We start from the raw sequence: 283,786 nt of genomic DNA, 5'->3' as shown, positions 1-283,786 counted from the left end.
GGACAGAAGACCAGTACAGGTGGGCAGCTTGTAGAAACTTGTATGATGAATATTGGCTGCAGATGTTGTCATAATGATCAATTGTGACATGTTTTGGCATAGGTTTTAGACATGATGATGGCTGGGTAACTGAATTAACATGCATTATGCTGGTTTGTGTTAGTGTGGGAACATCAGGCCAGAGTGGGTCCGATGATGGTCTTGCCAGCCAAGCAGAAGAGCCGGCCCATACCTGCAGAGGAGCGTTCTTCCATTCTTTATAAAATCAGCAGATCTACAATGTATGGCAGCCAGTGGAGGGGTGGAATAAACAGAGTTGGTAGGTCAATACCGGTATTGAATTATTCTTTGTTCATTTGAAGCCTTTAACAATCTCTAAATTAAAATTGCCCATGATGAAATCTTAATGTTGAATTGTTTTTCTGTCAAAGATCAGAGGAAAGGAATGCTTCCTGATTCATCATCGACCCAAAACCAGGTGGACGTTCTGACTTTAGCTTCTGAGCAGAATAAGGATGAAGACAAAAGTGGAACAGACAAAGGTTAAATGTGAAAAGTCTTAACCCTTTTTTAAATGGCGCTCTGGAATGCACCTTTTACAGTAACACATTTATTCTGCGACTACAGATGAAGATGCTGAGGAAGTTCCTGAACTTCTCGAAAAAACCTCTCCTGAGGCCCACCTGCAGTCGAAGGCAGCGGTGCTGAACAGTACCAACACAGCAGCGCTCGATGAAGTCCTCCCAACTGCTGCGGTTACTGTGGCTGTGCCCCTGCTGTCCAACACCACTGCAAAAGAATCTGACCTTTCTGAAACAATGGACCCAAGAGATAATAAATGATTCAAACTTTAATTTGTTTGCTTTTTAATGTTAAAATACACAAGGAAAACTGATGACCTGCTCACAGCTAAAAACAATTAAATGCAAACAATGGTTTCTTAATTAGCCAAAGTGTTCCATATAACGGTAAACATTTAGGGGGGACCCAAAATTGCAATTTGACATCCATGTTCCATGTCTTTTCTTGTGCTTGTCTGCTGCTAAAAATGGTACTACAACATGGCATTTATTTTCTGGGGTGTCATTTAATATAATGACCTGGGCCCAGGAGTTCAAAATGTTTAATCCCTATCTGATCAGATTTGGATTTTGGGTAGTTCAAAAACAGGATTAGGATCACTTTGATATCCGATCAGGAAATCCAATCCAAGCTTTAATCTGGATCAAATCTTCAAAATGGGTAGTTCAAACCGACAACTCAGGATTGGATTGTTCACACTTCCTGGGGGCTTGGGGGAGAGCATGGGTGAGAGTGTCACTACCCGATCCGCATCCCTACCCGATCCGCACTGCGCATCTGCGAGATGGTCCGCCATATTGGACAACTCCATACGGCAACTCCAATAAGACATTTGACGTCTAGACGGCTGCCCGATTTGCATCGTGCATGCGCGAGTCATAAGCGTCTCGAATATCTATACAAAAATATTTTGTTTTATTTGAAATAAAATGAACGACATTCACAGTTAATGTAATTATATATAAATTATGAATGCCATACATATTGCATACATTCAGTCAATATTTCTTCAGTATGATGGCTGTCTAACAAGCTACATCCATTTCTCACTTATTCTGACAATGTACTTAACCCAATAAAAGGAGTTGTTAAATAATAGTGAAGTCACGTTATAACAACTCATCTCTCTCGTTCCGATTAATATTGTTGGGGTTTTTTTGTTTTCTGCTTTGCCAAACGCCACTGTGTCAAGTGTCCTATTTGAGTTGCCGTATGTATGACAACTCCGTACGGCAACCCAATAAGGACACTTGACACAGTGGCATTTGGCAAAGCACAAAAAGAAAAACCAAAAAAAACGAGAGATCAGTTATTACAACGTGACTGACAGAATGAAAACTTGACTTGAGAGTTTGACTGTGTGACTCTGAAGTCTATGTTTTGTAATGCAAACAGAAATAATGTCTATGTATACTTTGTACCTGATGACATTCTTAATCCTATAATTATGAGGTTTACACATTCTACAAATGTGCTCTGTATTTCTAACTAGTTCTTGCTACCTTGGTCTAGAAAAATAATATACTGGACTCGTTAAAAATACTGGAAGACAAGATTTACTTTTAGGAAGGATTGCTTATCGTGTTACAATAGTTGTAGTTGTAGATTGTACATTGTGATACACCACAAAGGGAAGGGGTTTTTGTCTGTGTTTAGGGTTCCTGCAGTTTTTGAACGGAAAGTAATTAATCAAGCAAAATTAAAGGATAACAAACTCCAGTTATATAATTCCATATTAATAAATAATATTACATGCAAATGAAATTTCCTATAGGATGCTGAACTCTCTCCCACCTCTCCCCTCTGCCCCCATTGGACCTGGATCTTAACAACCCCCCCCCCCCACACACACACACACACGCACACACACACACACACACACACACACACACACACACACACACACACACACACAATATATTTATTGTTGTGCCTTTTTTATTTGCTCGTATTATAATGGGATATGGTTTAATTTAGTAAATGGTTGTGTGTTGTGTGTGAAAAATGTTTATCTCTAAAAAGTGTGTTGGTGTATGATCACATTTGTAGCCTATATGAAAATTCCTGAAGTTAATAAAAACATTCTCAGTGTTCAAGTCAATAACTGAAAAGGGTGACGATATCATAAGCATCCAACAGTGAATATAAATATAAAATCTAAGTCTTAATGATTGTCAGTAGAGACTGGATGGCAGAAGGTGCTATATATATATATATACAATTCCAAAGCTGGTAAAGACCTTTCAAATTTAGCAATAATAGTCATATAAGAAAAGGACTGACAGTGATTTGTTATTGAATCAACTTTTAATGGAAAATGTTTTATGTAATTTTATTTCATTTGAAATAAAATGAAAGACATTAGTAATGCCGTACATTTTTGCATACATTCACAGTAAATATTTATTCAGTATGATAGCTGTCTAATTAAATCCATTTCTCACTTATTCTGATAATGTACTTAACCCCAAATAAAATAACCCAATAAAAAGAGTTGTTAAATAATAGTGAAGTCATCTCTCTCGCTTTTTTGAGTTTTCTTTTTGTGCTTTGCCAAACGACATGTGTCCTATTTGGGTCGCCGTCCGGAGTGACCCTCTCGCACATGCGCACTGCAGATCGGGCAGGGCTGCAGATCGGGTAGTGACACTCTCCCCTCACACTGAAGTGAGCACTGCTGAGGGTGAGTTGTATTAGGAATTGTGTTGCAGTTTATTACAATGTTGTGTGGTAAACCGGCTATTTAATTTGATGAAAGTGATGTATGTTGTTCAGTGTCAATTTGAGTACATTATTAACCAGTTTTTCCTTAAGTTTCCACCATAAGAAATAGCATTTTGGGTGATATTTATGGTGTGGTTTTGGCGCGACATGTACGCGGTCTGCGCCATTTTGTTTGTTTACTTGGGTTCCGGTCGAATAGTCCAAAAATCAGCTCCTATCGTCTATCCCAGGGGCATTCAACTAAAATTCAACGAGGTCCAGTTAGAGAAAATCTCCCCATGCAAAGGTCCGGAACATCAAAATGTTTAACTTGCTTTATGAATTAGTGTGTAGCCTGTAGCTTTATCAACGTCTGCATGTAATCAACAACTGACTGCCAATCAAATAAAGAAAGTACAATTCAAAAACAACAATATTTATTGTCAATTAACATTGAACTATCCAGATATACAGTAAATACTGTGGATATGTATAATATTCCTCTCTGGCTGCATTTAAAATAGAGAAAATAAATAGAATAGCTTTTGAAAATATGTGCATCTTAAAAGTGCTTATATTTAGATAAATAAAATAAAGTGTAGCAGCAGCTTGAGTTTCCCTTTTTTCTTTGTTAACCGTTTCACATCATGACTTAAGAGTTTCAGATGATTATAGAAGAATATCAGCCTTTACACATCATAACAATTTAACAGTTTTAAAGTTTCTCTTTCTGACCCTCTTAGATTGCAGTCCCTCAATCACTTTTTTTTTAATTCAGTGCGAGAATTGAGCTCGAGCTTGTCCTGCCAGGAGTTTGTAAACCTGGGCTGAAATTGTTTCAGGGCCATTCTCATACACATGCAGGTGCTCATTGGTTAGCCTGCCCTTTTAATTTTTATCCTGGTCGACTGATCATATTGGACTTTGAGACTGCTTAATTTTTGTGACCTCAGTTCTGACTTGAGAGGGAATGTTTGGTCAAACACTTTGTGTTTTGTCTCATAGTGGCATTTTGGCACTTTTAATGAGCGCCCGGTCTCTGAACAAATGAGACACACTGGTTCTGTGCTCCCAGTGGGCAGGATGAACATGAAGGAGTCTGTCCACTCAGGGTTAAAAGCTCTGTTCTCACTGTCCACTTTCCTCTTCTTGGAGAGCGCCATGTGTAGGGATGGGTATCGTTAGGATTTTATCGGTACCGGTACTGCTTATCTATCGATATTTTTCGATACTCTTATCGATACTTTTCCATAATTTGGTGCTCAAAATTATAGACATGAATACAAGATGTGAAGATTAAACAGTAATTGTATTGTAATTTTCTTGCAGAAATAACTGTATAACTTATACATTAGCTTCTCAGAAGCAGACACAAATAAATAAAATAACTTAAAGGGGCCTGGCTCGCCCTATCATGCTTTTTGGGTTTTCCCTCAGACAAAGGATGAAAAGAGGCATTTTTTTAAACATTTTTTAACATCTGTAAATCATTTACATCTTCATCCAGACATTTCAAACTGACAACCTAGCTCGACAAAAGATCCTTAAAACATTGTCCTACAGTGACATCATGCAAAACTGTGATATGAAGAAATTGGTCAAAAGGCTAAGATGGCAAAAAGATAAAGGCGAGTACGTATATTATTCTGGATTGTACTTTTAAATCATCACAAAATAAATGATGTGCTGAACTGAAACATGTCAAAATGTGTCTGAAGGTTTAAACATAGAACAACGTATTTGAGCTTAAAATATGTCAATTCCTAGTAAACGACCAACAATTGCTGAACCATACATTGAAACGTTGACCTTTAACAACATTTAAATGCAGTTTTCCAATTCACAATGACATCTGTAAGTTTAACTGGTTTATAAAGCATTCAATGAAAGGCCAAATTATTATAGGTGTAGGAGCTCACATTAATAGACTGTCAGTGTTAATAAACTAAAAAAAGACAAGGCGATGTGCCTGCAAGACTGCACTCAGGTAAATAAAACATATTACCCGTGCGCAGCAGCTAACCTGCCTGCGAGCCTTCACTCAGGTCACATTTACACACGGCGCGGCTGAAGCCCGCTAGCACTATTGGCACTAGCAGTATCGCTAGCACCGTTTTAGATTCAATGAGTGTCTCGTTTGCAAATGCTTCATTAAGTTGGTTGTGTTACCCCCTTTACAAGCAACTAATTGAGTACATAGATTGCACCTTGCACTATCGCCACTACATTTTTTTGTAAGTGCACACAGACCTTCGATCGCTTCGCTCTGTCCGCCATGCCTGCGGGAGTCTCACAACAATAATAAGAGCGCTGTTGAGAGAGATGACGAGTGGCATTTACAGTGGCCAATCAGAGGGGTCTCAAACCGGATACATTACACGGGATGAGGGTTCCCAACCAACCAGAATGGTTTAAAGTTAAACTAAGGAAGTAGACGTAACACATATACCGATAGCAGCACCGTTTGTCCAGCGGCTTAATGGTATACCGATACCGTCCAATCAGGTAGCGGTATTGACTTAGTACCGGTTCTCGCTACCCATCCCTAGCCATGTGTAATTATTTTGTCTCTCCCTGTCTGCCGCTAACACCCCTGTTCACTCTCCTCTCCGTCTTCTCTCCCTGTATCGCTAATTATTCTCTTCACTCACTTTCCTCTCCGCTTCTCTCTGCCGCGCTCTCATCTCTTCTGTGTTTCTCTCCCTGTATCGCTCACTCGTCTCTTTCGCCCCCTGTCGGTGGCGGTTAAAATAGAATCGCCCCGTCAAAATTGAAATCCCCTATTAATGTGTTGATTATAGGTCCGGGTCCGTATAGGTCGGCGCTTGGTTCCGGACCCCGTCCCCTGATCTATCTCTGTGTTTTAAGTAATACGATCATGAAAACTCTGTTGCTGTGTGATAAAACAGATTTTAAGGCAGTCAGGATTATATATTTAAAATATTGTACCAAATTTAAATAAGGGTGTGTGAATGTAAAACAGGCCTGCTCATCCTACAGAGAATAATTGCCTGAATCGGATGCACTTCACAGCCCCAGTGTGGCTAAAACATTATTGCAGGCTTAAATATCATACTTAAGTTCTACATCTGCAATACCTTGTCGATTAAAATATTTGCTGTCTTAACAGTCAAATAAGTACACTGTCAGGTAGGTGTTAAGGGTAAATGTGTATGGCTGGTGAGCATGAAATAGTCATTTGCAACAACAAAAGGGACACAAACCAACTTAATTAATATCTTAAAAGTAATAACATGACAAAAAAATAAATGTCTTTGTTTAATTTGTTGCAAAAACAATGTCATTTCCTACTGCTTACTTAAAAAAAAGTAATATTGTATAAGAAAAACCCATAGAACATAGAAACATAGAATTATGGAAAATAAAAGTAACTTTACACATATAAAACGAACCAAAATGCATACTACATTTGAATTAATAATGTTGGACACTAATGCTTCTTTGTCACCAACAGACTCACCAAAAGAATGTTACATGATCTTCTACAATGAGTGCCCTAGTTTTGTGGTAAGAGTGTTCTTTGGTATAGTGTGCATGTCAATGATTCAATACACAAATTATGATCTAACAATCTTAAACCTTCTTTCACTGTCTTTAGAAACAGCCCAAACATGGAAGGCAGTTCTTCAGAGATTGGTGAGTGTTAAATGTTGTATATTATTAGAGTTAAGCAAAATGGAGTCCTTGATATTGGTAACGAGTGTAGACGTGAAGTCTTTCATCCAGTAAGTCTAATACAATTATGAAACGGTGACTTTTCAAGGAGTAATAAGTCCAAGAACTGTCAATTAATGGTCATTCAAAAACATTTACACCTGCTATTAGGTCATTCCAGAATTTGAGGAACATTCAGACATCAAAACTTTTAAATAAATAAACCTTTTCTTTTATAATTTTCTGTTATGGTTTTAAGGAAAACAGGTAGTAAACTTTTTCTATTACGTTTTATTAGTTTCTTTTCAGAAGCGCTCAATGGTGGGCTAGAACTGTAGAAATACATTTTTAGAAAGTGATATTAACCTTTTTTTTAAATCTTATTTGAATTCAAACACAGTTGTGTTCATTTTGTGATAATTGTTAAGAAACATTGTTAGTTGTTGCAACCTAAATATGCTTAGGCTACCTGGTAGCAATACCAAAAAGGCAATTCATATTTTGGGAAAATACAGTAATAGATTTAAAACATGTAGATTATGATAAATTATGCATAAACATTGAATTTAACTGAAGATAATACATTTAACCGCAGCAAATGCAACCCTGTAAGTTTAGTGCAACCATATTACTCCTATGATAGTAACAGGGTTGCAAATCAATACTTGTTAGCATTTACAATACAACTTAAAGAGCAACTTGCAGATTTCTTTTTATTACTAGATTTATAAAAAAAACAACCTTGCATGAATATTACAATTGTTTTACGAGACATAAGGGCAGGAATTCAGAGGGAAAGGAACCGTTTTGAGCTCTGCTACTAAAAACTGCTTCTTCTTTTTTTAACGTAAAACGCGTCATATTATGTCACATGGGGGAGCAACTTTCTCGGACTCCTTCTCTGTCCAATCCGCGGTAGCAGTTTGTAGTTGGTTTGAGCGGTTGTGATTTAGTGAGCTGGTAGTTTTTCGGTAATTTTACATTGCATTTCACCATTTTTAATCATGGTGAGCTGGAGTTTGTGCAGGTTGTGCAACTCCAGCCTGTCAGGACATGGAGTCCACAGTTTCCCTAACAGTGAAAAGGACCGGAGCTAGCTTTCGTTCCTGGGTGCGTTGTGCGAGGTGCATCCACCTCCCTGCAGTACATACTCTCCACAGCTGAGGCCTATCAAACAAAACATTTATCAGGAAACCGTATTACATCTTTCTCCCCCCCCCCTTGCTGCTCTCTCTCTCCCCCATTCGTTCCTCTCTCTCTCCCCCACTGCGTTCCTCTCTCTCCCGGAGGGAGCTGTGGTGGGAGGAGAATCAGTGGAGAACAGGGCAGCTGTCTTGGTGAGTGACCGGCGTTAGCTACAGTTAATGTTAACGTCAGTCACATCACATCACTGTTGATACTGATCCATAACAGAAACGAATGCGCAGTATCAACAGTCCGGCCAGTAACGTTACTATATTATCAATACTACTTTAGTTATAGACTGATATATGATTGCTAACTTTACAATGTTGTGGTGTGACTGACGTTAGCTAACATTAACTGTAGCTAACGCCGGTCACTCACCAAGACAGCTGCCCTGTTCTCCACTGATTCTCCTCACACCACAGCTCCATTTCTCGCCGATGGCGGTTATTTCTTCTAATCCTTGGCTGCTCCTGGTCTCTTGGACGCCTAGCAGGCTCATAATTGTATGGTTGTGGTCCGTCATATGCATTCGAATATACATGTTCAACCTCTTCTGCGTCAAAACTAACATTGTAATCCATGTTTATTAATACGTTAGAACGGCCGCTCTCCCCCATGTGACGTCACATGCGGGAGATCACATGGGGAGGCTTTTTTTATGCGGAACTAAAAATGTCTTACAAAAACGACGCCAGATGTCACTGTAGTGTATATTTATGTATATCTTTTTGAAAATCTAGTGTATACATAATTTTCCTACACATTTATTCACTGGTGTCTTTAACCTGGAAGTTGCGCTTTAATACATCAGAATCCCGAAGACGTGTCACTCTATAAAAAACCGCTTATGTGCACGGCCCCTCAAGTAGCTACTATAAGCCATGGAAATAAGCAGTTCTTCTTTTCAGTCTTTATTGGTACGCCAAACTGGCTGAATATATTAAACTGCTTTTTTTATGACACTATAAATGTACAATTTCTTTTACAGGATGGCGCAATCTGTCCTGTGAAAAATGGACAGAATCTCATGTGAACTCCTGGTTGAAATGCATTGGAATAAAAGAAAATTACATAATTAAAATGCAAGAGGAGGAGGTCACAGGACCAGTCCTCACAACTCTACAGAGGGAGTTCCTCAGCACCACATTTGGAATGAAAAGTGGCCAAATTGAACTCCTACTGAACAAACGAGATGAACTTTTAAAATCTAAACCAAACAAATTCAAGAAAGGAACAGATTTAGGTGAAAAGGAGAGAGACATTGGAAAAGGAAAGCTAGTCAACCCTGGACAAGAACCAAACCCCCATTCACAAAAACATTGTGAAGGAGCAGAAGGGGACAGTAGCCCTACGGAGCTGGATGATAACTTAACTTCTACAGAAGTATCATTCTGTGACTTTCGTAACTTTGAGAAGAAGGACAAAAACTGCAGATATATCAAACACAGTGTGCTACCTCCAGAAACAGGAATTGAAAGCATGATTGATCCATGTCATGAATATAAGTCCCTGGAGGTTGCACACAAATTAGACTCAAAAAGACTACAATCAAAGGTAGCAAGTGAGGTGTTAAGATTTGCATGTGCGTGCATGAATATGCGAAGCAATGGGACCATTCATTTTGGGATTATGGATAAAATAAGAGGTAAACATAGGCATGGTGAAATCATTGGGGTTCCTGTCGGGAGTCGAGAGGATTTTGTTGATGCACTAGACTACATTGAAAGATGCTTTAGAGGGTCAGATCAACAATGTGACGCCAGGAATTGCATAAGGAACCCCCAATTCATTGAGGTCCTTGACAAGGAAACTAGTGAGAAAACATGGGTCATTGAGTATGATGTTGTCCCAAAGGCAAGCATTGTGAAAGACAAGCTTTTCTATGTTGGTGTCCCAAAATTCAACAAGAAGGACAACAAAATCAAACTTGAAGAGAAAGTTCCTTATCAGAGAGTCGGAGCTAACACACCACGCATACCAGATGATGACCTTGTTCTTTTCATTCAAAGACTCAGGGAGAAAGACCAAGAGAGAGAAGAGGCAGAATCTTCAAGCAATCAAACAACTGTTGAACGTGAAGAAGGTCAAGAGAGGAAACTCTCCATCCTCTTAACATGTGGGAACACTCATATGGACGACTCCATGTTCTACATCATAGTGACCAACAAATGTCACACCGAGCATCTCAGCCACATTAGCTTCTTGCTAAACATGAATATCTTCTGTGTGTTTGATTTTGACCCTGATTCCAAAGAATCTGGTCTTTGTGGAAAATACAAGGAGCAGAAGGCTGTAAACCTCCACTTTCTTGATAACTACGCAAATAATGATCGATTAAAACCTTCAGACTTCGTGGATTCGTTGCAGCTTTTTGAGAGACCAAGCTGGATTTTTTGCAATGGAAGAAACAACTTTCCCAAAGGAGAGAAACCCTGTGATGAAAAGACGTGGATCAAAACAAGAAAGAAGAAACTGATAACGGCAGTATCTCTCATCTGCAATGACATCCTTCCCAGGCAGTCATTTGTAGTCCTCTTCCTGCTCATGTCTCATATTGAGCAGCCACTTGTTGAGACTTTCCATCAATTCTTTGCAGACATGAATGGAAAGGATAATTTGACAGTAATATCTGAGTCAAAGAAAAACTACGAAAAATGGGCAAGTCTTGCCCAGGTGTCTTGTGACATGTCTTCACTTAAAGAAATCAGCATTGTTGAAATGCCACTGAGTCATGTGGACGCCACAGTTCAAAGCATTCAGCTCTCAAAGAATCAACCCACCAGAACATTACCTGTCTTTAACGGAGCACTTTGCTTCTTAAAGTCAGTTGAAGAGGCTATGTTAGATTCTTTGGAAATCATCAGTGTTGACCAGTGTGAGCATACAAATGTGGATATCATGAGTGAGGAAGAAATCCAACAGATTGAGAGAAACTTCTATCATGGTGGAAAGATAAAGTGGATCAATTTCTGGCTGTCTGACAAACAAAAGTGTGGAAATATCATAAAGAGGGATGCCTATAATGAAACAAGCACAATACTGGAAAAGATTAAACAGCGTCCCAAGGCCATACGTCCCATTGAGAGTGTGAACATATATCATCAACCTGGCAGTGGTGGAAGTACAGTGGCAAGACAGATCCTCTGGAGTTGGAGAAAGAAAGTGCGATGTGCAGTGGTTAAACAGAGTAAGGAAATCACAACTGTGTGTGAACATGCAGTGAGACTGAGAGAACATGACGAGAGAGACAAAGACAACTGTTTGCCAGTGCTCTTGCTCTTGGAGGACCGCAATGCAGATTACATAAATGATCTCAGGCGGGAACTTGGAAATGTCGTTGCAACCCAAAAAAGAAATCCTTCTGTGTTGTGCTTTATCCTCCTTATTTGCAACAGGTCAAACAAACCAGAAAAAATGTGCAGAGAATCATCATCACAAACAGTGGCAGTCAGACATCAGCTTACAAATGCAGAGAAGCCTTTGTTCTCAAAAAAACTTGAGGAACTCAAGCTGACGTTTGAAGCAAACTTCATCCTCACATTTGTGCTGTGGAACGAAGGGTTCAATAAAAGTTACATTGAAGATTTTGTGAAAAACCTTCTACTTAAAATTGATCATTCATCACTCACCACTCGCCTCATCAGATTTGTGGCTCTCTTGAACTACTATGTTGAAGACTCTTACCTGTCTGTATCACACTGCGAGGCATCTCTTGGCATAGCTACCCATGTGGAGAGAGCTCAGTATCATGCCTTTGTGGATCAGCTCAGTGATGAAGCTCGGATCATTTTCATCCACCTTAATGATTCATCAACACACATCTCATCAATAAGGATTATTCATCGAAAGTTGGCGGAGGAACTTCTGACTCAGCTGTCTGCAATTTTTCCTCAGAGTGATATTGCCATGGATCTCATCACTGACAAAGTACTTATCAATCATAGGTTTGCCAGAGACGAGTTGCTGAAGTTCATCAGAGATCTTTTCATCAAACGCAGTAAAAAGAGCAGAGGTGATTCTGTAGACACAGCTTTTTCACCCCTTATTGAGCATATCGGCACCGAAAAAGGTGATGTACAGAAAGCTGTTGATCTCATGAACGCTGCTTACCTAGCTTTGGGTAAAGATCCATACGTTGCACAACAGCTTGCCCGGCTGCTTTACACAAAGTTCAGATTTGAAGAGGCCCTTGAATGGGCAGAGGAAGCAAAATCTCTTCTTCCACTTGATCCATTTGTCCTTGATACTTTAGGGCAAGTTTACAAGAGGTGGTTTTACCACTTGTTTGACACCAGGACACCATCCCCTGAAAGCGACATTAAAATCATAAGCACTGCCCTCAAAGGAATCTCTGCCTTCCGGGCCTCCGAGAAATCCTTAACGAAAGAGGCTGTCAACCGTTCGTACTACGGGGAAGTAGATGTTGGCTGCAGGCTGCTAAAATTCCTGTCGGAAGTCAATGTTTTTTCAAACAATACTGGAAAATCAGAGTTGATGCAGTACTTGCTAACAGACTACATACCACAAGATGTAAAAAAACCCTGGCAGGGATTTCATCATCAGTTGAAAGGATTACAAAAGAGCTTATGCAACGCACTTGAGTGCATTTCAGAAGACCTCAGCTACTTTCAAACCGACATTAGCGAAGAGGATGAAGAGCTTGATGCGAGGGATCCAGAACAAGTGTACAGTCCAAAAAAATGGCTGAGAAGGAAGAGTGCTGTATATGCTGAATTCTTTTGCATTATGGCAGATGAGAGTGACCAAGAAGCTGAAAGCGACAGTACTGACATTGCCAGTCAAGCTGAAGGGCTTACTACATTCAAAAGACAGATTAGGATCTACAAGCTTGGTGGAGGAAATTTTACATCCATCCTCTCATTTCTTTTTGACAAGCACCCACAGAGGGCAGGAAAAAAACTTGAGACAATTATTGAAATGTACCCAGAAAACCTGAAAAGTTATAGCTTGGAATCAACAGAACTTGCAAACTATATTGTTTGCCAGATAGCTCTTAACTGTACTCTACCTGGGTCCTCAAAGCTCCTGTCCCTTGACAGACTTCAAAATCTCAGCAAGAGATTTATTACCAAGGGGAAAAACATGTCAGGTCCAAGTGCCCTCTTCCTTCTCTCCCTTCTGTTTTGGCCTGAATCTGGCAATGAACTCAGTTCTGCTGATGCTCAGCTCCTTTCATCATCCATTGATGCACTGCAGAGACTCTTTGAGCAAAAAAGCATTAATACTCGTCGGAGGAATCTGTTGACCCACTTCTATCTGGCAAAGCCAAAAGGTCTTAACAAGTTTGTACACAAAACGGCTATCGAAGCACTGGTCAAAGGCAATCTAAGTGAACGAAACCTGAAATGGCTTGGAGGAGAAGTGTGGAAAAACGAGGAAGTTATGAAGCTACTGCAACGTGTTGAAGGATGGACAGAAAGTGGAAGCTTGTTTGTGAAAGGTGGAACCAGAGACGGCAAGATCAGGGTCCATCCTCGACATTCTGCTTCATTGCCAAATGGAAATGAACAAGTTACCTTCTACTTGGGCTTTTCATTCGATGGAGTCGTTGCCAGTGACATCCAAGTAATGGAATAATGCTCACAATGTTAATCTGTAAATATTGGTCCAGTCTCGTGACACATTGTTTTGTGGGGGAAACTTCTGAAGCAATTGGAAACAGGACTCAGAGAGACACGAGGAGAGCTGGAGCTTTGATGGCAAACACTGACGGTTTATTTGGAGCTTCGGCCGGAGAATTCACAAGACATGTCATGAGCCACGGGTTGACCACAGGGTAGAGATGCCAAATCAATGCTGAAGAACCCTCCTGTAGCTCGAGGTTTTAACTAGTTCAGAGTGTAATAATCAACATTCTTCAATAGATTGACAAAACAGCTGAGGACCCTGAATCACATTTGTTGTCGCTTATGGCTCGGGTCATCTACACCCCGAGAAGGATGTGTTCCAGGTGTCCCACAACAATAACTATCTCTGACCAAGTGTTGCCTGGTCATAAACTGGTAACAACAAAATGCTAGGGCAGCCCCTCCTTAACCTTGACAGGGGGCTGCCTGTCAAGTGACAGGCACAAGGGGCAGGACAGGGCAACCACCTTAACCTTGGAGATAGTCTGTCCAAGGTTGGGCATCTGCGTCAGAGTGCGAAGCAGGACATGCAGGGCAAATTATTCCTCGACACTCTGGGGTATGATTCTCAAGAATAAGAAACTAGTTCTGAATACAGCTGTCAAAGGAGAAATGAAAATATAAAATATTTTTCTCTTTCAAATACGGAAAACAAGAGAAAGGTTGAGTCTTAAACTGATTTAAGTAGTATTTAGGGGATTTTTATATATATTTTTTCCATTTCATTATTTTGAACATTATTATGTTTTGATTTTAATACTTTTTTGTTTTTTAATGATCTAAAAAGAGCAAATTAATTGTGCCATAAAGTCTGCCTTGTGTCTTTGTACAATAAAAAGCAGACAATACCTTGCAAATGTGAGATTTTAAGATGAAGGCAATACAGTGGTACATAAGATGTAAACATATGTCATACTCAGAATGTATCAAGCATTTTTGTTTTCTAATACATTTTTGTATTTGAGCACTTGCCCTTAATGTATTGTCTTTCTGTTCATTATGTAATTTCATCTTGAAATGTAAAAGTGCTTTTTACTTTTTTATGTCATGTTAAAACATGAAAACACAGCCTTCTTATGTTCTCTGCATCTAATAATGGAAGGATACAAGTTAAAAAGCAAATAAGAGATCAATGGGATGTATGATACATATTTTCTTGACATGCCTGAAGATGTGTAACACGAACCAAACCATAGCCTTTACACGTTGTTCTGCAAGTTGCTGGACACTGAGATCCAACAAATGATTGTACTGTAAAGTCTGCCTTGTGTCTTTGTACAATAAAAAGTAGACAATCCCACGAGGAGATGGCTTGCAAATGTGAGATTTTAAGATGAAGGCAATACAGTTGTACATAACATGTAAACATATTTCATACTCAGAATTTATCAAGCATTTTTGTTTTCTAGTATTTTTTTATTTGAGCACTTGCCCTTAATGTATTGTCTTTCTGTTCATTATGTAATAATGATAGGATAATGTATGATACATATTTTCTTGACATACCTGAAAATGTGTAACACGAACCAAACTATAGCCTTTACTCGTTGTTCTGCAAGTTGCTGGACACGCCATTATGAATGAGAAGACTTCTTCAAGGCTGAAAAAGGGCTACAATATGATTTATTTAACTTTTCACTGAAAATAACTTTTTTGTTTTTGCATTGACAATTGATAGATTGTTAATACTGTATGCACATACCTATCGGCAATGTTTCATATGCAATAATGCTTCCTGTGTCACGGCTAGGGTCTGATTGTCAAAATGTGACTTCAGACAGCTATTGAGCTCATCAGTTACTGCATGATACAAGAAATAAAGTTGTTGATGATGAAAACATGATACTTCAGTCTTGATTTAAATTCTACTTCATCTATAGTTTTACAAACATTTCCTCGTTGAATCAATACTCTTATGATCAAAAGATTAAATGCTTTACTTGAGAAATATACATTCACTAATATGCACCTTTTATATTATTGCAAAAGTGATCTCTATCTCAGTCAAAATTCATAAAAATGCACTAAATTAACAAAGGTAATTTACAGGAAGTTCCTATCAAGGAGTCCCATTAAGTGTTTTCACATACATAAAATAATATTAATAATAAAGGGGAGACATTAGAAAGACACATAGTTATGAAACTGTTTATTTCAAGAACAATTACTATTCAGACATTGGTGCAAATATAACCATCATATTCAGTTGTGTTTTTTTAAAGAGCATCCTAAAACAAATATTGCTGGGGAAGCTTCAGTTTTTGATTTAAAGAAAAACATCTGCTGCACTACTATTAACAATGTATTCAATATTTCCTTAAGAGTTTTTCATTGAGTAATGTTCAGAAGTAACTGGATTAGTATAAGGTTGTTTGTCCAGACATTTTGGACTGGGGTGTCATATATTTACTAATAGCATTTATTTACCATTTCTGTCTTCATGAATCACAAAAATAAAAAATCCTAATAAATCTTAAAACATAAATCATCCATTCCTAAAAAACAAACTACCTCAAAAGTAGGATACAGAAGAAAAAAACAATGCACATTGAAAAATAGTCACAGTATAAAGAAACAGCAACATTCAAATGAATAAATCTGTGGGAACAAAATACTGTATTGAAATTGTACAAAACTTCAAATCTACAATACAAGAGCAAACACAAACAAAGTTCCCACCTGAGTGGGCAGATAGCCACTTCATGTAAACAACACTATAAGCATATTAAACAGTGATGCATCCATACTTACCAGGGAAGACTCTATTGCTCATGTAGAGCATTTCATCCTTAATTGGTGGTTATACCCATCAAGCCTTATATGGAAATGGTAATCATATTAATCCCAAACTAGAACAAAATAAATATGTTTGACACTCAAGTATCAACTTGACATTCCTGCCCCGAGTTGTTTCTCGAGATCATAATGAATCTTTGGCTGTCATCATGTCAAATACTTTAGAATTGTTGTGGGCTCATTTATACTGTATGTGTACAAAACTCAGGTCGATGGAAGTTAAAATGACATCAGTGGTACTTACAGCTTTAACTAACCTGGTACTAGTAGGGTTCTCCTTCATGTAAGTGGTTAAATTCAAATGATCAAGTGAGGACAGCTGATGAAACAAACAGGATTAAGTGGAAAAGCCATTTTACAAACATATTTTCATCATAAACCTCCCAACACACATTCATTTATATATAGCTGTATGTGATTAGACATTTGACCAAGCCATACTTACTTTCTGACTGTAGGGCTTTAGCTTTTAAAAAAGAAAACTGTTTTAATTGAATAACTCCACACTTTCAGTATGAAGTTATTAAATGAAAACCAAGCTTCCTGATGCTCCCACCAATCAAGAAGGGAGAATACACATTCAATGACACATACTGTACAATCTATATTAGTATTCACATAAACTGACATGCCTGAATAAAATGATGCCTCAATGCAAAAACACAAACAAGGGCCTTCACCAAACTTGCTGCAAGTTTGGGGACCTTGAGATCCAACAGCGTTTAAGCTGTGAGGGCCCCTGGCAATGAATGAGAAGACAGAAAATGGTGGGACTTGCCTCCGGCTGAAACAGGGCTACACTGAGACTCGGCCTCAGCCCCATGGCATCACTACAGGGAGAAGAGAAATCTGGGTTTAAGCACCGCTGTGACCCGGAGGTTATGCAGCTGTCAAATGCACTTGGCACGTACAGACTACCAATCATTTATTTATTATCTTTTGAACGGTAAATACTCAATTCCAAAGTGAAACATTTACTTGCATTTTTCAAATAAAAGCAGAGATGTACATTTCAGTTGATTCAGCTTAAAGACAACACTGACGTTTATAACTGGAGTACAAACCTGCTGTGACGTCTCATCCCACTAACGTACCGCAAAGAAGAGTCTTTCATTTTTGCCACATTTTATTACAATCAATTTTACAACAATGCATATACCACTTCATTAAGTACTCCAACTATTTAAGGTTATGGGAAAGGAGTATCTTCTCCATTAAAACTATAAACATAACACAGATTGAATGCATGAACAGTTAATTGAAGCCCTCACCAAACAAAGTTGGGGACACTGAGTCCAACAGCACTACGTGCTGTGAAGGCCTCACTGTTAGCTCAGAACAGAAATGTATTTACATACAACTTGCCTTGATAAAGGGTGCGCACTGCCCATGTAACTCCAGCGCCTTCACAACAACACTACGAACCATATCACTACACTTCTACACACCTGAATGAAACATGAGAAGGAAAAGAAGCCACAGAACAGAGATGGTTTCAAACAACACTTCATAGTCTTGTTTAGGTACAATGTAAATATTTCCCATGCGCTCTGTGATGCTGTTCATCTAACTATCTAACTATTTTGTTTGTTGTGTATTCAGTGTCTCTTCCTCATAGCTCAGTAGTAGAATAAACAGTACGTGGTGGTAATATAATACCAATACTGGTTTCTACTAGCAGTTGAGGACATTAGAAAAGGGTTGAGTGTCCAAACCTATTGAAGAGAGGATGGCAGGCTTCAGTAGCGGGCTCCAGGAGACATGACAGGGGGCCTCAGACCCATGGGCCGGAGAGGGACTCCCTGGTACCCGGGGGGTCCCACACGAGGGGCCTGTCCGTATGGAGGCATCCCCCCTGGCATGTAGCCTGGCATCCCCTGGGGCGGACACCCGTACTGTCCTGGGGAAATTAATTAAAAAATCATGTGTTTTACCTTATAACAAGAGTCCATAATGCTGTAATTATGTCTGATTCAGGTCATACGGAACGACAAGAAATGTTTTTATATTTTAAATATAATATAACCAAAGTATTGGACAAATAAAAACGTTGACTTTGTAAAAGGTGCTATAAGAAAAAGGGGATCACCAAAGTCATCAGGATTTATCTTCTGGGGACCGTGACAAACCATCCAATAATAGAGACATTGCCATCCCTACAGATATGCCTCATTCACACATTTCGTTCAATATTGCTTGGTAAGTTATAGCATCAGGAACAGTTTAAAGGTAAAGATTCTCTAGAGGCATTCTCATCCTGAAGTACAGCGTTGTATCCCACAACAGCTAAGAATAAACAGCTGTGGTTAACACACCAACAACATGCTAATAACTAATAAAAGGAAGTCAGTAGCCTACCAGGTATGGGATGCCTCATGCCGGGCTGCTGAGCCATCATGCCCCCCGCTGAGGGGGCAGCAGCGGGGGTCTGGCTTGGACGGGAAATACTGTGCTGGTACCTCGGCAACTGAGCCCGCAACTCCTCCTAGCAGACACACAGAGCAAAAGAGAACAAGTTATTAGAGACTGAATCTCTGAAGATCAGCCAGGAGAAATAAACGAGGAAAGACTTTGGCTGTTTGAAAGACTTTCTCCTCAAAATGTCTACTTACTTTGGAAAAATAAACGTATCAATGTCAAGGCTAAAATAAATGAACCGTTCCTTAAAGAATGACTGTATGTGTTGATGTGTTAAAATAACAAAATGGCAACAAAAAGGTGGAGTACTCACCAGTGAGACGTCCTCATCAGGGTGGATCAACTTACTGGTTGCACTGGAGGGGGTGAGGGTGGCAGGCTTACTGGTCACAGTGGAGGGGGGTTTGGAGAGCGTGCTGCTGCCGGGGCTGAGCGCGGCTACGGGGGTCTGAGTGTAGGCCGGGAAGGTGGGCTTCGAGGGGTCAGAGGAGGAGGAGGGAGGGTGGGGTGACCCTGACTGCTGACTCTGAGGGAGGAGAAGAAAAGACATTAGAGAAGCTGGAAAGCATTTCATTTTCATAAAGAGATAAACTGTAGGTATACGTTGTGGTTATTCCCATTAATGAGGGTGTATGTACTGTCAAGACCTTCTCTTTATGAAAAGGGTCTAGAAATAAGTTCAGATTTTTTGCTACTTTGATTGGCCTGGTTTAAACTTTGGTTCAGCAAGAAGGGAAGAAAAGACAGTCAAGGTGGTTTTTGCACTTTCGTTTTTCTAATACGAGCATAATTGACACAAAATATTGATTTCAAATTGTTTTAGATTAATAAAATGTTGATATAATTGCATCCATAGCAATGGTCTGCTATTAAGAAGCAGAATGCAGTAGTTGACCAATCAGAATCAAGTATTTAAGATGTATGCCTGTCATATATTGCCATAAAGTGGCCAAGAAGAACATTTTGATTTTGACAACTGGACATTACAAAGATTGTGTTTTGAGAGATTTAAGTGGGTAAATCAAACCTAAACCCATTTAAGTCTCAAGAAGAACACAGATTATCAGGCTTTGATTGTGCAAATGTATATTTTCACTTCATAATGGCATGTTAACACAAGTTTATAATTTGGGTCTAAGTAATCTCTATAGAACTGATGTAATACAAATGTTGGAGTAACCCTTTAAAGTATGACTAAGTTACATCTATTTTGTAGCCTACAAGAAAACAAATCCAAAAGAGCCCGCTGTGCCCTAAAGCAGTTCAGAATAAAGAAGCTTCATTTACAAATCTGCATGACTCTCGATTGTCTCATGTTGTTACGGTGCTTAATCTAACCTAGATGTATTCGATTATGCAGATTTGTAGCAAAACAAAACGCAAACAATGGCATTTTGCTAGACATTACACAAAGTATTTTCTAGCCCCATAATTGGTTAGAATTGATCATTTCTTGCAATAACAGCTCTGGCAAATAAAACTGAATGAATTCCCAGGTACACCACAGCAGGCAAACTATTCAAAGCGATGTGCATGCCAGGTGTAAAGCTGCAGGGTGTCACAGTGGAGCAGGCAGACAGCTGCACACTTGGGACAGAGCTTTAGGGGAGGCAGACTGAGAATCTGCACTGGTACTTGCAACGTGACTGACCATCTGCAGTACAGGAGAGAGTCGAGATAACACAGACACTCAAATCCAGCAACAGACACTTTTTTTTTTCACTACTATGGACAGTCTTGCACTAATGTACATTCTCAAAGATATTGAAGTGACTGTTATTTTTGGATATGTTTATTGTTGTGCTTTTATTTAGGTCTTAATGTGTGCATATATATATATATAAATGTGTCTTTAATTGTGTGCATATATAGGTATATATTTGCATACATATTTTTATATATATTTGTTTTTGTAAATGGTGTCATGAAGGTCTTACCTGTCTAGCAATGGGGAAAAGAGGCTTTGAGAGACCAGGCTGGGCGGGGGGGGCAGCAGGAACAGCAGGTAGAGTCAGGACGTTTGCAGCAGGGGGAACCTGAGACATGTGTGGGATGCCAGGGTGGTGGCCCACAGGAGGCATGCCTGACAACAGCAAAACACATTCATAGCATGAGGGAACAAGTGTCAATATTATTTACTTGTACTATTTTATCTGTTTTATTGTGTTGCACTGTTGGAGGAGCCTGTGACCTAAGATTTTCGTTGTCATAACTACACTGTAGCACACATAACAATAAAAGCCTTGAAACTTGAAACAAGTGATGCCTCATTACAGCAGTGTCACAATATACATTTACAAACTTTCATTGGAAGAATAGACATTTCAAATTAATTCAGCATAATTAAAAAAAGAATAGACATTTCAAATTAATTCAGCATAATTAATTAATAATGCATCATAATAATGATGATAGATAACATGATAACAGAAGAAATGTTTACAATGTTTTTTCAAGGTAAATAACGTTCCTAAAAGACAGATTATTAGTTTATTTACCATCCTAATAGTTGAGGCTCTAAATAGGGTATTAAGTATTAAATAATGATTTTCTTATAGTATCTTTATATGCTTATATTTTATTTTGTATTTATTATAGTGGTAAAACATGTTTATATTAAAGTGTTATCTTCTTTATTTCACATTTGACTTATTCAACATTTTAAAACTAATTTAAATGACAAAAAAATCACACATTATGGCAATGTTGTGGAGGTTAGTATTCTCTAACGACATAAGCAGACGAGGCATTACCTGGTGGCACCCCGGCCATCATTGGTGGCATCCCAGCACCTGGAGGCATCATTGGTATCATGCTAAACACACGAGGAAACATGTCCATGTTTAAAATAGCAAGATATCATGAGGATGGGATTAAATAGGAATGACAGTTATTATTAAAAATCCCAAAATGTCACCCTGGAGGCATTCCTGGCATTACGGGGGGCATTCCGTGCATCATTGGTGGCACACCTGGCATCATCGGGGGAATTCCTTAAACAAAAAGATTATGTGAAACTCAAATCACAAGTTATTTATGTGGATTATAAATGGAATGATGCTTCTGTTTTCATTAATATTCCTATTTTAACATCATAATTATTGTTTTTATTTCATTTTATCAAGTGCCATTTACAATCAGTCATCTATTTAGTGACAAAACACATGTTCATAGATATCGCCATCTTACTTTGTAAACAGCACCAATACAGTGTTGTTTAGGCTCTTACCGGAGTAGCTCCCTGGTGGTATCCCTGGAGCTCCAGAGCCAGGGGGCATGCCGGGCTGCGTCATGGGGGGGATGTACGCGGCCTGCGGCTGTCCCGCAGCGAGCGGCTGAAAGGAGGGTCCTGGTTCGTCATCTTCATCGTACTCATCAGAGTCATCCTGGTTCTGCTTTTTCTTTGGAGTCTCTGAACAGTAGGCAAGGGCACAAACAAAACATCTCTACAATACACCGTAATATGTCTCTGCTACTGGACATCTATATTTTTGTTCCCGCAGTATTTTGGTCTTTTATAGAACATTTTGATTTGTCTAGAACAATATATAATATGTATTATTTGTGATTTTCCTACGATACTGTAATGATTGGCTGTGAATAAAAAAATATGAAGGACAGACCATCTATTTCTATTTTTTTTTTTTTTTGAGAAAAGGGCAGGAAATATAAGATTATTTGTTTCTCCCTGCTCCTTTTCGGGTATGGTGTGTTTACAGAGACATGTTTTGTAAAGAGTTGTTATAAATTGAGTTTGTGCATAACATGAACGGAAACAGATACAAATTAAATTAAAAAATATTTGCTGTTCATTTTTTATTTTATTATGTTAAACGTCATTCCACCTTTTAAATATTGTAATATTTTAATGCCTGAAAACACTGCTGCTCTAACAAACATAATTTCCTAACTTGGGATCAATAAAACTATCTATCTAAGAAGACGGTACATTTGTGTATTTGTAATCACTTACCTTGGTTCTTTTGTTCCAGGACTCTTCTTCTCTCTTCAATGTCTTTTTCAGGAATACCCTCCATGCCGTATATTTCCAGCTCAATATCTGTTCTTCCCGGTATTGCATTAGGGACTCCATCAATGGTCTCTTTATGCACCTATGATACAAGTGATACAGTGAGTGAAGTGTATAAACAAAATACTTTTTTGATTTTACAGAGATGGTTTCTATTATACATTTCCTCACCTGCATACAGTGGATTGCAAGCCCAGGGCCAGTGTATAGCTTTTTGTGACATATGTGACATTTGAAGTGTTTAGCCTTCTGATGCTGAATGAGAATCTTTTCATCATCAAAATCTCTGTTACAGTACCTGTCATTAACATTTAGGAAACCCCTTCAAATCATTGTAATGCTATTTTACACCATAAAGACGTTTGATGCATTTGTTTACTCAAACCCCTAAGCAGACACAAATCACAGTGTATCAAAATAAGACATCTCCTCACATTATATCCTGTGATATTTCATTAAACTAAAGCAACACGGACAACACGTAAACATATGGATGCATAATGTTAGTCAGCTAACCATTCTGCTAACGCTACACAAGTGTTGTTGTGATTACAGTGACGTTAGATGAGTAACATTACATGATAATAAGGATATCTCTCTCAAACAGATGCAGGTCTTGATAAGAGCAGGATAACGTAGGAACACTACATTTAAGCATTGGAAAAGGATACCAGCACCAAGGCTTCATTTGCTTTTTCTTCTTCCTTCCCATGGTTTCTGTACTGTCGGTTCACTGTCCGTAAAATAAAGCAGCTGACGGTAACACACAAACACACAAACACACGCCTACCAAATGTCAACAGGAAGTTCAAATATGGCGACGTGTCTTCAGCTGTGGTCTACACAGCGAGCTCTGTTGGTACAAACATGTTATTTGTTTAATAACTAATTAAAATAAGTTATTCTAGAAATACAATTTACATATGTAAACACTATTTAATGTACATCCACATCTCCGCGTTCAATTTAATATTGAAAATAGAGTATATATTCTCAATGGATATAGAGTACATTCACAGAGCAGAGTTTTACCAATGTTGTTTTTGTTATTTCCATTACTGTAAGTGTAGGCTATTCTTATTTAATTTGTAATTTGTACTTTTATCATTTTATTTGTATTCTACGAGGGGCTCCGTAGTATTCTTATTATACCTATGTATGTGTACTATCTGGGTTTCTCTCTTATTCTGTTGCTGCTATAACACCTGACTTTTCCCTTCGGGGATCACTAAAGGTCCATCTTATCTTATCTTAATTCATACCTAGAAGCGGGTTTCTAGATGTCTTTCATTGACAATTGTTTACTTCTCCAACACATTTCGGACAGTTGAGTCTAATTTTTAAAGAAAATAATAATTCCTTCTCTTTCCATTTTTGAAGATGGAACCTATCCTTGAATCCAGATGAGTTGGCCACACAATACATTCTATAATTGTACATGCAACATATTTTATTCACAAACAGAACGTTTTGTTCCCATTTCAACAAGTTAAACCACTGTTATAAAACCGACATCATTAACAACATCATTTAAAAATGAACAGACGTTTATTTTGTAAATCCAGAGATGAAACAGGAACAGAGAAACATTTTTTAAATTCCAGTCGGACCTTATTGAGAACGTACCCAGATGACGCATGCGCACAAGCCACATTAACGATAACACAACAACCTTTAACACAGCTGTTTCATATGCGCTGTTACTATTTTTAATACAATTGTCCCGCAACCATAATACTCGTCTACACACACATTGAATACTAGAAACACGTGCTTGTTTTCTGCAGTTTTATCCGGCTGATCGTTATCTCCCTGCAGCAGAGGGATCATGTTTACCTCCCAAACCTCGTCCTTCCAGGATTCAATTGACGTGGAAGAGAGGGATGACTTTGACAGCGAAGAAATTACTGGATACATCCAGAAAACTCAGCTGAACAGCTACTACACCATCTATCTCTATCAAGGCACAAGGTAAATGTCCGGGCTATTCCTCACATTTCATGACAGCTGTTATCATTTTCTCTCCCTTAACTTTTGCGAATCTGCAGGAATCTTTACGTCTGTAATTTAACGCGTAATCCAATATCAAAGGAACAATGATATCGTGTACAAAAAAATCATATTATTGATTAATTTATATTGTTGGATTGTTATTATTGTGCTCAGCAGTGGTTGAATAAAGTGCCACACTGTAAACATTTCAAGTAAAAGTACTGCATTGAGAATGGCATTATCTAAGTACGATTAGGAAAATGTACTTAAAGTATTGGAGTAAAAGTCCTCATTGCAGAAAAAACTAATTATTTTTCAAATATTTTAAGGCAAAAGAAGCAAGTCTTCACATTTCTGAAGATGGAACTGGGAAATATTTTTAAGTATAATGTTGGATGGTTTAATCTATACCAAATTATCATATTATAAAAGCTTTTCCTAAATATTTTGTGTCAAAATCTGAATTTATAAAGTCACTAGTGAAAACATCTGTAAAATAATGTAGTTTATTTGTAGCCTTTATTTAACCAGGTGAAATCCCATTGAGATCAACGATCTCTTTTTCAAGGGAGACCTGCAGTACAAAATTGGCTTTCAAAATATAGGAGGTTAGAAGTATTAAGTAGTACAAAATACAAGTACCTCTATGTATCTAAGTATAGTACTTGAGTAAATGTACCTAGTTACTTTTCTCCACTGGTGCTCAGTAACTACCTTAATTTTAATATTTTGAATCCTACAAGAATCATTTAATTACTGTCCTTTTTTCCCTGAATACAACCAGCTCCCTGGTGTGTATTGAGTGTGACTGTCTGTATCACTGTTTATCATACAGTCAATGTACTTCCTCTAAAGCACTCTTATGTTTCTGTTGTCCTTTGTTACTGAAACTGCTGACACTGACACTCACAGGTCAAACCAGATGTGTGCGTTAAACACTAACAGGGTGATGAGTAAACTGTCAATTGTCTTAGATCTGAAGCTGCTGCGGAAAATGCGGCATGGAACCAGAGACGAGCAGACTCCACAACCAGTCTAGATGACTTTAGGTAACAAAGGAGACACCCACCCATCTTCTCGTTGCTTTCAGTGGTCGTTTCTCTCTTTGACCTTCACTGTTGTGCATTGGTGTATCCACGGGACATCCAATCAACATGGAGTCAATGCTGCTTTCATTCGTGACTTTGTTCTGAATGGTCATTGCTATGTTGCTGAGTTACATATCTTAACTTCAATGTGTCAAGTGGAGTGTGCAAAATGTGAATGACTTTCATTTAAATAATGGTACAATGTCCACGGCACAGTTCTAGCCATGTGACTCAGTTGTGTGTTGTGTTGGTTTGTGTGGCTATTGCTCATCAGCTTTCTCCATCCGTCGTCCATTTGACTTGAGTGGCTTCCAAATTCCTCATTACCTTCCTCTTGTTGCTCGTGTCCATGCTGACTCTCTGTCCCGCCTACAGCCTTACACTGATTGACAGCAGCCTGCCATCAGAGGCGGAGCCTGAGCTGCGGACTTACATTTCAAGGAGGCTGAGCAAAGGGGCCCTGCTGGGAGGCATGGGCAACATCGCCACTGTGGACCTCAGGTAACGATAAACATGTTTCAACACAACTGTTTTGCTTCGGTAATGCTACAACAAAAATAAAAAGATCATGTTCACTCTTCTTTGAATGTTTCTTGGATGCATCACGTTCTATAACATTATATTATACATAGCCATTGTGGAAGAAGCCTGTTTGATACTGTCGTGGCTTCCTTTCTTGTTTTTGTATTAAAAGACTTAAACAGACATTTGTAGCTAGTTTTCTTTCCTTTAAATTACTTACAGTTGAAGAGTTGCTTGGCCTCCGATGTTTTGGATGATATTATGCGATGTGTTTGCTCAAAATAAAATAACAAACTTTTACGCGCGCAACAAAGAAAAGAGGCCTTTACAATATTAAAAAAAAAAAATGGGCAAAACTCAAATAAAATAACAAACAACTTAAGTATTTTTTCTTTTTTGATAATACTTATACAACTTCATAACTTAAAGGGTAGTTGGACGGTTAAAAACTGTTCCTCGAGGCGTCTTTCTAGCAGGTTGCCCGTCACTTTAGCGCAGGCGCTTCGGGAATTGTAGTCTTTTATAGTGTGTTGACTACAGACGTCACAATTAGGTGGCCTTTCTTATAAAAAGACAATAGTGGCTCTAACAGATACCATCACATAAATAAAATACATTCACTTGGAAATGAAGGTTCAGAGGTGTACAGAATATGTTGGTTAACAGAAATGTGTTGATTCTTTACCCTCCCCCAGTATCCCAGAGCAGGCGGTGGGCTGCTACTGCTGCCTCGTGGAGCAGGAGAGGTCTCCGGAACAGCCCGATGCGGATGGAAACGGATATATCATCTGCTTTATGGGCGGCTCCGAAAAATGGCTGAATTTATATCCTTTGCAAACAGTCATCATGAAATCAACCTTAATCATCAGCATCCTCCGGCTTGAATAATCTTTGTGCTTTCCTGCATTGTTGTATTTCTTCCACATTGTTGTAACTTTTTACAGAGAAACTACCAATAGTTGCTCTTCCTTAACCCAATACACATTTAGATTAGAGCTTGATAAATACGTCCAAGGCCTGCATAGCAGCCTGCAAACCCCAGAGGTATGAGGATATGATGACAGCGTAAGGAAGTCATATATTTGCCGGTACATTATTAATGACTTATCGCTACGTGTTTATGTCTGTGTCAGCTGCTGAACCTTGAGTCGGAGGTGCGCCCCTATCTGAGCCGGTGGTACGAGGAGTCTGTGATGCACATCCATCGGGTGGTGCAGCTCGTTCAGAACAACATCAGCTTCCTGCTGCATGCTGTGAGTCATTTTTACCTCTAGAGAACGTCCAATAGAGTGAGCCGTTTCTCTCTTTTAATGAAACAATTGAATGTCTACAAACTTAACAATGAGGTCTGATGAGTACTGGTCTAACCATAGCAGACGGGGTCTAAGCCTCAGTAAAAAGCACCACATTTATCTGGATACATAGAGGAACAAGTAAGAGTGTGTAGTGTGTTACCGGGCAAATGTTCCTTGAAATACATATTTACTATAGACTGTGTAAATATAAAGGTATTTATCCGTTTCATAAAAAAATACCGGTTGATTTATTTCACTATTCAAATCCTGCATGTTTGCATATATTATGCAAACATGTTTTATTATATATCCTTATTCTATTATCATCTATATTGTTAATACTCTATTTAGCTTTATTTACATAATACTGTTGATCATTATAAATTAAGGTTTAACAATTTTTTAAGTTTCGGAAATCGCTTGTAATTCAAATCAAATCAAGTTTTATTTATAAAGCACATTTAAAAGCGATTTTTGGTGGAGCCAAAGTGCTGTGCATGTAATAAAAACACATTACTACAATCACAATAAAAGACAATCAATTACAACAGATATAAAAAACACAGGGAAAAGTCAGGAGTCGTGCTCCGCTCTGACTAGAAGGCCAGGGAGAAGAAGTGTGTCTTAAGAGTAGATTTAAAAACCCCAGGGTCTGGGCCGACCTCACATGGAGGGGCAGAGTGTTCCAGAGCCTAGGGCCAGCTGCTGCGAAGGCTCGGTGCGCTCGGGTTTTAAGCCTGGTCTTGGGCACTACCAGCAGCAGCTGGTCAGCAGACCTTAAGGCTCTGGCTGGGGTGTAGCACTGGAGGAGTTCAGCTATATAGGCCGGAGCCAGCCCAAGTGTAAGGCACTTGTAGGTGCATTTGCTTTGATCGGTGCTATATGAATCAAATATGATTGATTGTTTAAAGACGTACATTTCCTTTACAACAATTCTCTCACTCATTATTGTTCTGTTTACAGGCTCTGAGTCACACACTTGTGGAGGTCAATAATTCAGATGAGAGGACAAAGACTGATGTGTCCAGGTGAGTTAGGCTACAGTTCTTGTATCACATATATAAGTGATTAATGTATGCGAAAAATCAGCAGGCCTTTTGTTGATTTCCATGTCGTACAGATGAATAGCCGTCTATATCCATGTCTGTTACAAATCTGCTGCATTCTGCACCAGGTTCATCAAAGCAGCCAGTTTGCAGGGTCTGTCTCAACAAGACACCACAACAGCTTCTCTGTGTAAGGCTATCTCAGAGGACACACAATCTGACCTGATCATCGACTGCTCCACCAGCCCCCCCACTCTCTCTAACGCTGGTAAGTCATGACACAAACCTCGTGAGGAAACAATTATTGTTTTATCTTTGTACTGTCTAAGAGTTGTATTCTATGTTTTCTCCCCCAGTGAGCAATCGTTTCTGTGACGACTGGAGTCAGGCATTTCTAAACGCTGCAGAGCGTTGTAATCCTTTCCTGCTCAGACAGATTCTGGAGAACTTCAAACTCAAGGTGAGAAAACATTCAAAAAGACAGACTTTAAGAGTGTGTTTTGCTTCTGGATCCTGGTTTCAGTTTCCTAAAACTCATTACCCTAGCATCAAGTTCTCATGTGAACACATTTTGTATTTTGTGTATACATTTTGGGACTAAAGCTCTTTTAAAATACTGATGGAACTGTCTTTTGTTGATATAAAAAATAGAAAGTTCGGATGATAATAAGTAAAGTGTAAAATGCTTCTCTATGCTTCAAGTTATTTTTATTTATTTTGTATTACAAATGTGTCAATAAAATAAAAATAAAATCTCCCATGTCAACAAGATTGAGAAACAGCTCTCAGTTCCTCTCGGCAGATACTTAGTTTAATATCTCAGTTACATGACTGCCAGTTTTTCATCCAGATTGCTTCCCTTTTCATTCAACTTGTTTCCTCCTCTCTATTAACCACAACTCTCACATCGCAGGCCATCCAGGACATGAACAGCCTGAAGCGTTTAGTGCGACAGGCAGAGATGAGTCACTACGCCCTGTTTCGTAGCTGCCGGTTCCTACAGGGCTGCGGAAATGGGGATGTGTTGCTGCAGAACGCCAGGGCGGAGCACAGCGACATGCCTGAAGCCTGCAGCATCATCACCGTCCTGGAGGAGTTCCTCAGGGATCAATCCCAGGCCCACGCATGATTACATCACTACATTTAACTTCAAGTGGTTGGGCCGGTTGCTGGCGAGACAGTCTGTACAATAACCTGTTCAGTTCTAAACCGAGAACTACATCAAATGTCAAACATCGGTTTGCTAGGTAAATATGTTCCACAGCTAGAAAAGTAGTGGTGAGATCCATAACATGTACTGTAAAACACTGACAAGCGACACCCTTCTTCCCTCTTTCTTTGGGGCTAATTATGGTTTATCGAGTGTGTAACTTTGGTGCAAAAGAGGTTCATTCATGGAGATGATAGTACAAAATAAATGACAATGACCTCAGGGTGCAGCGAAGTTTAGTTTTAAGCGTAGAGTGACACTTTCCCAATCTTTATCCTTTTGCAATTATTAGTGTGTGTAACAATACTTTGAACCAAATATTAATACTACTCGGTTTTGCTAACTGACAATGATCACAACACAACTGATCCAAACTAAAGCTTCTACTTATTCAAGTGGAATTATATATATGTATTACTTGAATGTCCAAATATAATTTTGTATTTTTGTTAATTGTACCTTTGGAGAAGAAACACATTAAGAATGCACAAATCACTTTTATGCATTGCTTGTTACAAAGGCTTTATTTGTGCTTACATTCAAACCTAATACCTGCACTACAATATTGTTCTTGTTGGATAAGTACTGCTATTGTATGTGTATGTGTGTCTATCAAGTGATATTAGATGTTTAATCATATGCTGAGAAAATAAGTGTTGTTGATACAGTGTACATTTTCACTTTCTTTTGAGATAAATCTTAACGTTTGTGTAAGTTATATTGGAGAAGCCAGCAAGAGTAAGCCAGATTTAAAACAATTATCATTATGAATATAAACATATCTTAATGAATATAAATAGCAATCATGGCTAATGTTAGTCCTCACAGCTGTCAAGCTTATTACCTTACCTTTCATTATTATAGTCCTGCCACAGATAGCAGATATTTCTTCTTTTTTTGTCAGAGCAGTAGATTTATAACAAAGATAATAAATGTTTCCTAAAACATTACCCACTGTAGCTGTTATGGTATTCACCAGCTGTAGAATTAATGAGATTAAACTGGCACTATGTGAGCAGTCAATCACTTCATTTCAAAGCTTCTCCAATATTACCCTCAAACAAATTAAAATGTAGAATAAAAGAAGATAACACAATTGCTTGCAGTAGATGTTGGCATGTTTAAGTTGTATTGTTCACTTCCTCATGTACCTCCAACATGTGTTTTTTTGTATATTGCATTAAACCCATAAAGGGGTTTTGGAACCATTCCCATTCAAACCAGTCCAAAGTGTGTAAAACAGCAATACAGCTGGTGGTGTATACTTTAAAACTGTGAAAGTGGTATAAATGAGTAACTTCACTATTGTGAACCATGGTGGGACTGGCCCACCGTGTGTGTTGACATGTCTGTACAGTGTGTTAATTATAGTTATAGATGATCTGTGTCTTGTATAGAAAGAGATGAAATAAATACCACAGCTGAACCCGACTTGTGGTTGTGCATTTTGTCTAGCAACCAAAAGTGTAACTAAGGTGACAAACATGTTGCATAGATACAGTGTGTGTGTGTGTGTGTGTGTGTGTGTGTGTGTGTGTGTGTGTGTGTGTGTGTGTGTGTGTGTGTGTGTGTGTGTGTGTGTGTGTGTGTGTGTGTGTTGTGTAAATGCATCGCTACAGATATTAGGCAGCTTGGTATTCTGTGTCTGGTCCACAGGTTTGGAGAGAGTGCTCCAGACTATCGTGTCCTCCAGCTGGATCTCATATCCTCCAGTAGTCTCCGTCCTCCGGCTGCACCTCTGCAACTACTAAAAAAAAAACTGAACTTTGAAACAGAGAGGACATTTTTGTTGCACCTGTTGTTCTGTTACATACATATTTATGTGTATATTTTGGAAGCTGGTTTATTTTTATATAATAATAATAATAATAATAATATAATAATAATACACTTTATTTGTATAGCACCTTTCATGCACAAAGCAGCCCAAAGTGCTTTACAGAAAACACAACAACAATATTAAAATAATATTAAAATGAATACAGAACAAGATAAAACATCTACTAAATAAAACAATACTAATAAAACAATTTTAAAAAGAAAATTAAAAATGTAAAATAAAAGCAAAACAGAAAAAGAACACAGTAAAACATGGACAATGATACTAGTGACAATTGAAAGTTAACCCAAATTAAAAGCCATATTATAAAGATATATATGATACGTGAGAGAACAAAACATGCTGATTTACCTAAAGTGTGATCAGGCCTCTTCCTCAACAGAGAGCTGGGTACGTCATAGATGCTCTCTGCAGGGTCTGAAATGGATGGGGGGAAACACCAACACACAAAAATATATAATTAAGGTGTATCTTAGCACCACTGGGGGGAAGAAACAGACATTGAAAAAGAAATGTACTCACTCGGATTTTCAGCAGCCCTCCTGTAAGATATAGGACAGTCATACACACCCTCTTCCATCGCGTTCGCACACGGTCCTAGGAAGACACATGATAGGGTCTGTCGTTTAAACATCAGCATACTGTATATCATTTTATAATAAATAAAGTATAAGAACCTACTTTGTCTAAGCGGTAAAATGTCATAGTCTCCTTCTTGTCTTCCCTCTGTGTGGCTCACCCCACTGGGCCATACTGAACTGGTAACTGAAAACAGACACGAGGAGTTAGAATCACATGGTTGAAAGCAAAACTCATTTGGAAGCGACAGTAGGCACCTTTTTATTTAATGTAATTTGACAAAAAAATCCATTATAACCTGTCAGCATGTTGTAATGTTTAAAAAAAATGTTTTCAGGCTATAGAAAGTCTAGCCTTTTATAGGAATCTGAGGCCAATCACAGGCCATTTCAGAGGGAGGGCATTGTTATTGGCTGTTCTCCAAATACCAAAGGCAGCTTAATTTGCAGGACAAGTTTCTATTCCTTGCAACATTGGCAACAACTTCCTACACTGCAAAACAACCAAAAAAGGGAAGGTAGGCTTAAAAATGTGTCTGACAATATAAGAAATATATAAGAGGAGAGCAAATGTTGCAACAAGAGCAAGGTTTTTTCTCCATATCTGAAATGCTTTTCCAAAAGTGTAGCTAGCTAGGGCCTTTACAGGCCTACATGTCTACAGAGAAAACATGATGGTAATTCCCATAGAGTTGCGGCTACATAACATCCTCAGGATGAATGACGGGGATGAAAATAAATGACTAGCAATCTTCAAGGGTATTGTGCTAAGCCTGTACTCCTCTGGTGGGAGGGGTCAAGGACAGAGGATGAAGCTGCAGGATGAAGGCTGTAATTCAAATACCTGACCTGGGATACATTACATTGCATTTAGCTGAAGCTTTTATCCAAAGTGACTTACAATAAGTGCATTCGATACCACTTGTTAAAAGGTTATTATGGAATTCATGCCAAGTGAAGCAAAGAAAAGCCTGGCTTTAAGACTAGAACTGATAAAGGACATCTTGGAAGGTGCAAATTAAAGTTAACCATTGTGTTGCTGGTAGCCACAGGCTGGATGTGTGTTTTGTTGCGTGGCCTCCTCATGGTCCGGCTCCTCTGATGGGCAGATGGGGGGGGCGATGCTCCAGATGTCATGGTGGATGTGGCCCATCGGGGGGGGGGCAGAGAAGGGCCGAGCAGGCAGTGACTCCATCACACTGTCAAAGTTTGAGTTGATAGGTGCGCTGGTGTTTAATCTTTCTCGCTGCTCACACACTTCCAGGCTGAGGAGAGGTGAGAAGGCCAGTAGTTGGAACATTTATTACTTTGGTTCAAATGTAGAAATGACTTCTGACTTACTTTGTGCCTATGGAGAGACCAGAGGTAGAAAGATGCATGGCCTGCCAGAGGCATCTCACCCACTCCGTTCTGAGGGCTGCTGTCTCTGCTGCCTACACACACACACACACACACACACACACACACACACACACACACACACACACACACACACACACACACACACACACACACACACACACACACACACACACACACACACACACACACACACACACACACACACACACACACACCAGTGACACCACACGCACACGCACACACACACACACACACACACACACACACACACACACACACACACACACACACACACACACACACACGCACACACACACGCACACACACACACACACACACACACCAGTGACACCACACGCACACGCACACACACACACACACACACACACACACACACACACACACACACACACACACACACACACACACACACACACACACACACACACACACACACACACACACACACACACATCCTGAAACATCCTACCACTTCTGGTCTGCAAATTTATGAGATTGTGTTCAAACCACAGTGGTGACTCACCAACACTTTCCTCTTTCCATTGGTCATGATGATCTCAAAAACGAAGCGATTACCGGCAACTCTCGGGACTTCTCGCACCGACTGCACCTGACAGAGATGTGGACAGAGAGAGACTTAGGCAATAATATTATAAGTAACATTTTTCTCAAGTTAAAAAAAAACCTTAAATATTAGCAGCAACATCTACTCAAAGCACTAAAACTGTTTTTGGAATAATATACATTTTTGGATTATTATTAAGTACCTAACGACTAAAGTTGTCAAGTATATCAAATGGATCTATAGCATAAAGTAGCTTTAAATTATACGACTCAAATTCAAGTAACTTAAATTGTTCAGTACTTGACTAAACACATTTAGTTAGAGATTAAAATGGTTACTTAAGTTATAATCGTATAATATTATTACAGTGGTAAGATGAAGAAGACTTACTGTGTAAATGTAGTAATAGCCTCTCAAATGGGACTGTGAAGAGAGCAATACAAAACAACATTTAAAACAGGGTGCTCGTTTACAGAAAAGATAGAAAAACTACTGGCGCTGTAACTATCCTTCACTTGACTATGTTTTGGCATCATGAATAGAAGGTGCTCATCAGGAAATGTATAAGAAATGTAATAGTGTGAATATTATTCACCAGTGTGATATTTACAGCAGGTAAATGTGTACTTACAGCGCTGCCATTCTTCTGTGTATAGAAGAATAGGGTTGTGTTTTGTAGCCTGAACCAATATGTCACCCATCTTAGTTTCTAGAGAAAAAAGTGAATCTGGAGCAATTTTTTACACCTTTAAAATAAACATAGAATCATATTTAATTACAAGATAGTTTCCAACTTACCATAGTATCTTTTCTTTTCTGCAGGAAGCCTTCTAACAATAATTTAGTCTGATCTACTGACATGTTAACCCTCGGTAGATTGACTTTAAACTACTTTAGCCAGGGAAATGACTGTCTACCTGCGTGTGTGTGGTGTGTGTGACTTCCTCCTCAAGCATGCTGAGAGCAGTATTGTTCACAGCGCCATCCCATACCCACTTCTCTATTCTGCTTCATAAAAGTCATATCAGTCTCCAAAAAAAAGCTGATCTGATTCATTTCACAAATCTAGTTTGGAAATGACCACTTATTCTCTCAGGAAGAACACACAAGCACAACATGGCTTCAGATGGGTGTAAATGTCATTTATTACAGATATTTAAAACCAATTTTTGTCGTCCTCATTGCTCTTAAATGTTGCTGTCATTTAACCCTTACAACACATGGCTGGGCCAGATCATACCATTTTTTATTGTAAATGCTGGAAAAGAGAAGAATGAGAATGAACACTTTTTAATAGTTTAAAGGTGGGAGAGGTGCACTGAATGGCTGTTGTTAATGGCATAATCTGTTGATATATGGTGCTTCTAACTTCATAAAAATATACCATGAGGGACGAAACTCTATTTGAAAACCAGAAAAATAAAATCAGAAAAAAACAATACGTAAGGACTGCTTTGATAAAACTAAATACAAAAATACAAGGAAAATGTAAATCCTTCTGTTTCATGCGGTGCACTCAAAACAGACAAGAAAAACAAAGAAACAGGTTAATAAATAAACACACAAAATAAACAAGTGCATGCCAATCATGACCTCTCTAGTGTTAGATGCATCGCTAACACCTGTAGGAGCTTGTTGTGCGGTCTATGGGTCCAATTCTAAAAGTCCTACATGCATAAAATGCGGCATATACACTATATTTATTAACAGGTTCAAGTCCCTTTGTGGTGTTTCTGTATATGGCTGCCTCTCTCTGGTCTCCAACCATCTAACTAATGAATAATACTGACCTGAGAAATAAAAAGAGGACTGGATCAGCTGAAAACATCCAGTGTTTAGTAGTCGGACTATACTAGACAACATGTCAGCATTTACAGATTGAATGATTTCAAAAGTACGCCTGCTCCTTTTCCCACAACTTTAAACAGAAAAACTACACCACACTTCATTTTTTTTTATGCATATAAAATGTAACTAGGATTTTTCTCATTTGTTTCTTGCTTGTGTTGCATTGTGGGAAGGGGATGAGGCGGAGTTGAGGGTGGGTTAGTCAGCCAGTGTTTTTGAGTCTTTCAGGTAGGAGGGGAGGGGGCAGAGTCACCAGAAGGGGCCGGGGGGGGGGGAGGAAGTGTCACGCTGTCCCATCACCGCTGTTTGAGCAGTGCTCTGTACATGGCGAAGCCCAGCACCGCGAACACCGTGGCCCCCACGCTCGCTCTCAGCCAGAAGGTGGAGTTCTTCAGATCGGCCTGAGCCATGTGCCTGAGAGAGAGAGAGAGAGAGGGACAGGTCATGTGAGGGGGGGAAGCAACAAGGAAAAGGGGGAGCAGCATCTAAAACAGGGGTGTCCAAACTACGTCCATTTTGAATTGGCCCTCAGCTAATTCAAAACGTATACTGAAACATGGCCCACAAATGAACTTGTCATATATTGTACTTCTTTAATACAAATGTAAAAATATATTACAGCCCACTTTTCATATAAATTCGGTCAATTAGAGTTGGAAGAAATGTCACGCAAATCGTAGTTGATTTAAAAAAAAGCCCAATAACTTAATACATAACCAACTTGAAATCTACCCTTCATATTTCCTCTTCTTATAAGCAATCTGAAGCTTCTGTTTTAAGGAATGAGCTGCCAACACAATACATGAAACCCTATGGAGAGCTGTGATGTAGGCTGTTGTGTTTCTTAAAACATTTTCTAGTATCAAGAATAGTTTACCTACATTTGATTGATTTTCCTGACTTATAACTTACCTTATGAGGCCATAAACTTCTAGTGAGTGGCCCAGCCCTTCGTATATTTTTCTGTATGTGGCCCTCAGTGAAAAAGGTTTGGACACCCCTGATCTAAAACAATACGACGCCATTGTTAAAACAGCAGAGGGAAGAGTTGCCAACTGACTAGAGAAAGTCATGTGCCCTCCTCCCGTCTCTACAGTGGGGATTTTCTTAAATCAGGTAAATGAGGAATATCAGCGCCATGTGATACCAGCTTGAAACAGGAACACATGCTTTCTCTTGACAGTTGGTTTAGTTTTAGGGAAGAAGACAAAGGAAAGGTGTTGCTCTATGAGAAGCAGCAACTCTGATTCACACTAAGGAAGAAAACCAGAAAATAATATATATCACTGAACACCAGCTGATCTGGCAGGAAACACAAGCACTGGAGAACTAGAGTATGCAAGATAAAGAGCAAGCACTACTATGAGGCAACGGAGACAGCAACAAAGTACCACTGGTCTACAGCTACTGCAAACTCAGGAGATAAACCAGCAGAAAACATGTCACCTGTGCTCCCTCTGTTGTGAAGGGACAAAAACTTCAACTTAGCCCAGCCTTAAACCTTAAAGGGATGGTTGGACATTCAGAAAATAATTCTTCTGGCACAGAGTTGGATAATAGTTTACCTCTAATATCTATGAAACCCCAGAGACGCAAGTCAGATCTAAACTTATGTCTGTTCTTTGTTTACAACAGGATTTATACAATTTTTGCCACGGTCATTTTACGAATAAAAAATTGTTTCGGGAGGTAAAACAAAAAGGTTTGGGCAGATTCATTTGTCAGGATCATTCTTCTGTGTTTGTTGTTGTAATGCTCATGTCGGCCACAAGAGGCTGAACCACTTTGTGAAACAGGAAGGCTTTAAGTCCTATTTGGAGAATTAGGTTTAAATGTCACAACTCTGAATATCCAAACTTTTATTTTCTTACTTGTCTCCCAGGGCTTCAGTGCGTATCTTCCAGTAAAATATGATTTGTGCTAAGCTAACAGCTTAGCCTGTTAACATATGCCTGTTAGCTTAGCATAGCCTCCAGGAAATGAGTAGACTAACCAGCCGCTGAAGTCGCTTCATATTCAACGCACAGAAATGAAAGTGATATTGATCCTCACTGGAACTGTTCCTCTGAAGTCAATAAGATCATTCCCAAGATGTAAAACTATTCATATAAAGACTCCAGTATGTCTCTTTTTGCTACAGGACATGAACATTGGCAATAATGTTAAAATAGTGACCTTGTTGATAAATAGTGAAAAGTTAAACCTATCCAGGGCATACTCCCCAGTCCGGTATACAAATCTAACTCTGTGGAAGTGTATTCTGCTTTTACCTTTCTGGGGATTTAGTTGTTCAGCAGAGGCCTCCATAAAGATGGACCCTCCATGTTGGAGAGGGCTGAAACCTGCTGCACCTGAATTAAACCCTCCTGAGAGCAGGAAGCCCCCGAAGCCTCCACCCAGCCCGGCAGCCACCCACACACACAAAGTCACACCATGGCCGGGGTCGTGCGCACACACACGCTCAAACGCAGTGGGTAGAGTGGGGCGACCATTCAAAAATAATATTGACTTGGGCTGAAACTAACAAATATTTCATTAGCAATAATAACGCCGTTTACTTTTGTGATCAATTCATTATTCATTTAGTCTATAAAATGTAATAAATTGTGTTAAAAATACAGCTTAAATTCACATGGAAACTGGAACCAGAGAACCCATTGCGTCTAAAATACTAAAAACCATTGTCGATTATTTTCTAACATTTAATGATTAAATTAGCTTGAATAGACACAATACTGCCATGTGATACTTGATGTGTAATTATCCTATTATAAGTAAGCCGAACAATTTATTGTTATTATTATTATTAAAATATTATTTACATTTTCTGTATTGTTAAAATAGAGAACAAATCAAATTAAAACATCTAAAGTGATATCCGATCCATATCACCCCGCCCTACCCCGCCTGAAAATAAAAGGAACTGCGATCCCTGCCCACAAGCTCAACTATGATATAGCACTTTCAATATGTCACCGCGGCGCACACCACACACATAAAAGGCACAAAAAAGCTACCAACACATCACATTTATAAAATGTACACACCACATGGCGGCCATTAATCTAATTGTCATCGGGTAGGATAAATAACATTTAAAAAGTAATTTAATGTCTTTTAAATAAAGAACATGTGGATTGGTGTTTTTTCTGACTCTTTTGCTCGCCCCTAAATATTTTACAAACACTGTATGCCACTTTAGCAAAGCAAAATTAAGTTGTATTTTAAATACAAAATGACCTTTCTAAAGCTGCCTGACATTGCTTTTGCTGTTTCTGAGACCTTAGAAATTATTTAAAAAAAAAAAATCAAGATTACAATGTCAGGATATGTAAAATCAAAGCATAATTTATCCCGGTCGACCGATGCACTTTTTAGAAAACACCTCAGGCATTCAATGTGCTAGTGGCACTGTGCACTGCCAGGCCCATTAAGTGTCATGCTATTAATAGTGTAACAACCCCCAGAGGTTAAAAAGACAAAGGTTAGTGCTGGGTGCAACGTTACAGTATGCAGCTCCATGAACGCCCAAACACAAGCTCTGCATTCTATGCCATAATTGGCTGGAAAAACGACAGATTCCCCCAAAAATCTGCAAACACACAACACACCTCTGCCGTAAACAAACATACAAACTCTGCAGTGTCCCCCACTCCCCCCCCCCCCTTTCTTATAGTAAACACCAAGCTCTCTCTGATGTAGAGATTGATAGATGTGAGACATATTGCCAAGGACCGAGGCATGCCTTTGGTTATCCACAGAGGTAGAGAGCAGGTGAGCCATGCAACTTAGCAGCAGACTGATTAGCACAGGGTGAACACATGCAAGAGGAAGAGGAAGAAGGGCAGCCAAAAACATGTTTGTGAACTCCTATAGAGGGGAAGGACGAACACACAGACAGAAGATACAAGACAGGAGAAAACAGGATGAAATGACACGGTGGTGATTGGTACAACAGAACCTATTTAAACATCAAAGGAACACATTTAGATTTTAAACAATGAGTCTGTTACATTTTGAAGTCTAAACCCACAGGAAACCAGTACAGCTGTTTATATTTGAAGTATAGGTCCAATTGATATTGTGCTTTTTAAAATAAAATGTCTCCTGTTGGAGTAGACTTCAGTGTTAATGATGGAAATATAGACAAAGGGAGACTGAATACATACTAGGTAACGAATCAAGCACTCAATGGTTAATGATAAGGGTTGGTGCCAAAGAGAAATGAATACACAGGAAGAACTGCATGTGATTGAAAATGAACCACATATAATCATGCAGACATCAATGAGGTTTTTAGTTTGAATGAAGCACAAAGCAAAGTGAATGGCTGGTTTTTCTTCATCCTTTGTGCAAAGAATATGCTTGTTAGTCAAGATTCACAGTTTGCATATCCACTGCAGGAGGAAGTAGTAAAACCATTAAAGAAATGTGGTTTCATATATCAGTTTTTAACCCTTCAATGTTAAGAGTTGATATTTTGTAGGAATGATTGGCTGAACAACATAGATATATGATGTATTGCAGTTGTTTGTAGCATTATATATCCAGAGATATGAAAACATTGAAATGGTTTATTCCTCTGAATGACATAAAAAAGATTTTATCTGTAAAATGTATTAGTGTCATGTATGTGGGTTAGTAAGAGGGGTAGAGCATGCACTGCGCTTCATGCATTTTCCACACGGATTCCAACACACGTCACCTCCCTGGCTAGCAGCCCGTGTGTTAGCCGGCACAGCGCAGTCACACTTCGCTTTGTCAAACTGTACAGAGGGGGGGGGCGCTGGCTGGAGCTGCAGCAGAGACCAAAACATGACCATCGGCTTTTAAGAACATGACCAAGAAGTAAATAAAAAAACGTAGCTCACTTTTGATTTGTCTGAAAAGCATCTAATATACAACTCCTGTAGGAAGAGGAGTCCTACTTGATTTAGAAGGTTGAACACATATACAACTTTTTTAATTGATATTAAATTAATGAATCAATAAATTGATTAAAAACTTTGTTCACATTTATTTTGCTCATCAGTTTGTAAAAAGAGCCAACTAATGCAAACAAGCAGCAGCTTTTTGGCAGCCCAGCGTGAAGCAACAGGAGTATTTCCCAAAAAGAAATCCCCAGAGTATCAACATATTCACAAAAGGAAAGGAAGAGTACACTATTTATCCAAACCACATGTTTTTGGTATCAGTAACATCACATTCAATCCCATTTAATGTTCCCTTGTCCCTGAAGTGGATATGCAGTGTAAACCTGACCACAGAGGATCTGTCCCCATCACCATGTTAGAGAGCTTGGGTGGAAAAGGAGCCTCCCTGTGATGGACCCGGGGGGTCAGACTCGAGGGTGGGGCACACAGAGAGGAGGAAGGAGGCTATGCTAGAACACACAAGCTTAACCCGTGTATGAACCTGTTGAAAACGACCCTGCACAGCTGGGCCTTTATACTGCGCAGCAGCTCCAACTTGAGGAGGTTCTGACACAGGCAATAGGAGCACCTGTTGCAGGCACACATGCAGCGCAGACGGGCGTGGCTGTGGAGAGACACACAAAGATGCGTGTATTCACCACAACAGAAAGACAACACATACACAGAGGAGGGGGAGGCCAAGGTAGATGACCACTAGTATATAACCACTTAACTAAATAAAGAACCAGAGTTAAGAGAATACTTACTTCTGGGCTGCAGCCTGCACTGCTGCCATTTAACTTCTATTGCTCAACTCATAGACAGTAGACAGACGTATTGACAGGAAAACATTTATAATGAACTTGCCATGTCTAAACTTAAAGGAGAATAAACTCAAGAGACACAAGGAGAGGATATCCACAAAGAAAGGAAGGGAACATGGTCCCATCACTTCATAAACAGTTGGTAGGAGGAATATTATGATTCTAGTTAGAAGTGGTAATTATACATGCTTTTTTAAAGTGGCAAACCATTGAATCATTGCATACAATACAATGAAATGTAATATATACTATTTAGTAAGCACCTTAGCCTGAGCTGGGTTGACATTTTAAGTAGTTTCTGAACAATCTGTTCACTGTCTGACCCAGAATTTACCCTCCATCATTAGATCGCATTACTACTCAAACTCATGGCCTAGAACAGTGGTTCTCGTGCTTTCATTCAAGTGTAGACAATAGGATTAATGGCTTGATCAAATGAGATTAAGTAGCCAGGTCTCATTATGTTCCAATTATCTCCTCTGAAATCTCTTCTGATCAGGAAGCTTTAAAGTTTAGATACTGGTTCTGTAAAGTCTGTAAAGGATTGACCTCAAAGAGTCTCAGGCAGGGACTTATAGGCCTTCACACACACATGCAGCCATCTCACGAGGCAGCATGAGAGACCCAGAATATGCATCTAATTTGTGTTTAGCAACTTTACACTTAACACAGCAAATACATGTCAACTTTCAATAATATTCCCATGATGTAACCTTTGAATATCTCAGGCACTTTCTGATCCAAACAAGCAGGAGAGAGGTCAAAGTGGACAGGCACACAGAGGAAAAGTAATAGCCATGGTGGATAAGGCTTAAATAGTTAAGTGAGATCACAAAGGGTTTAATACTCACGGATACATGGCCATGGTGGTGAGTCTGGTGTAGATGTCTTTGCTGGGGGCCTCGATGGTGCTGCATGTGAACGGCTGGGGGGGGTGGAGCTTGTGCTTGCGGCAGAACTCGTGCGGGGAGAGGCTGTAGTGCTGCCGTACTTCGTGCAGGTCAGACTTGGCGGCGAGCATCACGCAGGGCGTCTTGCTATCTATGAAGTATTGCTGCCAAACAGAATAGTTCAATGTTACTCGCTGGACCGTGTGCAGCCGGCCTTTACGAGCCTTAGTGCATCATTTCGTCTTCTAGAACAGTGGTTCTCAACTGGTCAGGCCTCGGGACCCACTTTTTACTTGGTCAATAAATCGCGACCCACCATTTTGAACCACTCAAATTTATTCAACAAAAAATCGTGCAGTAATATATATATATATATATATTTGCTTTTCATTAAAGTGAAGTACAGTGCATATATCCCGTATATCCCTTCACAGAACCCAAGTATGCTTTTAAAAAGGTTTAATGAGATGATGGAATCAAAGCTGAACTGTATAACAATAGGCAGACATGCTGAAAACACCAGAAGGGGGGTACTATTATATAAAAACGCATTCTGGTACACTGAGAAGAAAATAAATACATCTATTACTACCCAACATATTAATAATATGTTCTGCCATTGTTTGTTTTTCACGGACCTTAAAAATAAAAGTTTGAAAAACAAACAAAAAAAACTTCAAATTTTTTCTTTATTTTTTTCTTCACTCACACATCCGCGACCCACCAGAAAGTGGGTCGTGACCCACCAGGTGAGAAACCACTGTTCTAGAACATACCTTGTACACTTTGGCGCAGTATTCAAAAGAGCCTGGGTTGTTGACGTCATACACCAGGCAGACTACATCACAAGCAAGGTCCGCCTCTGACAGGAAGTCGAAGTCTGGCATCACCTCATGGAGCTAGTAGAGCAGACAGAGAGAGAGACTGAGTGTGCAGGTAGAGGTATTAACGCACAGTCAGGTGCGATACAGATTATATCACAGTAATCCAAACAACAGATGATGAGGCGGTAGTTCTTACCAGCAGGTATTTTTCCTGACAATAAACGTAGGTCCTGCTGATGGCGTAGAAGGATTTGTGGTCTTCTCTAATCCGCCTCTGTGTCTGTGGTGGGGAACAAACACATTAATAGCAGGAACCCATCAACACTGCTCATAAGAGGGTTCCCTGCGATCTGGCCCGTTTGCTCCAACTCTGATTTGAAAACTTAAAATGTACCATAATAATATTTTAGCATTCTCTTAATTTTGTATAATAAATCAATTCTACCCGTTTTGGAATGTTCTATGAATTATGTAATATGAGTAAATAATACTGTAACATTGGCTCACATTTCACTTTACTGGCACTTTGCCTCAACACAGACTCTATGCATTACATTAATGCACACCAATATTTTTTATTACTGACCATTTTTATTCCTTTGCAATATAAATACTGTTATATTTCATTATATTTTTTATTATTTTTATTATTTTTCTAGTTCTCTACCTGTGTTTTTAATTCTTGTTTTAATTCTATGTACCGAAACCAAGTCAAATTCCTCGTACGTGTAAACCTACCTGGTAATAAATCTGTTTCTGATTCTGATTAACAATTTATCTTCTTTCATCTTCGACAAGCTTGACCAAGTTTCATATATTGCACATTGTTTGTTTTACCGAGGACGGACAGGATTACACTCCGTGTGCTTCCAGTAAGACACACTGGGAAAAATATCCCTTTAAAAAAAAAAAAGAGTTTGAAATAATGTGAAGCTGTGATTTCCCCTCACCTGCAGGTTCTTGCCCAGGAACGCTTGCAGGAAGCCGCTCTTCCCGCTGCCTCGGGCGCCCAAGACGTTGCACCGGAAGACGCTGCGCTGAGTCTGTTTCTTCTGCAGATCGATGCGCTTGTTACGTGTCACTGAAAGAACAGGGAATGCACATTTTTCACAAGTGAGAACATGCATGATCAGTGGCAACATACATTCAAAGTAATGCTTTTATTTTTTAGGCATAAACGCAAACATATCTGTTACCTGTAATGGCAGCAGCTTGGGACTCCTGTTCATAGATGATAGAGTAGCCAAGGTACCCTAAGTACTCCAAACTACGCTGTACATCGAGATATGTTGTCAAGCTAACACAGAAACACAAAGAGCATGATGAGTCTGAAGGCATGAGAGATTTATACATTATGTTGTACTTAATCATGTAGAATACACAGATAAAAGTACATCATGCCATACTGTGAATGCTATCGGGGTTTATAACACTAAAATAGGCACGAGTGTGTGTGTGTGTGTGTGTGTGTGTGTGTGTGTGTGTGTGTGTGTGTGTGTGTGTGTGTGTGTGTGTGTGTGTGTGTGTGTGTGTGTGTGTGTGCGTGCGTGTGTAGGAATCCTGAAGTCAAATCTAAAACCGTTGAAGACCTTTTTTAAGACCCTTTCCATACATTTTAAGACCTCATCGCCACTCTGGTTACCTTGGCGACACACTTTAACTCACATTGACTATATACAGTATTGATTGTCCTTCCTCCTTATCTTCCAACCATTTGAACGCAAACTTGCATTTCCCCATAACGATGTTGCTTAGCAACCGGCGTAAACGGACTGTTGCGCGCTATCAAGCAGTGAGCGTGCGATGTCCTGTTCAGATGACGTCAGATCCAACGGGATGCCATAAATAAACTACACAGAATCACACTACACACCTGCAATGATTATATTCTGGCAGACTGTAGAATACAACCTCTTTGGACCATTTATATACTTATTGAAAACAAGCTACAAAATGTAATACCTTGGAAAATGCCGTTTAATACTTTTTAATAGCCTTCATTTTCGCTAAATTGATTTATCAACTTTTAATATTTTCTAAGACCCTGCTGACAGCCTGGTGTGTGTGTGTGTGTGTGTGTGTGTGTGTGTGTGTGTGTGTGTGTGTGTGTGTGTGTGTGTGTGTGTGTGTATTAATAGCTATGTTCCACACTCACGTCCACTGGGAGAGGTATCCCTGGTATGTGATCCATCCCTGTTCGTTAGTGCCCACCGTGTGGTTGACATCCGGGCCCCAGGGCATGTAGGGAAACACTTTGAACAAGTCCTTCACCTCCTCTGGTGACAGCGCACAATCTTTGTCCTGGGTCGTACCAAGCGCACACAGTTACAGTCACACATTTGAACATAAGAAAACAGAATAAGCGGTATCATGCATTTTAAATAACAGTAACAGGTTTTGTAGATTCATTGCCAATCACTCACTTTGTCATGTTTGTCGAAGACACTCTGGAGGAAGAGGTAAGCGTTGTGATTGAGCTCTGTGGTGCAGTCCGGGGGGATCTTTACCCTGCGATACAGGGACACACAGAAACAACCACTTTCAAAAGGGGACAAAGGAAGAAAGAATCTCACTAAATCACTTCATATACCAGGCACTCAACCAGAACACATCTGTTAACAAGAGGAAATGACTGATAGAAATTACGTCATTTCAACAGAGGAACACGACATCCATAAGAGGATGACGATGAATGATAACTTAATAAAAACACTTTTATGTATCATTTTGTAAAGTTATAAATGAAACAGGGCTGCAATAATGTGACTGATGAATCTGGATCCATTAGGCATGAAACATTTTTGTAAAAATATATTTGTTTGCAGCATCTTTCGAGCTGCGACCATTATTATTATTGTTCTGTAACTATTTTGATTTGTATGAACTGTTTACAAGTCGAATTTCAAGGAAAAATGACCAATATCCTTTGGTTCAAAATGTCTGATTATTTTTCTTTGATGTTGTAAAACAAAGACTACCAAGCTACCAATAACCCTTGTGTCTTTAAATGTGCCCTTACATGGGGAACAGGTATTCCTGTGTGAGCTCCAGGTCGTCGTCATATCCAAACCTCCTCAGCACCGTCCAGGTGGTCTCGTGTCGGCCTCGCTGGATGAAGAGGGTGTGGAGGAACAGGAAGCCTGATATAGAAGACACAAAAAGTGATAAGCAAACGCCTACAAATATAATCAGAAAAGGAGAAGGTATTTTGAGGGGTTATGAAGGGGAATAGGTAATACATTAGAGGAAATAGGAGGAAACTAAAACCATAGGAGTCTCTGACCTTTGAGTGTAAGTCCGTCGTCGTTGACTCCATCCGTCATGTTTCTCCTGACCACATTCTTCACATCCTCTAAAGCCTGAGGCGCCAGCGGTGTATTGAAACACGTTCTCTGAACAAACAAGCCATGCATAGTGTGCCGTGAGAAAGCTGATGGGTGTTTTTATGTTTGGTTCATGTTTAAATCTGCCACATTTTGTATCTATTCATGAACAACTGGTCGACAGTGACACTATTAAAGTGGAGAGCCTTACCTGGAAGAAGTTGAGCTCATTGTCATTGAGGATGCCGTCGTTGTCCAGGTCAGACACTTTAAAGATTCTAGTTAAAGACTTGATGCAGGAAGGCTTCAACTGTAATAAAGAAGAAATATCATTATCAAGGTGGTTAAATGTACTTATACAGAAACGCTTAATTCAACAGTAAGCATAGTGGCAGCTAACGCTAGGGGATGCACCAACACAACTTGTTGTCATCTCAGGGTATCTGCCATACTAGACACATCACTTAAGGCTCCTTTGACCCCTAGTTTAAAATCTAAACACAGCTCATCGACTGGTATCATTGTTATGTAATGTGAGGCCAGGGCTTTCCGTGAGTCAAGTCACACGTTTACATTTTCCTTCATTCTTTTGGCTTGCTGGGGTTTATAGAGGAACTCAGAAACGTTGGTGTATTATGGGATTCATGTTGAGCACATTGAGTGTAGACCGTGTTGAGCTACTATTGGACTGAAAGACAGTCTCAACCTATTTGCAGGTTTGTCCTTAGCTGGATGTTAATCTCAGAAAGTCTTTAAGGCTCTCACCTCCTTCTCCTCCGGGCAGTACAGGGGTCCCGTCGGGTGGAGCACAGCCTTCTGGGCGTAGTAGAACAGCTCGGAAATGTTCTTCAGGTTTTTAGCAGAGCACTGAGGGGAAAGAGGGCAGATGTGTGGGAATAGAGGACAATTATCAGGCAATGCGTCTCTATGGAATTTAAAAGATCACTTAGAAAAAAAAGTCTATTACTATAACCTCCACAACAATCAAAGTTAGTTGAGTTAGTTGAATACACACTTTAATGATGTCAATAGAGGCTTCAAGGTCAGAAATAAGAGTTAGTCTAAATGTATGTTGGAAAGTAACTAAGTACATTTACTCAAGTTGAGTACAACTCAGAGTTCTTTTCTTTATGTTTGCTACTTTGTATTTCTACTCCACTATATTTCATATAAGAATATTTGATATACTAACATTACTTCATTTATTTGGCAGGTGTAGTAAAAATAGAAATATTGAGACCATATCAAATACAAAAATATTTTTAAAAATCTTTAAAATAGTCTATACCAAAAATAAGTGCAGCTTACACACATTCAAGAAAATAACACAGACAAACAAATGTGGGCTTAAGAATGAGTACAGAACTGTTTTCCATTATTTGTGAAGTTCAACTTAAGAAGAATTTTGAATCCAGAACTTTCAATTGTAACTGCAGAGTACTGCAATTTTACCTAAAAAAAACATTATAAAATGGTTGGACACTGACAAAGAAACAGAGATATAAATAACTTGGAGAAGCAGGAGTTACAGCCAATCGGGGGCCCTGGTTGGACACTGAACTAGCAGTAAAACATTAGTGCGTGTGTGTCCCCAGGTGAGTGTCCCCTAACAGAATCACTGCATGTGCCTTCTCTCACGTCCTCCTCCTCTCCCTCTGTAACCTTGTTACCCTCTCAACACACTCACAGTCCATCAGTCGATGGCCTTAGAGAGCGGGATTCAGAGAAATAAATCTATCAACTACTCAGTCAGATTGTAAGTGGAGTCAGGAGCGCAGCGGGGGGGGGGCGATCTGTCCAGCACAGAGCCAGCCTCTCTGACAGTCACTGCTTATATTGGATTTCATTGGATGCCAATTAATTGCTCTTAAGTGCTTCATCAAAGTACTTTCTTTGATATTTAACTGAGTTGGACATCCACACACCTCTTCCTCAATAGACCAAAAAGGTTTTTTATATCTCTGTGTGTGTGTGTGTGTGTGTGTGTGTGTGTGTGTGTGTGTGTGTGTGTGTGTGTGTGTGTGTGTGTGTGTGTGTGTGTGTGTGTGTGTGTGTGTGTGTGTGTGTGTGTGTGTGTGTGTGTGTCGATGTCTTACCTCTACACATGTCTCGATGTCCTGGTATTGATTCATGATTGGCAGGATGGTCTCCATGCTGCTGTGTTCCACCAGGTCCGACTTGTTCCCCACTAGGATCAGTGGTACTCTGCAGAGAAAGTATTTATAACCACATTATAGAGCCAGCACCATAGGTTGATTAAACAATTATTTAATTGACAGAATAAATTATAGGCAGCTTTTTTAATGCCAAGAATTGTCTGGTTCGCCTCTCCAGAGTGAGGATTTGCTGTTTTTCCCTTTTTTATATGAATGAGAATGGTTTTGGGGGGATTTTGAACTGTTGGTTTGACAAAATGTACATATGAGAAAATGGTTATTAATTGATATTAAAAATAGTCATTAGCAGCCCTACTAGAATATGTTGTCGTAACGCATATTCGCTTTAATTACCTTGAAATCATCTTTTGAAAAATGTCATCTTTAAACAACACATCAAATTAATCTGTATTCATTCATTTAATTTACAATAATTAGCATTGGTAAAACAGAAATAATGATTCTATATTTTAAAGTGTGGCATGCAGTTAAGTCAGTATTAGCTCAACAATGGTAAGCCCTCTTTTGGACAATAATCTCAAAATCCTTAGCTCCCAGCACTCTGATTTCAAGTCTGCAATGAAGTGAACCACAAGGAAGACGAACACACATCTATTAAAATGGCTGAACACACACCTGCTATCCTTGTCTGTTCTGTCATTTATGAGAGGGATCCAGTGGCTTGTCACCTAGAGGAGTAAAGCACAACATCAAACACTGCAGCGGCACAAACACATATTTATTTTCTCAGACTAAGATGATTAGAAAAAGCTTGCCTTGTTTAAAATTCCAGAAATACTTCAGTCGTGTATTTGATTAACTCTACAGAGTACACAAAGACGCCATGCTCACCTTTTCAATGGACTTCTTGTTGTTGACTGCGTAAACTATGCAGATAACATTGGCCTGTAAAGACAAATATCAATATCAACAATGTGTTCAGGCATTACTGAACCAGAGGAAAGTGGGAATTAGGTCAAACATACCTTTGATATTTCTTGGAACAGCTGCTCTTCTGTCTGTTCTGCCTCTATACGGTGTCAAAAAGGAAACATCACTACAGTAAATAATATGTCATCAAGCTGTGCTGTTACCGAATTAATCTATTACTCAGATTATATTCGGTAGGGATTGATATCAGACATGCAGCCCATGTGTGTGGTAGGTGGGAGATGTACCTGAATAGTCCACAATGTGTGTGGGCACCCTCTCTGGGGTGACATCAGCTGGGATGGTGATCTCCTCAGCTCGAAGGGGAACCTGGGAGATAGAAAAAGACGATGAATTCTTCTGACAACAAACACACATCTAAAAATATAACATGTGTTTCTCCTTTTTACCCTCATGGTTCTGACATCACCAAATAACATTCAGACAAATCTACAGACAACCGCCCAGCCCATATTCATTTGATCAGGATGCAACATAAATGATTTCAACGGTATCCATCCCCTGATTTCCTGTTGTTACATACCTCATCAGGAAACTCCTCACTGACCAGAGACATGATCAGCGATGTCTTCCCCACCTTGGCTGTACAGACGAAGGACAAAGAAATGTGTCGTTACAATCTGGAATTACATACATCTTTGACTGACAATGGGGTCGTTAACACGTGACCTCTCCTCCATTTGTATTGAGTGCTCTGGGTAATGTGTTAAGTTACAGAGCGCAGACCAGAGCAGCTGAAGCAGGGTCAGAGCTGAAGCCGAGTGCAACGGTTCCCAAAGAGCATTCACTGAATTCCAGCTCAGAGCAAGGAAACAACACATGGTGGAGAAATACAGTCTGAGAGTAGAAAGGTTAGACTAAGAGTTGCACGTGTATTCTAAGTAACTCATTTGAATTGGATATTTTAAGTGAATTCTCCACATTTACTCTTAATTGTCATCCTCACTTCACAACATTCTCTTTTAAATGAACTAGAATAAGCTTATTTCTACACCAGAACAAATGCTAGTAAAAAGAAAAAAAGAGCAATCAAAAAAACAACAAATCATCCAACTCTTTTACAATGTAATCACTATATAGATATATTGAAACATACATATTCTAACAGACATAATAACATTCATAAGTTGCCATTTCTTGTATTGAATGATTGGATTTAAACTATTCATTGATTATCCAATTAGTCTATCACTCTAATTATCTTGATGCATGTTTTTTTCGGTTTTCTATATTATTATTGGAAATGTAATGTTTTGGGGTTATATTTTTGGACTGCTGGTTAGATAATAAACATCACTTTGAAAACGTCTTGGTGCCTGGGAACTGAAAGGGTATTTTTATGAACACAATAGAGAGCAAACAATGAATTGAACAAATGATTGTCAGATTGATCAATCAGGAAACGGACCCCTTTAAGCCCCAGGTTGCAGCCCCTCTGGTCCCTCAGTGTCTTCACAGATCTGTGACCCCACAGACTCTGATGAACTTTACAACTCTGGCGAAGGCACATATTATTTAGCGTTCCTTTTTTCAGGAACAGTCAGTACCAACTCGCCTTATGTGACAAAGTAGGGCATCAGGCATAGCCTTAACTGAAGTAGAAATAGTACTGACAACACACGCTTTCAAGAGAACAAACAGACCAGGTGATAGAGTTTTTCAACGATGAGTGTGTCGCCTTTATGGCTTTACTCTGCCCTCACATCGAGTTCCTGGGGAAAGTTAAGATCTTGTAATAACAAAGACCCAATATTCACTATATTTATATTCTTGTTTATACAATCTAAATCAATTACACAGCAGGCTAGAAATAAATACCGCCTTCATACTACTTAAGTGCCTTTGTAAAGCATTTACACCTGGGATCATTGTTATTTCCCACAGCCTGAACATGAGATAATGTCTGCTCATGAGAAGTAGCTTATTGAGATATGGCAGCACATGGAAACACTCGTGATAAGGTATGATGCACTGTGAGATACTTAAATGGAAACAGCAGACCGAAACCAAAGCTCAGGATATTTATTCTTATCAAAGTCTTTGAAAAGGTTACAGTCACTAAATGGGTGATTTGAAGGCAGAACAGCCACTCACTGCACATACACTCACATGTTTTAGTATATTGTACACAGTGTGTTTTCATGTACACTATGTTTAGTACAATATGTTCAGTAGTTTGGCATATTATAGAGTATTCTCATGTATTCTGTATATGTTATAATGTGGAGATACTCCTCTGAGGTATGTTTGACTGCTAATGTGTATATATTGCTTTTACATTTTGAATGTCTATCCTTAAGATTTGCTGTCAAAATGCTGCTGTGACAAAATAATAACCCAACTTGGGATAAATACAGTAGCCTATCTATCTATCTATCTATCTAACCAGGGCTAAAACAAATTCTAATTTATATTTTAAATTCTCTTATTTTCTAAATTCCCTCTTCAGTCTTTAAAATGTCAGAGATGCATTACAAAATCATAGTGTTTTTTCACCATGTGTATTTCCTAAATATCTATCTATCTATTCACTGGGTGCATCTGCTAGCTGTAGCCTCTAGCTACCTCACTAGCATGTTAGCTAATAAAGCGTTCACCAGCTTCTGGATTAAAGGCTACTTACGTTCCCCCACAAGCAGTATCCTCACATCCTTCCTCATGTTTTCTCTTGCTTCCTTCAACAGAAAGGACAGTGTTTATTGTCTCATGAAGTCCTCTGGATAGCGTCCTCCTCTAGTAGCAGGCCCGCGCACTGAAGTCCTGTCAAACTCTCCTTTGTAGGACAAAACGGACGGACTGTTTTTGGAGGTCCTCCGTGTTTTCTACGCTCTTCTTATTAACGAACGACTGTTCAGCTCGGGAGTAAATGTCATTCAGAGACCAGTGTGTGCCACATGTCTCTGTAATTTCACGTTAATCACACTCTTTTCGGCGCTTGTATAGCATTTCGCAGTGGATGTTACATGGGAATGTCCGACCTCCAACACCCGGCAACTACAGCAAGCCGGACAGGACAAACTTCAGCTGGATGAAAATCGCGTTATGCTGCTCTCTTGTGCCAAATAGAGGAGCTGCACTGTTCGTGATTTATTATCCATTGGTGCATAGGCAAAGATATCTCAATCAAAAATCCCATACCTTACACTCCTGTTATTGAGTTTCAGGTAATAGCAAAACCTTTAATAGCGACACCATTTTTGACGCTCATAAACAGTTATAACTGGCTCTGAAGATAAACTAAATATTATAGCAACTCAAAGATATTGTTAAAGATACGTGCAATTGTAACTTTCAGAGCATTGAAAGTATGTGTTATAAATGTTGTTGTATCCACAGAATACAAGGCTACCAAGCAAAACAACAGAAATTAAGATATAAATGTAGAAATACATTAAGATATATAATAATGTGTGTTCTGTTTTATTCTCAACTTTTATTTTTTTATTTACACATTGATTGATTTATTTCCTTATTTATTTATTTTTTGTTGTATTTATTACCACATTTATTTCAGTTCTTTTTACATTTATTTATTCTTGTATTTTTGTATTCCTGTATTTATTCATGTGTTTACGCATTTATTTATTTGTTACTTATGTCATGTTCTGTCTTCAATAAGTCTACAAAAGACTCAACATGGATATTCTCATCAGGGAGATTAGTTGAGGGAATCCTTTATATATATACATATACGTATATATATATATATATTAATGTTGGTATAATGAGTAATGTGCTAATTTTATAAACACACTTGTCTTCTTGCATGTCTGGTTAAAACGGATTAAATATTTTTGTTATTGTCTTGTTTTTCTCCGTTTGTTGCGTATTATTGGACATTGGTATTAATGGACATGTATGTTGTGTTTATGGATGCATCTTATCTAATTTAACTGAACATTTACTAAACATCAGAATAAATATCAAATGTAAACAGATTCACTGAGCAGCTACTATTTATGTCGATAATAATAAACATGTTTCAATCATCATTGCACTAAAGTTCAAGACAAAGTATAGTAACATTATCATGATTTAATAAGTTGCATTTGCAATAATATTACATTATATATTAATATAATAATACTGTAGAATAATATTCAACTGCTGTTTGTTAAAAAAGATAAAACAAATCAGGGAATTAGGTAATTGAATATGTTTAATATGTAATGTTATATTACAGTATTTGCATATTTGTAAGAAAATAAGAAACGTAAAAATATCAAATGGTAAAAACAGCATGATACAATACATATGTGTTCATCTCATGTCAACGGTTTTTGATCATAAGTGTGGATTTTCACATAATGATACAGTATTTCCTGAAGTCTCAGATGAAGCATCAGATCTAAGTCTAAGTCTATACTGAGATGATTTTTGAAAGCTCAGCTTGCGTGACCTCCTTGAAGCAGTTTAGGGCTGGTGCATTTGATGGAGCAAGTACAGGATGTTGTGGAGAGGCAGATTGGTTTGAGGAGGCTTTGGCGATGTTAAGCCTGATGTTTTCAATTTTTGTTTAAAAAACTTCCATAAAGCGGTTGCAGTCATCAGTTTATAAGTGTGGATTTTCACATAATGATACAGTATTTCCTGAAGTCTCAGATGAAGCATGAGTGTGTCAGTTGAAGTGTGTAACGCCCAGGTCTAGGGGAACCTAGGCGCAGCACAAAATTGCACTCTCCCCACTCCGAAGAAATGGACATTGAGACTGAAAAATGCCTTAGGTAATTGGAATTACCTGTTTGTTTTTAAAGGAGGCGAGACAACCCACATAAACAAATAACCCTGGGCATACATACATCTTGCCTAACAAAATAAGTAAAATAAAATACAGGCTTTTTACCTAACCTAACGAAAAAACAGGAGAAGACAGGATATGAACAAAAGAAAAGGGTTTCGCACTCCTGGGCAAAGCAAAGCGTGTCTTTCAAGATAGATTAAATTAGCTTATCTTTACAAAGATACCAAAATGTACAAAAGGACCGGTAATCTTTCGATTTAACCACACAGAACAATAGATCAGGTTTTCTACAACAGACAGTTGGGAGTAGGAGAGGTCGATGAGAGAGAGGGCAGAGGAACTGGTGGCTGCAGGTTAAATGCTCCTGTCTCTTCAGGAGGACCAATCAGCCTGTCGAAGGCAGCCAATCAGCTAACGGGCACCACCTGCATAATGACCCAGGGTCATAAGAAGTGACACTAGATCTAAATCAGTGCTGAAACGGCCCAGGTACAGCAGATCACTGCAGTATTTGAAAGTGTTTTAAAACCCTGCAGTCTTCCTCCAGAGATTCTGTTCACATACGTGTCTCAGTCTGTAGTTCATCTTTTATACTTGAGGTTGGCTTCAACTGGAATGAGAAAAAAAGCAAAACAATAGAGCATAATCTAACTGCACATGAATGATTAATGCTGTGGTTGACTAGAAAACCACCTGCAACAGGAACCAAAACTACTGAGTAACTCTTTTATTTTTGTATTAAGCACATTAGTAGCATGGATTTGTGCATGGCAACGTCACTACACTGTAGAACTGCACTGTACAACTGCACTGTAATTCAACTGCTTTACTTTGTTATTTTATTATATTATCAGTATTTTTACTTTTATTAACCATAGTGACACTTGACCTCGTTACTTTAACTTGTCAGGACCTCAGTTTTTCAAAGTTTTCCTTTAATTGCTAAAGTTTCTATTAAACCATTTGTATATTTGATGTATTCCTGTATTCTTTTCTCATTTACTGGTACTTATTTCTGAGCCGTTAAACCTGAAATGTTCCTCTAAGATCAATAAAGGCTTATCTTAGCTTAGTATGTTCTGGCCTTGCTTACTGGTGCAGTGGAGACATGGGTCTGGACAGGACCAGTTTGAGGGCGTCCAGCCACTCCTTCTGCTCGCTGTCCTGCTCGCACATGAAGACAAACTGTCGCGTAGGTGTCTCCACCATGACACCCCACTTCCACTTGTTTCCCTGAGCATGCTTTGGGACACACTCCTTCACAGAGTAACCTTTCTTCTCTGTGCCGATGAACACCACCCCTAACTCCTCTGCATCCTACGTTCACAGTGATGAAAACAAGACACACATAAAGGTTGTTTCAAGTGCTTGACAAACATCATTAAAGAAAGCATTGGGTTATAAAGAGAGTTCCTCACCAGCTGGCCTTTGAAGTAGAACAGCTTCCTGTTTTGAGAGTCCAAAACAAACCACCTCTTTTTGAATGGCTCCTTTTGCTGTTAAATAAACATGTAATGCTTCACTTGAAAATGTACTGGGTAAATTGGCACATTTTCTGCCCAAGCTTCGACTCCATAGCTTAGCTCCTTATATCCATTCTTACAAAAGAGATAATTACATTTGTGTGTGTAATTTGTGTGAGTATGTAAGAGGAACAAAAAACCCTCATTGTGTTTCTACTGTCTAACAACACCAACTCTGCTAGTGAAGACTGTGCTTTTCTCATTGCATGCATAAGTCAAAGCTGCTTTCAAGTGCTGACAATATAAATGTACAAATAAATCATATTTATATTTAATGTTTGGTTCTTTACCAACTTACCAATGGCCCTGTCTTTTCCATGTAGCCCTCTTTGAGGTAGTTTCTTGTTATCTTTGGTATCAGCTGACAGAGAGACAAAATTGTGTGTTAAGCTTTAAAACATAAATCAAAAAGAGACAAAAAGGTCGCTTTATTGCCGTAGATTTCCACTGCATTTAGTGTGCTTTTTCATGCATGTTAATGTGCATCATCTTGTCAGTCATTATGGTTTTGAGAAGGTTTGATGCTTACTTCTGCATCCCTCCCAGTCGGGTACGCTGTCCTCAGGTATGCATAGCGAGCAGCACGAATAGCATTGTACCATGTCACTATTTCCTGCAGTAAAGGCACAGAAACGTAGCTTTTAAAAATCAGTACAAACATTTCTGGTAACTGATATTTATGCTTTCGATGATTAAGCATTCCCACCTCAGGATTCTCGTGATAGACGTAGAGGTTCCTGGTGTGATCGTCGTCTTCGTAGGTGATCTGCAGCCCATTGGGATGACCAATCTTCTCTGGTTGGAAAGTGGCGTTTATATCCTTGATGGAGATTAAAGCTTTAGGACCTTTGGACTCCTGGATCACAAATAGATGAGCAGAGTTAGTAGTAAGGATAGAAAACCTTAATCAATAAAAATGCAACTCATTTGTTGTAGCCAGGCCAGTCCTACGTTTTGGTCTGGACTGTAATAACTCAGCTGTACTTTGTTTTAGTGCAAATTAACAAACCTTAGCATGCTGAACACCAAACTGAGATGGTGAACGAAGTAAACATTTAACCTGCATGCTAACCATGCCATTCGGAGAATGTTAGCATTTAGCCTGAAGCACTTCACTGCGGGTTAAAGGGATAGTTCTGATTTTTTGAAGTAGGGCGTCATGAGGAACTAAGGTTGTTTGTTTGTATCGTTAAGTGACTTGTTGTTTTAAAGGTTTAGTACGAATGCACCAAAGTGCCGACTTCAATCTACTGTAGATATTACACTGACTATAGATAACTCAAACCCTCTTACAAAAGAGCCAATATATTCCTTTAGATTGGAAAAGATAATATCAATACACTTGCTTTTAGATTACACATGTAAGATATATTAAAATAGTGGTTTTGTGTATGGCATACAGTGCAGATTAAATGTGTAAAAGCTGCAGGAAACACACATTTTCCTTGTTGTAGTAGGTCAGAGTAAATTCTCTCTCTGACAGTACGAACTTCCTCTTCAGAAACTGTGCGTTCTCTTTCCCTTTTTTCCAAAGCAACCCTTCATAGAAACCTGGTAATAATGCAAAAACAAAAAGTGTACTGGGTCAAAGATGAGGCAATACACCCGGGTCTTAAAATTATTAAAGTTTGGTTCAGGTAAACATATAGAAAAAACTCTGTCCAGCTCTCACTTCCTGGCTGTTTTGTAATGCAAAGAACAGGTTTTTCTTGAACGGTTCTCATCTGCATGAGGAACCATATTGTTCATTGTAGAATAACGACAACAGGCTGATAAGGGTTTTTGTTCTGCAGTAGGCGTGTGTTTGAAACTGTGAAAACGTCACCTGTGGTGTAAGATAATGGTGGATACTTGGTTTCTCCTGTGAATTCCATCCTTTCATATTTAGCCCGAATCCACTGCTCTTTTAAGACGCTGCGGTTCAAGAGACAGACATACAAATATTTTTAGACAGGCAAAACACACTTCTGCAAACAGTGGCTATTATAAGCTGCAGTATCACTACAAGGAAATGAATCATTAAGCTTTGAATTAGCAGCAGAAATGCATCTTCTACAGTGAGTTGCACTATTGTTGTGGCATTGCATTGTCAGCACTTGGCGCACATAATAAAATATTACATTTCTAAGACAGTTTTTGTCAAAAGTTACTTACACACAGTCACTTTCCTTGGGCCGATAGTAATATGGTGGAACAGCTTTCTCGTACAAAGCTCGGTTTTTGGCATTGCCATTGGACGTCATGAACTTAATAAAAAAAGACACACCTGAAGGTTACAGTTCACCTGAAGAATGAATATCTTACTGGATCAATCATTTGAAAAGAAAGGCAGGGGGACAGTACCTCTACCATCTTATCATCCCAGTAGTCCAGCTTTATGGATTTGACCCGGTTGGACAGGCTGCGGTGGATGCCAGAGCAGTTCAGACACACAAACACACCCAGCGTGTAGGAAGCCCACTCTGGATCTGAGGTGTGCAGAAGAAGTGGGACTAACATTAAACACTCAAGGCTAGATTGTCCTGGCTTTTACGCTGTTTTTCTTTACTGGAATAGCCTGTCTTTTAAATATATTCTTAATCTTATTGTTTTCTTAACGTCATCTATTTATCATGTTTTACATCTTGTACCTGTGTTAAGCTGTAATGTAACTTTTTTTTTTTTAAGATTCTGATGTTATGAAGATATTACTGCTATCAAGTTGAATGAACAAAAGAAAGTGGTTTATGCACGACACTTTATTTTGTATGCTACACGTGGACTTACATCATGCATCAGTGTGCATTTCCCCATACAACATTAGAGTAAATCAAACTACCACAAGAGTGGCTTTTGCCCACTTTCCCTGGTTGGTAAATCAGCCTTGTTTGCATTGACAGAATTACATTCACAGTCACCTGACAATAACACAACTGCATTGAAATATCAGATTTAAGCTTACTTTTTTTCTTCTTATCTAAAGGGTGTTGGCTCTGCATCTTACATTTAAATATTTGAAATAAGCTTATAATATAGATAAAATATCGTGTAATGTGTGTTAATATAACAGTTGCTTACCAGGAGCCCCGCAGTCCGCACACCGGCTGTTGTCCGGCAGCTTTATAAGTTCCAGTACAATATTTGTGTTCCGCTCATGGTTTGCCATTTTGGTATAAGGTCACGGTCTCGACTAAATTTAGACAAAGAATCTTGTTTTCTAAACTAAACATGTTGCTCACATGGTTTTACGCGCGGCAAAATGCATCTACAAACTGGAACATGTGACAGATAAGAAACGTTTTGAATGTTAAAACACGAAGCGGGTGCGGACCTGTTGACCTTTCTGTCACTGGGGGTTGTCCTTTAATAGATTATCTCTCTGTGCAAAGTGGTTTCACAAAAAAAAACGCTGAGTCTTTGCGGAAACCGATCAAACCACTGCAGTGAATTTACAGGCTTTGCGCATTTAGCGTAATGAACCATTTGTGCCTGCCTCCAAAATACCATCCACCGTTTAGTCTCACTGAATCATCCCAGGACTGCACTGCAGGACCTTTAACCGTAGACTGTGTGAAGTTTATAACTATTGTCACCATGAACACTACCCACTTAATTTGTTTTGGTTTTATCTGATATTTGCAACATGTAAATGAGAAATTGTCTTATTTTGTCAAACATCTTATCATTTGATGAAGCTAGGTTAAACATTTTATTGTTGTTCGTTGAATTATTAGGAAGTATTTTTGCGTATATTTTTTGTAGACATAGATCAGAAAATACTATCAACAGCCATGTTTTTATGAAGCAAATATTCAATAATTAAGGGTTTAAAAAGATGTATGAACAAAACCTTCAGAATATAGATAGAAATGGAGCTGGAAAGTTTGTGCTATTTTGGTGGAGATTTCTTCCTCAACGTATGAGAATAATAAAGTAAAAAATACTCATCTTCATGAAAGTCTCGCAGTTCATTAGTTGTATTAAGACAACAAATGTTTACATTGCAAGTTTTCGGAAATGTTATATTTATATATGCAAATGCATTGTCTAAAGCTGACTTTTGGTGATTTTAGGAAAAATGTTAAGACGCAAATAAACGAAGTGACTAAAACAAAAATGTAATAGTAATGACTTTCCTCCACTTTTCTAACCCTAACAATTGACCAGTGCATGAAACATGTTTTTGACTGTATTATCTCACCTCAAGCACATACACGATGAGAGATCTATTAATTGAGTTGTTATAAACCTTTATTTGGTCAAAACAAAAATCCACTGTGAATGTGTACATATTTAAGGTTAAAAAACAAGCAAAAAATAACAAATTAAAAAAAGTCACTGTGTGAAGGTGTTCTTGCGTGGAGAATAACAATGTATACCATCCTTTACAAGCTCTATTTTACATGTGAATCCAATACAAATCTTCAATGAAACATATTTGCGCCTCAAAAGCAATTTCCAAAAGAAAATTATAAACGAGGCTTCTACGAATAAAACACAACTTTACAAAAACACACTCCAGCAGCGCTCAATATTACAAACATTATATAAAGTAGAACTCTTTAGTGCATTCTAAAGATGTGACAACATTTGAGGTGATTTAGCTGTGGCCCCTTCAGGTGAGAATACATGTTCTGTATTCAGTGATTCAATCATTTCCATCTTGGAATAAATATGTGGAAACCTCACCCGGCATCCATTGTGCACACACACCTCTGCTCAGAATCAAAAGAGACAAAGGGGCAGACAGAAAAAACAAAAGTGTTACAATTAAATAGCCAATTCATATGGAGCTTTCCCCTCAGTCGTTCAGGGGAAGTCTTCAGCCAGGAGTCGCAGAGTTCTCTTGTCTAGACCGAGGTGGATTGCCTCCAGGTAGTGCAGGAACCTAGAGGAGGGAAAAAAACAGCTTAGAGTCTTCTGTTTACACTTTAACACATGTATTTGTAGTCCGTCAGTTATATGCACTTTGTGTCAAAATCAAATCCTACATCATAAATTTAAACCAAGCCCCCAGGAGGTTTGCCGGACACTGAGGCAAATATTCGTAGTGGCCTAAACAGCAGTAACTTGTCCGTGACGTCACTGGGCCCAAAAACACTTTCTCCCGTTGAGTTACATTGGGAAAGAGACGTCTGTAAATCAGTATATCATTTTTTAAAAACTAAATAAACGACCCAGTTAGAACACTTTTATAGCCCTTATTTATATCATTAGGGTTTAAAAGTTGTAAAATGCGCTAAAAGCTGAATCCAGATTTATTTTCTCTCTCCATTCATCGTACTGAGCCGAGAGCGGGAGATCAGAGGCGGGGCTTAACGGAAAAATCAACTGTGCATGCTCTATGAGCGCACATACGGGTATTTGTGCTCTCGACAGCGAGGCATGATGGGTAATTTGTGAAGTTTTAGTCTCGACAGCGTCAGGCCATTGTGTCTTCATGAGCCAGAGCAGTTCTCATAGGACTGAATGAGGCCCTACCTCGGTCGTATTCAGTTCTTAAAATACATCCATGCTTTAAACCCAGACCCTAGTGCTTTTGGCCAAGTACATAGCTTATTATTGTTTTTGCATGCTCACCTTCGTTTAACCTTGCCCTGCTCCTTCAGCTGCTCTGATCTGCAGACGGTGCGGAGGGCGGGTAAATAATCCAGAGCAGCGGCTGGTCTGTTTCCCAGAGTACCAGAAACTCCTCTGAACATCAGACTGTCCATCACTTCCCTCCTCCGCTGGGCCATCCTGGAACACATCAAAACACTTCATCAGCCTTTGAACGTTTTATGCATTGAGTCTATTTATGATGATCTATGATTGCATTGTGGCGTCGAAGCCCAAACATCAAGTATATCTTATCTTAACTGGTCCGTGTGAGCCCCGGAACCCCTTCTGTCGCTTTGAAAATAATCTTTTATTTTTTCCCCACAAAAATAACACATCATATCAAGACATTTTAAAAACATCAACAGATGTCCTTGAACTAATCTTTGGAGACAAGCACTTCAGCAGGAGAACTAACAACATATAAGATGACCCGGAACAGAGATGGGAGGAAACGAGAGGATGCAAGTATAGCTTTTACAAATATATATCGTTATACACTTTAGACATGGTGAGATCTCAATATTTGGGAAAGGCAAAGTGAAACATTTGTATTTATTATTTGTATGATTTATGGCATTACAACTATTATTCTGCACTAAAGACATTTTTGAGATATCCCCATTTCTAGCTGTTATTTTGCTGTTTCCATAAGGAGTTGTATATTTTTGTGAAAAGGGTTCAGGGTGAGCTAAAGGGTTCAGAGGTTTAACTGGTCGGGGTTAGAATTTGTTCATTCAGTGCCCAATGTCTGACCGTGACCATGTTGACTACGCCACAGTGGGGCTGTGGGATTCTGGCAAAAAAGTCATAATCATGATTATTTTTGGTCAATAATTGATATCACGATTATTAAAAACTAGTTTATTAAACAGTTGATAACCCTGAACTTTAAGTATAATTTAACTGAAAAAACAATGAGAAAAAAAAGAAAAAAAAAATAGTAATTACATTTATTATTATTTTTAATTTAAAAAAAAAAATCGTTTTATTTTGATTACGTTGTTTTCGTAATCGTTGCAATCGAAATTAAAAATAAGATTAATTGCACAGCCCTACGCCACAGTGCATTAGTTTATAAAAAGTTGAAACGGTGAAAGGACAAGCATGACTCACTGTAGTTGACAGGGGCCGTCCTGGGTGAAGCGGTAACCCTCACAATGAGCAGCTACAGGCAGGGTGAGCTCTGCTGCCGCCTGCTCTCCCAGCTCCCCCTGCAGCTGCTGGGCTCTCCTCCAGGCCTCCACTGCTGCGGCCCGACACCTGTTGAAGCTCAGAGCCTCCACAGCGGCAGGGATCTCCATGATGCGCTCTGCTCTCATCCAGCTCTCACTGTCAGACTCCAGCCGCGACTCATCGGTCATCCCGTCTTTCAGCACCGCTCCCATCGAGGACATATTTCTGCGCTCGTCACCCCCAACAAGCAAGGAGTCCATGTACGACATGTTGTCGAAAAAGTCAGCTATTGAGTCTAGACACTGCGAGACGGGGAGACTTTTTAGCCTCTCCTCTGGAGTCAGAGGCTTTCTCTTCACCTTCTGGGAAACCAAAGTCTCCTTGACTTCTTCCTTGGCTTGAGGAGCGCCCTGCGGCTTGCAGAGGGGTAGAAAGCCGTCTTCTGACTCCGAGTCGGAGTTCAGTCCGTCCCTTTCAGGTTGACAGTGCCGCTTCTTGTTCTTCTTCATTCTGTGGGATATCTTCACTGGGCTGCTGTCTTCGGAGCAATCTGCAGACTCTGAGGTTTGTAGTAACCTGGTATGTGATGGTAGCTCTTTTGGATCAGCAGGGTGTTCTTGTGCTGCAGAGACAGATGGCTCTGGTTTGAATGTGGAGGTAGTCAGCTGTGTGTGTGGCAGAGGTAAGAGAGTCTCCATGTTGGAATAGAGCAGGTCCACTCCTCGATGCTTGCAGTGAGTCAGAAGCTCCCAGCGTAACGTCTCCTCGCCCGGACCCTGTTGACAACACATACAGGGTGAATCAAGGCCTCAACTTGGTTACATGTTCTTCATCTAAGCCGTGTATTAGGTAATGCAATGTTTTACCCTGAGCAGCTCCCACATGTCTCTCTCAGGCTCCACATTCAGAAGACCCAGCATGCTCTCTGTGCAGCCGCTTTCACAGGGAGGGAGAGTGACCCCTGCCGCCTCTTCGTCAGCCTCTGGCTTTAGCTCTGCGAATGAGATGGAAAATAACATCAGGTTAAAAAAAGTCATTTATAAAAATGATTTCTACACAGCGGATACAAAATGACGAGATAGAAATTCAATTATGCTGTAAAAAACATAATAAATATAAAACTGTCACGGAGAAACAATACAAGTCAGTTCAAATCTAAAAATCAATAAAAACCTGTTGCTGTGCGGATTGGGACCTTCAACTCATGCCATGGAAGCAAATGCTTGGTTGTAAGTCTAGACTTTGGTCAACAGAAAAAGCTCTTCTGTTCTATTTTACTTGGCGACTTGTAGCTAATCAGTTTATTGCAGTTATACAGAAGGGATGGAAAAGCCTATCTCCCTCCTGATCAAGAAGAAAGATTAAAGATGTTTTGACACACTAAAAAAGAAATAGAGCTCACCACTTTTGTGTGTCAGTGGCCTGGTCAGGTGGCGGCCTCCTGCGCTGCGCGTCCAGAACTGCAGCTGCAGTAAACTCTGCCTGATGTCGCATCCGTTGAGTCTGAGCAGAGCGCTGATGTCCGGCACATCTGTCCTCACGTTCTCCGTCAGACACAACAGCTGCAGGAAGCTGCTCACATCCAACTGCACCAGGGAGAGAAGGACCAACACATAACTGACTGGTGCACAAACACTACATACATCTGACCTCTCATACTTTATTTGCATCAATCAAATCAAAACAAATATATTTGCAGATTAATCCAGCTAGCTAAATATTGGGTATTCCCAGAATCATTTTTATTTTTTTTAGAAATAATAACTTCTCGGTTTGTTTATTTATTTAATATTGTTTACATTACTTTTTATAATTTTTTTATTATTATTTCTTTTCATCGTTATGCGGTTGAATTATTATTTCAGCCCAGGAAATTGCCTTGTAATATTTGTATTGGTGTATATGAGTGCATTTGTGTACTTATACACCTGAACATATGGTGCTGATGTATATTCTGTGTATGTGTGAACATATGAATGTAAAGAAAATCACTTGAAAATAAGTGTTCACAATGTTTATATTCATATATTATTATATGCATATATATATATATATATATATATATATATATATATATATATATATATATATACAGGACTGTCTCAGAAAATTAGAATATTGTGATAAAGTTCTTTATTTTCTGTAATGCAATTAAAAAAACAAAAATGTCATACATTCTGGATTCATTACAAATCAACTGAAATATTGCAAGCCTTTTATTATTTTAATATTGCTGATTATGGCATACAGCTTAAGAAAACTCAAAAATCCTATCTCAAAAAATTAGAATAGTTCCTCAGACCAAGTAAAAAAAAAAAGATTTATAACAGCAAAACACAATCAAACATTTGAAAATGTCCATTAATGCACTCAGTACTTGGTTGGGAATCCTTTTGCACGGATTACTGCATCAATGCGGCGTGGCATGGAGGCAATCAGCCTGTGGCATTGCTGAGGTGTTATGGATGCCCAGGATGCTTCAATAGCGGCCTTTAGCTCATTAGCATTGTTGGGTCTGGTGTCTTTCAGCTTCTTCTTCACAATACCCCACATATTCTCTATGGGGTTCAGGTCAGGGGAATTTGCAGGCCAATCGAGGACAGTAATGCCATGGTCAGTACAACAGTTACTGGTGGTTTTGGCACTGTGGGCAGGTGCCAGATCATGCTGGAAAATGAATTCCTCATCTCCATAGAGCTTTTCAGCAGACGGAAGCATGTAGTGCTCTAAAATCTCTTGGTACACAGCTGCATTTACTCTGGGCTTGATGAAACACAGTGGACCAACACCAGCAGCTGACATGGCTCCCCAAACCATCGCTGACTGTGGGAACTTCACACTGGATTTCAAGCAACTTGGATTTTGCTCCTCTCCAGCCTTTCTCCAGACTCTGGCGCCTTGACTTCCAAATGAAATACAAAACTTGCTTTCGTCTGAAAAGAGGACTTTGGACCACTGTGCAACTGTCCAGTGCTTCTTTTCCTTAGCCCAAGTCAGACGCCTCTTCCGTTGTCTTGAGTTCAGAAGTGGCTTGACCATGGTAATACGGCTATTGTAGCCCATTTCCCGGACACGTCTGTGAACAGTGACTTTTGATACCTGGACTCCAGCTTCAGTCCACTGTCTTTGAAGCTCCCCCAAATTCTGGAAGCGACTCTTCTTCACAATGCTGTTAAGGCTGCGGTCATCTCTCTTGGTTGTGCAGCGTTTCCTGCCACATTTCCCCCTTCCAACAGACTTTTTGTGGATGTGCTTTGAAACTGCACTCTGTGAACAGCTTGCTCTTTGAGAAATTTCTTTTTGTGTCTTACCCTCCTGATGGAGGGTGTCAATGACGGTCCTCTGGACAGCAGTCAGATCAGCAGTCTTCCCCATACTTGTGATTTAGTTTACTGAACCAAGCTGAGTGTTTTTCAAGGCTCAGGAAACCCTTGCAGGTGTTTCGAGTTAATTAGACGATTCAAGTGATTCGTTGAACACCCTACTAGTATACTTTTTCATGATATTCTAATATTTAGAGATAGGATATTTGAGTTTTGTTAAGCTGTATGCCATAATCAGCAATATTAAAATAATAAAAGGCTTGCAATATTTCAGTTGATTTGTAATGAATCCAGAATGTATGACATTTTTGTTTTTTTAATTGCATTACAGAAAATAAAGAACTTTATCACAATATTCTAATTTTCTGAGACAGTCCTGTATATATATATATAGTATTTTCCTTTTCAAAAAAGATAGTCAACTGCTATTGACATGTGCAGAAAATGACCCTATATCTAGTTTTCATATATATATGCATTTTTTTTTTTTTTCATACCTCCATGAATTTTTCCCCCAGCTTTCTTTGTACTCCTTAATTTCTATACGTTTTTTACGCAATAATGCCAATGTTATATTAGGATGATTCACGGGAGGGCTACTTCCCATAAGCTATGCTTCAGCCCTTCCGCTTCTACTCATTTTGTTTATCTTTGTGTGTATGAATTATATATATATATTTGTTTTGGATTAATTAGTAGAATAAATTAAAAAAATGAAATCACCACATTCAGTCAATAAGCCAAACACAACATCAAGGTTTAGAAACCATCCACTCACCATTGAGGGTGTTTTGAAAAGGATCTCTTCGAAGTCGCCATCGAACATGGAGCTGAAAGCAGGATCTACAAAACAGGCAGGATTAGATTTGAACTCAGAAGTCCCGACAGAGCGTAAATATCATTTGACCTTTCTGCTTCTACTCACCGCTGGTGGTGAGGATAACTGGCCGCTTTGTAGTCGTCATAAAAGTCTTGATGGCAGCTAGAAACCCTGAGTCATCGTCAAAAATAACATCCACTTCTTCAAACAGGATCAGCGAGGTGGCCGTCTTCTTGCTCTGTTCTTCACTGTTCTTCTCTTTAGGGGTGGTGGTAGCTGCTGGTGAATCCACTGCAGGGGCTTTGGGCTTGATGGCACATTCTTTTGCTTTGATGACTTTCTTGGAAGCAGCTATATGAAACGATGGAGGAGACAGAGGAAGAAATGTTCAAAAGTCTTACTATTAAAGCGCTGATAACTTTTCATGAAGGTTAAATCATTATATGAGTCAACAATTGGCCCATTGAAGGTGAAATGTACCCGTTTGTTCATTCTTCTTGGAGTTGGGTGTCTCCACATCGGTGGGTCGACCCATTTTGAAGAAGTTAGCTAAGGAGGTTGGAGCCAGGTTTCCTTTCCGAGCAACTCTTGGGGACTGCGGATGTTTCCTGGGAGAGGAAACCACCCTGCGAGGAGAGTTAAACTTTCCTGGAAGAAAAAAGAAAATAATCAGTGATCAACTTCCAAAAGTTTTACGTAAACAATCAATTTAGTAACTAAAATATCTTATTTTAGGTTTTGCTGTAATTTATCACTACCAAAAAAAGGTGATAACAAGAATATCCATTAACTCTTGTGACCTTTAGGGACTTTTGGTTCATAGCTTCAGATCTAATACGTTACATTTAAACATGATTTAAATATTGTATCAGACCAAATGCCATTCAACTAAGCTCTTCAGCTCCGGTCTGATGCTAACCTGGGGTTGTTTTCTTCCTAGTATGTTCTGAAAGTGCACTCAAGTTGTTTCCAAAAACAAATAATTTAAACTTTATTGTCATTCTCAAAGTTTCCCCAAACGTGCATAAATCACAACCCCCCAAATCCTTTAGACCTGGTGCTATAAACGTGAGTGTCTGTACGTACTGGGCGAGGATCCAGGCTTGAGAGGGACAGCGCTGCTGCTTGTGCTGTAGTTGTTGAAGTAGGTGGGTTTGTGTGCGTTGACCCCCTGACTGTCCACCTGGTGAGACTGAGTGGCTTCCTTCAGCTGGGACAGGATCAGACGGCCGCTGCGCTGAGACGAAGCATTCACCTCAAACGCCTTGGAAGACCAGAGAGGACGTTAGGAAGTGAAGACAATTCTTTCACAGATGTTACAGTTGTGTACTTTGAAGCTTCTGTACCTTGAAGCCCAGCTCCTGGGCACAGGCGTAGACCGCTGCAGTCTTCCCTACTCCAGTGGGTCCGGTGATGATCATCGTATTACACAACGTGTCCTCTCCATCCTGAGAGTCCTCCTCTCCGCAGTCCCACTCTGAGTCTGGACACAAAGAGCCACCATGCAGTCAGCACACCCATCCACCAGAGAGAAGTTATGAGGAGAACAAATGATCTAATCTCCTACCATTTCCGCTTTCCTCCCGTTTCTTCTCTTTCTGATTTTTTCTCTCTTCCCGATCTGCACGAAGTTTCCATTCTTTCAGCCAGCTGAACATAAGAACAAAAACATGTAATATTAACCCAAAGTTCCTGAGACAATAACAAAAGTGGTCTCTCACACATACAGTGCAAACTTGTGTAACTTGCAGTTACAATGAAAGAGATACAGTTTAAAGCAAATACATTGTTTACTGTTCTTTAGGGCTGTTCAGCCTAGTTCGAAGCTTCATTCAAAACATGCGTTATCTGCACAGAAAAGGGTTCGGCTACCCTCATAGTGATAGTATGGTACTATTTGCAGAATCGGATTCCATCATATTTTTCCTACCTTTTTCTTTTTAGCCTTAAAAATTACTTTTTAACTGCAGTCAAAAAAACTGCTCTCCTGCTTAACAGATACAAATAGAGACAGACAAGTTATATTCATAAAAAAAGTAGTTTGGACTTTGTTCAAAGATCTTTAATTGTGAAAACCAAGTAAATATTAAATTCAAAGTTCCATTTGAAATCATTAAAAGCTTCAAATGTAAAAATAATAGTTATTTAGTCAAAAGAAAGCAGTTTCATCTCCTCACCTGTGCAGCCTCCTCACTGAGGCGGTGTTGCCGATGATGTCACTGGTGTGCTGGGGCTGATATTTGTCCGTCCAGAGGACGTCCTCTTTCATCACATCTGATCAACAAATCATTGGTTAATTACTGACAACAGCCAACGAAGTTTACAGACAACAACTGGATCAATTCAGCACCTATTTTAACAATGAGCACACAAATGATCTCCTTATATGTATGAAAGTTGTCATGTCAGTAACACATTTAAAAGAAAAAGAAAATACTGGATCTATCTTTTATATACCAAACGACACACGCCAATAATTGAGCTCAAGCCTCTCGCTCAGGAGTAGATTGATGCTCCTTTCCGTGCGAGGATACGGTTGATAAGTGTTGTTTAGTAAAAAGAAAATAGTTCTTATATGAAACAGCTTAAAAGAAGGTTTGAAAGATTAGTAACAAAATCGTGATTTCTGGATAGTGACACTGCAACTCGCACCAAAACAATATAGATTTTAAAATAGCTTTACAAGGAAAATTAAAAAATGTCTTCCCATTAATTGATTGTCCGTATTATTGTAGGTTTGCACACTGAGTAGATAGAGATATCAATCAGATGGGGGAGACCATGAAATGTAGTAGCTCACCTTTTTTCCCAGCGATCTCTCCGACAGGCGAGTCACCGACCTCAACCACAGAGTCATCTTCAGACGGGGAGGCAGCACTTTTGGCTGAAGGCTTTGAGTTCTCATTGGCCGCGTCCTCTGTCCTCGATCTCTGAGCTCGTCTCGGGCGTCCTCGTCTTTTCGTTGGCTTGGGCTCCGAAACCTTTTCCTCGGCACAGTTGGCGCGCTGCTTCTTGGCCAGCTTGGCGGTCGATTCCCCCTCATCATCCCTCCTCTTCCTCTTCCCTACTACTGGTTCAGCGGGCGGTGTGGTGCTGGAGACTCTGGTTTCAGCTTCAGGGTCTAGTGACATGCACAGGATGTTGAGAATCTTTAGATTGATGTACTTATTTTTGGCTCATTTGTAAACATTAATTGAACTGATTTGAAAATGTGGATATATGTAACATTCATGAACATTCAAGAAACTGTTCTTCCTGTAGACGCAGAAATACAGGGTCAATACTTAATGCAGTCAAGATGTTACATGACGTCAAGCTTTAAAGGTCACATGTCATGCTTTTCCGGTTATTACCCGTCCCCTTGTGTTTTATGAAGGTTTTGCTGCATGTAAACAGTGTGCAGAGTCAAAACCCTCAAAGTACACCCTGTAGCGAGTAAAACTCTAAAACAGAAAATACCTCCCCAAAACGCCTCGTTGGTGAAACGTCATCGAGACGTCATCGTCATTTGATTCTTCCGGGTCCATTTAGTTCCGGGTACGTGCTTTCGTAAGCACCTACCCAGAATTAAATGGGCCAATCCGTGGAGCCGTTACGTTAAGCCCCCGCTGATTGGTCCAAATTGACTAATCCACACACACACTCAGTGCAGGCAGCTCTGCTGATTTCTGCTCCCTGGCTGCAGGCTGATAACAGACAGTTGGGATTGCGCGAAATTCTCTCTGCAGACCCATTCTCACAGCGTTTATCAACCTATAAACCTTTTTCTTACTCAATATCAAGCCACACTTATTGGTTTTATTTCGGCTGTGACTTTGTGTGTGCTCAGGGTGAGTTTGGCTTTGTATCGCTAAATAAGGAAATCACGGAGGTGGGCGGGGGGGGGAGCTGCAGCGAGCCGTTTAGTGGAGAAAGTGAATACTGCTGAATACACATACTTTACAGAGATGCTGTATGCAAAACCAATGTGAGTTTGGAAGATTGCACAGTATTTTTCTATTTTAGTATACCTCAACAATGGAATTATGATCAGTGGAAATGGCCATGACACCTCTCCTTTAACCCAGCCTGAAATAAACTGCAACCTGATGCTTTGAAACTTAACATTTAAACTCTTGTCTCAAGTGAAATCACTCCCTGTCAGACTGACCTGAGGCCGTGCCCTGCTGCTGGTGGTCGGCGTGTCTCTTTAGGAAGCGAGTGATGAACATCTCAACATCGAAGGAAGGGTTAGCGGTGCTGATCTCTTCCGTTAGAAGCCGGCGAACACTTTCAGAGATCTCAGGCCTCCAGCCAGAACCCTTCAAAGAACAAATGTACTTTTATTTAATACTGGGTCCGCTGGTTAACCCCACTGTAGCTGATGGATACAAAGTTATAATCAAACAACACTACAAAGCACAAGACACACACATTGTAGACAAATAAGCATTTAAGCCTTTTAAATTCTTTGTAAAAACAACACAGCTATACTTGCAGAGAGGTAGCCATTTTAAACCAGATATAAATAAATACAGCATACCCGTTGACAAAAGGCTCTTGGGTCTGGTTGTGTCTTCACACAGAGGGAGCCGCTCACAGGTGGAGGGTTTGGTGTTTGGCTCCAAAGCTCTTTCAGGTGACACAGTAACGAAGACTCGGGCCATAGTAAGCTCCAAAGGGGGCAGTCTGTCAAAACACAACAAAAACAGGTTTTAATCGTCCCTGTCTTGATTCATTATCAACTTACCAGTCATTATTAACAAAAAGAATAATACATTAAGTCATATATGTAAGTAAAAGCAGCAATATTACAGTGTAGACATTTTCTGTTGCCGGTTAGAGTCCTGCATTAGAAAGTATTATCGTCTAAATGTATTTATAGCGACAAAAGTACAAGTATTTGCACCAACCCTTTAGCTTTTGGACAATTGGCTCATTTCAGAATAATGTATATTATATAATTGAATTCAAGTTATCAATACTTTAATATGTTGCAGCTGCTGAAGGTAGGGCTATTTCTTTGGGGTAGCTTGTGATATCTACAAAGACATCATTTGAATGCAAGTAATCTGTACAAATAAATCATGAGTTAAATGATGTTTTGCATTATTAATCCATACACTTATTATAAGTTATCAATTAAATAATGTGAGGTGAGATTAAAATGTGTCTCTGAAATGAAGTGTAAGAAATGTCCAATGGAGATGAAAACCTTTGTATGTCTGTGAAGGAACAGCTCACCTTGTGGTTGTTGCTGGATGTGAGTAACAGTTTGAAAGGAGGAGGAGGACAGCGAGTAGGCCTCTCTGGTTGCAGTTGTCTTGGCGATCTGTTTCCTGAAGGTCTCGGGCAGGCCGCTCTTTAAGAAATCTCTGCGCGCCCTGAACTGCTCGTCATCCTTGGAGTTTTCAGAGCCGCTCTCATCAAAGATGGAAATCACTGCGGGGACCTTCTTCTCTTGGCCCAGCGCGGCCCCTTTGGAGCCTTGGAGGAGGAAAAATACCACACCGTTAGAAGACATTTCTATTGTTCGTGGTAAACTTGGTGATATCACAGAGAGCACAAAGTCAGATATTTGTAGGCTGCCATATTTGAGAGCTGTGACTCAGTATATTGTTTGGTTATCTTCACTTCCAGGAGTATAGGTGTATCACATCCACACTCACCTATACTACCCACTTATAAAACTGACAAGTCAAATCAAGCAATCTGATTGGTTCTTAGCCGTGATATAATGAGCGTATATCACGGGTAGAACTGTAGTTACTTTTCACAAGTCAGTATCCCTCCGCGTCTGAGAAAAGCTACAACCGTTACAACCGTTACATTACGTCCGTTACGAAACTAACTAACTAACAAAGCGTAAGATGGAAACATTTAAGGTTAACTTCGACCTCCGGGGGGGCCTTACTATGGAGGAGTGGATTGAGCAGTGCCTATCTCCAGAAAGCACCTAAACTACGACATGCAGAGCTACGTGAAGAGCAGGTAGACCAAATGGAAAAGTAGCACCATCCAAAAGCTTTCTGATGCGGGTCTTGAAACAAAGCAGAGAAATTATGACCGTTAGTGGCCACAGGTGCGAAAGCTCTCTCCAGAGCTACTGGAAGCGCAATCTCGGGGACCGGAGAAAGTGGAGCAATATTCTCGCCACGCCAAGCAACAGCCTAGAACAACCTCAACCTATACAAGTGACCACGTAAGCCATGCTACTGATGCTGGACAGTTTTTCAGTGGGTGCACAATAAACAGCAACACAAATATATGTAAATAAATAGCCAAATAATGGATCAACGCTCTCTGTCTAATATGTTCACTAGCTGTTAGTGTTGTAACCACGCCCCTTAGCTGTGATATAACGACCATATACCACGGCCTGTCGTGAGCTATTGCCACATGTGTACGGCCTACTTACCTACCAATCGGTCATCTTTCCTAGATTGTACTTGTTACATATGGCCAACCTAAGCTTTATGAAAACCATAAACATAAGGATCAACTGAGTTTATATTTCTGCAATTCCAATCAAGAAAATAAAAGGACGATGAAAAGTCATTCGAGTAATACAAAGTGTGTTGCTTAAGGTTATACGTTTGGAACATGTTGTGATGCTCAAAGAATAAGTAAAGTTTTGGATGTAAATATGAATCAGATGATTACACACCAATGTTTTCAAGTCTGTGGTTATGGATTCAGACACTTTCTGGTGGTTCATTTTGTATTCAGAGAGATTTGAAAAAGAAATGCTGAACAGAAAACGGTGATTCAAAATACGAAAGACTACCTGGGCTAGTCTTGGCAGAGGAAGCTTTCCCCAGAACTTCATTCAGACTCCGTAAATGCTTCTTGCTTTTACTCTTTTCTTTTGCCGTCTGAGGAGTGACCGTCTGTTCGTTCTCCACGCAGATGACAGAGTTCTGAAACAACAAAGATAAGAAAAACAAGTGAATACACAAATTAAGTTTTGGCGTACATTTTTTATAAAGTTGTCCCATTGTGGAAGTCCCTAAATGGCCCAAGTGTTTATGTACAGCTCATGGGGCGACTGTTCAAATATGATCAAATGGTTTTATTGCTTATTACGTTTAGAAATCCCAAAGAAGAGTGAAACACTTATTCCACACCATGCTTTATTAAGCTGCTTTGCCATTGAGGGTTGTGTGATTGCACGTGCTTCATATTGAGCTAAAATGCACTTTCTCAAAGGAAGGACAACCGATGGTGCTAAAAGATTTGATGGTGAATAATAAATTGCGCATGTTTCCACAGGGTCAATGTAACTGTAACAAGGTTGCTACCCTAATGTGTGCTAGTCTGTGTTTATGCATTCATGTTAGGGCTGCTCGATTATGGCAAAAATCATAATCTCGATTATCTGGGTCAATAATTGATATCACGATTATTAGAAACGATTATTCATTTACTTTGAAAACATCCATTTATTGAAAAAAATAAAATGTGAAGATTATGTTTATAAAATGAACTTTAAGTATAATTCAACTGAAAAACCAATAAAAAAAAATAAAAAAAATAATCGTTTTATTTTTTATTATGTTGTTTTCATAATCGTTGCAAGCCAAAATCGTCATTGCGATTAATTGAGCAGCCCTAATTAATGTGCAATTGAAAAATGGAAAGATAATACACAATGTGAAATAATCAAAAGATGCTACATGTACATGTATTTGATTATCTTCGTCATGGCGTTTCATTGACTCTTCATGTATTTATAATGTAAACTAGGGCTGCTCAATTAAAATCGTAAATAAAACGATTATTTTTTCATTATTACTTTTTTTTGTTTTGTTTTTTCAGTTGAATTATACTTAAAGTTCGGGGTAATCAACTGTTAAAAACATACTGTTCACATTTTTTCTCTCCAATAAATTGATGTTTTCAAAGTCAATGAATAATCGCATTTAACAATCATTGACCCAAATAATCGAGATTATGATTTTTGCCATAATCGAGCAGCGCTGATGTGAACCATCCCGTTCACTACAGTGCGATTCATCCTGTGGCCTTTCACTGTACCTCGCCTTCACAGTACATCTTCTTGTTGTAGGAGGCGGCCTCAGTTCGAGACGAACGCCTTAAGGTGCCCTTCTCCTTGACTGCATTTTTTTTACTCTGCTGAATCACTTTGGCTTTCTTCACCAACTTCTTTGCCTGCTTCCTTGTTTTAGAGTCCTTTGATGGCTGAAAGAAATAAAACCACTCCATCATCTACAGCCCACATTTAAAAAATATTCAAATGTGTTTTTCCATTTGGTAATAAATTCATTACGTTTATTGATCTGTAAAAAAAACACAATTGTACTTACTTTAGTAGCTAAAGAGGTGTTGGTGCTACTTTCACTGTCAGCCTTGGACTTGGGAACATTTCTATGGACTCTGGTAAATCTGATCCTTTCGAAGGAAACAACAACATTGAATTAAAACGTAAAAAAACAGCAATCTTTAAAAAAACATGACCACACATTTGCATAAACACCCGGAACAGAACAGTCTGTAGATAAATGCTACGTTTATGAAGGTTATGATGTTCAGTTTTAGCACAAACTGTGTTTAAGACAGATGTTTATATATGATGAATTTCAGAGAATGTAGTTCTTAGTGCTGCTCAATTATATTTGAGTGATAAGTGTTTCTATAATTGTTCTATTCTGTTTATACAATGAGAGTACTCTAAACAACAGAAACACATTCCTGTATGATCAAATATTATTCAACAGCACCACAAACTACATCCTTAAAGGTGGGGTAGGTAAGAATGGAGAATCGAGCTCGAGTGCACTAGAATTTGAAAGTACACAAAAAAACATCTGCCCCTTCCTTCAGACTTCCTTACAGAGCCCCTCCTCCAACACACATGAACGTGCACATGACCAATGAGGGCACGAGATAGGTTTGTGCACAGATGGAAGGCTGACAGGCAGGTAGGCCATCCAGTTATTTTAGCCGGGCCGGCTCAGATGATTGGTCGTGCTTTTTACATCACCAGAGATGACATTTTTTTATGTACCAGTATTTATTGTCAAAGCATTTAATTTATTCATTGCTATCGGGATGTTAAGAGCATTCCATGGAATATAACAACAAGTGTTTCTGAAGTGAATTACCTACCCCACCTTTAAGTGTTCATGCAGTTGAATCTAGAACTCTTTAAAACAGTTTCACTAAGAGACCAAACATGACAACCTTCGTGAAAGTAAATCGGTTACAGGTGTGTATAAATGCATGTGTAACAGTACATACATACAATCATAAATAAATAATCATCATTCACCTTATTGGACTTTCTTTTGTGTCAGGTGGGCACACAACCTCCGATAAGAAGACTCCATGTTTGGACTTGCGTGTCTTTGAGGTTGAAATATGTGCAGGGCTGTGTGCAGGGACGTCCGCAGGTAAAGCAGCCGCAGCATCCTTTGACTTGTTTCGTTTCTTGGTTTTCCTGATAGGGGATGTTGGGGGGGCTTCGGGAGCTTGCCTTACTGCCCCCTCTCTCCTGGATCTCCTCGCTTCTGGGACGGACGGAGTTGAAGTGATGGGAGGCTCATCATCAACCTCAACAACTATGGCCGCTGTTTCTTCAGCTTCAGCAGCAGCAGGTGGAGCATCCTTTTCTTCTTTAGCTTTCTTTCTGCCTTTTCTTGCTTGTTTCTTTTTAGCCACTTTATTTTCTTGCATGGCGGCAGGCACTTGCTCAGCAGAGGCTGGAGTTACTTCTTCAGCAGCTTTGTCTGCATCATCCGCAGCTTTCTCTCCAGCTTGCTTCTGCTTGCCCTGGCTCTTTCCAGGCTTGCTTTTGGACCCATCCAGACCGGGCTGTTTGAAGGCAGCCATGAACTGCTTCTTCACTGCCTCGCTGCTCCTTGGTGTGGATTCACTCTCGATCACAGCCAGCTCCAAGTCTTCCTCTTGAAGAACCACGTTAGATTTACGCTTGACAGACAAAGAGGCAAAAGGAAGTTGGTGTCCGGACTCTGTGTGAGGAGATGATACAACCTCTGCAGGGCTCATCTGACCTTTTCTCCTGTTGAAGATTGTAGCTAACTTTCCTCGTGCCTTGGCTACTTCGTGGTTAGGTGAGACTACATGCACCTCTGCCTGGATGGTGACAGTTCGGGGCGAGACATGGAAAGGCGACACCCCTGAAAGAACATTTTCCTCTGCTTTAAGGATCTCCAGTTGGTCAGAGGCTATTCCTTCTGCCTCAGGTGTGATTTCACTTGCATCTTCTTTGTCCTCTGCACCCTTTCTCTTGTCCTGGTTCCGCACAAATTCCTCAAAGGAGACCGTGACAGTGCTGTGGTTTAACTGAGAGGCCTCATCCAAATTGACTTCCATACTAACATCACACAAGGAGCTCTCGTTCTCCTCTGGTTCCGAGTGCTTCGCCTTCTTAGTATTCCGTGCCACAGTTTTGACTCGTTTTGCTTTATCTTTTGATGGTACAATTGGAGATAATTCAATACCAATCGGTTCCAGATTAGGTTTGACACCGTTTCCACATTTGGAACCATCTTCTTCAGCCTGCTCAACACTGACAGTCTTAGTGGTATTACTCTCCGATTCCCCCCCAGTGATACAGGTCTCAGCACTAAACTGGGCGATCGGGGCTGCTGTATCACTGTTAAGAACACCACAGCTGCTGATGGCTGCTGAGGCCGAGTCTCTGCTTTCATGTTGTTCTTCTACAATCAGGCAGCTTGGTTCCTCTGTAAAACGTATGGTTTCAGCCTCCACAAGTTTTCTTGCAACTTTGCTGGCCTTTCTAGTCCGTTTCTGTGATGGCTTTTTCACTGCTACCTCTGGGCTGGTGTGTTTTCCAGCAGGTTGAGAAGTCCGACAGTTCTCTTTTGACAGTTCAGGTGAGCTGGTCTTTTCTTTAGAGGACGGAGCCTTACGGTTAAAGTAGTCCATGATGTTGTTGGAACGCGGAGGAGAAAAGGGTTTCTCCTCAGGCTTGGGCACAGGAGAGAAGTAGTTTTTGATCGTCTTGACAACAGGATTGCCGCCATCTTTGTGAGATTTCTTGCAAGGCTGTAAAAGGAGTGACAAAATGATCAACTACATAATGCAAAAGGAAATAATAAGAACACTTTCCAAAAGCTGCTTTGCATTTTAGATATGGGACAGATCTGTGTCAAAGACATACCTGGGTGTCAAAGTCCTCAATGACAGATGCCATAGTCACAACACCAGCCATCATTTGAAGAGACCTAAATCAAAAAGGGAAATACTGTTATGTACTTGGAGAGCAAAGCAGAGAGGAACTCTAATTATATTCAAATGAGTACAGTGGTCTAAATCCCATGCCATAAAAACAAGTTGCCTGAGAAGTTAGGAAGCTTTATCAAAAGTAACACGGCAATTATTATTATTATTATTATTATTATTATTATTATTATAGATTTCAATTATCTTTCTTGCTTCAACAGAAAAGTGAAAAAACACAACACTCTAATGTAAAAATGTATTTGGATGTTTCAAATAACAATATACAAATGATCAAATCAATACATTTTAGTGTTAGTCAATTTACCGCCATGGTATCCGACAGTGTACAGTCCTACACAAAACAGTACTGTAAAAAAGCAATAATACCAAACAATGCAAGAAGTCAGTTTTGGTGAAGCAAAGTCAGTATGAAGTGTTTATAAACAGCATATTAGTATAAATCGTATAGGCGTCACGGACAGCCAGGAACAGCTGACATTAGCATCATTATTATTCCTGACATGGCGCTCTGTGCCTAACTGCTTCTTCCTCCAGTGTTTGTAACAAATGACGAGCAAGTATACAAATAAAGGAAAATACTTACCAATAAAAACAGAACTTTCTGCAACTTCGTCTTCTTCTTTCTCTTACTTATTCACCTCCCCGAGAATGTGAACAAACAATATAAATTCATTGTGTGAGACGGACAGCTGTGTGTGTTGCCACCAGACTTATAAATGTCTCTGTAAAACAACAAGCTAGCAGACTTCAATGGAAGCTACTTTCAAACACACTCCGCTCCTCACAGCTTCCAAAAGTGGTCCAAACATTTCCAACATGTCAGCGACGGACATATTAAAGCACCAAGGAAAGCGTTAAACGGTTATAATCCACATTGTTTCCGAGTAAGGTTTCAAGAACATGTTTCTTCTTCACGTATTTTGCTCTTTCAAAAACGCGCCAGATTACTAGTGAATGAAGAGCGCCAAATATACGTGACCTTTGGCATGACCCATTTCCACCAATCACACAAGAGAACATCTCTACGTCATCGCCAGACGTTGTTTGCCCATAACAAAGATGGCGGGTGGGGAAGCATTTTAATAGAGAGGGAAAAGTGACAGTCCCCTCTGCTGGCTGCGACAATTTAGTGATCACTCAAAAATGATGATACGTTGTCATTATAAATAAATCCGAAGTACTGAGATTTTTCATTTAAAATGAGAAATTCCAAAGAGTAAAAATACTCTGTTACAAGTCAAAGTAATGCGTTCAAAATATTGTTTAAGCAGGTATTTGCTTTTGGGTGTCTACATACAATAAGCAGCCTGTATGCATCTTAGTATACGTAGGCTATTGCAAAAGTAAAATAATCCTATTAATTATTCAAAATGTGTCCAGTTAAGATCAAATAAATGATATGTGTGTATTTATAAGCAGCACTTGTTTTAATGATGATTTGAAACTACTCGAAACCATTTTATGAAGCAAAATCTCCGAAAAAACACAGTGTCTGTCAGAGCTGCCAAGTCTCACCCTTTGAGAGTGAGAGTCACGCAATTTAACCTCTTCACACGCCTCACGCCACACTTGCCATTTCACACGCTTTTTTCCCCCTCTCACTATTTTATACATTTTTTTTTCATTTAATGATATATTTCCATAACTTGTTGCTTGAGGCCTGCCGTAGTTCGAGTCAGGGACAGGGTGAGCCCGCCCTATTCTGCCCCCGGATTGGCTGACCGAGATATGTGATAACCAATCATCAGCCCTTGAGGCTAAATCTAACCAACCCCACGAAAGGCACCACGTATACAAACCAATCAGAGGCAGCTTAGGGCGGTTCATTGCGTCTCTATCCTATGAAGACAACTAGAACAACACTTATGGCGGAGAAATCGAAAAGTAAACGTGACTATAATGCCGTGACTGACATTTTCATCTGAAGCGGGAGATCAAGCGGTCGGTAACCACACATTATTTTTACAAATATCTTTATTTTGATGAAGTCAACGGTGGGTCTGACTACGTGAGACTTAACGTCACACAGGCTGCTGGTGAGCAGTGTGGCAGGTTGCTGCGGTGGGTTTAACAACAAACAACTGTGACTAATATAGCAGTGTTAGTTAAATCATCACATCATAACTCTTGGCTCTTGTCACATTTTCTTAACATTTTCTTAATAGATTGTAAAGTTTAATGACCACATCTGAAAAACAACCCGTTTCAGCTACATTACTTTACCAGATCAGTGCACATTGTGTTCTCTTTAGGTTTCCTAAACTTCTCCCATACACAGTGGCGTTTTCTCCTGGAGGCCAAGGGAAGCCAGGCTTCCCCTGTTTTTTCGGATTGTAGTTATAATTTTAATAAATTAATTTAAAAACTTCGTTTAGTTTCGGAAATTCTTTGTTGTGTGTTGCTGCCGGTGTTACAGTATAAGTTGAGTCATGACAACTGGCGACATTCTATTATTTTCGTCATAGGAATCCGGGGCGTGTACATTGAGGACCCATTGTTGACTTACCAGGAAAGAAACATCGTTTGTCATCTTTTGCTATATCTGCCTTCCTAAGATCACTTTGCTGCACATTCAGTACTCGTATGTGAGGTTGTGGGTGAGAGTCCGATATCGTGACGCTTACAGGGAGGTATCGAACATTACAAAGTAGGTGACTGTGTGGATGCCTGTTCAAAACATTGCAAACTTCAATAAATCATTTAAATTATATATTTGTGTCCGACTTTCATTTGTTCATCGTTCTTAATGTGATGTATAGTAGCTTTGATAGCTGTCCATACCTTCAGACAGCCTAAAAGTAAAACACAAGTTGTTTATTCACAGCCCGAACGCTCATCGAGATGACTGGATCAGTCATGACAACTTGTGATCAGCTCCGATTAAATTGTGATATCAATTCTGTAGCTAACCTCCAGGGAGCACGTTTATTTTATGAAATAAACGTTAAACGTATAGGCTTAAAGGCATAATAGAACTACCGTATTATATGTATTCAACTTGTGCCCCGCTGGACTTACTTTTCTGTGGTTTACCGTTACTGTGACATATCAGTATAGCCACGGAAGATAGTTTGTGTGTTTAATTCCCATGCATCAAGGTTATTTTCATGTATGTAATTGTTTTTCCTGCACAGTGTAGAGTCTTGTTGTGATGAGAGGGATACAGGTATTTCATAAAATAAACGTGCTCCCTGGAGGTTAGCTACAGAATTGATATCACAATTTAATCGGAGCTGATCACAAGTTTCATGACTGATCCAGTCATCTCGATGAGCGTTCGGGCTGTGAATAAACAACTTGTGTTTTACTTTTAGGCTGTCTGAAGGTATGGACAGCTATCAAAGCTACTGTAGTGCCGAGAGACGGGAGTCGGAGGCGGGGTATCGAAGGTACAAGCTAGACTTTTATTTAACATCAGAACAACATGTAAACAGCTTTCAGCCCGGGAAGATAAGACCGGGGGAAACAGGAAGTCCGGTCAACTCACTAATGTCCGTGCGGAACAATACCCCAACCCATAGTTCCGTGGGTGAATAATGGCAATCACCACACAAGCCCCCCCAGAATTCATCACCCATAGTCAAAACCCTCGCGCCTGGGAGGAAGTACCGCCCGACCCCGGCGCGTACGGACCACAGGGGCTGAGGAGGGCGGGGCCGCAGGCGAGGGCAGGGGCAGGGGCATCCACACAGGGGGTGGGGGGCGGGACATGGGAGGGCGGCCCCGACGTGGGGGCAGAGCCAACTCCAACGGCCTGGAAACGTCCACGTGAGCAGGCTTAATCCGATCAACGGACACAGTCTCAGGCCTGCCACCAACGTCCACCACCAGGCTCTTGTCCCCGTGACGTATGACCCTGAACGGACCGTCGTAAGTGGGGCGCAGGGGACCGCGGTGAGCGTCGTGGCGAATAAAAACGAAATCCGCCGACCGTAATCCGGGGGACACCCGGAAAGCTGGGTTGCTGTGCTGCGACGTGGGGACGGGCGTGAATGTCCCGGCGGTCTCCAGCAGGGAGGAGCGCTGCCCGGCTGCAGACCAGGGCACAGTGGCGGTGGGATTGAATTCCCCGGGGACCCGTAGCGTCTGGCCATAGACGAGCTCCGCCGACGAGGACTGCAGGTCTTCCTTGGGGGCACACCTGAGGCCGAGCATAACCCACGGGAGCTTATCCACCCAGTTGCCGTCTGTCAATCCGGCACGCAGTGACGCCTTCATGGATCGGTGAAACCGCTCACACAATCCGTTAGCCTGGGGGTGATATGCGGTGGTGCGGTGCAGCTTGACCCCCAAACCCACAGCAACAGCGTTCCACAGCTCCGAGGTGAACTGAGAACCGCGGTCAGAGGAGAGGTCAGACGGGGTCCCGAAGCGCGCCACCCACGTGCCGATGAAAGCGCGGGCGACGTCGGAAGCTGACGTCGAGGTGAGGGGAACGGCCTCGGGCCAGCGGGTCGTCCTGTCCACCATCGTAAACAGGTAGGTGAAACCGTGAGAGGGGGGAAGCGGACCTACGAGGTCGACATTGACATGGTCAAACCTCCTCTCAGGAACCGCAAACAGTTCAAAAGGGGCCCTAGTATGGCGGTGGACTTTAGCCCGTTGACAAGCCACGCATGCGTCGACCCAGGACTTCACGTCCTTCTTAAGCCCCTGCCACACGAACTTCTGCGACACCAACTTCACGGACGGTTTCCTACCGGGGTGGGAAAGATTGTGAACCGCCTCAAAAACGGGTCGGTGCCAGTCCGTAGGGACTAGCGGTCGAGGCTGGCCCGTGGAGATGTCACACCACAGCTTCGCGCCCGAGTCACCGACCGTGACCTCCTCCAGTCGCAATCCCGTGACCGAGGCCTTGAGGGTCTGGACCCCGTGGTCAGAGGCCTGGTCAGCGCCCATGCGGAGGTAATCGAGGCCCAGCTGCACAGCTCCGATGACCGCTCTGGAGAGGCAGTCCGCGACCACGTTAGCCTTGCCAGCGATGTGTCGTATGTCCGTGGTGTACTCGGAGATGTACGAAAGCTGGCGTTGCTGTCGGGCGGACCACGGCTCGGCCACCTTGGACATGCAGAAAGTAAGTGGCTTGTGATCCACGAACGCCGCAAACTCCCGGCCTTCCAGCAGGAAACGGAAGTTGCGAACAGCCAAATAGAGACCAAGGAGTTCCCTGTCAAAAGCGCTGTACTTGCGCTCCCTGGGAGTCAACTGGCGGCTGAAAAAGGCAAGCGGTTGCCAGGCGCCGTCGACCCATTGTTCATGCACCGCGCCCACAGCGTAGTCAGACGCGTCGGTGGTGATAGCGATGGGGGCCCTTTGTGACGGGTGAGCCAACATGGCGGCTTCGCTCAGGGCGGCTTTGGTGGCATCGAAAGCGGCTTCCCTTTCAGCCGTCCAGTCTATGGCCTGGCCGGGGGAATTGTCCTTGAGGGCCTCGTACAGCGGGCGCATGGTGTGGGCCGCCCGGCGGATGAACCGGTGATAAAACGTCACCATCCTGAGGAACTCTCGGAGCGCCCGAGCTGTAGACGGTCATGGAAAGGCGGACACGGCCTCCACTTTCGATGGGAGGGGGGCGGCTCCATCTTTGCTGATGAGATGCCCGAGGAAGTGGATGGAGGACAACCCGAACTGACACTTTGCCGGGTTGATAATCAGGCCGTGTTGGCTGAGCCTCGCAAAAAGGACACGGAGATGTGCCTGGTGCTCTTCAGAGGAGGAGCTGGCGACAAGGATGTCGTCTAAATAGACGAAAATGAATGGCATGTCTCTGAGCGCCGAATCCATCAGCCGCTGAAAGGACTGAGCTGCGTTCTTAAGTCCAAACGGCATACGCAGGAACTCGAAAAGCCCGAACGGCGTAATCACCGCAGTTTTGGGGACGTCTGAGGGGTGCACCGGAACCTGATGGTATCCCCGCACCAGATCCACCTTGGAGAAAACCAGCTTGCCCGCCAGGTGTGAAGAGAAGTCCTGGATGTGAGGGACCGGGTAGCGGTCTGGCGTAGTGGCGTCGTTAAGGCGGCGGTAGTCACCACACGGTCGCCAGCCACCGGCTGATTTAGGGACCATGTGGAGCGGCGAAGCCCAAGGGCTGTCCGAGCGGTGGATGATGCCCAGACGCTCCATGCTGTCGAACTCCGACTTGGCGACCGACAGCATGTCAGGGTTGAGCCGCCGGGCCCTAGCATAGACTGGGGGGCCTTCAGTGTCAATGTGGTGCTCTACCCTGTGTTTGGTAGTGGTAGCGGAAAAGGTGGGCTGCGTCAAGTCGGGAAACTCACTGAGAAGGTGCTGGAACTTGTCACCCTGTGAGAGTGAGCTGGAGAGCCCGCTGAATGACGCCTCGCCGCGGGTACATGCGAACGAGGCAAACCTCAGTGCGTCCACCAGGCGGCTGTTCTTGACGTCCACCAGCAGTCCGTGAGCGCACAGGAAGTCTGCGCCAAGGAGGGCGAAGGAGATGTCAGCCGTGATGAAATCCCACTTAAACCGCTGACCCTCGAAACACAGGTCCACTGTCTTTGTGCCATAGGTGCGGATAGGGGTGTCGTTAGCGGACGTCAAAGGTGGGCCGTGGCCCCCACCGGCGGCGTCCTCCACCGTAGACCAGAGAGGGTGTCCCTGATGAACAGGAGCCGGTTGGATGTGCCCACGCTCGCGGCCACTACCGAGCGCAGGCCTTGGCGTTTCCCGTTTCCTTGTAGGTGCAGGGGGGACGGCACATCCTCGCTTTCGCCCCATAGCGTGCATGGTACTGACACAGGCCAGGGCTGGAGTCGCTGACGTCGGCCCTGGAGCTTCTGCTAGGTGGCATGCCTCTACCAGGGAAGGAGCCGCTGCGTGTCGGGGCAAGCACCTCAGGGGTAAAACGCTGGGTGGCCAGGAAGAACCGGTCAGCTTCATCGGCTAAAGCGCGTGGCTCAGTAATAGCCGTGTTAGCGAGCGCTGTCTGAACATGCGGCGGCATGTGCCGAAGAAACAGTTCTATGAACAAAAAATTGGGTTCTTCCGTACCTAGCAGGTTGAGCATCATTTCCATGTGGTCAGAAGGCTTGCTGTCTCCCAGGCTATGAATAGCGAGCAGGCGTCGGGCCCGTTCCGACCGAGACAGCTCGAAAGTCTTTAGCAGGAAAGCCTTGAACGCTGCATATTTATCCTGGGCAGGGGGAGATGTAATAAAGCCCACCGTCCGGGTCGCAGTGGAGCTTCCCAGTGCCGAAACGACGTGGAAATAGCGTGATGCGTCATCAGTTACTCCGCGGAGGGCGAACTGAGCCTCCGCCTGTGCGAACCATGCAGCCGCAGATGTATCCCAAAACTCCGGCAGTTTGAAAAAAACTGCGTTATTTGCCATGCTCGATTCAGTCTCGGATCCTTCTACGAGACTTATGTCGGGGTCACCAATGTAGTGCCGAGAGACGGGAGTCGGAGGCGGGGTATCGAAGGTACAAGCTAGACTTTTATTTAACATCAGAACAACATGTAAACAGCTTTCAGCCCGGGAAGATAAGACCGGGGGAAACAGGAAGTCCGGTCAACTCACTAATGTCCGTGCGGAACAATACCCCAACCCATAGTTCCGTGGGTGAATAATGTCAATCACCACACTACTATACATCACATTAAGAACGATGAACAAATGAAAGTCGGACACAAATATATAATTTAAATGATTTATTGAAGTTTGCAATGTTTTGAACAGGCATCCACACAGTCACCTACTTTGTAATGTTCGATACCTCCCTGTAAGCGTCACGATATCGGACTCTCACCCACAACCTCACATACGAGTACTGAATGTGCAGCAAAGTGATCTTAGGAAGGCAGATATAGCAAAAGATGAACGTAAACGACAAACGATGTTTCTTTCCTGGTAAGTCAACAATGGGTCCTCAATGTACACGCCCCGGATTCCTATGACGAAAATAATAGAATGTCGCCAGTTGTCATGACTCAACTTATAGAGAGGCGAAGTCCCTCCCCTTCCAGGAGCCTCCATGGGACCCCGGAAGCGGAAAATGATAAATTGAATTCAATGGAGAGAGAAAACGTATCTTTTGATCCCGTTTGAATTGTGCCACGAATGACACATATGATGTTTGTCAATTTAAAAGAACATTTTGCAAGTCAAAAAAATTAAAATGTGTCGTAAAACTGTGAAGTAACACATTTGTTTGTGTTAAGCCGCTCAGTGAACTACATGTCTCTGGTCCCGCACAATACGCGTCACCAACACAAAGATGACCGTCACGTTGGCACATTTCACCTCGTTCTTTCAGAATGAGAATAAAAGTATAAAACGAGGTGAAAATCACTACAAGTCTGGGCACGTTGAGAGCTGTACATACACGAAAGGGGAGTTAGTCGGTTCTGTAAGAGCCAGCATGCGGGACCGGCTTTACAAGGTTTCGGTGAGTAATATGAGTGCAATGTTTAAGGTTAATGTCAGTCAATAAGGAGGAGAATGAAAAAGAAGATGATGAACCACAGACCTGGCATATAATGACTGCAGTGTGCAGGGCTGTGTTAATTTATGTTACTGTTATCAATAGCATTAGTTGACTGAGAAAACCGTCAAGAAAAAAAGTTTAGCGATGTTACGAGTCGACTAGCATAATATGAACCACGGCTGTGATTGACAACCTGGACAGCCAGTCAGAAGCTAGAATGCTAACCTAGAGAGCCAATCAGAACCTAGAACGGGTGTACTGTATACGGGTGTGTATGCTGTGGATAACATTAGTATTCACAAGAACAAGGTACACTCCCGTGTTTTGTTTTAGTTGCTCTTCAGATTGAAGCGGCCAGTTTTATATCGACTATATGTGTGATCTCCTTTTTACATCTCGTTGTGTCATTTGAGTTTATTTGCTGTGTGTAGATTCAAGGATTTTGGTTATCTTGTCAATTTGTTTGGTTATAGGCACAGCTGTGTGTGACTCCGTCTGGTACACTGGTATGTTTTCCTAATGTAGAGAGCATTGATTAATTCATAAACTACACACTGAGTCTAGATCCTGACCAAATCCTTTTTTGTTGATCAAATGTTTTTCAAAAATGCACATTTAAAAAAATACAATGTACAATCACAACCAATACAACACAAATTACAAAAAATTCAGAAAAAACAAACAACAACAATCAGACAAGAGGACAAAACTATGGAAAAATAAACCCCCCCACCCCCAGATCTGGACCATCCTTGTATTGCTCATTCAATCTATTATAGCATGTTAACAAACATGGTACTTACTTTATTTGTACAGATCTACATGGGAGAGGATGGCGTGATGCAGAGCGCTGTCTGTGGTTGTGCACGGGGGATGTACAAATGCAGCCACGCTGCAGCATTGGCAATATTTGCCATGTGGCAGATCAGCTCCACAGAAGTTGAGTGCCAGTGGAGGAAGGCTGGCACTTCAAAAGTAGTCCAGCCGGTGTCTCAACTCTACCAACAGCAAGAGGAGACATACAACCCACTGGCCAGAGACATCGCCACTGAGGAAGTAGACTTGTTCAGGTCTGCACTGAGGGGCGCAGCGTGGCATGGCATGGCTTTTGTCACCTGAGCCAGAGCTGCAGCCTCAACATCAGGCCATTTTCAACGTGCCGGAGCTGGTGAAGGAGCGTGGGGGTCGGGGGCTTGAGGCAATTCTTGCCTCAATGCGACTGAGCAGAGACCATTAAGCTGCCATCCAGACAGCCACCGTAGGACAGCGGACAAATCCTCAGTGGCAGTTACACAGGCAGGGCAGGTTGACAGCCAGCAATTTTGGTGCTGTGCTGAGGTCAGGACTTTCATCCACTCCATGCGCGTCCCTCATGAAGAGGGTGCTTGGGGGGTACAATTTAGACGGAGTCATGGCTGTCAACTGGGGAGTTGTAAACGAGGTGTGTTTGGCCAGTGTGTTTGGTCTTTTAAGTGTGACACATATGTATTGATAAATGCTTCACCTGACCACTGTTCCTAAATAAAAAAAGTTTTCTGCATCGTCAGTCATTTTTTCCAAATAATTACCAATATTTCACAAATTCTTCATGTCAACTTAAGAGCACAGCTGTATGTTGAGTGTCAGCTTTGCTTGCTTCATCTTACTGGGGGGCAGCTACATGGATGTCGGTGCAGTCCACAATCATTTTGCAGTTGAAGGCAGAATAAATTTATTATTGACTCAGAATGAAGCACAACTTCATGTCATACAATACATTGACTTTATTTGTAACTGTGTAAAAAAATAAATCATTGATTAGCAAGCAGGACCTGCAGGAACAGAGAATGGTGATGGATGGAGCTGGGAAGAGAGAAGAATAAAGAAAACAGATCAACTTTATTATCGGATATTAAAAATTCAATTTCAAAACAAGTTGCCGCTCCTACAGTTTTCTAGTATGTAAAGATGATTTCACATGACCTATGCAAAATATCACACTCAATACATGTGTCTCTCTGGGGGTTGCATTGTGCCTTTGATGTATATAAATAATATACCATAACCAAATACTATTACGTACAGTGGAAATCAGGTTGCCAGAGCAGGTCAGTCCAGTGTGCATGTTCCTCAGGGTCTCAGCAGTTACAGGTGAGGTAAAGAAAATAAAAGAGAAAAAGGTCAGTAACAACACTTTAAAGTAACAACACTGAATAATTATCTCTTTTAATAATTTTCTCTCAGTAATCACTCAACTACTGTCTTTCCAACAAACAGATTGACTCACCCTCACTGTCATCACAATGACACATGTCCAGAAGAATGTCATGCAAAGCTCCCTGCCTGCCTGCCTTCCTTCGACTCTCCCTGAACTGCTTCCTTAGCACCCGGTGGAGGGCGCAGTAGGCCACTCTTCAAATGTTTCACGAAATACTTACCATGATGACTACTCTTACTGTTTAACATTTTGGTGTACTTCATGTAATAAAATAATAACTTAATGGTAAGGCTACTAAAAATGACAAGGCTAAGTAATGTAATGCCAACTAACGTGCTCGCTACTCGTCGCTACTAGCTAGGTAGCTAACTTGACTATGTTCCATGCACAACATGTATATTACCTATGATATTACCTGATATGTCTGATCCAGCGACTCCTGGTCCTTTCATAAGAGGGAAAGCGATAGAACGAGCAAGTGGTATGATCACTTTTGTGATTACAACATGGTACAAAGCACACAGGCATCTTGTAAAAGTGAATTTATTGGAGCAATCTCTTATATTTATTGGAGGGAATAAATCAGTTATGAAATCTTCTTCTTCGCTTTAATTACGAGTCTCAAGCACTTGGAGCATTATCGCCTGTGACATCACATACGCGACCCAGAATGGGATTTGGGATTTGTAGTCTTTGTAGTCGCGTATTTTTCATAGTCTTATATTTCAACAGTTTTACGACAAAATTTGACTTTTTTGATATGGAAATGATTGTTTAAGATTGACAAACATCATATGTGTCGTTCGTGGCACAATTCAAACGGGATCAAAAGATACGTTTTCTCTCTCCATTGAATTCAATGTATAATTTTTCGCTTCCGGGGTCCCATGGGTCGGAAGTAGATGGGCGGGACTTCGCCTAGGCGAAGTCCCGCCCATCACACATATGATGTTTGTCAAATTAAAAGAACATTTTGCAAGTCAAAAAAATAAAAATGTGTCGTAAAACTGTGAAGTTACAATTTTTTTTGTGTGAAACCGCTCAGTGAACTACAGGTCTCTGGTCTCGCACAATACGCGTCACCATCACAAAGATGGCTGTCACGTTAGTAAATTTCACCTGTTTCTTTCAGAATGAGGCGAAAAAGTATAAAAAGAGGTGAAAATCACTACAAGTCTGGGCATGTTGAGAGCTTTACATACACGAAAGGGAGCGGTTCTGTAAGAGCCAGCATGCGGGACCGGCTTTACAAGGTTTCAGTGAGTAATATGAGTGCAATGTCTAAGGTTAATGTCAGCTAGCTAACAAGGTACACTAACGTGTTTTGTTTTAGCAACTAGTTTTCTCCTTAAGAACTTTGTGGTGTCTGTGTATGCTGTGGATAACATTAGTGTTCACAAGAACAAGATACACTCCCGTGTTTTGTTTTAGTTGCTCTTCAGATTGAAGCGGCCAGTTCTATATCGACTATATGTGTGATCTCCTTTTTACATCTCGTTGTGTCATTTGAGTTTATTTGCTGTGTGTAGATTCAAGGATTTTGGTTATCTTGTCCAGGGATGCAAACTTGTCACCTTTCGGCGAAATTCTCCGTTTTGAATCCAAAATAGGTCGTTTTTATGATTCCTGTAGATCTGCAATAAAAATATTTTTGGGGTATGGGAGGGGGTCTGGGACCCGGATTAATGTGCGGCCGCGAGCTTTTTTTTATATATTATAATGAAGCGCGAGCTGTGTGCTCGAGTCTTCCTGCCTGTCGGCTCTGCTCATGATGTATAATAAGCCTCTGCTGCTCGGCGATAATGGTCTAGCTTCAGCAGCTACATTACCTACGGTGCGTTCGTTAATATTAACTGTGCGTCCGGAGTCACTGTGGCACAGACTGGACCGCTGGTGAACAGCTGTTAGAACGGGCCGTTCAGGTGTTCAGAGTAGAGCTCCCTGTCGGAGCGGCAGAGCGTGATATGCACTGAAAAGTTTTTTTTCCCCGTCGCAATATTATCGTTGAGCTAGCTAACTAGCATACATTGTCACTATCTGCTAACGTTAGCTTTAGCCTTCGTTTTCTAATCGTTTTTTTCATAGGCTATAAACAGAGGTGGTATAAGTATATATCTTGTAATTGATTAAAAGTAGAAGTACTCAGTTCTTGTACTTGAGTAAAAGTAGAAGTACCAGAGTGTAGGAATACTCTGTTACAGTAAAAGTCCTGCATTCCAAATGTTCCTCAAGTAAAAGTAGAAAATTATTATTATCAAAATATAGTGAAAGTAGCGACAGTAAAAGTAGTGATTTTGCAGATTGGTCCATTTCAGAATAATATGATATGTTTTATAATGACTGATCATTAAAGTGTTATCAAAGCTGGTAAAGGTGCAGCTAGTTTGAATGACTTTGTATACTGCAGGCAGGGTAGCTTTTGGATTTACTCCAGGTGGAACTAAAGTCTGATTTAACACTTGATTATATTTCACATCATTCATCCACATCTGTAAAGTAACTAAAGGTATTACATACATGTAGTGGAGTAAAAGTACACCATTTACCTCTGAACTGTAGTGGAGTAGAAGTACAAAGTAGCAAAACATTGAAATACTTAAGTAAAGTACAAGTATCTCAAAATTGTGCCCAAGTATAGTACTTGTTGAGTTTATGAACTTGGTTACTTTACACCAGTGGCTATAAAGATAGAAAGACTAAGCCTTGCACAGAGGCATGAAAATACATTTTCAAAATGCTCAACAGTGCTGCCAAAATTATAAACTGACTGCTACACAATTAAAATAAATGCTTTTTATATATTTCTATTAGATGTGACTCTATGGCGTTTCTGTTAATATTAACACTGCTGCTTTAGTTGTTCTGACTGCTAAAATCCTGTTATTCCTAATTTTAAAGCCGATATTCTGTGGGGTCAGGGGGCTCGGATCCTTGTCACCTTTTTCATACCTGATGAGTTTGCATCCCATTATGTGTTTTCATAATGTAGAGAGCATTGATTAATTAATAAACTACACACTGACTCTAGATCCTGACCAAATCCTTATTTTTTGATCAAATGTTTTTCAAAAAAATGTATTGTATATTATATAACAGCTGCACATCACAGACCGGAGTCTCTGCTGCTGTGGACCACGATGGAGGCGATCATCCTCCCCATCCCCAAAGACCCTGCATGGCATGGAAATCTCCTCCTCCTGGAACAATTCTACACCCAACATATGCTCCCTGTGTTGGCCAGTAGAGAGGAGGACATTTAAATAAACATACTCTTAACACCCTCGGACTCTGCGTTGTGTTTCGTATGTGTGATGGGGTGTTATGCAGAGGGGAGGAAAACAGGACACAGCAGATTGGGATTGTGGTGGAGATGCTGAGCAGTTATTTAATTGTTGCGTGTAATTATTATTATACTGCGTGCTTCTTAGTTATTCCATCTTTTGCTGTAACATAGATCTGTATGTAACTCTATATTTACTTGTTATCTACCACACTTCCTTCTTCATCATACACCATCATTATACATGATAGTGTATATAGGATATATATTTATTTGTATACATATCTGTAAATTGTATAATTTTATTTTTCGTATTTGGGATTTCTCTTTTGTCCACTCAAATACACTTGGCCCTTTCTCTTTTCCATGTGGAAAATGGCAGCTGCATATTCTGCTTTTCTCATCTGGCTCCCTGTCTGCTCGTCTACAATGAGAAAATTATTTAATTATTTACTAATAATCATTTAAACCTGTTATTACCAATATTTCACAAATTCTTCATGTAAACTTAAGAGTACAGCTGTATGTTGAGTATGTCAACTTTGCTTGGTTCATCTTACTGGGGGGGGGGGGAGCAGCTACATGGATGTCAGTGCAGTCCACAATAATTTTGCAGCTGAAGGCAGAATGAATTTATTATTGACTCAGAATGAAGCACAACTTCATGTCATACAATACATTGACTTTATTTGTAATGGTGTAAAAAAATATGAATATTGCTTAGCAAGCAGGAACTGCAGGAACAGAGAATGGTGATCGATGGAGCTGGGAAGAGAGAAGAATAAAGAAAACAGATCAACTTTATTATCGGATATTAAAAATTCAATTTCAAAACAAGTTGCCGCTCCTACAGTTTTCTAGTATGTAAAGATGATTTCACATGACCAATGCAAAATATCACACTCAATACATGTGTGTCTCTGGGGGGTGCATTGTGCCTTTGATGTATATAAATAATATACCATAACCAAATACTATTACGTACAGTGGAAATCAGGTTGCCAGAGCAGGTCAGTCCAGTGTGCTTGTTCCTCAGGGTCTCAGCAGTTACAGGTGAGGTAAAGAAAATAAAAGAGAAAAAGGTCAGTAACAACACTGAATAATTATCTCTTTTAATAATTTTCACTAAGTAATCACTCAACTACTGTCTTTCCAACAAACAGATTGACTCACTCTCACTATCATCACAATGAAACACGTCCAGAAGAATGTCATGCAAAGCTGCCTGCCTTCCTTCGACTCTCCCTGAACTGCCTGATCTTTTAATGGTCAATGTTAACCATTTGTGCAGATAGCATTAAGTAGAAAAGATCGCTCATACTAATGTGCGGTTAGCCTACCTCCCGCCCCCTTAGCACCTGGTGGAGGGGGCGATAGGCTACTCTTCAAATGTTTCACAAAATACTTACCATCATGACTACTCTTACTGTTTAACATTTCGGTTTACTTCGTGTTAAGGCTAATACAAATGACAAGGCTAAGTAATGTAATATAATGCTAACTAACATGCTCGCTACTAGCTAGGTAGCTAACTTGACTATGTTCCATGCAAAACATGTATATTACCTGATATGTTTGGTCCAACGACTCCTGGTCCTTTCATCAGACGGGAAGCGATAGAACGAGCAAGTGGTATGATCTCGTACAAAGCACACAGGCATCTTGTAAAAGTGAATTTATTAGAGCAATCTCTTATATTTATTGGAGGGAATAAATCAGTCTTCTTCTTCCTCTTTGCTTTGCGAGTCACAACCAGTCTTGGAGCATTATCGCCTATGACATCACTTACGCGACCCAGAATGCATTTGGGATTTGTAGTCTTTCTAGTTGCGTATTATTCATAGTCTTATATTTCAGCAGTTTTACGACAAACTGTGACTTTTTTTGCATGGAAATGATTGTTTAAGATTGACAAACATCATATGTGTCATTCGTGGCACAATTCAAACGGGATCAAAAGATAACTTTTCTCTCTCCATTGACTTCTATGTATAATTTTCCGCTTCCGGGGTCCCATGGAGGCTCCCGGAAGGGGAGGGACTTCGCCTCTCTATACGGCGCTGGCCAAGTGAAGACAGACGCGGCTGGCTTCCCTTGCCTCACAATCCAATCAAATCGCATCAACTTAGTGGTGCAGTGACGCGTCCCAAAAAGCGGAAGTAAGCTGCGCCCGGTTTCCCTCGACAAAATAGCAATGGGATTTCTCCATAGGATTTTGGAAAATAGCTCGAAAAAAGGTCAGTGGAAAACGAACCTGTTAGGTAAATGCACGTTTTGTTCAGTCGGATAATATCCACATGTCTACCCTACTTATATAATTTTCGAATCATAAATCTAATCGATAGAAGATAGATAGCGTCACTGCACCACTCTCACCGCCGTTAGAAAGTAGCAAGCAACTGAAGCAAGTGCAATTATGGAGGGTGGAGATTTGGAGTATTTAATCAAAAATAATTGGACTAAACTTCCGCTGCAGCAGTAACAACAAATACAATCTGATGACAGGCCAATGCCCAAACTGGAGCTGTGTACAGCGATGAACAAAGGAGCGAAACGGACGTAAAACGTTAAAGGTCTCCTGATTTAGTTTGTGAATGAATGCTTATTAGAGTTTCGGCTGGAGAGTGCGTGCGGGCCTGTCGGTCAGATAACAGGCGTGTGTAAGTCCTGCATCTGTATGATACAAATGTGTGTAAAATGATACCGGGCGCTGTAATCACTCATCTGGTTACGTTATTACATTGACCACCACACCCCCCCCACCCCAGAAAGGAAGTATTATTGGCTTCCCCTAATTTTTTTCCCACGCCACACTACTGCCCATACAACGGACCTGACGAGCGTGACAAACTGAGTGAGGAGTTTCTGGACTACCAGTCCATGGGCATTGCCATGCCTGAAAACCCAGACACGTTCGACATTGAGAGCTTTTGGGGGAACATGGCATCAATGAAGAATAAGGTAAGAATTATTCTGCCCCCTTTGAAATACCCATTGACGTAATCAACTTAATTCTATACAAAAATACTTGAGAGTAATTAGGCTTCCTATGTACATTTTTCAAAGGTGACCGGTATGAGCAGATTTGGGAGGCTCTCTCGTATTGCCAAGTTGGTGTTGGTACTTCCACATTCAAATGCTGATGCTGAACGAGTGTTCTCTGTGGTGGGACTGAACAAAACCAAAACAGTTTGGCTCTTGATGGAACTCTATCATCCATCATGACGGTGAAGATGGCAAACCTTGAGCCACAGTGTTTCAAATGGGAGCCCCCTCCCTCTGTCATCAAGACATCAAAATCTGCCACAAACACCTACAACATGAGACATGTCATGTAAACCAAAACACACAAACAAAGACATGCACTTTTTTAATAATACATATTATAGATATATATATATATTATTCTGGTTCTAATTTTGTTACAATTTTTTAAAAAATGCACTAAAGGAAAAGGCTGCTATTATTTCTTAAAAGGCTGCTATGTTTTCTTTATATTGACATTTGATAAATAAATGTGTTTTATTTGTCAAACTTTTTCTTGTTACAATTGCTTTCATTTCTACTTGTGCTGGTCAATTATTAACACTATATAAGCATGAGGAGGCCGACAGTGCAGGGGGGTGAAGAGACATCACAACAGTCTTAATGTTAATTTAAATTGAGATATTCCTCTAAATCAACGTTAAAAAAGGCCAAAAAAAAATCGCCGCCGACCTTTGGTCGGTGGTCGAACGCATCTTCCCCCGAAAGTCTCACTCCTACTTTTTACTGAAACTTGGCAGCCCTGGTCTGTAATGGTAAAAGGTAAATGCAGAGTCAAAGTCAATCTCGCATGTTCATGAATGTGAGGTTACTGTGAAATTAGATCTGTTAACTGACTAATTAAAACAATTCCCAGCACCAAATTCATAGCTTTAAAAGTAAAAAATGACTGGAGTCCAATGTATCAAACCACACCATATTCTTGTTCAAGTAAAACAGAGTGGTGTGCAGAGGTTTAACATAACATCATATACTAGGCAAACTTGACTTTCCTGTTTATCCGAATCTCAGTCCCCATACACGCATAAACAATGAATCTGGCATCGATGCTGGGGATTTAGCTGAGTTATTTTCAATAGAGTCACTCGACTGGAGCAGAAAAGTCAACAGTGGCAATGGAAACAAAAGGTAAAGTTTAAGCTCATATGCAAGTGTTTATTAATTGATTTGTTAATCACATCGTTGTCATTTTATTTGTTTAATAGAGACAATTACACATTGTTAATAAAGAAAAATTCATTGTATGTCACGGTAATTATGTTTATTGAAACTAATTGCTGGCTTTTGTCCCTGCTTAGGCTTTTCAAAATCATGATGAATTGTTTTATTATTAGAATTGAATCTGAATTCAACTGTAATAATAAAACAATACTTTTCCTGAGTTATCAGCATTTGTTTGTTGCTGTAAATATGGGGAAAAGGTTATTAGGCGTGATGGAAATTTCCAGATCTGCAGGGGATTTTCCAGTTCCAGTTTCTGTGAGGAGGTTGTAATCATGCTAGTGTTTCACTGAATGTCGCTACACAATAAGGATAAGATGCCTTGAATTACTCAGCTGTATTTTAAAGATGCTGTTCTCGCTCATAGATGATTATTAATGCACTATGTTTATTACCTTGCAAATGTAGGTTTGTGCATTCACTATTAATGTGTATAAAAACCTAACATCACTCGCTCATGTCAATAATTTTACTGAGCTTGTCGGTAGATCTGCAGATATATGATTTAAACTCAAAGACAGAACAGTTTTTACTTTTCATTATGCACTGATATTGCCACCACACTATATAAGCTGGTATTTGACAGTCCTTCACAGCAGGATTTCCTGATGACTGATGTGTGTTTTAGTATAAGTGAATTTAATGTTGCAGTGACATGGTTGTCAAAGCTATACTTTTCATGCAAATAGTCAGATCATGAAAATGTTCTAGATTTATATAATGCATGTAAACGGGAAATTTGTTATATCTCTTACAGGGCAAACTAATCACCCTCCAGAGTTGAGGATTGTGTTATTAGGTGGAAGAGTATTAACCAGTGACCCCAGTTTTAAAAGTACAGCTGGCAACATCATACTTGGCAAAAGTGTTTTTGAGACCAACGGAAGAACTGCCCAGAGTGTTGTGAGGCAGCGGGAGGTACATGGCAGACGGGTCACTGTGGTTGATACTCCAGGCTGGTGGTGCCACTACCCACGAGAAAACACCCCAGAGCTGGATCAGATAGAAATCAAGAACAGCGTCCATCTGTGTCCCCCCGGGCCTCACATATTTCTTCTAGTCATTCCTTTAGAAGAAGACTTTCCTGACATTTTCAAGGAATCCCTTGAAGAGCACATGCAACTCTTCAATAAAGGAGTCTTTGATCAAACCATTGTGCTGTTCACTGTAGATGATCCATGTAAATCAAGTTTAAAATACAACTTCCCTTTCTGGCCAGCACTTCAGATGATTCTTCAACAATGTGGAAACCGAAAGCATGTTTTCAACATCAGCAACCATCAGGATAGGACTCAGGTCACAATGCTTTTCCAGAAAATAGAGGCAATGGTTGCACAAAATGCTGCTGGTCACTATTCTATTGATGCTGCTGATGGGAGTGCTCTGAGAGAGAAAATGGAAGCAATCGTTGAAAGAGCATCAAAGAGATTTGCCGAAGTGCAGGCAAAAAGAAGGAAACTCAAAGCCCTGATTGAAGGTAAGTCAGAAATGTCTCTAATTGGATAAAAAAATGCAGACAAATATGACGAAGATACCATTTATCAATAGCCTTTTGACATTACAACGCAAATGATACCTGCAAAGATACCTCACGTCCTCCTTGATTTAAACTATTTTTTTCCCTTTGAGAAGTTTCTGATTTTACTGACTTAAGTGTTTGAATAGTGTAAAAAAACAGTCAACCTGACAATTACATAATGATGCACAAAACCTCAAGTCTGAATATTTGTTATTCCACTTTGTCTCTAGGTGGCAAAACTCCCCCAACACATTTGAGGCTAGTGATGGTTGGTGCACAGTGGTCAGCCAAGAGCTCAGCAGGCAACACCATTCTAAGGAAATATGCGTTTCCTGTTACTCACACAAGAACAACTGTGTGCTGCGAAATAAACCACAGCGTGGTGGCAGACAGGCAGCTCACAGTGGTAGACTCTCCAGGCTGGTTATACAACGGCACCCTTCAGGAGCTCTCTGAGATTAATAAACTTGAAATAGAAAACAGCATGCATCTGTGCACTTCAGGACCCCACGCAGTGCTCCTTGTTGTCGGCCTGGCATCCGCGTTCAACGCAACATACCAGAAAGCGGTCCAGGAGCACATGAGTCTGTTCACAGAGGAAGTCTGGAAGCACACAATTGTTCTGTTTACCAGAGGAGACTGGCTGGGAGTGAAGACTGTGGAAGAGCGCATAGAGAGTGAGAAGGGTCTGCAGTGGCTTGTGGAGAAGTGTGGGAACATGTATCATGTCTTGGATAACAAAAACCACAGTGACAAGACTCAGGTAACGGAGCTCCTTGAGAAGATTGAAGAGATGTTGGCAGGAAACAAAGATGGTCCTTTTGAAGTCAACCTGGGCCGTGCTGAGCAGATGGAGGCAAGAAAAGAGGTTGCAGACAAGAAGGCAAAAAGGATTCGTCAGACGGCACAAAGACAAGCAAGAATACTCGAAGAGTTGTTTCGAGGTAATCAAAAAACTGAATGTATGATTAATTTAGATATTATTACTATTTCTAATTGAAAAAAACCTCACATTTCCCAAGGGGAGACGCAGACAATCACTGACCATAGGGTTGTACTTATCGGCCCGAAAGACTCTGGGAAGGGTATGGCAGGAAACATGATCCTGTTTGAAGAGCAGTTTGGCACAGCTCGGATGAAGAAGGTAACCAACCTCTACAGGTTTTTTTGGGGGGGAAACATCTGATTGTTGAAGTCTGTTTTGGTTGTTATATTATTTTGTTTGGTTACTTCTATGCAGGAATTCCAAGATCAGAGAAGAACCACAATGTGTGAGAAACATGAAAGCAATGTTGCTCGACGAAACATCACCGTGGTTGAGGCACCAGGCTGGTTTGCAGACGAGATCACACCCGACTGGCTCAAGACTGAAGTTCTGCGCAGCGTCTCAATGTGTGCTCCTGGTCCTAATGTTTTTCTCTTGGTTGTACCCATTTTCAAAACCTTTACAGAGAATGACTACAAAACAATGGTTGAGCTCTTGATGCCATTCGGTGACAGTGTCTGGAGGCACTGCATGGTGCTGTTTACCTGGGAAGACTGGCTCAATGAAAGGTCCATTGAGGAGCACATTGCCACAGAAGGCGAACACCTGGAACAGCTGGTGGAAAAGTGTGGGTACAGATATCATGCCATAAACTGCAATCCTTATGGTTATTTTGCTTTACCTATCATACAGCTGTTTGAGAAAATGTTTGACATGATAACACGAAACAAGGGCCAATACTTTGACGCTGAAGACAAAATGGGGAACAAGCGAAAACAAACGCAGTGGCAAGAGGAGTGGAACAGGAGGGAGCAGGAGCTAATCGACCGGATGTTGAAAGCTGTTGCACAAGAACCAGAAGAACCGATCGTACCATTTATGAAGATGAACGCAAGCATGGATGGAGCCTTCACTCCGAGCAGTGAGTTTGATATTACTCAGTTAATCTAGGAAATGTTTTACAATTATTTTAAAGTGTAAGATACAATATGGCTTGTCACGATAATAACATTATCGAATTATCGTATTAAATGTGGTCATTGACTCGATAACATTGTTGTTATGTTACCAATTTAACATATTGACCAGACCTTTATAATCTGAACACTATTAGCCCGTTGTTCTGTATGTGGACATAAATTCAATCAGATTTTCTATTACCAATTTATCGTACCATCAATAGACATGACCTTGATTATTTTAGTGCCATTGTCTCAACCTACGATGTAGCGAAATGTCTTTGATAATTTTTACATTAACAACTTATCATATATTATATGAATTTTTTATTTTTGTTGATGTCAATAATGTTTTGTTTACATGAGAATGGAATCATCACACATTTTAGACAACATATTGAAGGATTTTCAATATTTTGGCATTGGTCATTTTTCGTTGACATCCAGACCATTTCCAACAAAAGTAGTTAAACCATTCAAATTCTGTTTTCAGTGAGCGGAGATGTTCCCAGAGAAGTTGGGGGCACATTTTGTAGTAAAAGAGAACGTGCCAAAGTGACTGAATGGCTGAGCCTTAGATTTGGGGGCTCTGATGTCACCTCTGGGGTCGACAGCATGAGTATTTCAGCCAGTGATGTGGAGATGTTGGACCAAAGCCTCTCAAAACGCAGGCACTCTTCTTAGCACACACAAGCAGGCTGGTAACTATGGAAACAAAAGAGAAAAAGTGCACAGAAAGCACAGTTTTCCAAACACTGTTGGACCCTGCCAGAAAATTGGTGATTATCCAGCTGTATTACTTTCTGATGCAGCCAATACTATGTATGTTATGTTCAATGTTTATTATTTAATGTGATTATGTAATCATGTCAATGCAGAGATTATATTTTCAGGTCTTCCCTGTAACAGTGTAAAAAAGCATGTTATAGCATATCATGAATAGAAAACGTTAATTGTATGCAGAACATTAAATAATTTAAAGATTCAGAATTTCCCCCAAATAACAGTCTGGCAGGCGATACCGCAGCATCCAGACTAAAACCACCAGACTCAGGGACAGTTTCATCCCACAGGCCATAAGACTATTAAACACCTGCACTTGGAAACAACATCCATAACATTCATCTGGCTGCATCTTAGAAATTATTTATCTAATATATCATATTTCAATCACTTGTATATAGACTCATATTGCTCTTATTGTACTTTTTCACAATTTTACTAATTTACTATTTTTACTTATTTACTTGCACTAATTTTTCAGTTTTATTGTGTTGCACTGTTGGAGGAGCCTGTGGCCTAAGATGTTCATCGTCATAACTACACTATAGCTATGTACGTATGACTAATAAAAGCCTTGAACCTTAAAGCTTGAACTAATTAATGGTGATATATTATTGATGGTAAAGCAATCCAGCAATCCACCTATCTGTTTGTTAGAAATACCCCCACCTTTGTCAGTTGCATCATTACAATTATGTACAAAGTAATGCATCAATGTATCCTACATTATTCTGAAATGGGCCATTCTATATAGGTAGGCTACTTTTTAGTGGCTAGATACTTGATTTATGATGCTAACACAGTTATTTTTACGTTGATAACATTGAATAAAGAGCTTAACTTGTAATGAAGGATTTTTCAGTGTGGTATTGTCATTCTGTGGTATTACTTAAGCAACATATCTGAGTCCTTCTTTGGCCACTGTTTTTTTGTAAAGTCCTCTTTATATTAATGAGCAATCATGTGTTTTGTTATGGAACTAATTTTAAAAATAAATTGTACTATTGTTGTACACTTGAATATCTGCTTGCATTTATTTCCCCTAGACTTCTGCTCTCAGATGTGGTTTATTACTAAAACCAATAATAATTTAATGCAGAGGTAAGTATTTAATATTATAAAAAGTATATATATATAATATACTCTTAAAGTTAGAATTAGCCAAATGAGGGCAACCATAAGGCTGATGTGGCTTATGATGATCATTGGTGGAAAGTTACTAAGTACATTTACTCAAGTACTGTACTTAAGTACTTTTTTGAAATTTTTGTACTTTATACTTCATCTCCACTACATTTCGGAGGTGAATATCATACCTTTTACTCCAGTGCATTTATTTTAACAGTCACAGTTACTTGTTACTTTGTAAATATAAAAACACACATGCTGATATAGTATAATGCAGTAGTCCATTTTCAGTTACAACACTGAAATGCTCTTAAATGTGTAAAAGTAAAAACATGATAACATACTGTGAAAAGATGCATAACGATTACTATTACTGTTGAAACTTGAAGTACATTTAGCTTATAATACTCCTGTACTTTATATTATCCTGAATCAGGTCATTGAGCAGATGAGTAATTTTACTTTTTGTACTTGAATTACATTTTGATAAAAATTACTTTTATACTTTTACTGAAGTAGAACATTTAAATCAGGACTTTTACTTGTAGTGGAATATTTTAAGACCATAGTATTTGTACTTTTATTTAAGCACATTATGCTATTATTACTTGTTCCAACACTGATGATGATAACAGCGTAATACAAACGCGAAAGCACCATACAGGCCTCCGTCGTTTCTCTCCGTTGATTTCCTGTACCCGTTAGTTTTTTTACTTTTCGTCCCAGTGTTGCGCAACTGCTGCTTTTCTGCTTTCTTTCCAGCACCTTTCTTCTAGTCGACATGTCGGAGTACAATGCGGTGCCTGCAGCGGGACCCGGGGACCCTCTGAACGGGCAGACAGCTCTCGGGAACGGGGCAGGAGGCATCCAGAAAGATGCGTTCGCGGACGCAGTGCAGCGGGCCCGGCTGGTGAGGAGGAGGGAGGTGACAGCTGAGCTGGGGGAGGGCTAGCTTTCTGCTTAGCTTATGGGCTATTAATGTGTACACAGCTTGATATATTCTATTAATATTTTTGAATTATCATGTATTTTTGAATTGTTAATAGTAGTAAAAGTAAGCTAGTAATGTATGGTCACTGCTTGTCGTAGCTGAAACACTGTCTGTGTGTCCCAACAAACCCAGTGTGTAAGTGACAGGGTGATAGGAAAATAAAACTTGCAAGATTAGCTTAACAATTACCTAAATTCGAGTCAATAAAAATACAACATTATGGGTTTGATGTTTATACTAAATGTGGGGGTGGTTTATATAAAACCCATGCAGGTATGATGGCAAACATACCTGGTTGGCATAAAACAAGCCAAGAAAAAAAGGCAACTTGTAAAATAACCAAAATCCAATCAACTAATTACTGTATATAGGCCTAGTCTTAATTATGTATTATGTTATTTTTAAGTGGATTTATATTTTTGTATTATTTGGGACTGTGAGAAGTGGCCTTTCGATTTCCCTGTTTGTACAGAAATTGACAATAAAGTGGATTTGACTTGACTTTAGACTTCATATTATTATCGTGGATGTCCCAGATCAGATAGATGGACAACTTCATTTATTTATATACTTTTTACATGTTCACCTATTACTTTTGTACATTATAGTCCTGTCTATTTTTTACCTTCATATGTCTACTGAGAGCATTGCAAAAAAACAAGTCAATTCCTTGTTTGTGAAAAAATCCTTGGCATAAAAAGAGGTTATTCTCTTCCAGACCTTAAGTCTGAAATGCTCAGTCTCAAGTGTAGCTTATACTTGAGTTTTATCATGTTGGCACACTTGAAGGAGAGGGTTGGACCATCTGGTTTTTTACAGCTCAATTGTCATGGTTACCTTTATTCTTTCTTTTCAGATTGCAGCAAAGATTGGAGGTGATGCTGGTCCTCCTCCCATGAACAACAACACTGCATCAGATGGCTTTCCCTTCACTGCACAAAAACGCCAGCTGGAGGATGCAGGTATTGGTCACCTCACTACTCAGTGCACAGTCTTCTTAATCAAAAGGTTTATTTTGTCACCCAATTGAATAAATACCTTTCTTACCTGTATTGTCTGTATTGCATGCGCCTGACAGATGAACCAGAGAGTAAAAAGCTGGCTGCTCAGAGTGACTTGGATTCAGCCAATGCATTGTGTGAGTGCATCCCTCTATTCAATTTTCTGTTTCCTTTTTGCGCTGTGATGTTTAAAATATATAGCTGACTATTTAGTAGAGACTTCCAGCTGTTATCTATTTTTTTCTGTTTATGTCTCAGCTATTGGTGCACAACTGGCTGCTCTTGCACAACAAAGGTAAGATCTGATCATTTTCAGTTGTTTGTATGTATAAATTTGAAGCCTTTTTATAAATGTTGCCTGATTTATTGCCTCTTTTTCCCTGATTGTCATTCTTGCCTGCTGATAGTTCCAGGCCTGCCTCCAACACAGAGGAATACAGTGTCCCGGACAGCATGGTGGGACTCAGTGAGTTCAAACCAACTCAGTTTTAGCACACAAAAAAGATACGCGAAAAGAGTGTGACTCACTCACAACAAAGTTGTATCTCTCTTTCTCTACAGTTATTGGCCGTGGGGGTGAACAGATCAATAAGATTCAACAGGAGTCCGGTTGCAAGGTTCAGATAGCTCCAGGTACTGCTTTACTCATCCACCGGTTTACATTTTCACTATAGTTTACCTTTTAATTGTAATATTGGTATTCTATGTGTGTGTGTCCAGACAGTGGAGGCCTTCCAGACAGGAGCGTGTCTCTCACAGGTTCCCAAGACTCCATACAGTAAGTATCAGACCTTATGAAAATAGGCTCACTTTTGTTTTGTTTATGTTACGTATGATGTTGGTTGCCCTTTGTATTTGTCAAATTTGCCCAAAATAACCTGGCAAGAACATTGCTTAAAAATTTGATTGTTATCACTGATTTTATGTGACTCTAAGGAGCCAATTAATAAACCATTTTGATAAATGTAACAAATTATTTCAAAGATAATGTATGGCCAAGCTTTATATAAATTAGGCACTTAGTTTGAAGCCCTACGATGCTATTTGTAAATGGTTAACCTGTACAGACCTTAATTGCTTACTGTCAATGGCCGTTAGATCAGCTTGATTACAACATTTTGTAAAAAGGACGCGGAGTAACTGGTCAGCTCTTCCCTGGATAGGAATGCCCGGAGGCTTTTGGACGAGATCGTGTCTCGAGGGAGGGGTACGCCACCTTCTTCTTATCACGAGTCCACCAACGGGCAGAGCGGCACGGTGCACGAGATGATGATCCCAGCAGGCAAGGCTGGGCTGGTCATTGGAAAGGGAGGAGAGACTATCAAACAGCTGCAGGTAAACTGCATTTTAGAAACTGTAACTACATTAAAGCATACGTCCAGTATTCAATCATGATAATGCACAATCGCGTGAAATCCAGGAGCGTGCAGGGGTGAAGATGATTCTGATCCAGGATGTCACTCAGGGACCCAATGTCGACAAGCCCCTACGCATCATCGGAGATCCCTACAAAGTCCAAGTACATTTATATAATCTTCTCATAAATGTCAACCTAAATCTGTTGTGTCCAGTTGCCATGTAATGTCATCATCGTGTTTTCCTTTTCAGCAAGCCCAGGAGATGGTGCAGGACATTCTGAGGGAGAGGGACCACGGTGGCTTCAATGAAAGAAATGACTTCAGCGCCCGGATGGGAGGAGGCATGGATGTGAGTTTGTGTGAGACGGAGCAAAATAAGAAGTGGGATAAGTTGCCTTTGAACCAAATTGGTTTTAAAAAACGTCTGTTTTCCACATAGATTCCTATACCGAGACACTCAGTCGGCGTGGTTATCGGGCGCAATGGAGAGATGATCAAGAAAATCCAGAATGATGCCGGAGTTAGGATACAGTTCAAACAAGGTAGGAGTCAGGCCTTGAATTGACTTTAATGATTAATATGTTGATGTTGCTTTAACCGCACATAAACGTTCAAATCCATGTCAAGAGAACATGAAAGTTTGATGCCGATTCATAAAAAAGGCACCTTTTTGGCTCTCATTGTCCCTATACTTTTTTGTCTTCTAACGAATGATAAATGTAAATGAAAGACGTGGTGTCTTTATTTCACCAGAGCAAATACATTGTCCCTTTTCTGTAAAAAGGGTTTACAGACAGCTGCTTGCTTGATGTTGCCCAATATCTGCTGAATCAGGCAAATCTCTCACTTTGGTTGCAAATCTGGTGTCATGTTGCTCTCTCTTTTTTATTGACTTAACATCCATTATTGTGTTGAACTGATTTTTCAATAATAGAGCAGGTAGCCTTTACCTGGCCTGTGTGAGGTTTTGAGTTGAGGCACTTAAATGGACCCTTCCACATAGGTCATTTGATACAAACAAAGAAAAGAATACAGCTAAATGCAGATTTCAATCTTTCCTACAGATGATGGGACAGGTCCAGATAAGATCGCACACATCAGTGGCCCCCCTGACTGCTGCGACCACGCTTCTCAGATCATCAACGACCTGCTGCAGAGCATCAGGGTCCGGGATGAGGGACAGGGGGTAAATGTAATAAAGTATATTCCCAATCAATTGTGCATAATAGTAAACGTATGGCAGCAAGATGTTATAATCCTTAAGCATGCTTGCTAAAATACTGAGGCCTTCTCTCCGCTCCAACCACAGGGTCCCCAAGGTCCTCCAGGCATGCCTGCAGGCAACAGGGGTCGAGGTGGGGGTCAAGGCGGCTGGGGGCCCCCTGGAGGGGAAATGACCTTCTCTATTCCTGCCCACAAGTGTGGACTTGTGATTGGCCGGGGAGGAGAGAACGTTAAATCCATCAACCAGCAGACAGGGGCCTTTGTAGAAATCTGCCGACAACCGCCCCCCAACGGAGACCCCAACTTCAAGATCTTTATCATCCGGGGCTCGCCGCAGCAGATCGACCACGCCAAGCAGCTCATCGAGGAGAAGATTGAGGTACTTTCTATTTTAATTCGTACTTACATAAAGGTAAATATGTCGGTTCTTCTTCATTTGATGTGGGATTAATTAACATGTTTCAGATCCCCCTGTGTCCTGTGGGCCCGGGACCAGGTGGACCAGGTCCTGGAGGTCCAATGGGTCCCTACAACCCTGACCCATACAACCCTGGACCGCCCGGACCACCACAGTGAGTACCAAGGACTATCATACAACTGTTTGTAAAGCTTCAGATATTAAAGTGGACCTATCATGCTATATTTGAATAATATAGTGTAGGACCATACCTATATAAGGCATATTTATACTTTTTATTTTTCAAAATACCAAACAGATTATACATTTTAGCCATTCCTCATTTCGCTCAATTTCACACTGTCTTTGCATGGGCTGATTCTGTGAGAACAGCACCATCTACAGGCCTGGCATATGTACTACAGCGTCTCCAGCGCTTTCCAACGGCAATGTCCGTGGCTGTCTCCTCCTGATTGGTGGAGTTGGCCCAATAGCCGTAGCGCCACTTCTGTGACGTCATAGAGGTGTTCAAATCTGGATCAGTCTGTATCAGATCCGTTACAGCCCCTTTTTAAGAGATTTGGGTATGGAGGAAAATAGAGAGGGTTGTGTTTTCTGACACTTGGTGAGTTCCCTGGAACACCGGGGAAACATATTCATGTAGAAAAGATGTACAAAAGTGCATTTTGCATGATAGGTCACTTTTAAAGTTCTCCGTAGCTACATGATTCTGTTCACTGGATTACAGAGACGCCATGTATGAGATCAGGGTACATCTGAAGGGGGAAATAAGCGAGGGGGCATGTTACCGGACTGAGAAGTAGCTGATTTTTATTCTGCAGCTGCATAAGAGATCAGTGGTGGTTTTATGTGCTGAAATCTCATGAATTAACCATTTTTGCTATTTGTTTAGCAGCCACCAAAGGCTAATGTTGTGGCTTCCTCTTTAACTTGTTTTAAGAAATTGTTGATGGAAGATATAACCTGAGAAAAAACATTTTGGTCAGAAGACTTAGTTTTCTTCTAAATTCAATAGTTTGTATAGTTGCATTTCAGAGTATCATTTGTTTCCATCATGTCATAGTGATGCCAACCATTGCTCTTCTCCTTAGTGGTGGTCCTCACCAGTACCCCCCTCAGGGCTGGAGCAACACCTACCAGCAGTGGCAGCCCCAGGCCCCCCATGACCCCAGTGAGTCACCGTTGACTTCACTGCCTCTCCTGGTTTTGGGGGATCAATGTTTATTTGATGCTCTTTTTAGCATGTTGGCTGTTACAGTGCTTTCATCCCAGGCTATACGTTTTAACCGTCCTATTTTCAGATGAGTAATGCCTTTTTGTTTTCTAAGTCTAGGAAGGTGAACAGGAATACTGATGGTAATGTTGTGATGAGATGTCTTGACGTTGAGCAGCAGCTAACCGTGTCTCTGTTTCCCCCCTGGTCTCCAAGCCCGGTCTCCAGGCCAGTAGCAGGACCTCACCCCCTCCACCCTGCATCTTTTCTAGGCATGGCAGCAGCCAATGACCCCAACGCAGCCTGGGCGGCATACTACGCTCAGTACTACCATCAGCCGCCACGGGGGGGTCCAGCCCAGAACCCCGCTACCCCGGCAGGAGGAGGGGCCCAACCTTCAGGGGAGCAGACCCAGCCTGCACAGACGCCCGGGGGCCAGCCAGACTACAGCAAGGCCTGGGAGGAGTACTACAAACAGATGGGTGAGGCCGCAGAACAACTCCCTCTGGAGCTTTACCTGCTTTTCTATTGGTGCTGAAATGTTCTGCTGCTTTAAACCAGTCATCATCAACTTCAGCCGGGAGACTAAATACATAATGTTAATGGGTTTTATGTAACCCATACAACTTAGAAGGAATTAATTTTGTTGTGGATGATTGACCAACACCAAATGTGGGTGTTTGACCCATTTTAACATTTGTCAGCTAAGCTAAGCGACTAGCCCAGACAACCCATAGCAGTAGTCCGGCCAAGGCAAGTGCCATCTTTTAGAACTAATGCAGGTCAAACTCAGCTCTCATTTCTTTCTCATTTCTTCACATGTTCAAATGGAACTTTTTACCTAATTCACTTTGGTTAAACAGTGAAAATATTAAACATTAATAGAATAAATCTGAATCTTATTCTTGGACAAATGTAGTTGATAATATCCCCCAAAACAATATGTTGTTCGGCAGTGACATACAAAATACAAGATGAAACCACAAAAGCACATAAACACATCGTAAAAATAACAATAAACTAAAATAATATCCATGACATCCATTTTATTTTTGAAAATGAAATCATTTATAATCTATGTATAATGTAAAAAAAAAATGTTGCTTCATCTTTTGCAATATTTTATATATTACATTTCTGATTTGTGTTGCTTAGCATTAGTGTGCATCGAGTTGGTTTGAGTAAGATATATTTTGTCACTTAAACATCAAAACCTGATCAGAGATAATACGTGTTGATTTGTTGTTTCCCCAGGTGAACTTGTTCTTAAAGTGGAAGTGACTGTTATGGTGATGTGTCTCTTTTATCCCTCCTCCAGGCCAGGCAGGCGGCTCTGCCCCTGCTGCACCTGGAGGAGCAGCGGCGGGGGCAGCGTCCAAAGCGGGGGGGGAGCCGGACTACAGCGCTGCCTGGGCGGAGTACTACCGGCTGCAGGCGTCGTACTACGGACAGACCGGACAGCCAGCCGCTCCACAGCAGGGACAGGTCGGTACAGAGCGAGGCTTTCGTCCTGTTTCTGTGGACCCTGCTTCTGACACCGAGGTTTGCTTTCAATCCATCTGAAGTAAATACATTATTTTCTAAAATAAAACGGATGTGCTTCCTTTCAACTGTTTGTATTTTAGACGCAGTGATGGCAGAAGGAATCAGGAAGACAGGATGAAGAAGACGACCCCGAATTTAAGTCCAGGATCCAGCCTGTTTATCTTTTATTTTGAGTGGAAGTGAAACCCTTCCTCACCACCGAACCACCCGTGGAAACTTTCCAAATGAACATTGTCAACTGAACAAGCTTTCCAGTGCTTTGCAGCTGAGGCAAAGGACTGATATCCCGCCACACAGGTTCTCAATACCTTTAAATATATTTTATGAATGCCCTTATATACATGGAAGCCTTGATATGCTTTCTTTCCTGCAGAGGAGTTGCTTTTAAATATATATAATCATCCTCGTCTCCCTAGCTATCAGGTCTTATATCTCATTGTGTATCAGGTAATAATATATCATTCATCCCTTTTTAAAGCTCATTTGATTTTTCCATTCTTTTAAAAATTGTATTCTTTTACTCAAATTTTTTGACTTGGCTAAGACTTTTGTGGTATTACTATGGTATTATTTTTCATTTGCTTATGAATGTGTTCATATGCAGCATTTTGTATAGCAAGTGTACAAATAGATTTGTAGTGTTGATTGGTGCATGTGGAGTCACTTTTCATTGCTGAAAGCTGCTAGAGATAGATGATGAAAACACCCCCCCTTTATCTGCTAAGGACATGCAAGTTATGTGAAATAGTTTTAAATAGGGAGCCTCGATGACGGGTACTAGACTTAGTCCTGGAGTCCTTGAAGTGTGAAGGACAACGTTGTATAATGGCTCATAGGTTGCAGGATTTATGAGCCGCACATCAGGTTATGCATCTTTGTTATGGCCTTCCCATTAACTTCCCTGCCATTAACACCCACCAGACCTTTTATAACTAACATACTGGGAGTGGGCATTCACCTTGAGGCAACTGCATACCTCATCCTAATTTGGAGTTTCTGACACCCTCTGTAGTTTTTCATGTATTCTAAAATAGTGTTATGTAAGGCTAAATTCACCTCACATTTGCATCATGCTGTGATTTTAATGCACGTTTTATACTTACTTTTTTCATGGATGCCAACGAGTATGTTTAAATATTTGACCCTTCATTGTGCGTAACAGAATGAAATGTAGCCTTCCAATGTGTCTCACTTGAAGATATACATGTACATATATTCAGCAATATAAGGCTGTCGGTTTGGACTTACAGAGATGTATCAGGTATGAATCTTGTACTTTGAATGGCAGCTTTGACGCAGTGTTGATATTGCTAATAGATGACCACCAGCAGCAATACTCTGAATTCAAATGGGGCAGATGTTGATTACTTTAAAGTGTGTGTTGAACATTTTGTTGTCATGTTTTTTACAAACGGTATGCACTTAAAACATTGCCCACTGTTAGCAGATATAACTAAATCACATTTGAGACGAATCACCACTAGATGTCACTGTTAGCTTTTATAAGAATAATCAAGTGTTACTAAATAGATTAAACCCATTTACAGGGGAAAATATTTGAAAGATCTCGTTTTAAACTGAATTTGCTGCATTTTGAGTTTTCACACACTTACAATCAACAACACTTTTGATCTTTTACTGTCTAAGGACATTTGTGTGGTTTCTGTTCCTGTAACTCTTTGCACTTTGCAGCAGAAGTGTGTGACAGTCTCAGACAGGAAGTCAGTTTATGAAAAAAAAGACTCAGATTTAGTAAGGCTGTGGCTGCCTGTCGCACCACAACTCTATCTCTGAGCCACAAAACTTATAAAAACTGATGATCTGAGATATGACTGTAGTTACTGTTCAACAAAGACACTTTCGTTAAACTAAAGAAAACAATTATCTACAAGAGTGCAATTTTAAAAATTCTTTAATTTATATCTTTAAAATTAAAAACATCTGAATTGCATTCTACCACCTCCAAAGGCACAGTCATACTTATAGCAGACCAAATTCATAAAACACTGCCACTGAACATCTTTTTTTCTCAATTGTTTTGTACATAAGAAACAATGCACTATAAAAATTACTGAACATTTTTCTTACTAAACAATGGCCATTCTATTTGCTGTAGATGATATGTACTCAGCTGTGGTAACGTTAGACTCGTATATAAAGGTTGATGTGCTGGTTTGAGGCTGGCGATGCTTGTCGAAAACATGAACATCGCAGCTATTTAAAAGACATTGTATTCATAAATCCAAAAATGACATGTTTACGACAACCAATCATGACAAACAGTGTTTAAGAATATGGATGTTTGAAGCAAAACAAAGCCATCGGCAGGAGGGCGGAAATGCAGCGAGATGAAAGCACAGTGGAGGGAGATGAGTGTCGGTGGAGGACTGTGCAGAAATCCGATCTCACCTCTCACCACAGAGTCGTACGAGATGTTCGTACGACATCTGACAACTTCACCCCACCATTAAAGAAAAACACTTAAGACTTCAAAGAAAGTGGAAAACATTTCAGATAACTGTCTGAGTTTTCAAGACAATAGTCGATATGTGCAAAGAGGCAGGGCCTTAGCCTATTAGTGGAAAAGCCATCAGATATGATAGAGGATCAATAACTAAACTTACAATCACAAATTAAGAAAGCACACAAAGGTTGCTTACAATGTGTGACATCACAGCACCATACACTGCACAAGAGGTTCACTTAGTGACAACAAAATTCAAAATAGTGAATAAATATACATCAGAATATTAGAATATATCAGCGTTCTTACTCAGGCACAGTCCCCCTTAAAACAAACAAGGATCATTTTTAAAACAATGGGAACAAAGCAAAGGTTTGGCACACATGGAAAAGAGAAATAAGGCAGGAGAATTATAAGCAATGGAAAATGAGGCCATAGAGGAACTTATTGGATGAAAGGAATGAAGTACTTAAAACATATAAATATGACACATACATAAAGTACCGCTTCTCATGGAGCCACATGTTCAATAAAAAAAGAGAGGATTTTTTTGCAGCAACTAATGGGAGCCCCGATTCCACAGCCGTAGATTTTTCTATACAAGTGTGAGTAGCAGCTGCGACAGGCACTCCAAGAACACAAGAAGGTTTTTTTCTTTACAGGCAAATTAAATAAAACAGGTACTATTCACACTTTTCCCAAATGAACACCTTCAAAAATATATATATATACACACAGAGGAAACAGTCAACAATTGGCATGACTCACAATCACACAACCAGACACACACCATCATAGAAAAGCATGTTCAGTCAGCCTCCAGAAGCAACAGCAGAGCAGTGTGACCCCCAGTGCTCCAACAGAAATAAACACATCAAACAAATATCCCAACCTCCCGCTGTCTCTCACTGATGTCCCTTTTTACAAACTAAATGTAGCAATCGTTCACTGTTTAAGGTCGGCTTTGCACCCTCCTCCTGTAGAGATTACCTTTACACACGCAAACACACATCACAGTATTTCCAAGACTACTTTGATACGGCAGTGACAGTTTCTGGAGGTGAGCGGATGTTTTGAGTTAGGAGACAGCGAGGCTACAGGTTGCAATGCAATGAGAGAGAACGAAAAAAAACATGCCTGGCAGTTTTACAGGTCAATACAACTGAGGGTTAACACATGCTCTGTGTTGCTGTCTATGGAAGCCCATTCATTTCAATGTGATACAAAAAAAAAATTCCTCATTATCAGAAACTTCCTCAAAATAATACCTACTACCTGAAAAACAATGACAAAGTATATTTAAAAAATGACTTGGTTGAGATAGTATCTCAGAATAATAATTAAGTATTTCACCATAATGACATACTATCGCTAAACACAACAAATGGTATCGCAATACCATGTCATACTATCTCTAATAGTAAGAAACGTCAGAGAAGGTTTCTTGTTCTTATTATTATTTGTTATGTTATTATTCTGAGATACCAAGTCATTATTTGGAGATTTTTTTTTGAGAGAGTGACTTTGAGGGTCTTTTTATTTCATCACATTGGCTCTATGGGTTTTGAAGACACCTCCCATTGCGGTGCCAACGATTGTGAATCGGGTCAATGGTGCCAACAGGTGGTTCTGCCATTCAGGCAACAGCAGTACTGAATGTTTTGATTGTGTGTGTGTGTGTGTGTGTGTGTGTGTGTGTGTGTGTGTGTGTGTGTGTGTGTGTGTGTGTGTGTGTGTGTGTGTGGGTGTGTGGGTGTGTGGGTGTGAGTGTGGGTGTGGAACCATTTACAGAATGCAGCAGAAGTGCGCACACACACATTTACAAGATCTATATACATGTGTGGAGTGTATAAATGAGTGGTTTTTGTACATCTGTGTGTGCTAGTGTGTGTGAGTGTGTGTGCATATTCACTACGATCGGCTCCAGCTAGTTGTGTGACTGTGTGCTCAGTCGTCAGCTGATCCGGTGCTGAACAGGACTCTCTGGTCCATTCGGGCCAGCTTGGCAGGCGGCTCCAGAGACTCGTCTCCTAGCACCCCCCCGTCTGAAGGAAGGGACAGCTCCTGACCTTCATCATCACTTTCCTCCTCCTCTTCCTCTTCCTCTTCTGGGATGGACAAAGGGAATTGAGTTAGTTATTAACACAGCTTGAGATTTGACGTAGGGCTGATCTGAATAGATCAAATGTTTAGGAGCAGTTTTTTTTTTTTTATTGGTATTTTGGCACGGTTTCAGATAGAGAGTAGGCAGCTCTAATATTAGTCATTTGCTATTTTTAAAATGTTAATTCAGTGGCGGCTGCATAGGGTTGTTTCTGACATGTGTGATTGAAACATTTCAAAAGAGCAGAGCACGTCCAAAAGTTAACATTTATTTAAAAAATAAGGAAGATGTGAAATTCAAAACATGTTTTTTACCAAGACAACTATTATGCTCTAAATATATTGGTTGATGTTTGGACTTTAAAATATCAGAAAGGGAGCATGCCCCTTTATTGCGTTCTAGCAGCAACCAAACTGTAATAAATCAAATAAATATATAAAATATATCCTATAAATATTAAAAATGTTGTGTATTTACCTTTGTCAGGATCCAGCTGGTTGAGCCCCCGGCCTAAACTGGCAAACTAATGGCAGAGGGGAAATGTGTTAGTACTATTTACATTAGAATTAGAAGCATCTATTGTCATTATACAAGTACAACGAGAAGAGTAAAGCTACTCCTTTTAAGGTGCCATCAAAACATTCAGAATAGACAACAGACAACAAAGTAGGGATGCTCAATTAATCGAATTTCATTCGCATATATCAATTATTGACCAAAATAATCGAGATTATGATTTTTGCCATAATCGAGCAGCCCTACAACAAAGACATACATAAAATAATAATGAAATAAAGTGCAGGAAATAATTCAATTAGTAGAGTATAGTATGTATGTGTGGATGGTACTTTATGTATATTGGACTTATGGGTTGTTGCACAGGGGAGGAAGACTAGTGCAAGAGTTCAGTGCCATGATTGCTCTGGGGAAGAAACTGTCTTTGAGTCGGTTTGTATTTATTTCATGTTTATGAGTTTGTGCGCTTTGGTACCTCTCCCATGACAGCGATGGGGGTCTCTCCTTTAGCCTGGGCCACTCGGTGCTCTATCAGGTAGTACATGTACTCATCGTACAGCAGGCGGATCAGGTGAAAGGAGCCGAAACTGGCTGCGCTCCTTAGGGTCAGATCTCTTATCACCATGGAGCTGGAGAACAGAGACAGGGGATTTAAGTCATCGGTACACCATATCACTTCTTCTTCTTCTCAACCACCAACGGGAAGTGTGTCTTAGGGTTTCACTATGATAAAGTTCAACGAATAAGAGACGGAGAGGGATAAACAAGTTCTTAACTGCTCTTTTACAACTAATGTTGGAACAATTCATATCCAGTCTTCCCTTATTTGCCAGAAATGCATTCCTACATTGAAGACACAACTGATTTTTAGTTTGGACAGACGGGTACAGAGTCGTTATCATCTTACCAAACATGTCACTATCGTAGTTCTTAGTCCACTATCTATCTACAGTACTTATTAAGCTTTAAAAAAAACATTTATAAAAAAACATTTATAGAGCGTGCAGCCAGTGGAATTTAAAATCAAAATACTCTAAATATTCAGGAGCAGATATCGTGAAGTTTTTCATCAAGCTGGTGAAAAGATGGTTAAAAAAATATGTAATTGTTTTTGGACGAGTGGAATGCAGCCCTGCATCTCTCTCTCTCTTTCTGTGCATGTTTTACTTTGAGTCTGATTTTGGTCACCTGATCACCTCATGACTCCCTATGGCTGATAAATGAGAAAAACAGATTTTCATCTTCAATGAGCAGCAGAGGATTTTGTCACCTACACTACACAAGACAACACAGTGGAATATAAATGTCCAACGTCTCCCACCTGTAAAAGGACCACTTGAGCAGGAAGAGCTTGGCGGCTTTGGGGAAGGCGGGGCTCTGCTGGTATGGCTTCAGGACCTGGGAGACCACCCCGTCCAGCCACGCTGCCCACTGCTCCAGGGAGTTCTGCTGCTGCAGGGTCAGCTTGAAGTCCTGCTCCAGCCGCTGCACCACGCGGTCCTCACACCGGCACACCCAGGAAGCCTGCTCCTGCACGGGGGGGGGGGGGGGGGTGGCAGAATGGGGGACACGTTATTGTGCATGGTAGTCACACCTGGCACTAGTTGTCTTAAGAGAGCAGCAGGTTGACCTGATCTTTCGACTCAGGTTAAGACTTTGGGTGTTTCTCAATGTCGAGGACGCTTCCTTGGTAGGACATATCTTCCGAGTCACTCCTTCAGAAGCGAGGCAAGAATCCTTCCTAGCCTCGGAAAACGAAGAATGGTGGAACAGGCTAACAGGTGTGCGAACATTACATGTTATATGTTCTTGCCTTTTTCCTATCAACTTTAAGCCAATTTCACACAATAAGAGACAGTTTGATCATCTTCAGCTGCCTTTGACAAATCATGTCCAGTACATATATAGATATTCATTTATTTTTCTACCCTATTTTTTTGTATGTATTCCTTTATTTTTGTTGATTGTGTTTCAGCTCAATTTTGTGTTCTTACTGTTGTCATTTTTTATTTGAATTATGTAACCTTATGTTTGTTTTTGTACCTCTACTATCACATTTCCCCTTTTTTCACTATCTGGATTTGTATGTATTCTTTTGTGTGTGAAGATTAAAAAATGATTGTCTTTAATCCAGAAACTAAATCACTTCCAGGTTCAGGGTTCTGTTTCAACACATGTGAGCTCCATTCACTGGAGGCAGGAGAAAGACTTCTGAGAAAAAGCTTACATTTCCTGGGGGGGGGGGGAGTTGCAGGAAACCCAGACTTAGGTAAACACCCACAAAACCTCAAGCTGCTACAGAAACATGCTATCAAAAGCAGGGAAACAAACACCGACATTTCTATGAGGTGACATGAACGCAGCAGAGACTAAACCAACCTGGACGTTAGCAAAGTCCACGCGGTTGAGGTCGGAGAGCATCTGGTTGATCTGGGCCGTGTTCTGCAGCACGGCGCGGGCCGCCTGGGCCAGGTGGTTCAGACTGGTGTAGCGACGCAGCGTCTGGGCAAACGCATTGGCTGAGGTCACCTGAGAGGTCACAAGGAGAGGAGGGTGAAAGGACAGCAAATGAATACTTTACAAAAAGCCACGGACACACATGAATATCTCTAGAAAAACCTAGAGGATGTTTGTTCAGCTCTGGCGTTGATGAGTAGACGGGGCATTTAATACGAACATGTCATCATAATCAAATGTAAGCCCTATATTTCACCTTGCATCTTCACTTTATCACAAAGCATTGTCCCATTAATGAATGAGAAAAAACGGAATGATGGGACTTCCTTTATAAGAGTTAGTTGTTTTTAATAGACTATTTTCTTCTCATGATAATCTAAATAATTTCCCTGGAAATGTAACAACATATTTTTTCATCAAAGCTGCACCACAGAGCAAATGATATGTTGTGTAAAATCAGCTGTAGCCTGTTCACAAAACGGAAAACGGATGCATTTCCAAAAGCTTGCTCAATTGTATAACAAACAGTTTCTTCAGCAACTGCAAGCCAACTCAATTATACCTTGATGCGGACCATTTCTTCTGGGATGTTCATCATGGCGTTGGTCAGCCAGCTCTCCAGGCTCTTTGCAAAGTTGCGGATGGCTTGAGTTAAGGCACCTAGGGGCAGCGAGAGAGAAAGGGGGTAATAGACTTTCATTCTTGTCCATTTATTTGATCTTCCCTGAGGATGTACCAGGAAAAAAGATGTTCAAATATGTTCATCAAGTAAGGTAGGCTGTGGGTCAGTGGTAGTGTGCTGGACTTCAAATCAGGTGATAGCAAGTTCGAGTCCCACTGCAGTCAGCATGTCGTTGAAGACACTTCACCCCAAATTGTTCCTGTGGGGATTGCCCACGGTACTGAATGTATGTAAGTCACTTTGGATAAAAGCGTCTAACAAATGACATGTAATGTAATTCAAATTCTGACTCAAATTGAAACAGAAAGAAGTCATTAACACCTCTGACTCACAGAGGAGTTGATATCTAATCAGGGAAAAAAAGACGTGCTCGACTAAAGAGCCAGGTCATCATTCCAATGTCTAATCCAGAAACAATAATGTTGTCACAGAAATGTAGTATTTTTTAATATTGACTCCAAATAGCTGAATATGGCACTGTGGGTAAATGTAGTTCTGTACAGGCATCTACTGAAGGTTAGGATCTTTCATTAATCTGGCAATTACATTGTCTGGCTGGCAGAGAACTATCTGCTCCATAGCTTCTCTAGGACTTCAAATCACTCTGTACATTTGACATTTATATTCTATTTAATATTTAATATTCCATGCCTCACATACTTATGTATACATAATAACTTGCTTTATATTTTGTTACTGTACATTTGTAATTCAATATGTATATTCTCTATTTTCTTGTTTATTTCTAGTCTTTTAATTTGTATTGTACAATGTCATGTCTTTTTATGCTGCTGCAACACAAAAGAAATCCCAAATTGGGATCAATAAAGTACTTCTTATCTTATCTTAAATCTAAGGAAATATTTACTACAACAAACGTTTTCTGTGCAGTCACTTTGGTGGTTAAACTATGATCATATGATATTTTGGGACATGCATATACCACTACAGCGTGTTGAATTTGACCGTGCATGTAGGGCTGCTCGATTATGGCAAAAATCATAATCTCGATTATTTGGGTCAATAATTGATATCACGATTATTAAAAACGATTATCCATTTACTTTGAAAACAAAAATGTGAACAGCATGTTTTTAACAGTTGATTACCCTGAACTATATATGTATAATACTATATATGTTTAATTCAACTGACATTTTTTTAAAAAATAAAATAAATAATTGTTTTATTTAGATTATGTTGTTTTCATAATCGTTGCAAGCCAAAATCATAATTGCGATTAAAATACGATTAATTGAGCAGCCCTACGTGCATGACTATCATTCCTGCAGAGCCTTACTGGGGATGGGCCTGAGGACGTCGGGGATGAGGATCTCCACCAGGGCCTGGTACAGGCTGTTGTCACAGTCCCGGCTCCAGCGCAGCACCGGGTCGTACTTACACAGCACTACCAGGCAGGACTTAGGCAGCCGCTTCTCAGACTCGTCATGACTGCCAACACACACATATTCCAGTTTAAGTTATCAGCATGCTGTATAACATGGTACTGCTTTTGTTTTGGACTAAAATGTTTGTCTTGAGCACTCACACAGCCAACGTGGCGTCTCCCGCCTGACTCTGGCTGAACCTCCAGAAGGTTTTCCACAGAGTTTCCACCAGAGTGAACTGCAGGTTGACCATCACATCAAGAATAGCCTAAAAAACCAAAGAGGAAACACGCTGCACGTCAGTGACTGCAAATACATGACTGAGCACAAACAGATGATCACAGGATCAGTTGGAAAGACACAGAAAGACGAAATATATATATTTATTTATAGCATTGTGAAGCAACTTGAGATGATGTTGTTTTAAAAGTGTGCTATATAAATTAAATGTATTATTATTATATATATGTATACATGTTTTTTTATACATATGTTTTTATACCGTTTCCCGATCTCTCTGTCTGTACACACAAACTTAGATTGACAATAAAGTTGACTTTGACTTATTAGTATAATTATTACAATGTATTAACTACCTAACATCTCTTGTCTCATTTCAATCTAATTATCGGAATAAACTGCAAACGTCCCTCAACCTAGAGTCTTGCATTTTAAAGTGTTCATGTTTCTTGTACGTTTTTTAATTCCTTATGATAGTGTAGTTGCGTTGTTTCTGTTATTATGTTTGTGTTCTTGTGAATGTTTGCTTTCCACGTCTTTCTTGGAAAAGAGATCTTAATCCCAGTGAGACGGCTTGAATAAATAAAGATCCAAATAAATGAATAGACCGTACTTAATAATATTCTTCTTCCTCAGCTGTCTAACAACATGTCCTTTCATGTTCCAGTTCCTACAGTCCTACCTCAGAGGTTACAGTAGGTCGTTTCACTTAAAGTAGTCCTCCACAATCTCACAAACATCTAGATGAGTGGGAAACTCATAAATACTCAATGGGAGCTTCATTCAGTTACCTCACAGTGCTCTCTGTACAGCAGCTGAAAGCTCTTGATGTGCTCCAGCTCGATTCCCTCAGGCAGAGACTTCCCCTGCAGGTCGATGTCTGGGAACTCTGGGAGGGCTCGGGATGCATCTGGAACAAAAGAGCACTGGATACTCAAAGAGAAATCACATCAGAGCAGTAAATAATACTTTCTTATATGTCGTTATTGTACTTCCAGCCCATGCATTTGTTTGTGCACTCACCTAGGAACTGCTGGTACTGCTGAACCTGGGTGCTGATGTCCACTTGGCCAGCCCCCTGCTGCTGCTGCTGCTGCTGCTGGCCGGCTCCTGCTGCCGCGCCGTTAGTCATTCCCTCGACTTTATGCACAGGCTTCAACCTGATAGGTACAAACATAAAGTGAATAGGATGAGGCAGATCAAATATTCTGATCTACACAAAGATGATGAATACCAAAGCCAAACAGACTGAGACAGAGGAAAAATAAATGTACAAAGGAAATTGATTCATGTGTAAAAATGATAGATGGATGGAAATGGTTACGGTGGTGAAATAATAATCGGAAGATGCCAAAGTATGGGAGACTTAAACTTGTGTGGTTCCAGAAGCAGTCTGGTTGTCTATGAGAAAATGATCCGACTTCTGCTTGGTTTGTTACCTAAATGACACTTTTTCTGGATTAGTTTCTGGTAGGGATGTAACGATACCAAAAACTCACGGTACGATAATATCGCGATAAAAAGTCCACGGTACAATATTTATCGCGAAAAATAAAGAAAAATAATGTGATTGAATTTGTTATCTTTATTAAATAATACATCTGATTTGTACAGCATTTTAGTAAGATAGTAGTATTTTAAAGTGTCAACAATATAATAATCAGACCCTGCAATAGAATAAATCAAGTTTCACTTTAGTTTTTCAAGTAACTCAACTCTAACTCACTAACTCACTCACTCAGCATCATCAAGGTTATCTTTTAGGAATATGAGCATGTCCACATTTCCAGGTAGAAGCTGGGATGTTTGGGCGTTTACAATATCCCCTGCTGTGGAAAAAACTCTCTCGCTTGGTACTGATGTTGCTGGGACAGACAGATATGCTTTGGCCATGGGTAACAGCAGTGGGTCAAACTGTGCATTGTCTCTCCACCACTTCAAAAATAATACAGTTTTTGCCCAGAAGGTGAGGCTTATTGACAGGGCGAGATATAAATATACTGTTGGTACTTGTCAATGTCTCTAGGTATGTACATGTAGCCCTGTAAATACCATGTCCTTTCGTGTTATCTGTTGTTTTATGTTCATGTTGTAACCTACTTGCTGCCATGTTGGACAGGTCTCCCTTGAAAAAGAGATTGATGATCTCAATGGGACCACCTGGTTGAATAAATGTTTATAAAAAAAAATTAAATTATTTTTTAAAAAAAATTGCGGTAGATGTTGTCAGTCTCACGACGGTATTGAGACATTTATTTACCGCGATATTCGATATATCGTTACATCCCTAGTTTCTGGTCTCAATGGCTACTTTCGAGTCTCCTTCGATAAAGCAGGATGTTGATTTTCTAAATTATAGTAAGATTTCTGCCAAAAAGACAGCAGCATATTCTGTAGAGCGTGGCTACTTTGTGATTGAGAAGTCGCCATCAAGGAGATGTGCAGATTGGGTGCTCTCCATGCTTCCCTCATACAACTTTCACTTCTGATTTCAAAAGGCTTATATGCAGTCAATGTTATGGATGATTATTGTATGTGTGTACAGCACCTTTGTTTCTGTGAGAATGGCTGCTGCCTCATGGCCAGATGTTGCTGATCTTCCATCAGACGAAGAAGAGAAGAGCCTGCCTTGATCCTCAGCCCATAGTAGTGGTATTTAGAATTACCCCTGTTGGGAGCGGACACAAAGTGTGTTACATAGAATTGGAGACACATGTGTTTTTCTATAGTGAGTAGTAGCTATGAGCGGAGAGAGGGTTTATGTTGCCGATATCAACCTGTTGTTACTCTTCCAAAGCCACACATTTTAGAGTCTTAATGAAGACTGACAAACATTTGAAGTATTATTTAAAATCCAAACCTTCAAAAACATATATTGGATTTCTTAATTAAACCCATTCTACCAAACATTTTTCAAAAGCCAATCTGATTTGCTCATCTCCTCTACTTTATAAAACTCACCCACACACATGCTGTCTGTCCTTGTCTCCGCCCACATTTCTTCCTACACTACGCCAACATTTTGTATTGCTCCATCTCTCGATTTGATTAAAGAATCCTCCAATGTTCATGTGCTTGGGTGTCCATTAATTAGGAATGATATTGATATGTGTCTCATGTCTTTTATACCTGATTTTGGAAGTCTGAGGACCTTTCTTACCGTGTGCCGAGGCGTCGTGTGCGCAGCCCCATGAACACAGATCTAATGAGTTTCCCGAAGGAGGCAGCATTGACAGGCTCCAGTTTCTGCTCCTGGCAGTGCAGCAGATAGTGGCAGTAGAGCGTGGATCGTGGCAGACTCACTCCTTCAGCTGTCTCGTAGTTGTCCAGCAACCACTGTACCTGACACGCAGGCAAAGAAAAAAGAAAACAGCTGGTGCAGTTAGCAAACCAGTAGATACAAACACACCACACACAACATGCAATAACAGGCACTCTTAATTGCAAAGGCACATTTTTGAAGTTTAAAATACATAACATGCACACACATATTTCTAATCAAATAATGACACAAACACAAACCAATCAATTGACATGATCAGTTTATCCATCATTTGGAAATGCGTGCCGTGGCATACGTTTTTGGTATGCAATGAATGAATGACCTGCAATATTTATGGGATGTTGCCGAACATACGTAGGTTAGTGACCATTATCATGCGGGCTTCAATAGGATGAATCTGGGATGAACAATTGAGTGTAAGGGCATTTCAGGCAAATTCAAAATGGCCCTCGTCACATGCACTGTGATGATATGAAAATGATGAGGCCATGATTTAGTTTTCTCTCAGGAAGAAACCACAGTTAAAAAGACTGTATGCTTCTAAAATATTTATTATGGTCCTTATTGGGACTGTATCATCCTCTTTTTACCATCAGCACTCTAACAGCACGATGATCAAAGCTTCATTGTAAACCTCAGTAGAAGCTCGAATGTTAGATTGCTGCTCCACCGCCCCCGTCTGCCTGCCTCCCTTTGTGTGCAGCAGGCAGGAGGGCAGTGTTTTGACCGCAATGAAAATGTTGTGTTTGGCTAAAGGCCAACAAATATGGATTGAAGCAAAAATATTTCATTAGAAAAAGTTGGACTTTTGGAATCCTAGGCAACCACCACTGGAATATAACAGTGCCAACAGTTTAATACTAATATTATGAATGTCAGATTATTTTTATCTGCAAAAATGTGCTGAAATCAAACAAAAAGGCATGTTGTAAATAAAATAAAAAGTGAGCAGAGTGTTTGATCAATTAAGCACCTTTTTGGTACATCTCGAGTCCAAATCTCAATTTTTTAAATTGTGCTTTCGACTGGACAAAACTATGACATCATCAGTATGCCCAAGCAAAGGGTTGTGTGGATGAGAACAAAATAAGAAAATGTCTGCGCTTGGCGCCTCTGCATACCTTCTTGTCTGCCGACGGCACGCTACCCTCCTCGCCCTCTGTAATACTCACAGTGGCTGGAGAGGTGCGGGCGGTGTGAGAGTAGCTCTGACTGTTGCCAGCTGTCCCTGTGCTGCTGCTGCCCAGCATGTACCCCCCCTGGATCACATAGCTGCCTGCTGCGCCACCGTTGGTTCCTGCCCCATCCCCTGCCCCATTGGTGGTGCCACCTGTGGTCACCACTGTGGCCCCTCCCCCTGCTGCACTGGTGGGCTGGGCAACAAACATGGACACCCCCCCTGTTGTGCCAGCAGTCACAGAGACGGTTAGAGGTGTGCCAGGGGAGGCCTGTGAGACAGAAGCTGTTTGACTGTCATAATACTGGGCAGCTGTGGTCTGGGTGTACAGCGGCGTGTCAGTGTAGGGAAAGGCGCTCGACCGGCTGGATGAAAGACATACAGACAAATCATTTTAGAAGCATAGTAAACTGGTGGACAAATTAAAACATTTAAGCATAGTTCAGAACAGTTTGACCATTATCTTTAGATCGTTGCAGCAGTGTCAACAGGCCTGTCCCGACCAGCTGATGGTGTCACCATGATTCAGCTATTCCAGTCAACAGTAGATTGGTTTTAGAAAGTATGGCAGGTAACCTTTTACAGCAAATGTTCAAATAATAAATCAGCAAACCAGCTCACAGTAAAGTCCGCTAGTCAGGTAGGTAGCAAATGGCATAGTTCTGGACAGAATTGTTCCTGGAATCTACAAAAAAGGTGTTCTCCTGTCCCATGGTCATGGCATTATGACCATAAACCCCCTAGGTATGTAAACACCAATGGATGGCTCCAAATGTTTTACCATCTTGTTCTTGTCATTATTCTTTATTTGTATTACTATGCAACTTAAGCAAGTATCTCACTATCATGATCTATTTTTTTACACTTTGTTTGGCTTAAAAAATTCTGTCTGGACATACGTTAGATAATAATGGACCCAAATATATACTGACATAGTGCTTGTTGTGTAGCTGGTTTCTTCTCCTTCCACATACTGCACTTGATTGGCGTACACATGTTGCACGGGCACTGGTGTGAGCTGCTGCTGAACCTTAAGAGTGAGCACACACAAAAAATCCCATAAATATTTGCCCTTTTAGTTCAAACATATCAATTATTACAAAATGAATTCATTTCTTAGTTTCAGACAGCCTCTCTGTTCCCTTAACTACACAGCAGTGTCCCTGACCTACTTGGAAAGTGGCAGTTGTAGTCTGCAGTGGTGGCTGATATGGGCCTGAGTTTGTGACTGCAGGTTGGGCTCCTATCTCTTTCTCCGCAGCCACAGAGAGCCAGTACAGTGATTGGTAATACTGAAGGAGCTCCAAGGGAAGGTAGAGGGGTGTGCCGCAGCATTCTCTTATGTAGTCTGCTGAAGCCTCGGCCTGGAACTCTGCCTGTCCTATCTCATGTTGCTGCAGACATTCTTCAAGGTTCCTATCCCTGACTAATGCTGTCAGCACGGTGCTAGGGAGGAACTGAGGCAGAGGCAGGTTCCACCAAAGATGTGATAAATTGACTAATACTAAGTCAAAATGTGAGGAAGTTGGAAAGTTTTGATGTCACATGTGATCAACTTTCAAAGTGAAAGATATGAGAAATGTGTTTGCTTGTATTCCATGTTAATATTTGTCACTGACAGTACACATTATTGTCCTATTTATCACCAATGATGAGTTGTGTTACTGTGTGTGTTTGACTTACCTCCTGGCCGATATGAACAGGTTGCAGGCTGGTGACACTGAGCTGTGTACCGGGCTCAGTCTTGGCTATCTGAGAAGTAGCCTGCACCACAGATCTCTGCAGAGATAAACATACTATATCGTTTTAAGAGTGAAGGACATATTAATTTGTTGTTGTGTTATAATGTGTATTATTGTGATACTATAGTTATATTATAGTATTATTATTTTACCTGTTGAGCTGACTGAACCTGTTGAACAACCTGCGTGGGAACTCCTGTTTGCACCACAGCTGGGGGGGGGCTAGAGTCCGACACGCTGTCACAGGAGTGAAGGGAGCCCTCTGTGAGACATAGAGGGAATGTTAATACATTCAAATTTGATACATTATTTAACTTTGAATGAAGCTGTTGATATAATTCAATGTTTGTAGGTTCACATTTCGTTCATTTCACCATTCAGGCAAAAGTATCCATAACAGTTGTCCTTGTTATTGTGTAGTGGTGTTGAATCTGTCTGTGTTGTTTCTGTACTTGTGAATGTGTTTTGTTCTCATGTCTTTCTTAGAAAATAGATATTAATCTCAATGAAACCATCTGATTAAACAAAGAATAAATAAATATGACAAGAAATGTTGTAGAAAGGCAACAATAAGAAGTCATTCAATTTGATAAGTTTTGATTCTTTAAAATAATGTACACATATTTCTTCAATCATATTTTATATTAATAAACGTTTCTAAGCTGCTCCTTTTTTATGAGGAGTAACCATTCAAATGTGGATTAATACGGTAAAGTGCAGACCCTGAACTGCCCCAGTTTCAGACTTACCTGTGACTGTAACAACAATGTACTGAGGGGTGCTTTGAGCATTTCCAGACTGTGAAGGGGAGCCCTGGATCTCTGCGGTCACGTATTGTGTCTGAGGAGGCTGGGCTTGAGCGTTGGACTGGGCTTGGGAACCATCTGCAGGCTCCGGAGAGCTGATGGAGAGGGCTTGATCAGGGGGAGTAGTTTGGCCCGTTTGTGTGAGAACAGTGGGAGCGGCCACAGCGGTCTGAATCTCAGCCAGAAACTGCGGGGAGGTTGCAGGGGTAGAACTGGCGTCAGGTTGCCCCGATGTGATGGTTACTACGGCCCCCTGGGGTTGGGCTGCTGGCTGGATCTCACCTACGTAGCCTGAGGTGGCCATTGCAGGAGCTGGGAATCACCCTAGAAAAAAGAAACAGGCATTAACTGCTATCAATAAGGGAGGATCAGAATGTTCCAGACTGAAAACCGGGACTGGAACGGTTTATTTCCTATTTGGTCAGAATAGCTAGATGTCAGTTTGTATTCCAATCCACTATATAATCATTCAGACTGACACGGGGCAGGGGACAGAGTGCTAGTAAGAGTTTCAAAGGAAAGAGGGATACAATTTCAGACTTTCGGAGAGGAGAGCAGAAGAAACTGTAGTGAATTACAGCTGCTTGTATTCCCTTAACTTTGAAATGTTTAACAAGTAGTATTGAGTCATTCATTCTATTTTGGAGTTGGGGGTCCATCTTGTAAAATGACATTGATGACAATACTTTAACATTTTATGTTGGTTGCACAAAAGTATAAATAGTTTGGGAAAATAGAGATCAACATCAGATGCTCCTTATTCCTTTTCTAAGAACTACTGTAGCTGACCTGTTGGTGGAGCAGCTGATGGGGAAATGTGGGGGAGGAGCATTGACGGGAACAGGCATTTCGGTTTCTCATTACCTGTAATGTGATCACACATCCTATGGCCATTGAACACAGGCACTACTGTGTGGGAAAATCACACGGTTGAACTAATACTGCAATGCATTCTGTTGAAAATGAGTTTTGTCACACACATTTACGAGGAGATCCCATTATTGCCCTTAATTTGTGTATTTGTGACGTATACAATATAATTGATACTATTTTATACCCCTCCTGCCTTTTTTATCGTTGTTTAATTGACTGAAGACCGGTGGGAAGGTTTATAATGAACTAAATCTGTGTCTACAAATGTGTTTTTTAGTGCTGATGTTAATAGCCAATCTTTAACACTCAGATAGCAGTTCATTAAAACAACAAGTTAAACTGAATTCGGACCTGCAGAGCACCTGCAAAACGTCTTCCTTCACCACGCCCCTCGGATATGAAATGTCCGACACCTGCCTCTTGCTTTCTACTTTATTATCGATATTTCTCCAACAGCTATTTGTCCAAATCTGCTTCCAAATAAACACTAAACCCAATCTAGATACACTTTTAACTTGACTGTCCGAATTTGATCTACCTTTTGGGTAGGCAACGTCATGTACACAGGGACAAGGTTTTATGCCGGTTTGCTGGAAAAAAACCTCCCATATTACACAGCCATACCATATTAGACAGCCGTAGAATGCACGTACATTTCATTATCGTACAAAAACAGTGTTACACGTTACAGCTACGTGTTGTGGTTAATTGTAAGCAGTAGCAAGCACAAGTCTGTCGTGACAGACCTAGCTTTCCAGCAAGGTAACACAGACAGCAAGCTAACTGGTCTCTACAACAACCGCCATTTTGTGCCTTTTGCATTTGACATCGCCATAACAACGGCCTGCTTGAGTATGCATCTGTGGCTGCGTCGTCATGGCAAGCTCAATCCAGTGTCACTCGAATGAGTAGCGGACAGGAACTACCCCGTTCAAGAAACGGACTCGCATTATTATCAATACGACGGCTAGCTTTCAGGCTAACTTCAGCTAACACTAGGAGGCAGTTGCCTGTTATGGCTACTGAAACAACAAGGGAAATAGCAATAGCACAATTCAGTTGAAGCAATATTGGACATAAAATATTCTATATGTAAAGAGCTTCACCTCTGTATCCACGTGTGTATTTCCCACCGGTAAATTGTCTTCTTTTATTTTTATGGCGGATTCAGTTGTTGTTGTTGTTGATTCTCGTTGCTGGGTTCTTGTCGCCAGGGCTACCGTGGCTATGGCGCTTCGTCCTCACCAGGGCAACTGTTGCTACCCACCCGCTCCCTTCCCTCCCCCTCCGTCGCTCTGATTGGCTGAGTGCTGCCAAATAGTCTTAAAGTCACAGGAGCAGCGAATTTCTACTACAAAGCCTTCCACGCCCATTTGTGGAACATCCCTGTCAATCACACATCATTTTCGTACGAGTAAGGCGGATGCTATGTCAGGGAAAGTAATAGGTTCATCTGAGTGCTTATCCAAATTCTCCAGTTAGTGATTTGATAGTGTCATTATCATAGTAACTCTATTTAAATTGTAAAACCGACTCTCCATAGCCTATCCTCTTGTCTTTGGGGATGATGGTGATGATGGGTCTGGTACACCTGGATTAATTGTAACCAAGCTCATTCATTGAATGCCCTCATATCCAAGCAGTTTGACTATTTGCCTCTTCTGACATATTGTAAACTTTAAACTCTGTTTCTGTTATGCCTTAGATTTATTTAGCAAAGAAGACCCTTTTGAACATTGTCATGCATCAGATTGTATTTCTGGTTTAACAACTGAAGTGTGAACAGCCAACAGTTACCAGTTATGCAATTTCATTTAGTTATGCAGCAGCCATACAACAGTGCATATTAAAGGATAACACCTGCAGTATATTAAAAAAGAAAAGTGTTTGTACATTATTTAAAAGTAAACAAATAAATCAAATTATATACAATTTAGGAATATATACATTTATCTAGTGCAGTGTTAATACCATAGAGGTTAATACACTACACATTTGTATGGGCCATTGATTTTCACATTGCTCCCATGACTTCCTCAGGTCACCTGTGACACTGTGGTAAGGAATATCAGGGTGGACACCCTCATAAAATGCCATTGTTTGCTTGCGATCGTCACATTAATTACAAATTCATCATCCCCATTGTAATTTCCTGAACGAACGACCTTTGACTATGTGGATACACAGATAAAAATGTGTTTTATTTTTGTCTGACTCATAATAAGACTTCTATGTTATCTACCTTTGAAAATGTCACTGGTCCTGTCTCAGTCCTCCCAGTTCACCTTTTGGCAAAGAGATGATGACTCAATAAGCAATTTTCAAGAGAATGGAAAAATTATGCATAAATGAAGTCATGCAGGGTCTTACGTAGATTCATTATGGCCAAGCGGATATAAATAATATGTAAATAATTGTGATATCAGTCACAATGGCCTTAATGAAACCCTATAGTGATGTCAGCAAATGTTAAATCTTATCGGGGAAACTCATGCAACATGTGTAGTTTGGCTGGAAAGGTTCATTCATGTGTTCAGGCAATGGCATATGTTTTTTAAATTTGTATTTTATTTAACTTTTCAAATATGATGTGGTATCTTTTTCAAAATGACTCATTTATTTAACAGTTAGAACATCTTTGCATCTTTCAAAAACATCTAAGGTGGGGAAATTAGACATTATAGCGTTAATTTAGCCATTTTTAGGGTTAAAATATATAGAAAAATGTATGGCCTTTATCTTAAAGTGCCATGCCTTTACAGAACGTATTGGGACAGGTTTGCTTTTTAAACGTTCTTTATGTCACAGGGTCAGATATTTCTTACATTTGGATTGAAACTGTATATAAAATGTAGGTAAAGTTTAAACTAAGGGACATTAAAGGTGACAGAAATGCTTCTCATGATGAAACACAATTTTATCATCAGGCCTCTGGCATATTCAGTAATTATGCCACCTTTGGTCTTCCTTTTGTCTCCATAAAGGTCTGTGACTGTATCTCTTTTTCAAATCTGTTACAGCAAAGTCCTGCATGCACTGCATGTCTACCATGCAGGGCTTCAACCCCTTTATAAACCACACCTGGGTCAGCTAGAAAGGCATAGCTCTTGCAAACAGGGAGACAGAAATCCAAGTGTTGCTTGAAGCAAAGAACCTCCTGTAATTTTTACCATTTCTATTTTTGCTGTATTTCCTTGTGGTACTATGTGGAAAGCAGTGGTACTGGCTGTGTGTCTGCTGGTGGCTGGGGTTCAGCCCATTGACGTCCCAACATATGGAGTGAAGCTATGTGGCCGTGAGTTCATCCGGGCAGTCATCTTCACCTGTGGAGGCTCTAGATGGAGACGCTCACTCAGGAGTTCAGGTGAGAGGCTGAGGGCACTACATCCATCATTGACCTTGTTAGGTCTCTACCATCACAGTTAGGGTTGTATCTGATGATTACGTATATGATTTTATCTGGTAACTAAAATATGCTTTAGTTGTATGTTTGAGTCATCAAATTAAATCAGAGGTATCAATATTACAATTTATTTCAGTATTTCTGTAGATTTAATGTATGCCCATGATTATGTTTCTTTACCATCTTATGCTCATTTGTGATTGTGTGTAATTTGGCAGAAACACATGTGGCATTATGATTTTATTTTAAATGCAGATATGAAGAAAATATTACTTACATTTGTATTGAACGGTCATACTGTGTGGTATAATTGGCTTAGTCAGTGTTTACATTATATGGAATGTAGAGCTATATTTTCATTTGCACCGTCCTTAGAAGGGTTATCTTGAACCCCAAAATTGTTATTTTGAGCTTTTGACTGTGCACTAGCTTAATTTTTGTTTATCGTTTGCTATTTCCCCAGAAACGTTCCGGGGATTAATTACTCTATTTTCAAATCATGCCATCTTAATAACAAACTATTATTTCATCTCGATATTGAAGAGAAATGCAAGTATGTTTTTTGTAATTCCTTGTTTTGCTGCTGCAGATGATTCAGAGGACCCATTCAGCTCCAGTCAGATGGAGTCCTCGGAGGGCTTGATTCAAAATCCTGTGGTGGAGAGTCTCCTCCAGAGGAACAGAGATCTGAGCTTCACCACTACAGACAGCCATGAGGGAGTGTTCAGCAGGTCAGCCCGCTCTTTCATCACTGAAGAAATCCTGCAAGCCCTACGCAAGGCTGACCGCAAGGGCCGGGACGTGGTGGTGGGCCTGTCCAATGCCTGCTGCAAGTGGGGCTGCAGCAAGAGCGAGATCAGCTCCCTGTGCTGAGTCAACCTTCGCCATATGAGTGAACAAACTGGCAGACATACACAAGTACACAAACAGACACACACTCCTTTTTTTCCACTTGTCATGCATTTAAGACATTCTTTATTGAGTTAAACTATTGTGAACTGTTTAATTTGTTCTTTCTTTGAATTGTAAGGAAAGGGCTGCCATGTGTTTTAAATGTTTACATATTATTTTATGGTTACAAATGAACAGCCTTAATTATTAGTCTTGAACCAAGCAGTTTTGTCTTGTCCAATAATTGTCACACACATTGTAATAAACGTTTTTCTGCGTCTGTAGATTGTTGGTATTTTGCATTTGTAGAGAATGCTTCCCTTTTAGTGAAGTGGTTCCAAAAGGTCACAAGATCAATAGATGAGACATTATTTGGAGAGCAACAAAGAAACAATACTAAAAAGGAATAGAATACACTACAGAACAATTACAATTAATCACAAGTCTATATATTTTTCAAACTATTCTTTGTTGACCAGCAAGTATCTATCTTTAAATGAGTCAAAGTTCTTTAAAATTAATCTTAAGCAGCATGTTCATATGTTTTGATTATAATTATTGATGCATTAGAGTGTGATCTAATGTGGTAAAGGTAGAGTTACTCCAGCTGTAACTAAAGTCTTATTAAGTGTTGATTATATTTTCACATCATTGAACAAAATCTCCAAAGTAACTAAAACTAAAAGTATAAGATTTACCTCTGAACTTTAGAGGGGTAGAAGTACAAAGTACCAACAAATAGAAATACCCAAGTAAAGTAAAAGTCCCTCAAAATTGTACTTAAGTGTCATGCAGCACTTGATTAAATGTACTTATTTACTTCACTCCATTGATACTGTGCAGTGAGTTTCAAGTGAGCTCTTATCAGTTACTGTGATATCTGGTGAGGTTTATTATCACAAAAGCTAAGACAAAAGTCACCAGTGTTGTTTCGATATGATATTAAATGATTTTAGGGGCGTAAGGTAACTAAGTAACTCAAGGCAAGTGAAGTTTGTTTATATAGCACCTTTCAACACAAGGTAATTCAAAGTGCTTGACAAAAATGAAAGAGCATTAAGAAATAGTGCAGCGGAAACACATTATACAATTGAAAAACAGTCATTAAAAAGCAAAGATAATAAAATAAACATAAAACATGAAAAACAGACCCGTCCCAGTACTTAAGTACAATTTTGAGATACTTGTACCTTACTTGAGTATTTCAATGTTTTGCTACTTTGTACTTCAACCCCACTTCAATTCAGAGGTAAAGTGCACTTTAAATCCTCTTCATATTTTATACCTTTAGTTTCTTTGCAGATTTTGATAAATAAGATACAAATATAAACAACACTTAAAAAATACTTTAGTTGGTGATACATTTACAAGTTATCCTGCAGTATACAAAGTATTTAAACTAGCTCCACCTTTACCAGCTTTGATAAACACATGAATGCATCAATAATTATAATCAAAACATATCATATATAATTCTGAAATGGGCCAATTTGCACAATGAGTACTTTTACTGAAGTATATTTTGAAAGTTGTACTTTTACTTGAGTAACATTTATATTGCAGGACTTTTACCTGTAACGAGGTATTCCTACAGTTTGGTACTTCTACTTTTACAAGTAGTAGCCTACTGAGTACTTCTCCCTCTGATTGTTTTGGACCTGCAGCAGACAGTGCAGGAAGTGTAAAAGTCTGTTTACGTCACGGCATTTCCAGAAAGGGGCGTGGCGACCCATCGGGATGAGGCACCGGTGGTAAAACCTGAACATTTTAAACTTCACAACAAACTTTGAAACAAGGTTGTATATGGCTGCGGGACGCACGACAGACACTCAAGCGTGTCTCATAACGAGGTAAATGTTTTGAAGTTATATTGAATCACTAAGCATCTTTAAACATGTCACTTTAAATGTAACAAAATTCAGATACGAACTACGGTTTTGCGCAACTTTCACTTAGTATTTGGACTGTTGCCGCTGTGCCTTTATGTATTAACTATATACCGTTACTACGTATGCATAAACTCACTAACGTTACAGTACATATAACGGGACTGTCCGCATGTATGTTATTTATGTACAAGTTCACAATGTACAGCGTTTCGATGCACGTGCTCGTGATTATGACTCACTACATACAACCCGAATAAATACTCAAATGCTTTTTTTAAATACATGTTGAATGTTGCCCCTTCTGTGGATGATACATTTTCTGTGTATTCATATGTATATATGTGTATTATTTGTACAGGCACTAAAGGTCTGGGTCCAAATGTAATGGCCACACTTTGGACAGGGTCGCTTCTTTCCATTTTGTTGGCCAACCTGCTAAATTGTCTTGCTCAAGGTAGGCTTATTTTGTGTTTTTGCTATGTAAATTAAATTATGTATATGCTAAATTCTTCATTTCCATCATATTTTTACTGTGCTTTTGTTACTCTGTGTGTGTTTTTTCTAATGTATAAATTGACTACCCTATATGTAGAGAAAATATTGCCAATTTAGTCCACTACATTTATTTATAAGATCTATTAGACTTCCTACTTCGCCGCCTAGTATTGTTCACTTACTAAATAAATGATCTGCTTGTCATTACGTTGTGTTTAAAACCTAAATACCAAAGGTTGGATAAAGTAAAGTTTGTCAAACTAGCTCAAATTCAACCAGCTACAACAATACATTTCCCTGATGGGATGTTGTGCTTACACTAAAGGCATTACATCAAGCTTTACATGTTTTGACGAAGGGCTATTTGTACCAAAACATGCCGAGAAAAATGTTGACTTCAGTATGATCTGGCATTAATGTATCTTCTTTAGAAGAAGGAAGTGGTTACAAAGGAACGTTGCATTTGGGCACAGACCTAAACAAGGCCTCATTTCCTGTTAATGTTAAAGTTGGTGCTCTTCCTCGCAAGATGCGGTGCACAGGCATTTATTTGATAATAACTGAAACGTTTTTGAGCAATAATTTCAATGTAAAAAAAGGTGTGAGTGAGTTTGTGGGTATGGGCGGATACACGTAAGAGTGTTTAGATCTCTGTACTTTTCTTGTGGTGAAGAACATTCACATGTTGCTTTCTGGTGCTTTCTTATATTCTCTATCAGCTATTCACTGGCCATCTCTTTACTGTTTTGAAAATTAAAACTATCTGACGAAAACACTAATGAATAGTAATAAGAATTCATATTTAAATTGCACTGGTAAAAGTGCTCAAACTGACAGTAAATATATACTGGATGTTTTGACTGGAATGAACTATGGAGAGTTTTTTAAAAAGCTTGAACTGTTTTTATTTGAATGTTTCTTTGAAAATGACTTTTTTTTTTACTCACGATATCCTGGAAGTCTGTCACAGTATATTCCCCTATTGTGACTGATGCTTCCATTTTGGCATGGCATGTATTGTTCAGGACAGTATAATGCTTAAGGAGCACTTCATACAACACGTGTTAAGTGGTGTTTAAGAGTAATGAAGCACCTGTCTTTCTGATGACATGGTTGGAGTTCTACATTCCTATTTTTTCTCATACACTAACCTAACACAGCCTAATTCAACAGCTCCTACTTTTGTGAAAATGATAATGGTCAGTTTCAGTTGAAACACTTTTCGTTTCAAAATGAGATATTTGTATAGGAATATACTTTGAACAGAGTTTTTCACTTTTGGTTGTATCCCTTATCCTGTTTATTCTTACAGCTCCTCCTGTTGCTCCCTCTCCTCCTGAGTGCTCTATCCCATGTGGTGAGAAAAACAATTGCGTAGATATCCACTGTAATCCCGGGTTGGACCCTCGGAACTCCACAGAGTACAGCCTGCACTGGGAGCCAGCAGATAGCGAGTAAACACAAACTAACATATTCAATGTCATGTCATCTGACAACTTTAAAAATGTTGATAAAATGTGTTTTAAACCTCTTGTCTTTTCCTCTTTTCCAGGGAGAGGCAGGGGATCAGTGCTAACACTTCGGATTGGATTATCTGTCGCGAACAATACAACCACGGGAAACTTCGTGTTTGGGTCCAGGCTAAGAACCAGTATGGTTCTGCTAAATCTCCATACTCAATACTCAATACTGAAAATATCCGTGAGTCAGTCTTGAACGTTCTCGTGTTTGAATACAGACAAGGCCACTATCAGCAGTAATAATAATAATTATTATTATAATAATAATAGTATTTGAAGCCAACCATTATGACCATTGTTTACCTATTTATGGGGGAAAAGTTGGTACTGACTTTTGTCACTCCTAATATTAATCTTGAAATGACTGATTTAGATTGAAGTGATACTTCATATTGGATTGTTTTTGTGTATATGTCTTTTTTTCTAGGCAAGCTGCCCCCTCCAAAAGTTGCATCGCATCAAGAGTCCTTCAAAATTGACTGGACTTTCACCTGTGATGAGCAGCTCTCTTTGAGACATTGTGATGTCCGATATCGGACTGAGGCAGAACAAGACTGGCATGAGGTGTCTGGTTTAGGTTTTATCTTTCACTACTTTCCTTTTCTTCACCTCAAACATTTGGAATTGTCGATTGACTAAAGCTATGTCAACTGAATGAATGCTTAAACTCCCCCCCCCCCCCCCCTCTCTCTCTACACAGGATGAGGATGAGAATGATCTCAGCTATACAATGGACGATCCCCAGCCCAGCACTGTCTATGAACTTCAAGTTTGTTGTTCCTGTGGCAAAGGCTTGAAGAGCGACTGGAGTGCAATCCAGAGATTACGAAGCACAGAGACCGGTGGGTCCATTATGTCCAGTTTGTTTTTGTTTTTGTTTTTGTTCTACTGTTGAGTTAAAAAACAGTTTGACATTTTGTGAATAACATTTTTTTTTTCTGAGGCGTTAAGATTAGAAGATTGTTAGATTAGATTAGATTCAACTTTATTGTCATTGCACAAAGTACTGCTGATGATGGTATTGTTTTTTTAACTTTAGTCTTTGTGTTTGTGTCATCATCACAAAATGTACTCCTGTAAACACTTACTGTAGCTGAAACTACCACAGAAGGGGTTTTGAGTAATTGTTCAGGTGTTGTGACTGTGTAAGATACAGTTATGAAACCGTAAAGTTGTGTTGTTTCTTGCAGCGGCTTGAGTGAACCAATTGGAAGACATTCACTTAACAGATATTTACTTATGTGTTTAATGGAGACAGTTATAATGCAAAGATCAAACAAAGAGGTCTCCTCTAATTTACCCCACCGGTATCATCCCCCCTACTTAACAAAATTAACATTTTACCTGCAAAAACTGAACCAAGGAATTCAGAAAACCTGCACTAGGTTTTAATTTTGTAATTTTCTTTCTGGTCTCTTATTTGGTCCTCCCTTCTTTAGCCCCTGTTGGAGTGCTGGATCTATGGCAGGACTGTGGCATAACTCAGCAAGGCTCTGTCTGTGCTTTGACCTGGAAGGTAGGTAAACAATTACATACAATCATTATTCTCTCACTGAAATAAAGAACCACAGGCTCACTTTATCCAGACTTTCTGTGGCTAACCTGTCTTTCTCCACGCCCTATCAAGAAACTTCCTCCGACTTGTGGTCTAATTCTGGGATATGAAGCCAGACTGTCTTACAACGGCACTCTGGTGTTCCTGAATGTGTCTACAGCTGAGCCAAAGGGCTTATTGGTGTGTGAGGAGATACAATGCCACCTCACGTCCTCTCTAAAGGACGTATCCTCAGTCAGTGTATCTGCCTACAATGCTCAGGGGGCCACGGTGCCGTCTTACCTCACTTTGCCGATACCAGGTATCTTTTGATCTCCCATACTGTGGCTGTGTTTGAAATCACTGTTGACATACTGCATACTTCATACTCAATAAGCATGTACTGCATACTGCAGAAATGTGATGATTTAGAATGCCATTACCAGTAGTATATAGATGCACAGTGTACATCACATCACTGTGATTAACGGTCCGAACTAAAGTTAAATAATATTGTTTATCACAAATGTAAACCATACTCACCTTTCCTATTTCATATTTTTTGAAGGCTTGATAAAACAACTAAAACATTACTGTCACTAGCCATCTTTAATTATTATTTAACTAACGCTTGAGTTTTTAACACGTCGGCTTAGCGCTCCTTACTGACAGTTGAGTAAGTCCATTTTGCTTTCTTCTCATAATCAGAAATTCTTGCCAATCTCTTTTAAATCTAGTCATCTCTCGCATAAACAGAATCTATATAATTTTCTGTTGAAACGCACTACACACTCAAATGTTTCAAGCCATAATTAGAATGAAAAGTATGTAACTTTGATAGAATATGTGCTAAAAGTAGATACATATCATCAAAGGTCATTTATTGTAAGATCAAAACAAGTCAGTTTTTCAAATATGGAATAATTGACACAATATATAAAATATCTTAAACATTTCTCAATTAAATCTAGGCTTTTTTTGGTTCTTCAGTAAAATTCACTTTGAGCAGCTTTGTAAAATAAGGTAATTGAAAGAATATTTGTATTATCAAAATCAAATAACAAAGCATTTGTGTCTTTCTAAGGTAAAGAGAAAACAGATCAAGCTATTCACGTTGAGATGAATGAAGAGAACCTCACTGTATCCTGGGATTCACCCTCTCAGCCCTCAGACAACCTGAAGGAACATGTGGTGCAATACAAACAAGCTGGCTGTCCTCCAGGCCAAGGATTTGATTGGGTCAAAGCTACCACAAACCAAACAACAGCCCTTTTTAAAGGTCAGTTTATTTTGGATATGTTTATAGTAATACAACATGCAACAATGCTGCCTCGATCTTTCAAACGTCTGATTGAGAAGCCCTAGAAAGCAATACAGACCATTCATTTCAATTAGAAATACACTTCAAAGTAGTATTCTTTGTGCTGCAATCAAACTGCATTTGTTTCCAAACAAATATTGATTTTTATTTGACCATAAAGATGAATCTACTTGTTGTTATATATACACTGGAGGAAATAAGTTTAATATTTGATCCCCTGCATATTTTGTAAGTTTACCCACTTACAAAGAAATGAACAGTCTGTCATTTTAATGGTAGGTTTATATGAACAGTGAGAGGAAGAATATCAAAAAGAAAATCCAGAAAATGACGTTATATCAAAAATAAAAATTGATTTGCATTTAACTGTGGGAAATAAGTATTTGATCCCCTCGCAAAACATGTCTTAGTACTTGGTGGAGAAACCCTTGTTGGACACACAGAGGTCATCTCAGGGAGGATTGTGGTCCACTCCTCTCTGAAGATCCTCTCCAAATCCTTCCGGTGTTTAGGCTGATGCTTGGCCTCTCGAAACTTCAGATCCCTCCACAGATTTTCTATGGGATTACGGTCCGGGGACTGGCTAGGCCCCTCCATCACCTACATGTACTTCTTCTTTAGCTAATCCTGTGCTGCCTTGTCCGTATGTTCAGGTTTATCATCCTGCTGGAAGACCCATCCATGACCCGTTTTCAGTGTCCTGGCTGAGTACGGTACATGACCCCGGACATCCTCTCCTCGATGAGGGAAGTCTTCCTGTCCCTTTAGCAGAGAAACACCCCCAAAGCATGATGTTTCCACCTCCATGCTTGACGTGGGGATGGTGTGCTGGGGGTTATAGTCAGCATTTCTCTTCCTCCAAACACGGCGGGTCGAGTTGATGCCAAAGATCAACATTTGTGTTTCATCTGACCACATCATCTTTTCCCATGCCTTCTCTGAATCCTTCAGATGTTCATTGGCAAACTTCAGATGGGCCTTCTATCTGCCTTCTTGAGGAGGGGGACCTTGCGTGCGGCGCTGCAGGATTTCATCCATTATGGTGTAGTGTGTTACCAATAGTTTTCTTGGTCACTGTGGTCCCAGCTGCCTTGAGATCATTAACAAGTTCCTCCTGTGCAGTTCTAAGCTGATACCTCACCTTTCTCATGATTATCAATACCCCACGGGGCGAGATCTTGTGTGGAGCCCCAGACCGAGGGCAATTGATGCTCATTTTGTGTTACTTCCATTTAGAAACACACACATTCTTCTTCTGAATAATCGCCCCAACAGTTGTCTCCTTCTCACCAAGCTGCTTTCTGATGGTCGTGTAGCCGATCCCAGCCTTGTGCAGGTCTAAATGATGTCCCTGAGGTCCTTAGACAGCTCTTTAGTCTTGCCCATGGTGGAGAGGTTGGAATCGGATTGATTGATTCTGTGGACAGGTTTCTTTTATACAGGCAAACAAGTTGATATTAGGAGTACTTTTTTAAAAGAAGAGGACTTATGTAACCGATCTGTTGGAGCCAGAATTATTGTCGGTCACAAGGGGATCAAATACTTATTTCCCACAGTTAAATGCAAATCAAGTTCTATCTTATATTTATTTCCTCCACTGTATCTGTAACAACATGGCTGCTGTTACTGTCCAAATCAAGGAACATCTGTAAAGATCCCAAAGTACTAAATCCCCCTGCTAAAATACTAGTAGCATTAATAAGCAGGCTTGTTCACATTGCTCTGGTTGTTCCCTTGCATTGGGATATCTACTGTGGCAATTTGTTGAGTTGCCTCATTGCAAACTCTCTGGTAAGCAGAGATTTAGCTTGTATGACCAGGGCTTTTATTGTGAGAAGGGGATCATGACCGGGTGGCTGACAGGATTGTGTTGTAAAGCACGGCTTATATAGAACCAATCTAAATGCACATGGTATAATTATTCTACAGCCATTACATTTAGCAATCAACTTTTACTTGATGATCTTAATTGAAGAAAAAATGTTGTCGCTTATCCACCTCTCAATAATAATCACCACTCTATGATTGCCTGTTGAACTCTGGTGTGTGTCTCCATCTGCAGGTCAATATAAAAAGTACACCCCGTACCAAGTGTCACTGTTCACTTTATCACATGGCAGTGAAGTCCATCACATTTCATCCGTTATTCGATATTCACTTGAAGGATGTAAGTATTTTAGCATTTTTTTCAGCTGTCTTTATTTAAATATTACAGTTTATTTCAATAAAACATGTTGTCTCTTCTCATCAAATACACTGGACTTGTAACTATCATGTACTTCTCTCTGTATAATTTCAGCCCCCTCCGCAGTGCCATCATTTAAGGTGTTCTCGATTGCTGCCACTCAAGTGACCTTGTTTTGGGAGTCTGTTCCTCTATCCAAACAGCGTGGGGTGATCCTGCACTACCAAATATTTGTATACAGTGGAGTACACATACAAACCGGTAGGCTACACAGCAATAATATATAGCAAAGGGTAAAAGCGTGAATCTCCAGTGATGTTTGCCAAGAACAATGATTTGATGGAATGCAATGCACACATTCATTTTCAAAAAACAACGTTTCATCTAGCAATATAAGTTGCCCAAATGTGGTTTATGGCTACATACCTGAAACACTAATGACACCCCCACCTGCCATAGCTGCACTACTGTGCTAAGTGCAACTGTTAGCCCGCTTTACTAAATGTGGAAAATGCTAAACAATATCAGCATGTTAGCATTGTTAAAGTGATGAGTTGAATGTCAAAATCGATCCCAACTCTTGAATTGGTTCTGTTAAACTTATTTATTGAATGTATAAAATAATGATGAATATATTAAAATAAATATAATTAATCATGCTAGAGTAATGATATACTTTGGTGATTATCTGGTCACTAACTTTACCTCAAATGATTTTTCTTTTCTAGTGCACAATGCGAGTGCATCTCCACAGCATAAAAATACTTATAAGCTGGAGAATCTCACTCCAGAGCAGGACTATGAGGTGCGAATAAGAGCCGTGACGGCAGCCGGGCCCGGAGCAAATGCCACCGTAAAGTTCAAAACGAAACACCGTGAAGATTACGGTATTGCTTCACATCTCAATTATTTTTCTTTTTGAATGTGATTAGCCATTTTGAGAGGTGTCATTTGATTATTCTTAAACCATAACAGGTTGGTCCGTCACATTACTGGCTTTAATCCCCCCATTCACTCTCTTTTGCAGCCCGCCGAATATTACCAATTGTGCTTGTAGTCCTTTCTGTGGTTGTGATATGCTTCGTCATTGCCTTATGCAGGTAAGATATTCATCTTTAACAACTTGTCATTGTTTTTTTTCATATTGCTCAACCTATATTGTCCTCTGAGTTATGCATAGCTGTTATACATCATGTATTGGTGTTATCCAATGTGTGAATATTGAAGCTAGTAAGTCCAAAGTCAACTTTAATGTCAATTTTTATATGTGTTTGTACAGCCAGAGAGATCGCAATAACGTTTCCAACAATCCCAAATACAATAATACAAATATACAAATATGTATACAAATATGTATAAATATGTATATCCTCTATACATATTTGTATGACAGTTCATGTTCATATTTTCTTTTTGAATATGGGTGTCTTATACTGTTTTTTGTTTCTAATCCCTTTTGTCTCTTAGTATTTTTGGGCGAGAGAACAAAGCGTGTCTTCCAAGTTTCTATTACAAAGTGCCAGATGCCCGTAACAGCAACATTTTCAAAAACAAGCACCTGGTAAGAGATTGACAAAGAAATTGCTAATTTGTCTTCTTACAGTATGTCAGAAAATGATTTAAACTGATTGTTGTTCTTGAGTTATATTATTATTTTGCTAATCCAATGGTATCACCTTATCCCATTTACAACTACAATTCACGTTAGGTTGTCAAGTACTAGTTGGATTGTGTATAACCAAAACATAACAGAAGAGCCTGGCTAAATATTGGTTCTGTCTTTGATCTCCAATAGATTAGTGACTCTTTGGGTTGGATCTGCATTCCCCTCTTTGAGCTACATCCCAAGATCTCTTTGTTGGAGGTTGTGGAAATCCGAAGCAGGGTTATTAAGTCCTCCCTGGAAAAAGCCTCCGACCCTGAAGGATTAACAAGGCCAGTGATCGGAGATGAGTGTTCACAGATGGACAGTCAAGACGATAAGAGGGAGGAAGCTGTCCCAGAGGAGTGTCACAGGGTAGACCATAGATACGAAAGAGAAGAGTACAGCAAAATGGTTGACTCCGAAGAGGAGAGGGACAGGAAGGAGGAGAACGGGGAAGATTGCTTGAGCTCATCAGAGGAAGATCAGTCAACGTCGGGCTACGAAAAGCACTTTATGCCCACTACTTTTGAACTTAGAGTTTGATGTTTTCTCTATGAATGGACTGCATTTGAATGGATTACATTTAGACAGTGAATGACCCCTCAAAGCTCAAAGTCAGAATTCACCCATTCACTCACGTTCATACAGAGGCATAGGCTTCCATACAAGGTGCTACCTGCTCAGGGAGACACACAAGCCATTGGGAGCAATTTTGGGTTAAGTGTCATTAACGTATCGACATTCATCTCACATGTTTTTTCTTTTTTCTTTGAAATGTGCAGGACATGTTTGATTTTAGACCATGACCCTCAGGAAAGGTTTCAGTAGCATCTCTGCATGCCCCAGGAGGGTGGGCGCAGGTCATTGGAAATGTACCAAAGCTTATCACAGTCAGGCAGTTTTTCTCTCTAACCTGACTTCTACATTTAAATATTACTTATTAAACACATGGCAATCACTTTCCTTACATTTCCTTTTTAAATTACATCTCAAATGTAGGCCCCCATTGTTGTGGGTAAGGCAAAACAACGCATTTGGCCACAGACTGACAATTTACTGGGGGTGCAGTAAATAGTATTTATTTTATGGTCGACACATTAATCCAGACTGGACCCTACATATAAAGTAAATTAGGAATCATTTGTGATGATAGCACCACACATAATGACATGTATAAGTATATCAGGATACTGTTTGGAATGTAAGTACATTTGTGTTGCGTAAGTATGTATAGTATGGATATTTAAAAGGAAAAGCCATGCTAAAACGTAGTTTTTCTAATCAGGTGTCCCTGAATGAATGCCCTATCCGTTGGCTGAGGATGTTTTTGTTCAATTTGAATTATTAACTTCCAGATAAGCTTGTGAATGTTGGACATTTGATCATGTGTTAATATGTAAAGCAGAAAAGCCTATAAACATACAAATCAATTTAAGATCTACAGGAACTTTTGCTATTTTGAACCGACTGAATGTAAATGTTAAAATGTGATATCTGGAGTTAATTCATGATATATTTCTAGTAAGGCAATGTAACCACTTCCTTTTTAAACTGGTCTTTAATCCTTAACATTTCCTTGCACATTTGATATTGCATCTTTTACATGATATTGCATTTTTTACATGGTTTGTATGTGTAAATAAAGACATTTGAATTGTAGCCTAACTAATACACACTTTATTTAATATGAAAACGTTATAATATTCCTTTATTTCATGATCAAAACACCACCCACATCCTGTAAATGCTTTCATGATTTATAACATATACATTTACTGTTATGTTAATTAATCCGTACGATCATATGTATTTATTATTATGATTTGTGCTTAATTTTTAATCATTATCATAAACATTTGAAAAAGCGAATCTGTAATCTCGCGTAGTTTGCGAAAATGGGTACTAAACGGAAGCCGCAATAGGTCAATTTCAATCGGTGTGCTCATTTGAACAAGAGGAACCGCTACGAAGCAGGGGAGGACAGCGGCCCAGTACGAAAACTCAACTTTCAACTAAATATTGTACGTAGAGTATGTTGCTTGTACTTTAACAAAACATTTATATTAGAGACATTTAACATCGAGGCCGTTTTATCGGGTAAGGTTTTCAGATACAACAAATATCAAGTGTCCGTTACATAGCCAGGCTAGTAGCATTAGCATCGCCAGTTGAAAACCGCTCAAGGCTTAGCAGCTAACGCCAGCTTGCCAAAACGTGTTCACCAAATGTGAACCCAGTATTGGCTGTGAATCACGTATTGAACGCAATGGCGTACTTTAACATTTAGGTGTTGTGTTCTTCTTAACATACAAGGTGGTACAGGGCCTCATTTTGATAGCAGACTGTGGTATTTTTCTGTTTTTATGCCGGGCACATTGTGACCAGTCGGGGGCTGCGCCTGTCGACCAGGCCCGAGCAAGAAGGGCAACTTTACCAGCACCAAGACAACTGTGTAAAGGCGTCTAAAACTGTGCGTTAACAACCGATATGTTCAGGATAACCGACAATATGCTTATCAATTGCCAACCAGGCCAGTCAAATATGCGTTAATTGGTTTAAACCACACATACTGCGAGCTATAGACCGGACATGGCGGCCCAGCTAAAGCTACATAGCTAACTTATTTCGCGACAACTTTTCTAAAACCCGGATGAATACCACTCCTCTGTTAAATCGCTAGTGTCCCATCCACGTACACGGTGTGGAATGTAGAGGGAAGATATTGAGACACAAAGCGTTTCTCTAACTTAGACCAGCAGACCGGGTGGCGCGGGGGTGGGGGAGGATTAACTTGGAGCGGCTAAGCCGGGTCACAAAGATTTTAGCTAGTCGTGTTGTCTAGTGACCTGTTTTTTGTGTGTGCCACAATCCGATGTGAAATAATAATTGTATGTGTTGGCAGGCTGGCACTTTGTGTGGCCTATCGTTTCCGCACTGCTCTTGTCTCTTAAAATTAGCCCGTAGCTAACTAGTAGGCCCCTATGTCCGCCTTGAACCTGCAACATGTGCACCTTCTTCCTACACATGTCCTTAGGCTATTCCCTTTCTTCTTCGATCATCTTGGAACTGATTGACTGACCGAAACGGTGACACCAAGTAGGGTCTGCAGAGGTTTATATAACCTTTATATATTAAGAATTGACCCCCCCCCTTTTTTTTTTTTAAAGAAAGGTATTTCATTGAGTGGCTTGAAAAGTCTCTACAACATGTGCAACTTCTTCCTACACATGCCCATAGGCTATTCCCTTTCTTCTTCGATCATCTAGTAAACTGGTTGATTGACTGAACATGTATCACAAAGAAGGGTCTGTTAGTTATAACATTTTATATTAAACATGGACCCTTTTTAGTAGAGTATTGCAATGACTTAAAAAAAAAAAAAAAAAAGTCTTCATAGAGCCAAATTGTGTTAGAAGTGATTACTAAAGATGTCATCAAAAGTAGCCAAACTTTTTTTTGTAATAGTTGACCTGTATGTTACTGTTCCCCCTGTTGGAAGAAAAAAAATCGCATGGAATCTTTTTCAGTTTCTGATTTGGGTTTTTAAATCAAATATACGTGATTTATTTTGCAATGCGATCTCAGTCAGTCATAATGCACCCATAGGAGAGGTAGTCCTTGGAAGGACAAATATTTGGGTCGTTGTAAACAAATTTGATTCGTACTCTTTTCGCTCTGCTAAAAGCCATAATAAAATAGATAATTGCTTCAGTATTTCCTAAACATCCACATAGTTTTTGGAGATGATGCATTAAAAAAAACATCTGACTGCCAGTGATGGTGTTTGTATTCATACTGTCTGATCCAAAAACCACTAACTACTTCTATGTAAACATTTTATATTGTGTGAATACTCTCTTTATGTGTATAGAAATACATTCATGTGGATTGGTTTTTGTACACGTTTGTTTTTCAGGATGGAGTGGCAGCCAGATGAGCAGGGACTTCAGCAGGTCCTCCAACTGCTCAAAGACTCACAATCCCCCAACACAGTCACACAGAGAGCTGTCCAACAAGTATCCTACTTCACTGCAATCTGGGTGTTAATAAAGCTAGTTTTCAATATTCTTTTTCTGCCTGTCCAATAACATCAATGTTTTTAGTGCTAGTGCAAAGGGATTTTAACCCGCACAGTGTTCTTTATTTGTTTTTACTACTGCCATGTTATCAGAGTTGAAGGTTATCCACATGTTTAGGATTTTACTGGAGCTCCTATATCTGAAACTTGCATCAGCTGCATAAGTATTTTTTTCCATAGGGAGGAACTTGTAGTTCTACAAACCATTTTAATATTGTTCAGTTGTGAAACACATTGCTTGGTATAGAGATCAAAGGATAGTCACATGACTTGAAAATTCATTTTGAAATGATCCTTAACTGCCATGCTAGAAACTTGAACAACTCAACCAATTCCCCGACTTCAACAACTATCTCATCTTTGTACTCACGCGACTCAAAACTGAAGGTGAGACCCAGATATCTTTTTTGCCATTTTGAACACACTTGTACTGTAGTCTAGTTAGTCAATTTTGCAGCTGTGATGGTGTTATTTTTTTTGTTCCTGTTTTGAAAGGCCTTTTGTCTTTAAATTGTTCTTAGAAATGCAACAGAATCTACTTTACACTTGTTACAAAACTTTGATTGTATGAGTTTAGGTAGAACTGGTATCTCGACAGGAATATTATCTATTCTGCATCTTGACTGGTTATTAGGAAAAGTGGGGCTTCTCCCCCCCCCCCCCCCCCCCAGATCAGACAAATGATTGGTTGTTTAGTGTTAGTCGACTAAGACTTAAGTCAATTAGTCATATGGCCGGCAGCCTGGTTGTTAGTGTCTGGACATGATGAAACACCCAGCTCATTGATTTACAATGATACCTTATGTTCCTATATTTTCTGATCCATATTTACGAAGGCTCTGCTGACAGCCCAATATAATAAAAAAACAAAAGGGGTATTATCAGGGAAAGATATGCAAAATCCTAAATTCAACTTTCTTAAATATAGACACATTTTGTTGATGGGTTGTTAACCACCCTCGACTTTATTTAAACTTATTTTTGTTTATTTTCTCCGCAGACGAGCCGACTCGCTCTCTGAGCGGTCTGATACTGAAGAACAATGTTAAGGCCCACTACCAGAACTTCCCCCCAACCGTTGCTGAATTCATCAAACAGGAATGTCTCAACAACATCGGCGACCCCTCGCCGCTCATTCGTGCTACCATTGGTGAGTTTTTTGTTTTGTCTGTGTTTTATTGAAGTGTGATATGAAATTATTTTTGTGGCCTAGCTTCCCTCGACACTCACACTCCTCCCCTTGCCCTCTGGAGATGATGCATAAAAACATTTAAAACATCTGAATGCACATGAAGGGTTTTTGTATTCATACTGTCTGATCCAGAGCAGCTGCAGCCGCTCTGCATCCTGTAAACTATAAATCTCTATCTGACGTCTGCCATCCCACGTTTCTCTCTCGCTCCTCTAGGCATCCTGATCACTACCATTGCCTCCAAAGGAGAGCTACAAACATGGCCTGAGCTGCTGCCTCAGCTCTGCAACTTGCTCAACTCAGAGGACTACAACACCTGCGAGGTCTGCACCCATGCTGCTCCGCTGTGTTCTTCCTTTGTTTTTAACCAATGAAAGGCTGGTTGTTTGTATCTGGACATGATGAAACACCCAGCTCATTGATTTACAATGATACCTAATGTTCCTATATTTTCTGATCCAGATTTTCCAATGCTCAGCCTTGTTGCTCAAGAGTGATATTTAATTGAATCTCTGTTCTTCTTTTTATGTGTCAGCTCCTACTTCCGACTGTCATTTATTTTTGTTTTAGTTAAAGGTGGGGTAGGTAATTTGAGAAACCAGCTCGAGTGCGCTAGAATTTGGAAATACACAGCCGAAAAAAATCGGCCACTTCCTTACAGAGCTCCTCCTCCAACACATCCGACGCGCACATGACCAATGAGGGCACGAGATAAGTTTGTGCACAGATGGAAGGCTGACAGGCAGGTAGGCCATCCAGTTACTTTAGCCGGGCCGGCTCAGATGATTGGTCGCGCTTTTTACAGCGCCTTGGCTTCCACAGATGTTTTTTTTTTTGTCAAAGCACTTAAGATATTCATTGCTATCGGGATGTTAAGAGCATTCCATGGAATATAACAAAGTGTATCTCGAGCCGGTTTCTCAAACTTACCTACCCCACCTTTAAGTCTTTGAGACATTTATAAATTCCCATTGTGAAAAATAACTGACTGAGACAAAGTTTAGCATTTGTGACTTAAATGAATTGTGTTCAGTGCTTTGGTTGTATACTATGATGCAGTCTCACTCTCTCCTCTGTGTCCCTGTATGTTTGCGTTTGATTTGACAGCCTCTCTGTGTATGTCCGTGTCTCAGGGCTCGTTTGGAGCACTGCAGAAGATCTGCGAGGACTCTTCGGAGCTGCTCGACAGCGACGCTCTGAACAGACCTCTCAACATTATGATCCCCAAATTCCTCCAGTTCTTCAAGCACTGCAGCCCCAAGATTAGGTACAGGAGGGAAAGAGGCTCACTCTGATTGGTGTTTGTCATTATTTTCTGGATGTGATGCACAATATAACGTCTGACTTACAATGAAGGTGTTCGTATTCATACTGTCTGATCCAGATATCACCCTTTTATCACTTTAGAAATCACACTGAGGTGCAACTTAATAGTTAATTGCCGACTCAAGCATTTTTTTGTGCCGCATTGTTGTGATCTAACTCTTTATTTTCAAAAGCACAAATTAATAATTTTGTGCTCACACTAAAACATGCCCTATGCAAGATGAGGTGTTTTTAAATACATTCATACAAGTTCAAACCAATCCTAATGTTGCTTTTGCCATAGGTTGTTGAGCTGTCACATTATGCATTCTGCCAAACTATCACTAATCCATCTCTGAGTGACTCAACTTTTTATTAATGTCCCTGCAGGTCTCATGCCATCGCCTGTGTGAACCAGTTCATCATCGGCAGAGCCCAGGCCCTAATGGACAACATCGACACATTCATAGAGGTACGCTGAGTGTTACGAAGGTTTACTGTCAAACATTTCAGTTTCACTGTATGACAAATACATACAGGACTGGGATGGCAATGGGAGTAATCTTTCACCTGGGAGAGCCTTTCCATAACAGGCTTTTTACATTTAAACTTGCAGTTGTACTTTTAAGTTTATATCGCATCTGGACATGATGAAACACCCAGCTCATTGATATACAATGATACCTAATGTTCCTATATTTTCTGATCCAGATTTGCTAAGGCTCTATGCATAGCTGAAGGTTGATCTGACTGTATTGCTGCGTTTGATTAGCAGTCCAGAGAAAGTAGAGTTTGCTTCGTTGTTAAACATTTTCTTTCTCTAGATTTTTTGTATTTATTCATACCAACGTGTTATTTCCCCCCCCCAAAAACAGAGTCTTTTTGCGCTGGCAGCAGATGAGGACTCTGAGGTTCGAAAGAACGTGTGCCGAGCCCTCGTCATGTTACTGGAGGTCCGCGTCGACCGCCTCATCCCACACATGCACAGCATCATCCAGGTAATCGTTGGACATTTCCTCAATCAACTGTGTACCTCCATTTAAAATGTCTTTAATGGTATGTTCCCAAAAACACAAAGCGAATCGTTTTTCGCTGCTCTATTACATATAAAGTCAATGCAAGGACACACATTTGCATTTTGCACCAGCAGACATTGGCATATGTTAAGCTGCTGAGAAGTTAAATTGAAGCAAAGTGTCTCAATGGAATATGATAAGCAGAAATGATCCTACGTTCAAGCTTGCAAAGTGACTCGAGGCAACATTTCCTGTTAACATGGCATAAGTCAGTCTTATATCTGGACATGATGAAACACCCAGCTCATTGATTTACAATGATACCTTTATGTTCCTATATTTTCTGATCCAGATCTGCCAGGGCTTTGTTCTAGGATGTTGCCCAATAGTACACTTTCCGATCTGAAATGCATATTTCTCTCACCCCCTGCAGTACATGCTGCAGAGAACCCAGGACCCCGACGAGAACGTGGCTCTGGAGGCCTGCGAGTTCTGGCTGACTTTGGCTGAGCAGCCCATCTGTAAGGAGAGTCTGTCCGGACACCTGGCGCAGTGAGTAGAACTACTGTTGATGTCGTGTGTGTTCTGTGAAGGCTTGAAACGATATCAACCTTTCATGTCACCATTCCTCTGGCCAACATAATTGTTGTACAATATTATCCTTAAAGAGACTCGAGGCAACATTTCCTGTTAACATGGCATAAGTCAGTCTTGCATCTGGACATGATGAAACACCCAGCTCATTGATTTACAATGATACCTTTATGTTCCTATATTTTCTGATCCGTCATCCTAACTCATAATGTCACTAAAATGAACGGCAATTATTTTCATGATTATAAAAGTTTGAATTCACAACAATCACCTGATTGTTTTTTTTTTTTTTTGGTATTGTGTTCCATTCTAAACAGCCCATCCCTAGTTTCTCTGTTTTACTGTAGACTCAGTTAAAAAAACTATTAAATAAAAGTATAATTAGCCACTTCTTAAACTTGTACATGAGATTTCTCGGATGTTTTAACCAAGCACGTAATATATTTTCTCCTCTTGATATAGACTGACGCCTATCCTGGTCAATGGGATGAAGTATTCAGAGATAGACATCATACTATTAAAGGTAAGCTCTCTTTTTATTGTTTTACACAATGCTCATATACTATCTTATGACCCTATAGTGTTTTTGGATGATTGCTGAGCTACCCCACCATAGAGTTGGACTTTTCAGTCCTTCTTGCATCTGGATGTGATGAAACACCCAGCTCATTGACACACGATGATACACTATGTTCCTATATTTTCTGATCCAGATTTGACAAAGCTCTGTGCTACGCGGTTTTATTTCTTCTCCATTTCAATTTTCAATGACTATACTCAATGTAAAAATGATCTATGCTGAAATAAAGTATAGCATTTGTGGCTAAAATAAATCATGATGTTTTTTTACACAGGGCGATGTGGAGGAGGAGGACGAGGCGGTACCGGATAGCGATCAGGATATCAAGCCCAGATTCCACAAGTCACGCACCGTCACCCTGCAGCACGAAGGAGCAGAGGGTGAGCAGGACAATGACGACGATGATGACGATGACGATGATGACGACGACACGCTGTCTGACTGGAACCTGCGTAAGTGACGGAGAAATATATTTCCTGAAACGTGCCAACTTGTGAATAAGGGGCCATTTACTGATTGACTGTACATGTTGTCCGAGTTCAGGTCTAAATTGATATCGTTTTCTTTCCTACAGTTTTCCACTCTTTCAGCACGTTGTAAATTAACTTCAATTAAAGTAAATAGTTTGTGCAAATCTCTATGAAAAACCAACTAATTGTAGCATACTCCAACCTAAAAAAAGTTGTTTTTATTGATTGTTTTTATACAAATGGATGCACTTTAAAACTAATGCCCACTGTCTGGATATGATGAAACACCCAGCTCATTGACACAAGATGATACTTTTTGTTCCTATATTTTCTGATCCAGATATGGCACAAAAGTTTCCACTTAGTCCATAATTCTTTTGTCTGTAACTTTAACATTTTCCATAGTTCAGAACGGGTGGAATGCTTTCCTATGAGAAACTTGTAAACATCTCTTTCAGACCAATAAGGAGTTTAGCAAACAATGCCATTGATAAAGTTGGTTGAAATGGACTTGCAACCCCAGACAACATTGTTTATATTTGTTTCTTCAAGTGTCTGTCTTCAGTAGCCACCGCCCTGCAGAGTGGGTTCCTGCCTTAATCTTCTCATGTCAAGTCACACGTAAAACAAAGTTTGGGGGGCGTTTAAGAATGATGATGTAATTTTATTTTGAATGTAGGAAAGTGTTCAGCTGCAGCGCTGGATGTGCTCGCCAACGTGTTCCGTGACGACTTGCTGCCCCACCTCCTGCCGCTGCTGAAAGGCCTCCTCTTCCACCCCGACTGGGTCATCAAGGAGTCTGGCATCCTGGTGTTGGGGGCCATAGCTGAGGGTAAGACTGACAGGACTTGCTTAACGGGCTTTTTTTTCACGAAACTGTCTCAGGGCATCTTAAAATGTGATAAACTATGAATGTGTCATACTCTCTTAACGGGAAGAAACTAAGCTAACTGATGATATGACATTTTTTTACCGAAACACAAGTCTCACAGGAAGCATCTAAATGAGCCCTGAGCAAAAAAATGCTAACGCACTTAGCACATAACTCTAGGTATAAATCGATCGATATACTTATCGGATCTGCACAAACAAGCTTTGCTAGCAAGCTGAGATTCCACAGATTCTAGAAATATACGTATCATCACTGAGCGAACAGAACTCGCGACAGGGGAAGCAAATACAGAGAACACACGACGTAGCAAAAAACGGAGATATGCTCACCTTTTGCTGTTATTCTGATCAAAAGTTGTGTTCAATGGCATTAATACTAAATGGACGGACACAATTATTATTTTTACTATGTTCAATCTGAATTTACTTTAAAAAAAAAAAAATCTAGATTGATTCTGAGTCTTCTACATCCAACTCACAGGTTTATCATTGCTTCGAGAAAAAAGATTATTAATTTACCCCTTTTTTAGAAGTGAAGTTATGGTCATTTGTTCTGGGAATGTAATTTTCGAGCCTGAGACCTGGAAAACAGGCTCGGGGCTTAACAGGTTCAAACATTTGTAACGGAGTACAAACAAGTGATAGTTAGGAGAGCAGCTGTCATCTTGCTGGCTCAGTATCTGCTAAATAGTCTCTTGCATCTGGACATGATGAAAAACCCAGCTCATTGATCTACGATGATACCTAATGTTCCTATTTTTTCTGATCCAGAATTATATAATCTGAGAAAATTCCCGACCACACGTGAAAAAATGTTTCTAGAAATAAACTAGGGTAAACCAGAGGCTCAGGATCTTTAATTTAATACATTTCCGTAATGGTAAAATTTCGGCTTATTGTCCTTTAAAAACGTAAATGATCTAATGTGTTGCCCCTCTTCATTCCTCAGGCTGCATGCAGGGCATGGTGGCCTACCTGCCAGAGCTGATCCCTCACCTTATCGCGTGTCTATGTGAGAAAAAGGCCCTGGTGCGCTCCATTGCCTGCTGGACCCTGAGTCGCTATGCACATTGGGTGGTCTCCCAGCCCCCCGACTCCTACCTCAAACCCCTTATGACAGAACTTCTTAAACGCATCCTGGACAGCAACAAGAGGGTGCAGGAGGCCGCTTGCAGGTAAGCAGCTTCCCATTCCCTTTTTCAAATCTCAGCTTACTGATAAACAATGATTATTATTTTTTACCCATTTTAATAATTCATTTATTTTATATAGGCGCCTGTCAAGGCTCTCAAGGTCGCCGTACAAACACACAACAAGATACACAATACATAACACCAGCATAAGAAACATAAACAAGACAATGCGGTATATAAAAAAATAACATGAATAAAACAGGATGTGTGATGGATAATGATCAGGGTGGATAGGCGAGTGTGAAGAGATATGTTTTGAGATGTGATTTGAAAAATGGATATGATAAACCCAGCTCATTGACACAAGATGATACATTTTGTTCCTATATTTTCTGATCCAGATATGGCACAACATTTTCCACTTTGTCCATAATTGTTTTCTTTGTAGCTTGAACATTTTCCATAGTCAAGAACGGATGGAACGCTTTCCTATGATAAACTTGTATAAATCTCTTTAAGAACTATATTTTAAGATTACCGAAATGTTCGGACTATAAGCCGCGCCTTTTTCCCCATTTTTCGACGCTGCGGCTTATATAACGGTGCGGCTAATCTATGGATTTTTACAGCTAACGGCCACTAGGGGACCTCCTAAATCTATGGATTTTACAGCTAACGGCCACTAGGGGACCTCCTAAATCTATGGATTTTACAGGTTACAGTCCACCACCTTTAACTCTATGGGCTCTATGGCCGGTCCGCGCCCCCCACCTGTAAGCGGCGGGCTCCAGCAGGAAAAGCTGGAGGCCGGAAAAGAGTGAGACAGGTAGCGCGTAAAAGTGGAACCGAGAGTGGTACGAGAGACAGAACGAGAGCAAGACAGACAGACATTACGAGAGCGAGACAGTTTGTCCCCGTACCACTGGTTGAAAACCACTGCTGTAGATCACTGCCGGTACGTGCGCTGGGAGCGCACCGTTTAAGTTTGAAAGTTGAAAAGTGTGTGTGTCTGAAACGCTATGTGATACAGTACAGTTTACACAGCACATGTTCTGTAGCTACTATTGCACTAAATGCTAACACTTGAATACGTTATGCAAATATGCAACTTGTTTGTTGAAATGTTAATAAATGGGAGCTTCCTCAAACAGCCATTTCTTTCCCGACAATCCCCTCTGTGCACGAACCCTTACATATAGTAATTAAACATTAAAACACCTGCGGCTTATAGTCCAGTGCGGCTTATATATGTACAAATCATTCAATTTAGCTGCTGCGGCTTATATTCAGGTGCGCCTTATAGTCCGAAAATTACGGTAAATATTGATGTTTTCCCCCTCTCTTTTCTCTCAGTGCGTTTGCCACCCTGGAAGAGGAGGCGTGCACAGAGCTGGTGCCCTACCTGAGCTTCATCCTGGACACACTGGTGTTTGCCTTTGGGAAGTACCAGCACAAGAATCTCCTCATTCTCTACGATGCCATAGGAACCCTGGCAGACTCAGTGGGTCACCACCTCAACCAGCCTGTAAGTGCCCCCGAAATCTATACCTGCACCGTAACTTCTTCACCACGTGCAAGAACATACATACGTTTCACACTAAAGGGAATCTCACATCATACTATTTTTCCATTTTCAGGAGTACATTCAGAAGTTGATGCCCCCCCTTATTGCCAAGTGGAACGAGCTGAAAGACGAAGACAAGGATCTCTTCCCACTACTAGAGGTGAGAAGTTTTTTTTATATATATATATATATCGATACATGCACTATAGGTGACTTATGTTAAATCAGTCACATTTTCCTGGCCCATGATTAACGACTAATTGGTGATCTTTCATTTTATGTATTGTTTTTATACAAATGGATGCACTTTAAAACTAATGCCCACTGTCTGGATATGATGAAACACCCAGCTCATTGACAAACGATGATACATTTTGTTCCTATATTTTCTGATCCAGATATAAAAGCTTAGTTGTTGGACAACCAATCTTTTGTTTTCAATTCTTTGCTTTCTCTGTAACTTTAACATTTTCCATAGTTCAGAACAGACAGAATGCTTTCCTATGAGAAACTTATAAACATCTCTTTCAGACCAACGAGGAGTTTAACAAATGATGCCTTTGATAAAGTTGGTTGACATAGACATACAACCCCAGACAACATTGTTTATAACTGTATTTCTTCCAGTGTCTGTCTTCAGTAGCCACCGCCCTGCAGAGTGGTTTCCTGCCTTACTGTGAGCCCGTCTATCAGCGCTGTGTCACACTGGTCCAGAAGACTCTAGCTCAAGCTATGGTGAGACTGCAACACACACAAAATTGTTGGGAATTTATTCTATTAAAATGTTTTACAAATGGCTGCATTCACCAAAAACAAGCCCAGTACCTGGATATGATGAAACACCCAGCTCATTGACACAAGATGATACTTTTTGTTCCTATATTTTCTGATCCAGATATGCAACAAATTATGTTTCGCTAAGTGGGACAGTTGAGTGTCTGCCATTTTAAGTCTGTGCAAACCACACTTCTAATGTTTCTTCCTGTCTGAACAGATGTACAACCAGCATCCAGACCAGTATGAAGCTCCTGATAAGGACTTTATGATCGTGGCCTTGGACCTGCTGAGCGGCCTGGCCGAGGGTTTGGGGGCTAGTGTTGAACAGCTGGTGTCCCGATCGAACATCATGACTCTGCTTTTCCAGTGCATGCAGGTATGAGCCAGTGGTTTCTCGTTTCTCTCTTTTTATGAATGGAGAAAAACACTGAATACAAAAATGTGATACCTAGGAGAGCAGCTGTCATCTTGCTGGCTCAGTATCTGCTAAATAGTCTCTTGCATCTGGACATGATGAAACACCCAGCTCATTGATTTACGATGATACCTAATGTTCCTATATTTTCTGATCCAGAATTATATAATCTTAGAAGATTCCTGACGACACATGAAAAAATGTTTCGAGAAATAATAGAGGTAAACCAGAAGCCTTTGACCTGCTGCTGGCCGAGGCTTTGGGGGCTAGTGTTGAACGGAGAAAAAGTCAACCAAAAATTTACAGGAACTTTTATTTATTTTTGAGGATAACACTAAAGTGTCTGTTTGTTGCAGGACACGATGCCCGAGGTGAGGCAAAGCTCCTTCGCTCTGCTGGGGGATCTCACCAAGGCGTGCTTCCTGCATGTTAAGCCCTGCATTGGTGAGTGTTTCATCACAGCACTGACTTACACTGCCATTACAACGCCTGTCCTCTACTATCTGGCTATCAGCCGTTACCAGCATTAGGCGCTTTCACACCAAGTACTTTGCCGTACTTAGTTCATCAGAACTCTTAAGTTCTGAAAGGTCGCGTTCACACCAGAATAAGTCCCTGAGGGAGGGTTAGGCAAATGAAGCCGCTCACGTCACTTCTGCTTTGGTTTTACTGGCAGGCCAGGCCGCAAACAACTTCACGGTTCACTGCCACCCGAAGTCCCCGGAGTTAGGGACTGGCTTCAGTAGAAGCTGCTGGGACTCCCAGCAGCTTCTACTGAAGCCTTCAGAGTAAATAGTCAGAACGCCGACATCTCCTCATCTTCACCGCTCCCACGTTTTATTTTGTGTTGCCATGAGTTGGTCTCTCTCCGTTTGTGTGCTGGGGCTAATGTTAATAATGCTAATGCCAGCAAATAAAATGGCGGCTTCATAAAAAAGTTTCCACTTAGAAAAAAGGTTTTATTGGGCATGGTTTGCAATCCGCCCAGCCAATCAGAAATGGGAACCTTTTTCTCCCATGAAAGTACCTGCTCTCTACCAGGGACTGAAAAGATTCTCATGAACTAAGTTCTAGTTCTATTTTTTTGGTGTGAATGCAAATTTTCGGAACTATACTGGGAAAAGTACTCCGGTGTGAAAGTGCCTATTGACTGTTTTAATCTCTGTAAAATACTTTTATACAAGCACTAAATGTTCCTCCCCAATTTAGTTCTCGCTCGCCACACTCTGTGATGATCACCTTATAGACATTCGAAATCTGATTAAAACGTGCGGATGACTTTTGAGTCTGAGAAGTGTGTGTAGAGCTTGCTGTTTCAAGGAGGGAGAGAGCAGTTTGTAAATCATACATGAAGTTGTAAAGGCAGAACTTGTGTAGTGTAAAAGTGACTGGATGTCTTTCTGTTCGTATTGTAACCTGTGTGTTCGTGTCCTCCCTCCAGCTGAGTTCATGCCCATCCTGGGACTCAACCTGAACCCAGAGTTTATCTCGGTGTGTAACAACGCCACCTGGGCCATTGGAGAGATCGCCATGCAAATGGGTAAGTGCTTATTGTTAAATAATAAACCCTTTTTGTCTGCTTATTTGAATATAAAGCCCAGTGTCTGGATATGATGAAAACCCTATATTGAAAAAAGATGATGCATTTTGTTTTAATTTCTGATCCAGATATGCTAAATGATGTTTAGCTAAGTGGCACAGTTGAGTGTTTTTCATTTAAGTCTGTGCAAACCACACTGCCAATGTTTTTTCACTTTGCCATTCATTGTTTTAGTACATGAAAAATGTCCTTTTCCTCATGACAGAACGTTTCTAAAAGTTGAAATACATTCCACCTATCGTGGAACGAGAACACATGGGCTCAATAATCAAGTCCAGTATATGTGATTTAACCTGTGTTAAATCAATTTTCTTCTAGGTGCAGAGATGCAGCCGTACGTGGGCGTGGTTCTGCCAAACCTGGTAGAGATCATCAACAGACCCAACACACCCAAGACTTTGCTGGAAAACACAGGTACACACTGTCAGACACAGTTTAGGTTGGGTGTACTTCAAACGTTGGGAAGCATTTGAGTGTCTCGGGAGTTGAAGTTAACTTGTGTTGTCTTCCTGTGTGCAGCCATTACCATCGGCAGACTGGGTTACGTCTGTCCCCAGGAGGTGGCGCCACAGCTGCAGCAGTTCATCAGACCATGGTGAGTTTATTGTCATTCTGATGTCATGAAATCACAAGTTTACTGATATTAAAATGAGACACTATTCACTTTTCCGTTTTGAATCCCAGTAGCCCTTATTACAATACATTTGTATGAACTTTAATTAATTCAGAAAAAAAGACAATTATTTTTGGTTTGCATAAGAAAAGGAAGTAATTGGGACAAAATATAAACCTTCCACTTTTGTCCACCCCCCTTTCCCAGGTGCACATCGTTGAGGAATATCCGAGATAACGAGGAGAAGGACTCGGCCTTCAGGGGGATCTGCGTGATGATCGGTGTGAACCCTGCAGGCGTGGTGCAGGTGAGCAGATGTGTAATAAAAGCTGTAGATACTACAGAGGACGTCCAGCTGAATCCTTTCTGGAAATGATGACACACCCAGCTCATTGATTTATAATGATACTTTATGTTCCTATATTTTCTGATCCAGAATCACACTTTACACCCCTGACCCTGTTCATTTGAGCTCTGAATTTACTCTTAACTTATTTTCTCTCTCTCCAGGACTTCATTTTCTTCTGTGATGCTGTGGCCTCCTGGGTCAACCCCAAGGACGACCTGAGAGACATGTTTTATAAGGTGAGAGCCTCGTCATCAGCAGAACCATCATTCCCATATTTTTACACTCGTGGACCTCATGTTAGAGGATTAATGTTTTCAATGAAATGTTCCTCAATTTAGTGCTCGCTCGCCACACTGATGATCACCTTAAAGAAATTCGAAATCTGATTAAAATGTGCAGATGACTTTTGAGTCTGAGAAGTGTGTGTGTAGAGCTTACTGTTTTGAGGAGGGAGAGCAGCTTGTAAATAAATAAAACAACTGGTGTATTTTCACATTCAGTTTAATCGCTATCTACTTATTTCATAACAAAGTTAGTTAATTTGTTGCTTCCCATATTTATAGGGGTGCAACTTATTAGTTTGGGAGAGGAAGAAAATGACAATTTGTTGATCAAATACGCACCCTGTTAAGTTGAATTCTTAAAAAAGTTAAACCACTGTCCTTTTAACCTGTTAAGCCCGAGAGGACCCAAATCCGGGTGTGGCGGGTAGTTTTTTCACGAAACTGTCTCAGGGCTTCTTAATAATTTTAAAAACCTATTCAAGGGTGGTTTTCACTAAGTAAAAAAGATTTGGACGGACACTATAATTTACATTTTTGTACTATGTTCAATCTGAATTTACAATAAAATAAAAAAAAATCTATATTGATTCTAACTTTTTTACATCCAACTCACAGGTTTATCATTGCTTTGAGAAAAAAGACTGCATTTACCCCTTTTTTAAAAGGGAAGATATAGTCACTTGTTCTGGGAATGTCATTTTCGAGCCTGAGACCTGAAAAACAGGGGTTAACAGGTTAAACTCTCAATTTTAAACATATTGATTTACTGAGTTTATTCGGCATCCATGACTGGTTTCCTTTTTCTTTTCCAAGATCTTGCATGGCTTCAAGGACCAGGTGGGGGAGGAGAACTGGCAGCAGTTCTCAGAGCAGTTCCCACCTCTGCTGAAGGAGCGCCTGTCTGCCTGCTATGGCGTTTAACCTGACCTCTTCCTCGTCCACACAGGACACCAACCTGTTAGGTATGTCCAGCAAACCCCCCCCCCCCCATAATCTAGTGGGAATGCTGATACCGCATTCCAACTACTTGTTCTTCTACGCACAAATTCTTTATTATTTTTATTCCGCCGGGTTATTTTGCACCTTCTGCTCCCACATTCCAAATCGCAGAAACTCTGCTCAAACATCAAAACGTTCAGCTCGATCGGGAATCGATGGCTATTACTTTTCTCATTCATAACTTTCATAATTCCAGGGATATATCCCATAATTCATCAATTTTTTAACATGGAAGTCAATGGAGAAACTCTTCAGACTTCAAAAGTCTTCATGCAACTTCAACTGCTAACTGCTCCTTCATACTTTCACTCAGAAACCTCATTCCAACTTTAAAATGTTACACATCTTTCTGACATTATTCGTGTTACACATTTTTTTAAAATCAGATTCATACTTTTAGAAATATTAAACATTGTTCAGACCTTGGTAAAGAGGCCTTCTTCAGACTTTAACATGAGTGTGTATTGCGCATCTCGTTAAGGCTTAGAGTGCGTGATGTCACAGCTAGAGTGCAGGAGAGCTTGAAATTCGCCTTCTTTTAAACCTGCCATAATTCCCAACCCCTACACTCCCTGAAAAACGTAGGAAAACATCTCGTAGCTTGAAAAATAATTAAGCAAAGGAATTAAACAAAATGCCTCTTGAGGGCATGAAGTGACAAAAACTTTCAACTTGTCTCTATTAAGGCCCATTGTAAATTCAGCCTGATCTTTCCTCACAACAGCAGCACACCTTTAGTTAATCTGCCAAAAAAGCCACATTATTTAGACTCCAGACCAGACTCCAGACCTCCAGCAAAACGCGGGCAAAAATCCTTGATTATGCGATTAAACATGCAGGGTTTTAATGTGATTTTATGCGGTGAAATTGCGGGGAAGTTGCGAAAAATGCGGAAATATGCGGGAAAAAAGAATAACAGTTTTTTTAAATATTGGGCTGTCTTATTTATTCTCTCACACACAACCTGCCACTAACGTTAAAGCCCTTTACTATTCAATTAAACAAATTCAATGTTTATTTATTGTAAAAGCAATTGGGCTATTTTAATCTCACACACACACTTCTCCGCCTCATTCTGTTTTCATTTACTCGTTCGTTATCTGACCATCTTCAATCTTGTAGGCTACTCACTTCGTTTCTTGTAGCCCTCGAAAGGGTTTTGGAGGTTGATGCCTCGGTGAATGTGAGTTGTTTGGCTTTCTTGTCCGCAGCAGCAGAAAGCATTTTCGAATGTTTGAATGAATCAAAGTGGGTCGTCACCGTCGATTTTCTCTTATGCTCCAACACACAGTTGCACGGGGTGCAGAATAGTTTCCCCCCCACTTTTTGCCCGGTCTTTAGTAGAAATGTTCGTTGGTAAATTAGATGGATTCGATTTTTTCATCTTGGTGTTTTCTCTATCGTGTGAGCGCCACACGTTCACTCTATACAGTGTTGTTTAAATGCTGTGATGCGCGAGCTGATGACGTCACGTCGAGTTAACTTTTTTCCTCCCTCAACTTTGTGTGGAAAAATGCGGGGATTATGCGGCCTTTTAAAAATCTGCGCCATTTTGCTGATTATGCGGTAAATTCTGCGATTGCAGAATCGCGTTTTTCTGGAGGGTCTAATTATTGACCCGAAAGCACACTTCAGACGCTCGGTGTCCTTGACATGCTTCACGCGTTGAAATGTCACCGATATCTGTCAAGGTTCTTCAACAAAACGTTCAGATGTAAGAGGTTTATCTCTCATTCAGAACAATGGAAAGTCTCTCCTCTCACGGATTACTGCACATCACCATGGAAACCTTTGATCTCTGGGCTCAAGCGCAGGTGTTTCATAACGTCGTTGGCTCAGAACGCCACCAAACATCACATGATTAATACTGTGGCCCTGAACAGCTCTACATCAAATCTGATGTCACATAATGTGGTGTTACCATGAAAACGCATTCCTCGCCATAAAACTATGTCGCTGTAACTCCAATGGAACATCCCTTGCCAAAAAACACGATATTGTCGTAACTTTGATACCTATGCAAATGGTCAAAACGGCACGATTCAGATAATGGTTAATGGTCCGGCCCTCAACAGCTCTATGTAAATTTTCGGGTGTAATCATATGCCGTTTCCATGGAAACGCATCCCTCGCCATAAAACACGATGTCGCTTTAATTCGAATGGATCCGATCGTCCCCCAAACTTTGCTTGTATATCACCAGTCCATGCCTCAACTGCTCTACGCCAAATCTGAGATCTCAACATGGGCTGTTTCTTGGAAACGCAACCCTCGCCAAAAAACACGATGTCGTAACGCCTATGAAAAGGGTCAAAACGGCACCAAACTTCAGATAATGGTCCGGCCCTCAATGGCTCTATGTCAATTATGGGTTGTCCTCATGTGCCGTTTCCATGGAAACGCATCCCTCGCCATAAAACACGATGTTGTCGTAATAACTCATGAAAATGGTCAAAACAGCACCAGACTTCATGATGGCTATTGGTCCAGCCTTCAACATGTCTATGTGCCATTTGTGAGTTTTCCTCAAAAGCTGTTGCCATTGCAACGCATCCCTCGCCGTAAAACACGATATTGCTATAACTCCTTATGAAAATCGTCAAAGTGCTGAAACTTCGCATGTGCTAACAGTCCAGCTGTGACGACATCTACGTGACTTTTTCTTCAAATGCCGTTGCCATGGTAACGCAAGGCTTGCCATGAAACACGGTTTTCTCATAACTTCAGTGAAAATGCTCCCAACGGCCCAAACCTTCACCGGTTTGGTAAAGATGCAGCCATCCACACTTAAGCGTATTATGGGGTGTCATCAAATGCCGTTGCAATGGCGACAGATCACTCGCCATCAAGTTAGTTCAAAGGTTAGCAGTTCAAATATTCTGCTGCTTTTCCAAGCCTTTTTACTTTTTCTTCTATCACACATTCAAGCCCCCAGTGTTCATGTATAATTTCATTCTAAATTCTTCACTTTCTTCTTACACAACATTTCAGCATAGCCGTTCAGCGTCAGTTTTTCAGCATAAAGCATTCCCACTAGCAATTTCTTCAGGAATTGCATTCTCTAGTTAATATAAGCTCTTCAGTTTCTCGTATCTGATTTTAATTTCTTTCCTCTCTCTTTTCCCCAGGTTAATGTAGGGGAGGGTTACTGGGGAACTCATTGCACTGCCCAGATTGTGGGGAGAAACACGAGCTGGAGGGATGTGACCGGCTTTGACCCTCCACTCAGCGGACAGCCCCCTTTCCCCCCGCACCCTGTGTGTCTCTCTGAGGGAGGGAGGGTGGGAGGAGGGTGGTGGGTGTGGGAGGGTAAACTGGGGATATACATATACCTCTCGGGTTAAACGCCTCACTAAATCCAACTCACTCTAAAGTGACTTTCGCCCACAGGGATCCTAGGTGAGGTAGGTGAGGCTGGCTTCGACCGCCCCCTCCTCCATTTGATTATTTTGTTATGATGGGTGACGGCTGGGAGGGCAGGGGAGGGGGGGGTTGGCAGATAGGTACATAAAAAGGAATGATCTGAACCAGCGTAGGGTGCCACAGTCCCAAACACCACATGCACGTAGTCCGTAGACTCGCACACATAGATGTGATTTAATCAGGCTCGTGCCAGAGGCTAAACTAAAAGAGGCTTTTACTAAGTAACGATGCAGGAAATGTGCACAAATAGTTTGCACCTTTTACTAAGAAATTGCATAAACCATTTGGTGTGCATATACATGAGTCTTCTCTTTTCACATGTACATTTAGCTGAATTTAATTTCCTTCCTCTTCCCTCAGTTACTGAGTTCCTCTCCAATCATAGGCCTCTTGTTTTCCTCTTCGTTTGAGGCTAAAGAAGACGCCGTAGGACTAAGGTTTTACCACCGCAGTACCAAGCTATTGCATGGCATATGATCACCTCTTAAGTGACGCATGTTTAAGTGAATGTTGGTCTTGTTGCTCACTTGATTTCTTATTAGAGTAATTTTCATCAGTTTGAAGCTGTCAGGTGCTTGGTTCGTTTGTCCTCCCATCCATACATATTGACTAATCAATGTCCCTTTTAGTTTAATGGAGGCTGTGCTTGTGAAGACCAATTCTAGGCAGATGAATACAGGAATTAGCTTAATATCTGATTGTTTGGAGAATCCCTCTGCATCAAGAGTTAAAATACTGTAGGTAAGTTGAGAAGCCTTTTTGCTGCTGTTGCTTCATTTTAAGAGACTTCACGAAAACAGACTAAATGAGAGCGATAAGACATCACCAAAAATGAATTTGTTCTTACTCATATAAATGCACTTTTTTCTTTTTGTAAGAAATTGAGAATTTCAAATGTAAGAAACAGTAATAATGTACTGATCTTGAGACATTGTTTTTTTGATAAGTGATTTTAGGACTGTTAATGGCTTGCTGAAGTAAGCGTAATGATATTAAATGGTAAAATGACTAGGTAAGACATGAGGCTTCTTAACAGAGTTAGTTTTATAATGTAGCTCCTAAGATGGATCGAATAGGATTTAAGAGGGAGACATCTTAATTGCAGTGTTTTGGATCTTTGTAAACCTATCAATCCACTTCTGTGTTTGAGAGTCCCCGTCTTTCTGACCAAAGCTTTTCGTGAAACGGCGGCTGCTCGTGCCATCGAGGCTCCTCCTGGTCATAGTCATTGCATGCTTCTCAGTCTTGCTCCAGTTTTCTTTTTTAAAGTAATTTTTATAATGGATCCATTTGAAGGGATCTACCTTATAAGAGCTTTGTCAATGGCAATGTCACTCTGCTGGACTAATAAGGTACTTCTCCAGCTTCTGATCAAACTAGTGATTGTTGTTGCCATATATTCACCCGTTAATACTGTGTAGGATTTGCCTGGGAATACACTGACTCTCGAGTCCAAATGGTTCTCCCCTGACACTGGTTAGCTTATGTGAGAGTGGTGGTCTTTATCCAGCTTTATCTTTTAGTCTTTGTCCATAGTGGATGGTTGTAATGGAAGTGTGTATGGCTGTTTTCTTGTTGGTGTTTTTACTATAAAGGTGAGTACGTGAGTACTGCTTAGATGTAATATTGCACCAGCCCTACAATAAAGTTATGTCAGGAAAGTTAATATGGCGACTTGGAGCTTCAACCTTCGCCTGCCAGTTATCACCACTCAAATCCCACTATGACAAAAAGTCCAAATCTATTTCCTGACTTGATGGGTTAAGTTTCCTTAACACCTTACAGGGTGGATACTAATGGCATCTTCTCCAAGTTTACCTGAAGGCAAGCGTTGAGTTTGGAGGCGGCCATTTGCTAATCACAGCCTCGACACATCAGTTCTTGGAGCAGCAACCGGTGAAGAATTAATTGCCTGAATCACGCAGAAGGATGCAGCTCCTGGGCCATGAGAATTGGTTAAAAATTGACCACTCTTCACCATGTTGGGATACACTAAGCGATATACAAAAGTAAATTCAAATGCAAGATGTCCACTGTTTTTTTTTTTTTATTGTTTTTTTTTTTTGATACACATGTGACAGTTTTGTTTTTATTAATTTATTTGGTTTCTGATTTTGTTTTTTGTGCCCCAGTGCACAAATTTCTTTTGGACTTTAAAAGTTTTTTTTCCTTTCTTTTTATTTAAAGAATAATTTGTTTTCGTTGTTTTATAGCGGACCATTTGATTATGTCAAATCTGATGTTGTGGTTGGACTGAAGGAGGGTCGGTGCTTGCTATGCTTGGTGCATACCTTAGGGAAGAATGTGGAAAAACTAATTCATAACTTTTTTTCAATCTGATATCAAGGCTGGCAATTGAATTCAATGTAGTACCTTATTTTTTGCTCAACTGGTGCAGATGGGATGTTATCCAACGTATCTTTTTATTTAATTTTCTGTGAATAGGGGAAAATAAATTGTTTTCTATTAAGATGCGAGTCGTCTGAAGTTTTGTGTTCCGTTTTATCAACTGAATCTGTTTGGGCCGAACTTGGTTCCTGAACTAAGATGAAATTCCAGTATACATTAAAAACCTAACTAATAAAAACCTAACTAATAAAAAGTATTTACTTTTTTACACGGCACACCCAACAAAAATATTGGATTTGGAAGTGTTCCCTGGGATTATTTTAGATCTATACTGAAGTTAAAGACATCTCAATTAGACTTAAAAGCAAGCAGAGGTTGGAGAAGTACTCAGATCTTGTACTTCATTAAAAGTAGAATTACCAGAGTGTCTGGGTACTCTGTTACAAGTAAAAGCCCTGCGTTCCAAATGTTACTCAAGCAAAAGTATTGGTATCAAAATATACATGGAGTACTTATTATGCAGATTGATCAATTTCAGAATAATATGTATGATATGTTTAGATTACAATGATTGATCGTTAAATTGTTATGCAAGCTGATAAAGGTGCAGCTAGTTTAAATAACTGTATACTGCAGGGTAGCTTGTGGATTTACTCCATGTTTAACTAAAGTCTGATTTAAGTGACATGTCACTTCGTTAATCCAAATCTGCAAAGTAACTAAATGTAGTGGAGTAAAAGTACACGATTTACTTCTAAATAGTAGTTGAGTAAAATAACAAAGTAGCATAACAATGAAAAAAGTACAACCATCTCAAAATTCTACTTAATCACACCCCAGAAAGTGTATCTGTATCAATCTCAAATGGCCTGTAGTATGCTCGGTAAATGCATGTTAATTAGGAGCACAACAAAAACATTTTTGCCATCTATGAGCTCAAGCTAAATTGAATATCATATGCAGTGTGACAGACATTTAAACATGAATGTTACAGCTTTCCTAATTAGTCCAACATCTGCTCTTTGTCCATAAGTGTTCATTTGATAACCTGTTAAACCCCGAGCCTGTTTTTCAGGTCTCAGGCTCGAAAATGGCATTCCCAGAACAAATGACCATATATTTATTAATCTTTTTTCTCAAAGCAAGGTTACATCTGTGAGTTGGATGTAGAAGTGTCAGAATCAATATAGATGTTTCTATTTTAAAGTAAATTCAGAGTAAAAAAAAAAGTGAATTATTGTGTCCGTCCAAAAAATAAAATTACTTATAGTGAAAACCACCCTTGAATGATGGGATGGTAGACTAAAAGCTTTAGGAATCTAAACTACAACATATAAGTACCCTGTATCAAGATTGATCCAAAACAAGTGCAATTTGACCTTTTTAGAGAGATTTAGCAAAAAAGACCTGTTTGCTTCCCCTGTCGCGAGTTCGGATCACTCACTAATGATACTATACCTATATAATCTGTGGAACCTCAGCTTTAATCGGATATCTTGTATGTGCAGTTACGATAAGTAATAAGGGTATCTTTATCTTGAGTTCTGTGCCAAAGTGCGTTAGCATTTTTCGCTCAGGGGTCATCTAGATGCTTCTTATGAGACTTGTGTTTTGGTAAAAATGGTTTGTATCGTCAGTTAGCTGAGATTCTTCTCGTTAATCTGGTATAACACATTAATAGGTTCTTAAATATTAAGATGCCCTGAGACACAGTCGTGAAAAAAAAAAGACCCACCAAAGGGGTCTTTGGGGCTTAACAGAGTTTCAAACTAGGCAACTTCCTTTCTGAGCTAATAATGATGAGCTTGTGTTATCACATTGGTGGTTTTAAAATGTGACAAGCTCAAACACTGGTTGCAATTATAGTTAACTTAAAAAACAACGCCCTAACCCCAGGCAACATTGTTTCCTCTCCCCCGTCACATAAGTTTATTGAACTCACAACAGACGATGGTGGTAAAGTATATTGTTTTTATTCTATCTTTTGGGTATGATGAGTATCCCCTTATAATGGGCATTGTCAGCAGGCTATAGACTGTTCACTAAACTCACTTTCTTGCTGACAGAAAAACTTCCCAACTCTATCTGAATGAATGTTATCAATATTTTAAATAAAATAATGGGAGAATATATTATGAAAGGAAACCTATTCATTATAGATGAAGAATGTGGTTCTGTCTTTCAGCAAGAAACTGTTTACTGGTTTAAGAAAAACAAACAATCTAAAGGAAGGTAAACAGATGCAGTCACCTTTCTGTTTACTGGGTTAAGAAAGACAAACAATGGAAACAAAGGTACTCCGACTGCAAAAGTCAAAGCCAGGCTAATAACATCCCCTGAACAGCAAATTGCAATCTTTTAATAATTGAAAATAATATTTTAAAGGTCACATATTATGCAAATTCCACTTTTTCATGTATTTTATACATAAACGTGTCATCTCTGTGTAAAGAGATTCTGAAAGTTTCAGGAAACATTTTTTGCTCCCTTGTTGTCCTGATCCGCTTTTATAAAAACCTGTCTGAAAATGAGCTGATCAGATTTTGGCCACTTTATGATGTCATAACAATTGTTTTGCTTGTGTATTACCATTAGCCAATAACCAACCAAGGTCACCCCCTCCTTATCCCTTCCTTGAGCACTATTCTGTTATTTTTAAGCAAATATCTCTCAGAGGGGCGTGGGGAGGGGCTCCTTATTTTCATCTAAAGTAACAGACAGAGAATCAGCACTTTTGAAACAGGGCTGAAACAGGGGATTATGGGATGCTGCAATGATCCGTTTGGTATTTGGAGGCAAACACTTCAGATACATGTTTTGTATATATCTGAGAACTATAATATTTTTGATTGAAAACAGTATAATAGGGGACCTTTAAAGACTTGCATGGTCTGTCCCAATGCCTGTGTGGAGAAGTGATGCCCTGAGTTTATAGGCTTGCTTGAGATGAGCGAGACTGACGCAGACCTGCGCAATTGCGATCGCCGTCTTGCTAGTGCGTTGCATGATGGTTAGTCATTTTGTCAGACTTGTTCTGGAGGCATGCCTACATGAGACGTTGAAATCTTGCGGGTCAAAGACGCCGGCAGCCTTGAGAGCGAGGCGGAGCAGTTTCTCTCCACAAGCTGCGGAAGCGAAATGCTTGATGGAAAACCACCTTCTTATTATCAACGACTCGCTGGTATATCGAGCTGAGCGCTCATTGGTGGTTTTTACCTGGTGATGAAACTCTCCAATTGGCTCCGCAAAAGTTTGTTCTTGTTTTGTGTCAGTTTCACGTCGCCATTTGAATTCAGATTTTACATCATTGTTCCACAATGTTTATCATCATGAAGTTAATATCTATATATTTTATACTATACTTGCACTGCTTACCGTTTTCATACTTTATTATATATCTTAGCATATTCATACACACTGTTAACACTGTTCATACTGCTCATAGGCTACTGTGTATTCTATTTTATTCATACACTGCACTGTTTATTCATCATTCAATTCATTCTATATTTTATTCTGTATTGTGTACATTACTTTTCACTTTACTGCTTTTTGCACTCCTGGTTAGAAGCTAAACTGCATTTCGTTTACCTGCATTACCTGTAATCTGTGCCATAACAATAAAGTTGAAATCTAATCTTGAGCAGGAACAAATGTATTTACTTCATTACATATCCGACATTAACGATTAAACACATTTGTGCATTATTTATGAATGCAAACCGAGTTTAGCCGACTCCGAGAGGAGAGACACCTCTGGAGATCAGAAGAGAGAAACTTGCTCTGTCATACTGGGTCAGGCTACAAGGAAGTGGAGAGGAGAATATCACAAACAGAATACTACAGGATTGCTGGGAATATACAAAGTTCCAGGGGCGTGGGTTTGGCTGGAAAAGTATGGAGAGAACGAGGACATATGGAGTGGAGACCATAAAGTTTGCCAAAGCAAGCCCATTTATCAGTGTTCCCCCATGGCTTTTCCCAGAAGCTAATATAGATGTGACATGTGAGTATCATAGAAAGGAAAAAAGAGTGGCAAATAAATGAAGTGGGAATTAAAACGAGTATATCTGAACGAAAAGTATTACAATTACCTCAACATGTACACAGATGGATCTAAGAAGCAAGAATGCGTGGGGATAGGGGTATATATCCCAGAATTCAAAATATCAATCTCAAAACGAGTGTCAAATAACTTATCAGTTTATACAGCAGAAATACTAGCAGCAATTATTGGGCTACAATGGGTTGAAGGGGTCAGACCTGATAGGGTGGTGATATGCACAGACTCACTGCTTTGAAAAGCATACAGTCGACAATAACTGTTAGAGAAGATTTATTTATTGAACTTAACCATTGCTTACTGGGACTTCAGAGGAGGGGAATATATGTGCAGTTATGCTGGGTGCCTGCACATGAGGGGGTTAAAGGGAATGAGCATGCTGATAAGTTAGCAAAAGATGCGTTACAAAAGGAAATAGCAATACCAGTTTCACTTGGAAAAGGAAAACAATAATTAAGAAGAAGGGTATGGAAATATGGCAGAAATGGTGGGAGGAAGATCAGAAAGGGAGGAGATACCACATGTTACAGAAATCAGTCATAATAAAGATCTATACAGAAAGGAACAGACGGGAGGAGATCATCATCACTAGACTCAGACTGGATCGAGCAGGATTACATGGCACAATGTTTATAATTGGAAAAAGCGAAGTTGAAGAATGCAGGTGGTGTGGAGTGAAATAAAATGTGGAACACATCATATTACACTGCAACATGTACAAAACAGAGAGGGAAAAACTAAGAGACAGGGTCAGAGAGGCAGGAAGGGAGTGGAGCCTGATGGGGATACTGGGAACAGAAGGTGAGGGGGTAAGAGCTACCAGGAAGGGAGTGGAGCCTGATGGGGATACTGGGAACAGAAGGTGAGGGGGTAAGAGCTACCAGGAAGAGAGTGGAGCCTGATGGGGATACTGGGAACAGAAGGTGAGGGGGTAAGAGCTACTAGGAAGAGAGTGGAGCCTGATGGGGATACTGGGAACAGAAGGTGAGGGGTAAGAGCTACCAGGAAGAGAGTGGAGCCTGATGGGGATACTGGGAACAGAAGGTGAGGGGTAAGAGCTACCAGGAAGAGAGTGGAGCCCGATGGGGATACTGGGAACAGAAGGTGAGGGGTAAGAGCTACCAGGAAGGCCATTCTTAAGTATTTGAGTGAAACAGGATTGATTGGAAGAATTTAAAACAACGTCAATACAATGGTATAATTCCACAAGTGGTGATAGGATGATATGGTGATACACACTTTTGTACAGTAGGTGGCGGTATGCGCCCTAAATTAGTTTGCAATCCGCCAATAACTGAGAGAAGAAGAAGCCGACTCCGAGCTGTCCGACTCAGGTCCGACTTCAGGCGAGCTTTTTGAGACCTCCACCAGCTGCAATCGGCTATTCTCGTCTACTTTCGAGCTTTCGAGGCGAGCCGCAGCCTATGGCCGCAGCTCATCTCAAACAGGCCTAATAAAGTCACATGTGACCCCACGTGACACAGTCTATATATGCTGGTGTCGTCAGGATCTGTTCTTTTTCACGCTGCGCGAGAGTAACGTGGCTACATTCTTGTAGGCTACAGCGTTCGGTTTGGTTTGAACATCTGATCTGAGGGATTTCTCTGCATACAGCTGGCCGCGTGCAGCTTCGCGACTGATCCAGTCGGAGCCGCGGGTTGTTGACGCGTCCTCCTGGAGCTGTGGCCGGCTGCGCAGAGCTTCGACGGAAAGGTTTGTGTCAACTTTGTTGGTGATGGCTCTTAGACATTCTGGTGACGACAGTGTTCCCGCTTCCTCTCCCATAAAGTTGACCTTATTGTGCTATGTTTTACTTTTTTGCATAGCTGATCGGGTAGCGTTGTGCCCGAGCTATCTTTAGCATTTTAAGTTTCCAGCTTTAGCTGCGTTTCGTTTATTTTTTATAGCCTAACTATATCGCTGTTATTTATGGGTTAAATGCAGAGAATAATTGTCACTGTGTGCTCTGCATTTGTGACAATTAAAGAGGGTCTCATCCCTCCCATTATTATTATATTATAGGGTGCAGACGTTTTAGAGAGAGCAAGCTCCTTTCTTGGCATCTGCATGCAGCATGGAGAACTGGATACAGCTTGGGAGGCGGGGCCTCATTTATTCCTATGGAGTTGCTCATGCAGATAAAATAAAATGGCCCAATTTTTGCGAGAGAGCGAAACGTCACAGATTACCCATCATGCCTGAGAAGTACCCGTATGTGCGTTCATAGAGCATGCGCAACTTTAACCACGTCAGTAGGGACCATGGTAGGGACCATCTATCTATATTGCGCTGGTAGGGACGAAATAAAACGATAGTTACGTCTGTAACTACGGTTCTATGAGTCCCGGATGACCGCCAGAGTATCTTGTCACTCAGCATTCTTGTGTGCTCGCGAGAAGATTCTGGGAACAGATCCTCTGAAGACACCGGCAGTTTTAAGAGCAATGAGACGTCCTTTCCTCCGGAGCGTCACGTGAAGCGAAGTCCGTTTGTGACGACGCCGCACGTCGTCACTCCGCGGTCGTCTGACAGCAGCCAGCTCTGTCCCCGTTATTTTTTACAAACACCACCGTCACACATTTACCGACATAAACATTTTTATAATCCCAAATAAATAAAATAAGAACTCATTCTCAAAAAAGATAAACGTAATTCTTAAAATGTATAAACGAACAATAGTTTGATTGATATTGATTAGAGTGCACAATATAAATAAAATAATTGAGAAAAGAAAAATATATTTGTTATCTATCAAAACCCAGTTAGATTAACATTCATTGGATTGCACACTTTATTTGTTTGTGTGGATTTGTAGCAAATTCACATTTTAAATAGTACTTAAAGGTGGGTTAGGTAATTTGAGAAACCAGCTCAAGTGCGCTAGAATTTGAAAGTACACAACCGGAAAAAATCTGCCTCTTCCTTCAGACTTCCTTACAGAGCCCCTCCTCCAACACTCACGAACGCACATGCTTGTGCTTATTGTTAAATAATAAACCCTTTTTGTCTGCTTATTTGAATATAAAGCCCATTATCTGGATATGATGAAAAACCCTTTATTGAAAAAAGATGATGCATTTTGTTTTAATTTCTGATCCAGATATGCCAAATGATGTTTAGCTAAGTGGCACAGTTGAGTGTTTGCCATTTAAGTCTGTGCAAACCACACTGCCAATGTTTTTTCACTTTGCCATTCATTGTTTTTAGTACATGAAAAATGTCCTTTTCCTCATGACAGAACGTTTCTAAAAGTCATCGTTGATGAATATCCGAGATAACGAGGAGAAGGACTCGGCCTTCAGGGGGATCTGCGTGATGATCGGTGTGAACCCTGCAGGCGTGGTGCAGGTGAGCAGATGTGTAATAAAAGCTGTAGATACTACAGAGGACGTCCAGCTGAATCCTTTCTGGAAATGATGACACACCCAGCTCATTGATTTATAATGATACCTTATGTTCCTATATTTTCTGATCCAGAATCACACTTAACACCCCTGACCCTGTTCATTTGAGCTCTGAATTTACTCTTAACTTCTTGTCTCTCTCTTTCCCTCTCCAGGACTTCATTTTCTTCTATGACGCTGTGGCCTCCTGGGTCAACCCCAAGGACGACCTGAGAGACATGTTTTATAAGGTGAGAGCCTCGTCATCAGCAGTACCATCACTGTTCCCATCTTTTCACACTAAAGGACCTCAAGTTAGAGGATTAATGTTTTCAATGAAATGTTCCTCAATTTAGTTCTCGCTCGCCACACTCTGTGATGATCACCTTATAGACATTCGAAATCTGATTAAAACGTGCGGATGACTTTTGAGTCTGAGAAGTGTGTGTAGAGCTTGCTGTTTCAAGGAGGGAGAGAGCAGTTTGTAAATCATACATGAAGTTGTAAAGGCAGAACTTGTGTAGTGTAAAAGTGACTGGATGTCTTTCTGTTCGTATTGTAACCTGTGTGTTCGTGTCCTCCCTCCAGCTGAGTTCATGCCCATCCTGGGACTCAACCTGAACCCAGAGTTTATCTCGGTGTGTAACAACGCCACATGGGCCATTGGAGAGATCGCCATGCAAATGGGTAAGTGCTTATTGTTAAATAATAAACCCTTTTTGTCTGCTTATTTGAATATAAAGCCCAGTGTCTGGATATGATGAAAAACCCTATATTGAAAAAAGATGATGCATTTTGTTTTAATTTCTGATCCAGATATGCCAAATGATGTTTAGCTAAGTGGCACAGTTGAGTGTTTGCCATTTAAGTCTGTGCAAACCACATTGCCAATGTTTTTTCGCTTTGCCATTCATTGTTTTTAGTACATGAAAAATGTCCTTTTCCTCATGACAGAACGTTTCTAAAAGTTGTAATACATTCCACCTATCGTGGAACGAGAACACATGGGCTCAATAATCAAGTCCAGTATATGTAATTTAACTTGTGTTAAATCAATGTTCTTCTAGGTGCAGAGATGCAGCCGTACGTGGGCGTGGTTCTGCCAAACCTGGTAGAGATCATCAACAGACCCAACACACCCAAGACTTTGCTGGAAAACACAGGTACACACACTGTCAGACACAGTTTAGGTTGGGTGTACTTCAAGCGTTGGGAAGCATTTGAGTGTCTCGGGAGTTGACGTTAACTTGTGTTGTCTTCCTGTGTGCAGCCATTACCATCGGCAGACTGGGTTACGTCTGTCCCCAGGAGGTGGCGCCACAGCTGCAGCAGTTCATCAGACCATGGTGAGTTTATTGTCATTCTGATGTCATGAAATCACAAGTTTACTGATATTAAAATGAGACACTATTCACTTTTCTGTTTTGAATCCCAGTAGCCCTTATTACAATACATTTGTATGAACTTTATTTAATTCAGAAAAAAAGACAATTATTTTTAGTTTACATAAGAAAAGGAAGTAATTGGGACAAAATATGGATGAATAAACCTTCCACTTTTGTCCACCCCCCTTTCCCAGGTGCACATCGTTGAGGAATATCCGAGATAACGAGGAGAAGGACTCGGCCTTCAGGGGGATCTGCGTGATGATCGGTGTGAACCCTGCAGGCGTGGTGCAGGTGAGCAGATGTGTAATAAAAGCTGTAGATACTACAGAGGACGTCCAGCTGAATCCTTTCTGGAAATGATGACACACCCAGCTCATTGATTTATAATGATACCTTATGTTCCTATATTTTCTGATCCAGAATCACACTTAACACCCCTGACCCTGTTCATTTGAGCTCTGAATTTACTCTTAACTTCTTGTCTCTCTCTTTCCCTCTCCAGGACTTCATTTTTCTTCTATGACGCTGTGGCCTCCTGGGTCAACCCCAAGGACGACCTGAGAGACATGTTTTATAAGGTGAGAGCCTCGTCATCAGCAGTACCATGACTGTTCCCATCTTTTCACAATAAAGGACCTCAAGTTAGAGGATTAATGTTTTCAATGAAATGTTTCTCAATTTAGTTCTCGCTCGCCACACTCTGTGATGATCACCTTATAGACATTCGAAATCTGATTAAAACGTGCGGATGACTTTTGAGTCTGAGAAGTGTGTGTAGAGCTTGCTGTTTCAAGGAGGGAGAGAGCAGTTTGTAAATCATACATGAAGTTGTAAAGGCAGAACTTGTGTAGTGTAAAAGTGACTGGATGTCTTTCTGTTCGTATTGTAACCTGTGTGTTCGTGTCCTCCCTCCAGCTGAGTTCATGCCCATCCTGGGACTCAACCTGAACCCAGAGTTTATCTCGGTGTGTAACAACGCCACCTGGGCCATTGGAGAGATCGCCATGCAAATGGGTAAGTGCTTATTGTTAAATAATAAACTATTTTTGTCTGCTTATTTGAATATAAAGCCCAGTGTCTGGATATGATGAAAAACCCTATATTGAAAAAAGATGATGCATTTTGTTTTAATTTCTGATCCAGATATGCCAAATGATGTTTAGCTAAGTGGCACAGTTGAGTGTTTGCCATTTAAGTCTGTGCAAACCACACTGCCAATGTTTTTTCGCTTTGCCATTCATTGTTTTTATTACATGAAAAATGTCCTTTTCCTCATGACAGAAGGTTTCTAAAAGTTGGAATACATTCCACCTATCGTGGAACGAGAACACATGGGCTCAATAATCAAGTCCAGTACATGTAATTTAACTTGTGTTAAATCAATGTTCTTCTAGGTGCAGAGATGTGGGCGTGGTTCTGCCAAACCTGGTAGAGATCATCAACAGACCCAACACACCCAAAACTTTGCTGGAAAACACAGGTACACACACTGTCAGACACAGGCCGTTTCTCAATGTCGAGTATACCTGCTGCAGAGCCACCATTTCAAGTATACTACGTCATCGAGTGGCACAGAAGGACTGTTTAAATGCCCAGCATTGGGCGCCACTCGATGACGTAGTATACTTGAAATAGTGGCTCTGCAGCAGGTATACTCGACATCGAGAAACGGCCACAGTTTAGGTTGTATGTACTTCAAACGTTGGGAAGCATTTGAGCGTCAGAGGGAGTTGACGTTAACTTGTGTTGTCTCCCTGTTTGCAGCCATTACCATCGGCAGACTGGGTTACGTCTGTCCCCAGGAGGTGGCGCCACAGCTGCAGCAGTTCATCAGACCATGGTGAGTTTATTGTCATTCTGATGTCCCAATCGAACATCATGACTCTGCTTTTCCTGTGCATGCAGGTATGAGCCAGTGGTTTCTAGTTTCTGTTCTTTTCAGTGATGGAGAAATGTATTTCGTGAAACTCGCCAACTTGTGAATAAGGGGCCATTTGCTGATTGACTGTACATTTTGTCCGAGTTCAGGTCTAAATTTATATGGTTCCCTTTGGACCGACTACAGTTTTCCACTCTTTCAGCACGTTGTACATTAACTTCAATTAAAGTAAATAGTTGGTTTTTCATACAGATTTGCACCAACTAATTGTAGCATACTCCAACCTAAAAAAGGTTGTTTTTATTGATTGTTTTTATACAAATGGATGCACTTTAAAACTAATGCCCAATGTCTGGATATGATGAAACACCCAGCTCATTGACACAAGATGATACTTTTTGTTCCTATATTTTCTGATCCAGATATGGCACAAAAGTTTCCACTTAGTCCATAATTGTTTTCTCTGTAACTTTAAAATGTTCCATAGTTCAGAACGGTGGTTTCTAGTTTCTCTCTTTTTATGAACGGAGAAAAAGTCAACCAAAAATGTACAGGAACTTTTATTTATTTTTGAGGATAACACCAAAGTGTCTGTTTGTTGCAGGACACGATGCCTGAGGTGAGGCAAAGCTCCTTCGCTCTGCTGGGGGATCTCACCAAGGCGTGCTTCCTGCATGTTAAGCCCTGCATTGGTGAGTGTTTCATCACAGCACTGACTTACACTGCCATTACAACGCCTGTCCTCTGTTATCAGCAGTTACCAGCATTGACTGTTTTAATCTCTGTAAAAGCCTTTTTATACGATCACTAAATGTTCCTCCCCAATCTAGTGAATGATGATCACCTTAAAGACATTCAAAATCTGATTAAAACATGCGGATGACTTTTGAGTCTGAGAAGTGTGTGTAGAGCTTGCTGTTTCAAGGAGGGAGAGAGCAGTTTGTAAATCATACATGAAGTTGTAAAGGCAGAACTTGTGTAGTGTAAAAGTGACTGGATGTCTTTCTGTTCGTATTGTAACCTGTGTGTTCGTGTCCTCCCTCCAGCTGAGTTCATGCCCATCCTGGGGCTCAACCTGAACCCAGAGTTTATCTCGGTGTGTAACAACGCCACCTGGGCCATTGGAGAGATCGCCATGCAAACGGGTAAGTGCTTATTGTTAAATAATAAACCCTTTTTGTCTGCTTATTTGAATATAAAGCCCAGTGTCTGGATATGATGAAAAACCCTATATTGAAAAAAGATGATGCATTTTGTTTTAATTTCTGATCCAGATATGCCAAATGATGTTTAGCTAAGTGGCACAGTTGAGTGTTTGCCATTTAAGTCTGTGCAAACCACACTGCCAATGTTTTTTCACCTTGCCATTCATTGTTTTTAGTACATGAAAAATGTCCTTTTCCTCATGACAGAACGTTTCTAAAAGTCATCGTTGAGGAATATCCGAGATAACGAGGAGAAGGACTCGGCCTTCAGGGGGATCTGCGTGATGATCGGTGTGAACCCTGCAGGCGTGGTGCAGGTGAGCAGATGTGTAATAAAAGCTGTAGATACTACAGAGGACGTCCAGCTGAATCCTTTCTGGAAATGATGACACACCCAGCTCATTGATTTATAATGATACCTTATGTTCCTATATTTTCTGATCCAGAATCACACTTAACACCCCTGACCCTGTTCATTTGAGCTCTGAATTTACTCTTAACTTCTTGTCTCTCTCTTTCCCTCTCCAGGACTTCATTTTTCTTCTATGACGCTGTGGCCTCCTGGGTCAACCCCAAGGACGACCTGAGAGACATGTTTTATAAGGTGAGAGCCTCGTCATCAGCAGTACCATCACTGTTCCCATCTTTTCACAATAAAGGACCTCAAGTTAGAGGATTAATGTTTTCAATGAAATGTTCCTCAATTTAGTTCTCGCTCGCCACACTCTGTGATGATCACCTTATAGACATTCGAAATCTGATTAAAACGTGCGGATGACTTTTGAGTCTGAGAAGTGTGTGTAGAGCTTGCTGTTTCAAGGAGGGAGAGAGCAGTTTGTAAATCATACATGAAGTTGTAAAGGCAGAACTTGTGTAGTGTAAAAGTGACTGGATGTCTTTCTGTTCGTATTGTAACCTGTGTGTTCGTGTCCTCCCTCCAGCTGAGTTCATGCCCATCCTGGGACTCAACCTGAACCCAGAGTTTATCTCAGTGTGTAACAACGCCACCTGGGCCATTGGAGAGATCGCCATGCAAATGGGTAAGTGCTTATTGTTAAATAATAAACCCTTTTTGTCTGCTTATTTGAATATAAAGCCCAGTGTCTGGATATGATGAAAAACCCTTTATTGAAAAAAGATGATGCATTTTGTTTTAATTTCTGATCCAGATATGCCAAATGATGTTTAGCTAAGTGGCACAGTTGAGTGTTTGCCATTTAAGTCTGTGCAAACCACACTGCCAATGTTTTTTCACCTTGCCATTCATTGTTTTTAGTATATGAAAAATGTCCTTTTCCTCATGACAGAACGTTTCTAAAAGTTGAAATACATTCCACCTATCGTGGAACGAGAACAAATGGGCTCAATAATCAAGTCCAGTACATGTAATTTAACTTGTGTTAAATCAATGTTCTTCTAGGTGCAGAGATGCAGCCGTACGTGGGCGTGGTTCTGCCAAACCTGGTAGAGATCATCAACAGACCCAACACACCCAAGACTTTGCTGGAAAACACAGGTACACACACTGTCAGACACAGGCCGTTTCCCAATGTCGAGTATACCTGCTGCAGAGCCACTATTTCAAGTATACTACGTCATCGAGTGGCACAGAAGGACTGTTTAAATGCCCAGCATTGGGCGCCACTCGATGACGTAGTATACTTGAAATAGTGGCTCTGCAGCAGGTATACTCGACATCGAGAAACGGCCACAGTTTAGGTTGGGTGTACTTCAAACGTTGGGAAGCATTTGAGTGTCTCGGGAGTTGACGTTAACTTGTGTTGTCTCCCTGTGTGCAGCCATTACCATCGGCAGACTGGGTTACGTCTGTCCCCAGGAGGTGGCGCCACAGCTGCAGCAGTTCATCAGACCATGGTGAGTTTATTGTCATTCTGATGTCCCGATCGAACATCATGAATCTGCTTTTCCTGTGCATGCAGGTATGAGCCAGTGGTTTCTAGTTTCTGTTCTTTTCAATGATGGAGAAATGTATTTCGTGAAACTCGCCAACTTGTGAATAAGGGGCCATTTGCTGATTGACTGTACATTTTGTCCGAGTTCAGGTCTACATTTATATGGTTTCCTTTGGACCGACTACAGTTTTCCACTCTTTCAGCACGTTGTACATTAACTTCAATTAAAGTAAATAGTTGGTTTTTCATACAGATTTGCACAAACTAATTGTAGCATACTCCAACCTAAAAAAGGTTGTTTTTATTGATTGTTTTTATACAAATGGATGCACTTTAAAACTAATGCCCACTGTCTGGATATGATGAAAAACCCAGCTCATTGACACAAGATGATACTTTTTGTTCCTATATTTTCTGATCCAGATATGCCACAAAAGTTTCCACTTAGTCCATAATTGTTTTCTCTGTAACTTTAAAATGTTCCATAGTTCAGAACGGTGGTTTCTAGTTTCTCTCTTTTTATGAACGGAGAAAAAGTCAACCAAAAATGTACAGGAACTTTTATTTATTTTTAAGGATAACACCAAAGTGTCTGTTTGTTGCAGGACACGATGCCCGAGGTGAGGCAAAGCTCCTTCGCTCTGCTGGGGGATCTCACCAAGGCGTGCTTCCTGCATGTTAAGCCCTGCATTGGTGAGTGTTTCATCACAGCACTGACTTACACTGCCATTACAACGCCTGTCCTCTGTTATCAGCAGTTACCAGCATTGACTGTTTTAATCTCTGTAAAAGCCTTTTTATACGATCACTAAATGTTCCTCCCCAATCTAGTGAATGATGATCACCTTAAAGTCATTCAAAATCTGATTAAAACGTGCGGATGACTTTTGAGTCTGAGAAGTGTGTGTAGAGCTTGCTGTTTCAAGGAGGGAGAGAGCAGTTTGTAAATCATACATGAAGTTGTAAAGGCAGAACTTGTGTAGTGTAAAAGTGACTGGATGTCTTTCTGTTCGTATTGTAACCTGTGTGTTCGTGTCCTCCCTCCAGCTGAGTTCATGCCCATCCTGGGACTCAACCTGAACCCAGAGTTTATCTCGGTGTGTAACAACGCCACCTGGGCCATTGGAGAGATCGCCATGCAAACGGGTAAGTGCTTATTGTTAAATAATAAACCCTTTTTGTCTGCTTATTTGAATATAAAGCCCATTATCTGGATATGATGAAAAACCCTATATTGAAAAAAGATGATGCATTTTGTTTTAATTTCTGATCCAGATATGCCAAATGATGTTTAGCTAAGTGGCACAGTTGAGTGTTTGCCATTTAAGTCTGTGCAAAACACACTGCCAATGTTTTTTCACTTTGCCATTCATTGTTTTTAGTACATGAAAAATGTCCTTTTCCTCATGACAGAACGTTTCTAAAAGTCATCGTTGAGGAATATCCGAGATAACAAGGAGAAGGACTCGGCCTTCAGGGGGATCTGCGTGATGATCGGTGTGAACCCTGCAGGCGTGGTGCAGGTGAGCAGATGTGTAATAAAAGCTGTAGATACTACAGAGGACGTCCAGCTGAATCCTTTCTGGAAATGATGACACACCCAGCTCATTGATTTATAATGATACCTTATGTTCCTATATTTTCTGATCCAGAATCACACTTTACACCCCTGACCCTGTTCATTTGAGCTCTGAATTTACTCTTAACTTCTTGTCTCTCTCTTTCCCTCTCCAGGACTTCATTTTCTTCTGTGATGCTGTGGCCTCCTGGGTCAACCCCAAGGACGACCTGAGAGACATGTTTTATAAGGTGAGAGCCTCGTCATCAGCAGTACCATCACTGTTCCCATCTTTTCACAATAAAGGACCTCAAGTTAGAGGATTAATGTTTTCAATGAAATGTTCCTCAATTTAGTTCTCGCTCGCCACACTCTGTGATGATCACCTTATAGACATTCGAAATCTGATTAAAACGTGCGGATGACTTTTGAGTCTGAGAAGTGTGTGTAGAGCTTGCTGTTTCAAGGAGGGAGAGAGCAGTTTGTAAATCATACATGAAGTTGTAAAGGCAGAACTTGTGTAGTGTAAAAGTGACTGGATGTCTTTCTGTTCGTATTGTAACCTGTGTGTTCGTGTCCTCCCTCCAGCTGAGTTCATGCCCATCCTGGGACTCAACCTGAACCCAGAGTTTATCTCGGTGTGTAACAACGCCACCTGGGCCATTGGAGAGATCGCCATGCAAATGGGTAAGTGCTTATTGTTAAATAATAAACTATTTTTGTCTGCTTATTTGAATATAAAGCCCAGTGTCTGGATAGGATGAAAAACCCTATATTGAAAAAAGATGATGCATTTTGTTTTAATTTCTGATCCAGATATGCCAAATGATGTTTAGCTAAGTGGCACAGTTGAGTGTTTGCCATTTAAGTCTGTGCAAACCACACTGCCAATGTTTTTTCGCTTTGCCATTCATTGTTTTTAGTATATGGAAAAGGTCCTTTTCCTCATGACAGAACGTTTCTAAAAGTTGAAATACATTCCACCTATCGTGGAACGAGAACACATGGGCTCAATAATCAAGTCCACTATATGTGATTTAACCTGTGTTAAATCAATGTTCTTCTAGGTGCAGAGATGCAGCCGTACGTGGGCGTGGTTAGGTGGTATGGATTCAAGTAAATTCAAATGCAAGATGTCCACTGGTTGTTTTTTTAAATTTTTATTTTGATGCACATGTGACAGTTTTATTTTTATTTTGTTTCTGATTTTGTTTTTTGTGCCCCAGTGCACACATTTATTTTTGACTTTAAACGTTTTTTTTTAATTAACGAATAATTGTTTTTCAGTGTTTTATAGCGGACCATTTGATTATGTCAAATCTGATGTTGTGGTTGGATTGAAGGAGGGTCGGTGCTTGCTATGCTTGGTGCATACCTTAGGGAAGAATGTGGAAAAACTAATTCATAACTTTTTTTCAATCTGATATCAAGGCTGGCAATTGAATTCAATGCAGTACCTTATTTTTTGCTCAACTGTGGTGCAGATGGGATGTTATCCAACGTATCTTTTTATTTAATTTTCTGTGAATAGGGGAAAATAAATTGTTTTCTATTAAGATGTGAGTCGTCTGAAGTTTTGTGTTCCGTTTTATCAACTGAATCTGTTTGGGCCTGACTGGAAACTACCACGCAGATGGCTCTTGGTTCCTGTTCAGCTGGGAGGAGTTTCACTTGTTTTCCAAATGAACTAAGATGAAATTCCAGTAGACAAAAACCTAATTAAAAAAAAGAAACCTAATTAATAAAAAGTATTTACTCTTTATTTTTTTGTACACAGTGCATCCAACTGAAATATTGAATTTATCTTGGAAGTGTTCCCTGGGATTATTTTAGATCCAAATTTTGAAGAAGTTAAAGACATGTCCAAAAGATAGACTTAAAAGCAAGCAGAGGTTGGAGAACTACTCTGATCTTGCACTTGATTAAAGTACCAGAGTTTAGGAGTACTCTGTTACAAGTAAAAGTCCTGCATTCCAAATGTTACTCAAGTAAAAGTTATCATTATGCAGATTGATCCATTTCAGAATAATATACATTATATGTTTAGATTATAATTATTGATCATTAAAGTGTTATCAAAGCTGGTAAAGGTGAAGCTAGTTTTAATGACTTTGCATACTGCATTGTAGCTTGTGGATTTACTCCAGTTGGAACTAAAGTCTGATTTAAGAGTTGATTATATTTCACATGATTAATCCAAATCTGCGAAGTAACTAAAGGTATTAAATGTAGTGGAGTAAAAGTACACGATTTACTCCTAAATAGTAGTAGAGTAAAATAACAAAGTAGTGTAAAATTGAAATACTCAAGTAAAGTACAAGTATCTCAAAATTCTACTTCAGTACAGTACTTGAGTAAATGTACTTAGATATTTCCCAGCTCTGAAAGTAAGTGTACAGTATCTGTATCACTCCAAAACATTTTTTTGCCATGAGCTCAAACTAAGTTTAATATCAGATGCGGTGTAAAGAAAAAATGTGACAGACATTTAAACACAAATGTTACAGCTTTCCTAATTAGTCCAACATCTGCTATTTGTCCATAAATGTTCATTACCTTGGTTGGTTATTGGCTACTGGTTACACAAGCCAAAACATCGTCATGACATCATAAAGTAGCCAAAATCTGATCAGCTCATTTTCAGACAGTTTTTTCCTGAAACTTTCAGAATCTCGTTCCACAGAGGGGACACATGTTCATGAATAAAAAAACATGAACAATTGTATTTTGCATGACAGGTCCCCTTTAAAGTTTCTAACTTCCTTCCTTTCTTAATTTTCTCAGCTAATAATGAGCTTGTGTTTTATCACATTGGTGGTTTTAAAATGTGACTAGCTCAAACACGGGTTGCAATTATATTTTACTTCAGAAAACTAAACCCTAACCACAGGCAACACAGTTTCCTCTCCCCCGTCACACACGTTTATTGAACTTAAAACAGACTATGGTGGAGTAAAAGGTATCCAGCGGGTGTGGTTAAGCTGGAGGGACAGGATAAACAGATTAAGGGTGTTGAAGTAAACTTGAGACAAGAAATGTGCATGGAGATAGTGGTTAAACCTTCAATTTATGTCCTAAGACTGAGAAGGGAGCATGTCCTATTAGAATCAGGAAATGAACACAGGAAAAACAAGAAGTATGGGGAGACAACATTAAGGGTAGCCTAAGCTTGTTAAGGTTGGACAATCAACACTTTAAAACATCTGTTTAAATTATTGTTAGATCTGATATTTTTTAAATTGATTTCTATTGATTTCAGAGTTGTAGCGCACCACTGAGGGCTGCTGAAAAGCATAAAATGAGACAACTAATAAAATATGTACCATTGATGCCTGAGCTGGCCTTTTGTTGATGGTTTACTACGTGTTTTTCTCAAATACATAACAGAAAACTAGAAAATAAAGGGTTGATATTCACAAATGTCATCTTAATGTCCTCCAGTTCTGGATTGAGCCATATATTTGCTATATTGTTTTTATTCTATCTTTTGGGTATGATGAGTATCCCCTTATAATGGGCATTGTCAGCAGGCTATAGACTGTTCACTAGTTGTTGGTAAACTCACTTTCTTGCTGACAGAAAAACTTCCCAACTCTATCTGAATGAATGTCATCCATATTTAAAATAAAATAATGGGAGAATATATTATGAAAGGGAACCTCTTTCTTATAGATGAAGAATGTGGTTCTGTCTTTCAGCAAGAAACTGTTTACTGGTTTAACAAACAATCTAAAGGAAGATACACAGATTCAGTCGCCTTTCTGTTTACTGGGTTAAGAAAGACAAACAATGGAAACAAAGGTACACAGACGGCAAAAGTCAAAGCCAGGCTCATAACATTCCTTTGACAGCAAGTTGCAATCTTTTAATAATTGAAAATAATATTTTAAGGACTTGCATGGTCTGTCCCAATTCTGTGTGGAGAAGTGATGCCCTGAGTTTACATTTAACATTGTGGTTTTGTTTTGACAGTTTTATCCCACAGGCCATAACACAGCGTAATGCCCGAGCTCTGTTAAGCCACTACAATAAACAAAATAAATTCCTCTAAAAATTCCTCTAAAAAAATAATACATTTCATTTTACTGTACACATTTTAATTCTGTATATCTTATTTTATTTTCATGTATATAGACTCCAGCATTTACTTGGTCGCTTACATCATCCTCTCCATTATTTAGCTTATTGTATTTATTTATGTTTCTGACATTTATATAGTTTACTTAATTTTCATCACTTGCACATTGCATGGTCTTGCAACACAATATGCATTATTATATTCTACCCTGTTTCTTCTTGCACTATTTTTATTTTATTGTTTAAAGTCTTATATAACTATGTTGCAATGTTGGGGGAATTTAAGTTTTTCATTGCCATTTCTATCTGTATACTGCACATATTTTTCATTTAATCGTTTATTTAGCAGGGACAATGCACATTAATGAACACTTAAAACAAAACAATGCAAATAGTGTAAATATGCCGGATTTGAGCTTGGAGCTAATTTCCATCCACAATCCCTCACATCAAACATTTAAGAACATGACGATTATACACATAGTAAAAACAAATACGTGATATGCAAAATGTGCAAAAGAGCAGCATACACAAATATTTACCACATGGCAGTACAATGTAGCAGCAACGACATATGAAGTGCAAGAGGAGATACCCCTGTATGAAAGTGCATTTAGCGGTGATTGCACGTCTGTTTGTTTCTCAACCATTCTTTGAGTGGACCTTTAAAACTGTTGAGAGTGGGACAATCCCGTATCTCAGTTGGGAGGCTATTCCAGAATGAGCTGCCTTTAATGGAGAGGACATTTTGGTTTTGACAATAAAACCTTTGAATCTTGTTAAAAATAATAATAATCGAAGAAGAATGGTTAGACAGTGTAAAAATACTCTTTTACGTGTAAAATCCCTGCACAAAAAACCTTACCTGAATAAAAGTACAAAAGTAATGTCATTGAAATATACTTAAAGTACAACAAGTAAAGCATTAATTGTGCCATTTTAGAATCATACATATTATATTACTGGATTATTAGTTACTCCTAAATCTTGAGATACACAGCTTTAGTTTCATGCATTATCAATAGAAACTAAATAACCAGTATTGCCATACTTGAAGTTTATCATAATAATAATAATATAATAATAATAATAATACATTTTATTTAGAGGCGCCCTTTCAAAAGCACCTTCCAATTCATAATATATTTAATTATTTGTCTATTATTCTGGGTATTGATCATGCTCCCAGATGTAGAGAAACCTGTTTTTAAAAGCACACAGATACTTTGCTCTTCTTCTCTTGGCAGTTTAGGACTCCCCACCTGTTCACACTACTTTCCCCTCCTCCTTAAATAAAGGTCCGGCTCAACAGGTTTCTCTTTGAGTCCTTTGGTTAGAGGTGTGAGTAATATCTTAAAGCCAGGCCAGCATCCTTCAGAGACCATCTGTCAGCCAACAGGAGAGGTAAGGTTTTTCGAAATCGGGGTGCCTTTTTTGTTGAGGTGTTGTGCTTGCTGGACTCCATCTATTTTTAGATAATACCTGAGAGGATATAGAATTAAAACATACAAAGAAAACAGTGAAAGACTTCCGCCTCACATACTGAATGCTTGGTAAGAACTAATGTAGCTGGATTTACTAGTTAGTTTAGAGAAATATAAGTGCAGCTATATAATTATACTCTACTACACATAACAGGTGAATGCTACACCTGTTTACTGTTCAAAATGTGTCTAACAACCTTAGTTACCTTTCAGATTGATTTCCTGCCCAAAACATTGCATCTCTAAAGTTGTTGTTATTTTTAATCTGATAAACAGTTTTCTTTATATTCCAAGAAAATACCCCTAGTTCTTTAGATAATTAAACTACTTAACAGTAAAACCTGTGCAAATAACATTGTCATATTTGCTCTGATGCAAGTCAAATTTCAGACTTGATCCGACCATTAGTACAAGTTTGAACGAAGGGCTTTTTGTAGTAAATCCTGAAATGCTAGAGTTCGAATGGAACCAAAAAGGGCTACACACTAGGCTACTTTGTTATCTCAACTTTGGTCTAATTGGTTATCTCACATTTTAGGCCACTCTCAACCCTTAATACATGCAAACGGTTGATGTGGATCTGCATCAAATACACAATTCAAGAGAACCACAACAACGTACCAAAGTTAACAAACCTGCATATGTTTGATCTTGAGGAAAATAGCTCTTTTAGATTCAAGTTGTATCGATATTTACACTTCCCACTTCCAGAACTTATTTAGGGAATGTTTGTTATTGTTCTTTCAGACAATATGGCACACCATGCCCACCCATTACCTGAAAATACCTATAGAGAAATGGAGCCAGTGCCAGAGGATACACCAAAAATCCAGGGCTACGACTTCAACCAGGGAGTGGACTACCGCGCACTGATGAAGTCCTACCTTACCACCGGTCTGCAGGCCACTAGGGTGGGCTTGGCTATCCAGGAGATCAACAAAATGGTGAGATGGTGGAACACAGAAAGAGATCATGATGAATACGCACATACATTTATTTGGTTTTGTTAGATTGTATTGTTATCTTTTGATTATGCACAATTAACTGATGGCATGATGATCGTTTTAATCGGTCTAATTCACTCCACATCTAGATCGAGACGCGCCAGCAACCGATGAAGAGGATACATGGATTTGCTGAGGAAGACCCATCCACTTGCCCCGGTCTTAACAGCTGCACCATCTTCTTCAGTTACACCTCAAACCTCATCAGCAGTGGAGTCAGGGAGAGTATCCGCTATCTCGCAGAACACAAAATGGTACAACTCTCCTCAAAAATAAGGCATTAGCACCAGGATTAAGTAGTTTTCTAAAATATTAAACTAAATTACATAGATTTTTTGGAAAAACAGTACATGATTGATCCATCAGTTGAGAAAAAGATGAATAGATAATTAAAATAATAGTGCTAATCATTTGTACAAAGATCACCATTTCTCTCTGACTATTGTTAAATGTTAGATGCTATCTTGTCCACAAACTGCACTATTGAAACAACCTTACATATGAATCTGAGGAATATACGGTATAGTCTTGTCCTGCAGTCCACTACAAATCATATCTGTTCCCTAATCAATATGTCTTTCTCTGTATAGGTGGATGTCTTAGTGACCACAGCTGGAGGTATAGAGGAGGATCTGATCAAGTGTTTGGGCCCGATGTACATAGGGGACTTCGATATGCCTGGCAGGCATCTTTACAAAATAGGACTGAACAGGTCAGAGAACATGTTGATTGCATCATCAGAGTTTGACACTTTGCAAATGGAAATACCACATTAAAAGATCAAATTAAAAGAGTCTTCTTGATGTGCTGTGTTCCATTGTTGATACAGGACAGGAAACACACTGATGCCTGAAGAAAACTATGTGAAATTCGACAACTGGTTGATGCCCATTTTAGAGCAGATGCTGCTGGAGCAGAACACTCAGGTGTGTGGACTACTTTTCAAACTTTTAAAAGGTCTCCAAACATTTTTTTTAAAATGGTGCAAGTTTCGAGAATTTCTTTTTTTTTAAAACTCAAATAATATTATTTGTAAGAAGATTTTATTTCGCCCTCTCATCAAGCGTACTTATTTTTTGTTAACTTCTTTCAGGGCGTTCGCTGGACTCCATCTAAGATGATCCATCGGCTTGGCAAGGAGATCAACAACCCTGAATCTGTTTACTACTGGGCCTACAAGGTGAGTCCTGCCGGTATACATTAGACTGGAAATGTGTGGACTTTTGGAAAAACCGAGGGATTTTCATCTAAAATACACTAAACATTGATCTGGTGTCGATTTCAGAATAACATCCCGGTGTTCAGCCCTGCCTTGACAGACGGTGCCATCGGAGACGCGTTCTTCCTCTTCTCATTCAAAAAGCCCGGTTTGATACTGGACATAGCTGAGGGTAAAAATAATGGGAAACCTCATTGGTGCTTACCTTATTTGACTCTGTGTTTGTAGTTGGTCTTACTCAATACATTTGATTACAGATATTACAAAGTTGAACCATCTTGCAGTGGCAGCCAACAGCACAGGGATACTCGCCCTGGGAGGGGGCGTGTCCAAACACCAAGTCTGCAATGCAAATGCATGGGTACATTTTCTACGTTTTTGATTATGAGATTGTTTTGTTCTTATGTACATATATCGGATCAAATATGGAAGAGAGGTCTCAAGTGACTAAAGGATACATTGCTTTGTCTCCCTCCAGAGAGACGGAGCTGATTATGCGGTGTTTGTGAACACGGCTCAGGAGTTCGATGGCTGTGACTTTGGAGCCAGACCTGATGAGGCCGTGTCCTGGGGCAAGATCAGCTTAGATGCCAAACCTGTGAAGGTATTTGATATCAAGTATTATATAATTGGTCCATTACACCTAGCCTGATTGGTCCAATGGGTCAAAACCTCTGATTGGCCCATTTCATCGAGTCATTTGATTGGTCAATTGAAACAAACCCTCTGATTGGTCCAATGGTTCAATTAAAGGGTTCAATCATTATGTGTGACTGGCGAAGCCACACACAGTATAGTATTGGACATACTTACCTTATCTATTCTCCTTCTTCCGCCACAAATGTTGTCATGCTACTCGCCCGGCAGCGTTGACACGAAACACACAAAAAACACACCAAAGCGTGCGGAATGACCGGGATCGGGTTGCTATGTCTTTGAGACTCACCTAGCATTTTTCACGCAAATCACAGAAAACTGCGATAATTTGCCCCATAGGAATGAATAGGAGAGCTGGTTGTTAAGCCCCAAAGCCCCCCTCGGAGGGGGCTTTTTTTTTTTTTTTCACGACACTGTGTCTCTCAGGGCATCTTAATATTTAAGAACCTATTAATTTGTTATACCAGATTAACGGGAAGAATCTCAGCTAACTGACGATACAAACCATTTTTACCAAAACAAAACACATGTCTCATAAGAAGCATCAAAATGACCCCTGAGCGAAAAATGTTAACGCACTTTAGTACAGAACTCAAGATAAAAGATACCCTTATTACTTAGCGTAGCTGCACATACAATATATCCAATTAAAGCTGAGGTTCCACAGATTATTTAGGTATATATATCATCACTGAGTGATCCGAACTCGCAACAGGGGAAGCAAACACAGACATCACAACACGTACCTTTACGTAGCTTTTACGGGAGATCGTCTCACCGTAGCTGTCAATCTGATCAAAAGATGCGGCTGAATTGGTTAATCCATAGGTTGATAATGTTTCTGTGGAATAATGTTTTTTAATTTATAATCCATAATTCAATTTTTATGTAAAAATCGGAGAGTAAAAGTTAGCTGATAACGGTAGCCACCAGAGTTATCGCAGCTTCCGGTTTTGGCTATGCGTCAGTCTCACACACACACATTACCAAATAAGGAGTATGTGGGAGTTCCCCTTGATTCCATTGGCTCTGATGGTTAGAAAGAGATGTCAATCAGCAAAATCGAGCAAGGGGGGGACCAAACCCAGAAGTGGGTTTTATTTGCTAAATCTCTCTAAAAAGGTCAAATTTCACTTGTTTTGCATCAATCTTGAGACAGGGTACTTATTATATGTTGTAGTTTGGATTCCTACAGCTTTTAGTCTACCATCCCATCATTCAAGGGTGGTTTTCACTATAAGTAATTCTTTTTTTTTTTGGACGGACACAATCATTTACATTTTTTTACTGTGTTCAATCTGAATTTACTTTCAAATAAAAACATCTATATTGATTCAGACACTTCTACATCCAACTCACAGGTGTAACCTTGCTTTGAGAAAAAATATTATTTAGCTTATTATCCCTTTTTAGAAGGGAAGATATGGTCATTTGTTCTGGGAATGTCATTTTCGAGCCTGAGAAGCTGTAGAAAAAACGCTTTGATCTTTGAACACACCTGTCGGCCGTTAACTAAATCCAGTTTCAGTCACACAGTCAAAACATTTCAGAATTTTGTAGTTAATTTTAGAGATTGAGTAACTTACCTTTCATCACAATAACAGGTCTGAACAGGCCCTTGTTGAAAAATGTATTTGATGTTTTAACAGCTTCTCATTTTTCTCTTTAGGTGTTTGCAGATGCTTCCATTGTTTTTCCCTTACTGGTGGCAGAGACCTTTGCAGTTCATGCTAATAAGATGACAGCTGGCAAAAATGAGTCAACAGATGTTTCCTAAATGTTTAACACTAAACATATTTCATGTTCCTATTTATTCTTTCTGTAACATGAACTGTGAAAATAAATGATAAATGCATTTAAAAACTGCTCTTCTAGTCTTGACTACTCAAAGTCAGCATTCACCCATTCATAAACATATTTCCACCCGCTCATCACTGTAGACCAGTGGTTCTCAAAGAGGGGGGCGCTCCCCCCTGGGGGGCGCAGAGGCATGCCAGGGGGGGCGCGAGAGACCAGGAGGAAAAATTATTATGAAAAGAAAAAAAAAAGATGAAAAAAAAGAAAAATCATAAATTGAAAAATTATTGATTCGAAAATAATATGATGCAGTACGGTACTATTACGTCTGTGTCCCTGTGTTTCATTAAAGCTCGGCTGTGTGTGTGTGTGTGTGTGTGTGTGTGTGTGTGTGTGTGTGTGTGTGTGTGTGTGTGTGTGTGTGTGTGTGTGTGTTATTACATTGCATTTAGCTGACGCTTTTATCCAAAGCGACTTACAATAAGTGCATTCGACCAGGAAGATACAACCTTGAAGAAAACAGAATCATATAAGTACATCAGGTTTCATAGAGCCAAACATTTCAAGTGCTACTCAACTGGCTTTAGAAAGCCAGCCCTTTATTAGTATATAAGTGCTTTGTTAGTAATTCAATCGCTCGAAGTGGAGTCTAAAGAGATGAGTTTTCAGTTTGCGCCGGAAGATGTGTAAGCTTTCTGCTGTCCTGATTTCAATGGGGAGCTCATTCCACCATTTTGGAGCCAGGATAGCAAACCCACGTGTTTTTGCTGATGGGAACTTGGGTCCCCCTCGCTGTGCGGGTGCAGCGAGCTGTTTGGCCGATGCAGAGCGGAGTGCACTTACTGGGGTGTACGGTTTAACCATGTCCTGGATGTAGGAAGGGCCAGATCCATTCGCAGCATGGTACGCAAGTAACAGTGTCTTGAAGTGGATTCTAGCAGTTACTGGAAGCCAGTGAAGGGAGCGGAGGAGTGGTGTGGTGTGGGAGAATTTAGGAAGGTTGAAGACCAGACGAGCCGCTGCATTCTGGATGAGCTGCAGAGGTCGGATGGCACATGCAGGTAGACCAGCCAGGAGGGAGTTACAGTAGTCTAGGCGTGAGATGACGAGGGCCTGGACCAGAACCTGCGCTGATGTCTGGGTCAGCTGGGGACGTATCCTCCTGATGTTGTAAAGCGTGTATCTGCAGCAGCGGGTTGTTGCAGCAATGTTTGCAGTGAAGGACAGTTTGTTATCTAGGACCACACCCAGATTCCTTGCAGTCTGAGTCGGGGAAACAACAGAGGTGCCGATGTTGATTGTTAGGTCAAGAGTGGGACAATCTTTTCCAGGAAGGAAAAGCAGTTCAGTCTTGTCAAGGTTGAGCTTGAGGTGATGAGCAGACATCCACCGAGAGATGTCTGCTAGGCAAGCAGAGATGCGTGCGACGACCTGGGTCTCTGAGCGGGGAAAGGACAGAATTAGTTGGGTGTTGTCAGCATAGCAGTGGTATGAAAAACCATGCGGGCTAATGACAGACCCGAGCGAGTTTGTGTACAAGGAGAAGAGGAGGGGACCAAGAACAGAGCCCTGAGGGACCCCTGTAGTTAATTGACCAGGGTCGGACTCGGACCCTCTCCAAGTAACCCTGTAGGTGCAGTCTTTGAGGTATGAGGTGAGGAGGGTCCTAGATAACAAATTGTCCTTCACTGCAAACATCGCTGCTACAACCCGCTGCTGCAGATACACGCTTTACAACATCAGGAGGATACGTCCCCAGCTGACCCAGACATCAGCGCAGATTCTGGTCCAGGCTCTCGTCATCTCACGCCTAGACTACTGCAACTCCCTCCTGGCTGGTCTACCTGCATGTGCCATCCGACCTCTGCAGCTCATCCAGAATGCAGCGGCTCGTCTGGTCTTCAACCTTCCCAAATTCTCCCACACCACACCGCTCCTCCGCTCCCTTCACTGGCTTCCAGTAACTGCTAGAATCCACTTCAAGACACTGGTACTTGCGTACCATGCTGTGAATGGATCTGGCCCTTCCTACATCCAGGACATGGTTAAACCGTACACCCCAGCACGTGCACTCCGCTCTGCATCAGCCAAACAGCTCGCTGCACCCGCACTGCGAGGGGGACCCAAGTTCCCGTCAGCAAAAACACGTGGGTTTGCTATCCTGGCTCCAAAATGGTGGAATGAGCTCCCCATTGAAATCAGGACAGCAGATAGCTTACACATCTTCCGACGCAAACTGAAAACTCATCTCTTTAGACTCCACTTCGAGCGATAGAATTACTAACAAAGCACTTATATACTAATAAAGGGCTGGCTTTCTAAATGCCAGTTGAGTAGCACTTGAAATGTTTGGCTCTATGAAACCTGATGTACTTATATGATTCTGTTTTCTTAAAGGTTGTATCTTCCTGGTCGAATGCACTTATTGTAAGTCGCTTTGGATAAAAGCGTCAGCTAAATGCAATGTAATGTAATGTAATGTAAGGAGGGAAAGTGCAGTGCCTGAAACTCCAAGTTCTTGGAGAGTGCGAAGGAGGATCTGATGGTTCACCGTGTCGAATGCAGCAGACAGGTCCAGAAGGATGATGACAGAGGAGAGGGAGGCTGCTTTAGCTGTGTGCAGTTCGTCAGAGACAGCAAGGAGAGCAGTTTCTATTGAGTGACCTGCCTTGAAACCAGACTGGTGCGGATCCAGAAGGTTGTTTTGATGGAGATAACAGGAGAGTTGTTTAAAGACAGCGCGTTCAAGTGTTTTAGACAGGAACGGGAGGAGAGAGACAGGCCTGTAGTTTATAACATCAGACGGGTTGAGAGTGGGTTTCTTTAGGAGAGGGTTTACTCTTGCCTCCTTGAGACTGTTTGGAAAGTGACCAGAAGTTAGAGAAGTGTTGATGAAATGGGTGAGAAATGGTAGAATATCAGGAGCGATAGTCTGAAGGAGGTTTGAGGGGATAGGGTCCAGAGGACAGCTGGTAGGACGGGCAGAGGTAATGAGGGTAAAAACCTCAATTGGAGAGAGAGGGGAGAAGGAGGTCAGTGTGTGGGTGAAAGGTGGGTCTGGTGACCCAGCGATGAGTAAAAGTGAGTCAGAAAAAGAAGAGCGAATATCATCAACCTTTTTTTCAAAGTGGTTAACAAAGTCGCTTGACAGAAGGGAGGAGGGGGGAGGGGCTTTGGGGGGGTCCAAGAGGGTGGAGAAGATAGAAAATAGTTTTTTGGGATTGGAATAGGAAGATTGGATCTTATCTTGAAAGAAAGTGCTTTTTGCCTGAGAGATGGAAGCAGAGAAAGAGGAGAGGAGAGCCTGATAGGTTAGGAGGTCGTCATGGTGTTTGGATTTCCACCATTTCCGCTCTGCTGCCCGAAGGATGGTTCTATTAGCACGCAGTGCGTCATTTAGCCAGGGAGCAGGAGGGGACTGACGAGCCGGCCGAGATGTGAGAGGACAGAGAGAGTCCAGAGAGCATGAGAGAGTAAAGAGGAGAGTTTCTGCGTGCGTGCGTGCGTGCGTGCGTGCGTGCGTGCGTGCGTGCGTGTGCGTGTGACGAGTCATTTTGTGTGCAAGAGAGAGAGAGAGAGAGCGAGCGCACCGGTACCGGAGATCGTTGTTGTTAGCTTCTGGTGCTAGCGAGCTACGCTAACAGATATAATGAGTTTTTTCCACAACAAGGTGGAGGAGAGTCCTCTCCTGTCAGACTGAGAGACTCAGTGAACTAAAGGACTCTCTCAGTGTTATCTCAGTGGGTCTCAAATGTTTTGGTCACCATTAATGTAAACAATTATTTCCGAGGCACACACACATCATTATAGTTTAAAAAAAATAAGAGAATAAATGAAAAACAGGTATGAAATACTATATGACAGTAAAAAAAGAAGAAAGTTTAAAAGGGTGATTTGTAAAATATCCATAAAGAAAAAGTAAATTTGTTTACAGTTCTGTTTCATATGGGTGTTGAGAGAGGTATCCATATAGATCTCTTCATTTTGCTCTCAAAGAGCACCAGATTGATGCTTTTAACTTCAATATTTAAAAATAAATCTTCCCGGGGGAGCATCCCCCCGGACCCCCCTATGTGAGGTCCACACACCACCTATAAAAATAGCACTTTACCCCTGCTTACACCTACGTATATGCCGTGAGCTGATTATCGAGCCTTCACTGTAACAGTTATGGGTACGTTGTGTATTTGCGTGGGGAATGTTGCAGTAGACAATTCCACTGTAGCGACCGGTACATTAATGGGAAACCCTAAATGTTTGAGCACCCTCTATGAAACGTCAAGCTACCCCACAGCATCCCCAAAATAAATCTCTGGCGCCGCCACTGAGCCTGACTGTTTGTGTTGGGGGGGCTGACTTTTTTTTTTCTCCAAAGGGGGGGCCTGACAGAAAAAGTTTGAGAACCACTGCTGTAGACTAACATTCACACACAGTCACATACATTTTGGGAGCCCATATTGTTCTTTTTACTCTACTACATTTATTTGTACTACTTTACATATTCAAATTATAAAATAGATAATACAAAATACAGATTACCATGACTGAATATGAACTATTATTCATTGCAGAGATCGGAACAACTCACAGGCTATGCCTAAAAACTAATTTAAATGTCAACTTTTCTCACAAAACTCATCTAGGGTGTCTTTTAAGCGGTGATGCTCTTGGAAACTAGTGGCAAAGAAAGTCACTTAAAATGTACTAATGTACTTAGCCTACTAATTATTATTAATTTAACTTAATCATTAAGGCAAGGCAAGTTTATTTATATAGCACCTTTCAACACTAAAGCACTAAAACAAACGACAGCTGACAGAGAGCCATTGCTGTTTGGATCCCACCGTCCAAAGGCAATTCAAAGTGATTTACAAAAATGAAAGACATTAAGAGCATCCAGTTTTTTTAAGTCAAACTCCTCACTCTCACACTTTTCTCTCTTGAATCTGAAATAATCACTGACGAAAAAGCAAAAAAAGCAGCGGGTTGATGGAGAAACAGCTCCTGAGAAAATACTTTTTGTTATGCGTGGAACTGCCAAAATGTTATAAACCCTTGTAAACAGTGACACAGTACAAAGCATATATCAGAGTTAGACATTTCACATGGGCAATGATTCAGAGACAAATAAAGAAACTGTAGCTGCAACGATAAATACATAATTTATTATTTGTTGACTAATAAATGAATCAACAACTATTTTAATGATTTGTTTGAGTTATTCTTTATGAACACTTCTCAGATTTCAGCTTTTTGGGGCTTTTATTTGAAACTACTTCCGAGAAATTAGACCGGAACCGGAAGTTGAATTAATAAAACTGGACATTATGGGTCTGGGAGGTAATGTATATAATTGGATTATGGATTTTTCGTTTGGCCGTGCCATCAGAGTCCGAGTTGGCAATTCATATTCTCGAAGGCATGAAGTTGAAAATGGAATCCCGCAGGGGAGTGTCATCAGTCCTCTTTTATTTTCTATCATGATCAATGATATATATACACAAGTAGGATCTGATATTGGTAAGTCACTTTTTGCAGATGATGGAGCTATTTGGAAAAGAGGCAGAAATGTAAAATATATTGTAGCTAAGATTCAGGAAGCCATTACGGAAATTGAAAGCTGGTCTCTGACATGGGGGTTTAGATTGTCGGTGGAAAAAACTGAAACTTTATTTTTTACGAGGAAAAGGATAGGTGAGGAGGTTAGGTTAAAACTTTATGGACAAGATCTAAAGAAAGTGAAGACATTTAAATTTCTGGGAATATGGTTGGACAAGAGAGTCACATGGAGTATTCACATTGATAAAGTAGTAGATAAATGTAAAAGGGTTTTAAATGTTATGAGTTGCTTGGCAGGCACTAAGGGGGGAGCTGATAAAGCTGCTTTGAGGAACGTATACACAGCCTTAATAAGATCAGCCATAGAATATGGACTAATAGTGTATGGGTCAGCTGCATATTCTTCTCTTAAAAAATTGGATAGAGTCCAGGCACAAGCACTAAGGATATGCTGTGTGGCAGTCAGATCTACACCAGTGTCGGCACTTCAGGTAGAGGTCGGAGAAATACCAATTTCTTTGAGGAGAAAACAGTTAATTGTTAACTACTGGGCAAATCTACAGGGTCATAAAGATACTCACCCTACTAAACAAACTGTACAAACAAGTTGGGAAAGTAACAAAATAAAAAAAAGAAAGTTTTTGTGTTTGTGTTTCGGAAATATGTAAGGAATTCAAAGTTAAAGAATGGAATATTAGGTGTTGTTATCAGCTGTTCCACCATGGTTGCTACCTCAACCTATAGTAGATTTATCATTATTGAAACAGTTACATTCAATGAAAAACAAATTCAATGTACAGGCTTATGTGAATACAGTTCTACATGAACAATATGGGCACTTTATACAAATATTTACTGATGGATCCAAAAATCCAGAAAATGGTCTAACTAGTTGTGCATTTCATGTTCCTGAGTTAAAAGTCAAAGTGGGAAAGCGTACAAGTGATCACATTGCAGTATATACAGTAGAGATGATGGCTATCTCTCTAGCACTTCAGTGGGTAGAGGAAATACAGCCAATGCGAGTGGTCATTTGCTCTGACTCCAGTGCAGCACTGGAGAGTATAGACAACTTCTCTTTAGAATGTCGTCATGATATTTTATATGAAATTTTACACATCATGTTTAGGTTAGTTCATCTGGGAATTGTTGTTCAATTTGTGTGGGTTCCAGCGCATGTGGGTATTAGGGGGAATTAAGTAGTGGATCAACTGGCAAAATGTGGTTTGAAAGCAAACCAGATTGATATTATGGTACCTATCAGTAGAGCAGAAGTCAAATCTTTTACAAAAGTGGTTATCAAGCAACAATGGCAAAAACTATGGGACAGTAACACCAAAGGAAGACATCTATACCAGATACAAAAGGAAGTAGGAACAGGAAGCACTTGGGGGAGTAGTAGAAGAGAACAGAGCATTAACAGCAGGATACAATTGCGACACTCTGGATTAAACTCATCACTGCATCTGATTGGAAAACATCCAAATGGCAATTGTGATGGTTGCCAACAACCAGAGACAATAGATCATGTATTTTTTAGCTGCCCGGATTATAACAGACAAAGATTCATTCTGAAAACTGCACTGGAACAACTCAACGTCAAGGACATGGATTTCAAGTCAATATACGAAAGTAAATCAAGAAATGAAGCAAACAAGCTGATCTTCAAATTCCTCAAAAGCACTGGTCTGAGGACAAGGATCTAATATGAACATGTAATAACTCAACAGTAGGTGGCGATATATGCTCCAAGTGGAAGCGATTCGCCATTAAAGAAAAGAAGAAGAAGAACAGGAAGTTGCGTTTGGTATGTTCGTCTTGACAAAACTTGATATTCCTGAATCATATTAGATTCCAGTCATATTTGTGTTAGTTTAACTTTACAGATAGTGTAAAACACTGTTTTGTTGGGTGAAGGCTTGTTACCGGCGCTTAGCATCGTCAACGGCTGCACCTGACATCATTTAAAGCCAACGTTAACCTGCTGTCGTTGTCAACGTTACGTTAAGTTCGTTTTTTTATATTTATGTAACATTCATCAGGTGCTTATATACCCCTATCTGGCGAAACCTAAAAAGGGATTGCATTCATGGGTAACTAAAGCTTTATTCAAGCATCTACATTGAGCTCACGCTAAGCTAACCTAAAGATTTGCATTGTCATATGTAAGACGTCCAAACTAAATAAAGGAAGTGTTAGTTTAAAGTAATGCTAGTTACAGTGAGTGACGACCAAATAAAATATAAGTAATGCTAGTTTAAATTGATGTTATCTTACAGTGTATGACGACGGCAAAACAAAGTAAAGGAAGTGTTAGTTTAAAGTAATGTTAGCAGTGAATAAGTAGAGGTCTTTGACAAGGGAAAGGTGATGTCTGAGGCCAGGGTTACTGTGTGTGACTCGGAGAGTGGACCCGGTCCTGACCCGCTGACATCTCCCAGTGCTGAAGCTTCTGGGCCCGACTTGAAGGGGTAAGACTTTCTTACTTTATACTAAAACAACTGGCTGTTAATTTTACACAAGGATAAGGGATTAACAGAGGTGGAAGAATGCCTCTATGTTCTACTAGTAAAAGTAGAAATACCATAGTGTAGGTGTACAACAATGTTACTTAAGTGAAAGTCGAAAAGTATTGACATCTAAATACTTAAAGTACCAAAAGTATTCATGCAGATAAGCCCATTTCAAAATCATACATATGATATAATTATAATCATTGATGATGACATTTTAATTATCGTATTTACAGCTGGGTAGCACGTGAATTTAATCCAGATGTAACTAAAGGCTTGTTTAAGTGTTGATCAGATATTTTTTTTAATCATTTACGCATATTTACCGAGTAGCTAAAAGTACTAAGTAAATGTAGTGGAGGTAAAAGCTTCTGAATTGTAGTGGAAAATAATTACAAACTAGCATAAAATGGAAATACTTAAGTACAAGTACTTCAGAATTGTACAGTACTTGAGTAAATGTAGTAACTTTACACCACTGGGTGGTTGATAACCAGGTTGCTTTATATTTTCTTTCCAGTCTTGTGCCTGCTAATCCCCGGTCCTCAACAGATGTTAGCCCCTCACCTTCTGCTGAGGTGAGTGGCTTGTTGTCGTTACCATGGGAGATGTTGACACACATTGCCTCTCACCTTCCTGCTCAGTGTGTCATCACTGTGCTGCCAAAGGTTCGTCAAACATTCCATCATTTCCATACAAGTATTTTAAAGATGTCTTGAAGGCCAATTTGTGTTGTTTAATCACTAGATTTAGGTATCACAATGTGATGTATTTCTAGTGGGAAACCGTTGTCAGGTGTAATCTCATGCACATGTGCCATCCTCATGCAAGTGTTAACATTGCTATTAGAGTTGAGGAACAGTATGACAACAATTACAAATGTTACCTCTTCCTCCTCTTTTTAGGTCTGCCATACTTTAGGCAATGTGTGTAAGGACACCACCGCGTGGCAGCTCCGGGCTCGCAGACTTATAGGATCCCAAGCTGTCTTTCCAGTGGGGCCAAGGGAAGACTTTGACTGGCCCTCTGCTTGCCTGGAGATAGAACAGCTGATAACCTGCTGGACAGGCCAAGGGCATCTCGTGGCAAAACAGACCAAAAAGGATGAGGAGGAAAGCCAAGAAGTGAGGCAGCAGCAAAGGGCAGGGCAGGAAGAGGAGCCAGTTGTAGAAGGACAGCAAGATGGTAGAGAGGAAGAGCTGGAAGGGGTAGGAGTGGAAGGGCAGGAGGTTGCTTATGGTGTTGATGAAGGAATGGAGGTGGTAATGGATGGTGAAGAGGATGAAATTCAGCCCATTGTAGGTGGGGACCAACTTGAAAGATTGAGGGAGGAGTTGGAAGAGAGACTGAATGATGATGCAGGAGCACTGATGGTAGAAGAAAGGAACCACAGGATGGTGTTCAATGATATTGAGGCGTTAGGTGGTGCTCCAAATCGCATGGAGAACCTGGCAGACCCAAGGAATCTGGGTAATAGAAGACGGGTAGAGGTGAAGCAACGTCCGCCCCCCAGAAGTCCGAGCCCACCTCCAGCGCTGGAGTGCACCACCCTCCCTACATGCCACATTGCGCAGGTCAACTCAGTCCTCCTGCTGGGGGGTGAGGGGGCAGTGTGCGCCACAGGCTCCAGAGACATGAATGTTAAACTGTGGGATCTAAAGGCAGGCTCGCTGCTGCACACACTGGGAGCGAGGGGGGAGTTCAGCACTCATAAAGGCTGGGTCTGGTGCCTGGCGTCTCAGGGACCTCTGCTGGCCTCGGGGGGCTTCGACAGCACTCTGAGGCTGTGGGACCTACAGGCGGGGGGTGCAGCGGCGGGCCTGATCATGACCGGGGCCGCTGTCCTGTGCTTGTCCTGTCAAACGGATGTTTTGGTGGCTGGAACTTTTGACAAGAGGGTCAGCATGTATGACACCAGAGGTGAGGGGTTGAGCCTATAACAGTTCATAAAGCAATCAAAGGTCATTAAGAATGTGATAATAAAACATCCAACTATTAATCAATATCATAATTATTTATTAAACACCTTTTTACAAAGTCGAATATCAAAGACATTTAGAAGACAAATCACATAGATATAAACTTTGTTCATCCCAATTTTTATAGTTCCTGAATGTATGCTATAATCTTTTCCACAGCTGCTGAACCCCTGGTGAAAAGCGTCCGTCTCCATGGCAACGCTGTGATGTGCCTAGCTGCAGATGACAAGTACATCATCTCCGGGAGTAAAGACTGCACGGTGGCTGTCTATGACCGGAGGGCATGCAAGGGCTTGAAGAAAATTTGGGTATAAACAATATGTTTTTATAAAGAACATCAACCTGTAACCTTGAGTTGTTGAAGAAAACCATGTTTTTCTTTCATTGCTCCATGAAGAATCTAAAAGTCTTGATAACTGATGTTAACAGGGATTGTTTTTAACAAGGCATTTTCACTAAACCTTACTATTGGCAACACTGTGAACGAGCACTGGATAAATGAGAGCTGGATTATACTGCATGATTTATGTGATAGTTTAGTTTTTATTAGGATCCCCATTAGCACTAGCATGAGCATTGGCTATTCTTCCTGGGGTCCTCACCCACACAAAACATACATAATACAAACCAGAACGGAACAACTCATCATTTCATGAAAAGTGCATGGTAAGGAAGTGAAAGCAAAAACAAAACAGAAAAAAATAGTCATCACATTTTAACCATCATCAAGTCAAAACCTAAACAAAATTTTACCAACAATATAATTTACATGATAATACTAATTACTAATTACTAATTGACCCACAAGTACAGTTCAAATTTAGTTTGTAGTTGATCGTTTTTAAGTGAATACTTAGTTATGGTATTGCTGTTAAACATGGCCCACATTTTCTTCAATTCATCAAGCCTTTCTCCGTTGTTAGATTCTTTGTTTACAGTGGAGATATGAGAAAAAAAAAAGTTTTCTTCAACAGTTAGATGTAAAAGATATAAACATTGTATTTTTGTGGGTGTTGTATTTCTTTTAGTTTGCATATATGGTAAGATGCATCTGTGTACCTAACATTCACAAACCCTTTTTATTTCTAGCTGAGCTCTTACCTGCTGTCCATGAGCTACAGTGGCTGTGAAGTATGGGCAGGGGACAACAGAGGTATGCTCCACTCCTTTTCCATGCAGGCGGGGACCCTCAAACCTCTGTCCCAGTTTGATGTGGGACACACAGCTCTGGTCACCGGCATCCACAAGTCCGCTGGAAGCCTCTACACCTGTTCATCTGATTGCACTGTCAAGGTAGGAAGGATGACGTATTCTTTTATAATAGAATGGCCTCTTTTCTGTTAGTATATTTCTTTGTGGTTGTTTTAGTTTTTCCTATTTTTTATTTAATTTTTTGTCATTAAGATCTTTATTCCATTTTTCACATTTTATGCATAAATGCAGAATAAACAAAACCAAAGGCATCCAACTTAGAGGAAGCAAAACAAAAACAAAAACCCCCCACATCCATATGCGCACACACATATCAACGTCAAGCATGTAAATACACATTTACAACATATATATCATATACACGTATATATACATATACACGGATACACTTCCTTTCCCTAGTACCCTGTCCCTGTACCCTGTAGAAGATGTGCCACATTCCGTTAGATTTGCTTGGGATGTTATTTACCCTGGCGATCATAATTTCAAAGACATTTTTTAAGCCATTGTGTAAACTCTGGCTTATGTGGTCTCTTCCAGTTGTGCAGAATAAGCCTGGCAGCTACAATAACACCTGTTAGTCAGTCCTAGTTCTGCTTTAGTAAGGCCTGGTGGCACAACAGACTTGTCCCCTAGCAAACTGGTAGAGGTTTTCTAAGCCACCCTTCAAGGTTTTTTAATTCCACCTTCCAAAAAGGCAGTACTATTGGGCAATTCCATAGACTCTAGAGCAGGGGTATTCAACTAGATTAGGAAGGGGGCCACAATTGTAAAATGTCTTGAAGGCGAGGGCCACAAGACTGACAATGAAAATGAACAAATGCCATTGTTATTGTACAACCAACCATGCAATAATAAATTATTATTATTATTATTATTGATATTGTTATTATTATTGTAGTAGTAGTAAAATAGGCAACCAAAATAGTAATGTAGGCTACTGTGGCAGATTTGTGGTCTGCTGCGGAATATAAGGAGGGAGAGCGAGACGCAGTCGGGTAAACGGATATTTATTTCACACAAGGTTCCCGAGGTGGCTAAAACAGAACAATCCCTCAACGGGCAAATGATAACTGGCAGGGGTCTGGATTCTCGTCCTGGCGTAACGTTCGTCTTTCCGTCTGTCCGCCAGTCTCCTACTGAGAGAACAAAAACACACGTGGTTAAATACCACCGCATTCCTATCATTCTAATCCACTTGACAGCTACGTCAATCCCAGGCAATTAGCCGCTCCGCCCCCTGCTTTACAACCTGCCGCTAAACCACGCCCGCCCCCCCATACCACAGCTACTTTATTCTAATGAATCCATATAGATTTGTGTATTATAACACCAAAATGCTGGGTGGCAACAAATACCAGAAAACAATGCTAGGGCTAGGATAGCAAATGCGATCAGTAAGAGGCAGAGGAGGCCTAGAAGTCCGAGATTAACAAAGATGCAAGCATAGGCAGCGTCCCATCATTACAAAATAAATGAAAATAGAAGCTACCTGACAAATCAGTGTGAGAAGTTGCATTTCCGAGCCATAGCCAGTTTGCTGAATTCAGGTCGGTGCGAGGTCAGAGCAAGCTGCATGCACTGGTTGAGATGTTCATCCGTGAGTCGATTGCGATGTTGATTCTTTATCAAGTTCATTGTCGAAAATCCGGACTCGCATATGTAAGTAGATCCAAACATGGTTAACAGGTAGATAGCCAGTCTCCGGCAGTGATGAAACTGATGAGTAGAATGAGCCCAAAACTCGCACAGTCCCTCTTCTCCGAATTTTGCTTTCAGCACATCAGAGCTCTGAATTTGCACCAACTCCAGCTGGAATGCAGCCTCGTCAATACCGGGCATCACGGCTTTCGCCTCGGCTGGACAGGACCCGGAAGCATCGACCGCAAATGGATTGCGCACAAATAAAAGAACCTGTTTTGGAATCTTGAAGTCGTTGAATCGCTCTGTGAAGTTTTCAGCCAAGCTTTTCAAAAGTCCCTTCATTCCAGCCATTGCTGCGCTGCTCACGGGGACGTTGCGTAGTGTTGGGAAGTGGATCTTCCTCCCCATTACGTCAGGTAGAAAGAGGTCCAGGTTCACCCGAAACGCACTAACCGTCTCAATGATCTCAGCCACACTTGACCCTCCCCCCTGTAGCTGCAGGTTGAGTGTGTTTAGGTGGCCCATGATGTCGCACAAAAAGGCAATCTGTGCAATGAAATCCGGCTTTTGCATGCGTGCAAGTAGGTCTTTAGCTTTGCTTGATTTCTGGCTTGAGAGGAATTCACTCACCTCCTTTCGCAGTGCAAAGAAACGTTCGAGAACACGTCCTCGGCTCAACCAGCGGACATCGTTATGTTGCAATAGGTCTGAGTATGCGGCTTCCTGCTCTTGAAGCAGCATTTTGAACAGTCGGTGCTGCAGACCTGACGTCGAGCGAATAATTTTTACGACAGTCTCCATTGTTTCTTTCAACTCCCCTGACAATTTCGCACACAGAACTGATTGATGTATGATGCAATGCAGTGTGTTCACTGTGGGATGCTCTGCACATAAGCGAGATGCAAAGCCCCTTTCTTTCCCAATCATGGACGGGCAGCCATCGGTAACGAGAAGGTTGATCTTACCTAGATCCAAACCTTTCTCTTCAAAAAAACTCCAAACTGCAGCGAAAATCACTTCACCTGTAGTGCTGGTTGTCAGTGGTAAAAGGCATAACAACTCCTCTTTAAAAACGTCACCATCGAAGTACCTCACAAACAGCGAGAGCTGTGCCGTATCTGTTGCATCGGTCGATTCATCGACAGCGAGTGACATGTACTCTGTCGATTTGAGATCGGCAATTAATGCTGAAAAACAGTCCTCAAACAGTACCTCTACTCTTCGACTTCCCGATATGTCAGAGAGCGGTACTTGCTTCAAACGGTTCATTATATATTCCTTGTTTTTATCTCCTGCAAAAAGTTCATCCACCATCTCAAGAGTACACTCCTTCACAACTTCAGCATCAGTGAATGGCTTTCTCTCTTTGGCTAAAGCGAACATCACTCGTAGGGAAGCAGCAGTGGCCTTTTCCTGGGCTGTAGAAGCAGTTGTAAGAATAGTGGTTGATGCAGTGTAAGAAGATTTAAGTATTTCTATTTTACCACGTCTAGCTGTGCTACCAGGCGGGTAAGCAGCATTGAAGTTAGCAGCATGCTTGGTCTCATAGTGGCGCCTCACATTAGCAACCTTGCAGACTGAAACAGTTATTTGACATATTAAACATAAAGGTCTAGGATTGGCGTGCGATGGTAAAATAAATACAAAATCATCAGTCCATTTGGGGTTGAAGTGTCGGTTTTCACCGTCAATTTTCCGCCGTTTCTCTCCGCTCATTTTGGATCAGTAACGAGAGTAACGAGATTGACACGATATCGCGATAATTACACGCTGATCAGTCCAATGCAAGATTGCCTTTTAAGAGCTATTGAAGGAGAAATAATTTGGACTCATTTAATTCGGATAACATAATAGCGAACATATATTTACATTTATTTAAATGATTATAAAAATAAATTCTGTAATTAGAATTTTTTTTTAATATATTTTTTTTAAATATTTTTTTTTTTAATATTTTTTTTATATTGGAATATGGAGTGCGTTCCAGGGGCCACGAGAAAGCTCCCCGCGGGCCGGATTTGGCCCGCGGGCCGCCAGTTGAATATCCCTGCTCTAGAGCAAGGGGGGGGGGGGGGAAACAGACAAGGCAACAGCGGTAATTAAAGTTTCAAAGTCTCAAAAATGCTACAACTCCTGTCACACTCTGGATGAATGTGAAGTATTTTGTTAAAGGAGGATGAAAGCGTAGTTAAGGAGCACTATTGGAGTGACTTTGATGGTTATTGGACTCAGGATTCATTCATTTGGATTCCCGCTGTATGAAGAAATTAAAGGACGGCGCAAGTAGAAACCATTCACAAAGGGATTAAACTGTTTAAAACACATGTTCAAAGTAAGCCGGATTTTGCCGATGTGTTTATGTGGATTCAAAAGTCGTAAATAATCTACAAAATGGAGGAGACCGATCTGATCGGAGCAACTGTGACAAATCATCCAACTGAAACCGGCATGGACAATGACTATGTTTTAAAAATGCGCTTATCCAGAAAAGCCTGGTTTGGACCCTTTACAGGCAGAAGAAATATTTATATTATATTATATTATCATTATAGAAAATATTATGCATTTCTGTCTTTTTATACATTTTATTAGCTACTAACTTGAATTTTTATTGTGTAACAATGATATCTTTAAGAAAAGTTTAAAAGAAAAAGTCTAAAATCATCTGAGGCCTGGCGCACCCCCTGCGGTGTTTGGGATCCCAGGTTGGGAACCACTGCTCTAGAGCATGAAGAAATGTGCCCACATCTTTATTACATTCTCAACATTTATTGTCCTGAGTTGTAAGCCCATTTAAAACAATTTCAGGGGTGTAAAATAATATCTATGCACAATTTTATGATGGATAAACTTGCTTCTCGCATGCCTTGTAGCCCAACCTACATTCCAGCCTATTTAGTTTTTTGTAATTGACTCAATGTGATTGTTGATAAGCATGAACTTTCCATGGTCTCATGAGTGTTAATAAAGGTTGAATAAATGAAAACAAATCTCATCTCATTACAGGTACATATCCCTTGTGCCCCTCCAAGGACTGTTTGCATAATGCCTCACCAAATGGGAGTCAATGGGGTTAGTATTCAAATGTGTTAACCTTTTAAAAAGGATGTTGTTACTTTAATTAAGTTAATTTAACAAAGCATGTAATGTAATTAGCTGTTTGATCTATTTGGGAAGGAGTGAAAACATCTTTATCAATGAAGAAATAACAACAAAATTGTAAAAAAGCTAACTTAAGCTCACAAAGTCATAATGAATAGAATTCCTGTCTGTTTTTCCTATGTATATTATTCCAGGCTCATTGTCATTCCTAAAATGTTTATTTCTTCCCTTGTCTTCATCCTCTCACTCACTCTCCACCTGTCTGTCTTTGACTGTCAGCTGAGCGTCGAGGCTGGAGTCCTTGCTGTCGCTTCAGGGGAAGATTGTTTGGAAATATGGAGGCCCAGAAATTGAATGAGCAAGACCTGCAAACTACGAGACAAGACTTGAAAGCAGGTGTTAATAAGACCTTTCAGCCTGTAAAACACCATACTGGTCTTTTAGCATTTTAAACTAACAACAAATGCAAAACTCTGAAGATGTTAGTGATTTGACAAAATGACCACAAAAAGTTAGGACAGCAAATGATTCCAATTAAATCCTTCGTGTCATATGTCCAAACAAAGTATTTTATTCTGCTGCAGTAACACACACAAATGTTCTTGGAAATATGCATTACCAGTTGCTTGATGAAGCTTTAAAAGCTATTTATTATTATTATAATTATTATTTTTGCTCTTCCATGTGTTGATGTATGATGGTTGAGAAGTTTAAGGCCGCTTTTTTTTAGCCAAAAGCTCTCGGCCCTTTTTCATGAATTCTTTGTTAAACCTGTTGAGAAGTTTATCTCCAAACAAAACTATAAATATGTAAACACAGGAAACGTGTTTGTCTCATGCACTTATTTACCTTCTGTGCCAGTAAATTTCAAAGACACTTTGTTTGAAGTGTAGAAACGTGTTGATCTTTTTTGAAAGCTTGTAAATCCACCAAAGTCATTTCAATTACTAAGCTGTACCAAAAGCACTAGTCATGTAAAGTGAATAGCGTATCTAAGCTCTCTGTGACACACGGATTATATTTGTAAATCTTTTTATATGAACACACTCCTCAGTTTGAGTCAGTGTGATCTGTTTGGGAGTTATGTTGGCCTTGTGTGTTAGTTTGTGTGTGTGTTACTTTATAAAAAGTATTGAATTGCTTGAATGAATCCAACTATACATTATTTGCACAATACTACACATTTCCATCCTTTAAAGAAGTTACCATTAAATAGCCTGGAAATCTTGTGTCTGAGTTTTTGGCTGCATGTGTTTTCTGCCTTATGTGGAGTCATGGCTTTATGCTAAATGTTTAAACAAAGCTAAAATGGTATAATAATCGTAAGCATAATGTTTATTTATTATAGCACCTTTCACAGAAATAGATTTCACCAAGTGCTTCACAAGTAAGAACAAATATATACTTGAGTTACCCATGTAATAGTTAGATGATGAATCTTTTAAGCGCTACTTAATGTGTTGTGTAAAGAAGACACAATACTAAAGCATTTAAGTTACAAACAAGTGTCTTTAATTTAGGCTTAAAATGCATTGTCTACAAGGAGATACTTAAGGAAAGGTTAAACAAACAACAACAGTGTAATGGTTTGTGCAGTCTCGGTGGCAGGAGATTAATCTTCTCACTAGAAGGTTACCTTTAAAGGTCAACTATTAAGCAAAATCCACTTTTTCATGTCTTTTATACATCAACATGTCTCCCCTCTGTCTAAAGAGATTCACTCTCTTTTTGTCCTGATCCATTTATATAAAAACCTGTCTCAATATGAGCTGATCAGATTTTTGCCACTTTATGATGTCATCATTTTTTTTGGCTTGTGTAACCATTAGTCAATAGCCAACCAATGTAACCCCCCCCCCCCACACACACACACACCTTATCACCTGAATCTCGTCCTAGAGCACCATTGTGTCCTTTTTAACCACATATCTCTCAGAGGGGCGTGGGGAGTGGCTCCTTCTTTTCATCTAAAGTAACTGACAGAGAATCAGCAATTTTGAAACAGGGCTGAAACAGAGGGGATTATGGTATACTGCAATGATCTGTTTGGTATTTCGAGCCGAACACTTGACCTTTCAAATATTTGACTGTAAAAAAAAAAAAGCAGTTGATTTCTGTGAGATCTGTGTTGATCATCTGTCCTGGAGGCAGTCAAAGCAGCACGCAGGTCTTCTTATCTTTGAAAGGATTGGAGGAGGCAGCGATGCCGGTGAGCAGAGGGTCGCTGCGCCGGTGATCCTGACAGAACCGTACCAAGTCTCCTGCTGTCAGGGAGATCTGCTGAGAGAAAGGTGGACAGAGTGGAAATTCACAGGCTTTCAGGCATTCTGATACAGTAATATTTATGTTAAACTATTTTTAACAAATAGTGACTTGGAGGTATACTCGTTTTTTTAAAGTACACTAAGAATACCTTGTGTCCCTACAGGCGCACATAATTACTCTACATAAAGAGTGCTATTCTGGATTAAATTACTGTACTTATGAACCATTACTAGTGCTGCTAAGAATGTGGGATAACAACATTTCATTGTACTACAATAATTTGTAGACACAATTAAGCTGTACTTTTGACTCAAATTGTATTTTAAACCCCTTCTCAGATAACTATTAATAAAACATACATGAAACAAAGCTACCAAAATGTACATTTGAAGTATAATTTAGAATGACATTGTCCTAAATTATAATGAAGATACAAGTAAAAGTTAGAATAAAGTGAATCATTACTGATTAGTTAAATTTGGATTTTTCAAATATATCAAAGTGCATCTAAATGATGGCTCAAAATAGTTAATCAAGTAGTCTTAACTTTGGTTTCATATATCTTGAGTAGCACAAATGATGTAGCAATATCAGGAGTATGTTGTATTTATACAAGAATCAGCACACTACATTTATCATGACTATAGCTGAATGAAGTCTTGTTCAGTGTGCTTTGATCCACCTGGATGTGATAAAGCATGTTAACATATTCTTCAGAATTGTACATACCTTTATTCTCTCCATGCACGCCTCCACCCGAAGTTGATCCACCAGTTTTTGCGCCTGAATAACACTGTTACTGCTGTTTCCTGACATTGCCTTCTGTGTACAGATTCAGCCAAAGTCCTGATAACTCGACTAAATATCCTTCTTATTTTATGAATAAAAAAGGAGCAGCAGGAAAATGATTTAGGGCAATATGTTTCCAAATCCAAAGAGTTGGCACGGATTGTGCAGGAGTCAGAAAAGCTCTTCTTTGTCACCTGTAAAGTGACCCCTTTTTATTCACTGTTGGGGGCAGTTCAAAGGCTCTGTGATACGAAAGGTCAAACAGCACAGTGTTGGAAATGTCACAGACACCACTGATTCAATATTAAAGGCTAAAACATGATGCTATGTTTCGGGTCATTGCTGCAATATGTGCCTTTGCTTTTAACATTTGAATACATGGGTTTGCTTATTGTAAATGCAATATTAGAAATCTCTAGGTTTTTCAATTCAAGATTAAAATGCCTTATCGTCATATGCACAGTATATTTATCGTGTAGAAATGGCAATACACATATTAAGTCCCAAGCTCCTCCAACATTGCAACATAGTTATATAGGACATAACAAAAATAAAAAAATACAATAAGCTTAATAATGCAGAGGATGTTGTAAGTGACCAAGTAAATGCAGGAGTTTACATAAATAAATAAAGATATACAAGAAAATAATGTAAAATTAAATATTGTATTAACTATTTTGATAAATAAATAGTAAAATGCCAACAGATTTGGTTATGGAGGCACTTAACGGAGATCAGGAATGTTGTGTGTTAACCCTGTCTTAGCCTGTTAAGCCCCAAGCCTGTTTTTCAGGTCTCAGGCTCGAAAATGACATGCTCAGAACAAATAACTATATCTTCACTTTTAAAAGGGGTAAATTAATAATCTTTTTTCTCAAAGCAATGATAAACCTGTGAGTTGGATGTAGAAAAGGCAGAATCAATATAGATGTTTTTATTTTAAAGTACATTCAGATTGAACATAGTAAAAAAAATTGTGTCCTTCCAAAAAACCCACATTAGGCTACTTACAGTGAAAACCACCCTTGAATGATGGGATAGTAGACAAAAAAAGCTTTAGGAATCCAAACTATAACACATAATAAGTACCCTGTATCAGGATTGATGCAAAACAAGTGAAATTTGATCTTTTTAGAGAGGTTTAGAAAATTGGGTATATTTGCCATATCTCACTGGAACCCATCGGTCGAGCACTCTTTCGCTACCGTGGGCGGGGCATGGGGTTTAACACCATGCACAGAAAAGAGACAGCATTTATTTATTTTTTTCACATTTTTGCTTTTGAATAAAATTAGCAAGAAACACTTTTAATTGACATCCATTCAGTCACATGCTTATTAAAGATTTCCACCTGCCTGAAACATTGAGCCAAACAAATAATAATGTCAAGTGTGCCAAAGCCACCACAATCATAGTATGGGTTAATAAACAATTTTTTTTTTTTTTACAGAATATCAATAAATACTGACGCAAATAATGAACAAGTAATATAAAACCATTATGTCAGTAGAATTCATAGGTGAGCCTCTAAGCTTATTTTATCTATACTGTATTGACAGCTTTCAATGTTATTATTTACTGAAAATAAGTTTCTCGAAGGTTTGTTTAATAAAGGAAGTTAACTGGTCTAAGAAAGATAAACAATTGAAACCAAGGTACACGGATCCAGTCGCCTTTCTGTGTACTGGTTTCAGTAAAACAAGCGATTTAACAACCTGTTCAGCCATGGTTCAGCCAGAAATAAACGTTGGGCATGTTTGTCCCTCCTCGCTCTCCGTAGTAGGAGTTTCCATGCCGCAGAGTATCGTAGCCTGTATGTAGGAAGCAGGAGACCCATGTGTTGTTTATATGCACTTTTGTGTCCGAAGCCGGCCGATTAATACATAACCATCTTTTGCTGACGTCTCTTTAAAACAGGTATTTTGTCAGCTCTATTTTCTATTATCTTCTATGTGAGTCGATAGGACCAATCTAGCTCATATTTAGCTTGTCTGCTAGCCAACGATCAAACCACATTATCTAAAAATAACTTCTTAAGTGAAGGACTGCAGTTTTTGATATTATTGCAAAAGACAACACATCTAAAAATGTTGTATGCTTGGTTGTTGTGTGAAAATGAAGTATACAGGTAACTCTTTATTCAAATTTTAAATGAAATCTATGCAGTGTCATTAAAACTAGCTGCACATTTACCAGCTTTGATAAACACATTCATTACTACTTTTGGTACTTTAAGTATATTGTGATGCTAATACTTTTGTACTTTTACTTGAGTAACATTTTGAATGCATGACTTTTACTTGTAACAGGATTCCTACACTCCTGTACTTCTACCCTTTCACAGGCTTTGTGTAAAGTTAAGGTTAGTTTATTTATATAGGATATTTCAGACACAAAGTTGATTCTATGTGCATTTGGTTCTGATGAGCTCTGGGGGGCTCGTAAAAGAGCAGTATTTCAGACACTTATTGTCATATATGTATTGGGACATGTAAAGACACTTTTGCAGTAATCAAACCTGCTAAAAAAAAGGCGTGGACCAATTTCTCGAGATTGTCTTGAGACCTGAGTGTTTCAGTCTAGCTATGTTTTTTAGGTGGTAATATGCTTTTGTAATTCCTTTTGATGCGGGTGTTGAAACTGATTCCCAAACTACACTGAGATTTCTGACATTGTATGATGTCTTACAGTGAGATACATCAAACCAAATGTCAGGGACCAAGCAGTAAGGCAACAGGACACAGGAATTGTTTAAATAAACTGGGTTTTTTATTTCCCCAAAGATATTAAACAACTCTCCTGTTATCTCCATCAGAACAACCTTCTTGATCCGCACCAGTCTGGTTTCAAGGCAGGTCACTCCACAGAAACTGCTCTCCTTGCTGTCTCTGAGGAACTGCACACAGCTAAAGCAGCCTCCCTCTCCTCTGTCATCATCCTTCTGGACCTGTCTGCTGCATTCGACACGGTGAACCATCAGATCCTCCTTCGCACTCTCCAAGAACTTGGAGTTTCAGGCTCTGCACTTTCCCTCCTCACCTCATACCTCGAAGACCGCACCTACAGGGTAACTTGGAGAGGGTCCGAGTCCGACCCTTGTCAATTAACTACAGGAGTCCCTCAGGGCTCTGTTCTCGGTCCCCTCCTCTCCTTATGCACAAACTCGCTCGGATCGGTCATTAGCCCGCATGGTTTTTCATACCACTGCTACGCTGACGACACCCTATTCATTCTGTCTTTTCCCCGCCAGAGACCCAGGTCGTCGCACGCATCTCTGCTTGTTTAGCAGACATCTCTCAGTGGATGTCTGCTCACCACCTCAGGCTCAACCATGACAAGACTGAGCTGCTTTTTCTTCCGGGAAAAGAGTGTCCCACTCTTGACCTAACAATCAACATTGGCCTCTCTGTTGTTTCCCCGACTCAGACTGCAAGGAATCTGGGTGTGACCCTAGATAACAAACTGTCCTTCACTGCAAATATAGCTGCTAAAACCCGCTGCTGCAGATACACTCTTTACAACATCAGGAGGATACGTCCCCTCCTGACCCAGAAAGCGACGCAGGTTCTGGTCCAGGCTCTCGTCATCTCACGCCTTGACTACTGCAACTCCCTCCTGGCTGGCCTACCTGCATGTGCCATCCGACCTCTGCAGCTCATCCAGAATGCAGCGGCTCGCCTGGTCTTCAACCTTCCTAAATTCTCCCACAATCTCTTTCGAGTCCACTTCGAGCAATACAATTACTAACAAAGCACTTATATACTAATAAAGGACTTTTAAAGTTTGTATTTTCTTGGTCGAATGCGCTTATTGTAAGTCGCTTTGGATAAAAGCGTCAGCTAAATGCAATGTAATGTTAACAGAGAATACCTCAAATAAGCATGGCATCAACTTAACAGGTGTTGCCTCAACAAACTGACTCGTACACTGACAAACCAAGGAACCTATATAGTGGCTTGGCCAAACCAAGTTAAAACCAAGGGATAATTAATAGTAACAGAATACACAAAGGACACTGACAAAACCCAAAAAACTTTGACGTGGAAGCAGGTGGTCTGTCCCAATTGGCTCATCACAGTATTTATGAGTCCTCAGCGCTCAGCCACGCCCTTTGCTGAACCAGGAGTGCTTGAGTGCTTACGAAAGCCTGTTTATTTTTGGCACCAACATTTATTGTACCTGTCATCACATGCTGAAGAAAAATGACATATTTTTGACTAAATCAAGGCCCTGCTTTGCATCACCTTGTATGATAACCAAACTTGTTGTTGTTGTTGTTGCAGAAATCATGTCTGACGGTGACATTTCTAATGCCAGAGAGGCTGTCCTTAAGCCTAGTTGCGAACTCCCGGAGGACACGCTAAAGATCAGGGGCTACGACTTTAACCAGGGGGTTGATCTCCAGGCAGTGATGGACTCCTTCATCACCACAGGCTTCCAGGCCAGCAGCTTGGGATTGGCTATCCAAGAGATAAACCAAATGGTGAGAGACATCTTGCTGTAGCGAAGGTTATCTTACAAAAAGCACATTTACTGTACTTCTTACCTATGCCTTACCCATAGGACAATGGTCTCTGTGATTGTTTCCTACCCCAATACAACAGAGGTGAATGGGTTATCATTGGTGGGCCACACAGTACTAAATAACCCCAAAGAAAGAATTAGAACAGCAGGTTGGCTTCCTAGAAATCACTTGATTGTCTGGAGCTAGAAAACATGACATGACCGGAATGTTTTTTGCCTTTTATTGACCTTTTTATTTTGACAGCCACTACAGAGACATATTAATTCTACAGTTGAAACATTTGTAAGGAAACTTGTCAGCTTCTTCTGTAGATTATCCAGATTTACAGGTTAACTGTTTCTTGTAAAAATATATTTGTTTTGTTTAACATAACAAACGAAATTCCATTCTCCTCCATTGTATCAGGGTGGAGGCAGAAATGTCAGACAAACATTTTCAAACCTGGGCGCATAAAACGATAATTATCTGCATATATATATAAAATGGGAAGAGATAAAGGCTTTTTGGGGGTGAACTGATCCCTTTTAAATTATATAGATTCAGTAGCCTGTGCTAATATTGTTGTTCAATGACTCCACACTCACAGATAGAGAAGCGCCTTGAGCCAGTGGAGGAGGGTGAGGGAAAAGAGACGGATGAATATCGCAGCAAGGCGGGCTGCACCATCTTCCTGGGTTACACCTCCAACCTCATCAGCTCTGGAATCAGAGAGAGCATCCGCTACCTGGCTGAGCACAAAATGGTACACATTTATTAATATTCTTAAAATATTATCCATGTCATAGTTACATCACAGAGAACATCTTAAAGGCCACCTATTACACAAAATCCACAAAAAATGTTGTCCTGATCCATTTATATAAAAACCTGTCTGAAAATGAGCTGATCAGATTTTGGCCACTTTATGATGTCATAACGATTTTTTGGCTTGTGTAACCATTAGCTAATAACCAACCAAGGTAACCCCCCCCCCCCCCACCTTATCACCTGAATCTCCTCATAGAGCACCATTGTGTTCTTTCAAACCAAATATCTCTCAGAGTGGGGTGGGGAGGAGCTCCTTATTTTCATCTAAAGTAACAGACAGAGAATCAGCACTTTTGAAACGGGGCTGAAACAGAGGGGATTATGGGATGCTGCAATGATCTGTTTGGTGTTTAGAGCCAAGCCCTTCAGAGGCATGTTTTGTATATAACTGAGAACTATAATATATTGATGAGAAGAGTCTAATAGGGGACCTTTAACACTTTGACCAATCCAACAGGGAGACCAGTCTATCATTCTGAACCTGTCTTGTCTCTTTCTTTTAGGTGGATGTGATTGTAACCACAGCTGGAGGCATAGAGGAGGATTTCATTAAGTGTATGGGTAACACATACCTGGGAGATTTCAACCTGTCTGGCAAGGAACTCCGCCTAAAGGCCATCAACAGGTTGGTTACTACATCCTCAGAACCATGCTGCATAATGGTATAAACTGTAAATATGTCACCTTTAAATTGTGAATAGCAGATGTTGCTCTGTACTAATAATGACAAAGGACAAGACACAGGTTTTAAGATGCAAATATTCATCTTGTTAAGTCTTGTACTCTATATCAGATGCACTGTTTGTTTACATCTTGTTAATCCTGTGACCTCTTCCTCCTCCTCTGTCCTTGCTGGATTAAGGATAGGGAATCTGTTGGTGCCCAATGACAACTACTGTAAGTTTGAGGACTGGCTGATGCCCATCCTGGATCAGATGCTGTTGGAGCAGAACGAACAGGTGGGTCTCTCTAATAAGGACATTGTGTGTCTATTGCATGCAGCACAGTCGTATGAAATGACAGTACAGAGTTCCAAACTCTTCTATAATCGGGCTGCGACTAATGATTATTTTCCTGATCTTTTAAACTGCCAATCTTTTTTGAACAAGAAAATAATAAAAATCTATATCCCAGTTTTCCAAAGTCCAAGGTGTCTTTAAATGTCAGTCCAAAAACCAAAGATATTCAGTTGAATATGATGTGAAACAAAAGAGTAAATATCATAATTTGAGAGATGCCATATTTGCACGAGAAATTACTTTCTATAATTATTAATTGATTTACCAATTAATAGGTGTAATAATCTTCTGAGCCCTTGCTCTTAACCTGTTGAACCCCATCCCTGTTTTTCATGTCTCAGGCTCGAAAATGACATTTCCAGAACAAATGACCATAACTACACTTCTAAAAGGGGAAAATTAATAATATTTTTTCTCAAAGTAATGATAAACCTGTGAGTTGTATGTAGAAAAGTTAGAATTAATATAGATGTTTTTGAACATAGTAAATAAACTGTAAATTATAGTATTATAATTTCTTTTTTTACTTTATAGTAAAAACTACCCTTGGATGATGGTATGGTAGACTAAAAGCTTTAGGAATCCAAAGTACAACATATAATAAGTACCTTGTATCAAGATTGATGCAAAACAAGTGACATTTGACCTTTTTAGAGAGGTTTAGCAAAAAAGACTCCACCTCTGGGGTGATTTGGGTGGAAATGGGCGTTTTTGCCGTTTCTCTGGAACCCATTGGTCAATTTTGGTGATCGACAACTCTTTTTAACCGTTAGAGCCAATAGAATCGAAGGGGAATTTCCACATACGCACCAACATTAACAAAAAAAAGTGGGGGCTTTGCTCATGCAGTTTTGCTCAGAGCGAACGTATCTAACGCTCTGACATCTGAAAACGGAAAAGTAGATTTATTGCTTATGGATTATCAGAAATCATTTCAAAGTAACACAGACATGGATTAACCTTCAGCAGCGTTTTTATCGTTTTAATGCCATTGAAGACAACTTTTGATCAGACAACGACAAAGGTAAGCCATATACCCGTTTTTGCTACCTAGCGCCATGTGTTGATGTCTGTTTTTATAAAGTCGCGAGTTCTTATCATGGAGTGATGATGTAGGTACCGATCGATTTTTTTCCGCTCGTGGCTAATTCAGAGGCTCAGCGTTAGCTTTGTGTTTTTTTTTTGCAAACAAAAAGAAAAAAAAAAACGGATAAAAAAAAATTGACCAGTTAGCTGAGTTTCTTCCCGTTACATGGATATAAAACATTCATAGTTTATTAAATATTAAGATGCCCTCAGATGCTGTTTCCTGCAGATGATGCGTTTTTCCGCCTGGGGGCGAGGGGATGGGGTTCAACAGGATTTCGCTTAGGGATCGTCAATAATTCTTTTTTATTATGTGCCTTTTTGTTTCTTCCCTGGTATAATTTATGGTTGTTACATTTTAAATACATGATTTGACTATCTGACTTTACTTTAGCACGCTCCCAAAAATATGGTAGATTTATCATTACACCATGAAGCTATCTTTTAAATGTTTTTTAAATGAGAGTTGTTAGGGTGTAAAACTTGAGATCTGGGACGTTTTTGAATCCAGACTGGAATAATGTCAAAGCTGTCATTGCCACAAATCAATGTAAGAATTGAGGGTCAAATGTATTAGTGGAACTGCAGAATTGTTACACCGCTACTAAACGCTGCAGTTGAATTTTATAATTTTGTCTACATTCTTTTTATTTTTTATTTTAGGGGACCCGTTGGACTCCCTCAAAAATGATCCATCGGCTTGGCAAGGAGATCAATAATACTGAATCTGTCTACTACTGGGCGTACAAGGTGAGATGTTTTGTTGGTAAAGGATAAAAAAATAAAAAAATAATTGAACTGCCTGAAATTCTGACAGTCCTGAAGAGTATAATAATAAACTTGTTAGCAACAATAGCACATTTCCCCAAAAATGTATGAATAATAAATTAATTGTGTATTTTGTTGAGTGAACGGTAATCAAGTTGTGACATGAGTGGACTATAAAACCTCTTATGACCGGTTGTTGTGTCAGTACAGGGTTTTTACAGTCAGTAAATATGCTTTGTTATCTTCTGTTTCAGAATAACATTCCTGTATTCAGTCCGGCACTGACGGACGGCTCTCTGGGTGACATTCTCTACTTCCACTCTTTTAAGAAGCCGGGCTTAATTTTGGACATTGTGGAAGGTAAAAGCAGCTTTTAATGTGTCTAACAGAAAAGGATCATCTCATCTGTTGGACGCTTCATGAGTGTGTATTTTTTTCTAGATATTCGCAAGATGAATGGCCAGGCAGTGTTTGCCAAAAGGACGGGAATGATCATCCTGGGAGGAGGGCTGGTCAAACATCACATATGCAACGCTAATCTTATGGTAACTAACTTTCATCTTTATTTATAACCCTAACCAAACTTAAATTCACGGCAACTTTTAAATGCAATGCTGCACAGTAGTTGCCATCATTGGTGAAACGTACAACTTCACAATTTCCTGATACTTACCATTTTGTAGTTTTTATTTATTGAATATATTAAATGAAGTTCCTCTTTGAACTATAACAGTTAATATTTCCATTTTTTCTAAATTATGAATACTCTTACTTTTAATAATTTCAGGGTTTATTACACCTATCTACCTTAAGAGATTCATTTCATTGCACGACTTTTAATGTATTTTTACATCGCAGTATTGATACTTTTACTTCAGTAGAGCAACCTAATATTCCAACCACCACTGCTGGCCATGACGATATTGTTTAATAAAAATAAAAAACGTTGATAAAGTTAAAACATATATTTGTGCTCTCTAGATTTACACTTGTGGATAATAACCCCTGCTTTAACATGGACATTACAACACCAGTTCCTGTTCTGACGTGCTCTTTCTACCCCCCCCTACAGAGAAATGGGGCTGACTATGCTGTGTTTGTGAACACGGGTCAGGAGTTCGATGGCTCTGACTCTGGAGCCAGACCTGACGAGGCTGTGTCCTGGGGCAAGATCAGGATGGATGCCAAACCTGTGAAGGTACCGATATTTAAACCTATGTCAATATACAGTAAGCCTTGACCAGAGCAAGGTTTGTGTCAATATTATGCTCCATATGCTTTCATTTGTTTTTATTTGAGATATCTTGCCTTCTGCTTTACTTCTTCTGTTATTTGATATATTTCCAACATTCAGCTGATATGTTTTTAAAGAATCAAAGCCTTAACAGCCGACATTAATCTTTAGGCTTTTTATATTGAAGAAATTAGTCATATTTTGACATAGTCTTAGATTTTATTGCGGGATGTATTTTTTGAAACATTTTTTATGGCACATCAGAATTATTAACAAGTCGAGGTTAGCTGGATCTTTCAAGCAGTTAAAGGTCCCATGTCCTGGCCATTTCCACTGATCATAATTCCATTGTTGAGGTCTACTAGAATAGATTTATATTGTGCAATTTTCCAAAATCACTTTGGTTCCTCATACAGCATCTCTGTAAACTACGTGTATTCACTGAATTTCACTCTCTGCCTTTAACGGCTCGTTGTAGCTCCAATAGCTCCAGCCCCCACCCTCCCTGTGAGCACAGTGTGCTCTGATTGGTCGGGACGTTGTGAATCGCGCTGAGCTCCGTGGAGGTGTGGTTTCCTTGTTTATTGACAGCGAAACACAACCAAACTCACCCTGAGCACACACAAAGTCACAGCCGAAGTAAAAACAATAAGTGTGGCTTGATATTGAGTAAGAAAAAGGTTGATAAACGCTGAGAGAATGGGTCTGCAGAGAGAATTTCGCCGCGATCCCAACTGTCTGTTATCAGCCTGCAGCCAGGGAGGAGAGATCAGCAGAGCTGCCTGCACTGAGTGTGTGTGTGAGGAAGTCCGTGGATTGGTCAATTTGGACCAATCAGCGGGGGCTTAACGTAACGGCTCCGCGGACGTAACATAACGGCTCCACGGATTGGTCCATTTAGTTCCGGGTAACGCATGACATCATGCGGTACCCGGAAGAATCAATGGACAGTGACGTATCTCCAACGAGGAGTTTTGGGGAGGTATTTTCTGTGTTAGAGTTTTACTCCCTACAGGGTGTACTTTGAGGGTTTTGACTCTGCAGACCGTTTACATGCATAAAAACCTTCATAACACACAAGGAGACTGGTAATAACCGGAAAAGCATGATATGGGACCTTTAAGTAAAGTATGTTTATAACACCTGTGGCCTCAAGGGGGCAGTGTCTGCACATTGTTTGATCCAAGCAGGCAGTGGGGCAATAAAGCACAAAAACCAGTGTATGACAAAAACTTAATAATGAAACCAGAAATCAGTTTAGTGTACCACAACACAATCACACACAGTAAAATAAAAGTGGTACAATGCTCCCGTCTCTGTTCCCAGGTGTATGCAGATGCCTCTCTGGTCTTTCCTCTGATCGTGTCCCAGACCTTCGCTACCCACGCCGACAAGTTGACTGGCGGCAAGAAAAACTGAATAAGATGTTTCCCCCCCCCCTAAAATGCTTTGTTAGAAGCAACCACCATGTGCTGATATTATTTAGACCTTATAAAAACTCTGACAATTTAAAGAAACAGCATTATATACAATGCTGAAGTTGAAAACTTTATTTATTGGGACTCGGTGGTGAAGGGTTTCCTAACATTAGTTTATGTTAAAACAAATGTTTTGTTTCTCTATTCAAATAGTTGAAATAGTATGGAGTAGCAGGCTATTGCATGTACCAAAGAGAGTGTCTAGAATGCATCAGGTTTTAGCTGTGTGTGTGCGGTTGTGAGAGTGTGTGTTTTAATAGAAACACACGTTATTTAAGAGTTATGATTTATTGATGTTTTATTGTTTACTGTCCTATCACTTGTATATTACCTCATTGCTTCTCAGTTTTATCCTTACTTTCACTGTTACAGGTGGAAATATGTGTGACTTTAATAAATCATAAATAAATATTTCAGTCCCATTTTTAAAAGTCTTTGTGCACTTTGTCTGTTTAAGAAGGCCACAAGGGGTCCATCATGTGATACTTCATTACACATGACATTAACAGAGCAAACAAGTTGTATGTGGCTTCTGATTTCTGGCTAAACATTTTATTTGGAGTATAAAGTTTGCAGCTTCTCAGTTGCATTTGAAATGAAAGAGAAACACTATGCCACTTGATAAGCTGTGCCATAGATTGTATACCTTTCAATTGTTCAGTTTATTGGGTTTTGGAAAACCCATAAATTGAACAATGTTTATTATTAAGGTCATGGTAAAAAAGTGATCATTTTAATTTAATTAACTCATGTTACTTTGAATTCTTTAAAAAAAGTTTTTTCTCTCGCATGTCTCCACGATGAACCGAGAACCCAAAATCAGAGACAATTCTTGATGAATTGTAGTAAACTCAGGGCCTTGTTTTACCACAGCAAAACATTTGTTTACAAAACTGTCACGCAACTCATTTACAATAATCCAAGTCTGATGGATCCAGTTGTAGGCTCAACCAATTTCCTCAGACATTTTCCAAATATATTTGGATTCTTCTTTCATGGTGAGAGAAACGTTTGTTCTCTCCAAGCATTCGCTCTGGGATGAGTCATTGATATACAATAGATCATCTTGGGGCGAAGTATTCCTTTAATGCCGTTTATGAGATCTTCTAATCCCCCCCGAGGGGCTCATAAGAGCATCACGACTTCCGCATGTCTGGCTACAGCTCGCTCAGGAGGTGGGCCTCTCAGCTACTTCCCTTTCTGCCTTCTTCAGCGAAATCAACCGCATAATGTAGTAACAATGATAAAGCCATTTCCCATTACAATACATCAGGCTGCTATTGTGGGAGTGGATATTTCCTCTGGCTGATCACTGCTCCCATATCCTTTACACACAGCCACAGTTAAATCCACAACCCAGTTATATTTGCAGGATTTGGAATGGAAATGTGGGTAGTCATTGTGTCGAATGTGAATAAAATGTATTCTCTTTTCCCAGAGGAGTTGTTGAAATGGTCAGTGTTTTTTTTTTTGTGGGAATGGTGACCTTTTCTTATTTGGAAACAAAATGGAGATGGAGAAGTGGAATTGGAACTGGGATAAGGTCAACTTTCCCAAAACCTCAGCCACATGTGACACACACACACACACACACACACACACACACACACACACACACACACACACACTTTGGGCGTTCCTGTCGTGGTACAAACTGCTTTTCCATTCAGCCCTTCTATCATTTCCTCTTGGCGGTGCAAGAGTGTGTGTATACGTGTGTGTATACGTGTGTGTGTGTGTGTGTGTGTGTGTGTGTGTGTGTGTGTGTTTACCCAGGGTTTGACAGTTAAAATATTTCTCTAAAAGGGCAGTGTTGTATGGATTCTCAGCCCTATGGAAACTTATGTTTGCTCTGTGCTTAATGGAAAGATTACAGAGATACTGAGAGGGCTGAAAAGAGTGAGATAGAGGTGTGTGTGTGTGTGTGTGTGTGTGTGTGTGTGTGTGCCCGTGTGGATGAGCTGCAGTCACGCTATAATAATATTGTGTGGCGTCTGCAAAGAGCAGACAGTCTTTGCCCCTTCCTCCTCTATGGAACAATCAGTACACTGTGTGATGTGCAGGGCCACAGCACTCATAATGGCAATTACGTCTTTTGTGGCCAGATTTGCAGCTCTTTTCTTTAATGGTGAGAACCAAAGAGTCAGACAGGGAGGGGGAAAGAAGAAGGAAAAGACATAGGGAGAGTTGAATTGCTGCACAGCTGCAGGGTGGGATAGATCTGGGAGGAGTGGAGGGAAAAGAAGGCTAATACACAGAGGATAGATTTGTTCACATTAGCATATTTATAAGTGTTTATACAAGGCCATCATTTCCACTGGGGATCACTTTTCAAAATCCTGTTTTTTTCCTGCTCACTTTTATTGTTTCAGGTTCATTTTCACTCAAGTTCCTTTTAACAGTGTCCTCTTATCAGTGTTCTCATAATGTCCAGGCAGCATATTCCAGATAACAGAAGAGAAGTGCTGATAAAAGTGTAGCATTCACTTATTACCTTATGCTCACAGAAACTATAGTGAAATTAGAAGTTTGCTGCTCTACCCTATTGGAGAAAGGTTGTGACAGAAATGATTCATTATTGTACACCGTTTTATTTGAGTAAGATTTGCATATGTGTCCTCTAATTAGTTCCCTAAAAAGTTATGTGTTATTTTCCACATTGTATAGATGAGAAAATCACGAGATGTCGACAGCTGTCAGTAATGACAAATAATAATGGTGACTAGTGTAACAAATCTGAATGTACTACTCAATATGGAACAAATTGGTTATAGTTAATTATAGTGAAAGAGTAAACAATAAGGGACTTATGTCAGCAAGCTTAGGATGTAACCTGCATACAAAAGTAGTCAGGAAAACTTGGTTAAAATAAACGTTAGCTATATTTCCAAAGTTAATTGTCTCTTTAAAGGCATATGCAGGGATTTTCCATGGAATTCAATGTTTCCTTACTTGTTTTTATTTACATTTCTCCGTGCTATATTTGTGTGTTTTTCGCTATTTTACTTTGTTTTTTTTAGGAAAATCTGGTATACCTGTAAAGAATGCTTAAATTCAACATCAAAGCTAATCCACAGTCCTCTTTGTGATACAACCGCAGTTGTCAACTTGAATTGGGCATATTTTACAAGTAGAGTTAATGTAAATATCTTTAATAATAAATAACTGAATATCAAAAAAAAAAAGAATGTCTTAATGCATTTTTATCTTTTTTTACTTCATTGTTTCCCCCACTTCTAAAACCAAACGTATGGCGTTAATTGTGTGTGTGAGTGAGTGACAACTGCTCCTTATCTCCACCTTTGTTTATCTGTTATGTTGCCATAGGAACTCCCACCTTCGAAGCCTATTGGCCAACCTGAAGAGGTGAGCGGCAGGTGAGACAATGCAGGTGCGTGGGTGTAGGGAGGGAGGAAGACATTTGCAGAGAGAGGGGTGGCTGGCCGACAAACAAAGACAAACCCTCCGATATAGAAGGAAAACAATAGAGCAATAAATGTACAGAAGGCTTTGATAGAGGGAAGAATGAAGTAGAAGACGAGTGATAAAGGGTACGTGACTTTTTCCTCAGAAACAGGAAGTCGCCAGTTGAACCGCTTGTGACGCAGCTGTCTGAGGCTGATGACGGATGATGTGTCACTGTTGCTATAGTAACCCAATCAGGGGCAAACATCCGGATGTCTGCTCACTTCCCATGTCACCATTATAGATCCAATCATTTAAATAAAACATTAGTTCAAATTGATGATAAGGCGAGATTTGCTTTGGAAGAACAGTAGGTAAGAAAGTTAAAACAATACATTTTCACATGAGGCAAGGGCAATTCAGAATAGATATACAGAGTTGATAATGAGTATTTCACATGGTTGATACAATTAGCTTATGTCTTTTTTTTGCCCTATTATGCTTTTGGGGATTTTCCCGTTCCTGTAGTGTGTTATGTAGCTTTTTGTGCGTTGTCTACAAAAGCTAAAATCCTCTATTGTTTTCCTTTGTTTCACGTCCTTAACATAGTGACTTCATACGCTTCTATTGGCTTGTGCCCCAATGCATTGTAGGGCAGTATGAGAAAATTCAAGCACTTTTGGAACATTAAAGCATGTAAAAAACATGTAGATGCACACTATACAAATGTTAAACCTGACAATGAGCATAATAGGGCCCCTTTAACGTTATTTTATTAACAGATATGCAGAATCTCTTATAACTGAGTTTAACCACATTGCATCCTCACTCATCACCATGTAGACCGGAAAAAAGAGTATTTAAGTGACAGGTTTCCTTTAACGTTTGGGTATTTATGTGCTTGATGAATACAAATAATACTTATAATCTTTTATTTCATGTTATAGTTGCTTATATATACATGATATATAATTTACATTTTAGAGACATCAGCTAAGAAAATCAGTTCAAGTACTGATGTGAGGCTTTCACACAGTTTGTTTATTCGAAACTCAATTATTAATATTTTCGGTGATTTACTGACATCCATAAACTTGCAATCAAGAGGCACAAAATCAAGTTTGGTTGAAATCTGATTACCCGCACTATTGTTCAATTATATTTTCATCTCTAAATAATGCTTAAAAATAGAGCAATTGTGACTGAATATTTGGACATGTTATAGGAACCTGAGTCATTTTCATGTGTTTTAGGTTTGCTTGTTGAATCAACAAAATGAGAAGTCAGATTGAAAGCAGAGTTTATATCGTGCAACTGGGGCATGGAAGTGCACACAAAATACAACTAAAATCAACCTGGTCTCCAGAGTGTTACAAAAAGTGGAAACAGTTGCATAATGGTATATTGCAGGTAATGTCAGAGGAGGTAAATGACAGATAACAGTTTTTCATAGCTCCAAGTCTTTGGAGGAAATTATGAATATGGGTATTCAGTTTGTGCAGTTATGATCTTAAGATTTCCTGACATTACAAGACTTAGATTTCAAGGAATTAGGTTAGCATGGGCACAACATGGACACACTAATAGCTATGAATAATAGATTGTCGCTATGTAGAAATGCAGATATTCTAGTGTTGTTCCCTCTGTAGTCATCTCTGAAAGATTTCCAGCTAATGTGTGGTAAAAGTTTTAGAAGAGGTTTACGCAATTCACAAGAGGTTAAAAGTTAATGTTGAACTGAACTGTGACCAAAATAAAGCAACACATGGTGTAAATTGATTTGTTATCATAAAGACATTAAGGTCAAGCATAAGCAGCCTGGTGCAAGAGCATACTTACTTAATGACTTAACTGACTCATTTCAACTGAGGACAAAGTCATCAAATAATCTGATGAATTTGAGCTGATTGGAGGAACTACAGTGAAATGTACTGGTCTTAATTTGGAATAAAAAACTGAATTGTATTTCCTAGGTTAGGCACTTGTGAAGAAACTTTAACTCCGTCCAACTTTTTATTTGTTTATTTATTTATTTCACAAACAGGCATAAAACCGACAAAAAAAAAGAAGCTTTGAAACCTGAAAAATAAGTCAAAAGAAAGAAAAAACGGTGAAACACATTTCTCATCAGACCTTATTAAAGGTGGGGTATGTAATTTATTTCAGAAACACTTTTTGTTATATTCCATGGAATGCTCTTAACGTCCCGATAGCAATGAATGTATTAAATGCTTTGACAATAAATCCATAAAAAAATGTCATCTGTGGAAGCCGTGGCGCTGTAAAACGCACGACCAATCATTTTAGCCGCCCCGGCTAAAGTAACTGGATGGCCTACCTGCCTGTCAGCCTTCCATCTGTGCACAAACTAACTCGTGCCCTCATTGGTCATGTGCGCGTTCGTGTGTGTTGGAGGAGGGGCTCTGTAAGGAAGTCCGAAGGAAGAGGAAGATTTTTTCCGTTGTGTATTTTCAAATTCTAGCGCACTCGAGCTGGTTTCTCCAAAATTACGTACCCCACCTTTAAGAAACAGTTTATCACAAGAATGCATTTTAACATATTTCTTTCTTTTTACATACATTTTTGGTCAAAGTAGCTTATAAGGTTTCATAAAAAGTGAAGACATTTATGATCTGTAAATGCAATAAGACGCCAGGCATATTTCCAAGTAACGTGTTTCATTACAGAATGTGAGTGTGTACATCTGTCGAGGGAAACATTGAGACAAATGGCTTTAGCATAAAGTGAACCAATATTTCATAGTTTAGAAATGCATTTAGTAAAACATGCAGTTGCCACAAAATTCAGACGATTGCTACAGTCATTATTCAACATAGTGGGAATAAAATGACGTGTGTGTGTGTGTGTGTGTGTGAGAGAGAGAGAGAGTGGAAAAGAGACCAGTCTCCTGTTCCTGCTGAACTGAGCCAGCCGACATCACACACTGATTATCAGCGCAGCAGGCACAGGAGACTGACCCAGCAGGGGGGACAAGGGTGACTTGTCTCACACACACACACACACACACACACACACACACACACACACACACACACACACACACACACACACACACACACACACACACACACACACACACACACACACACACACACACACACACACACACAATCAGTCAAACAGACACTGATGCTCATGCAGAAATCAACACGTGGAAGCCAAGACAAAAAATTAATGCAAACACAAATCCCCCCCCCCCCCCCACATTAAAAGAGCATGGCAGGCAGCAATGCAGATGACGACATGAGATGACATGTTGCTCGCCCTTCGGGGACAGGAGCTGTCTTCGACTCTAATGAGATGGCTGACATTTAGCAAGGACTGACACGCTGATGCCACACAATTTCAGCTTGTTCAGCAGATTACCAGTTATTACCAGAAGCTCATGGATAGTGATATCTGCTTCTCAACAGTTATCTTGACCACATTGCAACACCGAGTCATATTTGGAGCACACACCTACTCCACCACACATGCTCGACACACTTACTATTATGACTGATATGATGAGGATATCGGAGTCTAATAGCATTTTTGTTCAATTGAGAAGGAACATGTTTTTACCTCTTTATTGCAAGACTGTTTTAAAAGAGGAAGTGTGTTTCGATTTACCGTTTTCTTTATGCTAACTGGCTGAGCTACACTACTTAGTCAATTTACCATCCACATTCAGTGCAGTTTTAACTGAATTTCCAGCAAATGCTCAAATAAAAAGGAAGTAAACGTATTCTACTTTCCATCCATTTCGACCACTTTAATTAGGAGTTTGGCAAATTCGGAAATGTTTCTTTTTAAATGTCACACATTACAGATGACAAGTTAATTGGTCATGTAACTCTGGATTACTTATCTATACATCTTTATAACCCAGATTAAGAACAAGGCAGCAGAGTGCATTTTATATATTCCATATTTTCTCAGTAACAGATACTAAATAAAACACTGGATTGAGGTAATAAATAGGTTCTCATTCTGTAACCAGGTGCAATTACATCATTGTAGAAGAGAGTTTAATGACTTAAAAATTGACAGTCAACCTCAAATGTAGTTAAAACATGATGGAAATATGCTATTCGTGTTAGTTTCATGTAGTAATTAAATTAGGTATTTTAATTGATATCCATGAAAACAACCAGATGGATCCACTCTATATCTATATACAAGTAAATTAATGTAAATTGTGGTGGTTTGATGCAGTCCGGCCCCTCCCTGACCTTTACTCTCCTCCAGCAGGCTGCAGCCCTGTGGCGGCAGAACTTAACCACTGTGAACATGGCAGACACTCACTGCTCACATGTGGGCTAAGTCCTGCTGCCGCAAAGCCGGGTCGTACTGGCATCTGGCTTTTGCAGAGAGCAACAAGGGCGTGTATGCAAATTAGAAACACGGGCGGGACTGTGTGCGAGTTACCAAATTAGTGTGCGTCCGTGAATGTGAGAATTAGATGGCTTTTTTCATGTCAGCCATTGGAAATCCCTGGCAATGTGATTCAGTCCTGTAGTCTCAAAAATCACTCTACCAGGAATTCCCCTGGCCATCAGAGACAACTACAATTTGTGGTGTGAGGAGGACTTAAAGAATGCACAAAATAAATAAAAAACAACCCCCATCTTCGTCGCCTCTAATACTTATGGTGAGAGGTTCTTTCCCTCCTCTGTGTGAAAGAGTGAATTATAACAGTAGAGCTTCATCGTTGTCATTCACGGGTCGCAGTCATTCTCAGTCCTGTGTGTGTGCGTAATTCTTGTCAACTCCCAGACTTCCCGTGGCCTCTTATAAAAATAGCTTTTCAATGACAGAATGGAGAATTAGGTTGGAAGGAAGTGGCCAGTGAAGTGGCACTCCCTTTAAATATGTTTGCCCCGCTCTGTTCTGGCTCTTTATCTGTGCCCCTTGTGTGGAAAAAGAAAAGTCCGGAGAGCACTGTGCCGTGTTTCCTCTGCTGCTAAGCTAATGCTAAATCTCTCAAAAGAGTGGAATTTTCATGTTAAGTACAGAAAACTGATATTGTATTTATATTTTAATGCGCATTATTACTGCCTGTCAAATGACACCTGATATAGACAAGTACATACACTCACCCCCCCCCCCCCCTGGAGCAGCACCTCTTATTACTCTGGATTCCTTTTTCTTCAATTTTACCTGTCTGGATATATTTTGATAATTGAATGACATTCCAAGCTCCCAATCCACTTTGAAAGCTATTCTGCCATCCTATTCAGGTCTCTCTATTTTCAGCAGCATGTACAAGTTGTGAGTTAGTGGGACGCTTTTGGGGAACTCCAGACTCTAAATACGTTTTATCCGGATGTCTGTTGTCACTGTGGGGCTGCTGCAGGGCTGTGCTAGGGACGCAGTGAACTTGAAAATGATTGCTAACGCTGTTTCACTGTCTGAGAGGCCAATGTTCCTTTCAATGGGGTCAAATCAACCAATAAGGCCAATTACTACACCTCAGAAAACACAGGATTTGAGGTATCAAAGGTATTTACTCATAGAAAACTAAAATATCTACTTAAAAGTGAATCTTAACCCATCTTGTCTTGCCTTTTTTTTCTAACTGTAATCTTAATTTGAGTTTTCTCTTATGCAGCATGCATTATATCCATGGTCAGTCTTCACATGTTCATAATGAAACGTTCCATCTCAGAGAAGCAGGTCGTTTAGGGTCCCAGCACCCATCAAAGACAGTACGCTAACTCCTTTTTAACTCCACTCCTCCATCAACCTAAAACCCTCTATCCCACCACCCTTTCATCTGGCAGTGTCTCGTCTCGTGTGCTATTTTCTCTGCCTTTTCATCTTTTCCATCGGTTTCTCTCTTCCCCTTCGCGTTCCCCCCGTCGAACCCGCAGCCGTTAATGTGTATGAGCTCATTCCTTCCCTTCCCTGTAATGACGGCGCTCTGGTTGACGCACGCTGTCCAACACCTCACCTCAAAGCGCTGGCTGTGAGGATCCTAACATGTCTCACTTTAGCATTTGGCCTGTCTTTCTTTTTGAGTGCTACGGTGGCAACCTGTTGTTAAAACCTTTCTCAGATTTGGTGTGTATTACGGTTAGGAACAATCACAAAGTGCTACCATGCTGGCTGCGACTTATTGGCAGCTCATAGTTTGTGCCAACGTGTTGCATCCCAATGGAGGCATAGTATAGGAAAATGAGTGTCACTGGATGATGACCGGCAGCAGATGTGCAATGATTGAGTGAACATGTTTTTAGAGAGTGTCTTCATGGCATACAGCCTTGTGTGCGGGTGCTTTGAAGGTTTCAGGGTGTACACTTAACGTTAAGTGTGTGTTCTACTAAGTTTATATTCGCGCACACGACCTATGGAGGCTGTGTAGACGTGGCCACGGGCTGTTTTCTCCAAACCGTCTCTCCCCTTCTGACAGAGCGCAGAATTGACATTGCCGTTTACACAAGGGCACACAGTTAAGTGGAAAAGCCTCTGTTGAGACAGCTGGATCTCAACCCCTTGCTGTTTCAACACATATCTTCTCTCTCCCTATGCCCTTGCACACACACACACACACACACACACACACACACACACACACACACACACACACACACACACACACACACACACACACACACACACACACACACACATACACATACACATACACATACACATACACATACACATACACACACACACACACACACACACACACACACACACACACACACATAAATGCACACATATCAAAGGCCAGGCACAATCTGCCTCCCCGAACATAATGTTCTCAATATCAACAAACAAACACAGTTATCACAGTTGGCCGCCAGGCAAACATGGCATGTGCTTTCACCGGGCTTCGTACTCTGTGCCACAACCAGGAATAGTACAAATACATACCAATCTGACATCATTCACACCTCCAGGCTGTGACGCGCTTCACAGAGCAAACAGTGAGCAGGGCGACTTGTGGGCCGGCTGTTCGCTGCCATTGTGCACTTCATTAATTATTATGTATCAAACTGAAGCATATTTACAGTTTGTATATTTCCGTAGCATCAGAGAATTTTACAGAGTGTGATTTGTTTCCGACCTCAACCTCATGAGAAATCGATCTAATGGTTCATGACATTATGTCAACACTTGAGCACAAGGGTTATAATAAAATCTGAATTCCTTGCTCAAAGGGTAGATTAGCCATGTTTGCTTTTCATCATTGCTGTTATATCAATTACACCTATAAAACACACTCGCCCTGATGAATGCAGAGGAAGACAACACTATTCAAAATAGTGAAGAGATGAGGATGAAGAGGAACAATGCCTGACACAGCAGAAACTGTAACAGCACTTCCTGCAACTTACTTGTTGCTAATTCAGTTTCCTAACCCCAACCAAAAGAACTGCAAAACTGTAAAAAAAAGAGTGCATTACAGAATGCATCCCAATGACTCAAACATAGCTCTTTGAACTCACACACCTCACAGTACCACACCCTGGCCCTCTAACTGCCAGACAGACTGTGTGTCTGGGTATGTGTGCGCTTGTGAGAAAGATTGTATGTGTGTCATGTTGCGTGTGAGGGAGTAATTATTGCTGAGGCCGTGACATTCAGTGACATTCAAACAAGGACTCGCGCTCTACTAACTATGGGACCTCTCTGCTGCAAGGGGAACGCTCATTGGCTGGCCTGGAATCAATGGAACGCACCACATGTGGGACATTAGTCTGAGAATTAAAACCGTACTTCCAGCTCCAAATTTAACAAAAAGCTTTAGCCTCAGCAATGAAGAGCCCAGCCCAAGCTCGTGGTCCGCTCGCTGCAGCCCAATGCGTGTAACCCTATCCTCGGCCTGATTCGTAGCCAAACACCCTCACCACCACCAGCCCTGTACTTAGAGTACAGCCGCCCTGCTGCCACTGAACCACACATGCACAAATGGATGCAGTAACTACACACACAGTTTTATTCCACTACGCCACGGTTTCCTGAGCCCGGGCCAATTTCTGAGGATTGCTGCCGGGCACACCCACCCACCCATCTCACCAAAACCAAGGCTTTCCTCAAAACCTTGATCCCCACCTTCCCTCCTCCTTCTACTCCTTCTTTCCTCCAATCAATCATCCATTAAGCCTTTCCTGCTTTCCAATCTATTGATTCCCCTCAGTAAAAAGGCAGATAAACTTCCAACAATCCTTTTTTGGCCGCAGAGGTTATCTTAAGTCATACTCAGTTGCATACAGAGCGAAGCAACAGATCCATGTGTTGGACTAAATTAAGTCATTCTTATCTTGACTTTTTTGTGTGTGTCATTATGTCAATGCTTCATTTCACCTTCCACTGCCTGTTCATCACTTCCAGAGGGGAACCAGACAGGACAGTGGACAGGAAGACGGAGACAGCCGGTCCTAGCTGAAACTGGATTAGCTACAGTAGCCGCTGGATTCCCTTCCTTTCATGGAGGTTTGGGAGCTCGCAGACTTACAGGGCCTCTGAACAATGAGAGGAATGTTCCAGCGGCTCTGGCCTCGCTTCACCACTACCATTACGTCTCTCGGCTCCTTTTCGAGAACTTATTATGACCTCTGTTCCCACTCTCTTCTGCCAGCAACACCCCGCAGAGAGACGCACAGACTGACAGACATGCAGACAGACGGGTGACAAGCATGTGGCGTACGGATAACATACATAATGTGAGCAGACAGTTGGAAAGGAAGGCAGACAAACAGGTAGAGGCAAACTCATTATGCAATTATTAATTCAGACGGTTGGAGTTATCATCGCTAAAGCAAACAGACCAACAGACAGACTGGCAGACAGAAAGACAGGCAGACAAAAATTAAGCCATCCCATTCAAAGGAACTATTTAGGGCTGACCTTTGTAATAGAGCCGGTCCACGGTGGCAGACGTAAGATCAGGGCAATATTCCACTGCCAACATTACAGTGCATTTGAACAGCAGGCCCACTTTACTGTCGCTCCGTGTGAATATCTGTACCGATCAACAGGTTGCAGGAGTTGCTGTGAAGTGAGTGTGAAGTGCCCCTCTGTGGAAGACCAGTGATTCAAAACACACACACACACACACACACACACACACACACACACACACACACACACACACACACACACACACACACACACACACACACACACACACACACACACACACACACACACACACACACACACACACACACACACACACACACACACACACACACACACAAAGTCAAAGAAAAGCGTACAGATTTGCCAAGTCATAAAACACTAAAAAGGCAACAGTCAACTTGTGAGCGAAAGGAGACACGATGCTGCACCTACCTGAGAGTACAGTTTTGACTTGTTTCCTCTGTCTCAATGTCACTGTCCTTATGCTCTCCAGGGTCACACTCTGAAGTCGAACTTCACACTTGTCGCCCCCACCCCCACGCTCTATCTCTCTCAGTGTTTGTCTGTGTCCCCCCACTCCTCGCCTCGTCCCGTGGATCTGTTTCTCCTTCGACTGTGCAGACAGGAGTGTGTGTGAACGCGAGTGTATCTGGGAGCCAGACAGGGTGAGAGTAAGAGAGTGGGCGGGCCCGCCTCAGAGCAGGGGATTCCTTTATGACGATGTCAGAGAAGAGGAGCCCTCCCCTTTCTTGTCTCCTCTCTGCCTCTCCTCTCCTCCCCTCTCCTCCCTTCTCCTCCCCTGTGCATGGCTGAGGCTGCTGCTAGAACACAGGAAAGGGGGCAGGGAGATAATTGGCCGCGCAGCTGCTAATAAATGAGCAAAGGCTGTTTGCAGGAAGACGGTCTAAATGTGCAGTGTTTAGTGGACAAACAGTTGTAACATGTTGTTGTCAAGAGACGTGAAAGTTCCCAAAAAGCCAAAGAAAGTGAAGATTTCTGTCTTCGTCCGACAATATCAAAGGGAACGTTATTATCCTACAGGCAATGTTAATACAAATAATTCGTATAGTATTTGTAGTAAGATGTCAGATCATGCTCTCTATATTAAACTGGTTTTCAGAGGTTTGTTTTGCTTTTCTCCGATAGTGTACACTTGTGTTTGCACCATGTGGATATTTGTATTTGTTAAAATAGGATATGATATAACACCTTTAATAGTAAAAATAACTTTTCAAAGAATCACATAGACAAAATGATCGTAAAAAAGGCCCACTGGATATAAAACCAAGGTAAAAGTCATACATGTTTTTGTTGAGTTGAGCATTATGAAGTCTATTGAAAGATGGCAAAGATTTAGATAAGGTCAAACCCAAACTGTGACTTTTGAAGCTGAGGATTTTTTGACAGATACGCAACCATGCTGAAATAGTGATAAAATCGTTACCTTATCAATTCTGAATGTTTTTGATAAGGTTGGTGAGAAGTGACTTTGTCTCTTGTTTTGGTGAAACTTTAAGCTGCTTTTACCCAGAGGGACTTAAACTGGGGCAAAAGTGCAGGGTTTCAGTTATCGAAGTAAAAAGAGATACCCAAATGTTCCAGATAACTTAAGCCTGATGCTTTTCAAATAAGAAAATGAGTGTGGGAAATCTCTGGGTATGATTCAACAGATAAAATGTAATTGAATGAAATTTGAGTTTGCGTGACACTCTTTGTGGTGTCACAGCCAGGGCAATTCTTCTTCCATGTGTTTTACTGATAGGGAATATAAATAATCATATATGCATCACCACTGTTTTAAATCAATGATTACCTGTTGGGTTTTCACTTAGAAAACATCTGAAACTTATGAACATCAAGGTCTTTGCAGATTCAAACCTGGGTTAGGCTGTTGTAGTTTTGAGTGTGTATGTGTGTGTGTGTGTGTTTGTGTGTGTGTGTGTGTGTGTGTGTGTGTGTGTATGTGTGTATGTGTGAGATGTTTGTGTTCAAACCAAGCTTGATCTGCACCTGTCAATAATAGGACCCCCTTCCATCTACACACTATACCCTTCCTCACAGAGAGACAGTAACATGAGCTTCAGAGAGGGGCTATTAGAGGCTTTATGACTTCCCCTTCTTTCCCTGAAGCCTTTGGGTTTGTGTGTTTGTGTGTGGCCATGTCTGAGTGTGTGTGTGTGTGTGTGAGCGGCACAGACAACCACGCCCCTGCGAGTGAGCGGACGTCACACATTCCACAATCACATACACACTCATGTGTCTCTTAGCAACACATACACAGCTTAGTGAAATGACTATGCCAGTAAGACACATGACCGCGGCACATCGTTTATCCTCAGATGGGATAATGTTTTGTTTATGGACCTCAGTTTCTATGTTTTCTTCGGCGGGGATTTACAACTTTGCATAGCAGCCGGATTTGAATGAAGTCTAATGAATACCTTAACTTTTTGATTGTAGGTTAGCAAAGATTACTTGTGGTGTGGCTGAAAAATTTCCCAATCTGCATCATGTGTTATGTTCTCTTTGTGTTTATATTTGTATCAATGCATGAACGCTGATTATCTGTTCAAATTAGTTCATTGTAAGACTCATTGTATGAAAATACAATGAGTCTTGCCCTGAAAAGTCTGAAGACACTGTAGTATGTGATAAACTCGTTTGGTAAAAAATTTAAAAAAGCCCCAAAAACGTTTCCATCCCCGGTCTGTGGTCTCAACCTCAATGCGTGCCGTGCACACTTCCCTTTCATTTTGCCTCACAAAGATGACAATTAGCGTATCCGCACGCAACACCAGTACTGTAATGAGTGAGATGACACACATCTGTAGCAAAGATTCTCTCAAAAGCTACTCAACAACTTTCATTTCTGACCAATACCACCTCTTTCAGCCTGAATGAAATATGATCCAAATAAATGTGGTATGAAGCTGTAGATAGGCAGCCATTTCTGGCTTCTTTTCTACCAATGCCAGTTAACTGAGAGCAACTCTGGAGCGCAATGTTCTGCAATCATTCCTGCTGGCAGTAAAAACTGATGCTGCAAGAGACTGCTATGTTTCTTCTTACCCTGAGGGCATACTTTTTATGGTTCTGTTAAACATTATCTACTAGCCTATATATATGATCTACTATAGACATATCTACACTATGGAAAGTGTAGTGATATGTTAGCATGGTTGTAAATGCTCCAGCTGCATATCTCTTTCAACTGATGTGTCCATTTTCAAAAGATAACGTGCAGGTGTACCTATGGCAATGTGAGTGTGTGTGCAGTTTGTGTAAGCATGTGTGTATAATAAAGAAATCATTCATTACAACTTTGACCTTGAAGGTCACTGTTAGCTGCAGATCTAGAGCTCCAGTGGGTGAATGTGTCGTCTTTAGTTAATGGTTCATTGAGAATATTGCTACACTGTACTGTATATCCTGTTTTACGTTAAAGGTTGACGTACAGACCCTTATGTTTTTGACTGTGAAAACCGTTTTAAATCAATGTTTAATCTCACAGTTATTTTTGATAGTGTAAGTGTAACGAAGACGTCGTCGCTATTTGCATTACAGCACTGACAGTCATTCAAACAACCATAAATCCATTTGGTCATTGTGTTCCTGGGTCTCAAAGAGATAATCAAAATAGTGCTGCTTTAAATAGCTGCAGGTGTACTCATTTCAAAAGTACCATGTTAACCAGGAAGCATGGGTAACACTATTTCCTTATCAAAAAAATGTCATTGTTTGGGGGTTTAATAATCAGAAATGAGTAGAATCTGATGATTCATTATTTTACGATAACTGGGTGTAAATGTGTAGCTTATTACAATTAAGTTAATTAATTTGATCAACAGTTGGTTGGCCTATGGGGAGGGGCTTAATAAGCCTCTCGCCACAAATGCTTTGGGGGAGTCTGATGGTGGCTGTGTAGCAGACAGGTGACCATAACAACTTTTTTTCAGCATGCTGTATAATTCACTCTCTGGTTTTGAGTTGGACGTCCAAGAGAGTTGTTTTTTTCCACATTGTTTTGTATATTAAATCTGTTTTTGTCATCTTATGATTATATTCTTAGTTATTTAACCCAAATCTTTTGTAAAAAAAGATTTTTGTGTCAAACGGCTTGTACTCTGTGTGTGTGTGTGTGTGTGTGTGTGTGTGTGTGTGTGTGTGTGTGTGTGTGTGTGTGTGTGTGTGTGTGTGTGTGTGTCTGACTTGACCGTCTTAGACAGTGAGTCAGACGACAGTAAGCGACTCTAATCTGGGCCACTGGGTTTGGGAGTCAAAAACAGAAAAAAAACTCCATCGACTTCCATTCGGTTGTCATGGTGAGTCAGATCCAATTATGCAACAAGCAGTGGAAAATGGTTTTGGAGAGAAAAAGAAAATGTAGGAGAGCGAGAGAAATAGCTACTGTCGGTGCCAGCTGATCTGTGAGGTTTGAACGTTAAACTTATTTAACCAGACACGTTGGCTGGAAAGGCTTTCGTATTGACAGCAGCAGTTTCTGCACGGAGAGGCAAAACTTATCAGCATGGAGTCCTTCGTTGTCTCTTTTTACATTTTGTAGCTTTTTAATGCAAGTCAGCTGAATGGTAATACCATGTATAAGGGCGATGGCATTGGTGGAGGTACATTTACTTAAAGGTGGGGTATGTAATTTATTTCATACATATATATTATATATTCCATGGAATGCTCTTAATATCCCGATATCAATGAATATATTAAATGCTTTGACAATAAATACATTAAAAATATATATTATTTTAATGTATTGCTATTTTATACTTAAAAATGTATTTAAACACTCATGGTTAATTGCAGATATGAAAAAACCTGACATGCTGATATAGTTTAATGCAGTACAGTACTAATCCACACAATATTTTTTGTATCTAAATGTGGTCCTCATCGATAAATTACAATCCTAAAATGCTCTTGTAAAATAATAATATTATAATAATGTGAAAAGATCCATTCTGCATAACAAGTCATTTCACTTGTGTGGCATTTACTGAATTTAAAAGTTCTCTATCATGTGCTAAACTGGTGCTAGATAGTCCTATCCACCCTGCAAGCAGTATTATGCACCATGCTGGAAAAGACAGGGCAACTTTTCTGAATCAACTTCTCAAATTTCATCCCTCTTTACCTTCTCCCAAATTCCCGGTGCTCTTTTTTTCCCTATCCACCGATGACCAACTCCCGGGACATTTGAGGTCACCCTTTTTACACACCTCATCCAAACTGGACCAAGTCACTGGAAACCAGTCAATAACTCGGTCATCAGCCCAAAAGAAGACCAGCATAAACTCAAACCAGGCAGCTTAGAGGCTTTAAAATGATCCACTTGACTGTCCTTATTTTTTCTTTCCTTTACTCTCTCTCCCCTACCTCTCTGGTATTTATGTGTTGGCAGTTGCCGTGGAGACAGGACACACAAACACTGTGGCGGTAGACAGGAAGTGCTGCGGAACCACAATGGCGTCACTGCGGCTCTGCACTCGCTCTCCCCTCTTTCTCTCCTCTGTCTGCCGGAGCCAGCTCGCATGCTATTATCCTTAGCAAGCTAAATGTAGACCACACTGCTCTCTCCTTCTCTCTGTTCGCTCTCATTTCTCTCATTATTATCAGCATTGCTTTTTCAGCTGTGTCCCTCACTCTCTCTCTGCCTCTCTTTCTTCAACTTTTATGCCACATTAGCTGGAAAAATCGGTCTGATTTGCGGTGTCTGGATGCCTGGTGTCAGTTGATGTGCTGAAAAGCTGTCGTGCTTAAAGCGTTTTAAAAGTTCGACGTGTCTGCGGGGCGTTCACCGCCGAGAAGCTGCTACCCTGTTTCAAAACTGGGTCAAGAATGTGTGTACTGTATGTTTTGGAGTTTGCGTGGATGTGTGAAAAAACGTCAGTGGATTCATAGTTATAGGTACAAGGGCGTCAGATGATATGCATACTGTATGTGTACTTTATATATCATCGAGTGAGTCACCAGGTGAAGTCAGAGGCTAATATAGCAACAAGGGCAGTACCACGGAGAAATAGAAAGAATGTGTGTGGTCCTATTGCAGAGTCTTACATCAGGCTGACATTAGTGCACATCCCTCCTGTTTTCGCTCTGTCTTTTTTACACATCCCAGCTCTAAATATACTCCTTTGGAAAAACCCCTTGAGAACATACCGCCCTCTCCCACTCAACATGCTAAAAATATCCAGCCAAGACCACCTTAACTCACTCGCTTTACATTCTGTCCTTGCTCCCCCTCATTTGCATCCCTGATGCACCTCTCACTTGTTCACCTTTTGTACTCAACACCGGTTCATTATCTTACATGACCCTTAACTCATTTATGTGATGTGACCTTTCTTTTTTTTCCCCTCCTACTTACTTTGACCCCCTTTTCCGCTTCCACCTCCTCTCTGTATCGCTCTACTGACAGCGGCGTCTTCTTCCAATCCCTCAAGGCTGCTTTGCATTTCCAACCAGTCACTGGACCAACCAGCTGGCCAGCTGATGTGGACTTGGCTGGAGGTCAAACCAGGTGAAACACATGAGTTCTTCTGTTACCAGAAAAACAGAGGTGGTTTTTGGTGTCAGCTCATAGTATACTTACAACTGAGAGAGAAAATCAAGGAGAGTTGAAAGATTAAAAACACATGTGAAGACCTAAGATTCACCCACAACTAACTACAACGCAAGCAGTCTCTTGACAACGTTTTTTCCCACAACTTTCACACTAGCAGGGTGAATGCTGAGGACCCAAGGAAGTGCAGTATTGAATGTGAAGTTCTTTGGATGAGAGGTTCCTGAAAAAGCTGCAAAAAGCAATACCATGGCCAAGCTGTCAGACTTTCAGACATGCTGCGTCCAGAAAACAAATTCCATATAAAAACATAAAAGACAAGTTTGAGATTGTAAACGGGAAACCTATCCAAGAGCATAATCATTAAACAAACACTAAAAATCAATGCCAAAATATCATCACATTGTCTTCTTACTAATCTCTACTCATTAGGTGGATTCAGATTGAAACAGCAATGCGGTAGTAATTGTGAATTGAATTAATGTTGTTGATGGTGCTATGTCTGTAAAAAGAGGAAGAGGAAAAGGAAGCTAATCATCGAGAAACATTTGAGAATGAAATGTAGTTGTGAAACTGGCATATGGATATGTTTGTATTTTTCCATTTGAGGAACTAATTAAAAATAGTGAACTGTACACATAAGACTAAGAAGTTCTCAATGTTTGTTTATGGTGGTCAACGAGAGAGGAAGCCTATCTGTGGCCATGTGGAGTTTCTGTTCCTCCGTTCAACCGCTGACATAATTTGGAGTGACACACAGCCGGTGGACTTCCTCCATCCCATTAATCACTTGTGTGTTAACAGGCACACACACTCTCCCCAATTCCTGTAGCCTTTACAGCTCGGCACCACATTCCGCCCTCCCTTGTTAGCTTCCCGGCTTTAACATCAGCCTCCAACGCTTTTTCCCAGCTGGCCTGCCCACTTAGAAGTGACCTTTGATCCCTCCTCCTTCTCCCCTCCATAAAACCTCCATGCTCTCTCCACCTGCTGCTCACCTGCTGTGTGAGTGCTGAAACCAGACGAGGGAGGACCTGTCTTTAAACTGACTGATTTTGATCAAGAAAGGCCTCTCTTTTTTTAAATGGAGCTTTGTGTACTTTGGCTTTCTCGCACGTGTGTTGTAAAACAAAAATAAGTTGAACAACCCGAAAGCCGTTGGTGGACAGGTGATACTTCTAGCGTGTTATCTTTACAGAGGGGAACCTGACAAGAAGGATTATCAACGCTGAGCTCTGATTGGCTGATTATGTGCTGAGCTTTTGAACATTTGAGGGTTGAGGAGAGTGATTGAAAGTAGGGTTAACGAAGACTCAAAGAAAATGACACAGGGTTATTTGATTTGTTGTAGATTTTCAGGGAGTTTGTTTGGTTATAGATATTGTTGATTATGTACATTTTAAGCCTTAATTTATGCAGCGCTGGCAAATTATAGTACTGTATAGTCGTGCCAAAGCCATGGCAATTAAACATGCTGTTAAAACTCTGAATTAACTGAATGAAGAGGACAAGTACAAGATGGAAAGAGAGAGAGAGTCATAAAGCCAGAGTGGAAGTTAGTAGTCAGCTTTATGAAGTGATGAGAACGAGCAGTATATCAACTTTTATGATACTGTAAAAACACACAGATACATCTCAGTAGGGAGAGTTAGGGGTCTGCACAGAGGTCTATTTCTGCCACTATGTTAGGGTCCACAGTAGCCAAAACACACATTCAGTGTGGGATGAGCAGTGGTCTGTCACTGTGTGTAAATCACAAGCTACACACATAAATCTGCAGACTCCTCAGTGTAAATAAAGTTAGTCATCTCCACCGCCTAAACTACTCCTTCACTGAAACAAAAAGGAGTAAGAAAAGTCAATAAAAGAGTACAAGTAAAAACACAAAACAACTCTTCGCTCTTGAACAAGTTTTTTCCAAGTTTGTCAAAGAAAAAAGATGTGCAAAATTAAACAAAATTTGTTGTGAAAACCCGGTGAATTTTCCAAAACTGTGTAGGCGTCAGGCACTAAATGGGTGGTTTAGCAAGTTAAGCCAAGGTGTGCACAAACTGGGTGTGTCTGTGTGTGTGTTTCCGCTACCCCCACCCATGTGAAGGGTGCTCTTGGGAGAGGGTATGTGCCTGCACTCGTGCCCACTGGTACTTCGGCTTCCCTCCATTTTGGCGTATGCAAGCTCCCAACCCAGCTTTCTGTCTTTGTTCCTTTCATATTTCTTACTTCATTTTGTTTCTGTGTTTTAGGATTTTTTGGGGTAAGCACAAATCATCAAACTTGTTTCACTTGTTTCTTTTTTCTGCCCTCTCGTTCTCCCTCTCTCTCTGTGCATGTTGGTGTAGCTGTCCTTATTTGGCTTCTCTTCGAGTGAGTGGGAGCGTGAGTATGAATGTGACTGTGTGTGTGTTTCCTCCTGACTGTGAGTCACTGCTTGTCTGACTCACGAGCGCTAACAAAAACACAGAGTTACCATGGGGACACACTCACCCCTCCTTTCCCTGCCTCCCCTCCCCTTACAGTCTCAGCTCTCCCTCCTTGCGGGCACCGCTACATCCCAGGCATCCCTGGCACTGTTACATGGGTGGGATGGTGGTGGGAGAAAACAGAAAAAAAAAAGCATAAAAGTAAAGTAAAAGCTGGTTAAAAGAGGAATAAACTGTAAACTTAAATTCAAGTCCAGGAGCCTGCAGCAGGACAGAAACCTATTGTGTAGACAAACAATAAACTATCATCAATAGTAAGTAAAAAGGTTTTCATTGGCTGTGACGGGGGAAACAGAAAAGTGCCCACCTGTGGCTCTATTCTCTGCTTTTGTTCGCTTGCTTTTACTGCTCTGAAATTGCAGCCTGCTTTGAACTGGGCCTGTGTTTGATGTGCTGGCGTCAGTTCTCGGCCTTGCTAACCTCCTGGGAGCTTGATAATGTGCCCACGTGCGGCGTTACATTTCGACAACCATCAGGTAGGGCATTGGACGTACCCACAGGCTCACTTTCTAATCCCTACTTCCTGGATGTTAAATGCTGGAGGTGCGCCACCCAGTGGATCTATTCTTAACGGACAGATGGGACAGATAAACTGTACTGTATCCACACTTTCCACACTGGAGTCCTATCAGAGCACCTGCAGCAGTATACTAAGACCAGTGTCCATTTAAATGTACAACTTCTAAACCTTCGAACAATGAAAACAACAATCCAAACATCCACATAATGTGCAATAATACTTTTTCAACATCACGTGCAAACTTACATTCTATTACCACTGGCAATATTACTGTTAATATCATGCACACATTTAATTTTCTATTCAGGTTTACTTATGTTTAGATATGTTTTCTTACTTTTATTGTTATTACATTTTGCAATTATGTGAGTAGTTTCTTTAATCACTTTATATTTGCAGGCAGCTCTTGTTTTTATTCATTTATTTTACATTGCTATTCGTTAGTGTTTCTTCCTATAACTGTTCATGTTAGTCATTCATATTGTCCTTTTTGGGGTAGTCTCTAGAATATTCTTCTGGATAAATAAGGCACTATTTTTTATTTTATCTTGTGTCAACACATCAGATTTAGGCCAGAAGGTTGTGAACCACTGGACTGGATACCAAACTGCCAGGAGTGGGAATATGTGACATTTCATGACACAAACTACTACTCTATCAAAGTAAAACTATACAACACTGTCCTGATTGAGGATCATTATGGGTGTGGTTATCATTCTTGTACTTCAGCATGGATAAAATTACTTTTTTTGGTTACCTTTATTGATTACATCCACAGGGCAATCATGTTTAGTGACGCAAAAACACACCCATTGATTGCGTCCTCAACAGGTGCATGCTGGGACTAGCTAACATGCATACCGCTAAAATGCCGATGTAAAATGCTCATGTTGGACCCTCCAGATGGGATTCTGCTTTTAATAAGGAACTTTTTACCTTCTTTGGGTGTCATGGGGCCTTCGCGAAAATATTCCCTGTTCTGTTTGCAGAGCCTTTTCTCAAAATGTTTGAAAACTTTAAGAAGTACATTTGGATAGAGACGAAGTGGACTAGTTTGCCCATTTTGATTTGAAGAGGACCGTGCAGAATAAGGGCCAGACAGGATGCCGTTCATACAGGTAAGTGCAACAACAGCAACACACTTCCTGCAATCACTGTACACATGAAGCCACTGCGCATGTGCACCACGACACTGTAAAAACTGTGCAGTCTCTCCCTTTCTGTCGTGCATGAGTTTGTGTGATGTTGCTGCAGTGTCTGTGGCAGGCACGTGCACACCACACATAGACATCAAAGTGGGCTTGAGCCCCTGCCCTTTTTCTTCCTCCAGAGAAAGTGCCCTTTTTATGGGGTGCTTTTTTTTCCATTTGATTTTCTCCAATAAATGAATATATATCTACTGCTGTTTGCGCACAGTTTCCCTTTCCAAAAATATATTGATTGAATACAAAATAAAAATATCAGGTAGGGAGATTAGACTGTGAAGTTCCGATGCTCTCTCTACCCTCCCTCCCTCCACTTTTCGCGCACAGCGGTGCGGACAGTCATTGGCAGGGCCGTTTCTAGCTTTTTGGGGGCCCTATGCAAGATGCTGTTTGGGGGCATGTTTAAGATGATCTGTGGAGATGCATCAATCTGTTACACTTTAATAGGAAAACAGGCTAATTTCACGAAAAACAAGCAATTGAAAATGACAAAAAATGATTTTGGGCTGTCAGCCCAACGATTTGGACTTTATTACCCCAAAAACCCAAGCCACAGCTTTGCTATCATTGCAGTTTAGTCGTGTTTATATCCTACATTGGATTTGTAAGCATATAATGCTTCACCGAACACACAGTGGCGACTGGTCATTAGGGGCAGGGCACAGCCCCACCTAGTGTCAGCAGAAAGTATTACAAATAATGATTACAAAAAAATGCAAAAAATAAATAACAGAATATATTTTAAGATCATGTTTAATCATCTGATTCGTCTGTACATTGCTGTTTTAGTCTGTGTTCTTCGAATTAGTGTCTACAGTGTGTGCTATTGAGCTGTTTAGAGCCATGTGGGACAAAACCCGATCATGCCCCTCCCTGTCTAAGTGAAAGGTGACTATAAAAACTACATTGCGCATGCTCAGAGTATTGTCCTATTTAATGTGTGTGGCAAAAAAAAAATGACCATAGGGGCATAGTGCTGCCATCCCCACCATACGTCATCTCACATAATTCAGAGCTGATTGGCTGTAAGTACGTGTGCCGCGAAAAGTGTGGTGTGTGAAGAGGAGGAGAGAGACGCGTCCTAAAACCAGGAAGTAAGCTGCGCATGGCTTCCCTCCACAAAAAAGCAATGATATTTCTCCATGGGATTTTAGAAACTAGCTCAAAATAAGATCTGTGGGAAACGTGGAAACCTCTCTGAAGAACCAGCACCTTACCGTGGTAGAGAGGTTTGTGTGCCCTGATGAACCTGGGGGGCTGTGTTGTCTGGAACCTTGTGTTCCTGGTAGGGTCTCCCATGGCAAATTGGTCTCAGGCAAGGGGCCAGACTAAGATTGGTTCAAAAGACCTCATGAAAGACGACACACGAAGTGAGGATACCCGGCCCGGAGGAAGCCCGGGGTCCCCTTCTGGAGCCAGGCCCAGAAGGAGGACTCGTCGGCGAGCGTCTGGTGGCCGGGCTTGCCACGGAGCCCGGCCGGGCACAGCCCGAAAAGGCAACGTGGGCAACACCTCCGCTTCTCCGTCCCGCGGGCCCACCACCTACGGGAAACAGCAATGGGGTCGGGTGCGCTGCCAGAAGGGTGGCAGTGAAGGCAGAGGGTCTCGACGGACCAGACCCGGGCGACAGAAGCTGGCTTTGGGGACGTGGAACGTCACCTCTCTGGGGGGGAAGGAGTCGGAGCTTGTGCGGGAGGTGGAGCGTTACCAGTTGGATCTGGTTGGGCTCACCTCTACGCACAGCGTCGGCTCTGGAACCTTACTTCTGGATAGGGGTTGGACTCTATTCTTCTCCGGAGTTGCTCAAGGTGTGAGGCGCCGGGCGGGTGTGGGGATACTCACAAGTCCCCGGTTGGGTGCTTCGTTGTTGGAGTCTACCCCAGTGGACGAGAGGGTTGCCTCCCTACGCCTGCGGGTTATGGGGGGGAAAACTCTGACTGTTGTGTGTGCTTATGCACCCAACAGCAGTTCAGAGTATACGGCCTTCTTGGAGACCCTGGAAAGAGTCCTGTATGGGGCTCCTGAAGGGGACTCTTTAATCTTGCTGGGAGACTTCAACGCACATGTGGGCAATGATGGAGACACTTGGAGGGGAGTGATTGGGAGGAACGGCCCCCCTGATCTGAACCGGAGTGGTGGTTTGTTACTGGACTTCTGTGCTAGTCATGGATTGGCCATAACAAACACCATGTTCGAACATAAGGATGCTCATAAGTGTACGTGGTACCAGAGCACCCTAGGCAGAAGGTCCATGATCGATTTGGTTATCGTATCATCGGACCTGAGGCCGTATGTTTTGGACACTCGGGTAAAGAGAGGGGCGGAGTTGTCAACTGATCACCATCTGGTGGTGAGTTGGGTCGAGTGGCGGGGGAAGCCTTTGGATAGACCTGGTAAGCCCAAACGTGTAGTTCGGGTGAACTGGGAACGTCTGGAGGAGGCCCAAGTTCAGGAGGCCTTCAACTCACACCTCCGGCGGAGCTTTTCGGGCATTCTTTTCATCTTCAATGCCTGCTGCTCACGGATTGGCTGGCTGGACGGGCACCGGGGACACCATTCCTTCCTTCCAGCCTCGCGTGAGGCAGTCGCAATTTTTACAGGCTCCCACTACCTGTTAGCATCTGGCATCTGTTAGCATAGATCTAGCTCTCCGGCTTAGGCTCCATCTATGTCCATCTATGTTCCATCTTTAACGCCATTGATCTGTGGAGGATCTGCCGCGGTTTGAGGGCCTGCCGTCCACCCATTTCTGCTTCTGCTGGTGGTGGTTCCCACGGCTGAAGGCCGCTATCCACCTGCTGTTAGAGGCCTACTCCCACCTGTTGGGTGCTACTGTGCGGGGGAGGCCTGGTCTGGAGATACCGCGGAGAAACCGGAGTGTTGCCACACTGCTGATTGCCTATTTCCTTGCTGCTGTCCTGACGTGGTTTTGCTTCGGGAACATCGTGGATGCTGTTGAGCTGGACTGGGAAAATGGCAAATGTCGTGTTTCTGCTGTGCCTTTTTTTGACTGTGCTGGACAAGGAGAAGTTCGCTAGTCATCCTGACAATTCTGCTGGATGCGGGTCCGTTCTGCCGCCCGCAGTGGACATCCCCTGTACAGGTTCGGATGGGTTGCACAAACAATTGCTAGTTGCACTGTCGCGGACATTCATTTCGTCAAATGTCTGTCTTTCTCACATGCCTGCCACAATGGTCCTTCAGAATTGTTTTTTGAACTCTAATCTCACTTTTGCGAAGTTTGCTGGTGACTCTAGAACAGCTGAAAATGTATGTGTGTTGATTAAGAGGAAAAGGTGCTTGGTATTTTTATTGTTGTTACTATCAGGAAATGTACAGCCAAATCCGGGTCCACCTGGTAGTTTTAGTCAAATAGCTACTCCTGCTGATTTTAGTTCTAGATCGGGGTTAGGTTTAATTCATTTAAATGTGCGCAGTCTGTTACCTAAATTAGATTTTGTCCGTATTTGGGCGAGTTCAACTGATGCTGATGTCATTGTCTTATCAGAAACGTGGCTAGACAAATCGATCTTGGCCTCTGACATTTACATAAATGGTTACAATGTATATCGCACTGACCGTCCTAAAAAAGGTGGTGGCGTTGCCATTTATGTCAAAAATAAGTTTTGTGTAACAAAAATGGTTTCCAAATCTGTTAGTAAACAACTAGAATTTTTAGCTGTGAATGTCGAAGTAACAAAGGGTCAACAGGTCATGGTGGTGGGTTGCTACAGGGCCCCCTCGGCTGTCAAGGACTCCTTATCTTCATTGGCAAAACTGTTATCTCAACTTTCCTACAAGGAAATAGTGCTGCTTGGTGATTTTAATTGGGATTGGTTAACTTCTGTGTCAGAGGATTTTAAAAACCTGTGTACCTCTTTGAACATTACTCAGATTATAGACAGTCCTACTCGCCCAAATATTAAGTCCCCAAATAAATCCTCCTTAATTGATCTAATTTTAACAAATGTTCCATATAAATACTCATCTGTGGGAGTATTTGCTAATGATGTGAGTGACCACTGTGTTGTAGCCACAATTAGGGACACTAAGGTCCAAAAAGTTAAACCACGCATCATCACAAAGAGAGATAAAAAACACTTAGTGGAGCAGGGTTTTTTACATGATCTGTTTGATTTTGATTGGGGAAAAATCGATCTGTGTGCTGATGTAGAAACTGCATGGTCTTATTTTTATCTTGGTTTTATAAAAATTATAGATAAACATGCACCTCTGCGTAAATTTAGAGTGAAGGGACGAAACAATCCCTGGTTTTCTGCTGAAATGTCCAGTCTCCTTCATGAGAGAAACAATGCCTGGGCAAAGGCTAGGAAATCAGGCTCAGAGGTAGAATGGCTACGCTTTAGGCAGCTAAGGAATAGCTTTACTTCAAATGTCAAAAGTGCTAAGTCAAAGTACTATTTGTCAGTTACCACAGAAAACCTGAATAATCCTAGTAAATTTTGGAAAGCCATAAAATCGATTTCCACTGGTGATATCCCAAATGAGCTACCTCCGTACCTCACCACAGTATCTGGCATTATATCAGACAGGGCTACTATGCTAAATTGCTTTAATAAGCATTTTGTCTCTTGTGGCTCTCTGTTTGATTCTGTCACTGACTGTGCTTCTGCTTCTGTGAACGCTCCAGTCCTTGACTCTGAACAATGTGGTCTGGAAAACCCTTTCAGTTTTACTCCTTTAACTGTTGGTATTGTCCATGAAGCTTTATCCAAGTTAGATCCTAAGAAACCGGCTGGCCCGGACAACGTAGAACCTTTCTTTTTAAAGATAGCTGCAGATTTTATTGCTCCACCTCTTACTTCTCTTTTTAACCTCTCCCTCAGCACAAATACAATTCCTAAAGTATGGAAGTCTGCTTATGTCCTGCCTCTACTGAAAGGAGGGGAGGCAACTATTTTAAATAACTATAGGCCAATCTCTAAATTGTCAGTTTTGGCTAAGGTGCTCGAACGACTTGTGAGTGAACAAGTAAAGGAGTTTTTATGTATAAATGATATCCTGTCTAAACATCAGTCAGGCTTCAGGAAGAAACATAGCACCATCACTGCAACAATGAAAGTGGTAAATGATATTACTAGTATGCTAGATAATAAACAGAGTTGTGCAGCTCTGTTTATTGACCTTTCCAAAGCGTTTGACACCGTTGATCATCGTGTCTTAAAACAGAGGCTACTCAGTACTGGCATATCCAGCCATGCAGTGGGGTGGTTTGTGAACTACCTCTCTGAAAGGTCCCAATGTGTTCACTTTGATGGGCTGTCTTCTGAGTGGTTAAACATTGCTAATGGTGTTCCTCAAGGTTCTGTTTTAGGTCCACTTTTATTCTCCATATATATCAACAGTTTAGGTGAAAATGTGGATGAAGCTACTTTACATTTTTATGCGGACGATACCGTGATGTATTGTGCAGGTCCCTCCATTCAGGAGGCGGTTGTTAAATTACAGGCTGTTTTTAACATTATTCAGACTCAGCTCTCTGAACTAAAGCTTCTTTTAAATGTGGATAAAACCAAGATAATGCTCTTTTCAAAAGCTAAAAAGTCACCAGAGCCTGTTTTAGATATTGTATCAACGCAAGGAACAAAACTTGAAGTTGTTGCCTGTTACAAATACCTTGGTATCTTGCTTGATGACTGTCTCTCTTTTAAACTTCATGTCAATAACCTGCTTAAAAAACTGAGGGTTAGGCTAGGTTTCTTTTTCAGGAATAAGTCCTGTTTCTCGCTTGAGGCCAGGAAAAGGCTAGTCACTGTGACCTTTTTACCTGTGCTGGACTATGGTGATCTGCTGTATATGAATGCACCTGCCAACTACCTAAGCAAACTAGATGCTGCGTATCATAGTGCTCTGAGATTTGTCACTAACTGTAAAGCACTTACTCATCACTGTACATTGTATACCAAGGCAGGTTTACCATCACTCACTGTACGGAGGCTCAGTCACTGGTACACTTTTATCTATAAAGCTATGTTGGGCAAACTCCCGTATTATATCTGTTCATTGATAAAGCAGAAAGTTGCAAGCAGCTATTGTCTGCGATCACAGGATATAGTCTTGTTAGATGTGCCAAGAGTAAGGACTGTCTTAGGTAAGACAGCTTTTATGTGCGCAGCTCCACTTGCTTGGAACAGTCTACAGGCAAAATTGAAATTGAGCATTTTTATTTCTTTGAATGTATTTAAGGCATGTCTAAATGAAATGCTTTCTGACACTCTGGGTATTTGTAAATGTTGAATATGTAAATATGATATCCTCTGTTGTTTGTATGTTGTTTTTATGTTTCATGTGGAACTAAATGATGCAGGTCTCCCTTGTAAATGAGATCGATGATCTCAAGGGACTAATCTGTCTAAATAAAGGTTTGAAATGAAATGAAATGAATTCCTGTGGAGGTTGGGGATATTGAACCAGAGTGGTCGGTGTTCAAAGCCTCTATTGCCGAAGCCGCGGCGGGGAGCTGTGGTCTCAAGGTCCTAGGTGCCTCAAGGGGCGGTAACCCTCGAACCTCCTGGTGGACACCGGTGGTCAGGGAAGCCGTCCGACTGAAGAAGGAGGCCTTCAGGGATTTGTTATCCCGGGGGACTCCCGAGGCAGTTGCAAGGTACCGACAGGCCCGAAGGGCAGCAGCCTCAGCCGTGGCCGAGGCAAAGCAGCGGGTGTGGGAGAAGTTCGGAGAAGACATGGAAAAAGACTTTCGGGCGGCACCAAAGTTGTTCTGGAAAACTGTCCGACACCTCAGGAGGGGGAAGCAGGGAACCATCCAAGCTGTGTACAGTAAGGATGGGACGTTGTTGACCTCAACTGATGGAGTGTTAGGGCGTTGGAAGGAGCACTTTGAGGAACTCCTGAACCCGACAACTCCGCCCTCTATGTTAGAGGCAGAGCTGGAGTATGAAGGGGGATCGACACCAATCTCCCGGGGGGAGGTCACTGAGGTCGTCAAACAACTTCACAGTGGCAAAGCCCCGGGGGTGGATGAGATCCGCCCAGAAATGCTGAAGGCTCTGGGTGTTGAGGGACTGTCATGGTTGACACGTCTCATCAACGTTGCGTGGAAGTCGGAAACAGTACCGAAGGAGTGGCAGACCGGAGTGGTGGTTCCCCTTTTCAAAAAGGGGGATCAGAGGGTGTGTGCCAATTACCGAGGCATCACACTACTCAGCCTCCCCGGGAAAGTTTACTCTAAGGTACTCGAAAGGAGGGTCAGGCCGATTGTCGAACCTCAGATTGAGGAGGAACAATGCGGATTCCGTCCTGGTCGTGGAACGACGGATCAGCTTTTTACTCTCGCAAGGATCCTGGAGGGTGCCTGGGAGTATGCTTATCCAGTCTACATGTGTTTTGTAGACTTGGAGAAGGCATATGACCGGGTTCCAAGGGAGTCACTGTGGGAGGTGCTGCGGGAGTATGGGGTGAGGGGGTCTCTACTCAGGGCCATCCAATCTCGGTACTCCCAAAGCGAGAGCTGTGTCCGGGTCCTCGGCAGTAAGTCGGACCCATTTCAGGTGAGGGTTGGCCTCCGCCAGGGCTGCGCTTTGTCACCAATCCTGTTTGTAATATACATGGATCGGATTTCGAGGCGTAGTCGTGGGGGAGGGGGTCTGCAGTTCGGTGGACTAAGGATTGCACCACTGCTTTTTGCAGATGATGTGGTTCTGATGGCTTCATCGGTCTGCGACCTTCAGCACTCACTGGATCGGTTCGCAACCGAGTGTGAAGCGGCTGGGATGAGGATCAGCACCTCCAAATCTGAGGCCATGGTTCTCAGCAGGAAACCGATGGACTGTCCACTCCAAGTAGGGAATGAGTCCTTACCCCAAGTGAAGGAGTTCAAGTATCTCGGGGTCTTGTTCTCGAGTGAGGGAACAATGGAGCGTGAGATGGGTCGGAGAATCGGAGCAGCGGGAGCGGTACTGCAGTCTCTTTACCGCACCGTTGTGACGAAAAGGGAGCTGAGCCAAAAGGCAAAGCTCTCTGTCTACCGGGCCATTTTCGTTCCTACCCTCACCTATGGTCATGAAGGATGGGTCATGACCGAAAGAACGAGATCGCGGGTACAAGCGGCCGAGATGGGTTTTCTCCGCAGGGTGGCTGGTGTCTCCCTTAGGGATAAGGTGAGAAGTTCGGTCATCCGGGAGGGACTCGGAGTTGAACCGCTCCTCCTTCGCGTCGAAAGGAGCCAGTTGAGGTGGTTCGGGCACCTAGTTAGGATGCCACCTGGGCGCCTCCCTAGGGAGGTGTTCCAGGCACGTCCAGCTGGGAAGAGACCAAGGGGTAGACCTAGAACCAGATGGAGGGATTATATCTCTTCTCTGGCCTGGGAGCGCCTTGGGATCCCCCAGTCAGAGCTGGTTGATGTGGCCAGGGAAAAGAAAGTTTGGGGCTCTCTGCTGGAACTGCTACCTCCGCGACCCGACCACGGATAAGCGGGAGAAGATGGATGGATGGATGGATGGATGGGAAACGTACCTGTTAGATAAATGCATGTTTTGTTCAGCAGGATAATATCCACATGTCTACCCTACTTTTATAATTTTCTAATCATAAATCTATCGATTAGATTTATGATAGACTTTTGAAACTACAAGAAGATAAGGAGGAATTTTTCAAAAAAGTAATAGAGATTTTTGTCCAGAAGGATAGGCAAATGGACTTCATCTTCAAGTCAAGGTAAGACCGCAATTTTATTGAAAATGGGATCTTACTAAGAGAGAACAATTCAATATTTAAATGATAAAATTACATTTGTTGGGTATCCTTTTGTTGAACTGTCTGTTTAAAATGAATCGAAGCATCAGACAAAAAAAGCTTTTGAGAATAATATTATATTTTGATTTAGGTCAAAATATAATATTTGTAAACCTGAAGAGTCAGTGCCAGTGCCTCAACCAGCCATGAACCTTACTGCAGAAGCTTATATATAGACATCTACGTTTTTTGTGCCCCACCACTTTTGTACATATAAAAACGCCACTGCGAACACAGGAGGAGGCTTGTCTGTCTACAAATAAAGAAAGCTCATTTGAATTCTCCCCAAATATATTGAGGCTGAACCTGAACTTTGAATTCTTGGCGATCTTGTTAAAATTGTGAATGCAGAATTAGAAATACTATGTAACTGGTTAGCAGTTAATACATTATCCCTTAATGTGGCCAAAACAAATTACATGTTATTCAATACAAAGTCTGAGAGTAGAAATGACTGCATTATACGGATTTGCAATACCGAGATGGAAAAAGTTGGTGCATTTACATTTTTAGGACTGCTTGTTGATGAAAAACTCAATTGGAAGTACCATATAAATTATGTACAGACTAAACTGTCAAAAACAATAGGTATTTTGTATCATACTAAGAACATTCTTGAAGCAAAGATACTCTTTATAACAGTCTATTTCTCCCTTACCTTTACTACTGCTCCGAAATATGGGGAAACACTTTCTCAACAAATCTACAAAAAATAATAACATCCCAAAAAAAAGCATTACGAATAGTCTGTGGTGTTGGTAAATATGAACACACAACTCCCATATTTAAAAAAACTCAATCTATTAAAATGTGTTGACATAGTACAGCTTAAAACAGTACTGGTTATGCACAACATTTTCCATAAGAAAATGCCTAATAACATTCAAAAGCAGTTCCAAACCACAGCGTGAACATATGAATTAAAAAAAAGTCCCAATGTTTATATGCAATTATGCATATATTAATATTATTATTATTTATTTACCAAGTACATGTGTACCTATGTATATATGTATATAAAGTATTTTAATTTCCAAAAAAAGATAGTTGAAACTGCTATTGACATGTACAGAAAATGACCCTATATCTAGTTTTCGTATATATATATATATATTAGGGCCGGGACTCGATTACAAAAATTAATCTAATTAATTAGAGGCTTTGTAATTAATTAATCGAAATTAATTGCATATAAATATTTGACCTGAGAACAGTGAGAAGCAATTTTTTTCACATGGATTTTAGTATACCATTGAATTATGACTGAATACATAAGCTTAAGCAACAAACATTGTTTATTTTTTTCAAGGTGGTACTTAACCAAGACCAACAGAAAAGTGCAATTTTTGCCATAAAGTGTAGCAATAGCATATTTAGGAATATAGTACATTTCAGAGATTCAGGTAGCCTATAGGTAGGTAGACCTTCTGTAAACTATAACACTTTGTTTTTTAAGTAAAACACAATACTTTCAAGTACATTCAGAACATTGGAAACCCTGACTATTAGAAAACATCTCTCTGTTGCTTCAGAGGCCATAACAGACTTTGTTGATTTACCAACAGTTGATTTAAAAAATCTAATACATTTCAGTCCAACTCTCTCAATAACCTTGGCCAAAACAATAAACAGTTCAACATAAAGTGCCAGTTGCACCAACAACATAATAAATAGTTCAACATAAAGTGTACCATTTAAAATAAAATAAAAAAGTGCTAGTGATTGACCTCAATCCCTCCTATTCTTCCAATATCCTGATGAAAAATAAAATCTCTCTGTTGCATAGGCCACTGTTTGATCAACGCGAATTGGGTGTGGGTCCTTGTACTCCGAGTCGGGCTAACGTCCACGCTAGCTGCTATATGTTTTGCATTGAGTTGATACTTGAGGCTTGATGTGCTGCGGTGATATGCGAATTCCTTTTTGCATAATTTGCAAACAACCGTGCTATCATCGATGCTTCCATCCGTCCGTTTTTTAAAACAAAATGTCCCATCCACGGGGCCAACCAAAGCGGTCTCATCAGCTTCTTCGTTCATGTTTGACTATTGTTCACTGTGGTTTGTTGTTGTCTGAAGTCATGAACGTTAGTTGGTGCTCCGGTATAATCGGTACCCCTGAAACTCATCCAGTGAGAAACATTCCGCGGTGCAAAAATAAGTGCGATTAAAATGCGTTAATTTTTTTGATGCGTTCATTTTTGTGTAATTAATTAATCTTAATTAAGGCGTTAAAGTCCCGGCCCTAATATATATATATGCATTTATTATTTTCCTGCCCTAACTTTTATTACATTTTTTCCCCTGTTTTCTTTATTTCTTTGTACTCCTTAATTTCTATACGTTTTTGACGCAATAATGCCGCTGTATTAGGATAATGGAGAGAGCTACTTTCCACAAGCCTTTCCGCTTCTACTAATTGTGTTCATCATGTGTGTATGAATTAAACCTTTTTTGTTTTTCGGATGAAGAAAAAAAAATATATACCGTAATTTTCGGACTATAAGCCGCACCTGAATATAAGCCGCAGCAGCGGCATACCACTCTCGGTTCCACTTTTACTTTTGCGCGCTACCTGTCTCACTCTTTTCCGGCCTCCAGCTTTTCCTGCTGGAACCCGCCGCTTAAAGGTGGGGGTCCGCGGACCGGCCATAGAGCCCATAGAGTTAAAGGTGTTGGCCGTTAGCTGTAAAAATCCATAGATTAGCCGCACCGTTATATAAGCCGCAGCGTCGAAAAATAGGGAAAAAGGCGCGGCTTATAGTCCGAAAATTACGGTATATACTTTCAGCTTGGGGGCCCCCTAGTGGCCGCTCGGGCCCTATGCCCCCGCATAGTCCGCCTCTAGGAAGAAACGGCCCTGGTCATTGGCAGTCACTTCAGACCGACAGGTAGCAGCACCTCCCACCTTAAAGTCCCATGTTATGCCGGCTTTTTTTTGGCTTTTCTGAATGTGAGTGGAGATGAACAAATGACTAAACTGCCAGTGCCTCGAGTTTACAGCTAATTAGCCAAAAGACAAAAACAAATATAGTTAAAGTAGGGTACAGCTAATGGATAAGTTAGCTCAAGGTTTAGCTAAGGCAATTTATAATGGGCATACAGGCTAATGTAGGCCTACTGTACTAAGGGGGAGACACTAAAGGTGAATACAGTACAATGTGTATCTAATAACGTAATCACAATCACCACATTGATATGCAAATTAGGCGTTAACTAGGCCTAATTAAAATGCGCAAATTTGCATGCAGTTACCAAGGCATTGCAGGTGAAAAGGATAAAAAAACATAGCACCTCACAACTTCCACAGATAGTTACTTACGTCAAGTCAGTATTTTCCCCGGAAATGTTATGTTTAAATGCAGTTTAGCTTTATATCTATATAAATTCAAACATAACGATTTTTTTGCCTGTAATGTCCTGCCTTAAACAGTAACTTCATAATTTTGATTGTTTGTTGCTCATTTAATAACTATTAATTGTACTAGTTTTTTGTCTGCTCTTGTGCTTAGTGAATACTAAAGAAGAACATTGTTTCTGTGTTAGCTGATTATTTTTGTAGAATTCTGTTGAGTATTAAACAATTGCGTGAGTGTGAGGGTATTAAAATAAATTGGTCAGTATGTCAGAGATGTGCAACTATTTTTAACTTTTTGTTTTAAAACATTTTTTTATAAATTATTATGGGAAGTGCCCTTTTTCTCACTTGAGCTCCTGCCCCCCAAAATGTCTGCGCACGTCCCTGGTCTGTGGAGTCTGCTTTGGCCATGTTTAATTCTGCTGATGACTCTATAATATGTGGCATGGTAGTTTCCTACATGTAGTCTATTACCGCCGTGGTGTCCATAGACACCATGCTTTTTGTGTCTTTTCTGGTTAATTCTAGTAACGGTACACAGAGTAAGGAGGCTGTATAATTTATAATCAGTTGCAAGCCTTTATATGAACAGGCTTCCATCTACAGAATAGATGTTCTTGTTTGTTTGGACATCACTTGTTGCTGATGTAGATCATTCATAACACCCTCCTCAACATTAATTCAGAAAAGCTCAATTTTAACTGACCAACCCTTTACTTGTATGCAGGTCCATTTTTACCCTTGTATTTGGACTTTATTGAGATAAAGCTAACATCAACAACAGTTTATGCTGTTTACACGATAAGGCATCAGTATTAAAAATCCTGAACAAAATACTCAAAACATTTGTATTTTTGGCTAAACCTGTCCATTTTGCTTTATTAAACTCACTTACATTGTTATGTCAGCAATTTTATTTTAAGTAAAACATCCTTATATTTCTTCCAGCACTTTCTTTCAGCAACTTGATACATGCAGACTGAAGGGAGATTTAGACCAAAAATACAGCTGCATACTGTACACCTGACCCTGTATGCTGCCAGACAGAGAATCACATGAAAGTACGGAAACACACCCGTCAACCCCTCACACAGATGCACAGACTCTCTCACACACCAGACACACAGTTCAATTACTTTTGAACTCTATTTAACCTTTGCTTGGCCTTTAAGCTCTCAGCAGCTGGCTGGTGGAGAATTGTGAGAACTGAAACTGAAAACTGAACACTAGCGTAATCCTCTGCAAGAGAGAAGGCGGGAATTAAAGAGGAATCATAACAGAGAGACTAATAACAAGGAAGAATGTGAGATAATACATTTCCATTCACACAAAGAGCTTTAAAACAAAGTGTGTGCCTTTGGAGCAGATAGATGGGAAAGCAACATTGAAGAGACAGATTACAGAAGGCATGAACGATAATGACAACAGTTTAATATATTAAAAAACACCATTGTCACACTTTATTGAAAAAATGCCACCTGCCTTATATACTGGATGCTTTTACTGTATATATACATCAGCCATGGTATCATAGAGTTTTCTTTGCTGTGACTGTCAGAACATACATAGTGAAACGCTAAAGCACACACAGAATGATTTACAAAGATGAACTAGGACACTGTAAAGGTGTGAACAGGTACAAAAAGACAAGTTCTCCAATTTGCACTTTCACTTGATGCAATGCATTGTATCAACATAGCTTGGATTGCGGCATGTATACCTTCTCTACTCTCGTACACATTGTGCTCCAGCATGACAGCTGTGCCCCTGTGTGTAATAATCCTCAGTAAGCTCCATGGCTCCTGCATTCTCTTTCACTAGATCCCCCGGAGCATCTCTGACCTCACTGTGCAGCCTTAGCTACACCTCTCTGCCCCACAACCTGCTCACACTCTGCTCACGTTGGACCCCATCACATCCTATAACTATCTTTCGCGGCTATAGTTGCACTTCTGAGCTCATTCCCGGCCCTGACCCTTATCTAATTAATGGAATAGTACAGCATTTTTGGGAAAACCCCTTGTACAGCATTTTTGGGAAAACCCCTTTTCACTTTTGGTTGGAAAGTGTCACCTGTGCTAAATGTGAAGTTACTGCAAACGGCAGGTTAGCTTAGGTTAGCATAAAAAAGAGAAATGGGGGGAAACAGCTTGCTTGCCACATCTTAATCAATGTTTTTAATATGTAAAAAAAATGTTTTTAATACGTACGAGTGTAAAAACATCCACTTGCAATTTGTGCCGGACTGTTCCCTGGCCATGACAACTAGTGGACACCAAAAGACTCTTCTTAACTAAGTAATAGTTCTCTAGTGTCACAATAAAACCAGCCTGCTTAACCATCTTCTCTGTTTTTATTTTCCGGACCAAACGGGATCTCTTATTTGTGGAGCAAGTTTGCCCCCTGCTGTACACATCGGGCCTCCTCCAATGATAAACTCTATTTGTACTTTTTGCCCAGACAAAACCTTCCTCGCCTACTTTCCAGCTTCCATGATTAAATGTATCAATACATTTTATGTTAGTGGTGCTTCCCTTTGTTGTGCACCGGAACATTTTGGAAAAGAGTTTAGTGGTATGCATTATTAAAAGTGAGTGCTAAATAACACAGAATAATGTGTTATTTAGGATAATGGATATCATGGATAATGGATTACCTTTTTGAACAAAAGCAGGGCTGATCTGATGACCAGTTAATACACTCTGTAAAAATACATGTAGGAAATGTTGCAACCAGAACACACAGCCATCCTTTTCTTTATGCGTGATAATAAAATAGATCTGCGTGGGCTGAAGGTGGAGGCTCTGAACTCTTTCACAGTGATCTTCTGCCCATCTTGGGCTTCCTCTGACTGATGGGCCAAAACTCCCACAATGTCCACAATCATTGTTGTCACAGTGTCCATAAAGCTCTTTTAAAATGCATGAAGATGGGATAATATTTTCTTTTCATAGTTTGTTTATACTTTTTAAATATAAAAATAACTCTCTCCCTCATTTGTTTGAAACAAGTCTCTAGAAGTGTGGATAAAGGAGGATTAAAGTGATGGGGATGTACATACATTTGTAAAAACTTGACTTTAAAATATGCTTTTCCTTCATAGTTCCGTTAAGTCAGTTAGCACTTCCTTCATGTTGTGCTTTAAAAAGGAGAAAATAAGCTGTTAAAAAGTCTCTGAAGTGGCTTAAAAAGTCAAATCCATATTACAACTTTTTTCCTTTTGTCTTCTTATATCTTGATATCCTTTGCAGAGCGCTCAAACATCTGTCATTGGAGGGGAAAGTCTCAGAAGTTGCTGAACAGCTCATATTTCTTCATCCAGTCCATTTGTGGAGCCTTTCTCTTTTCTTTGTTATGGACCTTCATCTTTTCCTCTGCTGCCGTAGCGCTCAAACTCAGACCCATCTCAGCGAAAGGGTCCATCAGCTGGCTGCCTTCATCTTCTGCCAACTAAATGGGAGATGGAATTAAAGACGCACAGACAGAGATAAAGGTTGAGGGTACTGACTTCTAAGTAAAAGACCAAACAGAATACTAAACTCCTCACACCCACCTGTGTGCTGTTGCCCTGGCTGCTGAGGTCGGAGCGTGTGGACCTGAAGGACTGCGTGGTGGAGCTGCCGTTGATCTGAGGGTTCGGGGAGCCGTTGGATATGGAAGGACCGTCATAGTCTACAGAAAGGAAAATCCCATTGATTTTTGTTGTCTTTATACATATCGATATTCAAAGAAATGGGTTCCCAGTCCAACAATGTTTGTATTAGGGTTCCCTGAGGTCTAATCCAAAAGTATCGCCAACATTTCATAATAAAATATGGTAAAGTAATTACAAAACCGGCTTGTTTCCTTCCACTACGGTTTATTGTGAGGTTTTTAAGGAAGGTTATCATCATCATGTTCATCATGTATGTACTGATGTATAAGCTAAATCTGTTTCCAGTGCACACATCTGCTTACTTTAACTTTTCCACCTCAGCCGAGTATTACAACTTTTTTGCAATATTGAAAGGTTATTTTGCCCGTTGAATGATTATGCAACTAATGTTTTAGTCGAGAACTATACAGTATACAATTCCTAAATGTTTCCAGAAATAACCATATCATTTTCCACTCATTATAGGACAAATCAGTTGATTTAAATTGAATTACTTCCAATAATGGTTAATCTAACCTCTGATATTTTAGCTGAGCATGCAGGAAATGTAAATGTACACAAAGAAACAAGTGAGAACGTAGGTGCTCTTCAAGTACATTTCAAAAGAAAGTGATTGAACTCTAAAATAGTAACCAGTTTTGTTGACCACCTCAGTCTTTGCAGTGAAATACCTGCTATCACTATCTATTATGAAATGACCATAACATGCATATTAATGTGGTGTTCTGACTGTTATGTGCATGTTTACCTCTGAGATGGCTGATTGTAGGGATGACCCCACTCCTCTTGAAGTGTTCATCTGTCTCTTCGTCCACCACCAGCAGCCAGGTCTCATCTCCCCCTTTCTTAACGAAGGCCACCACCTCTGCATGCCGCATGCCTTCGATGTTCACACCATTTACCTGGAAAACGGAGGAAAAAAAGAGAAGGGTTTATTTGGAAGGAAAGAGATTTTTTTTCCTAAGACAAACTTTTCCATGTCCATGAATTACTTAAATGACACTCAACTTAGTTTTGAATGCAACACCTGAGTAAACCATCTTCCACAACTTTCATTTATACCACACTGAGAGCTGTGCTACCTAAATTATCCAGTAGGTGGAGCTGTGGGACAACATACTGATTACACACTTTTTCAACATGACCTCTCTACAAAACGTTACGCAAACTCTTGTTATGAATTATGAATTCTTGAAAAAGGGTTTGAGGGAAGCATTAAGGGCAGCTTAACAGGGCAGCTGTTGATTTATGATTTACCAGGATTAAAGACTCCTTCAATTCCAAAAGGGGTTACAACCATCGTCCCTCAGAGGGACAAAGTTATATGTCTGCACGCTATTGACCATTAATGTCACTATATTGGCATGACAAAACAGAATACCCTTTCTCTTATCTAGATGCTGTCTACATTTGGAGGCCTGCTTTGTCTAGACCCTGGCTTCTCTGAGGCAGGTAGCTTCGCACAACGCCAAGTTAGTGTTGGTGCACAATCAATTATTGATGGCTCTCCTGGGCTCCGGCTATAGTGCGGGTTTCAGGTGTCCAATTCCTGAGGAGGAATTTGTTTAAAATTCACTGCTTATGACAAGATGGGATACATTAGTGAAGCAGAGGGAAGTAAACCCTTAACAACTGCTTTTGGGCGCCTTGGTGTGTGGAAAGTGGGTTATATAAATATAAAAAATAAGACAAATAGGTTGAATGAGAGAGACTTTATGGGCTTTTCAGGGAAGAAAGGAAACAAGATCAAGAGAGAGTGGAAGAAAGATAAAAAAAGAGAGGAATCGACAGGTGGAAAATGTGAACTGCTCCTCTCCTCTGTTAAAAAAATGTATCCTTTCTTCCCAGGACTCATGATAGACAAGCAGACGGACATACAAAAAATAGACATCAGTCAGCCAGGGACCCAGACAGACAGTTTGATATAGAGAGAACAAGCATCTTTGTATTGGGCCAAACAACAGGTGTTGTGTCATGTTTCACAGCCCTTCATTAGCAGTCCATCCCACACAAGACAATACACTCTGCTCCCTGCACACACTGGGCTAATTAATACGAGCAGCAGGAACAGTACAGAAGCTTATTTCTCATGGGAATATTATATATATTATATATATAAGGGAACCTCTCGATACTTGTCGTGTTTGTCTGTGTGTGTATGTGTGCACGTGTGTTCAGGTGTATAACTCATGAAAGTAATGTAGAGTCCATCCACCTGACACATTTTTTATGTCGTTTGGTTGTGTTAGTGCAGCTAGACTAACCTTGGATCAATCAAAACAAACACTTTCCGTTGCGTCTGCACATCTGTGTGCACGTTGCATGTGTGGCAATTAAATCTTCTGTCTCCAGTTTAATTTAGCAAAGAGAGACGCAATCTCTTGAGCTCCTTTTCACACTGACCATGCAGCAAACAATGAGAGGTGATTAAGATGAAGTCAGCACCCCATTGTTAGAAAAGCTGTTATAGATAATGTATGATTCAGCAACTGCACAGCCTGTTAGATAAATGAGTGGAAAATGTAATGTTCCCACAACAGCTGTGATGTTTTCTTTTCCAGTGGAAAGAGTACTTATCACTCTGCGTAGAAAGATTTAATGGTAATGTCTCAGCAGTAAGGACACCATTTGTTGTTTAAAACGATGGACAGATAATTTTGTTCTTTGATAATTTTGTTCTATGCTCCTCAAAAAACACCTGCATGACTACAGTTAGAATGAAAATCAATATGCTATAGTGGCTATGAGAACAGTTTGACCATGGTCACCAAATCTGGTCTGTCAGGGATTTTTGTTTGTGTGCAGTTCAGTATCTCGCTTGTTTTTTCATGCATTTGTATATGGAACCAAAAGGAACAAGGACAGATTTACTTTTTTATGTTTAAGTGGTGCACATGATATATCTCTGAATGTATTTATTTGTGTTGGCTAAAAATAACTTTACAAAAGAGACTTCTGCTGTACTTAGGCACAGCGAGGCTAATAACAGAATGTGAATGACACCACAAAGCTAAAAAATGTTGCGCTAAAGATGATGTACTGGAAACTAAAACATTGGACTTGTCCAAAATGTCATGTCAGTCCCTCCAATAGTTTAGTTTATGTCCAACTGGAACAAGGAGGGTTACAGACCGACATTACCACCCATAGAGCCACATTGCTAAAATTGTTAAAGCTAATCTATGAGGCTTTTTATCGTTGTCTACAGTCTTGTGCATTCAAAATATAAAAGTAAAATGCTTGACAAAAACTAAGGTTGTGATCCAGGTAGCCTATCAGGTGGGCTACCAAGAAGTTAATCTCAAGTGTGAGTATGGTGCACTTTTCTATGTTCTTTAGTGTCACTCTCAAGTTTGTAAAGAGTACGCACTGTTGAGCACAGGCTGAGCAGAAAGCCTGATGAAGCATTCACTGGTGTCACTGCTTCTGCCAAGCATCGACAGCTGGGCTCTCATCATAGCCTTTACAGCGCTAGCTGCTGATCCACCTCCAGCGTAATGGGGCGTGGTGAGAAAGAGACAGAGAGAGAGATCTGTCATGGTTGTTCACCTCTCTAACAGGCTGCTGACAGATAACACAAGCGCTGTCTTGACGCATGGTTAGAGACGGTTGCAATTATCAGCATGTGGACACACACACACACACACACACACACACACACACACACACACACACACACACACACACACACACACACACACACACACACACACACACACACACACACACACACACACACACACACACACACACACACACACACACACACACACACACACACTACAGCCACCCAACCCGACGGGGACTCAGATTTTTCTCTCAACCAAACTAAAGCACTGAGATAGAGTTATTAAGCTAATGTTAAACCCCATTTTCGTCCCAGAGGAAATGCAAAATACTTCCAAAACAGTGCGAAGTCTTATGCAAACAGAAAGCAAACCGAGGTTCAATGTGTTAAATTCTATTTTTATTACATTCACACAGTCCCAGGCTAGCAGTTTACCATGTTGTCTTTGTGCTAAGCTAAGCTAACCAGCTGCTGGCTCATGTTACATTACACTTGATTCATCATTAGGAAAGGACATTATCTTTTTGTTGTGCAAAGCAACTTTCATATCTCTGCAAGGGGCTTTTAGGATATTAGTCTCTTATCAAATAATACCAGTAGCTGTCTGGGAAATAAGAAATTAACCAAAGATTTGATTGAAAGGTTGTATTAAAGGGCCCATGTCATGGCCATTTCTACTGATCATAATTCCATTGTTGAGGTATACTAATATAGATTTATACTGTGCAATCTTCCAAACTCACATTGGTTTCTCATACAGCATCTCTGTAAAGTATGTGTATTCACCGGTATTCACTCTCTGTCCTAAACGGCTTGTTGGAGCTCCTGCCCCCCCCCCCTCCATGTGAGCCCAGTATTCACACGTCACAGTACCCAGGAAGTAAACAATGGAAAATTAGAAATCTCCAACGAGGCGTTTTCGGGCAGACTGTGTTAGAGTTTTACTCGCTACAGGGTGTACTTTGAGGGTTTCTGACTCTGCAGACCGTTAACATGCAAAGGGGACGGGTGATAACCGGAAAAGCATGACATGTGACCTTTAAACATGCCAAAAAAAAAAACGTACATGTTGGGAGATCCTATATATATGAACTCTGTTTAGCCTCCCTATCAGACCCCACGGAGTCCTGTTTGGCCTCTTCTGCAGCCTGGTCTGCACCCTGATGTTCAGCCAGTGAGGGCAAAGGTCATGGGAATGAAGGATGAATGTTGTGTGTGTAAACTCAGATGGAAAACAGCTTATAATGAAAATGATGTTGTTACTGCCAGCGTAATTGGTTGTACTTTTCACCGTGGCAAACTTGATAAAACACGCATGACCTTGTCACCTATTTGCTCATGTCGAGATGAATCGAATATCTTTTCACTTTTATTTGACTGACACATAGATGCATGAGATTCAGTTTGGGACAGAAACATTTTAAAATACAGTTTAGAGTCTGTTTTTGTTATCTGTTGTTGGGGACACTCCTTCTGTCCTTGCATCTTCGCTATCCACTCCTTTTTTGTAATCCAACACACACTGTCTACCTCTTTTTCTCTCTATGTTTTAAAAGAAGCGGCATACACACACACTCCTCCTCCCCCTGCCACCCCCTGCGATCGGATTGATTTATAACGGACTCTCCTCCCCCCTTTGACCGGCCTCTTCTTTCTCCCTGCAGTCTGACACACAGTGAAGATTGAGTCCAGGCTTCAGGTCCTGTTATCTTTAGTAACAGAGGCCTGGCAGCAGCAGACACACGTGTGACTCCTGCCTTGTTAATTACAGCTGTGACAGTTTATGTAGATGGGGTCACATCTGTATTTGATCAAGTGTGAAAACGCAAACGTTTCTGTAACTTTAGACAAAGGTATATCTACTTTTGTTTTGGACCAGCTCTCTGTATAATGATTCTTCCACAGATGACTGACTTTTATTTCTACTATTGTTGGATTGAGTTATTCTCGAAGAAATGGACAATGGCATCTGTTGACTTTTAGTGACGTTCTGAGTAGCCTGGAGCTACTTTAGCTGAGAAGCACTGGTAGGCAGTGCTGTGTGTTGGTGTGTTGGTGTGTTGGTGTGTCATGGATTTAATGCTAAACAGAAGATTTGGAGATAATGGACTGGATGGTTGTGTGGAAATGTGGGCACATGTGCAAAACCAGGAGTGTAGGCACACAGCAGCACACGTATACAGTTCAAACACACCTACAAAGCAACAGAAAAAGTGACACAACGTAGGGCGAGAACAGGTTTATACAGGGATTTTCTCACACCCAGTAAATCATATTACTCTCAGACATCTACCAGATTAACCCAGAATAATTCATCAGTAGTCACCTCATTAGTGTGGGTTCATTCCTCTGCGTGGGTCTGCTGTCAAAGTTCATACATGCATGTAAACACTCACTAAATACTCCTTAATATTCCTTTAAGCTTATCACAACCATGGGAGGTCTCTCGCCATCCCATTAACTTCCGACACAAAAACACTCCTAACTGATCCACCACCCACCACACATGCATATACACTGGGGCTATAACCTTGTATTTGTTTATGTCACATACACATCTGTTTTTGTATCTGTATCTACAGCTGCACTAGTTCGTTTTTGAAAATCTACTTTTCATTTTGTATTTTATTTTGTTTTCTATTGCAATCTATACTATTATAGCTTCCAACTAAATAATATGTTAACCATCATACAAGTCAAATAATAAAACATGCAATACAGAATTGCATTGAGCCATATTGCATGCATTTTCTTAACAAACTCAAGGTGGAATTTATAGTGGCCAGAGTTTAGATTAATTAAAAATGTCAACAAAAGGATTTGAGAAAATAACATATAGGCAAAAAAGTGCTACAGTCATCATTCTACAGTTGGTCAAATAGCAAAGGATATTGAAGTGTCAGGAAGACCAGATAAATACAAAGTTGGTCAACAACATTTGAATAAATCCCACCCTTTGGGAAAAAATATACAAACCTATTTAGCTTACTTTGTTTATGAGGAACGCTCTCAAGACACAATTTCAGAAACTATTTGTTTAAAGGTAAATCTATTCATAGCTAAATAATGTATCTGTTAATCTGTACATCTAATCATACACAACAAGAATTATAAAATGCAGTCCAATCAGCAAAAAGGTAACAGAGCTTCAAATCTGACCATGTTCACAAAAAACGAGACCAGAGGAGGATTTACTGCAGTGTTGTTATATTAGATTGCACTGTGCTGTAATACCCAGACAATACATCCACGCTCCTTTGTCCTACCTCAATCAGCCTGTCCTGGGTCCGGAGCCCGGCGTGGTCTGCAGCTGATCCGGGGTCCAGGGAGCGGATGTATTGTCCGGGCCTGGATCGATCACTGTGGAGGTTAAAGCCGTAGCCGGCGTCAGACCGGATCAGGTGGCAGAGGCGTGGAACGAGCTCGGACGGGTCGACCGGGGGCCGCGACTGGACCTGGGCTTCAACCTGGGCAACAGCCTCCTGCAAGGGAAAAGTAAAAACATAAATGCAGAAGTTCATACTTTAGTTACTGATGACAAACAATGGAAAGTAAAATTCTGAAATGCTAAATGGAGACAGACATGGGATCATTCTCAGAAAGGAGCTAGAAACTAAATCACAACATTTATATTATTATTTATATTTATAGGTCTCAGATATATACAAAACATGTCTCTGAAGTGATTGCTTCGAAATACCAAACAGATCATGCATTGTAGCATCCCATAAACCCCTCTGTTTCAGCCCTGTTTCAAAAGTGCTGATTCTGATTTCATTACTTTAGATGAAAATAAGGAGCCCCTCCCCACGCCCCTCTGAGAGATATTTGGTTACAAAGAACACAATGGTGCTCTAGGAGGAGATTCAGGTGATAAGGGGGGGGGGGGGGGGGGGGTGTAACCTTGGTTGGTGATTTGCCAATGGTTACGCAAGCCGAAAAAACGTTATGACATCATAAAGTGGCCAAAATCTGATCAGCTCATTTCCTGTAAAGAAATCACTTTGTTTATGGTCAACCTAACCTCATACAATGATTCAGAAGATATATTGGGCAAGCCCTTGCAGTGCAAAACCTTTTTGGCAACACAACTACATAAGTTCTTGGAAAAGATTATGTATTGGGCTAACATTTGCAACAAAGTTGTGTAATAAATAGGTAAATGCTAATTTCTGGTTTCACACAGGGTGAGAATCCATTGTTTTTAGACCCATCCAATCACCCCTAAATCCCCTTTATACGTCACGTCTCCTGTTATTTTTGAATTTGAGTGCATTTATTTTATATAAGTATGGATAGTAATAGTAGTAATAATAATAATAATAATAATAGTTATTTTCTATAACATCACTCTTTGCTGATGCATCTCCTTTGTCAAAGTTGTTGAATAGACTGTATGTACTTGGAGTGAAAATGTCCATTTGCAGCTCATCACTGACAGCTCTTAAAGCCTGCGTGAAGACATTTATAGAACCTGTATAATCACACAGATTTTCCACCCACACACCGGGTAAAACATGTGCAGTGAGAGGGATGAGAGCTGGTGGCCAGCTCTGTAACCTCAGCTGATATTAGCTGTGAGGTTACTGACAGGTAGAGTGGGTGTTGGGTGACCAAATATGAGTCTACATATGGTGCACATGCTGTGTTCATCGGACAGATCTGTATTACGCAATCTGATAACTCCATTGTTTCATGTGAAGCAACTATCATGGTCCGTTTTGTGCATGCTAAAAATACAAATGGAGTATGTGGGTGGCATGAGAGAGAGAAAGAGAGACAAAAGTGAGAGAAGATGGTTCATGATTTATTATGAAAGAAAGAAACATTTTTTTTAAACTTCCCCTTCAACATTCTTGTGCCATTATTGCAAATATATTTGAGGAATTATGGCTGAGTGTTGATCACCACAACAGAGCCTGCAAACGTAAGCCTCGACAAAAATAACACAGATGGCTACATATCATTCTTTAGGGTAACTGTGATCTAGGCAGTCTGCCCTGAGACGGAGGTAGAAATCAAGAGCAAAAACTCTAATGAACCCCTCCAAATCTTCCATGGCCAGAAAGGAAGTTCCTGTGTTGGGCAGCTGGGTTAGATATTCCAAGGGGGGAGATATATATATGTATATATCTCCCCCCTTGGAATATCTAATATATTAGCATCCGGGGATCGAGGCAATGAAAAAACAGCAGAGAGAGGGAGAGGAGGAAAAGAACAAGCAAGGAGGAAGAGAGTGCGTGGGAAGGAAGAAAATGAGATGCAGCGAGAGGATTGAGAAGGAGAGTTCAAGAGGAGAAACAGCGGATTTAAGAACAGCCTGTAGAGCCCAGAGAAATACTGCAGACTGATAGATAAACAGAGCCTTACAGAAAAATCCAGATGACAGAAGTTTACAGTTAGCGACCATGGAGAGGAAAAGAGCTTGCAATGGAACTCATTTAACATAAACAGTGAGAGTAGCACAGCTGGGAGTCATTATGTGGGGGAGACGCAAGTGTCTGCCAATTTAACCTCTGACTGCCTCTCGATGAATGTCCACACCCACTAATCACCCCCTGGAGCCTGTACCATCTCTCAACGTCTCAGTCTTTGGTGTTTGAGTGCATTTTGGAAATGTTTGATTTGGTCTTTTTGTGCTGTGGGTTTGATCTAACAAGCTTAATTATGCATGTTTGTGTCAGTGATGGAGGGAGACACCACGACTGTGTGTCCTTAGTTTATTATTGATAGTGCATAGATCCAACTGTCCTACTTGTGTGTTAAAGATAGAGATTTTAGTGTCAGGCAGAGGGTGTTTGAGGGCCTGAAGTTACCATTCGCTCTCTACCAATACGAGAGGTCATTGATTGAAATGGGTTCACCATGTTTGTTTGAACTGTGGGTGTTGAAAATGGAAAAATGTGAAAAATATTTGTATCTGAGTGGAGGAAAAATAGATGTTTTCCATCTTTGTCGGCAAACAGGCTGTCATCAGGAAAGCGACCGCTTATCTGTATTTGTACATTTTTCAAAACAGTCCCAATGGGAGGAGACGCAGTAACTGGTTGGAAAACACTGTCAATGTTTTGTTCCAGGCTCATAAATGTCCACATGGAAAATTCTTCAATTAATCACAGTGATTTTTCTATACGGAAAACAATATGGAATATTTCACGCTAAAATACACAATTGTTTTAGTTTATTATAGTGCAACATGAATTGTCACGCAAGTTCAGACAGGGGCTGCAGCTTTGACTTGAAAGCCCATGTAATTTCTTTGAACTTTATAAATGTAAGCTATATTTTCACAAAACACCAGCCCCCTAGGTTACAGTTGCATTGCCTATCAAAATATCAGTTTCTACACAACCGTAGCTAGCTAGCTGAACAATGTTAGCTTCATGAGTTTTTTGAAAATGCTTTCTCTATCTGACTTTAACATATCCAGCTAACATTAGAAAAATCTGAATCTTACATTAGAGGCAACAAATAATCAAACGCTGGCAAAACGTTCTGTGTAAACGAACCATTAAATAAGTTAGTTAGTAGTAAGCTAGTTCAGCGGACATGCTAATGCTGAGTATTACAGCTTGATGTATACTGTATGCTGTGTTTCTACATTTTGGTGATGGCTGGATAACTTTTTTTTTTTACACGTTTAATTTTTATATTTCCCTCTGCATGCGACCACTGGCAGTGGCGGTGGCAGTTGATGAAACTAGATCGCAGCTTATTGAATAATTTAGCGGTGGGATGGCTCATGACCGCTGTTAACCCTTTCACAGCCAACAATCATTTGCTCACTGTTTGCACACACACAATGGAGTGTGTTTGGGCATGCATGTGTTTGTGTGTGCTGTTACTGTCGCTGAGTTGTTACAAAGCTAATTTAAATCTAGTGTGTGTGTGTGTATGCATGCATGTAAAGGATTTTGTCAACAATACTCTCACTTGCATGCTTTCCAAAAGGGGATTAACGTAAACTTAATATCCCGGTTATAATAAATCAGGAGGTCAAGTTTCCTTTGAGCCCTCAGTCCTGCTGAGTTTGGTTGCTAAAGGCAGATGTGGCAGATTACCATATCTTGAAAGCTGTGTGAGAACTGCATTGGATAAAGAACACATTATTGAGAATAAATGATATATACTTGACAAAAACTACATCTCCTGAATGCAACCAAGTAAAGTTAAGAGTTATAAAAGCATATCATTTGTAAACTGATGAATCGATAGACGCCAGGTCAAACAAACAAGAAAACATTGAAGTCATTTTAAGGGAAATTTCAATCTGCAGTTAAACTAAAAAGTGCATTCATCATTCCATAATGTAATTTATTTTATGACGTTCCATAACTTGACCGGAGTTCTTTCCTGAGCTAAAAACTGAATCCCAGTTTTTATTTTTGTATTTTCAGGTTAGAACAATTCAGCTTGATTCAAATGTACTGCTGTGCTATGTAGACCTAAGCATACAACGTTCAAAACAGCTGTAAACATTGACTTTAGCCCCAAATAAATTGCAATGAAGTTGGAGCTTACATTTGAGTTTATGTCTCTAATTGTTTCACTTTTGGAACATTGACTGAGTCATGTATAGTTTTTAGAGTTTAGTTATAACCTTACAGTATATAGCAGGGGTATTCAACTAAAATGCAACGAGGTCCAGTTAGAGAAAATCTCCCCATGCAAAGGTACGGAACATCAAAATGTCTAACTTGCTTCATGAATTAGTGTGATATATATTGAAGTAGCCTGTAGCTTTATCAACGTCTGCATGTAATCAACAACTGACTGCCAATCAAATAAAGAAAGTACAATTAAAAAACAACAATATTTATTGTCAATTAACATTGAACTATACAGATATACAGTAAATACTGTGGATATGTGTAATAGGGATGTAACGATACCAAAAACTCACGGCACGATAATATCGCGATAACAAGTCCACGGTATGGTATTTATCGCAATATTGAATAATAAAGGGGAAAAAAAATTCAATTTTATTTTTTTCAATAACACATTTTTTTACTCGGAAAATGTTTCTTTATTACATAATAAATCTGATTTGTACAGCATTTTAGTAGGATAGCAGTATTTTAAAGTGTCAAAAACAAAGTGACAGTAACAGACTGGAACAAGAAAACCAGTGTTTTTGTACCTACTGGTACTACCAAACAAAGTAGGCATTTTCTTTGTGCAACTGCATCTCACAAATAAACAAGGACATTTAATAATCAGACCCTGCAATAAAAATAAATCAAGTTTCACTTTAGTTTTTCAAGTAACTCAACTCAAACTCACTAGTCACTCACTCAGCATCATCAGACAGGTTTTTAGGAATATGAGAATGTCCACATTTCCAGGTATTTATAAGCTGGGATGTTTGGGCATTTACAATATCCCCTGGTCTGGAACAAACTCTCTCGCTTGGTACTGATGTTGCTGGGACGCACGCGTTAACCAAATATTTTATTTAACAATGACGGAAAAATCTGAAAGCAGTCTGTCATTTTGACAGATTAGAACAGACTCGGAACAGCGGCAACGTTTCCCCGCAGCGAGGCTCTGGTGTTATGCCGTGTTATGCATGCCCTCCAAAAGGAAATTATATAGTTTCCAAACCGTACTTTGCCGTACAGATCAATACATGTCAAAATACATTTTGCTTTACGCTGTGCGCGCTCCCGCGAGGTGCATGCACACAGGGCATAACGCCGCCCCCCCAGTTGACAGTTCACGAGCGTGCTCTCTCTATTCAGACCCGACGGGTAATAAGGGATTATGACGGATATTTTACGATCCTGTCTGTCCAAATTACGGACAGCGAAAAAGTCTGACGCCACCTCAGTGGGACGGAGAGATATGCTTAGGCCATGGATGACAGTAATAGGTCAAACTGTGCATGGTCTCTCCACCACTTCAAAAACAATACAGTTTTTGCCAAGAAGGTGAAGCTTATTGACAGGGCGAGATATAAATATATTGTTGGTACTTGTCAATGTCTCTAGGTGTGTAAATGTATCTGTTGTTTTATGTTCATGTTGTAACCTACTTGCTGCCATGTTGGAAAGGTCTCTCTTGAAAAAGAGATCGATGATCTCAATGGGACCACCTGGTTCAATAAAGGTTTACATTTTTTATTTTTTTTAGAAATCGCAGTAGATTTTGTCAGTCTCACGACGGTATTGGGACGTTTATTTAGCGCGATATTCGGTATATCATTACATCCCTAATGTGTAATTAGACCCTCCAGAAAAAGGCGGGCAAAAATTCTTGATTATGCGATTAAACATGCAAGGTTTTTATGTGATTTTATGCGGTGAAATTGCGGGAAGTTGCGAAATATGCGGAAAGTTGCGAAATATGCTAAATCTTATTTATTCTCTCTCACACACAACCTGCCACTAACGTTAAACCCCTTTACTATTCAATTAAACACATTCAATGTTTATTTATTGTAAAAGCAATTGGGCCCCCCCCCCCCCCCCCCACACACACTTCTCCGCCTCATTCTGTTTTTGTTTACTCGTTCCTTATCTGACCAGCTTCAATCTTGTAGGCTACTCACTTCGTCTCTTGTAGCCCTCGAAAGGGTTTTGGAGGTTGATGCCTCGGTGAACGTGAGTTGTTTGGCTTTCTTGTCCGCGGCAGCAGAAAGCATTTTCGAACATTTGAATGAATCAAAGTGGGTCGTCACCGTCGATTTTCTCTTATGCTCCAACACACAGTTGCATGGGGTGCAGAATAGTTTCCCCCCACTTTTTGCCCGGTCTTTAGTAGAAATGTTCGTCGGTAAATGAGATGCACACAGTTCTGCCTGTAATGAATATTACATTTTGTGAGGAAACTTTTCCACCAATAATTCCAATAAGTATTCCAAAATGTATTCACTTCAGGTTTACGAAAGTAACTGTAATCAGATTACTCGTTTTTCAAATGTAACGCCAGCTGAATACAGTTAACCTACTTGATTTTTGTATTCTGATTACGTAACGCCGTTACATTCCATTACAACCCAACCCTGCTTCTAGGCTACAGTCCCGCAGCTCCTGCCTCTCTGTTGGACTCTGTCGCAGCGGGGCTACTGCTGTGGAGCGCACAAAGCAGACTCTTCACAATGAAGGATCACTTCTTCTTCAATGCAGGGAAGGTTTCGCAGTACGCAGTCTACTGTCCTGCAGCTGCTGCCTCTCTGTTGGACTCCGGTACTGCACCTTACTCACGAGACGTTGTAAAAAAAAAAATGGGTGGGGGGTGAACGCAGTAACCACTTCGCCAACGCCACAGTCACCCCCGTCGTGCGGGCCGGATGAGAATGTCTTGCAGGCCGGATGTGGCCCGCAGGCCGCCAGTTGGTGGTCACTGGTCTAAAGCATTTATTATTTTCATTTAATTCATTTTCCCCCTCTCATATTCAGTGTGGACGGATTGAGACAGCGTGGTGTCCAGAGAGCTGCTGAGACTTCAGGGAGAAACCTCCGTGTGATGGACGTCCTGTCTGTTTGTTTGGCCCGGAGAGGACTGAGGGTCTTTCCTCAGCGAGGGGGACCAGGCCTGATGGAGGAGCCCATGCTGGGCAAAGCTGATACCAACTGCACAGGCCTAGTCTGTCACTTTATTTGACTAAATTTGTTTACTTATACATTTAATATGTTTACACCTTCTGTCCATATGTGCTTTTTATTTAAAACATCTTTGATTAACTTTTGGTTCACATTTCAATAAATTGTATTTGTATTTGCACTCCTTTTGTCCATTATTCTTACTGAAAATGTTAAATTACACATTCACATCTGACTGAAGATTGGCCCCATTTATTTGTGACATTGCAAACTCTGTGGTACAAGGCACAAATGATGTGAAGCTCATAAAGCGAGGCAAATACAAATAATCAGCTGATGGAGTGTAGATGTGGAAATAGATCAGCTGACTGTTTTTACAATAAAAGTAGTTTCTTAGTGTACTGGTCTTAAAGACCCTGTGAAGTGTGCACCTGTGCATGATCTGTTATGCTAATACGTATAGTAATGACCAAAATTGTCTATTGGAACCCATATCAAAAAATGTTGGAATAGCAACGAATTTGACGAGTTTTGAATTTGCAGTCGACCTTCGCCTTCGTGGGCGTGGCTTGCGATCTACTACGTGACGTCACGAGATGGACGCCGCCGCACTGTTTACATTCACCACCGTTCATTTTTTCTCTTTTTCAAAGTCGAATTTCTCAACGTTTTTGAGCTAGTATTTTCCTGGAAAGTGTGTCGGAGTCGACTGGAAGTGATTGCCAATCGAGAAAACCTGACAATGGAGGCGACAGTGAAGAAAGAGGGATGAAAAACACAGGGGAAACGATGCATTGCCGCTGGCTGTAGTAATGTCAAGTCTGCCGAAGTGGCGATGTTTCTGTTCCCAAAAGATGAAGGTGAGCCTGGCTGGTGTCATTGTTTCGTAGATTCTTTGATTGATCATGATAAATAAAGGCCACTGGTCGATTCGAGAGAGAGAGAAAGAGAGACTGAGAGAGTTACAGGGTTGTCGTTAGCATCTGGTGCTAGCTCGAAGCTAACGGAGATTAGCTGTTTCAACAATAAGGAGAGGGAGAGTGCTCTCCTGTGGGACTGAGAGAGATAACGTCAGCTCAGGGAGGTAAACTGTAGCCTAAGTTATCTCAGTGCGTTTGGTCATCTATGTAAACAAATATTTCCATCTATGTAATATTAGTTGTATAAAATAGGTTAAGAAATCCTTCCAATGTTTTTTGATTATTGAAATATATGTTTCATATGAGTGTTGAGAGCTGTATCCATAAATCTCTTAATGTTGCCCTCAAAGTGCAACAGATTGATCACTTTCCTCATCTATCCTGTCCGAAAAGCTGTCCAAATCAATCATTTCTCTCACACTAGTATCACTTTCCAAAGTCTCCGCCATGTTTACAATTGCAACTGGGTACATCTTGTGACGTCACAGCCACTATCGTCTGCAACTTCCGTTAGGCTCAGACGGCAAAATTAATAATTCATTAATTCATTAATTATGAATTATTAAAAATTATTTTAGCCATGAACAGGCACAATGATATGTAAGGAATGAAACTGCCATTTCATTTTGGAGCAAAAACATGCACTTCACTGGGTCTTAAAGATCTCATAGCATCAGCTTTTAATGTTCCTCTTGGATGTTCTTCTTGACCCTCAGAGAAGGAGAAAATGTTGTGTCTTTCAGGCATGTCCTTTCCTAACAAAAATTACAGGAAACATAAAACATATTATTGCAGAACAAGTTTGTTATTTATGAAAGCGGTGTGTTTGTGTGTTTAGGGGCTGTAGATATAATTATTTTGTAATTGTAATGTTTTTTTTTTATTTCAACAGCGAGCTACAAAGACAATCAGATTATGAATGAAAAGTATGAAGTTCATCAACATTGAAATATATGTTATTATCAAAATAATATTGAACTGTTATCAAAACGTAGTGCAACTGTAGAAGCTTGCTCTGTTGTCTCACTGAAAGAATAACTTTTACAACGTTTTTTACAGACAATATTGAGAGATAAATACTAGCAGTTCTCACTGTGTTAAATATCTTTGCCTTCAATACATTAAATTAGAAAGCTGACAAAATCATATTGCTTGTTAACATCTAAATGTAACTTTTTGCATGGAAAAAACCCTCAACTTCACTGGTTTGTAGGTGATCTAGTATTGTTTAATGGAATGTATATCAGTGTATTAAAGTCAATACTTCATTCATTCAAACCGATATCTTTCTTGATTCTTTGTACAGTATGAAAAAAAGTGTCTTTGTACCTGAGCTGAAGTTCACTGCTGTGAGGAGTCCAGTTCTGTCTCTCACTCTCTGGTCCAGCCTGTCTGCATCACCTGGACACCTTAAACAAACAGATATATGTAAAGTACCATGTGTACAAACAATATAACTGATTCTCTTCTGTTGAACATGTTGGATTGTGTATTGTCAGAGTCAGGGTCCTTTTTATTCTACTGTAACTTTGGAAGTTGTGTTACCAATGCTTACTGTTTATTTGATACTAATTTGGTAATGCAATTCATAAAAACAACAAGGTTTGAGTTTGTTCTTCAGATGACTGTGATGTTAACGTGTAAGCTCAATAATGAACTCCAGCTCAACCAACCATATTATCTAAGTAACCATCTTGAAATATGACATTAATAATTGTAATATACAAACATCTTATTGTGAGGTTGATTTCACATACACTACTTCGACATTAGCTTGTCTACATACTTGAGCATAGCCAATTTAAATTAACCTTAGCAATGCATACAGTTCCTACCTACATAATAATCATCTCTCTAAGTTACAAGGATGACCTTATTTTATCAACCTCAAACAGAAGCCGTTTGTTGTACAGTATTATCCCACTTAACGCTTAACACTTGTCTATTTCGTTTTAACCTTTATAAATATAGTCTATGATTTTAACTTGGAGGCTACTGTTAGCATCGTTAGCACCGATGTAGCTACCACTCGCTTACACGCTAACCCAAGCCGTAACATTAATTACGTAGCTGATTAAAATCATTAACACATAAATAAGTACTCAAATTTCACTTACCGCAAAACCGCATTCATGCACCGTCTGTCTCAACCGCAGAGCGAGTCACAATAGTCCGATATATAAGCATGAAGAACAAACAAACACGGCCGGGGGCAAGTTGTGTTCCCTGGATGAGCTGAACAGGCAGAGTGCCTGTAGCAAGCTTCACGGAGCAGCTAGCAGAGAGACAAGAAGCTAGCAGTAGCAGTCACATCACAGAGCCGTCACTCAATGTGACCACGCCCTAATTTATGCAAAAACGTTAAGACCTAATATAAATAAAAGGGTTGTGTTAGAAAACAATTCAATCACAGATCCATAATCATGAAGGTGGAATCTAACTATATTCATAATAATATTTATTGCATCCATGGGTAGAAACATGTTTTTTTCTGCTGTAAAGTTGGGCATTTTAACATGGGGGTCTATGGAAATTGCTCCTTTCTGCAGTCAGTCCCTATCGGCCAATATATGAACTGCAGTGTGTCCGTATTGGCGTCCCGGCTCTTCCACAGAGTTTGCCGCTTGGTCAGCACTCATTTCAGACGAGACATATACCACGTGAAGAGACGTTACGCTCGTTGTGTTCAAGGAACCTGTCCTTGGCCAGGAAAAACAGGTACTCGCTTGTTTAATTATTTTTGCGGTCTAGATTTCTTCTTCTTTTTTTTGAAGAAGTCGGACTGACGGACGGACTCCCCCCCCCGCCTCCCAACCCCCGCCCCCAAAACGAAAACTCTTCGGTTCTTCAGGAATTACACAAGTCACCCAAATCAGCGTTAAAAAAGCGGAAGGCGCCGAAAAATCCCCTATTAATGTATTGATTATAGCTCCGGGTCCGTATAGGTCGGCGTCTGGGTCCGGATCCGGACCGCGGTCCGCCAGTTGCCGACCCCTGGTATATAGTATAACCTTAATGATAGACAGAGTTTTCCAACGACTAGCACAGTTTTCGTGTTAGCATTAGCCTGTGCTACCTAGCTATGGCTGCTGAAAGGTAACATTGCAAATAGATTATCATCCCATGCTAATGTTGTGTAACGCCAGTGTAGCAAAAACAACTGAAGCATTTGACACTTTTGCTTATGTAATGGGTGACAACAAGTTGCTTTTGAGACAGTAGTGGAACCAGTACAGCCAGTTCCAAACGTCTGTGAGAAAACATGCATTATCTACATGTAATGAGATTGATGTAGTTTGAAGAGTTCTGAGTGTACTCACATTGCTCTGTATCTGCGTGACAGCAAAGTGCACAGGCTTCATAGCTTGAAAGAGTTCAACCAAACCTCGAACGAGGATAACTTACAAGGGTTTTACCAAATTAATGAAATTGCTGTGTCTCAGACATTCTGGCTGTGACAGCTCTACCCTGACATTGATAGTGTGTGTGTGTGCCTGCAGCTGCCTTAAGTGTTGCTCAATCAGAGAAGAGAGCAGATCTGGCCAGCTCTCAGAGGAAGAAAAAGAGAGAGAGGATTGGGAAAGGACCAAGAACCAGCTGGAGGAATCCAAAAGTGGGATTTGGAGCTTTTAAAAATGAAACTGAATAAAAGGTCATGGGGGAAAGCAGCGACAGGAGAGAGAGAGAAATAGGACATGCAGAGAGGAAGATGGAGCACAGGAGAGCACGAAAGGCAGCACTAGACAGAGCAAAGTGAACATGAGGATTGGCCAGATTTTGATAACCAAACGTTTTTTCCCACTGGTGTTGTGGTGTTTTGCTTAACAGCTCAATGATACGAAAGCTGGCTGTGTGGTTTGTGTGTCCAGCTCGGCTCTACCAGCGGTCTCTAAACTCTAGAAAGTTTCCTGCTCTGCTGAAGTTTGTGTGAGTTATGTGTGGTATTTGTGGTACAGGCAGTTTGAGTGTCTCCTGAGATCATAACTCAGTAGCAAGTAAAAGAGAGAGAGGAGCTTGAGGTGGAATGTCTTAAAAAAATAACAAGCGAATGCATCTCCTGGCAAAAAAAACATAAAATACTCAAGGAGCTGCATTGTCAAATTGTAAAACTGGTATACTGAATTACTCATGAAGCAAGTATTAATGTGACCATGTATCTATCTTTGTGACTAGTTGGACTAAACACCAGAATTCTAGGTAATACAGATTTAAGATGGAAAGTGGATCCCCTGCAATTTAAGTCAAGTTCAATGTTTTGGAGAGTCTTGCATTGTGATCTTTTGCAAACATCCCATCTGCTTGCATTATGCTATTTATTATGCCTATTACCACATGCCCTTATTTTCACTGCCACAAACCATGTGTTGTAGGGATATTTGTTTCAAAGAAGAGCAGCAGTCCTTAAAAATGTGCAGTTTGTAAATGTCAGTTCTCTTTAAATAGACTGAGGCAACATTTCCTAAAAAGAGCAATGGTACAATAAAAATAAATGCTTATGGGGTAGATCCACAAAACAAAATTCACATTCCTTCTTCATGCAAATTATAAATTCAACCAACAAAAGAGCAAAACAAATTGCCTTGAAAGGTTGAAGATTACTTACAAAATACTTCTCCCAACATGGGTCCCACTCTCCAAAACATCTAATAAAGTGGGCATGGATGTTTTCTGTCATTTAACACTTGTTGCAGATGCTTGCAGATGAACTGTCAAGCTGATTGAAAAGCTGCAGGGCTGAAGCTGCAAAACTCCTGAGTGCAAACATATTGTGAAGGGTGTCATACATGTAGCTGCAGGCTGAGCTGTCACTGAGCACTGAGGAGATCATGGTGGATTTATTGGCCGTCAGCTCAATAATTGTACAAATAACTAGCAAAGAACAAGAGCTTCGATAGTGAACAGATAACACCCAGTCTCACAGTCTGCGTACAAATTACACGACTTTGCAAAGGCGTGCAATAGATACGCAGAAGTCCGATTTTGCGTGCATATGATACGCTGATATTGCACCTCAAACATTACATTAACAAAGAGATGTGGCTTCAGGCTTGATCGCCGTTCCAATGACAGTTTTAATGTTTCCGGTGCAATAAACGACACAGTAGCTTATTGGGTTATGGTTAGGGTTATGGTTAAAGAAATGGCAAAGATATGTAGAAAATAAACGCATTTAAGATACGTTCATAACAAACGTAATGTGGGAGAAAATGGTAGAAAAAAAAACGTATTTGACATATGTTCATAACAAACGTAACATGGGAGTATCATATGCACGCAAAATCGGACTTCTGCGTATCTATTGCACGTCTTAGCAAAGTCGTGTCATTTGTACACAGACTGAAGAGAGTGTGTTGGATAACAACTCCTTCCAAGGTGTTACTTCATGCTGTAGAAATGTCTATAACAATTGCCTTGTAAATGCCAACAATAATATATATCGTACAAAATGTCAAGGCTTATAAGACCCCTGAGGGTTCAAAAGTCTCCAATGTGGCGATCACACAGAGAGAGAGAGTCGTCAAAGGCAGTTCCATACCATGAGTACTTTGTCAACAACACAAGTGTACACAATTACAGCCTCTTTGTGAGAGGAAGTGTGGCTTTGGTTTCCATAAAACCTGCTGTATAGGGTTGATTGAATTTAATAGATCTGCTTGATGCTATATTTATTATCTTAGGGCACTGCAGTAGGAAAAGGATCAAAGCATTGATCTGGAAAAATATCAGTCCTGCTTCATGTTCATGTCCAAATCACAAACCGGCTTTGAAACTGGCTCTTCCACTCTATCAGCATATTGTACATTTAGTCTTGAGTTATCCTTAAGCGTTTCATTCTCACGGAGTATAACATGAGGAGTTTAGTGAAACTATGCAGGCAGACAGACAGACAGACAGACAGACAGACAGACAGACAGACAGACAGACAGACAGACAGACAGACAGAGAGAGGTGAAAGACAGCAAAATAACAGGTGGTTTAAACCCCCTTCATATATTTTCTCCATCTGACCCGCATTAATTTCATACGCTATATTCTTCCTTAATGTCATCTCATTTACATTGATCCTCCTCAGAATACTTACTTGTCTTCTTTTGAACTACATTCTTTAACCATTGTCTAATCATATCTTTGAGTACCGCACATTACAGCACATTCCCATAGTGAAGTGGCTGCAGAATACAAAACTTCTGTCTATTTGCATCTAAATGTCAATTTATATTATGTGAGCTGCTGGCTAGCATATGTGTGTGTGTGTGTCACAGATGACGGAGTAAGATTTCTGCTTCTTAGAATCAATTATTCAGTTATTTTAATATATAGTTCGTTTACACTTTCCACTGCAGATCCTTTAAAAAACGTCTTAAAAATAAATGGATTCATCTAAAAACAAGGCCTTGATTAAGATTGAAATGTCTTAAATCAATTTTACAAAGGTCCTAACATGCTAAGACATTTGAAGTAAGATCTTTTTTTGTCTGTTACTCCAAAAACACAAATTGTAACATCTATATTTACTGAATACCTCCACAAAACATTTTTTAAATCTAACTTCCCCTTAGCTGTAGGAACCCGGTTTCCATCTACCTCTGTTTTTTTTTTTTACGTGTAACAAGACAGCAGTTGATGTTGTTGATGTACAGTAATATGTGTGTGTTTGTATGTCCACACCCCTGTTATCAGTGTGTGGCAGATAGCCCTATCACTTGGTTAGGACTTAAAGTGAAAGAGACGGGCAAGAGGCAGATGGAGACAGTTTTTTAACATAAAACTAAAAGTAAGGCTATAATTTGAAGATGCCACCTTGAACGGTGATGGATATGTGATCATTATCTATTTGCAATATTTTAGACCAATTACAGTTACGTTTATGATTTTGTTTAAAGTTCCTTATCTTCACCCACTTTCTAGACACACATTACACTACTCCTATGTCTATGTATAAGCCTCTGGGTCCAAAAGCTGTGAAGAGGCACTATATATGACATCATGTAGACACAAACATGCTCTGTAGGGGAGCTGTTATACATTACATCAGGCTGAACATTCCGTAGCTCTACATGTGTATGTTTATCTGCAAAAGACAGCAGAAAGATATACTTTACATGGAGTCTTTCGAAAAAAGGAATCAATTAGAGGGGATTCCCACCTGGTGCACATTTTATACTTTAACCCACGCTAATCTCACACACCCATAAACTATACCTCCCCCCTGTTTGTCAAGTGTTACTCAAGTATCAATAGAATTCCCAATTGATTCATACGGATACAAAGCCTCCCATCACATCTTTGACTCCCACAGACATTGTGTGCAAACTGCAGGGATCGATTGTGTGGGAACGTATGCTGGCTCACAGCTGTGAGAGCAGCGGAGAGCAGATGCAAACTGAACATGTGAAGGGACCAAAACATGAGTAACCGGTCAGGAGTGAGAAGAACAGCTATGAAATGGCGCAGTTGTTACAAAGGCTAAAGTCTTGAATATGTGTGCAAATCATAAACCCATAATGTTAACAACATATGAAGTGCTCTCTTTACTGCTTTCAAAGACATCGTTATCCACAACAGAAGGTTTGTTTTCTCTTTCTCTCCAATGTCTGGTGAGGCTGCTGTGTGGGCAGCACATTAATCAATCTTTGGCCTGGCCACAGCCGACCTTCTCTCCACTGGTATTCCCACATCGAACAACTCCGAGCGCATGTTTCTAAAACTTAGACTATTTGGTATTTCTTTGGATAGAAAGCTCTAGGAACGGACAAAATACAAGCATTAACGACTTAAAGAAGGGATTTTAAAGATCAGTCCCAGAAGATCTAAAGAGGGCAGGAGATGGCAGGCCTGTTTTTCCTATATTCTGACCCAGTAAGGTCTATATAAAAGTAGTGCAATCTATAAATAATGCTGAAGATTTGGGTCAAGGGTTTTAATTGCTACAGTTCATTTGTGGATAGGTGAAGTTCAGTCAAGAAATGTAACAGCTTCATAATCTGCATAGTCATGGTTTGGGTGACAACTATAATAATACACTAGTAAATAATGAATATATTTATTAAAAAC

At 40.4% G+C, this 283,786-nt stretch overlaps 20 protein-coding genes and 2 long non-coding RNA genes across 50 annotated transcripts in view; 13 read left to right on the top strand and 9 right to left on the bottom strand.

Moving 5' to 3' along the window:
- LOC307016126 (uncharacterized protein) overlaps positions 1 to 842 on the top strand; it is a gene marked incomplete at its 3' end in the record, with an annotated part of 25,591 nt that extends 24,749 nt beyond the window's left edge. Inside the window, exons 3-6 of the mRNA XM_079645163.1 lie at positions 1 to 19; positions 164 to 319; positions 432 to 542; positions 628 to 842. The exon at positions 1 to 19 is cut by the window's left edge and continues 151 nt beyond it. Coding sequence (XP_079501289.1) covers positions 1 to 19; positions 164 to 319; positions 432 to 542; positions 628 to 842 — 501 coding nt within the window. The remainder of the gene's footprint in view (positions 20 to 163; positions 320 to 431; positions 543 to 627) is intronic.
- Positions 843 to 3,250: 2,408 nt separating this feature from the next.
- On the top strand, positions 3,251 to 15,634 carry LOC307017032 (sterile alpha motif domain-containing protein 9-like). Its single transcript, XM_079646462.1, has 4 exons — positions 3,251 to 3,265; positions 6,761 to 6,813; positions 6,905 to 6,942; positions 9,137 to 15,634. Exons 3-4 carry the CDS (start codon positions 6,918 to 6,920, stop codon positions 13,744 to 13,746), a joined length of 4,635 nt encoding a protein of 1,544 aa, XP_079502588.1. The 5' UTR covers positions 3,251 to 3,265; positions 6,761 to 6,813; positions 6,905 to 6,917; the 3' UTR covers positions 13,747 to 15,634.
- A 294-nt stretch (positions 15,635 to 15,928) lies between these two features.
- LOC307017033 (BUB3-interacting and GLEBS motif-containing protein ZNF207-like) lies at positions 15,929 to 24,182 on the bottom strand. Of its 3 annotated transcripts, none has more exons than XM_079646464.1 (11): positions 23,712 to 24,182; positions 23,212 to 23,338; positions 22,984 to 23,122; positions 22,240 to 22,422; positions 21,928 to 22,003; positions 21,764 to 21,825; positions 20,948 to 21,093; positions 19,324 to 19,536; positions 18,951 to 19,077; positions 18,308 to 18,492; positions 15,929 to 18,040 (listed from the first exon to the last, which is right to left on the bottom strand). In XM_079646464.1, the coding sequence occupies exons 1-10, from the start codon at positions 23,750 to 23,752 to the stop codon at positions 18,332 to 18,334; spliced, it is 1,275 nt and encodes a 424-aa protein (XP_079502590.1). In that variant the 5' UTR covers positions 23,753 to 24,182; the 3' UTR covers positions 15,929 to 18,040; positions 18,308 to 18,331. The 3 variants fall into 3 exon arrangements, with proteins under 3 accessions (XP_079502590.1, XP_079502591.1, XP_079502589.1); XM_079646465.1 differs by having other exon boundaries at positions 15,929 to 17,422; XM_079646463.1 differs by having other exon boundaries at positions 15,929 to 18,492; positions 23,712 to 24,181.
- Positions 24,183 to 24,260: 78 nt separating this feature from the next.
- cUnh17orf75 (chromosome Un C17orf75 homolog) lies at positions 24,261 to 31,624 on the top strand. Of its 2 annotated transcripts, XM_079646466.1 has the most exons (10): positions 24,261 to 25,011; positions 26,007 to 26,081; positions 26,496 to 26,621; positions 27,338 to 27,468; positions 27,628 to 27,686; positions 27,776 to 27,895; positions 28,901 to 28,965; positions 29,112 to 29,251; positions 29,340 to 29,443; positions 29,897 to 31,624. In XM_079646466.1, exons 1-10 carry the CDS (start codon positions 24,869 to 24,871, stop codon positions 30,110 to 30,112), a joined length of 1,179 nt encoding a protein of 392 aa, XP_079502592.1. In that variant the 5' UTR covers positions 24,261 to 24,868; the 3' UTR covers positions 30,113 to 31,624. The 2 variants fall into 2 exon arrangements, with proteins under 2 accessions (XP_079502592.1, XP_079502593.1); XM_079646467.1 differs by lacking the exon at positions 26,007 to 26,081 and having other exon boundaries at positions 24,451 to 25,011.
- LOC307017035 (uncharacterized protein) lies at positions 31,103 to 35,489 on the bottom strand. Its single transcript, XM_079646468.1, has 10 exons — positions 35,358 to 35,489; positions 35,191 to 35,268; positions 34,950 to 34,982; positions 34,518 to 34,604; positions 33,953 to 34,044; positions 33,641 to 33,876; positions 32,715 to 32,798; positions 32,556 to 32,630; positions 32,385 to 32,450; positions 31,103 to 31,937 (listed from the first exon to the last, which is right to left on the bottom strand). Exons 1-10 carry the CDS (start codon positions 35,418 to 35,420, stop codon positions 31,894 to 31,896), a joined length of 858 nt encoding a protein of 285 aa, XP_079502594.1. The 5' UTR covers positions 35,421 to 35,489; the 3' UTR covers positions 31,103 to 31,893.
- Positions 35,490 to 35,680: 191 nt separating this feature from the next.
- Positions 35,681 to 53,333, bottom strand: rhot1a (ras homolog family member T1a). Of its 5 annotated transcripts, XR_013801854.1 has the most exons (21): positions 52,912 to 53,333; positions 50,812 to 50,870; positions 50,516 to 50,597; positions 50,324 to 50,367; positions 50,190 to 50,243; positions 49,974 to 50,026; positions 49,278 to 49,386; positions 47,947 to 48,048; positions 47,393 to 47,491; positions 47,142 to 47,250; positions 46,878 to 46,998; positions 46,282 to 46,366; positions 46,014 to 46,159; positions 45,055 to 45,155; positions 44,809 to 44,939; positions 44,055 to 44,138; positions 43,811 to 43,933; positions 42,996 to 43,198; positions 41,113 to 41,203; positions 38,678 to 40,277; positions 35,681 to 36,821 (listed from the first exon to the last, which is right to left on the bottom strand). XR_013801854.1 is itself a non-coding variant. In XM_079645761.1 (20 exons), exons 1-20 carry the CDS (start codon positions 52,946 to 52,948, stop codon positions 36,704 to 36,706), a joined length of 1,983 nt encoding a protein of 660 aa, XP_079501887.1. In that variant the 5' UTR covers positions 52,949 to 53,329; the 3' UTR covers positions 35,681 to 36,703. The 5 variants fall into 5 exon arrangements, 4 of the variants coding, with proteins under 4 accessions (XP_079501887.1, XP_079501886.1, XP_079501884.1 ...); XM_079645761.1 differs by lacking the exons at positions 38,678 to 40,277; positions 41,113 to 41,203 and adding an exon at positions 41,823 to 41,945 and having other exon boundaries at positions 52,912 to 53,329; XM_079645758.1 differs by lacking the exons at positions 35,681 to 36,821; positions 41,113 to 41,203 and adding an exon at positions 41,823 to 41,945 and having other exon boundaries at positions 40,092 to 40,277; positions 52,912 to 53,329.
- Positions 53,334 to 54,429: 1,096 nt separating this feature from the next.
- On the bottom strand, positions 54,430 to 59,877 carry adap2 (ArfGAP with dual PH domains 2). 3 transcript variants are annotated; one of them, XM_079646806.1, is made up of 12 exons: positions 59,610 to 59,877; positions 58,896 to 59,020; positions 58,707 to 58,798; positions 58,378 to 58,466; positions 57,991 to 58,103; positions 57,259 to 57,408; positions 57,082 to 57,165; positions 56,851 to 56,913; positions 56,448 to 56,525; positions 56,123 to 56,346; positions 55,594 to 55,639; positions 54,430 to 55,454 (listed from the first exon to the last, which is right to left on the bottom strand). In XM_079646806.1, the coding sequence occupies exons 1-11, from the start codon at positions 59,695 to 59,697 to the stop codon at positions 55,636 to 55,638; spliced, it is 1,110 nt and encodes a 369-aa protein (XP_079502932.1). In that variant the 5' UTR covers positions 59,698 to 59,877; the 3' UTR covers positions 54,430 to 55,454; positions 55,594 to 55,635. The 3 variants fall into 3 exon arrangements, with proteins under 3 accessions (XP_079502932.1, XP_079502931.1, XP_079502933.1); XM_079646805.1 differs by having other exon boundaries at positions 54,430 to 55,639; XM_079646807.1 differs by lacking the exon at positions 56,123 to 56,346.
- Positions 59,878 to 60,764: 887 nt separating this feature from the next.
- Positions 60,765 to 79,680, bottom strand: atad5a (ATPase family AAA domain containing 5a). Its single transcript, XM_079646469.1, has 22 exons — positions 79,261 to 79,680; positions 78,595 to 78,658; positions 76,720 to 78,479; positions 75,755 to 75,839; positions 75,465 to 75,629; positions 74,215 to 74,347; positions 72,672 to 72,914; positions 71,971 to 72,116; positions 71,599 to 71,749; positions 70,249 to 70,569; positions 69,626 to 69,722; positions 69,016 to 69,098; positions 68,795 to 68,931; positions 68,535 to 68,712; positions 67,929 to 68,096; positions 67,554 to 67,799; positions 67,407 to 67,471; positions 64,708 to 64,891; positions 64,172 to 64,299; positions 63,246 to 64,081; positions 62,112 to 62,270; positions 60,765 to 61,419 (listed from the first exon to the last, which is right to left on the bottom strand). Exons 2-22 carry the CDS (start codon positions 78,646 to 78,648, stop codon positions 61,341 to 61,343), a joined length of 5,418 nt encoding a protein of 1,805 aa, XP_079502595.1. The 5' UTR covers positions 78,649 to 78,658; positions 79,261 to 79,680; the 3' UTR covers positions 60,765 to 61,340.
- Positions 79,681 to 80,500: 820 nt separating this feature from the next.
- LOC307015300 lies at positions 80,501 to 88,667 on the top strand. The gene is made up of 2 exons (XR_013801459.1): positions 80,501 to 80,618; positions 87,944 to 88,667. It is a non-coding gene; the product is annotated as an uncharacterized lncRNA (long non-coding RNA).
- A 5,600-nt stretch (positions 88,668 to 94,267) lies between these two features.
- On the top strand, positions 94,268 to 102,138 carry LOC307014765 (GTPase IMAP family member 8-like). 4 transcript variants are annotated; one of them, XM_079642891.1, is made up of 7 exons: positions 94,268 to 95,565; positions 95,671 to 96,777; positions 97,628 to 98,347; positions 98,620 to 99,333; positions 99,412 to 99,533; positions 99,630 to 100,296; positions 100,827 to 102,138. In XM_079642891.1, the coding sequence occupies exons 2-7, from the start codon at positions 96,765 to 96,767 to the stop codon at positions 101,015 to 101,017; spliced, it is 2,427 nt and encodes an 808-aa protein (XP_079499017.1). In that variant the 5' UTR covers positions 94,268 to 95,565; positions 95,671 to 96,764; the 3' UTR covers positions 101,018 to 102,138. The 4 variants fall into 4 exon arrangements, with proteins under 4 accessions (XP_079499017.1, XP_079499018.1, XP_079499015.1 ...); XM_079642892.1 differs by lacking the exon at positions 95,671 to 96,777 and having other exon boundaries at positions 94,268 to 94,841; positions 98,090 to 98,347; XM_079642889.1 differs by lacking the exon at positions 95,671 to 96,777 and having other exon boundaries at positions 94,268 to 94,841.
- Positions 102,139 to 102,919: 781 nt separating this feature from the next.
- LOC307014766 (far upstream element-binding protein 2-like) lies at positions 102,920 to 110,414 on the top strand. 7 transcript variants are annotated; one of them, XM_079642896.1, is made up of 17 exons: positions 102,920 to 103,154; positions 104,092 to 104,197; positions 104,314 to 104,373; positions 104,495 to 104,531; positions 104,644 to 104,702; positions 104,798 to 104,869; positions 104,957 to 105,014; positions 105,400 to 105,571; positions 105,657 to 105,755; positions 105,845 to 105,943; positions 106,034 to 106,136; positions 106,659 to 106,780; positions 106,904 to 107,197; positions 107,284 to 107,390; positions 108,328 to 108,407; positions 108,722 to 108,931; positions 109,768 to 110,414. In XM_079642896.1, exons 1-17 carry the CDS (start codon positions 103,026 to 103,028, stop codon positions 110,010 to 110,012), a joined length of 2,052 nt encoding a protein of 683 aa, XP_079499022.1. In that variant the 5' UTR covers positions 102,920 to 103,025; the 3' UTR covers positions 110,013 to 110,414. The 7 variants fall into 7 exon arrangements, with proteins under 7 accessions (XP_079499022.1, XP_079499021.1, XP_079499020.1 ...); XM_079642895.1 differs by having other exon boundaries at positions 106,659 to 106,786; XM_079642894.1 differs by having other exon boundaries at positions 102,920 to 103,169.
- A 75-nt stretch (positions 110,415 to 110,489) lies between these two features.
- On the bottom strand, positions 110,490 to 128,982 carry rfx1a (regulatory factor X, 1a (influences HLA class II expression)). Of its 6 annotated transcripts, none has more exons than XM_079642883.1 (19): positions 128,833 to 128,982; positions 126,797 to 127,177; positions 126,200 to 126,309; positions 125,989 to 126,084; positions 125,478 to 125,762; positions 125,238 to 125,335; positions 124,250 to 124,670; positions 123,006 to 123,187; positions 122,394 to 122,513; positions 120,869 to 121,005; positions 120,637 to 120,755; positions 119,767 to 119,873; positions 119,518 to 119,669; positions 118,098 to 118,195; positions 117,458 to 117,607; positions 116,400 to 116,608; positions 115,554 to 115,707; positions 115,040 to 115,085; positions 110,490 to 114,566 (listed from the first exon to the last, which is right to left on the bottom strand). In XM_079642883.1, the coding sequence occupies exons 2-19, from the start codon at positions 127,155 to 127,157 to the stop codon at positions 114,406 to 114,408; spliced, it is 3,006 nt and encodes a 1,001-aa protein (XP_079499009.1). In that variant the 5' UTR covers positions 127,158 to 127,177; positions 128,833 to 128,982; the 3' UTR covers positions 110,490 to 114,405. The 6 variants fall into 6 exon arrangements, with proteins under 6 accessions (XP_079499009.1, XP_079499010.1, XP_079499011.1 ...); XM_079642884.1 differs by having other exon boundaries at positions 123,006 to 123,181; XM_079642885.1 differs by having other exon boundaries at positions 124,301 to 124,670.
- A 1,866-nt stretch (positions 128,983 to 130,848) lies between these two features.
- Positions 130,849 to 132,295, top strand: rln3a (relaxin 3a). Its single transcript, XM_079645521.1, has 2 exons — positions 130,849 to 131,090; positions 131,719 to 132,295. Exons 1-2 carry the CDS (start codon positions 130,931 to 130,933, stop codon positions 132,000 to 132,002), a joined length of 444 nt encoding a protein of 147 aa, XP_079501647.1. The 5' UTR covers positions 130,849 to 130,930; the 3' UTR covers positions 132,003 to 132,295.
- Positions 132,296 to 133,738: 1,443 nt separating this feature from the next.
- il12rb2l (interleukin 12 receptor, beta 2a, like) lies at positions 133,739 to 144,274 on the top strand. The gene is made up of 15 exons (XM_079646877.1): positions 133,739 to 133,870; positions 134,268 to 134,363; positions 135,717 to 135,858; positions 135,957 to 136,105; positions 136,352 to 136,488; positions 136,625 to 136,766; positions 137,364 to 137,440; positions 137,552 to 137,780; positions 138,543 to 138,737; positions 140,842 to 140,946; positions 141,079 to 141,225; positions 141,693 to 141,851; positions 141,992 to 142,064; positions 142,432 to 142,525; positions 142,760 to 144,274. Exons 2-15 carry the CDS (start codon positions 134,294 to 134,296, stop codon positions 143,150 to 143,152), a joined length of 2,112 nt encoding a protein of 703 aa, XP_079503003.1. The 5' UTR covers positions 133,739 to 133,870; positions 134,268 to 134,293; the 3' UTR covers positions 143,153 to 144,274.
- Positions 144,275 to 144,531: 257 nt separating this feature from the next.
- Positions 144,532 to 183,186, top strand: LOC307015373 (transportin-2-like). Of its 4 annotated transcripts, none has more exons than XR_013801492.1 (25): positions 144,532 to 144,630; positions 146,526 to 146,625; positions 146,999 to 147,074; positions 147,688 to 147,837; positions 148,096 to 148,202; positions 149,013 to 149,146; positions 149,575 to 149,656; positions 150,060 to 150,182; positions 150,634 to 150,752; positions 151,257 to 151,317; positions 151,649 to 151,826; positions 152,524 to 152,676; positions 153,685 to 153,910; positions 155,222 to 155,393; positions 155,506 to 155,592; positions 156,060 to 156,167; positions 156,427 to 156,585; positions 156,981 to 157,068; positions 158,066 to 158,164; positions 158,543 to 158,638; positions 158,744 to 158,819; positions 159,045 to 159,144; positions 159,348 to 159,422; positions 174,276 to 174,374; positions 182,698 to 183,186. XR_013801492.1 is itself a non-coding variant. In XM_079643923.1 (25 exons), the coding sequence occupies exons 2-24, from the start codon at positions 146,527 to 146,529 to the stop codon at positions 160,389 to 160,391; spliced, it is 2,676 nt and encodes an 891-aa protein (XP_079500049.1). In that variant the 5' UTR covers positions 144,532 to 144,630; position 146,526; the 3' UTR covers positions 160,392 to 160,432; positions 163,598 to 163,736. The 4 variants fall into 4 exon arrangements, 2 of the variants coding, with proteins under 2 accessions (XP_079500049.1, XP_079500050.1); XR_013801493.1 differs by lacking the exon at positions 182,698 to 183,186 and adding an exon at positions 174,755 to 174,850; XM_079643923.1 differs by lacking the exons at positions 174,276 to 174,374; positions 182,698 to 183,186 and adding exons at positions 160,284 to 160,432; positions 163,598 to 163,736.
- LOC307015388 (transportin-2-like) lies at positions 175,617 to 178,768 on the top strand. Its single transcript, XM_079643952.1, has 8 exons — positions 175,617 to 175,653; positions 175,991 to 176,089; positions 176,470 to 176,555; positions 176,840 to 176,980; positions 177,559 to 177,646; positions 178,001 to 178,099; positions 178,367 to 178,476; positions 178,688 to 178,768. The coding sequence occupies exons 4-7, from the start codon at positions 176,936 to 176,938 to the stop codon at positions 178,375 to 178,377; spliced, it is 243 nt and encodes an 80-aa protein (XP_079500078.1). The 5' UTR covers positions 175,617 to 175,653; positions 175,991 to 176,089; positions 176,470 to 176,555; positions 176,840 to 176,935; the 3' UTR covers positions 178,378 to 178,476; positions 178,688 to 178,768.
- Positions 183,187 to 185,914: 2,728 nt separating the features above from the next.
- Positions 185,915 to 191,878, top strand: LOC307016529 (deoxyhypusine synthase-like). 2 transcript variants are annotated; one of them, XM_079645658.1, is made up of 10 exons: positions 185,915 to 187,111; positions 187,939 to 188,135; positions 188,285 to 188,449; positions 188,786 to 188,907; positions 189,025 to 189,121; positions 189,289 to 189,375; positions 189,481 to 189,586; positions 189,672 to 189,775; positions 189,893 to 190,018; positions 191,741 to 191,878. In XM_079645658.1, the coding sequence occupies exons 2-10, from the start codon at positions 187,944 to 187,946 to the stop codon at positions 191,846 to 191,848; spliced, it is 1,107 nt and encodes a 368-aa protein (XP_079501784.1). In that variant the 5' UTR covers positions 185,915 to 187,111; positions 187,939 to 187,943; the 3' UTR covers positions 191,849 to 191,878. The 2 variants fall into 2 exon arrangements, with proteins under 2 accessions (XP_079501784.1, XP_079501783.1); XM_079645657.1 differs by lacking the exon at positions 185,915 to 187,111 and having other exon boundaries at positions 187,741 to 188,135.
- A 7,134-nt stretch (positions 191,879 to 199,012) lies between these two features.
- fbxw9 (F-box and WD repeat domain containing 9) lies at positions 199,013 to 209,106 on the top strand. Its single transcript, XM_079645757.1, has 8 exons — positions 199,013 to 199,234; positions 199,707 to 199,898; positions 200,461 to 200,608; positions 200,846 to 201,860; positions 202,079 to 202,227; positions 203,009 to 203,212; positions 207,782 to 207,847; positions 208,157 to 209,106. The coding sequence occupies exons 2-8, from the start codon at positions 199,798 to 199,800 to the stop codon at positions 208,229 to 208,231; spliced, it is 1,758 nt and encodes a 585-aa protein (XP_079501883.1). The 5' UTR covers positions 199,013 to 199,234; positions 199,707 to 199,797; the 3' UTR covers positions 208,232 to 209,106.
- Positions 209,107 to 209,793: 687 nt separating this feature from the next.
- Positions 209,794 to 211,120, bottom strand: LOC307014532 (guanine nucleotide-binding protein G(I)/G(S)/G(O) subunit gamma-7-like). The gene is made up of 2 exons (XM_079642513.1): positions 210,872 to 211,120; positions 209,794 to 210,154 (listed from the first exon to the last, which is right to left on the bottom strand). Exons 1-2 carry the CDS (start codon positions 210,956 to 210,958, stop codon positions 210,029 to 210,031), a joined length of 213 nt encoding a protein of 70 aa, XP_079498639.1. The 5' UTR covers positions 210,959 to 211,120; the 3' UTR covers positions 209,794 to 210,028.
- A 2,895-nt stretch (positions 211,121 to 214,015) lies between these two features.
- On the top strand, positions 214,016 to 222,279 carry dhps (deoxyhypusine synthase). The gene is made up of 10 exons (XM_079643922.1): positions 214,016 to 214,612; positions 215,215 to 215,414; positions 216,043 to 216,198; positions 216,767 to 216,888; positions 217,126 to 217,222; positions 219,032 to 219,118; positions 219,391 to 219,496; positions 219,578 to 219,681; positions 220,209 to 220,334; positions 221,697 to 222,279. The coding sequence occupies exons 1-10, from the start codon at positions 214,564 to 214,566 to the stop codon at positions 221,787 to 221,789; spliced, it is 1,140 nt and encodes a 379-aa protein (XP_079500048.1). The 5' UTR covers positions 214,016 to 214,563; the 3' UTR covers positions 221,790 to 222,279.
- Positions 222,280 to 226,170: 3,891 nt separating this feature from the next.
- LOC307015737 lies at positions 226,171 to 235,217 on the bottom strand. Of its 2 annotated transcripts, XR_013801625.1 has the most exons (3): positions 234,563 to 235,213; positions 234,116 to 234,285; positions 226,171 to 227,957 (listed from the first exon to the last, which is right to left on the bottom strand). It is a non-coding gene; the product is annotated as an uncharacterized lncRNA (long non-coding RNA). The 2 variants fall into 2 exon arrangements; XR_013801624.1 differs by having other exon boundaries at positions 234,116 to 235,217.
- A 23,238-nt stretch (positions 235,218 to 258,455) lies between these two features.
- Positions 258,456 to 283,786, bottom strand: part of LOC307015736 (Na(+)/H(+) exchange regulatory cofactor NHE-RF2) — a 35,097-nt gene continuing 9,766 nt past the window's right edge. The window contains exons 3-6 of the mRNA XM_079644535.1: positions 267,531 to 267,746; positions 261,445 to 261,598; positions 260,595 to 260,713; positions 258,456 to 260,491 (exon numbers count right to left, since the gene is read on the bottom strand). Coding sequence (XP_079500661.1) covers positions 260,327 to 260,491; positions 260,595 to 260,713; positions 261,445 to 261,598; positions 267,531 to 267,746 — 654 coding nt within the window. The 3' untranslated portion in view covers positions 258,456 to 260,326. The remainder of the gene's footprint in view (positions 260,492 to 260,594; positions 260,714 to 261,444; positions 261,599 to 267,530; positions 267,747 to 283,786) is intronic.

Source organism: Notothenia rossii, assembly GCF_949606895.1.
Source record: "Notothenia rossii genome assembly, chromosome: 8".
In the NCBI taxonomy this organism is placed as follows: Eukaryota; Metazoa; Chordata; class Actinopteri; order Perciformes; family Nototheniidae; genus Notothenia; species Notothenia rossii.
Note: the sequence above shows the minus strand (reverse complement) of the source record. Positions and strands in the feature narration are given on the sequence as shown.

Excerpts from the sequence above, each read along its gene's own strand:
- LOC307017032 (XM_079646462.1), top strand. The coding sequence starts at position 6,918 with ATGGAAGGCAGTTCTTCAGAGATTG. Across the intron at positions 6,943-9,136 it reads AGGCAGTTCTTCAGAGATTG|GATGGCGCAATCTGTCCTGT; the intron begins GTGAGTGTTAAA and ends TTTCTTTTACAG.
- LOC307017033 (XM_079646464.1), bottom strand. The coding sequence starts at position 23,752 with ATGGGAAGGAAGAAGAAAAAGCAAATGAAGCCTTGGTGCTG. Across the intron at positions 23,123-23,211 it reads TTGCAATCCACTGTATGCAG|GTGCATAAAGAGACCATTGA; the intron begins GTGAGGAAATGT and ends CTTGTATCATAG. Across the intron at positions 18,493-18,950 it reads CATGAGGCATCCCATACCTG|GACAGTACGGGTGTCCGCCC; the intron begins GTAGGCTACTGA and ends TAATTTCCCCAG.
- cUnh17orf75 (XM_079646466.1), top strand. The coding sequence starts at position 24,869 with ATGTTTACCTCCCAAACCTCGTCCTTCCAGGATTCAATTGACGTGGAA. Across the intron at positions 27,469-27,627 it reads CGAAAAATGGCTGAATTTAT|TTAGATTAGAGCTTGATAAA; the intron begins ATCCTTTGCAAA and ends CCCAATACACAT. Across the intron at positions 29,444-29,896 it reads TGGAGAACTTCAAACTCAAG|GCCATCCAGGACATGAACAG; the intron begins GTGAGAAAACAT and ends CTCACATCGCAG.
- LOC307017035 (XM_079646468.1), bottom strand. The coding sequence starts at position 35,420 with ATGTCAGTAGATCAGACTAAATTATTGTTAGAAGGCTTCCTGCAGAAA. Across the intron at positions 35,269-35,357 it reads AGAAAAGAAAAGATACTATG|AAACTAAGATGGGTGACATA; the intron begins GTAAGTTGGAAA and ends TTTTTTCTCTAG. Across the intron at positions 34,605-34,949 it reads GCTATTACTACATTTACACA|GTGCAGTCGGTGCGAGAAGT; the intron begins GTAAGTCTTCTT and ends CATCTCTGTCAG.
- rhot1a (XM_079645761.1), bottom strand. The coding sequence starts at position 52,948 with ATGAGGAAGGATGTGAGGATACTGCTTGTGGGGGAAC. Across the intron at positions 50,871-52,911 it reads GATACTGCTTGTGGGGGAAC|CCAAGGTGGGGAAGACATCG; the intron begins GTAAGTAGCCTT and ends TCGTCTGTACAG. Across the intron at positions 48,049-49,277 it reads ACATCGAGACATGTGTAGAG|TGCTCTGCTAAAAACCTGAA; the intron begins GTAAGACATCGA and ends CTTTCCCCTCAG.
- adap2 (XM_079646805.1), bottom strand. The coding sequence starts at position 59,697 with ATGGCAAACCATGAGCGGAACACAAATATTGTACTGGAACTTATAAAG. Across the intron at positions 57,166-57,258 it reads TCTATCACGAGAATCCTGAG|GAAATAGTGACATGGTACAA; the intron begins GTGGGAATGCTT and ends CCTTTACTGCAG. Across the intron at positions 56,914-57,081 it reads CGACTGGGAGGGATGCAGAA|CTGATACCAAAGATAACAAG; the intron begins GTAAGCATCAAA and ends TCTCTCTGTCAG.
- atad5a (XM_079646469.1), bottom strand. The coding sequence starts at position 78,648 with ATGATGGCTGGTGTTGTGACTATGGCATCTGTCATTGAGGACTTTGAC. Across the intron at positions 72,117-72,671 it reads CATCCAGCAACAACCACAAG|ACTGCCCCCTTTGGAGCTTA; the intron begins GTGAGCTGTTCC and ends GTGTTTTGACAG. Across the intron at positions 64,892-67,406 it reads TTTTCAAAACACCCTCAATG|TTGGATGTGAGCAGCTTCCT; the intron begins GTGAGTGGATGG and ends TCCCTGGTGCAG.
- LOC307014765 (XM_079642889.1), top strand. The coding sequence starts at position 94,799 with ATGGGATTTCTCCATAGGATTTTGGAAAATAGCTCGAAAAAAG. Across the intron at positions 94,842-97,627 it reads GGAAAATAGCTCGAAAAAAG|GGCAAACTAATCACCCTCCA; the intron begins GTCAGTGGAAAA and ends TATCTCTTACAG. Across the intron at positions 99,534-99,629 it reads GCACAGCTCGGATGAAGAAG|GAATTCCAAGATCAGAGAAG; the intron begins GTAACCAACCTC and ends ACTTCTATGCAG.
- LOC307014766 (XM_079642893.1), top strand. The coding sequence starts at position 103,026 with ATGTCGGAGTACAATGCGGTGCCTGCAGCGGGACCCGGGGACCCTCTG. Across the intron at positions 103,170-104,091 it reads GGCTGGTGAGGAGGAGGGAG|ATTGCAGCAAAGATTGGAGG; the intron begins GTGACAGCTGAG and ends CTTTCTTTTCAG. Across the intron at positions 106,787-106,903 it reads ATGAGGGACAGGGGGTAAAT|GGTCCCCAAGGTCCTCCAGG; the intron begins GTAATAAAGTAT and ends CTCCAACCACAG.
- rfx1a (XM_079642883.1), bottom strand. The coding sequence starts at position 127,157 with ATGGCCACCTCAGGCTACGTAGGTGAGATCCAGCCAGCAGCCCAACCC. Across the intron at positions 123,188-124,249 it reads TGCCGTCGGCAGACAAGAAG|GTACAGTGGTTGCTGGACAA; the intron begins GTATGCAGAGGC and ends CCTGCGTGTCAG. Across the intron at positions 120,756-120,868 it reads GCAGTACCAGCAGTTCCTAG|ATGCATCCCGAGCCCTCCCA; the intron begins GTGAGTGCACAA and ends CTTTTGTTCCAG.
- rln3a (XM_079645521.1), top strand. The coding sequence starts at position 130,931 with ATGTGGAAAGCAGTGGTACTGGCTGTGTGTCTGCTGGTGGCTGGGGTT. Across the intron at positions 131,091-131,718 it reads ACGCTCACTCAGGAGTTCAG|ATGATTCAGAGGACCCATTC; the intron begins GTGAGAGGCTGA and ends TTGCTGCTGCAG.
- il12rb2l (XM_079646877.1), top strand. The coding sequence starts at position 134,294 with ATGGCCACACTTTGGACAGGGTCGCTTCTTTCCATTTTGTTGGCCAAC. Across the intron at positions 136,489-136,624 it reads CAGAACAAGACTGGCATGAG|GATGAGGATGAGAATGATCT; the intron begins GTGTCTGGTTTA and ends CTCTCTACACAG. Across the intron at positions 140,947-141,078 it reads TCGATATTCACTTGAAGGAT|CCCCCTCCGCAGTGCCATCA; the intron begins GTAAGTATTTTA and ends GTATAATTTCAG.
- LOC307015373 (XM_079643923.1), top strand. The coding sequence starts at position 146,527 with ATGGAGTGGCAGCCAGATGAGCAGGGACTTCAGCAGGTCCTCCAACTG. Across the intron at positions 155,394-155,505 it reads GTCACCACCTCAACCAGCCT|GAGTACATTCAGAAGTTGAT; the intron begins GTAAGTGCCCCC and ends TTCCATTTTCAG. Across the intron at positions 158,639-158,743 it reads GACTTTGCTGGAAAACACAG|CCATTACCATCGGCAGACTG; the intron begins GTACACACTGTC and ends TCCTGTGTGCAG.
- LOC307015388 (XM_079643952.1), top strand. The coding sequence starts at position 176,936 with ATGTCCCAATCGAACATCATGACTCTGCTTTTCCTGTGCATGCAG. Across the intron at positions 176,981-177,558 it reads TGCTTTTCCTGTGCATGCAG|GACACGATGCCTGAGGTGAG; the intron begins GTATGAGCCAGT and ends TGTTTGTTGCAG. Across the intron at positions 177,647-178,000 it reads GCATGTTAAGCCCTGCATTG|CTGAGTTCATGCCCATCCTG; the intron begins GTGAGTGTTTCA and ends TCCTCCCTCCAG.
- LOC307016529 (XM_079645657.1), top strand. The coding sequence starts at position 187,917 with ATGTTTGTTATTGTTCTTTCAGACAATATGGCACACCATGCCCACCCA. Across the intron at positions 188,136-188,284 it reads TCCAGGAGATCAACAAAATG|ATCGAGACGCGCCAGCAACC; the intron begins GTGAGATGGTGG and ends CTCCACATCTAG. Across the intron at positions 189,376-189,480 it reads TTTACTACTGGGCCTACAAG|AATAACATCCCGGTGTTCAG; the intron begins GTGAGTCCTGCC and ends TGTCGATTTCAG.
- fbxw9 (XM_079645757.1), top strand. The coding sequence starts at position 199,798 with ATGTCTGAGGCCAGGGTTACTGTGTGTGACTCGGAGAGTGGACCCGGT. Across the intron at positions 200,609-200,845 it reads TCATCACTGTGCTGCCAAAG|GTCTGCCATACTTTAGGCAA; the intron begins GTTCGTCAAACA and ends TCCTCTTTTTAG. Across the intron at positions 203,213-207,781 it reads CATCTGATTGCACTGTCAAG|GTACATATCCCTTGTGCCCC; the intron begins GTAGGAAGGATG and ends ATCTCATTACAG.
- LOC307014532 (XM_079642513.1), bottom strand. The coding sequence starts at position 210,958 with ATGTCAGGAAACAGCAGTAACAGTGTTATTCAGGCGCAAAAACTGGTG. Across the intron at positions 210,155-210,871 it reads CGTGCATGGAGAGAATAAAG|ATCTCCCTGACAGCAGGAGA; the intron begins GTATGTACAATT and ends TTCTCTCAGCAG.
- dhps (XM_079643922.1), top strand. The coding sequence starts at position 214,564 with ATGTGCCATCCGACCTCTGCAGCTCATCCAGAATGCAGCGGCTCGCCT. Across the intron at positions 215,415-216,042 it reads TCCAAGAGATAAACCAAATG|ATAGAGAAGCGCCTTGAGCC; the intron begins GTGAGAGACATC and ends CCACACTCACAG. Across the intron at positions 219,497-219,577 it reads AATTTTGGACATTGTGGAAG|ATATTCGCAAGATGAATGGC; the intron begins GTAAAAGCAGCT and ends ATTTTTTTCTAG.